The 272,559-nt window shown below is 43.1% G+C and overlaps 8 protein-coding genes across 18 annotated transcripts in view; 6 read left to right on the top strand and 2 right to left on the bottom strand.

Annotated features, from left to right (window-relative positions):
* The window catches only part of PPARD (peroxisome proliferator activated receptor delta), a 42,889-nt gene extending 28,903 nt beyond the window's left edge, over positions 1 to 13,986 (top strand). The window contains exons 4-7 of the mRNA XM_033918530.1: positions 927 to 1,065; positions 4,319 to 4,521; positions 11,703 to 12,153; positions 12,859 to 13,986. Of these exons, the coding sequence (XP_033774421.1) occupies positions 927 to 1,065; positions 4,319 to 4,521; positions 11,703 to 12,153; positions 12,859 to 13,106 (1,041 nt within the window). The 3' untranslated portion in view covers positions 13,107 to 13,986. The remainder of the gene's footprint in view (positions 1 to 926; positions 1,066 to 4,318; positions 4,522 to 11,702; positions 12,154 to 12,858) is intronic.
* A 15,135-nt stretch (positions 13,987 to 29,121) lies between these two features.
* On the top strand, positions 29,122 to 47,000 carry LOC117347850 (probable E3 ubiquitin-protein ligase makorin-2). Its single transcript, XM_033919291.1, has 8 exons — positions 29,122 to 29,327; positions 36,929 to 37,048; positions 37,486 to 37,814; positions 38,832 to 38,977; positions 40,550 to 40,746; positions 43,741 to 43,851; positions 44,537 to 44,672; positions 46,202 to 47,000. Exons 1-8 carry the CDS (start codon positions 29,245 to 29,247, stop codon positions 46,376 to 46,378), a joined length of 1,299 nt encoding a protein of 432 aa, XP_033775182.1. The 5' UTR covers positions 29,122 to 29,244; the 3' UTR covers positions 46,379 to 47,000.
* Positions 47,001 to 48,744: 1,744 nt separating this feature from the next.
* Positions 48,745 to 61,863, top strand: FANCE (FA complementation group E). Of its 2 annotated transcripts, XM_033918417.1 has the most exons (10): positions 48,746 to 49,574; positions 50,325 to 50,970; positions 52,025 to 52,069; positions 54,161 to 54,220; positions 54,842 to 54,985; positions 55,330 to 55,453; positions 55,901 to 55,976; positions 56,626 to 56,692; positions 57,814 to 57,939; positions 59,741 to 61,863. In XM_033918417.1, exons 1-10 carry the CDS (start codon positions 49,141 to 49,143, stop codon positions 59,843 to 59,845), a joined length of 1,827 nt encoding a protein of 608 aa, XP_033774308.1. In that variant the 5' UTR covers positions 48,746 to 49,140; the 3' UTR covers positions 59,846 to 61,863. The 2 variants fall into 2 exon arrangements, with proteins under 2 accessions (XP_033774309.1, XP_033774308.1); XM_033918418.1 differs by lacking the exon at positions 54,161 to 54,220 and having other exon boundaries at positions 48,745 to 49,574.
* A 2,414-nt stretch (positions 61,864 to 64,277) lies between these two features.
* Positions 64,278 to 74,943, top strand: RPL10A (ribosomal protein L10a). Its single transcript, XM_033918882.1, has 6 exons — positions 64,278 to 64,411; positions 67,891 to 67,965; positions 69,321 to 69,401; positions 69,786 to 69,934; positions 71,774 to 71,946; positions 74,725 to 74,943. The coding sequence occupies exons 1-6, from the start codon at positions 64,293 to 64,295 to the stop codon at positions 74,893 to 74,895; spliced, it is 768 nt and encodes a 255-aa protein (XP_033774773.1). The 5' UTR covers positions 64,278 to 64,292; the 3' UTR covers positions 74,896 to 74,943.
* Positions 74,944 to 88,196: 13,253 nt separating this feature from the next.
* Positions 88,197 to 123,809, top strand: LOC117347229 (lymphoid-restricted membrane protein-like). 3 transcript variants are annotated; one of them, XR_004536750.1, is made up of 14 exons: positions 88,197 to 89,284; positions 94,547 to 94,623; positions 95,735 to 95,810; positions 98,505 to 98,577; positions 100,678 to 100,705; positions 102,937 to 103,077; positions 104,444 to 104,575; positions 105,590 to 105,737; positions 105,988 to 106,037; positions 109,254 to 109,304; positions 112,418 to 112,523; positions 114,738 to 114,875; positions 119,548 to 119,670; positions 122,752 to 123,809. XR_004536750.1 is itself a non-coding variant. In XM_033917861.1 (14 exons), exons 1-14 carry the CDS (start codon positions 89,122 to 89,124, stop codon positions 122,915 to 122,917), a joined length of 1,449 nt encoding a protein of 482 aa, XP_033773752.1. In that variant the 5' UTR covers positions 88,197 to 89,121; the 3' UTR covers positions 122,918 to 123,809. The 3 variants fall into 3 exon arrangements, 2 of the variants coding, with proteins under 2 accessions (XP_033773752.1, XP_033773753.1); XM_033917861.1 differs by having other exon boundaries at positions 112,441 to 112,523; XM_033917862.1 differs by lacking the exon at positions 88,197 to 89,284 and having other exon boundaries at positions 94,602 to 94,623; positions 95,735 to 95,770; positions 112,441 to 112,523.
* An 8,488-nt stretch (positions 123,810 to 132,297) lies between these two features.
* MICAL1 (microtubule associated monooxygenase, calponin and LIM domain containing 1) lies at positions 132,298 to 199,621 on the top strand. 3 transcript variants are annotated; one of them, XM_033917858.1, is made up of 25 exons: positions 132,298 to 132,452; positions 146,778 to 147,072; positions 147,203 to 147,410; positions 150,202 to 150,318; positions 150,820 to 150,921; positions 157,024 to 157,179; positions 159,533 to 159,633; positions 160,991 to 161,248; positions 167,657 to 167,772; positions 167,881 to 168,007; positions 168,502 to 168,586; positions 170,674 to 170,821; positions 172,212 to 172,420; positions 175,652 to 175,758; positions 176,597 to 176,641; positions 178,358 to 178,477; positions 180,902 to 181,085; positions 183,988 to 184,043; positions 188,544 to 189,417; positions 189,822 to 189,913; positions 190,454 to 190,561; positions 193,541 to 193,634; positions 195,020 to 195,110; positions 196,386 to 196,459; positions 198,515 to 199,621. In XM_033917858.1, the coding sequence occupies exons 2-25, from the start codon at positions 146,800 to 146,802 to the stop codon at positions 198,679 to 198,681; spliced, it is 3,912 nt and encodes a 1,303-aa protein (XP_033773749.1). In that variant the 5' UTR covers positions 132,298 to 132,452; positions 146,778 to 146,799; the 3' UTR covers positions 198,682 to 199,621. The 3 variants fall into 3 exon arrangements, with proteins under 3 accessions (XP_033773749.1, XP_033773751.1, XP_033773750.1); XM_033917860.1 differs by lacking the exon at positions 132,298 to 132,452 and adding an exon at positions 132,673 to 132,688; XM_033917859.1 differs by lacking the exon at positions 132,298 to 132,452 and adding an exon at positions 135,026 to 135,153.
* Positions 199,622 to 201,015: 1,394 nt separating this feature from the next.
* SMPD2 (sphingomyelin phosphodiesterase 2) lies at positions 201,016 to 254,106 on the bottom strand. Of its 2 annotated transcripts, XM_033919365.1 has the most exons (12): positions 253,781 to 254,106; positions 251,604 to 251,657; positions 251,380 to 251,501; positions 250,011 to 250,107; positions 243,543 to 243,619; positions 241,886 to 241,979; positions 240,525 to 240,614; positions 238,575 to 238,657; positions 208,553 to 208,685; positions 205,891 to 205,995; positions 204,582 to 204,738; positions 201,016 to 203,781 (listed from the first exon to the last, which is right to left on the bottom strand). In XM_033919365.1, exons 3-12 carry the CDS (start codon positions 251,427 to 251,429, stop codon positions 203,432 to 203,434), a joined length of 1,236 nt encoding a protein of 411 aa, XP_033775256.1. In that variant the 5' UTR covers positions 251,430 to 251,501; positions 251,604 to 251,657; positions 253,781 to 254,106; the 3' UTR covers positions 201,016 to 203,431. The 2 variants fall into 2 exon arrangements, with proteins under 2 accessions (XP_033775256.1, XP_033775255.1); XM_033919364.1 differs by lacking the exon at positions 251,604 to 251,657 and having other exon boundaries at positions 253,781 to 254,105.
* Positions 254,107 to 267,403: 13,297 nt separating this feature from the next.
* The window catches only part of TEAD3 (TEA domain transcription factor 3), a 168,411-nt gene continuing 163,255 nt past the window's right edge, over positions 267,404 to 272,559 (bottom strand). For 3 of the 5 annotated variants that reach the window (XM_033918922.1, XM_033918924.1, XM_033918925.1), the window contains 3 exons: positions 271,110 to 271,250; positions 270,829 to 270,981; positions 267,405 to 268,747 (listed from right to left, as the gene is read on the bottom strand). In XM_033918922.1, coding sequence (XP_033774813.1) covers positions 268,634 to 268,747; positions 270,829 to 270,981; positions 271,110 to 271,250 — 408 coding nt within the window. In that variant the 3' untranslated portion in view covers positions 267,405 to 268,633. Of the gene's footprint in view, positions 268,748 to 270,828; positions 270,982 to 271,109; positions 271,251 to 272,559 lie in introns of all 5 variants that reach the window. The other 2 variants (XM_033918921.1, XM_033918926.1) reach the window with 2 other exon arrangements.

The following is a 272,559-nucleotide window of genomic DNA, read 5'->3' as shown; positions in this document are numbered from 1 at the left end:
CGCTATTGCAGTTTAGTAAAAGGGAGCCATAGTGCAAAATATAGACAGCAGATATAAATTCTCAAAACGGACACATTTTGATCACTAAATTGAAAATAAAATCATTTTTCCTACCTTTGTTGTCTGGTGATTTCATGAGTCTCTTGTTGCAATTTCTTCTTCTGACTGCATCCAATATTTCTTCCCTTCTTTCAGACTCCTGTATGCTTCCTCTCCTCCAGACCTCATTCTCTCCCCCTACTTTTTCTTTCTTTCTCCTTGCCCCCTTCTTTCTTTGTCTCTCTCTCCATGCCCCCTTTCTTTCTGACTCCCTTCTTTCTTTGACTCCTTGCTCCCCCTTCTTTCTTTCTATCTCCCTGCCCTCCCCCCCAAGCTACTAGGTTTGCCGCCGCCATCAGGGAACAGGCCCTCAAGCCATCGCCGCCCCAAGCTCTCCCTGTAGAAGCGGTGCACTGACCAGCATTCTGCTCCCCGACATCAATTCTGACGTCGGAGAGGAGTTCCAGGCCAGCTAGCCTGACCTGGCTTCGGCTCTAAGGGACCGGAATTGCCTACCCCTGTTCTAGGTTGTCTCCGTTCTACTGTAGACTTAGTTGGTGAATGTTTCTTGTTTGTTTGTTTTACCACGGGTCCTGTTTTATGTAATGAACTCTGTTTACTAATAAAAGACACAAATGACATTGGCACATACTGATATGGTCGTGTACTCTAGTAAATATAGCTAACAGATGGTGTCTAGGTCACTAGCTCATTGTCTGCATGTTACAGATTTCTTTGCTTTTTTGATTTGGCTTGATTCAGTTGCCCTTCCTCCTCCCCATCAAAGCCATCAGAATAAAATGTTGTGATCCAGGAGCTAAGTAGCAGTTCCACAATCGCAGTTATCCTTATACGTTCTTTCTCTTCCATTGCCTCCCCGACGCCAGGGTTTCTTCCGCCGGACCATCCGCATGAAGCTTGAGTATGAGAAATGTGAGCGGGGCTGCAAGATCCAGAAGAAGAACCGTAACAAGTGTCAGTACTGCCGCTTCCAGAAATGCATTGCGCTGGGCATGTCACACAACGGTGAGGTCTTCAGCAGTACTGTCCTCATGAGTAAATCTCTTCTAGGAGGTTTACAGGAAGGAAGATGAATGCAGAAATACAAATAATCTTTGGTCTGTTTTGTCCATCCCTCCTTTTTCTGGGTTTGTATTATTGGCTATGCTGTATATTAATTTTTACACACTGTTATTCAGTCCGTGTTCCCTCTTTATCTTCTTTACCTTTGGATTTAAATAATTTAACCCAAGATGGATACAGTATTCCAGTCATTGTTAATAATAGGAGGTTCTCAAGAAAAATAGTGACACACAGGCATGAATGTGTTAAGATCACTTACCCCTGAGAACTGCTTGTCCAAATCTTTAACTTGACTCTCATACTCCTCCTGTTCCATCTATCTGTTGTAATGCTTGATCGATATGTAATTTTAGATAATGATATCTCTGTTTAGATAATGAGGTCTGCTGTTTATTACAGAAACGTGGTTACCTGAAGGAGATACCTTTACTCAGCAAGAAATGCTTCCTCCAGGGTTTAAGGGGTTCTTTACATCTAGGATAGAAAAGCGGGGAGGTGGCTTAGCTGTTACCTTTCGTACTTTTTTAGATGTTAATTTGTTAGAGAAAAAGAACAATCCTACTTTAGAATATATGATTTTATCTATAAATGATGAATTACAATCTCATCCATTAGGTATAGTACTATTCTATCGGCCCTATGGATCTTAGAATAAGTCTGTAGATCTTCTTATAGAGATTATAGTAAATGCTTCACTGAAATTCCCTAGATTATTACTAGTAGGCGATCTCAATCTTCTTCTTGAGGTTGAGAATAATAATGATGTGATTAGTTTTAAATCTTTTTAAAATTCCCTAAATTTTAATTTTTCACCAACTACTACCCATGTCCTTGGTCATGCTTTAGATGTTATTTGTTTCACAGATGCTGAATATTTAAAATCTTCTATTTTGGAAATTGAATGGTTGAAGCAGCCATGGACAGATCACTTTCTAGGAAGTTTTAGAACTCCTATTTTTATGTCTAAGATATGTAATGAGTTACAGAAAGAAACAATTACAACATGAAATAAGATTAACCCTGATAGTTTTTGGTTACAATTAAAACAAAATTTACCTGATTCTCCTTATGAATTTAAAGTGGAGTAATCCCTAAATATTTGGATTAAAAAAATCAGAATCAATTTTTGAGTCACTGGCTCCTATTAAAATAAAGGAGATTTTCCCTAAACAAAAAACACCTTGGTACTCTCATTGCCACCGTTGACTTAAACAGATCTGAAGAAAGTGGAAGAAAAGTAATGCAGAAATAGATAAGATAAATTGGAGAAAGCAGATAAAGGAATATAGTCATGAGACCATCAAATCTAGGAAAATATATTATGGCAATAAAATTAATACTGCGAAAAATCAAAGTAAAGCTTTATTTTCATTATGGAAATTGATAACAACAGTACCAGGAAAGGTAGATAAATCTATTATACCTTCAGTAGAAGCATTAGCTACCTTCTTTAATGATAAAATCCTAAAAATAAGGTCATCTTTTCCAAACATTCCAGCACCCCTTAGCATACCCTATAATGAAAATATTTCTGATGGACATACCAGTTGATGGATACTGGCACACTTTTAGTACAGTAACTGAATACCAACTTAAGTAGCTAAATTTAGATAGAAAAAATGTCTGCTTGACCCTGTTCCTTCATACATTTTTTTGTAATATTCCTTCATATGGCATTACCTGATTTACGATGTTGGTTAATTACATTCTTACTAGTGGTTTTTTTCATCGGATATGGGTCATTTCATACTTAATCCATTGTTAAAAAAATTCAGAACTAGATCCAACATTAACTCTAAATTATCGCCCTGTTGCTAATATGCCACTGTTAACAAAGATTTTAGAATCTGTTGTTTCAAGGCAATAAATTTTCTCTACTTCATCCATTTCAATTCGGATTTCGTCCAAATTATAGTACTGAAACCCTGTTTTATTTCATTGGTTGCGAAGATTCAACATCTTTTGGTCCATGGTCGCTCTGCTTTTCAGGCCGTTCACCCAGAAATTAAGCCCGGACTACCACACATTGTTTTCCTGTCTGGGACCTCAGGATTTGAATTTGCAAACTTCCGGCTTACTCCCCTAACTTTAAAAACCTGTGGGAGAGTCCAGTTTGCTTTAGCTGCTAACTCATACCATTCACCCTGATGTTGCTTCTTCCCTTGCTGTTGAAGATATGGTCAGGTGTTTTGAAATTGCATAAGCTGTCATGAGGATGGCCACTAGGATGGTCTCGGGGCTCAAGGGTCTCTCATACGAAGAAAGACTGGGCAAACTGCAGCTCTATACCCTAGAGGAGCGCAGGGAAAGGGGTGACATGATTGAGACATTTAAGTACGTCACGGGTCGTGTCGAGGTGGAAAACGATATATTCTTTCCCAAGGGACCCTCGGTCACAAGGGGGCACCCGCTCAAACTCAGAGGAGGGAAATTTAGTGGTGACACCAGGAAGTATTTCTTCACAGAAAGGGTAGTAGATCACTGGAACAGACTTCCGGTGCAGGTGATCAAGGCCACCAGCGTGCTCGACTTCAAGAATAAATGGGATATCCACGTGGGATCCCTACGAGGGTCGAGTTAAGGAACTAGGTCATTAGCATTCAGACTTAATGGGGTGGGTCAATAGAGTGGGCAGACTTGATGGGCTGTGGCCCTTTTCTGCCGTCATCTTTCTATGTTTCTATGTTTCTATGACATCTATGGCATGTTGACGCTTCCATCACCCCAGGAGAACATTTTCTATACTGATACAGTTTGCTATCTTAGTGTGGTTGAAAAGGTGAATTTTTCTTTTGTTTTTTTGCCCAGGAACTTGAGGGAGATAAAGGGTAACTCAAGCCCTTCCTATAAATTTTGTGGACAAGACTTTTTGGCTCATAGTTATAAACCTGAGAGAGAGAGAGAGAGAGCAGTTCTAGAAAAAGGGTAAAAGTGCCAGAGTCTCTGATGCAAGAAAACATAGCTATTAAGAGATGATAAAAACATATTAACCCATCTAATCTGCCTTTTTTCAGTTGCGGTACATGCCTATTGGAGAATCTATACCTTACTAGTAAAGATTAAGATTGTGAGCCATGATTGCAACTTGTCTGGCCCATTTCTTGAAAAGGGCCATCAGGAAAGAGCAATAGAGCTTTCCTGTGAAATGTTTCTTACCACAGCCATAATTATTGATTAGCTGACTTTTGTGTTTCAGCCATCCGTTTTGGACGGATGCCAGAAGCAGAGAAAAGGAAACTAGTAGCTGGGTTGAACTCGAAGGACGTCGGTGGGCAGAATCCGCAATTTGCTGATTTAAAGGTTTTCTCTCAACACCTCTACAATGCATACCTGAAAAACTTCAACATGACCAAAAAAAAAGCTCGGGGGATCCTAAGAGGGAAGACCAGCAGCAGTCCCGTGAGTAGGAGTGCTGGAAGAAAGACTGAACAAGGGGAGGTTAAAATAAATAAGAGAGAAATGGATTGATGAGTGTATTACCTTGGTAACCATGCACTGAGGTCACACAGGATATTTTAAGTCCTCAAATCGGTGTTAGGTCAAAAGCGCGCCGGGATAAAGGCGCGCCCAGACAATTGAGCGCAGCGCAGAGGCGCGCACCACTCAAAATTACTGTTTTTAGGGCTCCAACGGGGGGGCGTAGGGGGGGAACCCCCCCCCCACTTTACTTAATAGACATCACGCCGCATTGTGGAGGGTTTTACTGAAAACTTCACTTTTTCCCTGTTTTTAGGGAAAAAATTAAATTTACAGTAAAATGTGGAGGGTTACAACCTCCCATAACACCGGCGCGATGTCTATTAAGTAAAGTGGGGGGGTTCCCCAACAAAACCCCCCGTCGGAGCCCCTAAAAACAGTAATTTTGAGCGGCGCACACCTCCGTGCTGCGCTCAATTGTCCGGGCGCGCCTTTGTCTTTTGCGCCGTTGTCTACGAACCCCTCAATTCGTGGATGGCATTATTGACAGAGCCCACATGGGAAACCTCTTCCAGCTTAGTAGTGAATTGCTTCACTGTGTATTTGTCTGATCCCATACACTGCTGTCATGCAGGATTCCCCCCCCCCCTTGTCTTCGTCATTCCAATGAGCTTGTCAGATGCATGTCACTGAAGCTCTTCTCAACAGCTTATTTCTTGATAAAACTTGTGTTTTGTAGTATCCTACCACTGGTCATGTGGTACCTCTTCCTTGTTAGCCCCTTAGCTGTCATTTTCAAGTTTCCCTTTGTAGCCCGGTAGGAATCTTGGGCTCATATGGTATTTGTATATAAAATCGAGAAGTTTTATTTTTGTAGCAGCTATTTTTCTAGATGAGCTGTCCCAGGGGGGGGGGGAAAAAAGCCCCCAAAGGCTTTAAAACTGCATTATGGATACTGCCATGCCTGGGGCCCAACCTTAGTCCCTCTTGTTTTTAAGCTATGTTCAAGAGAGGTTTTCATGGTTAAGGGAAAACAGCACAAACGTTTTTGGTGCTGAGAAGTTAGTCCATGAACTTCGACGTCATATTTTTCCTCTCCCCCTCTTTCTCTCTCTCTCGTTCTGCTTGTCATTTCTCTAATGCTATTGCTTCTGTAAGTGTTCAGATGGTTTGTCTGATGGGCGGGGTAGTAAATTTATAAATAAACTTGAAACTTTGTCTACAGAGTTGCATCTGATGGCGGGTATGCAGGTGGCATCTAGACTGCAACATTCATCCTTGACATCCAGCATTGATAGAAGCCATTAGTATTGTACCTTAACTTAGGCCAGCAGTAGCCTTACTGGCGCCTAAGTTAAATAAAAAAAACGCCGTTTAAAAGGCGTTTTAAAATGATTTTCCAGGCACCTACTGGTGCCTAAAAAAAAAAATAGCGCCGGAATCGCACCTACGGAGGCGTTTTAAGGCGTCTAATACCACTGTAGGCGTGGCCAACGCCATAAAGCGCCTACACAGGCGTAATTCACATGTTCAAGTTCAAGTTTATTTGTTCTTGATGAATCGCCTATTCAAATTACTAGGCGATGTACAGCAATAAAAACATATACTAATAAAATATACAAATAGAATGCCAGTATTAACATATAAAATAACTTTTGTTATAAGTTAAAACTTTACAAACTGAGCACAAACATATATTTAAAATAATTTTTGTGGGGAAGACTTACAAGAAGTGTGAGGATATGAGGGGAAAAAGTTACAATATTTGGATAGAAGAGAGGAAAAAAACACATCAAAGACAGATGCTGAAAATGTCGGCCTTGAAAACCCTGGCCTTCGGTTCTGGCGCCTACCTTTGCCGGAGGCGCGATTCTTTTAAACGGCGCTGCCGTGTGATTGACATGCGGTCAGCGGCCGCTTAAAGAATCCAGGCCTCGGCCTTTTTCTTTCTCGCCCTCCCCTCGCTTGTTGTGAGCTGAGCAGCCATTCCCTAGGTTTAAAGTTTTGTTGACGACATCATTTGTGTGCCCAAAATTTGATTCATGCTTTGAGGCTCCTCCTTTTTACCCTCCCTTCCCTCTAATATACTTGTACTGACATGTGCTGTGCGTGTTTGTTTGTTTTATCCTGTTCTTTCTCAATAATAGTGTTCTTCTCAATTTGATTTTATGTAAACCACTTTGGCCTATTTGTACAGATAAGGCGGTACTGTATATCAAATACTTACAGCACATATAAACGTACACAACATTTAAATGGCTTAACTTTAGTATCAAAGAATTGACGATAATCCAGCTTTTTTCTTTTCTTTTCTTTTATGCTCTCTTTCTTATGTGCTCTAGTCTTAATTACATGTGAACCGAGTTGAGCTCCGTTGGGAGATGACCCGGTATAAAAATTGAAGACTAGATTACATTATCTGAGTCCTGCCTGAAGAGGAGGAGAGATTCGTTCTCGGCTTCAGCACCAAGGGTTCATGATGCCAAATGGTGGATAAAAGACAGCTATGATGTAATACTGAAAAATACAAGGTTATAAATTTGGGCTTGAAAAACACAAAGGAGCTGTACAGTTTAGAGGGTGAAATACTTCTGTGCACGAAAGAAAAGTGGGACTCGGATGTGATCATATGTGAAGATCTTAAGGTGGCCAAACAGGAAGAAAAGGTGACGGCAAAAGCCAGAAGGATGCTGGAGTGCTTAAGAAGAGGAATGGTTAGGAAAATGGAAGTGATAATTCCTGTGTATAAGTCTCTCTCTGGTGAGACCTAATTTAGAGGTACCATTCTGGAGACCACACCTTCAAAAAGATATAAACAAATGGGGATCCTAAGGGTCCAGAGGGTTGTCTTCCTCAAAAAACATATGGGGATAAACTTCTACTTTGGAAGAAAATCAAGAGGGGAGTAGCATAATGGCTAGTGCAGTGGGCTAAGAATCTGGGGAACTGTGTTTGATTCCCATAGCAACTCCTTGTGACTCTGGGCAACTCACTTAACCCTTCATTGTCCCAGGTACAGAACTTAGATTGTGAGCCCACTAGGGACAGAAAAAAGTACCTGCATTTAGTATATGTAATCAGCTTTCATTGTACCCACAGAAAGGCAGTATATCAAATCCATGACCCTTTACCCCTTTCTGTTGTGTAAATGCACAGAAGGCAAGTCCTACGTTGAAAGGAATGAGGAGGTGTGGGGGTGAAAATGAAAGGGGGACAGACTCAGGAGTAAACTAAGGAAATACTCTTTTACGGAAAGGGTAGAGACAAAGACTGCAAAATGAATTTAAAAAAACAAAACAGGACAAGAACAAAAGGATATCTAAGGGAGAGGAAAAGATAGTAGATGGAATAGCTGGACAGTCTGGATAAGCCATATGCTCTTTAGCTGTCATCATTTTCTATGTTTCAGAAAAGAGAGGGAGTGTGGAAAATGCATGGCCCAGACTCCAGGCGAACTATGATATTTTCAATATGCCCTCAAGAACTTCAGCAGTGGGGGGTTGATATTTTTGAGACCTGCTTGAATCTGGGCTTTGGATATGACATGCAAGAAAAGTTTACTAATGTGACACGGAGAGAATTGAGCAGCACTGTGACACGCGTAAGACCCTTTCCAGGCTGACTTCTGGCCTGGCTTCCTCTTCTAGGATGTACCAGAGTGGAAGGCAAAGGAGATCCTCTTACTCTCACTGAGCATGCAAGCTCAATGAACTCTGCTGCACCCCAGCATCAAGTTGCTCACCCTCACAACGTGGATATTGAGGTAACAGTAGTTTCTTGGAACCCAACTGATGGCTTGTCTATTATGACCAGTCTATTCTTCAGCCAAAATTTTTTAAAAGGTCTCGAGCCCATGTTGGGACTGCAAGATCTTTGGTTTTTGTTCCCTCTAAAGAGAAGACAAACTTTTTTTTGCTTCTTTTGATCCAAATAAAATAGAGGCTACCATCGTCAAATGCCATCGTCATTGGTTGGTAGACTGCATTTCCTTCACTTATGCACAGCTAGGTTATGCCCACATGTTAAGCCATGGCTACATCAGTAGTTTGAGATCAACCTCCATGGTGGAGATTTACAGATGGATATCTGTTCATACATTCACAGCCCACTATGATTAGGAACATAAGAATTGCAAAACTGGGACAGACCGAAGGTCCATCAAGACCAGTATCCTGTTTCCAACAGTGGCCAACCCAGATCCCAAGTATTAAAACAGATTTGATGCTGCTTATCCTAGGAATAAGCAGTGGATTTCCCCAAGCCATCTCAATAATGGCCTACGGACTTCTCTTTTAGGAAATTATCCAAGCCTTTTTTAAACCCTGCTAAGCTAACTGATTTCACTACATTCTCTGGCAATGAATTCCAGAGCTTAATTACCAGCACTAGCAATGCAACAGTATCTCTATAGGGTTTAGAATCCAACTCCATCTCCCCAGGCCTACTTTCCTTTCTGATCCAGTCTACCTTCCAAAAAATATATATACGAAGGGCTAGTTGCTACCAAATATTTGTGGAGTCTGCCTGTTGCAGCACATTTGATGGGTTTTTTCCTTTCTTTTGAAGGCAGCCTGTAGCTAGGAATCCCATGTTGTAAGGACATTTAGCCTATTTTTTTTAGAAAACCAAGTTGCTTACCTGTAGCAGGTGTTTTCCAATGACAGCAAGATACATGTCCTCACATACTTGCCCACCTCCCCAAGGAGTTATATTCTATTTAAGCTGGATAATCAAACTGAGGCAGACCTGCTTGTTGCTGCCGCAAGGAAGTGGTGTACAAGCACAGTGAAACGACTCAAAAACTTCTAATACATACTAAGCTGGAAAAGTTTTCCCTTGAGGGCTCTGTCAAAGATAATCCATGCTGTAAGGGACTTGTATCCTGCTGTTCACCGAGGAGAAGCTAACCAGATTTGGGGTTCAGTTTGGGTTGTGTGCTGAAAGCGGCCCAAAATTCAAATTTGGCCTTGTTTTGGCTAAAAATGTTGGTGCATTTTTGGGCAAAACCAAAATTTCATGGATTGTGGTGTATGTACTTCTACTCCATCCCAGCACTTATCTTATAGTCCTTGGTGGTCTAGTGATTGGTCATAGCTTCTGTCACACCATTTCTGCCAACAGTACTCCCTCTCTTACCCCAAAGAGTAAGCCTCCACCCCTTTCTATCTCCCCACCCCAGACCAACCCTTAGGGCCCCCCTCAGGCCTACCTTAGAGTCCCTGGTGGTCTAGTGGCTAGATGGGGACAAGAGCAATCCCCAGTGGCTTATCTGTGTCTACATTGTATCGGGCTCTGATACTGTATGATCTTAAGAGCTAAATGGGATTGAGCTGGAGAACAGTTGAGAATATCAAGTGGTGCAGGAGGTGAAATTGTTGGGTCAATATTGAGAACAAAAAAACTGTGGATGAGGATGTTCTGTAAAATGATTTGTGTGTACTTCCCACAGTATAACAAATACAAGTTGACAGTCCACATATGTTTGTCCTACCAGACCCTACACGGTCCATGTTTTGGCGGACACTCCCCTCTCAGGGGTCCGGGTTGGTAAAAGTCTTGGATAAAAATGTAGACTAACAATAGTATACGTGTCTTTAAATGAGTCGCCAAAATGAATGTTGTGCGGATGGAGTAGTGTGAAAAAACACTAGGGCATGTTGATCCTAGTGTTGCAATAATAATAATTTATTTATAAGCCACCATACCGGGGAGGTTCTAAGTGGCTCAGAGCATGAGAAAACCAATACATATATACATTTTCAATAAAAAAAAATCACGATAAAAAGCAGTACATAGATTTCAATAAAATTGAACAGAGTAGAAGGTACAAAACATTGCAGTAAAATTGATCAAGATGAAAGTGCAAACCATGTAGGTAAGAAACATAAGAATAGAATGCAAACATGGTTGAAATAGGAGAAAAGGTAAAACTATTACGATGCCAGCCTATTAAATAAATGAGTCTTTAGTAATTTCCTAAAATCTAAATAAGAAGAAGCTTCTAGCATCATTTTTCCGAGCCATGTATTCATTTTAGCGGCCTGAAAAGAGAAACTTTTCTCAAGGAACCTCTTGTAGGGACAAGATTTTATAGAAGGATAAGTAAATAACTGCACTCTCCGTGTATTTTTATTAAAATGACTCGAAGAAAAATGAGAAAGGAGGTAACCTGGTGCCAGACCAAATGCTACTTTGTAACAAATGCAAGAAAATTTAAACAATACTCTAGACCAGTGTTTTTCAACCTTTTTACACCTATGGACCGGCAGAAATAAAACAATTATTCTGTGGACCGGCATCGGTCCGTGGACCGGCGGTTGAAGAACACTGGGCTAAGTCGTGGGCCAGACCCCGCCCATCTCTACCCAATCTCCACCCAGACCTCGCCCCCATAATAGTACTAATTGCACCTTGCATGTCCCGTGCCTCATCTGGAAGCCTTCCCTCTGACGTTGTAACGTCAGAGAGAAGGCTTCCGGTTCAGGCGCAGGATGCCCGTAGGAGCCACTGCCCGTGGCTTTGTGCACTGAATCAGTTAGGAAGACGGAGCTGGCTCGAAAATAACGCCACATCGATTGCAGTTGAAGAACACTGTTTTGGGCCTGATGCACGTGCTGGCCCTGTGGACCGGCAGGAAATTTCTGTGGACCGGCACTGGTCCATGGACCGGTGGTTGAAGAACACTGCTCTAGACTCCACCGGTAGCCAGTAGTGTCTCCTCAAACTTTTTTCTGAAGATGTGCACTGGTCATCTCTTGCTTAGATTATTGCAATGCCCTTCTTAAGGGCATCACAAAATCGAAACTGCGAACAACGAAACCGCGAATAGGGAGGGGGGAAGTGTACATTATTCCAATAAAAGGTACATCGGAATTGAAAACAATTTAGTTTCTCTAGTACTAAACATGACAATTGAACCTCCTAAGTTGCACATTACATTTGAAAAAAAAACCAACAAAAACCCTTTTATGTAAATCCTGATTTGTAGAGAATCTCTTCCTTAATTTAAGAGTGAAATAGGTATAATAGCTGGACTGAGCCAGTATTTCAGAGGTGAAGACAAAGATAAGGGCTGACTCAATTTGTAGCCTGAGGGAGAAGAATGGAGCAGACCCAAGTATGAAACCAAGATTGGTGCTCATTATTGTGTTGTCATTTTGCAGCCATTTGTAATCCATGACTTGGAGTCGTTGTGGCAGGCTGAGAAGGGACTGGTCTGGAAGCAGCTGGTTAATGGTATTCCCCCTTACAAGGAACTCGGTGTACATGTATTCTACCGCTGCCAATGCACAACTGTGGAGACTGTCCGTGAGCTTACAGAGTTTGCCAAGAGCATCCCCAACTTTGTCGGCCTTTATCTGAACGATCAGGTGACCCTGTTGAAATACGGCGTGTATGAAGCCATCTTCACTATGCTGGCATCTATCATGAACAAAGACGGTCTACTGGTCGCCAATGGCAATGGCTTTGTGACACGAGAGTTCTTGCGGAGCCTACGCAAGCCTTTCAGCGAGATCATGGAGCCCAAATTTGAGTTTGCAGTGAAGTTCAACGCCCTGGAGCTGGATGACAGCGACTTGGCATTATTTATAGCAACTGTCATACTGTGTGGAGGTGAGAAGGGGGAAAAGGGCTTTGTAAGTAGTGGCATATCCAGTGATAGCTTTAGCTGATCTGAAGACTAGGATTAAAGTGTAGATATGTGGATAAAATTGTAACTTCATACAAAGTAAAGTTTTATAAGAATCACTTGTCATTCACTTGTTGATTCAAGTTTCAAGTTTATTATTTATTCTTGATTAATCGCTTTCTCTAATTCAAAGCGATATACAAATCAAATTTAATTAAAAGAGAACAAACAAACAAACAAACAAAACAAACTGTTGGGAATCACAATGCTTAAAAAGGTTAAAACTTATTATACAACATTGGGTAAAAATAGGGTAATGAAATACATTCGTTATATAAAAGAGTAAACATAGGAAAACACATTAGGAGAAACAATAAATAAAAATTCAGGAGTTAAAAGCGTCATTAAAAAGAAATGTTTTTAATAGTGATTTAAATTTTACCAAATCTTGATCGTTCCGTATAAAAATCATAGCTACCACATTTTTCCAGTTGGATTCCTCACATTAAATTGTATACTAGTGTGGCTTCTATGTTGAAATTTTAAAAAGCTGGCTTCCTTTTTTTGGGAGTTTAGATGCTGCTGTTTGTGCTCTTTTTATAGGTGAAGCTCCTTTTTCTGACTAGATGGGGTTCACTCCATGTGCCATAACTGGAAATAACACTTTGTCTCTTTGGTGTCTCTGCCAGATCGGCCGGGCCTCGTGAACGTGAAGCAAGTGGAGGAGATTCAAGACAGCATTCTGCGGGCGCTAGAGTTTCACCTGCAGACCAACCACCCTGACACACAGTACCTCTTTCCAAAGCTGCTGCAGAAGATGGCCGATTTGAGGCAGCTGGTGACTGAGCATGCTCAGCTGGTGCAGAAAATCAAAAAGACCGAATCCGAGACCTCCCTGCACCCGCTGCTACAGGAAATCTACAAGGACATGTACTGAGCAGCTCCATCTGCTGGTGAAAGAAAGAAAGAGTCGTGAAATGTGCTTGATGAATGAAAAACGAGATGAGTTTGGACAGACTCGATCTTCCTACACTCTTGGTCTTCCATTGCTTCATGGAGCATTTGCAGCATCCGGCAGCTGGTCTAGTGAGTTCCGTTACTCAACTTGTGCCATCTGCACACAAACTGAGGCAATGTGTTAATTCTGTTTAAATTAACACCAGCTCCACACCTTTGTGCACGTGCAAGGCATATATTGAAACACAGTATTTACAAGGCTTCTTTTTACATCATTTCAACCAAAATGTTTTTGAAGAACATAATGAAGGGGTTCAGCAGTACCTTTGGCTGGGATGCTGTTGCTACCTAAAGCCAGCCTGGACGTTGCTGCTTTTCAGTATACAGAGCAGATGTTCACCTAGTTTGTACTGCTTTGCAGCTGATAATTATACACATCCAAACTATGCTTTTAACTTAAGTGGGATGGGAGGGAATTTGTACCTGCACATCAGGCTTCTATGTGATGCAGTTTTAGGTCATACACTGACCACCTGAAGGATTCAGCAGCATTAAGAAAGAAATCCCCCCCAGGACCATTGCTAAGATGTGGGTGTGGGAAGTGCAGGCAGATATGTGAAAATAACTTGATGAGCCAGCACCCACGAGCACAAAAACACAGCTTAGAAGCTTCTGCCCATACCATCTCTGCCATCAAGATAGCTATGAACAGAACGCCCGCTCTTATTCCTCCCAAAGTCATGCCAGCTACCAGCACAGAAGTCCATCCTGTTAAGTGCTCTTGCTTCACAGATGGCATAAAACCAGCAGTCCAGCAAAAAGAGCACGATGGGCCTCCAAGAGGGTGTTGACCTAAATTTTGGCTGTCACCCTTGGAGGCCCATTGTGCTCTTTTTTTTGCTCGATTTCATTTCTTGCCCTTTGGAATCCCCCCTCTACTGTTGCCATAAAACCAACCGTGACCCAAAAGGTGATTTTAAGCTGCAGAATCCTCCAAGTAGAGGAGATTTGTGCAGAGAACTATCATATTCTGTGACACTCTGACCATGTTCAGAAGGTGGCAGCTTTACCCAAGTTCCTGGACACTCCCTTTTTTTTTGCCCTGGCTGACAATTCAGTTGCTATGTATAGTGCTGCTCGTGGCTCCTACCTCACACTGTCCCCTCTACGAAATCTTGGGCATTTATTGCCATGTTTTACCACATCATCATTTTGTTGTGGAGGGGAAGGAAGTGTAATTAACACTAACAGCTGTCATTGCTGGAAGTAGCCTGAAACTTGTGACCATAAATGAATGACCTGTCTTTGCAGATGACCCTTTCACATAGATACAAAGTCCCTAATATCCCATGTTGTCAGCCTGACTCCTTCACATAGGTGCTGGCTCTACAGGTGCTGTGGGTGCTTGAGGCCCCTCCCCCAAAAAAAAAAATTGATTAAATGCCTTCACTTTCTCCAAAGAAGAGTAACTTATGATAGGTTTAGCAATCCAATCATTGTGAAAAGTTGGCAGCTGTGCTCCATCATCTCATGTTATCAGTCAGTCTTTGCTTTTGACTCCCATCCCAAATTAGCTTGACTCTCATCCTGTGTTTGCAGGATAACAGAGATTGGAAAGCATTTATGTGAAGGAGAGCCATGACTGCTTAGAGCAAGATGGTCATGAGTAAGGCTGAGGTTGTAGTGGAGGCCCTCATTTCTGGCATTTATAACTTTTTTTTTTTTTTTAATGCTTTCTGTCATTCTCTGTGATTTTTGAGACATTTTATGAGAGCAAGCTATATACCTGTTCACCTGAGGGCTGTTTTTGTGTTTCAGGTGAGTTTCTTAAATGTACCTTTTTAGTTTGTTTTTAATATTATTATTTTAAAGAAATAGCTGTGAAGAAAATATTGAAAATTAAGGGCAGTTGTAGCATTAAACATGTAGCAAGCTTTTGAGACGTTTACTCCCCCCCCCACCACCACCAGCAGGCCCGTGATTTTTCCCAAGATGTAACAGAGCTACAACCTCATTTGTAAACATCCTGCCAGACACGCTAGCGTCAAGATTTTTTTTTTTAATTTTTATTTTTAACTCCCATTTAATTGCCATCTAACGCTCCCTGAAGTGGTGAATCGGCTCATATTCTGGAATTTTATAAGTGTTTGTGGGAATATGCTGATGCACGTTTCTAATTGTAACAGAAATTGGGGGAAAAAACCCCAAAACAAAAGTCAACCCTGTTATAACCCAACTTTCTGTCCCAGAAGACTTGGATGCCTCTTTGGTGCAGACCTTTTCACGTCTGAGTTTCAAAGCTGAGGCCAGTGTTGATGGGAAGACATTCCCATCTGGCAGCCACTCGGTCTACAGCACTTAAGCCACCATCCAAATTGATGACTAATTGGGGTCCAACCAATAGTTAAGCTGGGCCTCGAGATAATTTTGCCGACCCACTTCTCCAGGTAAACAGCTTTGCCGAAAACGCCTGCCCTTTTTCTAGTCTGCTGTGGAATGCACATTTTTAAGCCAGTTAAATTGAGTCATTCCTAAGAGTTGATTATAAGTTGGGGGGAGTAAAATAAGATGTCTCCTTTACCTTTTCAAGCATATATTTGCTCTCTTGGCTGCCCTTGCAATAGCAGGTGCAACTTATATTGGCACTTTTAATATGTATGCTTTGCACTTCACAATTTTGAAAAGGAAACAACAAAGTGTTTCCCTTGGAAAATTTACTACAGTGAATATATGCTAGTCAACATTGCCCCCCTGCACACCATATGGAATTTATAGGAATGCTTTCCCTAGATCAGAGCCATGGTACGGCAATGAAGCTTTATAGGGAAATTTTGCATTAGTTACCCATAATTCACTTTTTTCTGTGCATCAGCGGTACACGTTGTTTTCTACGACTAATGACCTGGCACTTTTCAAAAACACTAGGATCAGTAAAAATATCCATCTATGAGACTTCTCTGACCCCAAGGGACTTGAGAATGGGGGGGAAGGGGGCTAAGTCTAGCACTTAATGTTTGACAATCTTTTTTTATGGGTTTGAGTCAAACTAAACAGAAATATTATCATCACAGCAGATCTGTTATGCTCCAAATTTCTAGAGCTGGAATGATGTCTCTGAGCCGAACATGAGTTAATTAATAGCTATATGAATTGAGATCTTGCATGGGACAGAAGAGTAGCACTTCCTGTGGCCTCTTGGAAGAAATCACAAATTTACATGCACAGTTTGCTAACAAGAATCTTACTGACTTGATTGCATATATTTTGCTATACAGTATATTTGGTGATGTGGCTCCACTACCTCCTTTCCAAGCCTTGTTTTATTTTTCTGATATTTCTTAGTCAAAATTGAGATAATTTGTATGAAAAATTCATGATTTACTGTTACCTCACGTCATCTCCTTTTTTTTTTTTTTTTTTTCCTTTTTCAATTTCATTTGTTCTGTGTCGGTCTCTTTGCTGGAAAATATATATTTAAATGTAGTTTTTAAAATTTTTATCAAATGCTAGCAATTTTTATCTGCTTGTGTTTTTGTAGGGAAGGCACTTAATTTCACTGCCATCATGGATACACAAAAACTGGTTCTTTTGTTTCAGCTATAGGCAGATTGGTGATATGTCCTTGTGACATCAGAAGGATTTTGGTCATCTTCACATCCAAACACACCAGTCTGAAAGAAGTGAGAGAGAGAGGAAAAAAAAGAGAAATGTTTATATACGAGTATAAATCAAATCGTTGGTTCTCAACATTGTCCTGGGGACCACCAGCCAGTTGGGTTTTCAGGATATCCCTAATGAGTATGCATGAGAGACATTTGCATGCCTGTCTCCTCCATTATATTCAAATCTCTCTCTCATGAATATTTATTAAGGATATCCTGAAAACCCAACTGGCTAGGGGGTCCCCCAGGACAGGGTTAAGTACCACTAAGTCAAATGAAACTCTAGAAGGTGTGTCACATTGTGAGGTTCTTTGGGAATGGAGGCATCCCCATTAATGCTTCACTATTGGAGACTGTTGGACAAAGGAATTGATGCAAAGTAGTTCATGCACCAAGAAGATGAGATTCTGTGTTGACCTTGTATACCTCCGGGAACTGTGGCTACAGGTGTACTTGTAGTAATGGTGGATGGCGCTTCTGGGTTTAACGGATGCACGATTGTCTCCATATGTTTTATAGCCTTGTGAGAAGAGCTTCTCTTATCTGGTCAACCTGGATCCAGCTTTGATATGTTGTAGCCCAATTACAGGAGCTTCCTTATTGATGCAAGACCCTTCAGTCTGGGGACAGAAGGGCACATGCTGTAATAAGCTTCTGCCCCCCCCCCCCATTCCCTGGAAACCTAATATGTGAGAAAGACATTTGTCAGATTTGTAGCTTCTAGAGCCAAAGCACACATTTCCTCTGTGTTAAAGTACTGCCGGCTCCCTTGGCTGTCTGCTTGCCTTTTTTGCAATCCTAGTTTGAGTCCCTTCAAATTTCTGGTGCAACTGATGAGACTTTGTGAAATTTTCTCTGTGGCAGGGCTAGCACAATAGTAGGACAGAAGAGATCTGCTCTTAGTGCATGTGCTAGTGAAAGACCTCTGAAGGCCCATTGCAGCCTCACTGGTGACACAGCAACAATGACCATATCTTGTTATTTATTATAACTCTTATCCTTTTATATGTTGTAACAAACTTCCAGAACTGAACTATATATTTTTACTATAAATACAATGTCCAGTATTTAATTTCAGCAATATACATAAGCCAAAATTAATGTGAAATAAATCTGAGCTAAACATTTTAAGAAATGTTGTTATAATTGGAATTTCTTCAAGCATGATTGAGCGAGTGGGGAGGGAATTGTGCATGTCGCCTCAGTTATAAGCTTGGTATTTTGGTTGGGAGAATGTATCTTTGGGTTCAAAACAAGGAGGTCAAGAAGAAGATACCACTCACACTGACACTCACACTTCAACTCTGGGCTTTTTTTTATTTATTTAATATTCATTACAAATTTTCAAAGTCCTTACAATGTATACTGGTTCCAGAAGAAAACCTTCCCAAGCATATATAAAAAAGGAGTATGGCATTAATACTTCCCACTTAATTCTAATTAAAAAAATAACCCATAAGCCACCGGTTTAAAGGAGTGATATTACCATTGTATTTGTTCTTTTTTAAGAATATTTGAATAGCTCTAAAGCAGGGGTGTCCAACCTTTTGGCTTCCCTGGGCCGCATTGGCCGAAAAAAAATGTTTCTGGGGCCGCGCAAACGCTGCAGCAAGACAGAGGAGGGAGCCGGCAAGATGGTAAACACCTGGGGGCAGCAGAAGAAAACACTGCATCGCCCTCGACTGGGGCCGCAGGTTGGACACCCCTGCTCTAAAGGGTAGGTGTACTCGGATCCAAGCCACCTCCAGGAACTAGTAGATGCTGCCTGGGATTCCATACCCTCCTGCATATTCTGATGAGGGACTCCAATCACCTTGGCTCTACATTCTTCAGAAGCATTGATGTAGACATCCTTATGGAAGAAAAGCATAGTTAACCATTTTGGTGCCTAATCTAACGAACTGCAATTTATCAATAAAGCACTTATTCCTTATAGTACATTGCGTTCCCTTCGGTCTACTAGCCAAAAACTCTTAGTGGTTTCCTCCCTGAAAATTATTGGAACTCGACGACAAGATATGTTCTCGGTGATGGCTCCACAACTTTGGAACACTTTACCTCAGCAATTGAGAGAGGAAAATAATTTGAGTCATTTTAAAAGTAATTTTAAAAGTTTTCTTTTTAAAGATGCTTTTAATCTATAAATTATGTTCAAAAATTTTTACATTACCTTCCAGGTTTTTACCTTCCCCCTCCTAATGTTTTTTTTTCCATTTATAGTTCTCTTCTGTACCCTAAAAATATTGAATTGTAGTTCTGCCCTTCTTTTTTTTTTTACCTAGTGTCTCGGTCGCTCTGTATGTCTGTTGGTCTTAACTATTGTTTTTAAAATTTTTAAATCAAACATACAGGTTCCACATACAACTGTATAGAATAAACAAGAGGAAAAGACCTCAGAAGCCTGCACCATATAGAATATAAAATTCACTTAATGGTTTATCAGCAGGACAGGTTCTCTGTCATTGGTCTGAAAAACCTCTTGTTACCGATTGACAAAATTTAAACTGGTGTCTTTAACCTGTCCTGCTGATAAACCATTAAGTGAATTTTATGTTCTATATGGTGCAGGCTTCTGAGGTCTTTTCCTCTTGTTTATTCTATACAGTTGTATGTGGAACCTGTATGTTTGATTTGTTTTCTACATTTTAGAGGTTCCTTTCCATTTTTTGTTTTGCAGTAGTTGTTCACTAAAGTTAAAAATTTTTAAGCATTATGTTAAAATAAATATTTACTTTTTTTTCTTTCTATGTTGTAATTCGCTTAGTAAAAATTAAATTAAGCGACTCATCAAATTAAAATGAAACTTGAAACTTGAGTGTGAGCCAGCAGTCTGCTCATGCAGCGGCCCAACAGGTCCAGGACCTGTGCAGCAATCCTCTATCCCCTTTTCCAGCCTGTATGATCTTGTTCTCCAGAATTGACGTGGGAAACACTGATTTATAGGATACACACAAAAAAATTAATCTCCTTGTTTTGCCCGTTCGCCTCTGGCCCACGTAGTGCATGAATGCAGGTACTCGGTTTTCCTAGCACATACTTAAGTCATGTAAAATTCTCAAGTTGTTGATCAATTAACCCTACAGTGTCCAAAAATTAAATTTCTCAATCTACAAATCTGGTACAGATATATTGGCAAAGATTTTTTACCTAAGAAACCGTGCGTGTATGTTTTGCAAGAGTTGTTCAGTGAGCTGTGAGTTGGGGGAGGACTGTGCGTCAAGTGCTGCTTTGGAAAAATGTCAAGTCCTTGTGCTCACGGAGCTAGAAAGCGGAGTCTGATCCCAGTGACTGTGCCAAGTGCAGCCACCGTTCTTGAGAGCAGGTGGCTGGGCCAGGACATTTTTAAGTTTGTAAACATGAGACTTTTTATTTTGAGAGATGGCAAACAAGGCTATGGGAGTGATGAAAATTAAAAAATATCTCCCCTCCCCCTAGAACGCGACTGTGAAATTGCCATCTAAGTCTGCATTCCCTCGACAGCAGCTTCATGGGAAGGGTTCCTAAAAGGCGCTTCACATTGAGCAAAACAAGGGGGGAAAGTGGATGGGAAGAGCTGCTTTTCTTATTTACTCTCTACAGCAGGGGTGTCCAACCTTTTGGCTTCCCTGGGCCGCATTGGCTGAAAAAATGTTTCTGGGGCCGCACAAACGGGCAAACGCTGCAGCAAGACAGAGGAGGGAGCCGGCAAGATGGTAAACACCCGGTGGCAGCAGAGGAAAACACTGCATCGCCCTCGACTGGGGCTGCACAAAATACTTCATGGGGCCGCAGGTTGGACGCCCCTGCTCTACAGTATTCCCTCATCTTGATTCCTGCACCCATTTCCTTCCATATTACATGGACAGGTTTCTCAGCAGTGCACTATGAGAGTACTAGATCCTCCGCTATCTCTTTCATGGGAGTAATGCTGTGGAATGAGTTGACTGGACCACTAAGAGCTCTTGTAGATTTTCAGAAGTTTAAAAAACTTCTAAAGACTACATAATTTGTAGAAGTATTTCAAAAAATGCCTTTTCTGGGTTATGAATGTTTGGTATTGATACACTATTGAATGCTGTAAAATATGGCTGATATGAAGGAACTACTGTTATCGTTCGTATCATATGTGCTGTATATTTTTTATATGATTTTTTTTTTGTAAAACCGCCTACTTATAGTTGGTTAAGAAATCTTTTAAATAAATAACATGAAAGAAAGGGGTTAGGGCAGTACTTCTCAACCTAGTCCTAAGGAAACACCCAGGCGGTAAGGTTTTCAGGATTTCGCCAATGAATATGCACGAAAGGTGCGCATACAAGTTTTACCTCGTGCATATTCATTGGCGAAATCTTGAAAACCTGACTGGGTTGGGTCCTCAAGGACCAAGCTTGCCCACCCTTGGCCTAGAGCAGTGCTTTTCAACCCAGTCATTGGGGCACATCCAGCCAGTCAGGTTTTCAGGATCTCCTCAATTAGGTTTACCAGACATCCAGATATGTCCTCTTTTTAGAGAACCGTCCAGGTGTCCAGACAGATTTTAAAAACCCAGCACTTTGTCCAGGTTTTGGAAACAGTTGAGCTCAGGGCTGCGTCTGGAAGGCATCTGGCCGTGATTTTGGCTAAGTATGCATAAAGTATGTGCATACAAGATCCCATTTAATTTCAAGAATAATTAATTGCACTATATCAAAAAGGTTCAAGGCAATTTACACTCAAAAGAGGCTGTAAAATCTACAGGAAAATACCAAAGCAATCAATAATTAACATATCATAACATGAATATTGCAACAAGTCATATAAAAAAGTTTTCAAATTTTTACAAAACCTTAAGTAATTGATATCAGTCCTAATGTGAACAAGTAGATTATTCCAAACTGTAATGGCAGCATAAGCAAAAGAGGATCTTGAGGGTCGTTTATAACGTACTTCTCTAACCTGTGAGAAATATAATACACTTCCCCCTCTGTATTTTCAAATTCCGTATCTATGGATTCGCTTATTTGTGGTTTTAAACCAAAAAATGCATTTTCATTATTCAGGCCATTTTAAGCCCTGTAGGCCCCCTCCCCCCCTTAAGCCTTACCTGGTGGTCTAGCGGGTTTTCGGGCCAGGAGCGATCTTCCCACGCTTCTGCCCCTGCAGATCGCTCACAGGAAATGGCTGCCTTGAGCTCCCGTTGTCTCTTGAGACCACGACGGAGCTCAAGGCAGCCATTTCCTGTGAGCAATCTGCATGGGGCAGGAGCTTGAGAGGATTGCTCCTGCCCCAAAAACCCGCTAGACCACCAGGTAAGGCTTAAGGGGGGGGCTTACAGGGCTTAAAATAAACCAATTTAAGTACAGATCCACCTATCCCCAACTCATTCAATTTGTTGATCAGCAAAATATGATCAACCGCGTTAAATGCTGCACTGATATCGAATTGTAACAAAATAGATTGATAACCTTGACTCGTAGATTCAATATGTTGTGTATTGTGTTATATCCCACCAGGTAAACAGTTCTCGGTGGAAGAGGAGTTTTATGAACTCCTATCTAGATATGTGAAGAATTATGATTTTACCCTTTTAGTTAGTTATATCAATCTACATTTTGAAAAGATCACAGATGCTCAAATTTGTAGATTTCATCACTTATACCTGTTGGTAATTTCAAGTCCTTAGAATTCGCACCCTCATTTTATGTGTCACCAAGTGATGCTAGGGCATCAGTCAGACTGCTCATTTTAATATTAATGACCTCGTTATACTAAATTTGCATAGCAGAATCGGTGGCTGCAATGACGCCGTGGAAAAGCCCGCAGTGAGCCATTATGTGCATCAGTGAATAAATAACTTTGACGCTTCAAACTGGTTTAGCGTTGCTCGTTACAGGTGAGTTTAGAGCAGCATTTCCCAACCCTGTCCTGGAGGACCACCAGCCAGTCAGGTTTTTGGGATAACCCTAATGACTATGCATGAGAGAGATTTGCATATAATGGAGGTGAAAGGCATGCAAATATCCTTCATGCATATTCATTAGGGCTATCCTGAAAACCTGACTGGCTGGTGGCTGGTTGGGAACCGCTGGTTTAGAGCAGGGGTCTCAAAGTCCCTCCTTGAGGGCCGCAATCCAGTCGGGTTTTCAGGATTTCCCCAATGAATATGCATGAGATCTGTGTGCATGCACTGCTTTCAATGCATATTCATTGGAGAAATCCTGAAAACCCGACTGGATTGCGGCCCTCAAGGAGGGACTTTGAGATCCCTGGTTTAGAGTAACCGGGTCCTGGTTGCAGCCCTTGACGATTGCTGTTGCCTACCCATGTATTAATGCAGGGGTAGGGAACTCCGGTCCTCAAGAGCCGTATTCCAGTTGGGTTTTCAGGATTTCCCCAATGAATATGCATGAGATCTATTTGCATGCACTGCTTTCAATGCATATTCATTGGGGAAATCCTGAAAACCCGACTGGAATACAGCTCTCGAGGACCAGAGTTCCCTACCCCTGTATTAGTAGAACACATCCTGAACTTCCCATTCCACATCCCTGTATTAGCTCCAAGTTCTCATCTAGTGCTTTTATTCACAAGGAACTATAACTCCAGGACACTGCCCTAGTACACCCTCCCCAATTGAACTCAGCCATCATGATCACCACAACACCACAACGCTGTGAAAATGCATAGTATGCTTTAAAAAAAAAAAAAATTAAACTGCATGTGTTTATTGAGTTTGTGTGGCTGTTAGAACCTGTTGTTTCATTTTAATTGCAGTTGCTGCCCTAGGGCAGCGTTTCTCAACTTGGTCCTGGTTTTCAGGATATCCACAATGAATATGCATGAAATACATTTGCATATAATGGAAGCAGTGTATGCAAATCATGTTTATGCATATTCATTGTGGATATCCTGAAAACCTGACTGGTAAGGGGGGACTCCAGGACCGAGTTGAGAAACACTGCCCTAGGCAACTGCCCAGACTTGTCTAATGATTGGGCATGTCCTGACTACTTTAGAGGTGCCATGGTACCTGTTTCAGGAAGGAGATCTTTTGACCAGTTCTGGATTTCTGCCAACATCATCCTGGTGCATTAGGGAACCTGAAGCAATGCTTTCAATGGACAGAATCACGGCACTGCTTTAAGATGTAAGTTTAAAGCCAGTACTGGAAAGAGTCTCCCTTGTGTAACTTGGCAGCTCTGCTACTTATCATTTCTATAGGGCTATTGGATGTAAAGATGTGCATGAGGCAGACCCTGCTCCAAAGAGTTGACAAACATTCATGGCAAACACAAGTCTAAAAGAAATATATAGAGAAGTTATTACAACTTCAAAACAGGTTTTAGTCTGGATTTTATTCTTTGCTCACTACTCAGCATCTTTAGTGAGACTTGAAGGTCAAGCAACAGTCAACATAGTAACATAGTAGATGACGACAGATAAAGACCTGAATAGTCCATCTAGTCTGCCCAACCTGATTCAATTTAAATTTTTTTTATTTTTATTTTTTAGCTATTTCTGGGCAAGAATCCAAAGCTCTACCCGATACTGTGCTTGGGTTCCAACTGCCGCGATCTCCGTTAAAACCAACTCCAGCCCATCTACACCCTCCCAGCCACTGAAGCCCTCCCCAGCCCATCCCCCACCAAACGGACAGACACAGACACAGACCGTGCAAGTCTGCCCAGTACTGGCCTTAGTTCAATATTTAATATTATTTTCTGATTCTAGATCCTCTGTGTTCATCCCACGCTTCTTTGAACTCAGTCACAGTTTTACTCTCCACCACCTCTCTCGGGAGTGCATTCCAGGCATCCACTACCCTCTCCGTAAAGTAGAATTTCCTAACATTGCCCCTGAATCTACCACCCCTCAACCTCAAATTATGTCCTCTGGTTTTACCATTTTCCTTTCTCTGGAAAAGATTTTGTTCTACGTTAATACCCTTCAAGTATTTGAATGTCTGAATCATATCTCCCCTGTCTCTCCTTTCCTCTAGGTTATACATATTCAGGGCTTCCAGTCTCCTCATACGTCTTCTGGCGCAAGCCTCCTATCATTTTTGTCGCCCTCCTCTGGACCGCTTCAAGTCTTCTTACGTCCTTCGCCAGATACGGTCTCCAAAACTGAACACAATACTCCCAAGTGGGGCCTCACCAATGACCTCTATAGGGGCATCAACACCTTTCTTCTACTGGCTACGGCTCTCTTTATACAGCCCAGCATCCTTCTGGCAGCATCCACCACCTTGTCACACTGTTTTTTCACCTTTAGATCTTCGGACACTATCACCCTAAGGTCCCTCTCCCCGTCCGTTAAAAAAAAAAAAAAAAGCCCTGTAAGTTGCCTCCCTTTCATCATTTTAAGAAGGCTCAGCATTTCCCTAAGATTCATTTCCTGCAGCATCTTGAAGATGGAATAAAAGAAAATGCCACTGAAAATACAGTGCAAGCTCAAACTTGTGCACCAACATAATAGCTCACAAGAAGAAGAACCCTCTCACGCATTCTGAACAACTTTCAGGTGAATTTTTTTTTTTTTTTTGTGGCAGTTTCCTTTCCTTGAGGTCATGCATATAGGGAAAAAGAACCCGTTGTTCAGCTACAAATTAGGGGGGTATTGTTGGGAGACAGCAGACTCGAGAGAGACTTGGGTGTGCTGGTGGATGCATCACTGAAGCCATCTGCACAGTGCGCAGCAGCCTCGAAAAAAGCCAACAGGATGCTGGGCATCATAAAGAAGGGCATAGCAACCAGAACACGGGAAGTCATCATGCCTTTGTATCGAGCGATGGTACGTCCACATCTGGAGTACTGCGTTCAGTATTGGTCGCCGCACCTCAGGAAGGACATGGCGGTACTTGAGAGAGTCCAAAGGAGAGCAACGAAATTGGTAAGAGGGCTGGAACACTGCTCATATGCCGAGAGGCTGGATAGGCTGGGGCTCTTCTCTCTGGAGAAAAGGAGGCTCAGGGGAGATATGATAGAGACTTTCAAGATCATGAGGGGCATAGAGAAGGTGGATAGGGACAGATTCTTTAGACTGAAGGGGACAGCAAATACGAGGGGACATTCTGAGAAACTGAAGGGAGATAGGTTCAAAACAAATGCAAGGAAGTTTTTTTTCACCCAAAGGGTAGTGGACACTTGGAATGCGCTACCGGAGGAAGTGATCAGACAGAATACGGTACAAGGATTCAAACAGGGATTGGATGGATTCCTGAGGGATAAAGGGATCGTGGGATACTGAGGGAGGAGCTGGGAGGTAACACAAGTATAGGAAGTAAATCAGGTAATGAGTATTAACTAACCTGGTCGTGCATGTGCAAGACCGGAGGGCTAGGACTTCGATAGGAAGGCAGGACTTAAATGGGAAACCAAGGTGGCAAGGGAGCCCCTTCTGATGATTCAGACAGGTCTTGACCTGTTTTGGGCCGCCGCGGGAGCGGACTGCTGGGCGGGATGGACCTGTGGTCTGACCTGGCGGAGGCACTGCTTATGTTCTTATGTTCTGTGAAATTAGAGCCATGGACAAAAAGATGCACCATTTCAGGACTGCACAAATTAAAGTGACATTTTATATTTTTGGTGGTCCAGTTCTTAAATCTAGACTTGGGCCTGAATTCTGTTTCCACATTAACCATCTCCACTGACTCCATGCGTTCACCAGAATGCTTTCCCCAACCCCCCAACACACACACACTTTATTCCTGAATTGTTCACTCCTCTACTCTCCTATCATAAACCCTTATTTTTAAATATATTTTCCTAGTAACGCAGTGGATAACCTGGGTTAAATCTCTTGATTCTTTTGCTCCCTGTGAAGAGCGATGCAATAGAGCAGTGGCCTCAAACTCATGGCCCGAGGGCCACATGCGGCCCGCCAAGTACTATTTTGAAGCCCTCGGTATATTTATCATAATCACAAAAGTAAAACAAAACAGTTTCTTGATCATATGTCTCTTTAGCTATAAATGACAATATTATTATTATTATTAAGACTTAGCCAAAAGGAAAGATTTATAAACTATAAAGAGTTTTACCTCATGCAAAATTGTCATTTCTTTAATAAGGCATCAACTATTTTTTTTCTGAGGCCCTCCAAATCCAAAATGTGAACCTGCAAAGGGTTTGAGTTTGAGAGCAGAGGGCTGTGGCACAATCTCTGGCTAGAAATTGTGGGCAGTGGTGACATCTACTGGCAGAATTAGAGCATAGGCATAGTTTAAGGTGAGCATGGAGAGCAGTGCCCCCCCCCCCCCGACCCCCACCCAAACGCTGCTGTGCCCATTCATACACTGAGTCTTCCCTCTCTCCTTAAAGAATAACATAGGGATGGTTTCCCACAGTTATCTGTGGGGACAGTGATAAATTCTGTCACCATGTTATTCCCTAAATTCTTCCCCACACTGGCAATATTATTTCCTTACTGTTTCCCCAAAGTAAATAAGCAAACTACATCCGGGAATTAGAGTACATGTCAGAGGCTGGGAATGCTGCAGGGCCAGTGCTCATAGTTAGTTAAGTCAGAGAACTGGGCCGCTTCCTACACATAGCTGTGACCAGTTTCAGTGCACAGGGAGTTGTAGTTTGGCTCACAGGAGTGCCCCTCTCACTGTTGGTTTTGCACTTGCACTATATGAGTGTGGTTTCAGGTATGTCTCCAGCATTACATAGTAACAGTTAAAGACCAGCACAGTCTACCCATGTTACCTCGGTGCCTTTTTTTTTTTAGGATTGTACTTGCTACTTTAGTCTGGACAAGTTACACCTCTCTGTTATGTCCTTTGTTTCCATTTGAACTCATCCTCTTGATAGATATATGGATCCTATGTTTTGAATTCAGTCACCGTTTTTTGTTCCAACCACCTCTACCAGGAGGGTGCGCTGGACTAGAGAATGACACGGGGACAAATTTTTTCCCGTCCCCGCGGGAACTCATTTTCCCGTACCGTCCCCGCCATCATAAGTAGCAACGTTCTAGAGCTCATATTGTGATGTCATAATGCCTCATTCCACCAATGCCTAAGCTCCGTAATCCTCTGCACAAGCTTCAAACACTTTAAAATCATAAGTAGCAACATTCTAGAGCTCAAATTGTGATGTCATAATGCCCCATTCCACCAATGCCTAAGCTCCGTAATCCTCTGCACAAGCCTCAAACACTTTAAAATCACAAGTGTTCAAGGCTTTTGCAGTTAAAGCAGAGCTTACAGAAATGGGGTAGGGACAGGGGAATTGAGCTCCTGTGGGGAAGCGGACAAATTTGTCCCCGTGTCATTCTCTACTTCAGACATCCACCACTTTTTTGGTGAAAAAGCATTTCCTAAGCTTACCTCCTTGTAGTTTAATTTCATATTCTCTGGGTATACTGTCTCCTCATCTTAATTTATTTTTGCTCATTAATACCTTTTCAGGTATTTAAACATCTGTACAATCCCTGCCTCTCCTCCAGGCCAGGGTTTACTTATTCAGGTGTTGAAGCCTCTTCTGGCACAGAGAGGGTAGTGGATGCCTGGAATGTGCTCCCAAGAGAGGTGGTGGAGAGTAAAACTGTGACTGAGTTCAAAGAAGCGTGGGATGAACACAGAGGATCTAGAATCAGAAAATAATATTAAATATTGAACTAAGGCCAGTACTGGGCAGACTTGCACGGTCTGTGTCTGTATATGGCCTTTTGTTGGAGGATGGGCTGGGGAGGGCTTCAGTGGCTGGGAGGGTGTAGATGGGCTGGAGTAGGTTTTAACGGAGATTTCGGCAGTAGGAACCTAAGCACAGTACCCGGTAGAGCTTTGGATTCTTGCCCAGAAATAGCTAAGAAGAAAAAAATTAAAAAATTTTAATTGAATCAGGTTGGGCAACCTGGATGGACCATTCGGGTCTTTATCTGCCGTCATCTACTATGTTACTATCAGACCTCTATATAAAACCTGCAGGTTTCGAAACTGTGAGGACAAGTTTCTCCAAATCTGGCACCATGCATGGGTTTTGAAGCTCTGATTTGGTTGAGGGAAATCAACAGGAAACTCCATATAAATATACTGTGGACTAAAAACAAACAAAGCCAGGACTGGAATAGCCTGCTCCGTGTTTACCTTACACAAAAGTAACTCGCATATAGTCCTCAGCACTATAATTCGGTGTTTATAAAGGTGCAACAGGTATTCTTTCCCTTCCTATTCAGCTGAACGTTTCATCACCAGGATATTAAGCCAAACCTAACACACCAAAGAACAAAAAGGCCAGTGTTTTAAACGGCTCCGATTTCCCCCTTGAGCCACTCTGGATCTCGCACCCAATAATACCTTGAGACTCAGGGAGAAAGGGTGGATCCTCCCTTTGGCTCTTCGGCTTTATAGGCTGACAGAGCTCTGGGTGGTTCCCCAGTGCCCCATTTCTATTAGCTCCCTCTGGAGGGTGGATGGCCCGATTGGGCTCCCATTGCATTTAAAAACTCCAGAACCTAGTCCTCGCTTTAAACTTGTTGCAAGCCTGCAAGATGGAGCCTGGACCAGTGGCAGGAACAGCAGCCACAGCAGCCGGTGCCTTTGGCAGAGGAACGTCTACCAGGGCCCTGTGCAGGTACAGAAAAGATGCAGCAAAGGGGAAGAGTTGGGGGGAAAGACTTCCGTGTAATCTCGCTTCTCTTCTCTGGCCATGCTTTAATGCTCGCTTGTTTTTCCTCTCTCTCTGCTGCATGCCTTCTGAGGGACTATTGAAAAGGAAACTTCTTGGTTGTAGGCCGTGTTAGCCTACAAAATCTGCCCAGAATGGCCTTATCTTGTGCAATCTGCTTGGGTTACACAGCCACGTGCATAGTCGGTCACCTTAGACTAGAGGAATCGTCTATTGTCTGGCTCAATTTAAAAATGAGAACTACATTTTTGTCCACCAACAGGGTGGATTTAAACTTCGCATGCAACGGCTCTTTTTTTTTTTTTTTTTAAATAAGAAAACGGGGGAGACCCTTAAGGGATGGGGGCAACTTGAGCTAATTAGCAAGTGACTGATAACAGCTGGCAGGCAGGATTGGTTTTTGTTGTCCTGACCTAGATGGACAGTGGGAAGCCTCTTAAAAGGAAACCAGGCCTGCTGTAAATCTACTTCCTCCTTTATGGTTGAGAGAGTTTCTCAGGGTGTCTTAACAGAAGGGCTGTGTATTCCTTGAACACGTTAGCTAGTCCTGCAGTATTCATGCAATTATCTATTCCACCATAAAGACATCTCGGATTGTGTTTCTCTTTCCTCAAAAAACAGGAGAAACTCCTAACACATGAGGTAGAACTGCTATAAAGGTGACTGCCAATAAGGTTCTCATATATTTCTGCAGAGTCCCCAGTAGCTGTGCTCTTTTTCCTCAGTTAAATGTCCCTATTATTATATTTGAATGATGTACATGTTCGGTTATATTGTCCATCCACCTAGGCAACAAGAAATGCATTTTAAACTTGGATATAAAAGAAATGTAGCATAATGGTAAAAATGTTTCATCCTCTTCTTGATTACTATTCTAAAATGGGTTTCTGGAGCCCTTCCTAGGCACCGGTGTGGCCTGGATTTGATAGAATTTATAGACTATGGGTACCCCTCTGCTCGTACCCTGCCCCATTCCCGCAAGTTATGTCCTCATCCATACAAGCCTCAAACCCTTTAAAACAGTGGTCTCAAACTCAAACCCTTTGCAGGGCCACATTTTGGATCTGTAGGTACTTGGAGGGCCGCAGAAAGAATAGTTAATTTCTTCTTATTAAAGAAATGACAATTTTGCATGAGGTAAAACTCTTTATAGTTTATAAATCTTTCCTTTTGGCTAAGTCTTAAATGATAATATTGTAATTTATAGGTAAAGAGACATATGATCAAAACGGTTTTATTTTACTTTTGTGATTATGATAAATATATCGAGGGCCTCAAAATAGGACCTGGCGGGCCGCATGTGGCCACCGGGCCGCGAGTTTGAGACCACTGCTTTAAAAGTAATGCATTTGGGGATTAATAAAAGGAGCTGTTTATGCTGGGAGGTGAGAGGCTGATATGCACGGATGGGGAGAGGGACCTTGGGGTGATAGTGTCCGAAGATCTAAAGGCGAAAAAAAAACAGTGCGACAAGGTGGTGGCTGCTGCCAGAAGGATGCTGGGCTGTATAAAGAGAGGCGTAACCTGTAGAAGAACGAAGGTGTCGATTCTCCTGTATAGGTCGTTGGTGAGGCCCCACTTGGAGTATTGTGTTCAGTTTTGGAGACTGTATCTGGCGAAGGACATAAGAAGACTTGAAGTGGCCCAGAGGAGGGCAACGAAAATAAGTTTGCAACAAAAGACATAGGAGATACCTTAGACTAGAGGAAAGGAGGAACAGGGGAGATACAATTCAGACGTTCAAATACTTGAGAGGTATTAATGTAGAACAAAATCTTTTCCAGAGAAAGGAAACTGGAAAAACCAGAGGACATAATTTGAGGTTGAGGGGTGGTAGACTCGAGAGTAATTCTTCTTTATGGAGAGGGTGGTGGATGCCTGGAACGCGCTCCCAAGAGAGGTGGTGGAGATGGAAACGGTGATGGAGTTCAAGAAAACATGGGATGAACACAGAGGATCTCAAATCAGAAAAGAATAGTAAATATTGCATGGTCTGTTTATATATGACCTTTTGGTGGAGGATGGGCTGGGAGGGTGTAGATCGGTGGTCTCAAACTCGCGGCCTGGGGGCCACATGCAGCCCGCCAGGTACTATTTTGAAGCCCTCGGTATGTTTATCATAATCACAAAAGTAAAATAAAACAGTTTCTTGATCATACGTCTCTTTAGTTATAAATGACAATTTTATTATTAAGACTTAGCCAAAAGGAAAGATTTATAAACTATAAAGAGTTTTACCTCATGCAAAATTGTCATTTCTTTAATAAGACATTAACTATTTTTTTCTGTGGCCCTCCCAAGTACCTACAAATCCAAAATGTGGCCCTGCAAAGGGTTTGAGTTGGAGACCACTGGCTAAACTGTAACCATGACATCCTGTTTGTCTTTGGGAAGCAGAGCCGAGATTGTGATGTCATAATGCCTCATTCCACCAATAAGAGCCAACCTTATCAGTGATGTCACAATGGCTTGACTGTCCTGTTCTCCCCTCTGCCCTCCAACCCAGCCAGCAGATTAACCGTTCCCCTTAACACAGTGGTCTCAAACTCGCGGCCCGCCAGGTACTATTTTGAGGCCCTCAGTATGTTTATCATAATCGCAAAAGTAAAATAAAACAATTTCTTGATCATGTGTCTCTTTAGCTATAAATGACAATATTATTATTAAGACTTGGCCAAAAGGAAAGATTTATAAACTATAAAGAGTTTTATCTCATGCAAAATTGTCAATTCTTTAAGACATTAACTATTTTTTCTGAGGTCCTCCAAGTACCTACAAATCCAAAATGTGGCCCTGCAAAGGGTTCAAGTTTGAGACCACTGGTGTAGATGGGCTGGAGTGAGCTTTGACGGAGACTTCAGTAGTTGAAACCTAAGAACAAAACCGGGCAGAGCGTTGGATTCTTGCCCAGAAATAGCTAAAAAGAGAAGAAAAACCCTTCCAACAAAAACAAATTTTTAGATTGAATCGGGTTGGGCAGACTAGATGGACCATTCGGGTCTTTATCTGCCGTTGTCTACTATTAAGGCAGAGGTTGCAGGGATGGGGCTATTGAGATCCCGTGAGGACAGGCCTGTCCCCATGTCATCCTGTACCCCTCTAGTTTAAATTCTTGTAGTTGTGTAGGCAAGTGCCATTCAGAAGACCTCAGGTCATTATGTGGTCTGGGCAGACAAAGTTCACTGGTGAAGAAGGTATAAATCTTAAGCCGCTGATCCCACGCGAGGTGCGGTAACTTGCCCAAAATCACAAGGCACCTTTGTTGGAGAAATAGGATTTGAATCCCCCACTCACTTTTTTTTTTTTTCTTATGTCCATTGGAAATCGCACACCATGCTGGACTGTCTTATTCCTGTACTTAAATAGAGGGCTGGCTGTTTCGCTGACCTTATGGAAAAAGGTATATAAGGCATTCAGGACTGTACGGCTGCTGCTGTCCCCCAGCTGCCTTCTGAGCTTTATTCACTGTGCTCTGTACAAATTTTTCCCCGTCCCATCCCTGTGAGTTTTGTCCCTATCCTCGCCCCATTCCTGTAAGCTCTGCCGTAACACACAAGCCTCGAATACTTATGATTTTAAAGGGTTTGAGGCTTGTGCAGATGAGGACAATGGAGCTTAGGCATTGGTGGATTGAGGCATTATGACATCACAATTTGAGCTCTAGAATGTTGCTACTTATGATTTTAAAGGGTTTGAGGCTTGTGCAGATGAGGACAATGGAGCTTAGGCATTGGTGGATTGAGGCATTATGACATCACAATTTGAGCTCTAGAATGTTGCTACTTATGATTTTAAAGGGTTTGAGGCTTGTGCAGATGAGGACAATGGAGCTTAGGCATTGGTGGATTGAGGCATTATGACATCACAATTTGAGCTCTAGAATGTTGCTACTTATGATTTTAAAGGGTTTGAGGCTTGTGCAGATGAGGACAATGGAGCTTAGGCATTGGTGGATTGAGGCATTATGACATCACAATCTGAGCTCTAGAATGTTGCTACTTATGATTTTAAAGCGTTTGAGGCTTGTGCAAATGAGGACAACGTTATTAAGGCAGTAAATGGTGTCACCTTTGTACGTTTTCATACCATCCTTATGTGGTGCTAATGCATGATTTTCTCAGAGATGATGTTTATAGTCTGCTGAACATATGACTGTCCTCAAAAGATTCTTTGAAAAGTAGGCGATTCCTCCTCCATAAGTTTACCCAAAGAGCTTGTGCACGTACTCTGCACGCCTCTTCAGGTTTTTCCAGAATGCTACCAGATCCAAACTTAAACTATCTTCCCCCTCATTAAAAGGCGTTATCTATGCTGGTAAATTAGGGAAACCTCTTCTTCAAAATCACCAAGCTTTGGAATAGCCTTCCTACCCAGATGCGGAATCTGGGCCCCTTCCAATTATTCCAAAAACATCTGAAAACATGGCTATTCTCAAAAATGTAAATTTCGCTGTTCTCTTTAATTACTAATTCTTAAGTTTGTTTGTTTTTTGTTGTTTTTTCTTTACTTTAAAGTACATGTAAACCTTGCCGAGCTCTATCTTTATAGAGAGGATGTGATACATAAGCTTAAGTTTTAGTTTAGTTTAGATTTGCATGCAAGTAGATCATTACATTACATTAGAGATTTCTATTCCGCCATTGCCTTGCGGTTCAAGGCGGATTACAAAAGCGAATTACATGAAGATATCTGGTAATGTCTAGAGGATATAAAGAGTAGATGAGGTTGTTTTGGGGAATCGGGAAGGTATTGAAGTGGGTTTGGGAGGTGGGAAGGAGCTATCATTATCGTTTGCAGGAATTTCTTGAAAAGTAGAGTCTATTCTTTTCTGAATGTTTTGTAGTCTAGGGTCATAATTAGTAGATTGGAGATTTGGTTGTCGAGTTTTGCTGCTTATGTGGCTAGGAGGCCATCGTAGTTTTTTCCGTTTGACTTCTTTGATTGGGGGGGGGGGGTGCATGAATGGAGTGTGGGTTTTCCTATGTCTAGATGATGTAGTTTGGATGAGGCGGTTGTTCAGGTAGGTTGGGCTGTCGCCGTTTATGGTTTTAAATAGTAAACAGTAGAATTTGAATAGTATTCTTGCTGGAATTGGGAGCCAGTGTGAGTTGAGGTATGCTTTTGTGATGTGGTCATGTTTCCTTAATGAAATGTGAGTCTCGGTGCTGTGTTTTGGATTATTTGTAGTTTTATCATTGTTGCTGGGCAGGGGAGATAGAGAATGTTGCAGAAGTCTAAAACAGGGGTGCCCAATACGTTGATCGCGATCGACCGGTCGATCGCTCAGGCAACCCCAGTCAATTGCAGAGCCAAGTTCCCTGCCCTTCTTCTGTGTTTTTCCCCCCCCCCCCCTCCTGACTGGCCTGCCTCTTGAATGCAGGCCAATCAAAAGTCAGCTCGTTCAGTCACCGCCTCCCTCCAGGCCCCCCAGGCTGACACTGCTGGTGGAGGAGGAAGAGGAGTCCTCAGCGCAGAGCAGGCGGCAGAGGGGCGTAATGCGCTCTCCACCTTCTGGCGGTGGACGTGCTTGAAGGAGCGGGGAAGGGAGTCGGGTTTAGGTAGCAATCAGGAGGGGTGCTGGTCATGGAGCCGTTGGCTAGGGACATGTTGATGTAGTCCGCGCAGGGCAGCTTGCCCTCATTGCTCTCCACGGAGAGTTTGGGGTTGGCCCCGTTGGTCCACATCTTGCTGTAGCCGTTGGGTGAGCAGCTGCCGCTGAGCGACATCTGGCTTTCTCCCTGGCCTCCCGGTACTTTAGCAATTCTTGCAGATTGCCATTGGCCTCAGGAGCTGTCTTCCCTCTGCCGCGGTCCCGAGTCAGAGTCAGGATCAGGGCAGAGGTAAGACAGCTCCTGAGGCCTATGGCAACCTGAAAGGATTGCTAAAATACCAGCGATCCTCTCTGCAGGCTGCTCCCTGCAGGAATTAGGTAAATGGATGTGGGAGGGCAGGGAGGAACACGCAGGTCTGTCGGGGGCAGGCCTTCAGGGGGGAATGTGCAGGCCTTTGGGGGGGTGCAGACCTTCAGGGGGATCGGCAGGCCTTCAAAGGGTGGGGTGCAAGCCTTCGGGGCCCTGGTGTAGAAATACATGGACGGAGGGAGGGAGAGAAGGGGGTTCAAAGAGACGTGCATATGCCGGACTTTGGGGGGAAGAAATAATGGGTCTAAAAACAGGAGTGGGAGAGAGATGGTGGATTTAGGGAGGGAAGGAACAAAGGGAGAGAAGTTGGACACAAGGGATGGTGTGGAGGGGGGAAGAGATACTGGATAGGAGGGTAGTTGGGAAAAAGAAAGGGCGAGATGGTGGACCCTGGGGTGGTGGGGAAGGAGGGAGAGATGCTCGATGGAAGGGTGGATCTGTGGATGGAGATGAAAAAAAAGGAAAGATGCCAGACTTCCAGGGGAGGGAAGGGAAATGGAAGGGGAGGACAGAGATAGAAGATGGATAGTTAGCACAGAGAGAAAAAAAAAAAGGAGACCATGGCAAGCAAGTTATCAGAAGACAACCAGAGCCTGGGCCCAACAAGATTTGAATAATGTCCAGACACAAAGGTAGGAAAAATGATTTTATTTTCAATTTAGTGATCAAAATGTGGACATTTTGAGAATTTATATCTGCTATCTATATGTTGCACTATGGCCCTCTTTTACTAAACCTCAATAGCGTTTTTTAGCGCAGGGAGCCTATGAGCATCAAGAGCAGCGGAGGGCATTCAGTGCAGCTCCCTGCGCTAAGAAACACAATTGCGGTTTAGTGAAAAGGGAGGGGGTATATTTGTCTATTTTTGTATGGTTGTTACTGAAGTGACAATTGCATAAAATCATCTGCCTTTATCTCTTTGAAAAAAACCCAGAATATAAATGATTAATATTTTCTCTGCATACAGTGTGCTTTGGTTTTTTTTTATTTTTTTTATTATTTGTTGGTAGATCATTTTGACTTGGTCATTTTTAAAAGTAGCTCGCAAGCCCAAAAAGTGTGAGCACCCCTGGTTTAAAAGGACTAGGGATTGTAAATGCAGTCCAGAAAAGCTACCTGTTGCTCCTGTCTAGGAAAGGCTCCTCCTATATTGTGGATCATGATCTTGATGAGGGTATTTGCTAAACATTCTTGTTGAGTGCCATTTCTTTTGCACTTTATAGGAGTTACTGGTAAGCTGGGATGTGATCTGATGCTGTTAGGTGGATGAAAGTAAGAATTTCTTTAAGAAAGATTCAAGGTTAAAACCAGGCACATGGGGAGTGTGGCCTCAAAGTTATAAGGAATTTTTTTTTTGTTAAAATTTGATATACCACCGAAGCATACAACTTGTTCACAGCAGTTTACATTAAAAATACATCAAATAGAAGAACTCCATTAAATATAGAGCAGACATAACTAGCTCAAGAAGTACAATTTTATCTTGCTGTATTTGCAGGTTAATCCTTGAATGTCAACAGAAAAAGATCAATAAATATCACTTTGAGGAATATCGTGCCCAAATGCTAAGCTAAATAAGTTTTCAAAATATAGTTGAGATTTATCTACAGCTGAATATCATTTCAGGAATTTCATCCGTGGAGCTTGCAGATGGGGACAGAGCTGCCGTTTCTCTCATGACAGAAAGTCGTCCCAGATCTGCAGGTTTTTCCAGAATGGCTTCTGTGGATATGGAGAACGCTGCAGGTAAGCTGGACATGGAACTGCTGCCTTAATCTGAATGGATTGTAAATTAATCTCTCTGCAGCAGCTGAAGCTAACCTGCTCCAGGATGGCTTTTGAATCTTTCAACTAAGTTAGCGTTTTTCTCTTGGATTTTCTAAAACATTAGGACAATTGCTTTACCAAGTTCATTGGCCATCTTGGCTTTGGCCTCAAAATGGTGAGACTTCTTTGTCACTTGGAGGTGCTTCAAAGCACTTAGACTTACAAAGTTCCATAGTAACCTATGGAACTTTAAGTCTAAGTGCTTTGAAAATTATCCCCTTACCCAATTTTTTTTTTTTTTTTTTTTAATGGGGGTGGAGGGCAGAGATATTAAAAAAAAAAAAAAAAAAAAACAAAAAAAAAATTCCTGATTAATATGGTTAAATATATATCTCTCCCATTTATTCCTTCCCTAGCTTTCAGCACATATCTCTACCTGATGGACAATGTGGGAGTAGACGTAGCTCTGATCCCTCTGTCTGTGTACCTGGAGGCATGGTGTTGCCATATCGTCGTGGCTCAGAGCCTTCCATCTTGCCACCACCATCGGTAGTGGCACTGCAGAACTCGGGAAGTTGCTATGGATCAGAACCCACTATCCCCAGCATGGCACAGCTGCAGACGAGCTTTGAACGGCTGAGTGCAGAGTGTGAGGATGAAGAGGGAGTGAACACCTCTCAAAGGTCCTCGGAACTCTGGGCCCAGGCTGCGGAGTTTGTCCCTCGGCAGCCTATACCGGAAAAAAGTAAGATTCCAAAATGTTCTTTAGATTTGTAGAGCCTGCTGAAGAGGAGCTTATTGGTCATATCAAAATGACCAATGTTGCACGTGTGCTTTGTTTTTCCTTAAATCTAATCTTGTTAGAATGACACGGGGACAAATTTTTCCCCATCCTGTCCCCGCGAGTTCAATTTCCTGCTCCATCCTCATCTGCACAAGCCTTGAAACACTTTAAGATCATGCGGTTAAGGCAGAGCTTACAGGAATGGGGAAGGGATAGGAAAATTGAGTTCTTTGGGGATGGGGGGAAAATTTGTCTCTCGTGTCATTCTCTAAATCTTATCTTAAATTTATATACTAAGTAATCCCTAAAAAATAATAGGTCTCGACTCGGTTTACAGTTTACCTAAAAGAGATAACATTACAGTCCCTTAAATTGTTTAAAAAAACATTGAAACATGATTTTTAAGACCTTTTTTGGGGGGGAGGGGGAAGACTGAAGCAAAATACAAGATCATTGAGAAGGTAGATCATTCCACAATGTAGTTAATAAAAATGAAAAAGCATTTTACTGACTAATCTGACACTTAAAAAACGGAGGGAAAGGAGAGTTTGTATGTATGAATGGTTTTACAACCCAAAAATCTTGAAAAATTTAAGGACAAAAGAATCGGTCCATGTGTAGTTTTTAAATACTATACAGGAACATCAGTGGTTGGAGCCATACCCTCAGCTCCTTGAGGTGGTGGGTTCAAATCACATGTCGCTCCTTGTGACCCTGGGCAAGTCACTTCATCCAGTACTCCAAACACCTAGGGATATACTCGCTTGTTATCTAATTAAAAGGAATTCACTTTTAATATAATTTTTATATTATCATATGTTCAAAGTACCAGGTTTTGAAAAGCCATCTGGACGCCCGGACATGTCTGGATTTACCAGACACATCCTCTTTTTAGATGACAGCGTTGTATTTGTTGAAATTCACAACTATTGTCTTCATTTTTGTTATCTTGTACTAACGTCTATTGCTGTCACTCAGGTTTTGGATCACAGGAGCTTGGTCTAGTGAGATCCATTTCTGAACCAGCTCTGCAGGAGCAAGACGAATCTTGTGAACCAGATAGTGGGTTTGCAGAGGCTTCCAAGGAGAACGTGGCAGATAGTTCAAGCATGAATGAAGCCAAGGTAGATGCTTAAGCCCTATATACAAGTGTAAGAATTGATGGAAAATCTAGTGCAGGGGTGTCAAAGTTCCTCCGAGGGCTGCAATCCAGTCAGGTTTTCAGGATTTCCCCAATGAATATGCATGAGATCTGTTTGCATACAATGAAAGCCGAGCATGCAAATAGATCTCATGCATATTCATTGGGGAAATCCTGAAAACCTGACTGGATTGCAGCCCTCAGAGGGGCTTTGACACCCCTGATCTAGTGTGATTCATATATAAAGAGCCAGTTGTACATGGTTCTCAAAATCTTGTCATCTTGGCTGCAGGGTGGCATGGTTTTCTTCATCTCTAGTCCTTGGCTGCTTGGTAGAAAAGTGTAGGAAGGAGTCTATGCCACTGGAAATACTGCTCAGTGAAATCAAATGAAACCACAACCACGTTCTTTAAGTAGCAACATTACAGAGATCATATTGTGATGTCATAATGCCTCAATGTTTTTAAAACTTAAGTCAGATTTGTATGTAACTTGGAACTTGTAGATTGTTAAAACTTTCTGCTTCCCTCTGCTCTCAGCTGACAAAAGAGCCAACTGTCCCTCCCAGTGTTACCTCTAAGGTACAGCATGTGCAACCACACACTGTTCTTAATGTGGCCATGCATCATTCCTCGCTACAGGAAAAGTGTAGGAGTATGGCACTGGAAATACTGCTCGATGAAATCAAATGAAGCAGAAACCGCGTTTAAGTACGAGTCGGGCATTTGTAACTCGGGGACTGCCTGTAGTAATAAAGCTCAACTCTTTTTGAGTCGCAGAATCGGGCCTGATCCCAGTTTGGCTATTTTCTGAAGCCCTAAGGTAGATTATCTAAGCTTGAAGCTCATGGTGTGAACTGCTAGTAAATGCCTAGTCTTGCTTAATGGTTGGGTCATTATGTTTAGGAAAACAAATTGTGTTTTTTAAATACATGTCAACCGACAAGCAGAGATAATAATCCGAAGACCAACGTATAGAATTGGTCTTATCCAAATGTATGCTTTTTTTTTTTTTTTTTTTTTTTTTTTTGTTCCACAGTATTCAGGGTCTATCTCTTTCTACCCTAAAAATAGATGCTATCTTTTTATCATAAGGTTTAATTCCCCCAGAACACTTCATTTGACCCCACATTCTAAAATTCTCAATCTTTTTTATGGCGATATAAACCTTTTTAACGGGACATTTAGATGGACAGTAATGGCACAGAAGTGTGGGATTTTTCAGCCTCTAAGAGGAAAAGGGCTACAATAAAGAAATATGGTGGGTGGCCACTACTAAGGAAAAAATAAATGTGTGTGTGTGGGGGGGGGGGAATAGAATTCAAAGCAAAGAATCAAATTCCATTTTATTGCCAAAATACAGCTTCATGTCAACTCCTCTCTTTTTTTTCCCTCATCTCATCCCACTGACCTCTTAATTTCTTTACATCTTCAACTTTGGCGTCTCTTTTTTTTTTTCACAGGAAGTCAGTCCTTACCTACCTGGCCAGTATTAAGGACCTATGGGCTGGCTACAAATGGTGCTCTGTACTTACAGTGGGTTTTTCTTTTCCTAGATGGCTGACAGGCAGGCTGTTAGTGCCTTTGAGCAGAGTAAGGATGTGGTCTGTGGAATCTGTATGGACAAGGTATACGAAAAGCTGCTTCCTGAAGAACGCTTGTTTGGCATCTTGCCCAACTGCAGTCACGCTTACTGCATCGGCTGTATTCGGCAGTGGCGCAAAAGCCGTGACTTCCAGAACGAGGTGATCAAGTAAGTAATGGAGTTGCTCTGGTCGGTTGACCTATCACTGCCATTTAACTAGGCTGTTTCAAATTCTAAAACCTAGCAGAGGTTTAGAACATTCAAAATGAGGTTTGTACCCCAAAATAAATTTTAACAAGTTTTCTCTTTGCATCACAAATGTGAACAAGAGTTTTTTATTAATTCCTCATGGCAACCTTTCGCTCGTATGCTGCTGAACATCCAATTTCCCTTTCTGGAATAACATCCCAGAAACACAGCTCTCAATTTTCAAACTAAACTAATTTAAACATTCATAGCTTGTTAACAAGTTGCAATAAGTTGTTAACTATTACAAAAAGCTTCTAAAAGGCTGACATGAAAATCTTAAACATTGATTCTCTGACATTTCCTGAATGTTGTATAGAAAACATACTAATAGCATAGGGGCCTTATTAGGCAGGAGAGAAGGGGAAGAACAAAGCCTTTTCCTAAATAAATTAATGTTTTTCTTTAGTGAGCTTCTAGAAACAGTAGCAGCACACCAATACTGACTGGCTATGTTAACGGGATGTACTGTAGCGTATTACCCAGCTCCAGGAGGGAGACCTCCTTTGACCAGTCCTGGTTTTAAACTTATGTGGCATTTGTAATCCTTGAGTCTACCCATGCAAATTGTCCTGAACTGACCTAGTGTGTCCCTCCAGCAACTGGGTAACTGAAGCCTTGGGATAGGGGTGCATGAGGTGCAACTACCTTGTTTATGCCCTTTCTGCATACTTTGGAGAACTGAAACCTGGTTTTTAAATTAAATTGCATAGGGACCGAAAAACCATTTAATAATTTTTTTTTAAATCACTATTTTCTCAGCTTAGTCTTTGGGACTCACCTAGGACATTCCATAAATATAAATATTGCACACGTTTGTGCATATTAATCCAGAGTATTCTGAAAACTATACTGGCCAGGTAGTTCCAATGGATGGATGTCGTAGCATTGGATTATTTTTAATAAATAGATTACACAGCAACTGGACTTTGATTCAAATCGGGTCCAGGTGTAATTTGCTATATATTAAAACAATCCAATGCTAAAAGTTTCAAGTTTATTAAGATGTGTCCAGTCTTATAAAAGCTCACAGAAGGGTAGCCTGAGTGCGAGAGGTGCCTGGGGCGGTGGCGTCTCCCCTCACCCCTTTCCCTTCCTTCCCTCAAACCTCTAACGTTCCTGGCATGAGCAGCAATTCCAACCTGCTGCTTACACCAACACTTTCTAGGCACAGGTCCAGGAGGTGATGTCAGAGAGAGAGCCAACGCTGGCACGAGCAGCAGGTTGGGATTGCTGCTTGCGCTGGGAACGTTGGAGATATTGGGGGGGGGGGGCAGAGAGGAGGACAGGTGCCCCCCCCCCCCTTAACATGCCACTGGTGCAAATGCAGTTTGGAAAGCACAGTCAAGCATATAAAGTCTGTTCAATGCAAACCAAGCAGGGTGTCTTCATAGTTCTCTAATGGTGGAACAAATTTGCTGTTCCCCTCCCCCTCTTCTCTCTACCTTTCTCATGAGCCCTGTGGCATGCCCGCTCTTTCCCAGCAAGCTTACCTTCATTCATGACCTCTTATCTCTTTAACTCTCCAACTGCTTGTACTAACGGAGACCTGGATCTGCCCTGAAGATTTTGTTTCAGCTGCTATCCTGTTACGAGGCAACCTTTTCCTCACATACAACTCACCTAGTTGGTTGTGGAGGTGGTGTTGGGCTGTTACTCTTATTGACCCCCTTCTTCCACCTCACTCGCTGCTTTCCCTCCTTTGAACTCCACTCTTATCTTTATTTTGGTTTTTTTAAAAAATTTTTATTTGTCTATCCACTCTTCTACTTCTCTAAGTAGCAGTCATTTACTGACCCCCCCCCCCCCCCAAAAAAAAAAAAAGGCCCTCTTCCTCAATGACTGACTCCTGGTTCTCCTTTCTCAAACCCTCATCTCCTTCCCACATCCTGTGCTGATGAGCTCTCCTGACTCCTACCTTTCCAGGTTTCTTGCTCTTCACATCTTCAATTTAAAGCTGTGCTCCACTGCCTTGATCATGTCTTCCGCTCTAGCACCAGTTTCTGCACCTCATCTCCCTTACTTCCCCAGTCACTACCCAATACTTTTTAGGAATCTTCATACTATTGACCCTGGCACCTTCTCCACCATGGTCTCATTCCACTACTATGTCATACAAGTCTATCAACAAAGGCATCTTCTATTATAACACCATTATCTCCTCTGCTCTAGATACCATCGTTCCTCCCTCTTATTGACTTGTAAGGTGCACCAGACCCCAGCCTTGGCTGACCTTCAGCATCCACTGCCTGTGCCCGATCTACTGATCCTGTATGCCTGCACTCCTATGCCCGATCTCTGCAGTCCCTCAATCTCATCATTTTATCTTCCCCCCACACACACACAAACAATGCTCTCTCCCATGAACTTGTTCAGCAGATAAGTCCTGCCTATCCATAGTCTTTTCCACTGCTACCTCCAAACTCTGTCCCTTTTATCTTGCTGCACTGTATATCTGGAACAGACTATCTGAGTCATTTTATGTTGGGCTCTTCTTGTCTCTAGCAGTATTCAGATCTTTAAGCTAAAAAGCTCACTTTTTTGAGGCTGTTTTGAACTCCTAACTCGCACTCCCCCATAAGATACCTAGGTCTATCCTATCATTCTCTCTGCAAGAAACTCCCAAACCCCTTTATATCCTGTCTATCAAAATTACATATTCAGAGCAGGGACCATCTATTACATATTAAATGTGTAGCTCTGCATATGCCTTTTAGTGATATAGAAATAAGTAGCAGCAATAGTAGTTTGTGTTTGTTTGTTTTTTTAATGTCATCTTTCTCCATTATTCCCTCCCCACCACACTTCCCCCCCCCCCAACTTGAACTTTTGAATGGTCCCAAGACACTGTTTGGGGAGTGGGAGAAAATTTTATAAAAACAGAATTGCTAGTAATAAATTTTTTTTGACATGTAGGAGCTGTCCTCTCTGCAGGATCAAATCGAGCTTCTTTATTCCACACAAATACTGGATCAGCAACGCAGATGAGAAGATAAAGCTGATAGAGACCTTCAAAGCTCGAACAAGGTATAGTCAATAGGACACTAAAGACTGAGGAAGGGATAACATGAATGTAGTGATCCTTTCTGAGGATGGCATCTTTTCAGATGAGCAAAAATTAGTGGTTGTCCTGTCTCCTAATGAATGGGCAATACAAGGTGATAAGTTCTCAGCCCAACCAACCAGCTTCTAAATTCTTAGTGGTGTTTTGCCACTAGTTGAAGGGCGTTTCATTATGTGCCAATGTGCAGAAACAACTATGTGTCGACATGTTTCTTATTTATATACCACTTATAGCCTAAGTGTTTTACATTCAGGTACTCAAAAGCATGTTTCCCTATATGTCCCGGTGGGCTCATGCTCTTATATAATGTACCTGGGGAATTAAGTGACAACCAGTGTCACAAGGAGCAGCGTAGGAATTGAACTCCCAACTTCAGAGTGCTGAGGCTATAGCTCTAACCACTGTGTGTCACACACTCCCTGCTATATCCATCATTCTCTTGAGCTGAGAACTTTTCAGCACCCCTGTATATCTTAAGTTTAGGCCTGATATGATTGCTTAACTGACTTGTATAGTTTCCATGCCGACAAGGACAAGTTTTTTAAAAAAACAAACAAACTGCTCCCCCTCCCTTTGGGGGGGTTGGTATTTGAACTATAACAGCTGCTGATCTGTTGTAATTTATTTATTTATTTATTTTTTCTTCAGTAAAATAAGATGCCGATTCTTTGTGCGTGGAAATGGGCACTGTCCCTTTAAATCAGACTGCATTTACTTGCATGAGCTTCCTGCAGGACAGCATCCCAGAAGGAGACGCGAGCGGAGAAGATCTGGTGCAGCATCTGTAAGTAGAGAGCGTAAAGCAAATCTGCCAACTAGCAGTAGTGTTGCATATTTTGCATGTATTCAAAGACATCACTGTTCTAAATATTCATTGTATTCAAGGACTTCATTGTTATGTCTTCGCTGACTGTCCAGCTCTTCTTATTGTAAACCGCCACAAACTGCTTTGGCGGTATATAAAAAATAAAATATTATTATTAATTACTTCAACTGACCAAGATTTCATGCCATATACTAGCGGAGGCTTTTCTACTGTGGTGCATGTTCTACAAATATCTGTCTTTACAAGACTTGCCAAGATGCTCAGTTTTGGGTGGGCAGATTCTCCAGGTGGTAGAAGGAGCTATCTGGCATTATGCTGTCTTAGGCTGCCCCTATCCTACCCAAGCAAGCCGCTCCACCCTACCCACCACCAGCCAAGCCTGGTGCTGCATATCTTATAGTAAGCAGCATGCTGCTTGCACCAGCCCCACAGCCTGCCTTCTGATGCAACTTCCTGTTCCACATAGGTGCAGAGTATGTCAGAAGGAAGGCTGTGGGGATGGTGCAAGTAGCATGTAGCAAGTCATGCTGCTTGTAAAGATCAGCTCTCTAAAAGATGCAGGGCAGGAGAGATTTTGGGGATCCCCAAGCCCACCAGCTCCATGTAGATGTGCTGCTATGGGTGGCTCTGAGTCCACCTGTATACCATTGCTTTACAACTCCCTTAGATCAAAAGTTCTGATCTCCTCCTCTTGGAGAAAAGAATAGCATTTTTTTGGCTATTAAAACTATATTTGAGTAGACTTTTTATCCTTTGTTTTGGAGCTTTTTAAAAGCTCTACATCAAATCAAAACTCCTGTTACTACAGTATTCTCTTCTAAATTTTTGTCAGTTTCTCATCCCTGGTGAAATGATCTCTTCATCTGTTTGAAAGAGGTGACCTGATTTCTACTTGTTCTAATCCATAGGGTATTTGACAAGGTAAAGCTGGCCCTGATTTTTACTGCACACCAATTAGCAAGATGTCATTTTTAGGTTCTAGCCTTTATGGGTGTTTAAACTGAGAGAGGTAAACCTATACATTAGAAGTATGTGTGTTAGAGGTGCTTTTTTTAACCGACTCTTTCAGATCATTTTCTATCATTGATTGCTCTAAGGGAGTCTAAAAGTTTTTCCCCCTTGTACTAGAGAAACATTTTTCAAATCTGGATTTGTAAAACATTCTCAGTTTCCTTTAAATTATCCTTGCTAGACTTAGAACCTATACATTTGGTATCCTTGTCAACAGCTAGGGATGGGACAAGTATACTGCTTTTTCTGTGTGATTTACACAATAAAAACTTACATATTTTAGACAGGTATATTTTATACCTGGGGCAATGACATGTTAAGTGACCTTGCCCAAAGTTACAAGGAACTGCAGTGGGAATCGCTCACAACCTCAGGGTGCTGAGGCAACACTGCCAATCGCTAGGCCACTTTCCCTTCTGTATCTCATGTCAAAGTTGTTTCTCTTTTTTTCTTCCCATCCTCAAATTGGTGTTCAGTCATACAATCAGTTTTCAGTGGAGCTGCTAGAGTTGGAGGAAGAGCTATACATGCTGCATCATGCCATTGCACTTGCAATCCTGGAAAGTGACCTTGAAAACCTGGATTGTGACCTTGAGAACCTGGATTGCTCGCAGGGAGTGGAGATACTTCTGGAGTGCAGTGACTCAGACTGATTGCCATCTGATGCCCAGCTGTGACTATTACACTGTCACAATATGCATATTAAGACTTGGTTCAGGACATCACTTGGGCTATACCATGGAGCTAGAGCTGCTGATAAAATGTGCTTAAATATGCAGGATCTAAGCTCCATTTATAACACTGCTTTCACAAGCTGGTGGAAAGACTCCCTATTCCCTACTGCTAGGAGCTTGCAGCTACATGGATCTTGGGGCACTATTCTGCTGCTGAACTGTTTGAGCGCCAAAACTCACACACTTGTTTTATCTTTTGACACATTGAACTGCAGTATGATCACACCTGACTTTAGCACACCACAATGTAGGTGTTGGGTTTTTAAGGCAGCTTACATCTCATTGCATCATCTGTGGCTAGAAATTTTTGTTGCTGATGGTGTGATCATTCATATGTTCTGGCCTGCTGCCTGATCATTATTATTTTGTTTACTTAGGTATTTCTTTTGGAGCAGTGCTATAGGGTACAGCAGGCATAAGTGATTTAATTTGTATTGCAGTGCTGTGGGCTAAGACTATATAGTAGGCTTAACAGTAAAGGAATTAAAAAAAATTGTGTGTTTGTAAACCTTGTACTTTGGAATAAAAAAAAAAAAAATCAGTTTGTTGGCTGGCTTGACTTCTAATCCTTATATCAAACGACTTTAAGCTGCTTTAATTCTAGCAGTTTTGGGTAGAAGGTTGCTGGTTTTGCTTTTTAGTCACCTTTAATATAGCTTCATGACTAGATGTCAACATGCCACTCCAGGTTAAAATAGAATACCATATAAACCAATGCTTGCCAATCTTGTAGCTAGGACCCTGATTCATATGACCACAGCATTGTACCACCCCCTTTCCTCTCTCTCTGTGCTGTAGCTACCACTACTAATCTAGTTCTATGGCACTACTATAAACATAACCAGTGCTATATATCAAAACATAGGGACTATCTATCTTGTCAAGACAACTGAACAAGAAAGGTCATCTATACACAGTCCTCAGGTGAGGAAATTTACAGATGGAATGATAAGGAGATATTGGTGCTTAGCCAGCAAGGAAATTATACTAATGCTGTCGTATGGTATACCTGCCCAGCTTCCAATTCAAGTTCTGTAACCCCTCCCCCCCCTAACCCAAGATAGTCTTGCATTTTTGGCCTACTTGATGTTCTTTTCCCTATCCTGATGTCTGGTGGGGGACAGTTGCTACACAAAGCCCCATCATAACAGCCAGCTCTCTGTATGCTTGAGCATTCCCAATATTGGGGGAAAAATGCCCTGACATTCTCTCAGGGAAAGGTAATTTCCATTGGTTTAAAATCCCTCACTAATTCTGATCAGTTGGCTTCTGAAACCCCAATTATCTAGTCGCAAGAAGTGTTGGCTCATAAAGCTGAGGTTAAATAAGCAGAAGACGAGCCACAGAGGCAGCCTTTGGTTGCAGTGTACTCCAGATCCTGCATCCAGTAAAGCAGGAGGTAGCCTTGAGCAGTTTCCAGGGCCTGGGCCATTCAAAGCAAGTTCCCTCCCACCAAATCCTACCAGCCAAAAACTGAAGCAGACTTAAAAATGGTAAACATGACAGATGGAGTGATTGGGTATGTGGGGGTGGGGGGTTGCTTTGTTAAAGGATGGTAGGTGGTTGGAAGGGCAAAAGCTTGAGCTCATAAGGGCAGATTATATTACCCTAGGTCTGCCATGTGTAAAATCTTGCTCTTTGGGGAAAGTTAGTATCAGAGATCACGTTCCCAGAACAAAGCAAAGGTTTGACACTAGGTTCTTATGGCCAAGCTGATATTTTCCAGCACCTGGTTTTACTAATATCCTTCAATTAATGTTGAACATGAGAATGCATATGAATATTTCAGGGGGTAGGATCTGCTGATGTGGAACTTCTCCATTTCCTGACAGCAAGGCTTCTGTGAATGCAAAACTGCCCCCCCCCCCCTATTGATTAAACTATGTCCAAGCAGGGAGCAATTTGTTTTGAGTCTTAGCAGCCCCAACCATTTTTGAAAAGCTGCAACCACTTGTACCATCCTGCTAAGTTCCAAGGTCGGGCGTAACAATGGGCTCTTCTGGTACTAAAAGACATTTATTATTTTAGATTATTCGCCTGTTTCTGAAGAGATTCACATAAACATTGAACAGTAATCGAGCATTTTCCCTGTCTGTCCCGGCAGGCTCACAATCTAGCTGTGGTACCTGGTGCTATCGAACTTGCAGCACCTAACCATTTGGCCACACAATATAAGCGCAAAAAATAAGAGCCCAAGCCTCACCACACCGCGTCTTTTACCGTTGCTCTGTCAATTCGGAACCTCTGGAAACCGAGCGGAAGTGACGTAGACGCGTGAGACGAAAGTTGCCTGTTTCCTCTCCGTCAACTCTGCGGAAGCGTCTCGGGGAGTCGAGCTTTGCCCGCGGCTGATGGTGTCAGCGGCGGCGAAGCTGGGGAGAGCGCGGCACTTGCTCTCAGCCCGCGTCTTTTACCGTTGCTCTGTCAATTCGGAACCTCTGGAAACCGAGAGGAAGTGACGTGGACGCGTGAGGCGGAAGTTTTGAAGTTGGCTGTTTCCTGTGCGCGCGCGCTGTCCTCTCCGTCAGCTCTGCGGAAGCGTCTCAAGGGAGTCGAGCTTTGCCCGCGGCTGGTGGTTTCAGCGGCGGCGAAGCTGGGGAGAGCGTGGCACTTGCTCTCAGACCGCGTCTTTTACCGTTGCTCTGTCAATTCGGAACGGTACCTCTGGAAACCGAGCGGAAATGACGTGGACGCGTGAGGCGGAAGTTTTGAAGTTGCCTATTTCCTGCGCGCGCGCGCTGTCCTCTCCGTCAGCTCTGCGGAAGCGTTTCCCAAGCTTTGCCCGCGGCTGGTGGTTTCAGCGGCGGCGACGCTTGGGAGATCGTGGCACTTGCTCTCAGCCCGCCGCGGCTCGGAGGAGACTTTTACGTGAAAGTCGGTGCTCGGGAATGGAGGAGCGGGGGGCTCTCCTGCTTGGCCGCTTTGATCGGCCCTCCCGCCTCTTGCTGCACGCGCTCATGGCTGGCCCCTGGGGGCCCCTGGCCGCCCTGAAGGCCCTCCGGCGGAACCAGGCTGGCCAGGAGCCGGAGAAGCGACCCTTCTGCTGGAGGGTCTTCACAGAGACCTTGTGCAGGAAAGAGCCCACCTTGGAGGGACCTGAGAAGACCCTGATCCTGTGAGAAATTTGAGCACTTCCCTTTCCTTTCCTGTTATTTTTACCGTTTCCTGCACGGAGTAAAGGAATTCTCGCCTTTAAATCTGCAGTGTTCCTATTCGAATGAACCTGTGTGTGTGTGTATACTCAAAACGATGTTTGACACTGGGCAATTGCGGTTAGCTGACAATTTACAGAGGTTTAAGAAGCTTTTTTTTAAAATCGTTTTCTTGTTATATGCTCTAATTATGTTTAAGGTGGTATTGGCATGGAAGTACTTCATTTTATGTATATTTGTAATAGAAGTAGATAAGCACAGCACCTTAAAAACAAGTGAGTAACAAGGTAAAGATGGGATTGCCAGAATTTCACGGATTCCTATTTAAAATAATTGAAATCTGGGTCCAAACACCGGCCTCAACAATTGATTTTAGAAATTAGAAAGCAAAAGGAGACTATTGCCTTCTGTGCTCTGAATGCTTTTTGTATTAAACTTCTGGAAGCCTACCGGTTTATTTTGTGGTTACTCTTTAACAGGTAAAAGAGTAATTTTAGGAGATAACTTTTTTTTTCTATAAGCAAATGTCTTTAGCTTAGTATGACAACTTTCAGGGGAAGATGAATTCTTTCAGAACCAGTGTTTCCTATTAGACCATCTGCCTTGAGCTTGTGTGGATGAGTGGGTAATAAATAAAAATAACCACTGCATCAAACTGGTAGTAATGCTGAGTATTCTCTTTTACCATTTGAATATTTATTTTTACTTCCTAGAAAACCTGTACTTCTGTTGCTGCCATTACTATGCCAAAGAAATCTCCTCTCTTTATTGTATGCAATACAGTCTGTTATACCAAGGGAGTGTCTACACAGAGTGCTCCAGGTTTTAAGCCAAGATGCTAGCTGTGACTCATGGCTGATCACATATAGAGATCTATTTCAGAGAGACTTTGGAGATGATAGTAATTACTCAGCACCTCTTCCTCAATCAGGAACATGCCAGCAACAGCTTAAAAGTCTATGCCAGAAACTTGCCACAGTAGGTGCGGGCAAAGTGGACTGTAAAAGGCAGCTAAGTTGGTTCAAGGACACATGTTCTGAAAGAGAGCCAGAGTGCGTCATAAGCACAGAGTCCCAGGACTCCAAGAAACGCAAGAGATCATCAGAGGAAAGCCTCAGCCTTAGTTCCTGTGATTCTGAAACAGACAGGCCAACAAAATGGAGCAGGTCCATGGGAGAAGGGTTGAACTTTGAGCCTCTCAGTGGCCATGCCTCCCAAACAGTAGCCACTGCTGCTAACAAAGACAGGGATGTTGTTATTAATGAACCAGTGCTTCAAACAGTTCAAGACCAAAAAAGCAGTGCCAGACAAGACAGCTCTGAGTTTGAAAGAACACCACAAGTACCTGACTTTATCAAGGTATCCACAAGGCTATCGTATGGAATCATGTGGGATGGTGTAATCCTTATGTTCCCTTTTAAGTATTTTAGGGCCCTTTTTACAAAGCGCAGTAGCAAATCTTGGCACAGAAATTGCGACACAACCCATAGGAATTGAAAGGTGTGCATTGAATTTGCTGCATAGGAATTGCTTCTGCGGCTTTGTATAAGGGGCCCTTAGTCAGGTATATTTATTTTCCAGATGTTACCATTTTTTCTTATTACTACTGCTGGCTTGTGATTCCATCTCTCTCTCTCCCACCCGTTTCTTTTGTTTTATTCATATGGTTTGATGCTTGTAACTTGATGTATGTAATAACGTTGAAATAAATAAAACTTTCTCACCTCCCACATGTACTGCCATTATTACTGTCATCACCCTTGACTGATCCACTCTAGCAGGCAGGAGTCAGCAATTAGCATTTTCTACCTGCCACTGCTCATTCCTCTATTGGCTTTTCTTTGCAGTCAGAATTGCATGGAACTAGCTAGTCTTGTGAAACTGCAGGGCCCTGTACAGTTCTAACTGCAAAGTAAAACTAGCAAACCAGGAGGAGGCAGCAGCAGATAAGAAGTACTTCTTGTTGACTTCACCTGCTGGTAGAACAACATACATAGAGAGTGAGGAGAACAAATAGTAGTGGTAGATTTGGCCTGCCTCTTCTCATTTCCGAGATAGCACATTTGAATATACTAATTGAGAAACACTGAATTTAGCACATCTATCAGGGCCATCCAAAATATTGGGGTGCTAGGCACATCCCTAGTTTGCCTGTGCCTTAATTCTGCCCCGGCTATGATGACTTAGCCATGGGTTGTTATAACATTTGGGGGATCTCCTAGTAATTCCTGAATTACTCTTTGTTTTAGCATTTTTATCATAAACAGAGAACATTCTATTCCAACTCTCCATCTATGTCTTTTGCCTCGGTAGTGTTCAGAAGATCTTTCTGGGATGATAGGAGGGTGTAAAGGAGGAATCTAAACTATCAGGTAACATTTTAACAGTCTAATCTTTTTTTTTTTTTTCCAAGTCATCAGTATCCAGACTGAAAGAGCTTTTGCAGACTGAAACTGATGTAAGTACTGTGCCTTCTCATAATTTCTCATCTGATGGGGTCAAAACAAAATATAAGGGCTACCTTTACATCCCACTAAGAGATGAGGGGTACAAATGCCTTTCATTGGTCATAACTGTTGAGGTGCCATCACAAACAGTTTTATGTAACTATCCACTAAATGCAATCACATGTCTGGGATGCAGGATAAAAGCATATGATCCAAAATACTGCTCAAAGAGATGGCAGGAGAGGGTAGAATTCATGTAAAAATGAACCACCACTGGTAGAGAAATGATACTTCCTGCAGCTTGCATCTATCTATCCCCTCCTCCAAACAGTGGAAAGCCTTCACATCTGGACAGAGAGGAGTGGTGGTAAATAATGTCTCTAAATGAGATAAAAATTGAGGAAAAGTGACAAATGTCTAATAATGTAACAAATATTGATAGACAAACAGGAGGCAGTGAATAATCCCAGCATTACATTACATTACATGCCATTACCTTGCAGTTGAAGGCGGATTACAGAAGAGGATTTCTGGACATGTCCAGAGGTGTTACAGAGTAGAGCGGGTTGCTTCAGAGGATTGAAATGTTTCATTCGGTGTTAGCACCATACCCAGTTCTAGAAGGGACATTTTAAACCAGTTCTGGTTTTCAGCTTATATCCCCCGTGCAGTGTGGTATTTGTAGTCCTTGATTCTGACACAGGATCCAATACCATTCAATCCTTTATTAAAAATAAATGTTTTGTTGAGGAGGAAATGAACAAAACATACAAGGCTTCTGTCTCTTAATGAGAAAATTTTACTTTGGTTTAATATAGGGCCTGTTTTACAAAGCTGCACGATAACGGCCCTGAAGCCCTTTAAATATCTATGGGCTTCGGGGCCGTTACCGTGCAGCTTTGTAAAACAGGCCCTATATTAAACCAAAGTAAAATTTTCTCATTAAGAGACAGAAGCCTTGTTGCTGCGTGGCTTTGTAAAACAGGACCATAGTTGCTTTCAATTCAATAACAAAATAATTTACAGTGCTAAAGGATTTGCAGAACTCATGATCTAAATTCATATGAATCCACATTTCAATTGTGCTTCCAGTGCTATTAGGACTTAATGAGCATAACAATCAGATTCACTGAGGGAATTGGAATAAGGCACCTAGAGAGAATCTCAGCATTCAAGCACTAGAAGCTATAAAGCTAATCCAGGTGTCCATGGAGCTGTCAGCTCTCCAGTGTCTAATGTCTGAACCGGTGCCCACAGGTACATCTCTGTGCCGTAAACCTAGAGTGCTCTTTATTGGGCACCAGCTCACTGATATGTAGAGCTTGGCCACCGGGATTTTAATTGAATGTGTTTGGATAGTTTTGGCTTTTGTCTCATCTGTCTGCTGATATTTGTCTCGTGGGAGAGGAATCAGGAATAGAAGTGTTTTGCAATATCTGATTGATAGACTCATGAGCCTCCCAAATGAGAATGATGATTATGGTAGATTTGTGTTACTTTGTTTGGGATTGTTAACTGCCCTGAATTAATCTGATCAGATTTGGCAGTATGTAGGATTTTATAAATGAATAAATAGCTGCATTCCCTACTACCACTGTTTTTCTATACAGTTGCACATGTGATTAGTTTACTCCCTGTTTTTGTGCCTTCAGTCTGCACCTTTCCAGCAAAGTGCTGCACTGAAGGCACAAGAAGGCTTTTACCTCATCAGCCCTGCAGCTTCCTTCCACTCCCATCCCTGATACATTGTGTTGGGAACAAGAAGGGTCTACACTATAGTGGGAGCACTCATGGGTATGTTTCTCTAGTGTCCTTTAACATCCCAGTAATGTGCTATAGTGGAATTACTGGAATGCCTCTATCTCTGCAGCACTGCACCTGCCTTAATATTGTAAGTCTGGGACAGATAATATCTATAGTATCCAAACCAGAACCGAAAAATAATGGTGTGGTTGCTTTTGATTGGATCTGGTGCTAGGTCACTAATACCTAAGCTTATGTGATAAGCAGGAAGGACCAGATCATTATCAGGTGACTGCCTAGCATTGCAATCTAATCCGACTGACCTTTTTTCCCCTTTGCCACTTGGTTTTTTATTGTAGATATCTGATGTACTTGTTGTACCTGAATTGCAGGTTCTGAATGAATGTGAACCAGCCCAGGTTAGTAAAAGAGATGTGACTAGGAATCCCATATGTTTCTTTCTTTGCATTTGCTATGCCGCCTTATCTTGGAGAAGTTCAGAGTGGCCTACTTCTATGTCACGGTTCTAAACCAAGCCCTCAGGACACAGCCAGCCAGTTAGATTTTCATAGATTTGGATACAGTGAAGGTAGTGCATATCAATTTATCACATGCATATTCATGGTGGATGTCCTGAAAACCCAACTGGCTAGGTGTGTTCCAAGGAACGGATTGAGAACCTGTGTTCTAAATTCATAGCTTCAAAGTTAGTGCACCTCTGTAACTAGCCCCTGTGCGTGCAGTGTTTGTGTTCCTGCTGTAACATAGACTCTAACGCAGGGATGGACAACTCCAGTCCTCAAGGGTCGGAATCCAGTTGGGTTTTCAGGATTTCCCCAATGAATATGCATTGAAAGCAGTGCATGCAAATGGATCTCAAGCATATTTATTGGGAAAATCCTGAAAACCTGACTGGATTCTGGCCCTTGAGGACCGGAGTTGCCCACTCCTGCTCTAGCACCTAAATTACCTTGGCTTTATTTTATATTTATTTTACAAAATGAGGGCATTAATAGTAATAACTGTTCCCTCCTTTCTAGCTGATGGAGCTTTGTTCATTGCTACAGTTCTCGGAGCTTTCCGAACAGGCTGTATTGCATTTCTGCACCAGGCTCCAGGCCCTCACACCTGACCTCAGCTTTAGCAGTGCAAAAATTCTGACCACAAGCCTCTTTCTGAAAAGAGTGAGTATGAGACAGTTCTGCTTCTGGGGATGGTTAGAAGTATGAGAGAGCAGGAGAAAATATTCAGCACTTTTGTTCTGTCTTCTTTACCACTCATCTGAAATAATCTCATGCGTATGAATGGGACTCCAGCTGCTGCCCACTGAGGCATTCCTGATTATGGACTAATTTTTACAACTGATTCCCATTTGTCCTGGGTGGCAATGAAATGGCTTCAAGACAGGAGTACATGTTGAGAGGACTGGATGGGTAACTGAGATTGGTTGGTAAAAGAAGGCAGCAAGTGCTTTCCCTTCACTGCTGAAGGGGGTGTGTTTGAGTTTTCTTCTCTTTTTTGCCTGCAGGTTCTTTCACTGACAGAGCCTGCCTCACGGCTTCTCATCAGCGCACTAACCTTGTTCTGCTCCAAGTATGCTGGTTCCATCTGCTGTGGTCTGATTAACCCTGTTCTGCAGGCTCCAGAAAGAGGTCTTTTGGATTCAGAACATCTCATTTCTTTTGTGATAACTGATTCTAATTTTGACCAGCCTTCATGGCCCCTTTATATTACAGTAGTTCCACAACGAACAATTCAGCTGTTATTCCTTTCTCTATAGTATCTGCACTAAAATTTCTTCATCCTCTAAAGCCATGAGTGCCCTAACTAGAGGTTTTCCAGTCTCTTTCCCCCCTCCCTATTTTCTATTTTGCTTGTGTCATAAGTAGGTCAGTGTCTGTTATGATACTTATGTTTGACAAATGCTTCTGCCACCATATAGTTCATGCCCTTGTGCTGTTGAGTGGCAGTAGCAATGCCAACGTGTTGCATGTTGTACCTTGGCTCACCATATGCTGGAGGGTGTGAGCCCCCTGTACTTTGTAAACTGTATTGTTAATATGTATAATCTTAAACCTTGCTGTTTCTTGTTGTTGCAGGGTTCTTGCAGCTGGAGCTGCTTTGCCGAATGATAGAAGAGTGTCTAGAGCCTGACCATCTCGTGCTGGTTTTCAGGTACATTTAATAGTAAGAAACAGTAAGGAGGGGATGGCTCATTGGTTAAGGATTACGGTGATACCTGAACAATCCCAGACCATCCATGTGGCGGTTTCTGGAGCGAGTAGTGATCTGCATTTCGTAGGCTGGAAGCTCATTGAAATAGGCCTCATGCCAAGAAAAACACCAAGACCTAATGACCACCTTCTTGTGCACTCACACAAAAATCCAAAGCACTCATGTATTGACAGATGGAAAGATGGCAGTTTTGGGTAGAAATTGCTTTGATATCAAGATTTATAAGAAAATGGGCATCTGGGGTATGCGCTGCTTGCCTGTTCATTCCATGGCTGTCCTTACAGTTCATGGTGTTACAGAAGAGAAGGCACTTCTTAGTTTGTGATCATTTTTGGGTGCATACTTGGATAGGAGTGTGTGTCTGTATGACTGGATGTAGTGAAAGAGGTTAAGCAGCTGCTAATTAGCACTGATAGAAATTGTTCCTTTTCAAGATCATAGCTTTTATTTTCCCTCTGGCAGTCTGAGCACAAATGTCTTTATGTGTGTGTATTTATTTCTGCATTGTGCACTTGTTGCAGTAGTGGGAGGTAAGTAGATGTCCTTCTTTGTATCATATTGCATTTTCTTTCTTGTTCTCTGCTTGCAGGCAGGTCCTGGAAGTGCCTTGGTCTGAGCAGGATATTTCTGTACTGCACACACTGCTAGGAAAAAAGGTGAGTAGGACACATGCTATGTAGTAAACCATTCTTATCTAATTACGATCTTCCCTTATTTTGTTGGATCCTCAGACGTCTACTGTTGAGTGTTGAGTCACAAGGGCTTAATGTCCCGTTTCAGCAGCTAAGTTCTTCATAGGTCCCATAGTTTTTATTCATTTTCTATTTAGTAATGTTGCAATTTTAAACAATGAAGGACACTTATCTGCTATGTAAAAGCATCGCAAGGATCTCCCCTTCCGACATGACCACATTTCAGTTTCTTTCTTCAGGGTCGGGGTTCCTCACTTTTCATAAATCTACGAAAAATGGATCCCTTTGAAGAGTGCTTTCCTAATATGTTTCTATGATGTCATTAACTAAGAAAATAAACAGCAAACTTTTGTATAAGGTTAAGATGAAAAATTCGTACCCAGATTCTGTTGCCTTGTTTTGCTACTATCTTCTTTTGATCATTGGATCTGAGCATCTGACCTCTGTTCCTTCCTTGAATTTTAAACCAGCAGCAGTGAAGCTAAATTTGTTGTTGTTTTTTCTTAGTTAATGACATAGAAACATATTAGGAAAGCACTGTTCAAAGGAATCCATTTTTCATAGATTTATGAAAAGTGGAACCTCGACCCTGAAGAAAGAAATTGAAACATGGTCATGTCGGAAGGGGACATCCTTGCAATGCTTTTATATAGCAAGTAAGTGTCCTTCGTTATTTAAAATTACAGCATTACTAAAAGAAATAAGAACACTACTAAAAAGAAAATGTATAAAAACTATGGGACCTATAAAGAACTGAGCTGCTGAAGCGGGGCATTAAGCCCTTATGACTCAACGCTCACAGCCGTCTGAGGATCCAACAAAATAAATACTTTATATGATATTATCTTTATACAGGGTAGATCGTAATTAGATAAAAATTGTTGAAGTCTTTGATCTCCCTATCACAATAGCCAATTTTAAGGAATAATTTTAGAGATTGGGAGATGTAGTAAATCATAGCAGTGGAACAACTGGGTTTGTGGGAGTCATTGTAAAATATACAAAGCACACAGAGGAGGTGAAGCTATGATGATGTGTGGGAGAAGAACATGACTGCATTGAAGGGTACATTTGTCTTCTTTCAGGTGATGCTGAGCCCTGACCTTTTTGATCTTTTGATCAGGCATCTCTGTCAGCGAGCACCTGAGTTCGTCAAGTCGGTGAAATTTGCTAAGTTGATGCTGACGGTGCTAACTAAGTATCAGAGCTGTGTGAGTAACAGTAAGATGGGGGCATCACCTGGGGTGACTCAAGTACTCAAGGTGGGCTGTTGGGAAAGATCCCTGGGGCATCTGGCATACACAAGATGAGATTTTGGAAGAGGAGCCTGGAGCATTTGGATTATGCAAGGATGGAAGAGGCAAGATATAAGTGTTTAGAATACTGAAAGAGAGGCTGGGAAGGGTCCCGAGATACCTTGAGTACTGTAACTGGGATGTTGGATGAGGTGAGGGAATGTGGAAGTTGCTGAAATTTATCCTTCATGCTTTAGATTACAATCTGTAGTAGAGAATGACACGGGGATAAATTTGTTCTGTCCCCGCAAGATATATCTCAATCCCTGCCTGTCTCTGTGAGCTCTGGCCGTGCCCCAACCCTGCAAGCTCTGTCCTCATCTGCACAAGCCTTGAAATGATTTTAAAGTGTTCGAAGCTTGTGCAGATGAGGACAGAACTTATGGGGATGGGGACAAATTTGTCCCTGTATTATTCTCTAATTTGTAGGATGCATGTGATCTTATATTAAAAGTTGTCTGATATGTTAATTATATACAACAAAGAAAAATGGGGAGACCCAATGATCCACAGTGAAAAGAATCCACTGATGAAAACAAAAAACTATGGATACAGATGTTCTGGAGATAATTTATTAAACACTGACATATAAAACAATAAAAATTCAATTAAAAAAGTACAATGATAAAAAATACTGTGATAAAAATCCAACCGGACCCTACACGGTCCGTGTTTCAGTGAACATGCCTTCCTCAGGGGTCCAATGGTTTGCAACCTAGCATTTTTTTTTTTTTTTGCTTCTTCAGCTTGTCTGCGGTGTTCTTTGCTCACATATTTAAAGACAATAGACTGTTTTCAGTCCAATTCTTTATATGTGAGGTTGAAGAATTGTTGGGTGGGGGGGAAAGGGTTATAATTTCTACTTTAATGGATTATATGTATAAGAGTGGCAAGTGCTGTATATTTTATTAGTAATGTAATGTTTTAATATTAATCACTTGTTTGTCAATTTTAAAATGAATAAAGAATTTCAAAACAAAAAAAGTGAAAGCTTTTATTCTACTGTCCCCATATCTTAGCCTTTTGGAACTCAATCTGGGATCAAATAAATTGTTTATTGGAAAACCATATAGCGTTATCATATGATACTGTGATATTTGGAATGTCTATGAGAAAAAAGAGTCAGATATCAGCATGTAACAACAAACTTTTAATGATTTTGACTGGAGTTGCCATCCAACATATTACTAATAACTGGAAAGTTCACAGTAGGCTTAATTTTAATTTTTGGTGGAACTCAGTATGTCACATATATAGAATGGAAAGATCAATAGCGGTACAGAATGGAAATTATAAAAATTTTATTAAAATATGGGAGCCATTAACATCTTTCTGTCATGATTAAATGCCATTTTTCTATTAATTACACACCATTTAGTATTGGGTGGGGGGAGGGTTTCAAATATATGATCTTATAATGAATAGAGGAATTTGAGGGAGGGTGGGATGAGGGTTACATTTTTAATTATAAGGTATAATGATAAGATGTTCAAGTGCTCAAACTAATTGTGTTTATTATGAATATTTATACACTTGATGAAAGTTTTAAAATAAATAAAGAATTAAAAAAAAAAAGTGAAAGCTCCATTAGAAATGGACACTGTGGCTTCAAAACAGTTTACCTTCCAGCCCTAAATGTGTGATTTAACAGCATGCTGAAGGTGCAAATGATAAATAAACCCACCTGTGCTTTTCTCCTCCCTTTTTTTCTTCCTAGATTACAACTGCCCACTGGACTTCCTTGGCCAGTACTCTAACCCTGAATGATACGTTTCTTAAGAAGTCTCTCCAGGCTGCCCTGAAGCGATTGTCTGTCTCATAAAAAAGAAAGTGTTTCTTTGTTGCTGTCCTTGAATTTGTTGTGTATGACATGCTGCCCCGGAAAAGAACTCGGTCTGCAGAGTAGGAAGTGGATTTCTATGGCTCAGCGTGGCAAGACTGTAAGGAGTATTAAAACTTCAGAGGCAGTAGGAACTTTTGAGAACAAATGCCACAAGGGAAAAAGAGGGCTAAGGCATAAAATGAAAATATAATTATATAAATGTCATAGATCACATAGAGTCTGTCGAGCAGGACTTGCTATGTCTGATGTGCGCCCAAAATGCGCTAAAGAGGTGTGACGCTGGACCATATGTTTTGCTTCTATCTGGAAGTGCTGATTTTCTGGCATCACAGTGTATTTATAATAATACATTCAATTAAAATTATTGTGTGAAGTGCTCAGATCTGCAACCATATAGAATAGTATAAAACTAAACCGTGGTTTACCGTGGGACCATCATAGCATATCACTGTCTCGGCTGCCAATGAAGAATCAAAAGAAAACAAGAGCTTATCTGTGATTGTCCCGGTGGTCTCATGTAGAAGCGGCAACAGCAGTAGTGAATTTAAAATGTGAATAAGTGCCTTGAACCCCCCCCCTCCCGACTCAAGTTTTGTGGCTTTCATCAGGAGGGGATACTCTTCTTCTTCTTGCTGACTCAACTGTCGGAAGGACAAATTGAAAACGCCCAGAATTACTTGTGATTTGGTTTCTTGGTTTTGATGTTTTTGTGGTTTTACTGCTTGGGACTCTTCGGGAGGACAACTTTCCAGAGGCTGGAAATATAGTCAAACTGATTCCTAAAGGTGTGAGACTTTTTGGCATGTGCTATTTTAATGGCCCAAAAAGAAGTGCTTTGATTTGGCTTTCAACTGCCCCAACTACGGTGCAGCTGTGGAGGCAGCAGATGATGCTTTTACAAATGCGGCATCTAGATGTCCCCGACTTCAACTTGCCAATGGACATACAATTTCATGTGATGGGACCAATATTGGCATACTCTTTCTCCAAGAGTCCTGAATTTAGCATTAAAAATTTTTTATTGTGATGAGTGTCTGTGATGCCTCATATGGTATGGGGTGGGGATTGTTTTAAACAAACTAAAGGGAGAGCTTTGGGTTGCATGTTCCCTGGAACTGGTTGGTCCTGCTTATTCATTTATGGTATGTTCCTGGAGTGCTGATGTATTGTTTGTGCTTCAAGAAAAATGATATAAATCTAATAGATTAATGATAATGGAATTATAATAAGTGTGGGACAACTGGAGGGTTCTCCTGGAGCTGTGCCTTATTCTTACAAGTTCTGTAGTGCTGTACAAATTCTGCGCAAAGGAGTTTATAATCCATATCACTCCTGTGCATTAGAACACTGTCCCTTAATCTAGTTGTGAGAACCTATTTCACAGTTGTTGCATTTGACTAATGCTAGAAAATGGCTCAATTTATTCCGAATTTATTTAGTGACATAAATGACGTGTCTTCCCTAAAAAGCTTCAATTGAGAAACTTTTTCTGTGATAAAAATTTCACTTTGTTCCTGGCCACAGTAAAGTGTGCTGGTTCTTTGTACCCGCTTGCACTCTGCAGATCAACTTTGCACTCTGGTTTTTTTCCCTAGCACTATGCAGCGGTTGTTGAGGAAATAATTGAAGAGTGCTAGAATAGGAAAACTAATTTTTTTTTTTCAACATCGCCTGTGTGTTTTCTCCTCTGTTCTTTTACATCCATCACTATAATAGTACAAGAGAGATAGATGGCAGTAACACAAGCACAATGTTCTATGCTATATATAAGGCCATTGCATTAGCTTAGTGTTCTTTAGTGCAAGGCCCAGGGGCCAGTGGTGGCCCCTGGAGACCTCTGGTGGCTTTTATTGTCTTTCTGGCTTTTTTCTGCTATGCTCTTGACAGCAAGCTCATGACAGAAGGGGGAAGTGCTACATGCTTGAAGAATGAGGTATTTCAGTAACCGAAGGGAATGCCTACCTGCTTGAGAGTGCATCCAATAAAAGGTTTAAAGGCAGACTGGTGTGGTTCTCATTAACATTTACTAGTCAGTAGTGTTGAGATCTCACAAGATAAGCTAGTTCCCACAAACTTTAAGAAGCTGCAGCACTAAACTCAGGACCTTGGCTGGAAGGCATCCAGAAATGTGTAGATGTTGACATGATGACATCATGCACATGTGATGTCATCATGTTGACATCTGCATATGTGTGGAGGCCCTCCAGATGGCGCCCTGAACCCTATTACTACGCCAGTGGGGGGAGTAGTGGGTGCTGGAGGAGGAGAGGAGTCGGCCGGCGCCGATTGCAAGAGGCACGTCAGCCAGTGTTGATTCCTCTCCTCATCGATGGTGTGCCGCAATACACTATGATAAACTGTTTAATGACTCTCTTTCATCTCATTTGGGTCCAAAGTGGCTCTTATTTAAAAATTAGTGATGGGCACTGTGTTAACTCCTAACTGGTTAGATTCTAATGGGACTAGTTAGACAGACACTTAATGAAAGCTCAACATTTAAAAAGGAATTGAATTCCAATACTGAGCCAAGATAGCAAAATGTTATAATGGAATAGTTAAGTAGATAGATTTAACAGAAGTATGGAACTTGATAATATCTATTTGTAAGTCTTTACAAAGAATTAATAACACAGTAACCAAAGCGCTAGACTGACTGTTGAAAGCTTGAGGCAAGAGAAGAGTGGATAGTTTTGTGGAGTAGAAGAAGAGACATCTCGTAAAATACCTGAAAAGTATTATTTGTCAGTATTCCTCAAGACCAGTTTGCATTTGTGGGTATACGTTGTCCTGCCAGCAGGTAGAAACTACTGCTCCCCGATTCAGGAAAAAAAAAATTCAATTTCATTCAGCCTATTTAATCGATTTTCCTGCCCAATTGGGTGGGGTTTTTTTTTTTTTTTTTTTCAAACATCCTGGTGGGTTTATTTTATAGCTTCTTCACCTACCCCACCCCCTTTGCCCTCTCCTACCCACACTGGTGCTGTGGTGTAAACAAAATAAACAAAAAAGACTTTTCTTCTCTCTGTTAAATCCTAGCTTACGTTGACGGTCTAACATCAGCTCTGTCAGGATACACATTTCAAATCTTGACATGATTGTAATCACAAAACAGAAAATAAAAGTATTTTTCTACCCTTTGTTGTCTGGTCATTATTCAAATCATGTTGGTCACAGGTTCTGGTTGTCTTATAACTTGCCAGGGTCTCCTGCCCATTTGTCGTTTTCTTTCTCCATCCATTTTTCATCTCTGTCCTCTCCCTCCATTTCTCTTCCCTCTCCCGGTCTGGCATCTTTCCTTTTTTTTGTCTCCATCCCCGCAGCTGCAGCGATGGACCCAACCATCCCCAGATCCAGCATTTCTCCCTCCTGGTCCACCATCTTTCCCTTTCTTTTCCCAACTACCCTCCTATCCAGTATCTCTATCCTCCCCCCACACCATCCCTTATGTCCAACTTCTCTCCCTTTCTGTTCTTTGGGAGGAAAGGAACAGAAAAGGAGAGAAGTTGGACACGGGATGGTGTAGAGGGGAGATAGAGATACTGGATATGAGGGTAGTTGGGAAGAGAAAGGGAGAGATAGTGGGCCTTGGGGTGGTGGGGAAGGAGGGAGAGATGCTGGATGAAAGGGTAGTTGAGAAAATGAGAGATGGTGGATCTGGAAATAGTGGGGTCCATCGCTGCAGCTGCGGGGATGGAGACAAAGGAAAAATGCCAGACCTCCAGGGGGAGGGGAAGAGAAACAGAAGGAGAGGACAGATATGGAAAATGGATGGAGAAAGAAGAAAACGACAAATGGGCAGGAGCCCCTGGCAAGTGAATTATCAGAAGACAACCAGAGCCTGGGGGGGGGGGGAGGGAGGGAGGGGGTGTCCTGTCCTGTCCCGTCCTGTGGAAAAAAAATATAAATAGTTACACTATGTTTACATCAGAGCCAGTGTGGGGTTGGAGAGGTTGTAACACTATACTTCTACTAAGACTAAAGGCTCCTTTTACAAAGGCACGCTAGCGGTTTAATGAGTGTAATAGCGCGCGCTAAACTGTTGGATGCGCTAGCCGCTACCACCTCCTTGAGTAGGTGGTAGTTTTTGGCCAGCGCGGGGGTTAGCACGTGATGAAAAGTCACACGCGTTAACCCCACTAGCGTGGCTTTGTAAAAGGAGCACATTTAGCACGTGCTAAATTGGTTAGCGTACCTTAATAAATGGACCCCCTAAGTATCTTAATAAAAAAATTTGGCCCGCGACTGAGCCTATGTTTTAGATTTCAGCCCCTTATGTGATTGAGTTTGACACCCCTGCCCTAACAGAACTATCAAAGCAGAGAGAAGTTTAAAATTAAATCATGTAATTTTTAATGAGAATAACTAATGGACAGCCTGGATGGACAGTTCAGGTCTTTATGTAACAGGGCAGCCTGCCACTCCCAACATGGCCTCAGACGGGCGCTGCTGTATTCGAGCGTCTCGCGAGAGTTCGTTTCCCTACTTAATACGTCAGCACGTTCTTCCGCCTTCTCTTCCGGCCTGTGCACAAGAAGGCAAAATGAGGTGAGGCGTTAGCGGGGCTCTATCCGGGTCCATCCGTAGTCATTCGGTTCTTGGGTGGAGGGAGAAGCCTCGTCCTCGGTGTCTAGACGTTGTAAATTATTATTATATCGTTCTCTTAGCGTGAGATACAATCGAGGGAGGGTCTGTAGGATGCCGGCCTGACGGATCCCGGGGCCCTTTACCGGTCAGTCCTGGTGGTGGAGGCCACATATTTTCCCTGTAGGCCACGAGCGCTCTGGAAGTGAACGTGAATTTTCGGTTTGTTAATTATGAGTGAAGTAAATTTTTGGCTTCTCGAGTGGTTTTTTTGGATCGAAAAAAAAAAATGCCTGCTGTAGCTTTAATGGCTTTTGGTAGTGTGACCATATGGCTCCAGAAAAAAGGGGACGGATTGAGACATCCGGGTTTTACTTCCATTGAAAGCAATGATTGAGACATCTTGGTTGCTTTCAATGGAAGTAAAACCCGGATGTTTCAATCCGTCCCCTTTTTTCTGGAGCCATATGGTCACACTACTTTTGAGGTTGCAGGGGGGTATAAAAACCCAAGTAAATTCCTTATCAGGCAGGGGTCGCTATTCATTCATAATGGATAAGTTGTTTCAGTTTCTGCTTCCTCGAGTACCTATTTCATGCTATCTTATTTTGAAAAAGGGCTTGTTATAATCTAATCTAATCTTCCATTTGTGAGTGCACCTAACCTATACAGGCCCAAGGCTCCAGGTACTGTAAACTGACTTGAATGGAGGAATAGTTTAATGCAGGGGTGTCAAAGTCCCTCCTGGAGGGCCGCAATCCAGTCGGGTTCTCAGGATTTCCCCAATGAATATGCATGAGATCTATGTGCATGCACTGCTTTCAATGCATATTCATTGGGGATATCCTGAAAACCCGACTGGATTGCGGCCCTCGAGGAGGGACTTTGAGATACCTGCGCAGGGGTGTCAAAGTCCCTCATGGAGGGCCACAATCCAGTCGGGTTTTCAGGAATTCCCCAATGAATATGCATGAGATCTATTGGCATACAATGAAAGCGGTGCATGCAAATAGATCTCATGCATATTCATTGGGGAAATCCTGAAAACCCTGACTGGATTGTGGCACTCCAGGAAGGACTTTGACACCCCTGGTTTAATGGCTGGAACAGGCTGGATTTCCCTGCTGCTGCTAGTGCTGCAGTTAGATTTTGCTTGTAAGCTCTTTAGGGAAGGGGACATGCTTACAGTTCTTGAAAAAGGGAAGAAGGCATAGTATTAGGATAAAAATCCAGATTGCTATAATCTTCGCTCTTTGAAACCATAGAAATAGGTTTTATATTGTATTTGAATTTAGATTTCTCAGTAACCTAAGGTGAACTACCTAATATACCTCAATGTATTTCCCTGTCTCCAGAGCCATTAACTCAAAAGGTGACATTGGATCACAAACTGGACCATGTGTAGACCACAGGAGATTTTTGGCCCTGATGCCAAAGCAGGGGTGATCTGACTTATTCCCTCAAACCCCTTTAAACTCCTCTGGGACCAGTGCGCCTCCTGTATCTGAGAACGCCCTCCCCCCAGGCTACCGTCTAACAATTTTGTACAGTTACATTGTAAGCTCTTCCAAGCAGGGGCTGTCTATAAATATCAAAATGTACAGCGCTGTATAATCCTTTCAGTGCTATGTAAGTGATTAATACGGTAGTAGTAGGTCACCCGTAATGATTTGCAGAGGTTAGTAGGTCTGCTGCCTATCTTGGAACTTGCTCTCTGCTGTGTCTTGTCTCCATCTAACTAGAGACCTATCGAAACCAGTAGTTTTGGTTTTGACTAAAACAGTCTGCGGCTTAAACAGAGTCTGCGGCTGAAATTTGCAGTTGAATCAAAACCACCTTGGCAGAAGGTAGGTCCCAACCACCTTGGCAGAAGGTAGGTCTCTCTTGGAGCCACCCTTCCAAGCTTCTGTGGGCCCTCTCCAGGCCTACCTTAACAAGCTCAGGTGGTCTAGTGACCTCTTTGGAAGCAGAAAAGAACCCCACTCTTTCCTGTCCCTGAAAAAGCTAAGAGCACCAGCTCTTGTTAAAGTAGGACATGCTTAGTCGGGGTGGAGGCTGAAAATGTACTGCCATTTTTGGCTGAAACCTGAATTGGGTTTCTATGCTGAAACTGAAATTGTCAGCCTCATGCAAAGACCAGCTATGTCAGAGGAGGCCTAGTGGTAGACTGCCTGTGAGGTGATGTCGGAGACCTGGGCAGAAAAGGCAGACTAGGGGTGGGGGTTCAGATATAGGAGGGGGGTGCCAAAAAGGGGGAGAAAGACTAAACAATGGAAGGGAGAGTAGGAAGGAAGCAAGCAAAGATGTATGCAGGGGTGCATGTGGTAGTTTGCAGATCCCAGATTTCAGATGGTTGAAGTTCTGGACCTTCAATCAAACTACTCTAGTCTAGCTCACAATTGGATGGTTACAAGGTCAAGAGTGGCAGTGGGATTTGACTTACTAGATATCAGCCCCACTCTTCATCCACTCAATCAGGCTTTACTCTTTCACAGTGAGGAAACTTGAGATTAGACCCCTCCCTCCCAGTGCATCCCAGGGTGCACTGGGAAGGGGCCTAAGGTGGAACGATATCTTGAGTCTTCTAGAAATTCCGTTAAGTCTGTTGGAGCGACTGTCTTCTTTTTTTTTTTTTGTGAGATTTAATAACAATTAGAAATTTCTAAGGTATCTACATTTGGTCATCCCAATGTCTCTTTAAAGTATTTCCAAAGCAAAATTTCTGGGGATAATAAATGAGTACCTGTAATTGGTAAATTAACAAAACACAGATTCCTAGCGTTCTTTTTGAGAATCGGCCAGAGGGGTCATTTTAATATTAATGATCTCGTATTATATTTGCATAATACAATCAGAGGCTGCTAGAAAGTACGGAAAAAGCCATAGAGAGCTGTTATTTTTTTAATAATCAGGTGGTAAAATGTGTGCATTTAATAATAGTTTAGCTCCATCGTTAAATGCACGGTGACTTTAGAGAATCAGCTTCTTAGTCCTTCAGCATGAGGATGATATAATGTACCTGGAGTACCAAGAAATGGCTATTTTTCTAAACCTGCTTGTACTAAAAGAATTTATTGGATCAGAGTTCATAATTATAAGGAGAGCTAAGTGAACTGTGTAAGAAATGATGATGTAGGACAGGAAGTGAAGATAAGTTGTATAGTGTGCTCTCACTTTAGAGCGGTGGTTCCCAACCCTGTCCTGGAGGACCACCAGGCCAGTCGGATTTTTGGGATAGCCCTAATGAATATGCATGGTGCAGATTTGCATGCCTGTCACCTCAGCTATATGCAAATCTCTCTCATACATATTCATTAGGGCTATCCCAAAAACCCGACTGGCCTGATGGTCCTCCAGGACAGGGTTGGGAACCACTGCTTTAGAGTACACAACAGCTTTTACCTTGCTGACTTTTTTCTTTTTTTTCTTTTAAATCCATGCAGCAGCAAAGTCTCTCGCGACACCCTGTACGAAGCTGTGCGGGAAGTCCTGCAAGGGTCTCAGGAGAAAAAACGCAAGTATGACTCTGGGTTCCTGTTTCATACCCGGCTTGCTTTAGCTATGCATTTGACAGCTAATTCATTAGGAAAATGTCATTGAATTGAAAGAAAAGGCTAGGAAATTTTTGACATAAAACATTAAACTTGGAGGAGCACTGCTTAAATTTGATAAATGATCTGGCTGTGTGCTTTCTATAGCTTTGGTGCATTGCCTTACATGGATTATTGTTCTGGGTACTATCTTTTACTTACCTTTTTTCATAAGAAAATTTTAAATTTACATTACAGTAAAACCTTGATTTGCGAGCATAATTCGTTCCAGAAGCATGCTTGTAATCCAGAGTACTTGTATATCAAAGCCAATTTCCTCATTGGAAATAATGGAAACTTAGATGATTCGTTCTACATCCCAAAAACTTTAATACAAAATACTATATGTACTTATATTGCAAGACCTCACTCATTTAGAAGAGTCTCTACACTCCTGCAGCGTCGGAGAGAAAAGAACCATTGGCTCAGTTGTAATGATGTGACGGCATGTATACTGTATGTACTCGTATTGCAAGACTTTGCTTGTTTAGAACAGTCACTAACTACACTCTTGCAGCATCAGAGAGAGAAGAACCATCGGCTCAATTGTGATGTGTGTATACTGTATGTACTTGTATTGCAAGACATGGCTCGTATATCGCATTAAAATTTAATAAAATGTTTTGCTTGCCTTGCAAAACACTTGCAAACCAAGTTACTTGCAATCCAAGGTTTTACTGTATTTGGTTTATAGTAATACCTATGACTTGATATGCGATTGCCTTTGTTTCTCTGCCAGTGGGGCAAACAAGCTCTAGTGTAGAAGCACTTCTTATATGTGGAATTTCAGTACAAAATTTATATACACTCTATATCTAGACGATTTTCATATAAAACATGCATAGCATAAAATTAACATTACAAAAAGCTGAATTGCTTGTACAAGTGATGTATTGGCTGATCTGGAAAACTTCCTAGCCTGTCAGTTTAGTTACTGAACTGTTTTCATTTGAAAGAAATATGGACTTTAGCTATTAAAGGGCTTCCAGGAGCCCATCCAATGGATCAAATGATAAATGCTGTGCATTTTCAGCAGTAGGTTTCCATTTGTTTTATGACCCTAAAATTAAAAGCCAGGCTTTTAATTTTAGGCAAATATATTCTTTTGAATTATGTTGGCTAACATTTTCAGAACGTTTTTAAATCAGACATGCAGGAGCTGTTTGTAAGTACTGTATGCATTTACTCAAGTCTTTCTATTCTGCCTTCAGAAGTGCAGTATTGATGAAGCCGGATGGCCTATTGAGGATTAAGGCTCCTTTTTTTGTGCGTGTTGCTTTTAGGTTCTTAGAATCCGTGGAGCTGCAGATCAGCCTGAAGAACTACGACCCTCAGAAGGACAAGCGTTTCTCTGGCACAGTCAGGTTCGGCACTTTCCTGATCCAACCCAGCACTCAGTCTGCATCGGCCTCTTCACCCTCATGTCATGCTTTAAGCATAGCAGCTCAGAGAGCCATCCATGTGGATTTAAACTAAGTGAAGAGATCAATGCAGTGCTGAATAGCTTGGGTAGTTCAGACCACACCACCAGAGTAGGTGTGGCTGGACGGACCCCTACCCTGGGTCTTAAAACATGAGGGGAGGTGAGGAGAGGCCTTAGTGCCAATCCTACCGACCAATTAGATGCAAATTAATTGATGGATGACGACATCGCTGGTTGTGGTAAGGCTCCTTGGCTGGACTTCCACATGCTTGCTGTCAAGTTTGTTTAGCTCTCTGGTATCTTGACCTCTTTTTGTTCTCCATAGGCTTAAGTCCACCCCACGCCCAAAGTTCTCCGTTTGTGTGCTGGGAGATCAGCAGCATTGTGATGAGGCTAAAGCAGTTGAAATCCCACATATGGATATTGAGGCTCTAAAGAAACTCAATAAGAACAAGAAATCGGTGAAAAAACTGGGTGAGTGGATGGGGGAGATACCAGCTATTTAAAATATAGTGGTGAGAGGCTTCACATCTAGGACATCCTAAATGGACAGGAGTGGATGTTTCTTTTCATGTTTAAAGGCATTTCTCTAGGAAAAGGGAACCATACAGGTTTTGGTTTGTTTCTTTTATTAACCAATAACATCCCAACAGTAGAAAACAGAATACACATTTCAGCTTTTTATATTTACAGTATTCATCACCTCTTTATTTTGCTCTTTCCACACGTTAATGGTAAATCTTACCTCCCCTCCCTCCATCAGTATCACCCGTACCATAAAACTTTTCCCACTTTAACGAGGGTAAATCAGAGTAAAGGCAAAGTACATTTCACTGCTTTAATAGCAGTAACTGAGCAAATTGAATATATCACTTTTCCACATAGTCCCCGTGCAAGATGACACATTAGTTGTATTGTTCAACTAGCTTCTGCATTCCTGCAGAGAAGTTTTCTTAGCTGCTCACAAAGCCTGGTGAGCTCCATTTCCTTTACTTCATAATCAGAAGTGAATCTGCGACCTCGCAGCATCTCCTTCAGTGAACTGAAGATGTGATGATTGCTAGGTGCCAGATCCGAGCTGTAAGAAGGATGTGGAAGACGCTTGAACCCAAGCTGTTGCACTGTTGCTGTATGAGAATGGCATTGTCACGGTGCAGTGAGATGGTTTGGGGCAATGTTCTTCTTTTGCTATGAATTGCGGGTTTAAGTTCATTTTACAGCTATGCACAATAATTTTCACTGTTTTTGCCTGTGCATTTGGCAATGTGCCAGAATAGGCCCCTTTCCCAAAAGAAGCTTTAACATGATTTTCTTGGTGGAGGACACTACTGCACAGTGTTCTTTGATAGGGCAATCTTGCAATGGCACGTCCATGTTTCTGACCTCATAGCTACCAGGCGACTAAAGTCCGCTGCATTGTGCCAACAGGCAATGTACAAGTACATATGTTTTTTTTTTTTGTTTGTTTGTTTTTAGTTTTTTTTTATTCATTTTTCACATAACAAGTGTATCACTTAAATTTATACAATTTCATTACGTACACACTTGATATTCTTTCATATATTACTATATATATAATGTATCATTATATAATCTTTTACTATAATCTTGAAGCGGAATATAATATTTAATAAGTACATATGTTGTATTTTGCTAGTTCTGTTCCGGTTATCACATAATTAACAATTACCTTTAAGTTTTGATTGCCTTCATATTTACTGCATTTGATATACCATTAAGAGCCTGCATATGTGTCTAAGCAGTGTACATATTAAAAGTAAAAGGTGGGGAACAAGGTAATTTTGACTGAGGAAGAAAGATATATAAAGAGGTGAATTTTAAGTTTCTTGAAGACTGTGACAGTTGACCTTCCCCTCCCCCCCAAATGTCGCAAGCCAGCCATTTTAGAATTTGTCTTGGGTAAATGAAAGCAGTGTAATGTGAAATATTGAGGTGAAGTTGAACGGAGGAGTTGAGGTGTCTGTAAAATGAGAAGCTCATTAAGATGTTCCTCTTGTATTTGACCTGGGTGATGACGGGGAGCCAGTGTTTAGAATGAAGGAGAGGAATGACATGGTCAGAGTGATGTGCATTATGAAGTTTAACTGATGTGGACTGGACTTACTAATTATAGACACTGGAAGAAATGGAGGCATACTAGAGTAAAGAGCTGCAGTAACCAAGTAACCAGTCCTTTAGATTCCCTCGGTCATGAAAGGCCTTGTTCTTGTAGCCCTTTGCAAATATCAGATTAACCTGCATAGACTGACTAGCTATTCCTACCCCCCCCTTTTTTTTTTTTTTTGTCTTCAGCCAAGAAGTATGATGCCTTCCTGGCTTCAGAGTCGCTAATCAAGCAGATTCCTCGTATCTTGGGGCCTGGCTTGAACAAGGCTGGCAAATTTCCCTCTCTCCTGACCCACAATGAGAATATGGTGGCCAAGATTGATGAGGTGAAGTCTACAATCAAATTTCAAATGAAGAAGGTAATAAGCAGGGCACATGTGCATACAGGGGGAGATCCTATAAATGGTACCAAACCACGCTCGCAACAATGGAGTCATGAGGATAAGATGTCAAGTAATACTGTTCTGGAATCACTTTATTGATAAGTATGCTACAAAAGCTCATAGACTCCCTTTATCCCTCTTTCTTGGAATTCCTCAAACCCTAATACCACCAGATCCTCCCAGAAATTAAAACTATCCTTCCCCTCTCTAAAAGGCATTTCCCACACAGGAAAGCTAGGGACCTCCCTCCACTTCAAAATCACTGAGCTCTGGAACAACCTTACCTCCCCTCTTCAGAACTTGAGCTCTCTCCAAGTTTTCGCAAACATCTGAAAACCTGGCTTTTCTCAAAAAATGTAAGTCTCCCTCCAACTTAGGAATCGAGGAATCTCTTATATCTTGGCATCCCAAGTCCTCTAAATTTTCTTCACACTTCTACCTCTAACCCGCTATTGTAGTTCCTTCCTATTTCTCCTACTGTAAACCGCGTCGAGCTCTACGAACGTGGAGATGATGCGGTATACAAACCTAAGGATTAGATTAGATTAGACTAGACTCGACACTGGCAGTGTTTCAGCATCTGTACCTTCTATCAAGAGTCTTGAAGAGTTGACGCAGTACACACGGACACTACGGAAGAAGCGCTACTGAAAAGTATGAAGGAGCAGCAAATTAAAAAGTGTCCAGCGCTTCATCCATAGTGTCCGTGTGTACTGTGTAAACTCTTCAAGACTCTTCATAATATGATTAAAGTTTTCAAGTGTTACATTGAAATTTAATGGATATATTATTGCACACTTGTTTATGATTTAAAATGAATAAAGAATTTATATAAAAAAAAAAAAGTACAGATGCCGAAACACTGCCAGTGTCGAGTCTATGAGCTTTTGTAGCATACTTATCAATAAAGTGACCCTAGAACAGTATACCTGTGTCTGATTACTTGGCATCTTATCCTCATGACTCCATTGTTGCATGTGCTTCCCTTGTCGTTGAGGCCTTTCTTTGGTTTCCTCTTCAGTGACCAAACCACACTCCGCATTATTCTTCAAGCTCAAAGAAGCAAGTCGGTGCTAATAACATTGAAAAGAACGGTGGGCAAAAAGCAGCTCCCTGCAGTATTATGCTGAGGCAGGGGGAACAACTGCTAAGGAAGAAAAAACAAGCTGGTTTAATTTTGTTGCTTAGGCAGGAAAGTGTTATTGAATGAGCAAGCTGTTTGTTTCATACTGAAGCACAGGAGTGAGCATCTTCCACTGTCCCTGAGGAAGGACTCAAACAAAATGTTTTGTCAGGTGGAGAGTTTGGCTTACACAATCTATAGCACTGCTTCCCAACCCTATCCTGGAGGACCACCAGCCGGTCGGGTTTTCAGGATAACCCTAGTGAATGTACATGAGAGAGATTTGCATATAATAGAGGTGACAGGCATGCAAATCTGCCCCAGGCATGTTATGGCTATCCTGAAAACCTGACTGGCTGGTGGTCCTCCAGGACAGGGTTGGGAACCACTGATCTAGAGAAGTTCTTTGCTTTTGCAAAACATCTCTTTTTATATAGTCATTAACTTTGTACTCTGCACTGAAGAAACTTGAATTTTTATTGAATTATTCTTTGAACATTTATTCCACAGTTATATTTAGTTTTAAAAGTTTGGGAATGGCTACATAATTATGTGTGTTGATTTAGTGCACAGTTTAGATTCAAACGGGGAAATGTTAAAATGATGTAATAGGTGGTGGTGTGTTTGTGTTGTGTTTTTTTAATTAGCCATTTACAATGCTTTTGGGAATTGGCATAGACCTATGACTGACTCCACTTCCCTTTCATTCACATATTTATTTTTTTTCATACACACTTAACACTTCAACTTATATCATTGTTTGCCACTTCCCAATATACTTAGTGAGGATTCTTTTTCTTTGCAAACTTTTCCCTTCCTAAGTTTAGGTGGGTTCTCTCTATTAGCTTTAAGTTGGGTGCCACATACCTCTGGGTTCCATGCCAAACATCTTAGGCATGAGCTGAAAACTGGTGTAACTGCTGACATGTAAACTAGGTGCAGATCCCCCAAATGCCATAAAACTGCATGCATATTTATTGAATTCTCGTAACCTGCCCTTGCCTCCTTTTCAGTTGCATGCGTCTTTGTCATTTTAACAAGATATGCATGAACTTTTTTGCTAATTTAACATTAGCTGGTGGCTAGGGCTTAATTAGTGCTAATTGGCTTTTTAACCAATTAGTCTCTGCTATAGGAGCTTACCTGCTTGTCTTAACCACAAGTTTAGTAGTCTAAACCAGAGTTGTTTCTCATTCTGTCCTCGGGACACATCAAGCCAGGTGGGTTTCAGGATTCCACAGTGACTTTGCATGAGATGTGCCTGCATTGCAGCCTAGATTTGCATATCACTCGTGCTTTTTCATTCAGGATATTTTGAATATTTGACTGAGTGGTGCCCCAAGGCCTAGGTTTATGACTCACTTGTCTAAACAGCTACCAAAACTGAAGTTGTTGCCCTATCATTTAACCCAGGAGTGGGCAACCAGAGTCCTCGAGGGCCACAATATTTAAAATATATTTGGTTTGCATTATCCAATTTTCACTGTGGAAATCTTGAAAACCTATTAATTAAAAACAAATTTCATGGTTCATTTGTTACTTGTTGATGAAAACCATTTCTACCTATGATTTAAGTTTTTGTTGAGCCCTGCCTTGTTCTGTTCATGTCTAACATAATGTGCCTCTCTTAGGTGCTGTGTCTGGCTGTGGCTGTTGGTCATGCGAAGATGACAGAAGATGAGCTGGTGTACAACATTCACTTAGCCATCAACTTCCTGGTGTCTCTGCTGAAGAAGAACTGGCAGAATGTGCGGGCACTGTACATTAAAAGTACCATGGGCAAACCTCAGCGCTTGTACTAACCTCTTGGCACTTGCTACAGGCCATAATAAAACTGGTCTTTTATATTAGCTGACGTCTGTCTGCTTCATATCTCGGATTGATTGGTTCTTATGTGTTTGCAAAAATATTGTAATATATTTCTGGTGTGATGGATAAGAGCAGTAGTTAGTCAAGGTGCTCAGAAGCACTCAACAATGTATCCTAAGGGGAAGATGATCTCACCAGTACCTGTTAGACATGCTGGGGTCTGGGACAGAAACTGTAAAGTGGGGGGGGGGGGGGGGGGGACAAAGTCTACTTGCAGGGTATGACCTACTTTTGTGTCAAGCTGGTGTGGGGACCAGGAGTAATGCCTCCCGATTCCCACACCTAACTAGCTACCTAATGGACCTGTCTAGCATCTTAAGATTTTAAACATGACTTACACTAGTAGCTTTGACCATAGTTCCACCAAATACTATTTTGTGAATAGAAATAGAGCTCTGGGAATAAGTAAGGAAACTGCATGCCAGTAATAAAATATGGGAGCAAAATAAACTTATTTTAACTATTTATATACTGCTTTATCCCAGGACAAGCAGGCAGCTATTCTTGACTGATGGGTGACGGCACCGACGGAGCCCCGGTACGGACAATTTTAGAGTGATTGCACTCTAAGAACTTTTTAGAAAGTTCTAGCTCGGCCGCACCGCGCACGCGCGAGTGCCTTCCCGCCCGACAGAGGCGCGCGGTCCCTCAGTTTCTTAGTTTCCGCGGAGCTAAGAAGACGCGTTTTCAACGGCTGTTGAAATTTTTTCCTAACTTGCCTTCCCGCTCGCGTAAACGTTTGGCTTAATTTGCCTTTTTTCTTTAGTTTATTTTGTTAAAAAAAAAAAAAATCTTTCATTTTTTTCTTCAATTTTCGGTTTTCCCCGGCGGGGCCTTCTGCCACCATCGAAGCCTCGGCCTTCGATTTGGCGGAAGCCGTTTTTCCTTTCATGCCCCCTCAACCGGGTTTTAAAAAGTGCCAGCGGTGTGCTAGGCCTATATCTCTCACGGACCCACACAACTGGTGTTTACAGTGTTTGGGTCCTGAGCATCAGGCCTCTTCTTGCACCCGCTGTGCTACTTTGAAAAAACGAACATTAAAAAATCGCTTAATTCAACAGCGATTGTTGTTCGGTGCCGAGATGTCCGATCCCGTTCCTTCGACTCCGGCTTCGGCACCGATTCAGTCGGCACCCTCGTCTTCGACGCCGCGTGATTCCACACCGGGATCCCAACAGTCAGGTAAGCCGGCTAAGAAGCCTTCCCCGCTGGAACGTCTTCCGGCCTCGAGTGCAGTGAGCCCAATCCTGCCGCCGGTTCGACGCCAACGGAAGCGCTCCGCCCCTATAGAGGTGAGTCCCTCGACATCGGGCTCCTCATCTCCGGGGCGTCGAGCGGCACCGCAGGTACCGCAGAAGAAAAAAGCGGTACCGGTGCCATCCCTCGATGACCGCATTACGGCCATCCTTCAGGTGCAGCTTAAGGAGCAATTAGAACGACTCCTTCCTGCTATCATGACACCGAACCTTCCGGTGCCAGTTCGCACCGAGCCATCGGTACCGGTTGTTGAACAACCTGTATCGGTACCGATTGTGGAACCCGTATTAACCGCTTCCACTGTTTCGGTACCGCTTCACCTAACCTCATCGGTATCGATGCCAGTCCTTGCACCGGAGCCGAGAGCTCACCATCAATCGGTGCAGACTTCGGCACCGGTGCGTCCGATAACTTCTCCGGACACGGTATCGATGAGGTCGGGTAAGTCGATGCGCAAAACCCGACACATGCAAACGTCGACACCTGAGTCTCGGGACCATTCTTCCCATGTAAGGGACCCTGATCTGTGGGGAGACTCAGAGGAACCCTTTCTTTCTGAAGGAGAATGTTCCTCAGAGGAGGAGGATTCGGCTGTCCCTGACCCATCCTCCAAACAGGCCACTTCCTCTTTCTCTAGTTTTTTGAAAGAGATGTGTGAGTCCTTGTCCATTCCTTTGGAGGCTGAATCCAAAAAGTCTAAAGCTTTTTTGGATGCCCTTGATTTTGATCAGCCTCCAAAGGAATTTTTGAAACTTCCCCTTCATGACATCTTGAGGGAAACTTTCTATAAGAATTTAGAGACTCCTTTAACTGTCCCAGGGGCCCCACGTAAACTGGATTCTCTTTATAAGGTAATTCCCATTCCTGGGTTCGACAAACCTCAACTACCACATGAATCCTTATTTGTCGAATCCACCCTTAAAAAGACTTCAGGAGCCAGTGTATATGCATCTGTCCCTCCTGGCAGAGAAGGAAGGGCCATGGATAAATTTGGTAAGAGGCTCTACCAAAATGCTATGTTAGCTAATAGGGCTAGTAACTATGCTTTTCATTTTTCTTTTTATTTAAAGCATCTCCTTACCACCATGGCTTCTTTCGAGAAATATCTTCCTTCACGAAAGCATTCCGCTTTTCACTCATGCTTGTCGTCTCTTCTCCAATTGCGTAAGTTTATGGTGAGATCCATATATGACACTTTTGAACTTACATCCAGAGCGACAGCAATGTCAGTAGCTATGCGTCGTTTGGCCTGGCTTCGGGTATCCGAGCTTGATGTTAACCATCAAGATCGGTTAGCCAATGCCCCATGTCTAGGGGATGAGCTCTTTGGGGATTCCATGGACTCAACCACACAAAAGCTCTCTGCTCATGAGACGCGCTGGGATACCCTGCTCAAGAATAAAAAGAAGCCTCCTCCGCCAAGACCATACAGGCAGCAATCGGCCTATCAACGCCGTTTCACAGCCCGTCCATTGCCTACCACTGCTCAACAACCTAGGCGTCAGAGACAACAGCAACGTCAGCCTCCCAGACAACAGCAACAGCAACAAGCTGTAAAACAACCTCCTCAGCAAAAGTCACAGCCCTTTTGACTTCATTCTCCGCAGTATAGCCAGTATCCCTATTCCTGCTCTCCTGCCTCAACCAATAGGAGGTCGACTTTCTCTGTTCCTCAGCCGGTGGGAAGTAATCACTTCGGACCAATGGGTCCTCAACATCATCCGCCACGGCTACTCTCTCAACTTTCAGACTCTCCCACCTCAAAGCCTGCCAAAAGAGTCTGCTTTGAACAGTCCTCAATCAGCCCTCCTTATTCAGGAGGTCCAATCCCTCCTCCTTCTGAACGCTATAGAGGAAGTTCCTCTAGATCAAAAGGGGCAGGGATTCTACTCTCGTTACTTTCTAGTTCCCAAAAAGACAGGAGATCTCAGACCCATCCTGGATCTTCGCGATCTCAACATTCATCTAGTAAAAGAAAAATTCAAGATGCTTTCTTTAGCCATCCTTTATCCCCTTCTAAATCAAAACGACTGGCTATGCTCCCTCGATCTCAAAGAGGCTTACACTCACATACCGATCAATGTAACCTCAAGACCATATCTCCGATTCATGATCAATCATTGTCATTACCAGTACAAGGTGCTGCCCTTCGGTCTTGCCTCATCTCCAAGGGTATTCACCAAATGTCTCATTGTGGTGGCGGCTTTTCTACGCTCTCACCACCTGCATGTATTTCCTTACCTGGACGATTGGTTGATCAAAGACACTTCTGCCCAAGCGGTCCTTCTGGCCACCAACCAAACCATCCAGTTTCTACAACTTCTGGGATTCGAGATCAATCTACCCAAATCCCATATCATTCCCACTCAGAGACTTCAATTCATTGGAGCGATCCTAGATACACTCCTCATGAGAGCTTTCCTGCCATCCAATCGTCTTCAGACCTTTCAGTCTCTATGTCACCAGGTACTTCCTCTGCCGTCCATCTCAGCAAGGCAAATGATGGTGCTCTTGGGACACATGGCATCCACAGTTCATGTCACGCCTCATGCCCGTCTTCACCTGCGCACTCCTCAATGGACCCTTGCGACCCAGTGGTCCCAAGCGTCGGACCCTTGCTCACGACACATATCTGTGACATCATCTCTTCGTCAGTCTCTGCAATGGTGGTTGGTATCCTCAAATCTATCCAGAGGTCTTCTGTTCCATCAGCCTCCTCATCAACTAGTCATCACCACCGATGCCTCTCTTTATGCATGGGGAGCTCACTTGAACGAGTTCCAGACTCAAGGTCTTTGGTCAGCCCAGGAAAGGCAACATCAAATCAATTTCCTGGAACTCAGAGCGATGTTTTACGCCCTCAAGGCCTTTCAACACCTTCTCTTTCCTCAGGTCCTTCTGTTGTGCACAGACAATCAGGTTGCGATGTACTACATCAACAAACAGGGTGGGACAGGCTCTCGCCTTTTATGCCAGGAAGCTCAGAAGATCTGGACTTGGGCCATAGATCATCATCTCTTCCTGAAAGCTATATACATTCAAGGGAAGCAGAATTCCTTGGCGGACAAACTCAGCAGAATTCTCCAACCTCACGAGTGGACACTCGATCCCGTAACTCTGCACTCTATCTTCCATCAATGGGGCACTCCTCAGATAGACCTCTTTGCAGCTCCTCACAATCATCAGCTGCCCCTTTTCTGCTCCAGACTTTACTCTCCACACCGTCTAACAGCAGATGCTTTTCTCCTCGACTGGTCGAATCTGTTCCTGTACGCCTTCCCTCCTCTGCCTCTCATGTTGAGAACCTTGTTCAAGCTCAAGAGGGAACGAGCCACCATGATTCTGATTGCTCCGAGGTGGCCCAGGCAACATTGGTTCTCCCTTCTACTTCAACTCAGTTCCAGGGAACCTTTTCTTCTTCCTCTGTTTCCTTCTCTGCTTACGCAACAGCAGGGAACCCTTCTGCATCCCAACCTCCAGTCTCTACACCTGATGGCTTGGTATCTCTCGGGCTGAACTCGACTGATACTCTTTTGTCTCAGCCCGTTCGTTCCATTCTGAATGCCTCCAGGAAACCAGCCACTCTACAATGTTACCATCAAAAGTGGACAAGATTTTCTTCCTGGTGTCTTCTTCATCATCTTGATCCCACTTCCCTAGCAGTGGAGACGTTGTTGGATTATCTTCTTTCTTTGTCTGACTCTGGCCTGAAGTCCTCTTCCATCAGGGTCCACCTCAGTGCCATTGCAGCTTTTCATGAGCCAGTCCATGGAAAACTTCTTTCAGCTCATCCCCTGGTATCCAGGTTCATGCGTGGGCTTTTCAATGTGAAACCACCTCTTAAAGCCCCTCCGGTTATTTGGGATCTCAATGTGGTTCTTTCAGCTTTAATGAAGCCTCCATTTGAACCTTTAGCTACTTCTCCTTTCAAATTTCTCACTTGGAATGTACTTTTCCTTATTGCTCTTACCTCTGCCAGGAGAGTCAGTGAGCTTCATGCACTGGTTGCAGATCCACCTTTTACGGTCTTTCATCATGACAAGGTGGTTTTGCGTACACATCCAAAGTTTCTCCCCAAGGTTGTCTCGGAATTTCATCTCAACCAATCCATTGTTCTACCGGTTTTCTTTCCCAAACCTCATTCCCATTCTGGGGAACAAGCTCTGCATACTTTGGATTGTAAAAGGGCTCTTGCTTACTATCTGGAGCGTACGAAACCCCACAGATCAGTTCCCCAACTTTTTCTGTCCTTTGATCCGAACAAATTGGGACGTCCTGTTTCCAAACGCACGTTGTCTAATTGGCTAGCAGCGTGCATTTCTTTTTGCTATGCTCAGTCCGGACTGACACTGGAAGGTTCTGTCACGGCCCATAGAGTCAGAGCAATGGCAGCATCTGTAGCTTTCCTCCGTTCCACTCCTATTGAGGAAATCTGCAAAGCTGCTACTTGGTCCTCAGTTCACACTTTTACATCTCATTATTGTCTGGATGCATTCTCCAGAAGGGATGGTCACTTCGGCCAATCGGTATTACAAAATTTGTTTTCTTAATGGCCAACCTTCCCTCCATCCCTCTTTTTGTTAGCTTAGAGGTCACCCATCAGTCAAGAATAGCTGCCTGCTTGTCCTGGGATAAAGCACAGTTACTTACCGTAACAGGTGTTATCCAGGGACAGCAGGCAGATATTCTTGCGTCCCACCCACCTCCCCGGGTTGGCTTCTTAGCTGGCTTATACTAACTGAGGGACCGCGCGCCTCTGTCGGGCGGGAAGGCACTCGCGCGTGCGCGGTGCGGCCGAGCTAGAACTTTCTAAAAAGTTCTTAGAGTGCAATCACTCTAAAATTGTCCGTACCGGGGCTCCGTCGGTGCCGTCACCCATCAGTCAAGAATAGCTGCCTGCTGTCCCTGGATAACACCTGTTACGGTAAGTAACTGTGCTTTTATGCCCTCCCAGGGATCCTAAGCCGTTTACATTCTCACCACAAGGCTATTCCTCTATGGAAGCAGTCTTAAATTCAGTATTTGTCTCCACCTCTTCTGAGAGACTTGATACCACCTTTCAGGACTAAGACCTTTGGTTTTCTATCGCATTGCAAATCATTAAATTTTACTGCTTTGTCACCTTATCACCTATCTTTTATCTCTCTCTCTCACCCAGTCCTCCTCTGAAACTCATTAGAATGCTTTTATGTTTCACTTATATATAATATTATTTGTGGACTATTTTTTAAATTGTTTAACACACATAAATGTTGTCCTCTTGGTTTGTTCAATAAAGACTCCTTGTTTAAATATGAGGGGGCTACTAAAAAGTTAGCCCAACCAAGAAGAGAATAAGGAGCCATGAAATTTATAAGTTATTCCACACTTTGCTTGACACTTTTTGTTTCAATTAAAGAAAATGAAAAGTATCAAAACTGGAATAATAGTCATACCGAAGGTCCATCTAGCCTAGTATCCTGTTTTCACAGTGGTCAATCCAGGTCATAAGTACCTGACAGAAATCCAAATATCAGAGCATTCCATGCTGCCAATCCCAAGGTAAGCAGTGGCTTCCCCCAGTCTGCCTCAGCAGATTATGGTTTAAAAAAAGGTTTGGAAATGTCCAATCTATGTTAACCACCGTCACATCCTCTGGTAACCTTGAATGAAAAATATTTCCTCCTATTGGTTTCAAAAGTATTTCCCTGTAACTTTGAGCGTCCCTTAACCTTTTATAATTTTTGATGGGAGTTAAAAATAAATAAATTAGTTATACTCGTTCTATACCAACTCAAGATTGAAGTTTACAAAATCTTATCTCCCTTCAGCAATTTCTTTTCCAAGCTGAAAAGCCCTAATCTCTTTAGTCTTTCCTCATACAAGTTCCATCCCCTTTATCACCGTGGTTGCTCTTCTTTGAATCTTTCCTAGTTCTACTATATTCTTTGAGATAGTGACCAGAATTGAACACAATACTCAAGGCAAAGTTGTACCAAGGAATGAATACAGAGGCATTAAGTATCCCTAGTCTTACTTCAATCCCTTTTCTAATAATTCCTAGCATTATTGTTTAGGCCATCACTGTTCTTTGAAGACAATATACTGAAACCTTCTGCCCAATGACACCTACAGTATACGAGGGGGTAACTGAAAAGTTTCTCAGCCCAAACAAGAAAAGAATGATGTAGAGCCATGAAACAAGTTATATTGTCCCTGTGAGCAAGGCAGCCAGCAGCTCTCTGTTCAAGCTAATGCATGCCTGCTGAAAGCCACTATTCTGCAGCTGCCTATTATACCTGTCCAAGCTATTATACCAGCCTTAACCACAGCATTACCACTCACGCTGGCACAGAAACAGATGGGTTTATGCTCCTCTGCCAGCAGGAGGAGATTGAGACGTGCTGTACAGTCCCATCTACAACCATTGGTTTCCAGCAGGTGGAGGTGGTAAGCCTGTGTAGTCTTAGTTTAGTGTAGGGGTCTGTCCAACCTCAGGGGTACCACACTGGACTAGTCGAGTCCCTCACCTCCCCTAAATTTTTTGACTTAGAGGTGCCTCAGCTGTAAGCCTTGCCACTTTTCAGGCAAGGCAAATAGCTTTGAGAGCGACTGGGGTCTGTTCATTTTTTAGCTAAAGTTGTATTTGAGAAAAAAAAAAAAAATCGAGGCAGTGCCAGTCTGAAAGAAAGTTAGCTTTTAATTGACATTAATTGCTAACCAGTGGTTTTGTTTTCTTTTGTAGTGGTTTGTGATCATTTTTAAAGGGAGAAAGTGCTTATTGTGTGCCCAATATGCGGTGAATGCGGCCGGTGTAATGTAATTTATTTCTTATATACTGCTACATCCGTTAGGTTCTAAGCGGTTTGAAGAAAATATACATTAAGATTATAAATGAGAAGTAAGAAGGTACTTAAAAATTCCCTTACTGTCCCGAAGGCTCACAATCTAACTAAAGTACCTGGAAATTAATAAAGAAGAGAAAATAAAGATGGTTGAAAAAAGAAAAATTCTATGTGAATTTATAGGATGGAAATTAAACTGACTGTGAAGAACTATGAAAAATACATATGGAATGCAGTTAGGGTAGGTTACAATCTATTTATGGTATTTGTTTAATTGGAAGGTGTTAAGGTGGGTAATTTGGGGGAAGGTTATCTGAAGGTAGGTGAATCTTCTGGAGGTAAAAGAGGAGGGGTTAAGATATTTGGATGAATTTTTTGAAAAGTGCTCCAGCTGCTGTGACGAAATCCTCGTCTGCTTTGGGGGCAGCTGAGCAGGGTTCCACCTTTGCATGTGCACTGCTCATTGGCTGCAGGCAGTAAGGAAGCCTGGGATTCCCCTACTGCCCATAGAGGGATTTCCCCAACCATTGATGGTCAGGGAAATAAGGTTTCCCTTACCTCCGATAGTGCTGGGGAATCCCTTTTTATCACAGCAGCTGCTGCCTGCAGTTCTGCTTTCGCTTCTGGGTCTGTTCAAGCCTTGGGGGAGATTTTTGGGCGGGAAGCTCCACCATTTTGCCTGTGGCCTCAGGTGACCTCCCTTCTTTCTTTGAGAGACAGGGTTTTTTTTCACTGGAAAGAGCTGCAGGAGCTTATTAAGGTTTCTTTGGTTTTGTGTTTTGAGGAGGAAGTGAAGGACCGCCCCTCGTGTTGTGGACCCCCTTACTACTATTTCTATATTGCTACCAGACGCGCGCAGCACGGCACAGAGTCGCAAAGAGTAAGAAAACAGTCCCTGCTAGAAAGAGCTTACAATCTAAACAGGCACGACAGACAAACGGGATGTCATGGATACAGTTATGGGGAACGGTTAATCAGTGGGCTGGGTTGGAGGGCAGAGGGGAGTACAGGACAATCAAGCCATTGTGACATCACTGATGAGGTTGGCTCTTATTGGTGGGATGAGGCATTATGACATCACAATCTCAGCTCAGCTTCCCAAAGACTGAAACAGGATGTCATGGATACAGTTAAGGGGAACGATTAATCAGTGAGCTGGTTTGGAGGACAGAGGAGTAGGGTTAAGGAGTGAAAGCTATATTGTAATTTTCTGCACCCCACCTCGAAGCTTCCAGCAAGACCATCAGCTCCACAGTCTCCTGCCCTGCTTCTGGGACAGAACTGGGTTCATAGTAAAGTGCGCGCAAGACAATACCGTGCAGACAACCTAGCGCAAGACAATTCAGCTCAAATTATTTTCTGTAATATGCATGAGCGGGACAACTGAGCGCAAGCGCTGAGTTATCGTGTAGCGCGCATCTTATATAGCTTGCAAAAGGAACGACATAAAAATATACTGTCTGTGTGTGCGTGAACCGAAAATATAAACATACCTGTAAATGAAGAAATCTGAAATGTGGAAGTATGTTCGCTCTCACCAGAGGCGAGAAAAATCTGCGCAAGATAAATATTCATTATAAATGAAGTACTAGCAAAACCAGATCTTTACCTATAATGGACACGGTCAGGCAGCGAAAGGAAGGCGGCCTGTTCGGAGCACATATATAAAGAGGAAACGGAACCATAGTAACGAAAATGCATTCACGTGACTTATATTCAAAAGGCGAAGAGGCAAGGGAACCATACTGATAACTGGTGACGTGTTAACGTGCTGAACGTGCGCGTGTCCTTCGTTCGCCAGGCGCCATCTGAGGCGCGCTGAATTGTCATTGCGCTGAGTTATCATTGTTCTCAATTGTCTTGCGCTGAGTTATGGTTGCGCTCAATTGTCTTGTGCTGAGTTATCCTTGTGCTCAATTGTCTCACGCGCTATTGTCTTTGCGCTGAGTTGTGTTCGCATTTTTGTCTTGCGCGCATTTGACCTGTCACCAGGCAACTGTCCAGGAAAGATAATGACTTGTTCAGAGTTGACCTGCTGCCTAAGAGCTAGGAGACTCAAACTGGCTGATCCCAACCTACAATAACATTTAAGGGCTAGCTTTATACAGAGGCACCAGAATCACTCTTTAGCTCTTGGGTCACATAATAAATGTCATTTTTTTTTTTTTCTAGGAAAAAAAAAAGGGGCGGTACTCAAATGCCAGGCCATCCTTCAGGGTTGATGTGAACACTAAATGACTGGCCCCATGGTAGCCAGGACCCCTGCCACTAGCCACAGAATCTATTCAAAGGCAGAATTAGGGTGTCAGGTCAAAAGCGCGCCGGGACAAAGGCGCGCCCAGACAATTGAGCGCAGCGCGCGCCACCATGGCGCTCTAAATTACTGTTTTTAGTGCTCCGACGGGGGGGCGTGGGGGGTAAACCCCCCCCCACTTTACTTAATATGAACCCAGAATTAGTGTGCAGAGCCCGAGCTCTTTCATACTTGGGGAAACGTGTTAACTTTGGTTCATAGACAACGGCGCGAAAGACAAAAGCGCGCGCCGACAATTGAGCGCAGCGCATGCCGCCGCGCTGCTCTAAATTACAGTTTTTAGGGGTTCCGACGGGGGGTTTTGTTGGGGAACCCCCCCCCCAGTTTACTTAATAGACATCACGCCGGCGTTATGGGGGTTTTGGGGGGTTGTAACCCTCCATATTTTACTGTAAACTGAACTTTTTCCCTAAAAACAGGGAAAAAGTGAAGTTTTCAGTAAAATGTGGGGGGTTACAACCTCCCACAACGCCCCCACAACACGGCGCGATGTCTTAAGTAAAGTGGGGGGGTTCCCCCCATGCCCCCCTGTCAGAGCACTAAAAACAGTAATTTAGAGCGGCGCGGTGGCGCGCGCTGTGCTTAATTGTCTGGGCGTGCCTTTGTCCTGGCGCGCTTTTGACCTGACACCCACCAGAATCACTCTTTGGCTCTTGGGTCAGATAATCAATGTCATTTTTTTTTTCTAGGAAAAAAAAAGGGGCGGTACTCAAATGCCAGGCCATCCTTCAGGGCTGATGTGAGCACTAAATGACTGGCCCCATGGTAGCCAGGCCCCCTGCCGCTAGCCACAGAATCTATTCAAAGGCAAAATTAGCGTGCAGAGCCCAAGCTCTTTCATACTTGGGGGAACATGTGTTAACTTTAGCAGGCAATGGGAAAAGTGACACAGTGTTTGGTTCCCCCTGGGAAAAAATAAAGCCCTAGGCTTAATACTGATTATATTCTTATTGAATTCAGTTCTTTAGTTAAAATAATGATGCCATTGCAAACTAAATCAAACATGCTGTAGGAGGGGACGGTGGTGGAGCAAGTTGGGGGAAGGGCGTTGCCCTCCTTAGCAAGTTTTCAAATTTCTCACAAGAAAAAAGTGCAGTCTTGCAGGTGTGTTTCATCAACATAGCTGTGAAGGTTAGAAAAAGGGAAAATGGTAAATGGTTGCATGTTTATAGGAGGTAGTGACTGGGATATAAACACTTCAGAGCAGGCGCTGGAACAGGGAGGCAGTGTTCCAGCATCTGCAGTAAAGGGCTTAACCTTCACCCGACCCTGAGCCTATTGGGAGGCCCTGATCAAAGCAACTCTAGCCTAAATGGATGGTCTGTGGTTGAGGGTCTAATTGTCATCCTGTTCCATGCCACAGACCAGTTAAACTATAGTTTCTTACCTCACTATAGTCAGCAAACTCAACAGAAGTCATCTTGTCCAACCCTTAGTTTAATTTCTTAAAAGAGAAGTCCATAAGCCATTATTGAGATGGCTTGAGGAAATCCACTGCTTTTTCCTAGGATAAGCAGCATAGAAAAACCTGTTTTACTATTTAGGATCGTGCTAAGTACTTGGGACCTGGGTTGGCCACTGCTGGAAACGGGATACTGGGCTTGATAGACCTTCGGTCTGTCCCAGTATGACAATTCTTATGTTCTTATATAGAAGCCAGCTTTGTTGGGCTGAGCACCCCCAATATTGAGTCAGCTCCATCATGTCCAGAGAGGGGTAATTTAAACTTACTTTGAAACACTGAGTGCCTGTGTCAAGGTAATATATGCCATTTCTAATCTATCCTGGACAGATGTTTAAGATATACAGTAAAGAATGACACAGGGATAAATTTGTCCCTGTCCCTGCCGGAACTCAATTTCCTTATCCCGTCCCTGCGAGTTTTGTCGCTGTCCCCGTTCCTGTAAGCTCTGCCTTAACCGCACAAGCCTTGGAAACTTATGATTTTAAAGTGTTTGAGGCTTGTGCAGATGAGGACGGAGCTTAGGCATTGGTGGAATGAGGCATTATGACATCACAATCTGAGTTCTAGAATGTTGCTACTTATGATTTTAAAGTGTTTGCGGCTTGTGCAGATGAGGATGGAGCTTAGGCATTGGTGGAATGAGGCATTATGACATCACAGTCTGAGCCCTAGAATGTTGCTACTTAAGATATTAAAGTGTTTGAGGCTTGTGCAGATGAGGACGGAGCTTAGGCATTGGTGGAATGAGGCATTATGACATCACAATCTGAGCTCTAGAATGTTGCTACTTATGATTTGAAAGTGTTTGAGGCTTGTGCAGATGAGGACGGAGCTTAGGCATTGGTGGAATGAGGCATTATGACATCACAATCTGAGTTCTAGAATGTTGCTACTTATGATTTTAAAGTGTTTGCGGCTTGTGCAGATGAGGATGGAGCTTAGGCATTGGTGGAATGAGGCATTATGACATCACAGTCTGAGCCCTAGAATGTTGCTACTTAAGATATTAAAGTGTTTGAGGCTTGTGCAGATGAGGACGGAGCTTAGGCATTGGTGGAATGAGGCATTATGACATCACAGTCTGAGCCCTAGAATGTTGCTACTTAAGATATTAAAGTGTTTGAGGCTTGTGCAGATGAGGACGGAGCTTAGGCATTGGTGGAATGAGGCATTATGACATCACAATCTGAGCTCTAGAATGTTGCTACTTATGATTTGAAAGTGTTTGAGGCTTGTGCAGATGAGGACGGAGCTTAGGCATTGGTGGAATGAGGCATTATGACATCACAGTCTGAGCTCTAGAATGTTGCTACTTATGATTTGAAAGTGTTTGAGGCTTGTGCAGATGAGGATGGAGCTTGCAGGAATGGGGCAGGGACAGGAAAAGAACTTGTGGGGAAGGGGAGGGAAAATGAGTTCCCATGGGGACGGGGGAAAATGATGTCCCCGTGTCATTCTCTAATGTACAGGACTGTACCTAGTGTCTCTCTTATTAGAGGTTTAAATTACTCCTAGTGCCTCTTTTCCCTAACCCCCCTCCCCATTCAGATTGTTCTACTTCTTTCTGCGTTTTACCATAAATGTTCCCTTTTGCAGCTTAAGCCTATTATTGTTCCTAAATACAAACATTAAATCCCTGGACTATTTCACATATGATACAAAAAGGCCATATTCACAACTATTTTTCTTATAAACATACAAGTATTTCATCTTTTTAAAAATAAGGCCCTAGATATGCTAGCAGCCCTCCACTCCCTTCTCATTTTGCTTCAATCAGAACTTTAGAGCTGATCCGATAGGCTGAATTTGGAAACAAGGTGAATGATCAGGAGTAGTAGGTTGTTTTTTTTTTTTTGGGGGGGGGGTTCCTCTTTTTTTCATGCATTCAATAGCAGAGTTTGCTGGCTGGTAGATGAGGCTGTCTTGACCCACACAGCCTGCTTCATTGCCCATGTATTTGTCACCATCCATCATGATCATCTTTACTGTTTAAGTGTTGCTCTGTATCTTTGAAAAGTGAGTCAGCAGTATTCTCACTAGCTGAAAGATCCTTTCCCCTCAACCTCTGCCTTCCTGGTCCTGCAGACTCTCTTTGGCCTGTGGCTCTTGCCCGGTGGGGCCTACCCAAGGCCAGGTCCTGAGGTACAGTCTTGGTCACCAGGCCCTGCTGCAAGGCGAGATTAGCAGAAATCCCGCTGTCAGCTCCCTGCAAAGGTTGTGTACATTAGATTGAGAAGAGCCAGGCGGTGGGAAGCAAACAGCCATAAACAGATGCTGAGAAGCTCGTAAGAGCGCAAGAATGTTTCAGCAGGCATGGGGCAGCGCACACCCTGACCCTTCAGCCATTTTTTTCTTTTCTACCTCTCTTCTGTCCTTTTCTAGCGAGAAGAAAGCATTTCTGAGCTCTACAGGCGATCTCCCTGCGAATATTAGTCCCTGTCACACTGAGGAACTACAGAAAGGTAAGAGGAAGAAAGAAGTGAAGAGAGAGAGAGAGAAAGGCAATAGCAAGGGGGTATGAGAGAAAAGTGGGAATGTGGCATGAACCTGGGCAAGTAATGGGCAATTAATTCCTACTAGACTAGAGCCACAGAAAAGTACAGAATGCTTTAAAATTAAGTGATCAAACCTGAGTTTGAATGTTTTCTGGAAGTCAGTCCTGTGGGTTACATTACATTGAACTGCAAGTGTGTGGTGTATATTACACCTCTAGCTGTCTCTGTAGTTGTCCATCTGGAAGCAGCATTCAGGCTGCTAGAAAGATGTATGTTCTCTTCCCAGTAAAAGCCACATTTCATCTCGCCCTAGAGCACAGGTGTCAAACTTAAGAACCGTGGGCCAAATTCGGCCCACCTGGCCATTTGATACGGCTCGCAGCGTTTTCTTTGCCGCCCCCGGTCTTGTCTTCTAGCCAGCTCCCTCTTCCTCACTGCTGCAGTGCGCACAATGCGGCGGCTGCGGCTCCTACATGCGTCCTGCACCTGAACCGAAAGCCTTCAGAGGGAATGCATCCAGATGAGGCGCAGGACGCACGAGGAGCCGCCATCCGCAGCTTTATGCACACTGCGGCAGTGAGGAGGAGGGAGCCGGCCAGAAGATAACACCGGGGTCGGCAATGAAAACTCCACGTCGCACCGCGGGCCGCATAAAACGGCCGGGCGGGAGCCGGCCAGAAGGTAAGACACCTGTCGGAGGGAGGCATCTAGTTGAAGCACAGCATGGAGGGAGGGGCAATGATTTCATTTTCAGTTTAGTGATTGAATTGTGTTAATTTTGAGAATTTATATCTGTTGTCTATATTTTGCACTGTTCAGGAAGAAATGCATTTATTTCTTTTTCTCTGGGGGTTGTACTGCATGCAGAGTCCTGAATCTTAGGGTTTCGTTTGTATAAATTTTAATTTTTGGTCCCGTATTTGCATGGGGTTATCTGTGTTCTGGTAGGAATGAATGTTGAGAAGCATACAGTGTGCTTTGTGTAGTTTAATTTTGTGGTTAACCATTATGTGTTGTTAATAGTTCAAGTTCAAGTTCAGGTTTATTTTGATTAATCGCCTATATAAAACTTTCTAGGCGATGTACAATAAAATACAGGTTATAAAAAACATAAAATCATATTAGTATTACAAAACATCCAAAACATCAGCACAAGTAATTATTAATTAATTAAATAAAGTAGAGAAGATTTCTCTTTACCTAAAAATTAACAAAACATAACAGGGAGGAAAGGAGGGAAAGAGTTACAATATTTCTCTTAATAGAGGGAAAGGACATATGGAAGGGTAAGACAATATAAAGGAGGAAGAAAAGAAAGGAAATTAATCGTTAAAAGCATCGTTAAATAAAAAAGTTTTCAACAATTTTTTAAAAGAGATAAGATCTTTTTCCTTTCTGATAAAAAGCGGCAGGGTGTTCCAGAGTTGGGGAGCTAAAACAGAGAACATATCATTTCTCCTTGTTCCAACAATTTTTAGTGAAGGGACCAATAATAAGTCTTGCTGGGAAGATCGAAGGAGTCGAGTTGTACAATAAAGGGTTATCATTCTAGATATGAATAATGGCGTATTGAACAATAGTACCTTGAAAACTAAGAAAGCTATTTTAAATGTTATCCGATGATTGATAGGTAGCCAGTGCGACTTGATAAGAAGAGGAGTAACGTGATCGTATTTTTTTCCTTTGTGTATAAGTTTTATGCCAGTATTTTGGATTATTTGAAGTCTTTTCTTTTCTTTTTGAGATATGTTATACAGTAAAGAATTACAATAATCTTATTTGGAAATTATCATAGAGTGAACCAGAATATTAATAGATTTTGGTTCTAGAAAAGATGAAATAGATCGTATTAAGCGTAATTTATAGAAACAGGATTTTACCGTTTGACTTATATGATCGTGGAAGGATAGATTCGTGTCAATGATTACACCTAAAATTTTTATGGATGATACAGGTTCTATTGGATTATTTTCAAGCATAAATGGTGAGATAGATGTGTGTATGCATGAAAAATGAATGGAAAATAATGATTTTACAATTAGTACTATTAGTCTGGGGTGGAGATTGGGCGAGGTCTGGCCCACGGCTTAGCCTGTGTTTTGGATTTCGGCCCCTTAATGTGACTGAGTTTGACACCCCTGCCCTAGAGTGTTATTTATTCACAGCCGGTTTGGGGAGCACATGGAAATGATTCTGATTGGGGTAATGTAATTTAAAAAAATAATAATTTATATTCCGCATATCCATATGCTTGTGCAAAGTTGGTGCGCATCCATTTCCAGCCCCACACTATCGATACGTTCATACACTTCTTCCATCCAATCTAACAATTTTTTATCCAGGATTTCCTCCACTGCCGCTGTAATTTCGGCGAGTAGCTCTGCCGTCCAGACCGAGGGGCTTGGCGGGGTTTTCTGCTCCGCCATTTTAGGCTCTCCCACCTTCACCCGAAGCTTTTCTTTCTTCCCCAATTTTGCGGCCATGTATCTATACATTTTGGATGACTAATTCTGAGTGTACGAAACTGCGCTTAGACGTCCTGTTGAAAATGCCTCTCTATGATCATGAGCAAGGCAGAGCAACAGGAAACTAATTGTTCAGTCTAAGAATTTGATCTTTAATTTGGATAAGGCTCTTTTTTTATTTCAAGAAACTTGAGTTAAGGTTTATGATTTACTTAAAATTTTCTATACCACCCATTCTGATATTCAGGTCCAGGTGGTATACAATTAAAATTATCAGCCCAAGCAATATCCATGTGACAAGAGGAGGGAAAACTGTGAGGTGAGGACAGGTAAAAATACATGGGGGGGGGAGTGCTGGTTAATGTATTGGAATGTATTTATGTCCCCAGGGAGGTAGAGAACCAAAGAAAGAGACCACATAAACTGAAAAGCAGCAATATCCTATAGGCTACAGTCAAGCTTCTTTAAATAGTTGACAGGTATCCTTAATGCAATGGAGGTGATGAGGGCAAGGAAAAGTGACTGCCAAGATTAGAGCAGTGCAGGTGGTCTAACTTGTATGGCTGACAGCTGGGAGATGTCTTTAACTAAAGCAGTGTAGGTGGCAATAACTGGGCAGACTGGATAGGTCAACTGATCCTTTACCCAACATTGTCTTGTGATATTATGCTCGTAGTCTGCAGTGAATGCATTTGTCCAGTAGGTGGCACTCCTGGTACACTCACAGCTTTCATGCCTCCTGCGGGACAGCACTGCAGAACCCAGAGATGGGGAGAGGAATTTTGCAGCAGAGACAAATGAAATGAAGGGATTCCCTGGACTCAGCTTTACTGCAGAGACAGAGGAGGGGAGGCCAAGGGAAGCTGTGAACCTACTAGGTGCATGACCTGCTGTGCAGATGGGATGGATACTGAGCAAACATGTTCCAGCAGGGACACCTGCTGATTATGTAGGAACTCAGCACCTGTCTGCTCCTGAGCTCTGCATCTGCTCTGCAGTAACAGAGACTCAAGCCTGCAGGTCTGCTCTTATTCTTCCTTCCTGTCAATGAACAGAATCTGGAACGACTGATCACCTCCAGATCACCTGCAGGTAAAAGAGAGAGGCTGGAAGGTGGCACAGGGGGGAGAGACTATACCCTGTGCTTGGGGGATGGGACAAAGGAAGAGATAGCACCTCGTAGTACTACAGGAGAGACTTTTTGCTGCAGGATCCAGTAGCACAGGGAGTGAGGCTGCATGCTATGCTCATGCCTCCTTCCCCTCCCCCACCCCATGGTGCAAGATTACATTCTTCACTGCTGCACCTGGCACAGGGGAAGAGACAGCATCCTGCTCCAGTCAGTAATATAGGGAGAGAGACTGCACTCATTCTGTGCTGGAAGGTAGGTCAGGACAGGGGAGACTTCATCTTGCACTGGCACAGGGAGAAAGCGCAAAACCAAGAAGACCCGAATTTCCATGTGATAAGAAGAACTGATCCAAGCAAACAAGACTGTGGAAACACAATGTCCTCGGACCTTCGGTAGTAATTTATTCCAAGTATTCTTGATAGACACAAATAAAAACACTGTCCGAGGACATTATGTTTCCACAGTCTTCTTTGTTTGGAAAGGGAAAAATGGAGCATATTATGTTCCTGCTTCCTCCCCCTCTCACCATCCCATGGCCAGAAACTATCTTTTTCCCAGCAGGTGGCACATGGTAGAGACTACACTCCGTGCTGGGAAGTGGTACAAAGGGAGTGCGTGCAACCTGCATTAACCAGTGGCACAAAAGGAGAGACTATATGATATGCTTTTGCGACCCCCAACCCCCCAATCCAGGATGAAACATCACATCCTGCATCGGGAGCCAGTATAAGGGGACAGAGGTGGTACAGGGAGGAGGAATGCTTCCTACATTGTGGTGGAGGGAAGATAGTGCACCGTGTGTTGGGACACAATCAGAGCTCTAGAATGTTGCTACATGGGATTTGAAAGTGTTTGAGGCTTGTGCAGATGAGGAAGGAGCTTAGGCATTGGTGGAATGAGGCATTATGACATCACAATCTGAGCCCTAGAATGTGGCTACTTATGATTTTCAAGTGTTTGAGGCTTGTGCAGATGAGGACAGAGCTTAGGCATTGGTGGAATGAGGCATTATGACATCACAATCTGAGCCCTAGAATGTGGCTACTTATGATTTTCAAGTGTTTGAGGCTTGTGCAGATGAGGACGAAGCTTAGGCATTGGTGGAATGAGGCATTATGACATCACAATCTGAGCTCTAGAATGTTGCTAGTTATGATTTTAAAGTGGTTGAGGCTTGTGCAGATGAGGACGGAGCTCAGGCATTGGTGGAATGAGGCATTATGACATCACAATCTGAGCTCTAGAATGTTGCTACTTAGGATTTTAAAGTGTTTGAGGATTGTGCAGATGAGGACGAAGCTTGCAGGAATGGGGCAGGGACAGGAAAAGAACTCGTGGGTCAGGATGGGAAAATGAGTTCGCGCAGGGACATGGAAAAATTTGTCCCCGTATCATTCTCTAGTATTTAATATGTTTTTTCTGATTCTAAGATAGTGTTTACCCACTATGTGATGTTGCCCTGCCCTATGCGTTCCTGGACTGTAATCTCTTTAATTTCGTGTCCTGAGTTTGTGGGGCTGCAGAAAGTGAGTGAAGTAGGACACTGGAGCGAGGGGGAGGGGTGTCATATTACGATGAAACTTCATGTATCAGATTGAATTCTCTTGGTCTCTTTCCTACCCCTTTCCCCAGGAATGGAGAGTGACTCTGAGGGAGAATCTGGCAGTCTGTCAGATACCAAAAAGCAGAGCAGCGAGGAACGGAATGAGGCAAGTGTCTGGGGGGGGTTTGGTCACCTCGATATCTGTACAAGAGCTGAGGTTCTTATGCTGTTCCTTGCTGAGTCCTCCATCAAGAGCGTGGCACAAGGGTGGCTCAGAACCCAGAAGCCTCCGCTTTTCTGGATATCTAAATTGAATGTGCATGAAATAGATTTTCTTACGGAAATGCTCTCTCATGCATAGTCACCGTGGATACAGAAACGAGAGATGGGGCAGAAAAGGCCCTTTCGAGCCCATCCAGTCTACTTGTTTCATGGCTATAGTGAGGTATGTTTTGCTGCCCAGGGATGCCAAACTTCTCCCCATTCATCGCCTTCCCTGTGACACGGTGGGAAGGGTGGGAGAGCTTAGAAGGTATGCCATACAGATCACGTCTTCAGCTCAAGATCCCCCGGGCCCCTTTGTATCATTCTGATGTTCATAAAACCAAATCAGCAAGGCTTGAGAAATGGACTGAGATCCTCTAGAGGAGTGGGGGGTGGGGGATTTGATATTCCGCCTTTCTGTGGGTACAACCGAAGCGGTTTACTTGTACTGCGTATAGGTACTTTTACTTATTTATTTCGTTTTTAATCCCGTTCTTTCCAATGAGCTCAGAATGGGTTACGGGTTAACATACATAATATACAGCCCCCCCACCCCCTTTTACAGTCGTAATTTGTAGCTGTTGTGTGTGTTGGGACCTCACACAACACACGCACAACAGCTGCACCCTCCCCAAAACCTCCTACCCCCCTCTGCCCAACTGACGGCAGCTCCAGGGCCGCGATCAGCTAAGAGCCGGCAGAGGAGAGAGCGGCAGCCACCGACTCGGGGGATTCCCCTGCCGGTTCCAGAGCCCCAGCTGATCCAGAGCAGTGATCAGCCGATTGGGGCTTCCTCTGCCGGCTCCTGCACTGGGGATTTCCAGTACCTTCTCCGACTGTGACTCCTCCGCAGAGGCTGAGTTGCAACTAGCACTTCTGCGCCATTCCCTGCAATGATTCCCGATGAGCATTACTGGGGCCGTAAGTGGTTTTTCACCAGGCGAGACTTGCAATTTGCTTTTTTATTTTTATTTTTTTTGGGTTTCCCATTCTTCCCACCTGCTGTTCTCCAGGACACCGCAACATTTAACATCACCGAAAGAAGAGAGGTGAGCGGAAGGTCAGGAGACAGTGCTGAGAGCGACGAAGGTTGGTGAGCTGCATCCATACCACTGGCCTCACTTATTCCTGGTGACACTGACTCACCTTTGCCTTGTTTTGGCTCACTAGTGTGAGGCAGAGGGCTGAGAAACGCCTCTTCCTCTTTTCTGCTAATGTCTCATTTTTGTTCTTATTCATTCATTCAGTTTCTATATCATTCTCCTAGATATAGATATAGAATGATATAGAAACTGAATGAATGAATAAGAACATTCTAGGGGAGCTCAGAACGGTTTATATGAATTTATTCAGCTACTCAAGCATTTTTCCCTGTCTGTCCCGGGGGGCTCACAATCTATCTAATGTCCCTGGGGCAATGGGGGGATTAAGTGACTTGCCCAGGGACACAAGGAGCAGCGTGGGTTTGAACCCACAACCTCCGGGTGCTGAGGCTGTGGCTTTAACCACTGCGCCACACACTCCTCTCATGTACTTATGTACCATAGTAACATAACATAGCAAATGACGGCAGATAAAAACCCGAATGGTCCATCCAGTCTGCCCAACCATACAGGGAAAATGTAGAGCGGCGTGAGCCATTCCAAGTTTTACTCTGAACTCACTTATGAACCCTTTGGAGCAAAAGCAGGTCATGTCCACTCTTTGCATTTCTAACTAAACCTTTATCTTCACTTTAGAAAAATTGCAACATACGCATTTGAACGGTCATCTTATGACAAAATTTCAGTCAAGAGAAGTAATGCCCGAGTCGGCTTTTATCTGTCAGCAATCGCCAGACATGGGGGCATCTCAACTCCGCAAGTTACAACACGTGAACTTTGCCCATTTTTGTTCTTAAAACTGTGAAGAACCGTGGCGAGTATATTAAAAAAAAATTCCTCACCGGGTGGCCAAATCGGACATGGCTCAGTTTTGCTCTGAAGGGCTCATACAGGGGCAGCTAATGGAAAGCGAGAGTTGGTCAAAAGTATTGAGTCTTACTGGTATCCCAGCTAAATTTTAAAAACTCGGCAACTATTACTCTTTTCGTTAATCTTGGATCCAAAATTGAGGACTAGTGTGTGATTAAGATAAGAAATGTTTTCTTTTTTCCTTTATACTTTGATCCATTATTAGGATTGGAAGTTAACCTAAATGTTATATTTTCTTGATTATACTTTCTGTACAAGTTATGCTTGATAATAATGTAAAATCTTATAAATAAATAAATAAAAACTCGGCAACTATGAGCATCTAATAACATAAGTTTTTATTTGTATACCGCACAAATGCCTTTCAGTTCAAGGCGGTGAACAACAAAAATTGCATCAAGGAAAATTGTTAATATTAAGACAGATTAAACCGTACCACAACCCATAAATATTCCCTGTCTGTCCCAGATGGGATCACAATCTATGCTTAGTATCTTAAAGAGTAAATGGTAGGAACTATGGGCTCCTTTTACTAAGTATAGAAAGATACTCTAGTGGCTATACTTATAACTGGAATTGATATATGAAAACATCCAGTTAAATATAATCTTTAAACATTCATAAATGAATACTCATAAGGAAATACTTTGATACTCGATCCTCAGAGGGTTAATCTCCCGTTGGTTCTAGTGGACAGAGCCCACCAAACCCGATCTTCATAGGATCTCATTGGATCAAAATATAACGTTTTTTTTCTTTTTATATCAACAACTCCAATATATATAGTGAGTATGAAACTTTTACTTAGCTTGTAAGATTTATTTTAAAGAGGGGAGCGCCTCCACCAACATGTCCATGTTTCACAAGCTTTCCTCAGGGTCGAGGCTCCCTTAATATATCTGCAAAACATTGAATATGTTTGAATACCAAGCATTCACCCATCGTTATTTAATTTCAAATAATCTCAATGAATTAATTTCATATGGCTAATCAAGCACCACATCTTATATTGTAATAATATTAAATTTCAGCTTACTATTTTGCTCAGCAGAAATCGCTCCATACGATCGACTATCATTCTAGTTTAGAGCGTCTGTCGTCATATCCGGTTTTTAAACCCTTGAGACAACCAACCCCCAAGGGACCCATCGTGCATTACATTAGAAAAAACTTGTAAGGGACTATGAATAAATTCACACCAAGGACATCCAATCGATCTCCTCGTTTAATCCACTAGGTGATAAAGCATTTAACATATAAATCCATTTTTGTTCCTTTATGTTAAGAGCTTTTTTATGTTAAGAGCTTTTACTAAGCCATGCTAGGGCTTTAACGCGCGGAATAGAAGAAGAAAACCCGTATTAAAAATCACAGTGAAAGAAAAGAAAAATGGGATGGGAAGGAAAGCAAAATGTAATAAAAAAAGAAAAGAAAGCTTAAAAAAAAAAAAAAAGTTCAGTTCGGTTCAGTTCACTGTAAGGCAATCGGAGGGTACGATGACACAGCTCTGTCTCCTTTGTGGGCGGTTTGTAGTCCAAAAACCTGTAGGATCATTCCAGTTAGCACGCTGGGGTTACCCTTTGCCCGTCTTAATGGAAGCATCTCGAAGCTCTATTGGAGGCATCTTTGCTTTATGCTTTCACGTCAGAGGCAGCAAATGTCAAATAATTCACATAGGACAAAATGTTGTATTGGCCCCTGTGGAAGGTGATGGCGAAGGTCTCGTCTTGTTCCTGCCACACTTCCCTTATATCCATGACCGACTCCTGGAGTTCTGTGAGACGTAGATGGCGTTTTATTTTTCTTGTAGATAATATACTAGGGGATCCGCCTATGAACGCTTCCGTGGAACTGTCCACCCTGGAGAGACTGGGTCTGCATAGGTAAAACTCCTGAACGATCCTCCTTGGTTTATGGCACGAGAGAGCAACTCCAGCAGCTGGGAAGTAAGGCCAGTGCAGGGCGGACTTTTGTTACGGTCTTAACTTTGAAAATGGCAAAGATGGATCGGGTGGGGGGAGGCAAGCCTGCGTATTTTATACTGCATTCAAATTGTCTGCGCCAGGGCTGTATCGAAAGCAATTCAGAAGTGGGCATAACTTTTTGTTTAATTTACGGACATAGGGTCATTCAAATTGCGCATGTTGGTAGAGTAACTCTTCCTCTATACAAAGGTGCTCCTCAACAGTCTCCGTCCCAAGCGATGCATTTGCATCATTGTTGAACTCGACCAACAATCCAGCAAAATTACTACAGTATTATCATTTTACTGGCCTTAAATCCCAACCACCGGAGCTGCTGTGTTAGTGGTAGTGCTGAAGAGTGAGTCTACTTGCATGATATTTCACTGGGGGTGGAGGGTGTCTCCTCATTGGATGGAGTAGCCAGCTAAGGAGGTCCCTATTGGATGAGACAGCTGGCCAAACGGAACCCTATTGGATGATACAGTGAAGAAGAATATGGGGGTCCTTTTGCTAAGTTCCGCTAGCCAATTAGCTAATGGTGGTGCTGCCGCTACAGTCCTGCTCTAAAAACAGGAGGTTGCAGTGGCAGAAGATGGCATCACCCCCTAACAAGGCTTACGAGTGGCACATGTCTCGCCCGCTCCTTATTCACATGTTCATTTTCACCTTCAAAGAATTCCAATAGATTAGTCAGGGTCAGGCCCATGGTGTTCTTGTGCTAAATCCATGCTGGTGGTTCCTCATTAAGCCGAGCTTATTTATAGTAATTTGAGTGTATTTGAAGCACTGAGTGGTCCCTGTAGGACAGGGGTGCCCACACTGTTTTTTGGCTTGCGAGCTACTTTTAAAATGACCAAGTCAAAATGATCTACCAACAATAAAATTTTTAAAAAACACAACGCACACAGTACGCTGAGACAATGTTAATTATCATTCAAAGAGGTTAAGGCAGATGACTTTATGTTCTGTCACCTCAGTAACAACTATACAAAGATAGACAAACATACCCCCTCCCCTTTTACCAAACTGCGATCGCGGTTTTTAGCGCAGGGAGCTGCGCTGAATGCCCCTCGCAGCTCCCGACACTCATAGGCTCCTTGCGCTACAAACCACTATCGCGGTTTAGTAAAAGGGGGCCATAGTGCAAAATATAGACAAGAGGTATAAATTCTCACATTTTGATCACTAAATTGGAAATAAAATCATTTTTCCTACCTTTTTGTCTGGTTGCACTTCCTTCTTCTGTAAATCCAATATTTCTTTCTTTCTGCCCCTCCCTTTTCTTTCTGTCTCTTTTTCTCTCTCCCCCCTGCCCCTCTTTATTTCTGTCTTTCTTTCTCTCTCCCTGCCCCCCCAAGCCACCACACCGATTTCTCCCTGCTTCCCCGAGTGCTGGGCCCACAAGCCTTCTCCCCCCCCCCATACATCAATTCTAATGTCAGAGAGGAAGTTCCAGGCCAGCCAGGCAGCGATTGGCTGGCCCAGAATTTCCTTTCCGATGTCAGAATTGACATCGGAAGTGAAGGCTTGTGGGTCCGGCGCTTGTACGCCTGGCCTGGCCTGGCTCAGGGAGGCAGGAAGAACAAGATCTCAAGGGCAACGTGATCAACTCACGTTGCCTTTGCGATCTACTGATCGATTGCGATCAACCATTTGGGCGCCCCCGCTCTAGGGGGTTGCTGGTGATTATCTCCCATTCACCTCCTTCACTCTGCCCCATTAATACAATACAATATTTATATACCACCAATACCTCCAAGAAGTTCACAGCAATTTACATACAGAATTATGGTGATACAAATTATTAGGTAGTTGCAATTTTAGGAATTAATAATAACAAATTCTTGAAATAGGGCTTTAGGTCTGGTTTTTTTGAAACACTTAAAATTAAATTGCTGGTAAATATTAGTTGGTATTGTTTTCCAAAGTTTTGCTGCTTGATATGCCTATGTGGAGTTAAAAGTTCTATTGTATCTTATGTTCTTAATGACTGGATATCGAAATATGTTTCCCTTTCAGGGTCTCGTTGACAGAGCAGGACGTGGAGGTAAATTGAGCCCTTGTGGCCGGAATTTCCGAGTCACAATCAAAGCAGGGGGATGATGCAGCTAAGCGCTTCCCGTGCCAGGTCTTTCAGGTTTCCTCAGGCTGGGCCTACAAGTTTTAGAGATGGCCAGCATCAGGCTTAGCAAGAATCACTGGACAGATTCAGGGCAGGATTAATTCGTCGAGGCCTCCTAGGCACAGAAGTACACTGGGCCTCCCGCCCCGCCCCCAACCCACTATGCGCCCAGGCGGAAACAGGAAGCTGCGTCAGAGGGAAGCTTTGGGCAAGCAGCACTGCTTGCAAAATTACAGTTCCCGTTGCCTTTCTTGCCTGCGTTGCTTACTTGTCTTATTTTCCGTCAATGGGGGGGGGGTGCGTTGCTGATCGGCGGGGCCGCGTTGCCGATCGGGGTGGGGGCCTGCATTGCTGATTGATGCTGGAGGGCCCATCGCCGTTTGGAAAAAACAATGTTGATGCCCTCTTTCATCGGGCCCCCCCTGACCATTTCGGGCCCTAGGCACGTGGCTACTGGACCTATTGGTTAATCCTGCCCTGGACAGATTGTAAGCTCTACTGAGCAGGAACTGTCTCTTACATGTTTGTGTACAGCGCTGCATACATCTAGTAATGCCACGACTTCATCCTAAAGAGCGCAGTACCACAGCAACAGTCATTTGGGGCCAAATTCTGTAAAGAGCACCTAAAAAAAGATAGGTGGCTAAAGTTAATCACACTTAGGCGCCCATTACAGAATTGCACCTAACTTAAAAGATAGGCACCTATAATGTAGGCCAGGGTGTGAATGTTTGCCTTTCTGATTTTTATTAAGTGTGTCCACTGCGTCGCCCTGAGAGTCAGTTGAAGCAGCATAGTACGTTATAAATAAATGATAAGCTCCTGCTCCGCCCCCTTTCATGGCCACACCCCTTACGAGTTTTGCACTGTAAAATTTAGGCATGCATCGTGTAGAATAGGCTGCAGGGCAGATCTGTGCTTAAATCCAAATGGCTGCCAACTAACACCAATTATTGATTGAGGATGGCTCATTAACTCATTAGTTTGCACATGGATCTGGGATCCGCACCCAAATTTGGCCAACCTGCATAGAACCTGGGAGCTAGCTCTGAAACGACAGTAAACCCTCGATTACCCGGGCCTCATCGATCCGGACTTCGGATTTCATGGACTGCGCCCCGGCGACCACAGCTCCCAGTTGTCGGTGCATCACCCTCTTTGGCGACGCTCTTCGATGCTCTTCGAGTGACACCAGTGCAACGTTCGGGGGGCGGGGGGGGGGGGGCTGAGCAGCCATTTCCCAGAGGAAAAGAAGGGCTTTTCTCGGCATAAATACCCCTCATCCCCACTCCCCAGGAGAGAGGGAGTTATTCACAGAGGGAGGGATATTTGGATTTTCCAGACACCCCTCCCCCCGAGCAGACCTTTAAATCGAGGGTTTACTGTACAGTGGTCATGATGGCTTTTTCTGTTCTAAGCTGCAGGAGATCAGTGAAGAACTTTGTTCAGTCAGAAGGCAGAGATTAACATATTAGTCTGAGCCTAATGATCATAAGTTCAGTTTAGACTTGGGGCATTATGCACCAAGTTTCAGTGGCATAGCGAGGGTAAGAGGGGCCTGGGGTGGTAGCGCACCCCTGCACCCTCCTCTCTGCTCCCCTCCTTCCCCACTATAGTACCTCTTTAAATCTTTGCCAGCACGAGCAGCTTCTTCAACCTGCTACTCACGCCGGCATTGGCTTTCCCTCTGGGATCCCTACTTGGGATCTAGCTAGATACTTGGGTGGCCGCTGTTGAAAATAGGCTTGATGGACCTTCAGTCTATCCCAGTATAGAAATTCCTATGTTCTTTTGATGTCACTTCCTGACCCTCTGACCAGGAAGTGATTTCAGAGGGGAAACAAACCGGAGATGTTGCTCATGCTGGCGACGATTTAAAGAGGTACAGAGTGGGGAAGGGAGGGCTTGAGTGTGGCATGGGGGGAAGGGTGGAGAGATGTCAGTACCCCCACCAAATGGCACTCGGGGGCAGTATGCCTTCCCCTTACTATGCCACTGCCAAGTCTCTAGTATCAGGATCTGTGCTGCAGTTCTATGGTGCCATCAGAGCACCTTTGATTTGCTGCTTGTGAGCTAAACACGGGTGGGGAAACTTCTTTCCTCTGATCAGTCATTTGTAGGTGCTGACTGCTAACCTGTGTTCTTTTCTCCTTCAGGCAGCATTTGTACATCTGTCCCTGGCGTTTCGCTGTGACACGTTCACGCTCCGGCGGAGGGTGCTGGTGGAGGAACGAGCAAGAGACGTGGCAGAGGAAAACATTCAGAAGGAGTTAGAGGAGTGCCAGTCCATCCTACGTGTGAGTGCCCATTGCAGAAAAGTCATAGGTTATCCTGCAGGTGCATAACCAGCACAGGGCAGTGCAATCCGTCCTGCAGGTGAATGCCCAGCAGAGGGCAGTATTAGTTCATCCTGTGGGTGAGTAGCTTAGAGCAATGTCAGCTCATCGTATGGGCGCATGTGTGTAGACCAGTGGTTCCCAAACCTGTCCTAACCAGTCAGGTTTTCAAGATATCCCTAATGAATATGCATGAGAGAGATTTGCATACCTGTCACTTCCATTATATGCAAATCTCTATCAAGCATATTCATTAGGGATATCTTGAAAACCTGACGGCTGGGGGTCCCCCAGGACAGATTTGGGAACCACTGGTGTAGACACTTCCTCCCAGACTAATTCTCTGGTGCCCTCTTTCTTGCTAATATGGATTTCTCAGGGTACCCACCAGCAGCTGGCTTCAAGAGGTCTATGCATGCCTCCCACGTATCCTGCCTTTCAGCTCTTCAGAGTCAGATTAATATAACATATCCCATGTCCAGTCCTCAGGAACCCCTGGGAGATCTTCAGCATATCTCCAATGAATATTCAGCAGACGTGTGTTCATCTATTTGGCTCAAAACCCAGGTTGCCTTCTATATACACAGCATACTGCTGCTGGTTCTGGAGCACGGCTGTGAGAGTCACTGATGCCATATATCTGAGAGGCCAGCAAGCCTTTAACTCCTGAAGCACCACCGAACACGGGTGTAGGGTTACCATATGGCTCCAGAAAAAAAGAGGACGGATTGAGACATCCGGGTTTTACTTCTACTGAAAGCAATGGAAGTAAAACCCGGATGTCTCAATCCGTCCTCCTTTTTCTGGATCCATATGGTAACCCTACACGGGAGGGATAAAAGATCTTAACCCAAGTGCACAATAGCTTATGTTTTGATCCCCCTCCCCCCAAAAAAAGAAAGATTTGCTGCAAAGTGCAAAACCCCCCCTAAAAATTAAAAAAAAAAAAAGATTTGCTGCAAACCTAGGGACACAAAAAATATCTTTGGAAAATAACAAACTGGGAGCAGAAATTTATGCAGACATATGGCAGAGCTTCCCCAGCAAGAGATAGGGATCCGGGGACCGTAAACGCGCAGTTGCCAGATTTCTGGACAGCGATGAGGTGAGGGCGAGCCCAGTGCCAATTCGTTAGGGAGGGGGTTGGAAGTTTAGTAGTTCAATCCTCTCACACCCTTTGCAGTCTTGTCAGTTTGGTTTTGGGCTGCAGGCGGCCGAGTGGGAGAAAGCACGTCGGTGTCTTCTGAAGGGGGGGATAGGAGAAGGAGGGGTGGGGGGGTTCCCTATCACTTCTCACACTGTCTCCTTTCTCTCCCCATCTCCCTAGAGACTGACCTCAGCCTGTGTGGATGAGGAGCAGACGGACATGGCTGAGCAGTTCCAACAGAGTCTGACCGTACTGGCCGGCTCCATCCAGAGAGTGACCAAGGCAGCTGAGGTGCTGGGGGCCGTCCACCAGGTCAGAGGAAGATGCCTCTTCCGTCTTCTGTCAGACGCTTTGGCTGCACAGTGGACTCATGGCGTACTATTAGGCCCTCTTTTGTCAAGGTGCGCTAAGCGTTGTAGCATGCGCTCAATCAACGCATGAACTACGCGCTAGTATTTACCGTGCGCTAAAAGCATAGCGCACCTTAGTAAAAGAGGGGGTTCTAATTATATTTATTTGTAATAATTTAATTATATTTATTTGTAATAATTTAATTATATTTATTTGTAATAATTTAATTATTAAGGGGTCCTTTTTCTAACACAACATGCGCTACAAATTTCCATATTAGTTTCACCATCTGCGTGCACTAAGGGCCATGTTCTATAAACGGCATCCCGATTGTAGGCGGCAGTAGGCGTCCTACCGCTGTCTAACCAGCCAATCAGGACGCATGTTAAAAAAAAAAAAAGACCCCGCGGCAGGTCGCATGTCTGTCCGCCTGTCTGTTGCGGCAGGCGTCTGTCGCAGGTGCAGGGAGACACTTAGGGACACTTAAGCTCGCCCAAGGTTGGGCATGGTTTCGTCCAGAAGTAGCCTTAGGCGAGCTTAAGCGGCCCTAGGCATCTCCCTAGGGCTGCGATAGGCACCTGAAATGTAGGCCAGAAAAATGCTGGCCTACATTTCAAACAGATGCAGCCGCTCAGCTGCTCGCGGCAAGGAAATCTCCCTGCCATGATCAGCTGAGCGGCCGTGACCGCGGCAGGGAATCTCTGAACACCACCGCAAGTCAGCCTGCAGGAGTGATGCCCACTCCCACCCGCCGCCACCCCTGACCCCCCCCCCCCCACACACACACACTGTTCGCAGCAAGAGGGATGCCCAAACCCTCCTTCCACAAACCCCTAAACAATCCCCGGCAAGAAGGGGTTTGGGCATCCCTAAAATTGTGCCCCCCATGCCTTATAATGATGCTACCTTTCTCTCTGGCTTACCCCTATACCTTGTTTTCTGCTGATTTGTCTGCCTCCTTTTCCCTTCACCTAGGAGGCACGGATGTGCCGGGCGGTAGAGGTGATGATCCAGCACGTGGATAACCTGAAGAGGCGACATTCACGGGAACACACAGAGCTGGAGGAGATGAAAAGGCTCATCCAGCAGAACTCGCGCAACCGGCAGCTGGCAGAGGCACGAGGTAAACGCATCGCACCCAGTGATAGGCATAGGCATTAAGACCTATAGACCGGATGCTTTAACAGTTCACCTGAGAGGCGTCAGATGGCTTGGAGGTGTTGGGCTTGAGGTAGAAGAGGTGCAGTGGGATATATGATAGATTCAAAGTGCAGGGCAGGATATAGGGTCCACCGCAGGATACAGAGCAGGGCAGGGAGTTACAGGCATTGGGGTTTGGTCTGCTGTCACTGACTGGGTTTTTCATCCACCAGATGAAGGAGAAGTGAAATCGAAGCATCACGTAATGCGAGTGCTCCACCAGGTAGAGAAGAGATCCTATCCCGTCTCCTTTCTGTCCCTGCAGGTCACTCTGCCCTCATTGCAGACTCACACATACTGCATAACCTCCAATTTCTGGATGCTGCTGTCCCCGACCCATCACTTAGACATATAATTAACTGCCCCTACATGAGACCTGAACTAGACAATGACACAGGGACATATTTTCTCCATTCCTGCAAGCTCCTTCCTCATCTCCCCAAGCCTCAAACACTTTAAAATCATACGTAGCAACATTCTAGAGCTCAGATTGTGATGTCATAATGCCTCATTCCACCAATGCCTAAGCTCCGTCCTCCTCTGCACAAGCCTCAAACACTTTAACATCATAAGTAGCAACATTCTAGAGCTCAGATTGTGATGTCATAATGCCTCATTCCACCAATGCCTAAGCTCCGTCCTCTGCACAAGCCTCAAACACTTTAACATCATAAGTAGCAACATTCTAGAGCTCAGATTGTGATGTCATAATGCTTCATTCCACCAATGCCTAAGCTCCGTCTTCCTCTGCACAAGCCTCAAACACTTTAAAATCCAAAGTAGCAACATTCTAGAGCTCAGATTGTGATGTCATAATGCCTCATTCCACCAATGCCTAAGCTCCGTCCTCATCTGCACAAGCCTCAAACACTTTAACATCATAAGTAGCAACATTCTAGAGCTCAGATTGTGATGTCATAATGCCTCATTCCACCAATGCCTAAGCTCCGTCCTCCTCTGCACAAGCCTCAAACACTTTAACATCATAAGTAGCAACATTCTAGAGCTCAGATTGTGATGTCATAATGCCTCATTCCACCAATGCCTAAGCTCCGTCCTCATCTGCACAAGCCTCAAACACTTTAACATCATAAGTAGCAACATTCTAGAGCTCAGATTGTGATGTCATAATACCTCATTCCACCAATGCCTAAGCTCCGTCCTCGTCTGCACAAGCCTCGAACACTTTAAAATCATAAGTAGCAACATTCTAGAGCTCAGATTGTGATGTCATAATACCTCATTCCACCAATGCCTAAGCTCCGTCCTCGTCTGCACAAGCCTCGAACACTTTAAAATCATAAGTGTTTGAGGCTTGTGCAGTTAAAGCAGAGCTTAAAGGAAAGGGACAGCGACAAAACTCATGGGGACGGGACTGGGAAATTGTGTTCCTGCGGGGACGGAGACAAATTCGTCCCTGTGTCATTCTCTAACTTGAACCTCATCAGATTACAATCACCAAAAAAAACCAGTCTCCCGAGCAATATGAAAGATAAGTAAACACTAATAATCAGAAGATTAACTAGCTGTGAAGAGCAACTGAGCTGCAGAGGAAGGAAAAAGCCTCGGAACCCAACCCTCCGCCAAATATTTGCTGTGATAAGGATTTATGTGTCGATAACCTCATCGTGGAGAACAAACAGCGAAGGAGACTCTGATGCTCAACGCTTTTTATTATGTATCAGGACTCGACGCGATCGTGTTTCGGCCCCAAATGGGCCTTCCTCAGGAGCCTGGAACCAGAGGGATGATAAGTGCGCCATCCTTCTAAGCCAATCGGAAACCAATATCGTAAAGCACAGAAAATGGCTCCGCAATCCTTGTGCACAATTTCCTCCAAAGGATCTGCTTTACAATATTGGGTTTCTGATTGGCTTAGAACAGGGATCTCATTCTCAAAATCCCTCCTTGAGGGCCGCAATCCAGTCGGGTTTTCAGGATTTCCCCAATGAATATGCACGAGATGGATTTGCATGCACTGCCTCCTTGAGATGCCAATCTATCTCATGCCTATTTATTGTGGATATCCTGAAAACCTGACCTGGCTCCGGCTCTCGAGGACCGGAATTGCCTACCCCTGCCCTAGGCTTTCTGTACCATTGCAGAGACATCTCTCATTGGCCATGTAATATCAAAGTATGTCTGCAACTGTGCAAAACCATCAGCTGATAGCAGTGATGCCACTGCTCTTTAAATATGAAAAGTAAAGGGAAGAGAGACTATGGCTCAGCAAATACAAAAAGATAAAATAAAACCCCAGTTTTTAATTATATCAGTTTTGTTTTGTTTTTGCTTTTTTTAAAGGCAAGACAGTTTAGCACATGGGTCTCAAAGTCCCTCCTTGAGGGCTGCAATCCAGTCGGGTTTTCAGGATTTCCCCAATGAATATGCATGAGATCTATGTGCATGCACTGCTTTCAATGCATATTCATTGGGGAAATCCTGAAAACCCGACTGGATTGCGGCCCTCAAGGAGGGACTTTGGGAACCCCTGATTTAGACATTAGAACAGGGGTGGGCAACTCCGGTCCTTGAGGGCCGTAATCCAGTCGGGTTTTCAGGATTTCCCCAATGAATATGCATTGAAAGCAGTGCATGCACATAGATCTCATGCATATTCATTGGGGAAATCCTGAAAACCCGACTGGATTGCGGCCCTCAAGGAGGGACTTTGGGAACCCCTGATTTAGACATTAGAACAGGGGTGGGCAACTCCGGTCCTTGAGGGCCGTAATCCAGTCGGGTTTTCAGGATTTCCCCAATGAATATGCATTGAAAGCAGTGCATGCACATAGATCTCATGCATATTCATTGGGGAAATCCTGAAAACCCGACTGGATTGCGGCCCTCAAGGAGGGACTTTGAGACCCCTGGCTTAGAAGGATGGCGCACTTATCATCCCTCTGATTCCAGGCTCCGCAGACAGGCCCGTTTGGGGCCGAAACACGAGTGTGTCAAGTCGTGATACATAATAAAAGGCATTGAGCACCAGAGTCTCCTTCGCTGTTTGTTCTCTACTTTCCAATTTTTGAGAAGTTTTGGCATCTCCTGTTTTCCTTAGATAACCTCATCAGCATAAAAAGACTTTTCTCTATATATAACCAGTGCTTCGTGCAATGCAGAAAATAGATTAGAAATTAAAAAAAAAAGACTTACCTGCAAATGCCAAATCATAAAGTCCCATCACGGGCGATGGCCAGCGTTTCACATTCAAGCTGCCTCAGGGTCCATATGGACCAAATTTACTGTGCAACCTATCTTGATTTCCCACCCTCTCACACTGGTGTTCGTTGCTCCTACAAAGATAATCAGGCTACAACATCATTTCATCTTTTTCACCAAATCCTCTCACCCCTACCCTGCAGTAACTTGTCACCTCCCTCTCCCCTCCTCATGCCACTTCTCCCTAACGGCGGACTCATTTTTCTCTTTCCTTCAGGCTTCCTCTCGACGCCGGGTCAGCATCGCTGTCATCCCCAAGCAGTTCATGGTAAGACCAAAGCCGTAAATTCCAGAATAAATCTAATGCCAACGCACCCATAAACATGTCTTGCGTGCACTTAAAGATCTATACAGGCATGCACGTAGACCCTATTGCTACATCTTCCACAGACTATTACTACTTGTCGTTTCTATAGTGGACATACGCAGCACTCTAAAGTTTCCAAGTTTATTGAAAGTTTGATTTCCCGCTTTATCAATTTCAAGTAGCTTACATAAAAATCCAAAATTCTTGGGGGAAATTAAAGATTAATTGACAGACAAAATGAAACAAGGCTAGACATAAGGTATCTATGGGGGGGGGGAAGAAATACAGGCCTCCTTTTACGAAACTGCGCTAGCAGTTTCTAACTCGGGGAGCTGCGCTGAATGGCCCGCACTGCTCCCGATGCTCATAGAGTTCCTATGAGCGTCGGGAGCAGCGCAAGGCCATTCAGCGCGACTCTCTGCGCTAAAAACTGCTAGCGTAGTTTAATAGAAGAGGGGGGACAATGTTTGGTAGAAAAAAATATACACAGTACTAACTGGACAAAATAGGTGAAGGCCTTAATTAGTGTTCAAAACTAATCATAAGATAAACAGGTAATATAGAACACTAAGGCTTCTTTTACTAAGGTGCGCTAGGGTTTTAGCGCACGCAGGAAATTACCACGCGCTACGCTTCTAGAACTGACACCAGCTCAATGCTGGCGTTAAGGTCTAGCGCACCTTAGCAAAAGGAGCCCTAAATATATATGATGCACAATAATGTCCAAAGAGAGGAGAAAAGACCTCAAAGAACCCCCCCCCCCCCCCCCCCGGAGTCAAGTCAATAGAAAGACACCAGTCAAAAACCTCTGTTGTCATTAATTGAATTTTTTTATATTATTAAATATTTGTTTTCCTTTTTGGTGGGCGCAGGGCAGGGTTAATTCGTCGAGGGTCCCTAGGCACACAAGTACACTGGGCCCCCCTGCCCCGACCCACCCCACCATGCGCCCAGGCGGAAACAGGAAGCTGCGTCAGAGGGAAGCTTCGGGCAAGCAGCACCGCTTGCATAGTTACATTTCCTGTTGCCTTTCATACCCGCGTTGCTTACTTGTCTTACTTTCCGTCGATGGGGGGGGGGGGGTCGCGTTGCCAATTGGGGTGGGGGGGGGCCCGTGTTGCCAATCGATGCCGGAGGGGCCCATCACCGTTTTGAAAAAACAATGTTGATGCCCTCCTTCATCGGGACCCCCTGACCATTTCGGGCCCTAGGCACGTGCCTACTGGGCCTATTGGTTAATCCTGCCCTGGGTGGGCAAATTTATGTTTAAGCTGTAGGTATGAGAAAATGAAGGCTGACAACATTCTAAGATATTTAACGTAGGGGTCCTTTTATCAAGCCGGGCTAGCGGGGTTAGCGCGTCGGACGTTTAATGAGGCACTAATCCCCGCGGCCGGCTAAAAAACTTAACGCCTGCTCAATGCAGGCGCTAGCGGCTAGCGCGGCAGGCGGTTTAACGCGTGTTAAACCCCTACCGCAGCTTGATAAAAGTTTGCGGGGTCCATTGCTTATTTGTTATTGTTAATAATATGACTATTATATTGCACTTTTTGTTAGTTAGGGAAAATCAATAAAGATTTAAAATATATATATATTTGTTTTCTATTGTTTTTTTAATCATTTAATTTTTATAATCAAGTTTTTGGCATTGGAGGAATCAATTTCATCGTCTATTGTTATTTGAGACTTGGGAAGTTAGGCGTTCAGCTAGGAAAATTCGTATGTTTATGGAAATTTGGGATCCGTATATTCAGAATCTTTCAACTAAGGCAAGAAGTTTAATTCTTAATGATTTACACTGAAGCTATGATTATTTATCTAAAATTCCAGTTCTTTACTTTTATTATTCTTTATTTTTGTCAACTTTCATTGGGTTTGGGGGGCTTTAGTATGATTCTTTCAATAAAAAGTTATAAACTAAATTTGGGGGGAGGAGAGGGGGGAGAGGTCAATAGGAAAAGGGAAGGGAGGTAGGAATTAGGGGGAGGGTATTGAGAGATGTCATGGGTATTTTGGAAATATATTTTGAAGAAATGAAAGATATTTGATGGAAATTAACATGATGAATTTTCATTTAATGACTATTTTATTCTATTTTATTATTGTATATTTACTGATTTCTTCAATAAAAATGTTATAAATCAATTTAAATATTTAATCAATTTCCATTTCATTTATTTTCATTTGCTCTCATACTGAGATGGATTGATCTTGAATGGTTGCTCACCCTTTTCCCTATCTCAGTATGAGAGCAAATGAAAGTAAATGAAATGGAAATTGATTAAATATTTTTAAATTGATTATAAAAATTAAATGATTAAAAAAACAACAGAAAACAAATATTTAATAATATAAAAAATTCAATTAATAACAGAGGTTTTTGATCGATGATAGTATCCTAAACCCCAGATTCTTTTCTCCTCTGTTTGGATATTATTTTGCATCATAAATATTCACGTGTTCTATATTACCTGTTGATCTTATGGTAGAAAAAGATAGACAATAAAGGGAAAATACAATAGGGAAGTACTTTCTCTGTCCCTCAATGGAGGGTTAAGTGACTTGCCCAGGGTCACAAGGAGCTGAGGTGGGAATCAAACCCAGTTCCCAGGATCTCAGCTCCTCCATAAACATGGATCACCACTGGACTTCGCGAAACTCTGGGTTTCCTGCAACCCAACCAGTTATGAAACTGTACCTCATACAAACACACCCAAAATTTATTCGTATTTATTTGATGTGTAGATTTGATGTGAGTTAAAATAATGCATGGAAAACCCATGTGGAAATTAAAGTATCCTGATTCCTGAATAAATGCACACAGGCATGAATTTAGTCCCACTGTGTGTGTCTTCTACCAGCTCTTTTGAAACCAATGGCAGGACCCTCTCATTTCAGACCCTCCCCATAGACAGGACAGAGCAGCTGGATTATGTGAGTTAGGACTAGTAGATTGAGAGATGAGGATTTGTTCCTTGTCTTCAGTTAGCTGATGTTTGATTTGTTGCTTTTCCTGGGGTCAGATGTAGCATAACGGATAAACATTTAACATCAAGCTTATGTGTCTCACCCAGCTCTTTCTTGGTTACATTCAAAGCCGTTTCACATCCCCGAGAACGGGAAGGGAGTCGACTGTGAGGCAGCAAAGTCGACGGGAGATTGCGAGGCCAGCGCAGAAGGGTAAGCTGAAGGTCAGATATCCACCGCTGAAGGTCATATATGCATAGCTGTGACAAGGGATAACAGGGCAGTGAAACACCTCGTTATTTTTAGAAGGAGCAAACAAATCCACCTTTTCACTTGCCCTCCTAAACTCCCTTGTTGCTGACACACTATGTGGAGCACAAAATGGATCAGTTCCCCTCTCCATCCCAATGCTTAAGGGGCCTAGAACCTTCTAACCTCCATATGGGTGGGCTGTGGCCTGCTCCATTACACTCAGGACTTGAACAGAATATTTATTTTCATTTGGATTCAGCTCACCTTTTTCAGCTGTAGTTCAAGGTGAGTTACTTTCAGGTATCCTAGGTATTTCCCTGTCCCTGAAAGTCCCACAATCTTGGAGGGTTAAGTGACTTGCCCAGATTTACAAAGAGCAGCAGCCCACTAAATTATTCCGCCAAACCAAAGTAGGAAGCAGGGATCAGGTTGGCCCCTTGAGAAGCACAGGAGAAGCTTCTGGGTAGTTATCATATGGCTCCAGAAAAAGGAGGATGGACTGAGACATATGGGAGACATATAACATAAAATCGGATTTCTAGACTGCATAGCCTTGAAGTTCAATGCGGTCTATAAAAAGTTAAATAATAACTTAAAAAAAAGGAACCATAAGATTTAGTCAACTAAATATTTTGAAAAAAAAAAGATGATTTTCAGTTGTTTTCAAAAATGTACATAAGAGTAGGATGTAAATAATAGAATTCGAAAATCCTTATCATAAAAAGCTGCCTGTTTCTGGAGCCATATGGTAATCCTGGGTACAAATTATATCGCAAGGATAGAGTAGTCTGGATTGGTAGTGAGATAGATGACAGGAGCCTATGGGAGATGCTGAGAGCCGCCAGTAGCATGGTATGTTGTTACTATTTGGGGTTCCGGAATCTTGCTATTCTTTGAGATTCTGTATGGAATGTTGCTACTCCTTGGGTTTTGACCAGGTACTAGGAACCTAGATTGAACACCGTGAGAACAGGCTACTGGGCTTGCTTTGATGGACCATTGGTTTGACCCTTTGAGGCTGTTATGTTCTTATCTGTGGGGATTACTGACACAGCACCCTACTTTACCCTGTATAAGAGAGAGATACAGTGTAGAATGTGAAGGGAGGAGACAGCTGAGCTCCAGGTTCTATGGATTTTCATAGAGAAAGTAGACCTCTAAGCCTGTTGAGTTAGACAGTTTTCACTGTTTTCTTTCAGCTATCCTATTTCAGTGGAGTTACCTGTTTAAACTCTGATTATATTGTAAACTGCTCCATTGTTTGCTGATAAAAGGTGGTACAGTAAATATGACAACATAAGCGGGATTGATTTTCCTTTATGACGTGGAATGTCCGGTGACGTTATTAGCCAGTCGGACAGAGGGCAGCGGTTCCATGAGGGTAAAGAGTAATGCATTTGATATTCTGCCTTTCTGTGATACAACTAGGGTTGTCAGATTTTTAGGATTGTAAAATCCAGACACCCTAGCTCCGCCCCCCCCCCCACCCCGCTGCCTGCTTTGGTCAGACAGGAGGCAATCCGCGCATGTGTAGATTGCCTCCTGCCCAACACGATTGAGAGGAGGTTTGGGTTTTGAAAAGCCGTACGGACCCCCGAATATATCTTCAAAAGGAGAACATGTCCAGAGAAATACAACCAAAGTGGTTTACATATATTATGTGCAGCTACTTTCTCTGTTCCCAGTGGGCTCACAATAAGGATACCAGACGTCCGGATGTACCCGGACTTGTCCTCTTTTTAGAGGACTGTCCGGGTGTTTGGATGGATTTAGAAAACCCGGCACTTTGGATGGGCTCGGCTCCGCCAGAGCTCGGGGGCCGCATCAGGAGGGCCTCCGAGCACGTGCGAAGGTGACGCGATTACATCGCGTGTGTGCGCTTGACATCGTCGCGTCACGTCCGCGCTTGCTCGGAGACCTTTCAGATGTGCCCCCCCCCCCCCAGTTTCAGGAAGAAAAGGAGATGAGGTTGGGGTGGGCGGGGCTTAGATGGAATGGGGCGGGGCCACGTGTCCTCTTTTTCCCCATAGAAAATATGGTAACCCTAGCCCTCAATCTAGGGTTAAGGGACTTGCCAGGGGTTGGAAGGAGCCGTAGTGAGAATCAAAGCCAGTTCCCCAGGTTCTCACTATTAAGCTATTTCTCCGGCTTTCATTGTTCATGTCTGTTTTACAGAAGACAGTTCCCCTGCCTCCAGGAGGATCCTGCGGACATTCCCTTCATGTTCCGCACAGATTCTGCCTCCTCTCGAAGAGACCTCCAGGCCACAGAGAGCAGCGAGTGTGATGGAGATGTCGGCTATTTTGTGGATGGGTAGGCCTCTATTTGATCAAGCGTGTGTTGAGGTCACGGTCCTGCTTCTCTCAAGTCTCTCATCCACTGCTGCTTCTTTCCTCCGACCCTTCACCATTTACTTCCTTCCATAGGCGATGGAAAAAAAAGTGGCCTGTTAACTCGTGTTCCAGCTAATATCCAAGTTAGAGGCCTAAGACATTCCTCTTTGATTTTTAGGGTTATCATATGGCTCCAGAAAAAGGAGGATGGATTGAGACATCTGAGTTTTACTTCTACTGAAAGCAATGGAAGTAAGGAGGACAGATAGAGACATCTGGGCTTTTCTTCTGTTGAAAGCAATGGAATGTCTCAATCCCTCCTCCTTTTTCTGGAGCCATATGGTAACCTTAATTTGGGTAGAAAAACTCTACAGAATGTAATGGAATTTTGTGAATTTCAAGAGGAGCAGCAAGGAGCAAGCGATCAATGTTTGAAATAGAGAATGACATGGGGGGTCAGATTTGGTCCCGTCCCCACAGGAACTCAATTTCCCAGTCCCAACCCCGCGGGTTTTGTCGCTGTCCCTGTCCCATTCCTGTAAGTTCTACCTTAACCCCACAAGTCTCGAACACTTATGATTTTAAAGTGTTTGAGGCTTGTGCAGTCGAGGACGGAGCTTAGGCATTGGTGGAATGAGGCATTATGACATCACAATCTGAGCTCTAGAATGTTGCTACTTAGGATTTTTCAGATGAGGACGGAGCTTGCAGGGATGGGGCAGGGACAGGAAAAGAACTCGTGGGGACAGGACAAGAAAATGAGTTCCCGCGGGGACAGGGAAAAATGTGTCCCCATGTCATTCTCTAGTTTGAAATAATTTCTGAGCTTCAGTCTGTTACGTCCTTGGCTTAATCTTTTTATTTTTGCCAGTGATCCTATATTTGTATCACCAAATCAAAGATGGCTGCCATAGCTAAGCATGTTCAGTGACATGGCCGGCTCTTTACAGCTTTTTCTATGGCTCACTTCTTGCCTTTTCTAGACCTAAACTGATCATTGGTCATTTCTCAATTATACACAGCGAAACAGAAGAAACAGCAAACAGTAAGAACACATAAATGTCAGGTTGCAGGTTTACCCCAATATTTATCCTAAAGAATAGCAAAGTCCCCTATTTACTAAAGGGAGAAAATTTTGGATATGGAATATGAGAGAAGAGAGAGATGGTGCATGGGGGGAGGGAGGGAGAAATATTGGACATGATGATGTAGGGGGCGAAGGGAAAGATGTTGCATGGATGGAGTGGGAAGAGAGATGTTGAACCCAGGGCACAAGGGAGGGAGGAAGAGATGTTGGACATGAAGGTGGATGAGAGGGAGGGAGAAATACATAGGAGGTGGAGAGGGGAGAAAGAGTGAGATGTTGGATCCAGAAACAGAAGGGAGTGATGGAGAGAGATAGTGCGAGTAAGAGAAGAAAGGGAGAATAGTGGACCATGGGGAGAGGGCAGGAGGGAAGAAAAAAGAGATGGAGATGAAAGGCTATGAGAACAGGAAGAAGAAAATGGGGGAGCAGATGCTGGGTCAGAAAGGTGGAGGGAGGAAGAAATAGGAATGGTGAAACTATGTGGGAGAAGCCAGGAGGTAAAAAGGAAATGAATGAGAGGACAGTGATTACAAAGGGTAGAAATATGGGAACGGGAAGTAGATTGAAGATGAAAGGGAATAGAGGACTGGGGGAGGAGTGAGATGGGGAATGGGAGAACTGGTGGATGAGAAAAGATGGAAATTTTATAGGTAGCTGAAAATGAAAAAGGAGGAAAAGAGTGAGAAAGAATGAAAGTTTAGTTGACAAAGGCAGAAAGGAAGGAGAGAGGTAAAAAGGAGCAATTGGTATGTGTGACAGGAACTTCACCCTGTCACATGCCAGCAGAGGAAGCCTGCTATCTCCGGCCTAAGTCTGATAGACCAGCCTGTCCGGTAGAGCTTGGAGTCCAGAGAAGGCTCAAGCTTGATGACTGGCAGGGGGCCAGTGGAGTGTAAATGACCAGGGGAGAGAGTGACCAGTGTGAACAACTGGGAGAGTCCTCACAGAGTGGCTGAGGGACTGGAAGGAGTCTTCAGGAAGAGCCCTCAGAGAGAGACTGGTTGAGAAAGACCTGGAAGAAGGAGTAACCAGAGGGCCAGCTAGAGCCTGGCATCGGGTGGGGGGGGGGGAGGGGGCTCAGGTTTGATGACCAGTGGTGGGACCGGTGAAATATCCAGGACCCAAGAGGCTGGGGAGTAAGGGACTGGCGGTGGCCCCACAAGCTGCTAGAAGTGCAGGAGGAGTCCAAGGCTCTTGCTGCTGTCTGCCTCACTTGATAAAGGATTTCTGGCCACCTTCAGAGAAAGTCTTCAGCTGACAGAGCTTGGGGATCCTCATTAGCTAAAGTATTTATATTTTGAGGTGGGAGTAGGGCGTGGCAGAGAAAATCTTGTGCTCACCCACCTTGGGCTCAGGCCCACCCATAATTGGCTGCCTGGCTACATCGCTGATTTGTTGGAATGACCATCAGCAGGACAACAGCTACAAAACACCTTTTTGGTTGGAAGGGACAAATCTTAGCCCTGCCCCCTGAGCTCTCCACTTGTTGATGCTGTGTTGGGCAAAAAATATTAGTTGAGCCATGGCCCAATGGCCCACCCATTCCACTGCTTATGGCCTTCAGCTTGTCCACAATTTTGTTTCAGGTCTGTTGTGCTTTTTCCTCCTCCTGGTAACACATGAAATCCCTTTTGTATCCTTTACATTCACTTCCTGTTCCTCTGGTTCTGTTTCACTACCAGCCACCTGTCTCTCCCACTTCTTCATTGTTTTAAAATTTTGCTCTGTGACAGCAGACGACAACATCTGAAAGTAATATTGGGGCATCTGAAAAGCGGAATGGGACACACGTGTTAATTTCCGACTGAAGTGCATGACAGCAGACATTTACTAGAGTTAATCTTTTAATCCAAGACTGAAGGACCAAACCCAACAATTCTTCTCTCATCTGTTCTTGGTATAACCAAATTCCACACATAACTTGGTGCCGTTCCTAACAAGTCATTAAAAAATTATCTATGAAGAAACTGGAAAGCTGAAGCCAGTTCCCAGGAACTAACCAAGCCTCGATTTACATGTTCATAAAATAAACCTTTCCCCCCTCCCAGAACTTCATAATTCCACCCTTATGGATGGATCATTGCATCTGTCCATCTGTCCTCCCCCAGTATTTCCGTTAATTACAATCCACTTTTCAAAATTTCCCAGACAGGTCATGAAAATATACCGGTACCTATTGTTCCTATTTTAATATCCCAGTCATGCTTTTCTCATAGTTCTGCAAGAAAGAGATATATGTTTTGTACCAAAGGGCTTTCACACTGTCACATTCATAAAAGAATGGCTTGCACACATAGTCCCTGGATATTTAGGCAGTAATTTATGCACGTGGGATCTCTTAGAGCAGTGTATCGCAAACTCTGTGCCGTGGCACATCAGTGTGCCTCCTGCGATTTCTGGTGTGCCACGACACACTGGCGAGGAGGAGAGTCATCCACGCTGGCTGCCTGCCTACAGGACGCGCCTCTCGCGGCAAGAGGCTCGTCCTGTAGGAAATCAGTCGGCGTGGACGACTCTCCTCCTGGCCGGCGTCTCTCCTCTTCTCCCTGCACCTCCTGGATCACTGTAATGGTGGGGGTGCAGCAAGATGGGCCTCCGCGCATGCGCAGATGTTGACGCGATAACGTCACGCATGTGCGTGACGTCATTGCATCGACGTCTGGGTGCTTTCCGGCCGGGGCACTGCATTTAGTGTGCCGCCAGCCGGAAAAGTTTGCGGGACAATGTCTTAGAGAGAGGAAGAGACAATGGTTACTGCGGATGGGCAGACTGGATGGGCCATTTGGTCTTTATCTGCCACCGTGTTTCTATGTTTCTATAACTATAAAGCTCTATGACCTCACAATGCAGGTGTAAAGAGCCTTAGCCTATAAGAAGAGGAGATGCAAATGATAAGAGCCTTAGCCAATAGGGAGAGGAGGAGAAAGTGGATGCTCTGGATGGGCCATTTGGCCTTTATCTGCCATCATGTATCTATAACCATAAAGCTCTATGACCTCACAATGCAGGTGTAAAGAGCCTTAGCCTATAGGAAGAGGAGATGCAAATGTTAAGAGCCTTAGCCAATAGGGAGAGGAGGAGATAGTGAATGCTGCAGATGGGCAGACTGGATGGGCCATTTGGCCTTTATCTGCCATCGTGTTTCTATGTTTCTAATTCTGGTGCCTATAATTACGTACTCCTTATGCACGTCACTGCTGAGAAAAATTGGCAGTCAGTGAACTAAGCACCATTTTATGAAGGGGTGCCTACCTGATTTGGTGCAGAAGTGCTAGGGAGTTGTGCTGATGGGTGTGGCATGGACCGGGACACTAATTGGTGTGCATACCTGACAGAAATCCTGCCTTACTAATGTGCCAATGATGCCATGTCTAGGGCAGGTGTAACTAGCGCATTATATTTTTCTATTCTATAACGGAATCTTGGCGCTAAGATTCTGTTAAGTGGCCACCAATGGCTTGCAGCTTTATAGAACCACCCCCTTAAAGGGGTAAAGCTCCATAGAGAGAAAGGACGTTGAAGGTCAGCCTTTTGGTAATTGATCTTTACTGTCTTTCCTTCGTAGGACAGAGGTGGAGCTGCTAAGGCGGGAGAATGTAGAGAAGCCGCTGTTGGCGGGGTTGAGCGGAGAATCGGAGAGCGGGGAGCTGAGTGAAGAGAACGACGAAGTGGAGCAACGCCTGCTGATGTGAGTCACCGCCCTCAGAAGTTGGAGGGAAGGGAAATGCCACAGAATCCCACTGAGATTTCAGAGGGCAATGGCAGTGTTCAAGGAATCGGCTGAGAATTTGCATGAAAGTTATTCACACTGGCTGGTTTAGCATTTTTATCAGGGGATGGAGGGCAGGGGCTGTCTCCAGTGCATGCCACACACCAGGAGGAAGTGTTGGAACAGTGAACAGATGGTTCATTAGACAGCCAGGAATTGACACAGGAGGTGTTGGTTGCAGAAGGTTCCGGGTGCTGTAAGATTCTCATTATAAGGCAGCTTGTAACCATCTTAGGCTATATTCTGACCATAAATAGCCATCCCTGAATAGGACAGAAGGTTGAACCTCTGTTTTCATGGGGAAGAACCTCAAGTGTGCCCAAGTGAATTCAGAGTAAAACTTGGAATGGCTCACACCGCTCTGCATTTTCTCTGTATGGTTGGGCAAACTGGATGGACCATTCGGGTCTTTATCTGCCGTCATTTACTATGTTACTATGTATGGGAGAAAGTGAAGAACAGACAAGATGGGCAGTCTAGCAGGTGAGATGTGGTCTGAGGTGTAGGTATAGCTTGGGATGGGCATGAGAGATGTCTCCTCCCAATGTTGCGGGTACTAATTCTGAATTGCTCCCCCCAGGTGGGGGAATGGGGGGGGGCAGTCTGCCCCAGGCGCTGTCCTGGTAGGGGCGCTGGCACCCGCCCTCCTCTCCGCCCTCCACTCCATCCGCCCCCCCTTCTCTTGTACAAACTTGCTGCCCGCGTCAGCGTCGGCTCCCTCTGATGTCACTTCGGAGTCCTGCGCCCAGGAAGTGACATCAGAGGGAGAGCAGACACGACGCGGGCAGCAAGTTTGTGACGCGACTCGCGCCAGGAAAATTTAAAGAGGTATGGGGGTGCGCGCAGGCGGCAGGGGGAGGGGGTTGGGAAGTTGCGGGGGTGGAGAAGAGGGTGGGGGAGGGGTGCCACTCGCCCTCGCTATGCCACTGGCTCCCCCACGCCTGATACAAATATCATGTGCCCCCCCTACCCCCCCCCCGTGGCTATGATGTTTGGATGGGTTGTGAGTAAAGTTGGGTTTATGTGCAGTGGAGTTAAGCACAGGGCTGATTATTGCTCTTCAGAGTTGAGGGGAGGGGGATAAAGTCAAGCTTCTAGTCATTACCATGACTATGCTAGTTTCACAGGGTTATCTGACCAGACCAGAAAGCCATACACTCCGGGCTTCATGCGGTTGCAAAGAAAGAGCTCACAGCTCTAAAGGAGCAAAACCTTCCGTCACAATGCACTGTAAAATTTGTGGTCCCACTGCATCCATTTCATTTTCAGCAGCACTACAAATACCATAATGCACTGGGGGAGGAGAGGCATGTCAAAGTGTGTGATGAAGCTTCCTGTGAGTGTCTGTGTCAGGTGGCCTGGTTTTGGCTCACTCATTGCTTCCAGGAAGTGATTCCTGCTGATATTGTCTGAGTCACACACACACACACACACAATGATTATTTGTGCAGTGTCACTGATGCAAATTACACCGCATGAGAGAATTCACATGCTAATGCAGGTCCCTGCCCCACAGAGCCTAGGAGTGCAGGGAGGTTAAGTACCTTTTTCCGGGTCACAAAATGAATGTTCAGGTGAATAGAAGCAGAAGCTCTGGGTATGCAGGCTAAGCATGTATCACACTGCCAAAGCAATAGCCCACAGAGAGGGGAGGAGACTAGATAGAGCAGAAATGTGAGATAATTAACTTGTTGAATAATATTTATTTATTTGCTGAATAATAATCACCATCATTAAATATGACAGGAGATGTAAGCCTTCATTCATTTCCAAGGACATCACAAATTAATTACCATGTTTTTATTCATCTAACACATGTGTTATGCATGTTTTTTTTTTACAAACCACGCCTATGCCCTGTGTGTGAGTATGCTATACCCGTTTATTTCTTACTGAGACTGCAAAATTAGCACATTTGTTTTTAAGGCCTTTTATTGTTAGGTTTTTTGAAGGTTTCATGTGTTAATCATGCCTACAAGAACATAAAAAGAAAAACCCTTAAAAACAAATGTGTTAATTTCACAATTAACATGCTTTAGAAAAATTAATTCATATGACTATTTTTACAGTCATACAATTTGCATGCCTTCTATACATGGGCACATTATATGCATGAAACTATGGTAATTCAAAAAAGCCTCCCCCTCTGTCTCATACACATATATACCTAGACCAGGGATCTCAAAGTCCCTCCTTGAGAGCCGTAATCCAATTGGGTTTTCTGGATTTCCCCAATGAATATGCATTGAAAGCAGTGCATGCACATAGATCTCATGCATATTCATTGGGGAAATCCTGAAAACCCGATTGGATTGCGGCCCTCAAGGAGGGACTTTGAGACCCCTGACCTTGACTAATAGACATACAAATAAACAGAATCAATGTTACTCTCATATGAGGAAAGACTAAAACGGTTAGGGATCTTCAGCCTGGAAAAGAGACGGCTGAAGGGAGATAGGATTGAAGTCTACAAAATCCTGAGTGGAGTAGAACGGGAACAAGTAGATCGATTTTTCACTTCGTCAAAAATTACAAAGACTAGGGGACACTCGACGAAGTTACAGGGAAATACTTTTAAAATCAATAGGAGGACATTTTTTTTTCACTCAGAGAATAGTTAAGCTCTGGAATGCGTTGCCAGAGGTTGTGGTAAGAGCGGATAGCGTAGATGGTTTTAAGAAAGGTTTGGACAAGTTCCTGGAGGAAAAGTCCATAGTTGTTATTGAAAAAGATATGGGGGAGTCGGTAGCATGAAATATTGCTACTCTTTGGGTTTTTGCCAGGTACTATTGACCTGGATTGGCCACCGTGAGGATGAGCTACTGTGCCAGATGGACCATTGGTTTGACCCAATATGACTATTCTTATGTTCTTAGTCCTGGACATTTTACCAATAACAGAATTTCCTGTCAGCTTTGGAGCACGCCAACCGTCCTTTTGCTAACAGATTTACAATCCTGCTGTACTGCCCAATAATCACATACTCCCTTCTTCTTGCAGGTCCAAGGGCTCCTCTGAACAGTACCGCAAGTTTTGGCTCTGGCGAACGGACAGTCACTGGGCTTTACTAGGGCTCATCTTCATGTTTGTTTCTAGCCTGGTTCTAGTCTGGGTCCTGGAGCTTCAAGGAGCAGAAGAATACGGCAAAACTCATAATATTGACTAAGCAATGGGGTGTGAAGGTGAAGGGGGTGGTATTCAATTAAGAAGGAGTCCTGGAGAAGAGACGGGGTGGGGGAGCTGTGGTGCAGAGAAATCCTGGTGCTGAGGAGGAGAAATGAAGGAGGGAGGTATAGAAAAGGACTGGAGAGCAGCCGAGGAAAAGAAGGGTGGGGAGAAGAGGGAAGTGGGGATGAAAAATGGAGGGAGACTTTGGGGGAGAAAGAGGGGATGTGGGGAAGAGACAAGATACTGAGGTGAAGAGTGGGAGCTGCAGAAGAATGACGAGGCAGAAGAAAAGAGGTGGGCTAAGGAGAAGAGAAAGGGAGAATGAGGGAGTAGAGGAGGAACACAAAAGTTGGAACACAAGTGTGGCAGTCATTTTATAAGCAAAGGCTTGTGTTGAAATGCTGATTTATATGCATAAATGGGCTTTATAACATTAAAAACTCAGCTAGCCTGAAAAATTCAGAGGCGGCTGAAAACTAGCTCTAAAGGAAGCCTGCAATCAGTTTTTTTCACTCAGCCCTGTCACGGAAGGACTAATGGCTCCTTCAAGCTTTTAAAGATAAGCACTTTATTTTTCGCTGTCATTTATCTTAATAAGGGATTTTAGAGCACTCGTTGGAAATAAGGGTGTTTTAGCGAGACATATAGAATATTTTTTGAACTCCCCTTTCACATTAGAAGAACGTCTTGCAAAATAATAATCATAATGAAAAGATATATATTTGCTGGGCGGACATGAATTAGGTGAGGGGTGAAACCTACGATGCGCTCTAGGGCAGCGTTTCTCAACTCAGTCCTGCAGTACCCCCTTGCCAGTCAGATTTTCAGGATATCCACAATGAATATGCATCAACTTGATTTGCATACATTGCCTCCATTATATGCAAATTTCTTTCATGCATATTCAATGTGGATATCACATGACAGAAGCATATCTCCAATCGCACTGGCTTCCGATCCCAGCAAGAATACAATTTAAATTCTACTGCCTACTCTTTAAGACTTTATACGGAGACAGTCCAAACTACCTGAATAACCGCCTCATCCACAACACTGCAACCAGACATAGGAAAACTCACACCCCATTCTCATACCCCCCAATTAAGGAGGTCAAACGGAAAAAACTATACGATGGCCTCCTGGCCACTCAAGCAGCCAAACTAGACAACCAAATCGCCAATCTACTGACGGCATCCCTCGACTACAAGACTTTTAGAAAATGTAATGTAATGTAATGTAATGTAATTTATTTCTTATATACCGCTACATCCGTTAGGTTCTAAGCGGTTTACAGAAAATATACATTAAGATTAGAAATAAGAAAGGTACTTGAAAAATTCCCTTACTGTCCCGAAGGCTCACAATCTAACTAAAGTACCTGGAGGGTAATAGAGAAGTGAAAAGTAGAGTTAGAGGAAAAATAAAAATAAAATAAACATTTTAACAAGACAGCATTGATCTAAATACTTTGGAAGGTAGAAGAGAGGAGAGAAAGGAATAGAAGCATGAAATAGAAAAGAAATAAAGACCATACTCTTCAAGAAAACTCTGAAAAAAGAAATAATACCGCAAGTCTCAAACTCTACCTCTCACTAAAGCCAACTACCCCAAACAAATAACCTTACCCATTTCTCACTCTTTTTGAAAATGACCAATTTTTTTTTTTTTTTTTGTAAGTTCTTGTTGTAATACATCTTGGATAAGTCTTTTGTAATCCGCCTTGAACTGCAAGGTAATGGCGGAATAGAAATCCCTAATGTAATGTAACGTAATATCCTGAAAATCTGACTGGCAAAGGGATACTGCAGGACTGAGTTGAGAAACGCTGCTCTACAACTGTTGTGGGAAAAACCCTGGGGGATTCTTACGAAACGCTTCATGAGTCTCCCCATCACTGAGTTGACCACCCTTTGCAAATAGATACTTTGGATACATATTGTTGCTGTGTTTTTGCTGAGACGTTCTTTGTGATTGTTGGGAGACCTGGAGCAGGCTTCTTTTAGATCTTTATAAAATTCAGCCGCACCTCTAAGCCAGTGGTTACTGCTACAGGGGTGGTCACAATTCACGCGCATACACGCTAACGCTTCTGTCTGTTCCCAGCAGCGCATTGTCTGCGCCTTCAATCCTGGTGCGATTTGGCAGAATTTGTGGAAATGTTTTATCACGACACACAGGTCTCTGTGTGCCATTTTCAAATAGGCAAGAATGAGGCCCCTCCCTGCCCTATTAACCTAGGTGACCTTTATAAAATGATCCCTTATAGGCACACCTAGAATGTAAATTAATCTGGGTGGGGAAATAACCCTGTACCCGAATGCAACCTGCCCTGGCAAGACAACTAATCCATTTAAAATTCCAATGCAAGTCCAAAGCAAATATGGACTGACATTGAGGCCGATGGTGGAATAATATTACCGAACCCGCACGTGTTTACTATCAAGGCTTTTCAGAGATTCACAGAGGCCTCGGCCACTGCAAATTAGGAGATCCCAGAGTCCTGGAAATTCAAAACAGAAAACCAGATATAGCAGCAGCTGAGGCAGAGTTTTAGCTGTAGAAGTAATAATATACAAAATTTATTTGAAATAAATCTTGTATGGACTGTTAGGCCCATATTCTATAAATTGAGTCCTACTAGTGCCTAACTTAAAGTAGAAAACGATTAAAATTGTTTTTTTTTGGGTGTTTTAGGTTCCTACCAGTGCCTAGGAAAATGGCACCTTTATCATGGCTATGGAGGTATTTTATGACGTCTAATGCCACGGTAGATGTGTCTAACACCGGAAGTGGCGTTAGACATCGTAAAGCACCTCCGTAACTGCGATTCACCTGAAATGTTGGCGCCGGAAAGGGGAGGAGTTTAAAACCCAGGCCTACCTTTCACAAAGTCACGATTCTAGAAATGGCACCATTGTGTGACTGACATGTGATCAGCCGCCATTTTGTAGGCAGATGACGGCACCGTTTATAGACTCCGGCCCTTATTCTGTTGCAAAGATGAAACCCAAAGTGAATAAATTCCACCTGGCAGACTTGCCCCCTCTTCTACGAAACCGCGCTAGTGGTTTTTTAGCATGGGGAGCCGCGCTGAATGGCCTGCGCTGCTCCCGAAGCTCAGAGGCACTCAATGAGCGCCGGGAGCAGCGCGAGCCATTCAGCCCAGCTCTCTGTGCTAAAAAACCGCTAGCGCGGTTTCGTAGAAGAGGGGGTTAATTTCATGGTCTGACCCATAAGGGCAACTCATACGACTTAATAAATATTTTTCCAAGTGGTCCTGCAGCCCCCTCCCCCCCCCCCTTGTCCCTCTTCCATAGGTCCAGTTTCTGCTCCCTCCACCGCAAGGCAAGCTTCAGTTTATTTCGGCTGTGTGAGACCCAGAACAGAAGTCGCCTCTCAGAGAGCAGCTGTTCGTTCTGGACATAATCGGTCACCCTTTCCAGAATCAGAACTACCGATGCGACGTAAACAGTGAAAGAAAGGGAGAGGATTGGGCATTATATATTACTTATATTTATGAATGATGCACACACACACAAAAGGGGCAATACAAGAAATGGGAAGGGATGGGGGGGAGAGAGACAATGTATGTTTCAGTTACTTACAAAAAAAATTAAAATAAATAAAAATTGCCAGGAATCAAAAAACCTGTTTATAATTTCCTTTGTGGACCTTGATGAAAGCAAAAGACTAAGGCCGTCTTTTTGCAAAGCTGCGTCAAGCGATTTAGCGCATGCTAAATCAATGCATGTGCTAACTGCTAACACGTGCGCTACCTGCTAATGCGTCCATAGGATAACGCGCGCGCTAGCGTTTGCACGCGCTAAAAAGCTTAGCGCAGCTTTGCGAAAGAGGCCCTCTTTTACCGAGGTGCGCTAAACAATTAGTGCGCGCTAAACGCTAACTAACGTGCATGTTGGCCTATGGACGCGTTAGCGTTTAGCGCGCGCCGATCTGATTGTGGCCTGCTAATCGGTTCGCGCACCTTAGTAAAAAGAGGCGGCAAGCCATGGTACCGGTTTCTACCGTGGACAGGGGCGCTAAATGCTCTGACGCTGGTCCGACGCTCATAGGAACTCTATCGCGGCTTAGTAACCGACTGGCGCGCACAAAACGCTAACGCGTCCGTAGACTGACATGCATGCGTTAGAGCGCACGCGCTAATCGGTTAGCGAACCTCGTAAAAGAGGGCCAAAGTTAAAGAAAAACGATCTGGTGATGAGTATTATATACTTGTGTTGGGTTCACTAGGGCCCCCTTTTACAAAGGCGCACAAAGCGTTTTGGCACGGATTTAGCGTACGCTAACCGCTAACGCGTCCATAGGATAACATGTGCGCGTTAGCGTATAGCGTGTTTTTAGCACGCGCTAAAAAGCGTAGCGCATTTTTATAAAAGAGGAGGGTAAGAGAAGTGCAGTTAGCTACTAAGTTATAGATAAAGAAGTTAAATTCAAAAAAAGGGTTTTGGAAGGAACAGAGCCTCCAGCTAAGTCAGGAGAGGACAAACCAGGCGAGGATTTTTAAAAAAATTACCGTTCAATAAGGTTTTCTTCCATTATTTGGAGACAAGTTTGAATTTATTGCTAGTGCTTGAAAGATGAAGAAGATCCGGTTGTTTGGTGAATCACCTGGGCTGGGGTCATGCAGGAGACATGTCCGAAAAGCCCAGTCGCTCTTGGGTGATTCTGCAGGTGCTAAAAATAATAATAATAATTTTTATTCTTGTATACCGCCATACCCAAAAAGTTCTAGGCGGTTCACATTCATTAATTAAGGTCCGCAGTGATACACGGATTTACAAAATTTTAACAAAATTACAAAATTACAGAATTTTAACAAAAATTACAGGCAATGAAGAGGGGGGCGAGAGGAACTCTATAACTGAGATTTAGCAGGGGTAATGGTAAGACAGAAGGTAGGGTTGGTAAGCGATAACGAGAGTGAGACCAAGTGTGGAGGGGGGGGGAGGAGAGGGAGCAGAAGGAACGGGGGAGAGTGGGAAAGGGGAGAAGCCGGGGGCAAGGGGGATTAAGAGCCCTGTTCGCGGAAGAGGTGCGTTTTGAGAAGTTTTCTAAAACTAAGGTAAGAGGGGGCCTCGAGTATCATTTGGGCAAGCCAAGGGTTCAGCTTAGCCACCTGGTAAGCAAAGGTTTTGTTGAGAAATCTATTGAAGTGACATAATTTTAGGGATGGGAAGAAGCTGGGTTCTGCGGGATTTCTTGTTGGTGAGATTCAGAGTGAAATGGTGATTGAGGTAACTTGGTAATAGGCCAAAAACTGTTTTGTAGCAGAAGCAGGCGAATTTGAATAGGACTCTGGATTCGAAAGGGAGCCAATGCAGTTGGTGGTAGAAAGGCGTGATGTGGTCCCATTTGTCCCAAGGTGACTTTGGTCCAGGACTCATCCGAAGAGGTGAATTTACCGGAGTCAGCTTGCTGTGGATACCAGCATCGGATGCAAGGAAGAAAGATGGAGCTAGCTCCACTGTACGTGGTGTGTGTGTGTGTGGGGGGGGGGGGGGGAGAATAAATTACCATATACCATGGCTCCAATGTATGAAAATTTATTTCATATATATTCATTGTACTTGGATGGCTGTGGGGTCGCAAGGACAAGCTCAGCAAATCCTGCTTTCAGGATAATTCCTCAGTCGGCAATTTCCACATCTTATGCTGTCAGAGCCTCAGATGTCTCTGTTATGTTCTGTTTGTTTTATTTTTTAATATACTTCCTGGAATCCTGAAAGCTGTCAATACAATTTACATTGTGGGCCAGTAGGCTGTTGGTTTTTTTTCCTGTCCCTAGTGTGCTCATACTCTGAGTTAGTAGTTCCTGAGACGTGCAAAGCTGAGTGAGTTGCCTGAGATCACAGAGAACGGCGGTGGGGTTTTTGAACCAAGCTCCCCTGGATCTCAGCCTGCCTCTCTAACCATTAGGCTGTTCCGTCACTGTTGGTTGCCCGAGAACTCTTACAATCCGTACGCGTATGTCTCACTTACAGTATTTGCAGAGCTCAGCATTTCTACTCCTAGCTGCGGCTGCTGCAACCTGCCCCTTTTACCGGGGACCTGCCATGCTACATAGCCCCTCTTAACTCTTCGATCATGTCCCCTCTCAGTCTCCTCTTTTCAAGGGAGAAGAGGCCCAATTTCTCCAATCTCTCACTGTACTCCTCCAGCCCCTTAACCATTTTAGCTGCCCTTTTCTGGACCGTTTCGAGTAGTACCGTGTCCTTCTTCATGTACGGCGACTAGTGCTGGACGCAGTACTTCAGGTGAGGGCGCGCCATGGCCCGGTATAGCGGCGTGATAACCTTCTCCGATCTGTTCGTGACCCCCCCCCTCTTTATCATTCCTAGCATTCTGTTCGCCCTCTTTGCCGCTGCCGCACATTGCGCAGACGGCTTCATCGACTTGTCGATCAGAACTCCCAAGTCTCTTTCCTGGGTGGTCTCTCCAAGTACCGCCCCGGACATCCTGTATTCGTGCATGAGATTTTTGTTACCGACATGCATCACTTTACACTTATCCACGATGAACCTCATCTGCCATGTCGATGCCCATTTCTCCAGCTGGACTCATTTAGAGCACTGGTCTTTGACCTGGGGGCTGCCGCGTGAGCGGACTGCTGTTGGCACGATGGACCACTGGTCTGACCCAGCAGCGGCAATTCTTATGTTCTAAAGAGCCTGCTTTGATCCACAAGCATCTCATCCCACACGATCCGCTTAGAACACTAAGATAATAATAATAGTTTATTTTTATATACCGCCAAACCATCAGTTCTTGGCGGTTTACACAATAATAATTACAAGTAATTAAAATACAGATCCAAATAGCAATGATTTATAAAAGAAAATAACACAATTCAATAAAAGATACTGACTAACAAAATACAACCCTAACTTATTCAAAGTAAATATGCATAATACAGATTATTTATACTAAAATAGATAAGCGCCCGTAAACATTATTCCATAAAAACAATTAAAAATCTGCTTATCATAATAATTTTGAAATCAATTCAATGTTGTATTGTTTAAATAGACAAGTTTTAAAATCTTTCCGAAATTGATAATAAGTGAGGGCTGGAATAATAAGAGCATTCAAACATGAATTCATTACTCCTGCTTGAAGCGCCAGAGTCCGATCGAAGAATTTCTTCAAGCGGCACGTTTTCACTGAAGGAAAATAAAAGCAACCGGATCTACGTATATTTTTTTTTACATATAAAAAAAATCTAAAATGAGCAACAAGATAAGATGGAGCTAACTCAAATAAAACTTTGAAACAAATATATCCAAATTTAAACAACACTAGTCTCGAACGGCGACCAATGAAGTTTTTGATAATATGAGCTGATGTGATCATGTTTTTTTAAATTAAAAATCAAACGAATTGCTGTGTTTTGAATTCATCTTATCTATCAGTAGACTAGGGTACCTCCTAGTTACTCACTTCTCATTGCTTGTCACATATGTCATTTGTATTGGATGGATGACTTACCCAGGGGTCTCAAAGTCCCTCCTTGAGGGCCGCAATCCAATCGGGTTTTCAAGATTTCCCCAATGAATATGCATGAGATCTATGTGCACGCACTACTTTCAATGCATATTCATTGGGGAAATCCTGAAAACCCGACTGGATTACGGCCCTCAAGGATGGGCTTTGAGATCCCTGCTCTATACACTTCTCATAGAGCCATACTGAAAGTGACGTCACTTGGTGCCAAAACTGACCTTTCTATATTTCCCTGACAAATGCATTTCCAGTACTAAGGCTAATAACTCCAGAGAACAGGCCCCCACCTTCCTGAGTTACACTGTCCTTCGCTAGTACTTCTTAGGAGAACATCACTCAGGGTGGTGGATACCTGGAATGCGCTTCCGGAGGTTGTGATAGGACAGAGTACACTACGGGGTTTCAAAGAAGGATTGGATAAATTCCTGAAGGACACGGGGATTGAGGGATACAGATAGAGGTAGAGAAAGGTTATGAAGGGTACAGACAGAGGGATAAGGGGGGAAGCACCTTACAGGTCATGGACCTGATGGGCCGCTGCGGTGAGCTGACTGCTGGGCGTGATGGACCTCTGATCTGACCCAGCGGAGGCAACTTCTTATGTCCTTATATCATGTCCCAAAACAATAATGCCACAGTCAGGAAATCTGGCTGCTGGTTTCTGGAGCAAAGGTGAATCTCTCTTGTCCTGACAGAAAGGAAAATGACTGCTTAGAAGTCTGAATTCATATGCACAATGTCTCTCTTCGCCTACAACATATGCAGGTCTTATGCTTGCGTCATCTTCCGCCTACATTTTCATGCAGGTCTTATTCCTGATTATCCTTTGATTCATCCTCACCCCTCTAAAAATATGTTAATTAAAAAGAAAAGCAGGGAGACATTAAAAAAGTATAATCTGCTTTCCTGGTTAAGAAAAAATATATATATATTTTATGTATAATAATTTTTATTGAAAGAATCAAATAATCAGTACAATAGGATAATACAAAAATACATTCAATACAATAAGAATTACAATAATATTTCATACAAATTTAAATCATTCTTTCAAATTTAATTTCCATATGAATTAATTCAATCTTATCTACACCCCTCTTAATTCCAATCTTCCCCTAAATGAAATCCCTCACCCTGGATGAAACTTGACAAAAATAAAGAATTAAAATAAATAACTGGAATGTAATTATTAAACCTAATTTTCTTAGTAAATCATTGATAACCATACTTCGTATTTTTGGTGAAAGATTCTGAATATAAGGATCCCAAACCTCCATAAAAAGACAAGTTTTTTTAGGCGAACCTCGAACCTCCCAACTCAAATAAAAATAAGCGATGGAATTGATTTAAACAACAATAACACAGGTTTATAGAATCCAGCATAGCAGACCCACCTACTCCAACAAACATTAGCTCAGAGAACCAAGTCTGCTAGTCTGAACTTCATGCTGACAGGTTTCTTCTAAGAAAAAGTGTGGCAATCAGGATGTGATTCTAGAAAAGGATTAATCTATTAGACTCATAACCTGGCTTCTGTAAGAGAAGAGGCAGAAGCTCACAGAAAAGAAACTCTTCTTGAAAATATGGTAAGGGAGAGAGAAAGTATTATAGAAATTGAATTTATGATGTCATTCCATATGGGATCTTATAATTGTCCCTAAAGGTGAATCTTCAGGGAGGGAATTTGTGATCCGTAAATAGTCTAGTTATTAAAAACCTTGTAGCAAGGTTTTGTTGTTGGATCCCTTGTAGCTCTTTAAGGGGTCTCTGAGGCAATTCCCACCTAAAGCGTGTTGCAGTAATGCAGTATTTTGAAAGATACAAAGAATATTCATCAAACATAATTGGCCGGAAGACTCCTGCATTACCAGCTGCATCCTGCAGGGGGTGGGAGGCAACTAACTGCATCATGGATTCCGGAGGAAGGAGCTGATGCCATTCACCTGGGTGCCGCTGTTGGGGTCAGACCAGAGGCCCAGCGTTTCCAAGCACCGAACTCTGCTCGTTTGCAGGTGAGAAAGACGGGGGGGGGGGGGGGGGCAGAGATCTACTTCTGATACCTGCAAAATTCGCATTTAAGGCGTCCAGTTTCTTAATATTGCATGAAGCTTTTATTATTCCCTCTCGAAGCAGTCACAGACCTTTCATGGCCAGTTTGCGCTTATCTGAACAGGAAGAGTCTTGTGCAGGAAATAGAGATGTTGGAGACAGACGTTTAACCACTTTATATCACACCGTGCATTGTGGGGTTCGTAATCTTGCCCCCTCTTTTTGTAGGAATGAATCTGGCAAGGGCCAAAAATGCTAGTTCGAAGTCTAGTCCAGGCTGATCTGGCAGCTCACAGGAGCCTAGCATTAAACCCTACCGAGAGAGTTTTGCTTTTAGGTATCGACTGTGTGACCTGGTTTGGGGTTGTTTTTTTCCCCAACGTGGTTTGCTTTGCTCTGCTGTGGGCGGTTCTGGCTTCCGAATGCAGCGCAGTTTTCTGACAATGACGTTCGTAGCTTATTGTGTGCGTGGGGGGAATCTGGAAGCCAAACCACCGAGAAGTGTGTGGACAAGTTAAACAGCGCTTCTGATGTAGAACAAAACAGTTTCCAGAATCTTCCTTTAATAGATGAAGTTGGTGGTCTGCTGGAGTCCAGTAGCAGATAGAATTTCTATCCTAGAAATCCAGATGTGGTGGGGTGGGGGTGGGGGGGAGCTTAGGTGATGGTCGTCATCCATGACCGTTTTTGATGTTGAGACGCGGAACAGTTATTTGGTCCATTAAGCTTTATTAGCCTCCTTAATGAACAAATTCATTCAAGGCGTCCTGGTAGGTCTGACAGTTTGGTTTATTCAATTGCTTTCAGATTTTTGCAAATCCTGTATGTCAAAACCAAAACGTGACAAGTAATAGAACTTCCTATCATTAATTATTTTGGACTGTAGCAGTTGCTGGCCCTAATGCATGGCCTGTTTTATTTGTCTGATTTTCGTTCACTATGAGTCTGTTTATCTGTCATTTCACACACCTTTACTGTATCCCAAACAGGAAGCATGCAAATAATAATATACAGGCAGCAGTGGGAGGAACGTTTCGAAGGGGTAAAACGCGGATCTGAACCGCACGTCCTTAAAACTTTCCACGTCTTGACAGCTGAGGTTTCAGATTTCAGGTCTGCAGGTCCGCGTTTTAGCCCCTCATTCCACCGCTGTAACTGTTGCCGTTTCTGACCCCTCCGATCTGTGCTGACAGTCTTATTAATAATTATTATTAATAATAATAATTCATTATTATTAATTTGAGGAAACCCTTCAGCTAAGGAAGGTCTAGGTTTTACCCCAGAGCTGCGGCAGGAAAATGCGTTTTGGCTTGGTTCAACCCGGTCTTGAACCCAAACCAGCTGCCCTAAACTCTAGGCTACCTTTTTAGCTGGTGCAATGATAAAGTTTTGCCACTTTTAGTCTCAACATAGGGAGGGAGAATCAGAGCTAAAGTGTCATGGAGCCATGACCTAGGCTGAGACTAAAAGTGGTATTTCACAAGTTAAAGCTAAGAAAGTAGCCTAGAGTTTAGGGCAGCTGATCTGGGTTCAAGATCGGGTTGAACCAAGCCAAAACGCATTTTCCTGCCCCGGCTCTGGGGTAAAACCTAGACCTCCCTTAGCTGAAAGGTTTCCTCGAATTAATAATTATTAATAAGACTGTCAGCACAGATCAGTGGGGTCAGAAACGGCAACAGTTACAGCGGTGGAATGAGGGGCTAAAACGCGGACCTGCAGACCTGAAATCTGAAACCTCAGCTGTCAAGACGTGGAAAGTTTTAAGGACGTGCGGTTGAGATCCGCCAGGTCCACTGATGATTTAGCGTTGGGCTGGTTCTGGAATAGAAATCCTCCTGGCCCCAGGAACGTTGTTCTTAAGGCCGGGTATAGCTGTGCCCTGACTTTTGAACGAGCTCTCCTTAGGGGGGGGGGGGGAGTGAGCTGTTTCCCCAGGGCTGACGTTTTAAAAACTGTGATCTGTATATTATTCCAAAGTGCTAATGCTGCAAATCGTGATTGGGGGGACCAGGTTGTGGTAAAACATGCTGCCAATCTGTCAATAACTGTGAGCATGAAATAGACGGAGAACGGGAACGAATGCGCGCGTAAAAAACGTTCTTTATTCCACGACTATGCAAAACAAAACCAAGCCTAGAAAAGTTAGGAAACGTCAAAGGCATTTTGAGTTTCTTTCGAAGGAGTGGTGATTTTTAGTACAGTACATGGTGCCTATCCGTTTACATACAGTCGAACCCCTCCCCCCTTTATTAAATAGGAAATCTTGAAGACACCTAAAGAAGTCGGAGAAAGTTTACAGAAACTTCTGTAGGTCACATCCCAATGGACTTCTCCACCGCAGGGGTCTTCCTCTGTGCTCTTCTCACAATAAAGATTTCAGGGGGTTGCACAGGACAGCCACAGGGATGGGAGTACTCACCCACGGCCAGCTGTACTAGCCATCCCTGGAGCTCTACGTCAGTAATGGGACCTTTGCCTTCAGCCCTCCCTTTCCTGCTGGAGTGACTGGTTTCCTGCCTTTTTCCCTTTGGCCATGCTGGTGATATATAAGCCAGACACGCCTGTAGTTATACAATACACACAGAGACATCTGTACGAGCCAGCTGTGCAGACTAGGCAGCGGTGACTCCTTCAGTATCCCCAGGAGGGAGCTCTTCCCATCCAGTAAGTCCTGGGTTTGCAGGGGGGAGCGGGGGTATCCTTTCAATTAGATTTATTAGCAGCTCAAGGCGGTGATATTGTGTCTACTTAAAGATAGGTATTTCCCAGTGCCAGGAGGGCAAGGTGGCTTTGCCCAGGGGCAGTTGTGGCTGAATGCTAACGGCTCTGGTTCTCAACCCACTTTACTTTCTGGGTCTCCTATAAATTGTTTGTTTTTTTGGAAAGGGGGACCTAGCTAGCGGCTCTTCGGGGAAGGGGGGGGTGGAACGATGTGTGGGAGAGTTTCACTGTGATCTTTAAACCTTCGGCATCAGCTCTGCGGCACGGAAAGCTGCAACCACATTCTGTTTTGAATTTTGAGATCACGGGGGGAGGGGATAGGACCCTGTGACCCCAGAGGTCACCGGATCCGAATTGGAGTTTTTCGGGGATGCGTTTAGTGCGGCCAGAGATCCGTTTCTAGTTGCTTCTGGCTGGTTCAGGTGTTGGAAATCTGCTTGAGGTTGGATGAGGTCAAAATTGCACAACAGTGTAGCTGCCAAGAAGAGCTGTCATTCTCTATTTAGGTCTTAGGTTTGTTTGTTGTTTTTTTTTTTTTGGGGGGGGGGGGTTCTGCTTTAAAAAAGTGATCGCCTAGTAGGGAAATTGTGAACATCAGTCTCTTTCAGCAAACAAACCAGTTAACAGGTTGTGATGAAGTTAGGGAAGTTGCTTAGGTGAAAACTTATAGCATGGCATTCTTACTGCTAAGGTAACTGTCTACTTTCTGGAAAAAAAATTAGCTTAATATTCATTAAACTGTTATTTTGCACGTTAAATCGTATCAGTGCAGGGATACTGAATTAATCTCTTCAAGAGATGTTCACTATTATGTACCAAAGGACGCCACTTCCTCCCATGTGGTGACCTGGTGTAAACACACACTCATTTTTTGTATTTTCTTTAAAGGTGTGCCCTTTTTGTGGTTCCACTACCGTTTTCCTAGTTTTAAAGACTCTCCATGGTCGGTTTGTGCTATATTCATGCTTTACCTGTAACTGCCAGTAGGGGGCGGCACTGATACCTTTCCAGATTTAAAGCAGTGGCTGCGGTGTTTTCAAATTCAGGAACTGGATCCAGATGTGGGGCAAAGAATGAGGTCACCCTGAATCTAACGTCAGTTGTGAATTTGGAGTAGGGGGTGTTAAATATTGGTGCTTTAATATTGGTGCCTTTGGATAGTTAAAGAAAATGCGTTTTGATGGTTATCTAAATTTCTGCCATATTCCTTCTCCCTTCCTTAGGTCTTTTAATACCTAGACCAGGGGTGGGCAACTCCGGTCCTCCAGGGCCGGGATCCAGTCGGGTTTTCAGGATTTCCCCAATGAATATGCATTGAAAGCAGTGCATGCAAATAGATCTCATGCATATTCATTGGGGATATCCTGAAACCCCAACTGGATTCCGGCCCTCAAGGACCGGAGTTACCTACCCCTGACCTAAACTCTAATGACTACCTAGTAACTGAAGTCTTGATGATTTGTTTTAATGTCACTCATAGGTATGGTGTGTTTGGGATCTGAGAACATAGGACTTCAGTTAGAGGCAAAAAAGCCTTACTGAGAGGTTTGTGTAATGCTTGTTTACCTCTGTTGCATGCGCAAATCTGTAGATCTGATTTTCCTACGAAAAGCGGTAATTACAAGCACCTGCATGCAAACAGGACAAAGAAGGCAGGGGAAATGTAAATCTGGAATCCATCACAATATATAACTTTATAACTCTGTGCTCCTCTCCATCCTTTTTTTATTTTACTTCCCCGGCATGAGGTGCTGCCCGCGTCGACAACGGCGCTCTCTCTGAGGTCACTTCTGGGACCCGCATCTAGGAAGTGGCGTGAAAGAGCGAGCTGACACCGACGTGGGTATTAGTTGGTCTGTATGTCGAATCGCCTACCCCATTATTTTAAATTTTAAACCGAGTGTAAAAACATAGGTTTATATTTGATTAATTTTTGCTTTTTTTTTTTTTTTTTTGTATCTTGCTTAGTAAAACCAAATAAGCGACTCATCAAAGCCCAATAAAACCTGAAATTTGAAGGGGAAGGGGCGACGCTCACCCATGCTACGCCACTGCTGAGGAAGGCAAAGATAGACAAACACGGACTGTGTAGGGTCCGCTACAAGTCACAAATTGTTACCTGCATGAGCAATTGACATGATAAGGACTTTTCACACATTTTATGTTTTTGTGTTTATATTTAAATTTTTATGTCAATAAATTCCTATTATTTTACAGTTCCTTTGAGATCCAGAGACATTTTGTTCCACCTTTTTGTTTGTTTGTTTTTTTTTGGATTCACCAGCACATTTGGAACAAAGGTCCTCCCTTTTTTTCGTACTGGATGTTCGCATGATAGCATACAAGCCATGCCACCAGACCAGACCAGCCTTCCTTTGACCTGTTTTCCGCATTGCTTCACTCCTCACCCGGATGGGTTGGACGCTGCTGTTTCTCTGCTCTTTGTGGCTTTGCTGACTCCAGCGCCTGCTAGTTACAGATCCTCTGAGGTTCTGTTTGTACAGGTCTAGAGTATGTGGCAACCATCAGGTGTAGCACTAGTGAGTGGGAGGGCAGGTGGGGAATCCTTGTTTTAGTTTCTCCTCCCTTTTGCATTATTCATTTTTGGGGTTGTGTAACATCTGTACAAAGTTATGGCACAGTTGCTTGTGTGGTTACGTTAATACCCCCTGTGGCAAATCATTGGAGATTATCGTGCGGTACATACACGGTCAAAACACTGACAGGAGAAAAGCAGGTAGGTGCTAGCAGTGGTTCTAAATTTTGTTTTTGGAGATATCATTGATAACTCTTGAATATCCCCTGTCCCTCTAAGAATGTTAACCTAAGTATGAAGATTATCTTGGAAATCAGACCTGGCTGAAGGCCTCCAGGGTAGTTCAGGACTCGTTAAGTTACAGCATGGCATTGCGTCTAGATTGCCTCTCACCTCTATTACCGGTAGGTCAAAACTCCACTATGATGTGGATGGACTGTGTCATAGAAACATAGAATATGACGGCAGAAAAGGGCCTTTGGCCCAATAAGTCTGCCCACTCAAATAACCCTCCCCCCTAAGTTCTTCTTTGAAGTGAATCCACATGTTGATCCCATTTGTTCTTAAAGTCAGTCATGTTATTGGCCTCAACTACCTGAAGTGGAAGATCATTCCAACGGTCAGCCATCTTTTTGGTGAAGAAGTACTTCCTAGTGTCACCATGAAATCTCCCGCCCCTGATTTTTAGCGGATGCCCTCTTGTCATCGTAGGTCCTGTAAGGAAAAAGATGTCTTCTTCCACCTCAATAAGGCCAGTAACGTATTTGAATGTCTCTATCATGTCACCCTTCTCTCTGCGTTCCTCGAGAGAGTATCATCTACTGGGTTTCTGTGAGTGTATGTTACTTGGCCATTTCTGGTTCTCGTGATCATTTTGGGAGCAGGGGGACGAAGCGTTTGGCTATTTCAGGGAGAAAGAGAAGTTGGCAGGCTCAAAAAATATCCTTGCCTACAGTTTTGACCCAACGAGCTAAAGCTTTTCACCCACTATAGTTCCCAAACCCTTATGAGAATAAAGGTTGAAGCTGCCATTGATGGTTAACTTATGTTTATATTTGATAATGTTACTATTATGCTGTTAATCAAATTGCATTTTTTTTTAATGTTGAGCTGTACCTTCTGCACATCACCTTGGGTTTCTCCCTTCATAAAGGTGGATGATAACCATAAATCTTGATAAATACAGAGCACACTACTCGCTTGCTAGTTTGATTTCTGCGCAGATGAAGCTGATGGTAAAGAGGGGATTACTGGGAGGACCCTTCAGCTTCTGAGAGTTGCTTGGATTTGGGGGATAAGGGCAAGTGGTGGCGCCAGAAGTGATTTAGGAAGTGGAGGGTGAGCCAGAGGAGCACCGATGTGTCCGACTATATGCATATGAAGCAGTGTAACCGATACCCCTGATGCAAGACAACACGAAGCGGGAGGTTCCCCATTGGGTTTACTAGGTGCTTTACCCAGGATTGTGGATTGAGAAGTGCCTGGAGAGCTAAGTGGTTTTTTTTCATTGGCCTCTTTGCTTGATTCTGAACTGCAGTGCTTTTGTGCCCCTGGTCCACACTTTCACGTTTAGGGTTGTATACCCCGGGTGCTGGAGTGCATTTTCTCTGCAGGCTATTCCAGTGCTTTTTTGCCCGACAGTTTTTGTGTGCACGCAGGAGTGTTTTGTAGAAGTGGAGTTTTTTTTGCCAAATGAAGCAGAACTGAGGCTTTTTCTCCACTTCTTTTTTCTTGTTTCTATTCTCCTGCTGGTTTAACACTTGTGTTGTATGAGTGTGTGTGAAAGGCCTTCTAGCGTTGCAAAGGTTGTACTTGTTTCCATATGGGCTTTTGAATGAATGGTATAGTGGTTAAATTATACCCCCAGGGTTCCTGAACTGAGACTTAAAGGGGAATTCACAGCTCCCCAAAAAGGATTTTGATATTAGGTGTGTGACCACTTGGGTTCGGGCCCACAGGAGCTCAGTTGTTGACTTTATCTCATTCTTGACTTTGTTGGTTATACCTAGTGTGACTATATGGCTCCAGAAAAAAGGGGACGGATTGAGACATCCGGGTTTTACTTCCATTGAAAGCAGTGGAAGTAAGGAGAACAGATTGAGACATCTTGGTGCTTTCAATGGAAGTAAAACCCGGATGTCTCAATCCGTCCCCTTTTTTCTGGAGCCATATGGTCACATTAGTTATACCGTCGGTTTATTCAGCACATGTGGTTCGATGGGAATGAGTAGCTTGCATGTCATCAGCTTGACGTGACTCGGCCAAGTTCTCTCTTTTGGCCAATCCTAGAAACGAGATGTTGGCTGGTAACTTTCAATCTTGTCCTGGACAAGGTTGTTCTTCTTTAGTGGAGGATGGACCACTTCTTTTTTTTAAATGCTGTTGGTAGATGTCCATTAGAAGGGGTTCACAATTTTTATGACCCTTTCTATAAGGCTTCTGCTTGTCTGCTACAGTCTTTGATGGGCAGGGGTGGAGGGAGCAGGTGGTTGCTTGAAGGTCTCGGTATTTTGTCAAGACAGGGCACAAGTGGATCAATTTTTCACTTCATCAAAAATGACGAAGACTAGGGGACATTCGATGAAGTTACAGGGAAATACTTTAAAAACCAATATTAGGAATTATTTTTTCCACTCGGAGAATAGTTAAGCTCTGGAACGCGTTGCCAGAGGTTGTGGTGAGAGCGGATAGCGCAGCTGGTTTTAAGAAAGGTTTGGTAATCCTGAAGACTAGGGTTTTTCCTGTTCCGCCCACAACCCCGCCCCCTCTTCCCTGAGCTCTAGGTGGCGTAGTGGGGGAAGGGGGTTGAGAAAGTGGAGATGCAGGCCATCCAGGAGTTAGAAATAAATGGAATCATGCCCCCTATGCACCTCCACCAAAGCTTAACATACAGCTGAGGGGTGAGGAATTAAAATGACCGTAACTCTGTGACATCTGGATTACTATTTCTTTTTATACTCCTTGCAGGCTCTGATGAAAGCGTATGCTGTGCGGTTTTAATTTCTCTGTCAGCTTCAGGAAATGGGGCAAGCTTCAGTACTTTCTCTCCTCCCCAAATGACAGTTGGTCTTCTGGCTTAAGGAGCTTCCTGTCTTGTCTTATTTTTGCTGTTTCTTGGTTGGCTCCAGAAAAAGAAGGACCGATTGAGATATCCAGGTTTTACTTCCATTGCTTTCAAAACCCCGATGCCTCTATCTGTCCTCTTTACTTCCCTTGCTTTCAATAGTCAATTAGTGGAATCCCCAAGGGGAGTGTTATTTGGTAAAGCTGCTGCTTGTGGGGTATTTGGACAAGAAAGATGCATTTTATTTCAAAAGGCATGCATGATTGGTCACAAATGTATTTTGCAATATTGGTTACAGAAAGATCTGCCTAGTTATTAGCATTGGAGGAACCAACTCCATCGGTTACTTTTATTTGAGGAGTGGGAGGTTCGTAGATTTCCTAGACGAACCCGTCTCTCTTTTTGAAAATCTGGGACCCCTATATTCAAAATCTTTCCTCTAGAGGTGTTCAAATAGCTCAAACAGGAATATCCCCACTGAGACATAACAAAAATATAACATTGAGGGCTATGTACGTCAACGCACACAGTTTAGGAAACAAGATCCTGGAATTGGAAACAGAAATAAGGAATGCCGACCTGGATGTGGTGGCGATATCCGAAACCTGGCTCACAGACTCCCACGGGTGGGACATGGTCATACCGGGTTACAACTTGCTTCGCCGGGACAGAGAGGGTAGGAAGGGAGGGGGTGTAGCAGGTTATATACCGCCAGCAATCTTGTGACGTCAATTCTGCCGTCGGAGAGGAAGTTCGGGCCAGCCAATCGCTGCCTGGCTGGGCAGAACTTCCTCTCCGATGGCAGAATTGACGTCGGGGAGAGGAATGCTGGTTGGCCCGAAGCAGGGAGAGCTTGGGGTGGCATCTGCGTCGGCTTTGGGGCCTGTTATCCATTGGTGGCGGTTTGGGTCCTGTTCCCCGATGGCAGTGGCTTGGGGAAGGGCAGGGAGAAAGAAAGAAAGGGGGCAGGCAGGGAGACAAAAGGAAAGAAGAGAAACAGAAAAAAAGAAAGGGCATGAAGAGAGAAAGAAAGAGGTCAGGGAGAGAGGAAGAAAAAGTCGGGGAAGGGAATGAGGTGTGGAGGAGAGGAAGCATACAGGCTGAAAGAAGGGAAGAAAGATTGGATGCACAGTGAGAAGAAGAAAGTGCAACCAGAGACTCATGAAATCACCAGACAAGGTAGGAAAAATGATTTTATTTTAAATTTAGTGATCAAAATGTGTCTGAATTTATATCTGCTGTCTATATTTTACAATATGGTCCCCTTTTACTAAATCGCAATAGTGGTTTTTAGCGCAGGGAGCCTATGAGTGTCGAAAGCAGCGCTGGGCATTCAGCGCAGCTCCCTCCGCTAAAAACTGCTATTGTGCTTTAGTAAAAAGGGAGGGGGGTGGGTATTTGTCTATTTTTGTATGGTTGTTACTGAGGTGACAGTGCATAGAGTCATCTGCTTTGACCTCTTTGAAAAAACCCCGGAATAGGAATGATAATTAACAATTCTATGCGTACAGTGTGCGTTGTGTTTTTTTTAAATTTTATTGTTGGTATATCATTTTGACTTGGTCATTTTAAAAGTAGCTCGTGAATCAAAAAAGTGTGGGCACCCCTGCTCTAGAGCATGCAGTATGATTCTTAATGTTTTACACTGAAGCTTTGGAAACTTTCATTGTATTCCAATACCTGATAATTTGTGTCACCTTCCATTCAGGGGGAGGGATGATGGTAATATGTATGGAAATTTAAATTGTTTATTTGCTTAATTCCTTCAATACAATGTTATAAATTGAAATAAAAAGAATGAGGGGGGAAGGGAGCAAGGGGGGTGTAGAAAGGAATGGATTAGGTCATATGGAAATATATTTTGGAGAAATGATAGACATATGTATGGAAATATTATTATTGTGAATCTAATTGTAATGACTATCTCTTTGTATTGTATTATATTATTGTATGTATAACAATTTTTATTGAAAGAATCAAATAATCAGGACAATAGGATAATACAAAAATGCATTCAATACAATAAGAATCACAATAATAATATTTCATACAAATTTAAATCATTCTTTCAAATTTAGGGGTCCTTTTACAAAGATGCGGTAGCGGTTTAACGCCCGGAATACCGCGCGCTAAACTGCCTGCCGCGCTAGTCCCTAACACCTCCATTGACGAAGCATTAGGATTATAGGCTGCCGCGGGGGTTAGCGCGTGATGAAATGTCTGACGCGCTAATCCCCGTAGCGCGCCTTGATAAAAGGAGCCCTTAATTTCCATATCTATGCCCCCCTTAATTCCATCACCTACCCACTATCTTCCCCTAAATGAAATCCCTCACCTCGGACGAAAGTTGACAAAAAGAATTAAAATAAAAAAACTGGAATGTAATCAGTAAACCTAATTTTTATAATAAATTATTGATAACCAAACTTCGTATTTTTGGTGAAAGATTATTTTGGTGAAAATATTATTGTATATTTATTTGATTCCTTCAATAAAATGTTATAAATTACTTCCCTTGCTTTCAGTGGAAGTAAAACCCGGATGTCTCAATCCGTCTTCCTTTTTCTGTGTGTGTGTGTGTGTGGGGGGGGGGGGGTTGGGTTTTTTTTAGGGAGGAGTAGTTGTAATACAAAACTGTGATTGTGGTCTGTCTCATTGTTCCTTCTCTGGAGCACTTGGTGTGCAGGGCTGAACCTTGTACCAAAGGAGGGAGATGGCAGCCCTCTCAGGCTAAAGGTCTGTCTCAGGAAGTAGGGACTGTCTCTAAACTCGCAGCCTTAGGCTTTACCTGCTCCAGTATTTCGGGATTTATTGTCTGGGGGGAGGGGAATTTATTCCATTTTGTTTTCACTGATCATCCTTGCCTATACTGATCCTTTCCACACCGGCCCCGGAAACCCTGCCTGTTTTTCCTGCATCAGAGATGACACATAATCTGTATATGTTTTGTATACATGTCTACCAGCTTAGAATTGTCTGCTGAAGGACAGCGGAAGGAGTGGGGCATGTCCATAGGGATGTCTTTGTGAGGCCCAGGTTTTCCTTGTTAGAATTGTGGCTGAGTGTTTTCGTACGCGGTATGCTTGTTTTTTGGGTTTTTTTTTTATTTCTAGGGTTTTCTTAATCTGTTTTTATTTTATTTTCCGTTTTGCTATTTAATGGAATCAGCTGCTGTTTCCATAGTGTGGGGTGGGTTGGTGGAACGTTTCTCATCCAAGGTCCAGGCCCTAGGTAAGAACACTTCTTCCTTGTGTGGTCTAAGCGTTCTATATGTCACTTTATACCAGGGGTGTCAAAGTCCCTCCTCGAGGGCCACAATCCAGTCGAGTTTTTAGGATTTCCTCAATGAATATGCATGAGCTCTAATAGCATACAATGAAAGCAGTGCATGCAAATGGATCTCATGCATATTCGTTGGGGAAAACCTGTCTGGATTGTGGCCCTCGAGGAGGGACATACAGTATCATTAAATTGTGAGCTTAGGGCTGACAACTTGAGTCAAGGGAAACTTGGTTAGCTTAATATTCATGCCTTAAAAGAAAAATCTATATTGATGATTCAAGAGTTAATAAGAGATGAGGATAATTTCCTTGTTTGGTTCAACAGAATCCTAGCTTAGAGATGGGGGAGTGTTCTTATCTTGTCCAAAGTAGAGGTCTGCACGGGAATTGGGATCGCAGGAATCCCCCCTAGCCCACGGGACTCCCACGGGGATGGAAGGCTTTGGATGCAGGGTTTGCCAATATAATATAATGGACACAGTCGGCCTTAGTAAAAGAGGGGGTTTATAAGTTAATTACCTGGACAGAAAACAAAAAAAGGGTTTCACCAAAGAGATTCCACAAGGAAAACAGCAGCGCAAACACAAAAGAAACTGTGGAATTGATGATCCTGTCGGAAGTTATTGCTGCTTTTTATGGGAACAGGCGGGGATGGAGGTAATTCCTTGCGGGGATGGACGGGTTCGGAGAGGAACCTGGCGGGGACGGAGAGGATCCTGGCAGGGACAGGCAGGGATGGAGAGGATCCTGGTGGGGATGGAGAGGATCCTGGCAGGGACGGAGAGGATCCTGGAGAGGATCCTGGCGGGGACGGAGAGGATCCTGGTGGGGACGGGCGGGGATGGAGAGGATCCTGGTGGGGATGGAGAGGATCCTGGCAGGGACGGAGAGGATCCTGGAGAGGATCCTGGTGGGGATGGAGAGGATCCTGGCAGGGACGGGCGGGGATGGAGAGGATCCTGGCGGGGACGGAGAGGATCCTGGAGAGGATCCTGGCGGGGACGGAGAGGATCCTGGCGGGGACGGGCGGGGATGGGTGGGATTTCTGTCCTTGCGCAACTCTCTAGTCCAAAGTCGTCCCTCTGTTTTGGGTTTTTTGGTTTTCCTTTCTAAACAAAGACTCAATTGGAGGGGTGAGGCATTATTCTCATCTACAACTCCGGCATCCTGGTTAGGGAACTTTGCCCTTTATGTTTCTAGAATGAGACTCTGCTCTTAGGGCTCCTTTTACAAATCCATAATAGCGGTTTTATCGCACGCACTGGTTTAGCGCGTGCTAGCTGGAAATCTACCGCCTGCTCAAAAAGAGGCTGTAGCGGCTAGTGTACGCGGCATTTTAGCGCGCATTAAGGCCCTAGCGCGGGTTTGTAAAAGGAGCCCTTAGTCAAGTCTCACATGTCACAATGTTTCTCGGTGGGATGTTAGTTTCCAAATGATCATTGAGGTGGCCTTCCAGGATCAAAATCTTTTTTAATAGCCTGTCCTCCCAAAGGAGCTCAGAACAGATTACAAATCAGGTACACCAGCATTTTCCCTATCTTTCCCGGTGGGCTCACAATCTATCTAAGGTACCTGGGGCAGTGGAGGATTCAGTGACTTGCCCAGGGTCACAAGGAGCTGCGTGGGGTTTGGAACCCAGACCCTCAGAGTGCTAAGGCTGCAGCTCTAACCACTGCACCACACTCTCCTCCAATACAATCGCAGAAGTGAGCCAAGTATAGAACAATGAAGCCTTTGTGACATCACAGATGAGGTTGGCTCTTATTGGTGGAATGAGGCATTGTGACATCAGAGAAAGAGATTGGGACTTGTACACCACCACACTCAAAAGCAGTTCACATACAGGTACTTCAAGCATTTTTCTCATCTGTCCTGGTGGGCTCACATAGTTTATCTAATGTACCTGGAGCAGTGGAGGGTTAAGTGATTTACCAGGGTCACAAGGATCAGCGTGGGGTTTGGAACCCAGAACTTCAGGGTGCTGAAGCTGTAGCTCTAGCCACTGCGCCACACTCGTCTCCATCCCCCACTCCTCCCTTCCCCTCCCCCGTACCTCTAGTCATTCACCGCTGCGAGCAACACAAACTTCAACGTGCTCCTCGCGACACCGTCATCTCTCCCACTGATTTCAGTTCCTATGCGCAGCACCCGGAAGTGACGTCGGCGGGAGAGACAATGTGGTTGCGAGGAGCACGTTAAAAGTTGTTGCTCGTGGTGGCGAATGACTAGAGGTACGGGGGAAGAGGCGGGGCAGAGAGGAGGAGTGGTGCCAGTGCCCCTACCAACATGGCATTCCAGACCCGGCCTAAAGAGACAAGGTTTGCATGGGGCTGGGGTTGAGGGGGGAGCAGGGACAGAACTGGGCAGACCTGGGACAGGGCCACACATCCTCTTTTACCAGATGCAAAATCTGCTAACCCTACTCGTAGCCTTTTTGCCTTCTCTTATCTTTTTCATCTCTGGCTCCTTGCTTTAAGGTAAAAGGCCATGGATTTGATATATTGCCTTTCTGTGGGTACAACCAAAGTGATTTACATATACGTAGCTACTTTTTCTGTCCCTAGTGGGCTCACAGTCTAAGTCTTGGGCAATGGAGAGTTAAGTTGCTTACCCAGGGTTGCAAGGAGCTGAAGTTCCCCAGGTCTTGTTCTTTTGAGCCCCATCACACTCTTCTGTGTCTTTCTAGGTCCTTCCTGTGAGCGGTGAAGATGGTCCTGCTGAAGGACAGTGGGCAGCCGAACCCTGCACACGCTCTGTTTGAGAGATTCCTCCAAGCCCAACAATGTAAGGAGACATTGAGCATCTTCCAAGATCTCTGCAGGTGCCTGGAGCTGGATCATGAGCCCAGTGGACAACTGCACTTTTACAACAAACTGAAGTCCCACCTCAACTATTGGAAGGCCAAGGCCTTGTGGACTAAACTGGACAAGAAAGCAGGACACACTGACTACAATCAGGGAAAGGCATGCAGTAATACTAAGGTAAAAGATTCAAGGAGCAGTCCATTTAGGGGCTTTTAACGATTTCAGCTAAAGAAGAGCAAAGACTAATGCGGCAGAGTAGGAATAACCAAGATATTCATCCTCTGTAAATTTAATTTCCTTGTTCCAGTGCCTGGTGGTAGGAGCTGGTCCCTGTGGACTCCGTACGGCCATTGAATTGGCCTTCCTTGGCGCCAAAGTGATCCTGGTAGAGAAACGCGAGACCTTCTCTCGCAACAATGTGCTTCACCTGTGGCCATTCTCCATTTTAGACCTGCGAGCCCTGGGAGCCAAGAAGTACTACGGCCGCTTCTGCTCGGGGTCCTTGGATCACGTCAGTACGTATGGGAGAAAAGTAGGGGGCATGTACTTGAAAAGATTCTGTCTAGGGTCGGAGGGAATAGGACCATTGGAGGTGGCTGCTGAGGGGGGACCAGGAAGTGAAGATGATTCAATGGTAGGGTTAATTATTGATTGGGTCTTAAAAGGGTACTTTTCGTAGGCTGTGTATGGGGTGTTGTGTGCTAAGGCTGTAAGGTAGGTGGTGCCAGGACGGGTGAGTGAGGAATGATGGATAAAGAGTTTGGCTAATGTGTAAGAGGCAAAGGTGAAAATCTAGTCTACTTGGGTGGGGTTAAAATCTCAAAAGGTCACCTAAAATTAGGTGCCCAGATAGAAACATGATGGCAGATGAAAGCCAAATGGCCCATCCGCAATATCCACTTCAAAATCCTGAAGGGCATAGAGAAGGTAGACGGGGACAGATTCTTCAGACTGTGGGGAACCACAAGTACAAGGGGGCACTCGGAGAAATTGAAAGGGGACAGGTTTAGAACAAACGCTAGGAAGTTCTTTTTTACCCAGAGGGTGGTGGACACATGGAATGCGCTTCCGGAGGTTGTGATAGGCCAGAGCACGCTACAGGGGTTCAAGGAAGGTTTAGATAGGTTCCTAAAGGATAAGGGGATTGAGGGGTACAGATAGAAGTAGAGGTAGGTTATAGGAATAGTCAGGGACCACTTCACAGGTCATAAGCCTGATGGGCCGCCGCGGGAGCGGACTGCTGGGCGCGATGGACCTCTGGTCTGACCCAGTGGAGGCAACTTCTTATGTTCCTCTCCCTAAGAGGTCCCACATGCCAGTCCTACACTTTCTTGAATTCAGGCAGTTTTTATATCCATCTCTTCTATAGGGAGACTATTCCACACACCTACCACCCTTTCTGTAAGAAAGTATTTTCTTTAGATTTCTCCTTTGATTACTCCTGAATTCTCTTCTGGAATTTTCCCTCATTTGAAAAAGACTCGTCTCCTGTACATTTAACGCCACAGAGATATTTACGTTCAAACAGTTTTTATCGAGAAGACACAAATGCAGAGCAAAAACAGTACACACAAAGAACGGAACAGCAAAGAATATAATAAAGCTCCGCCAAACTACAAGATACAACATGCGTAAAGCAATAATATCAGATTAGCGCCCCTCTATAACCTCCCCACCCCCAAACCCAACCAAAAAGGCACAATAAAGCGGGGATAACCAGATCGTATCTTGCACAAGGAATCCCAAAATGGGTGACGATCCAGGGCCTGGTATCTGATGACCCTGGGGCACCCAGTCATCCCTAATCATCCTACCATATTTGTGGACCGACGCATAAAACCCCCAGCTTTTTTTTATTTCACTTTCACGCCACGGTCTGACTTTGCTTCTAGATATGGCTCCCAAGCCTCCAGAGAGTGAATTAAGTGACATAGTAACATAGTAGAGGATGGCAGATAAAGACCCGAATGGTCCATCTAGTCTGCCCAACCTGATTCAATCTAAAAAATTGTTGTTGTTTTTTTTTTTCTTCTTCTTAGCTATTTCTGGGCAAGAATCCAAAGTTCTGCTCGGTACTGTTCTTAGGTTCCAAGTGCAGGAACCTAACCCTATTTTCCCGATAGAATCCATTGTTCACTCTGCGCTGTCAAGGCACAATGTTTACTGCTGGAACCTAAGCTCTGTTTTCCACTAGACTCAATGTTGTTCATGATTTTTGCGGTTTGCGAACATTTTCGGGAACCGTACTACCACAAATAACTAGTACGGACTGTATACGCAATAACTGGTTAATGCCTGCTACCAGCTAATTATTAAATTATGTGTGTAACTGACACTATTCTATATATTGTGCATGCGACTTTGCACGCTAAGCGTGAAATTGTGCATACAAAGTTATAGAATAAGGGGCTGGTGTCCATAAGAACATAAGAATAGCCTTACTGGGTCAGACCAATGGTCCATCAAGCCCAGTAGCCCATTCTCACGGTGGCCAATCCAGGTCACTAGTACCTGGCCAAAACCCAAAGAGTAGCAACATTCCATGCTACCAATCCAGGACAAGCAGTGGCTTCTCCCATGTCTTTCTCAATAACAGACTATGGACTTTTCCTCCAGGAACTTGTCCAAACCTTTGTTAAAACCAGCTATGCTATCCGCTCTCACCACAGGCTCTGGCAACGCGTTTCAGAGCTTAACTATTCTCTGAGTGAAAAAAAAAATTCCTCCTATTGGTTTTAAAAGTATTTCCCTGTAACTTCATCGAGTGTCCCCTAGTCTTTGTAATTTTTGACAGAGTGAAAAATTGATCCACTTGTACCCGTTCTGCTCCACTCAGGATTTTGTAGACTTCAATCCTATCTCCCCTCAGCCGTCTCTTTTCCAAGCTATGAGCCCTAAGTTTGATGAGAATTGGCTTCTCCCTGAAAGATCCCAGACAGACAATAAGAAAACAGATGGATCACAGTTAAACTGGCTCCTTGAGGTTCATTAGATGCTTTGACATAATTAAGTGCAATAGTTTGTAGTGACCTTTGATCATACTGTAGAAGAGATAAAGGGAAGGGGAACATTTAACATAAAGGCAGTGGACTGGGCTTGGTCGTACCAATATTTTGCCTCATGCAGCTTCCGCAACTCCATAGAGATGGGGGGGGGGGGCAGAGCTTGGCCCTCCCAAACAAAAGGATGTTTTGCTACCACTGGTTTAATGGTTGGGAGAGGTGTGGCATTTCTTTTTTTTTTTAATAAGGAAACTGTAACCCCAAAAGTTAATGTCTGTCTCTCTCACGGTTTTGCTCCCTCCAGGTATCCGTCAGTTGCAACTAATCCTGCTGAAAGCTGCCCTGATCCTCGGGGTTGAGGTCACCACTGGGGTGCAATTTAAAGGGATCCTTCCACCGCCAGTGGGGGCCCATGAGCAGGGTAAGGACTTGGGATTTGTAGGCAGGTGGCGGTAGGGTGTGATGTCTGGGTCATCCATGTTGCTGTTAGACACCATTTTCTCCTTGTGTGGCACCCCACAGTGGAGTGAGAGAAGAAAAGTGATGTTATGCATTTATTCAAATTATTTTAATAATTAGAGGGGGTCCCTCCCTATTGAACAAATAGCCCTTGTGCTCTGTGGGGTTTGTTGTTTTTTGGGGTTTGGTTTTTTTTTGTTAACTTGCAATGGGTCAGAACACAAAACCCTCCAGTACAAAAAGGTGAGGAAAGAACTTGCTGTGGGTAAAATCTTCTGGAGATATTCCTTCAAAGGGGATTTTTTGCAGGGCAGACAAAAGAGCGCAACAGGCTAGCGGTCTTGTAATTTATCCCTCGGCCCTGGTGCGGTATAGCAAGTAACAGGACCTTGAACTTGCCTAGTCATGCAACGGGTTGCAAAGAAATGCTGCCTGCCTTTCTAATGGTCTGACTTTTCCGCAGGGAAGGGTTGGATGGCCTCTTTTCATCTAAACATGCCCCGTCTCCAAAAGTTTCAGTTTGATGTCCTCATCTCGGCTGGAGGAAGCAAATTTATCCCAGAAGGTAAGACATTTCTTCCTTCATTAAAATAATCCTTAGGACAGCAACTTTAATCCTGTGACACCACTCCTTAAAAAGGCTCATTGGCTTCCAGTCATTCATAGAATTACTCATAAATTATGTACAATTATTTTTAAAACATTAGAAAATAAGACACCAGCATTTTTATTTAGGTTACTTATCCCCTATTCAGTTAAAAGAATCTTACGATCTAGTGAACGGAACCTTTTATCAATTCCTTCGCTAAAAATTATTAGTACAAGAAGACAATTTATCTTCTCATGTACAGCACCCCAGATTTGGAATGCGCTTCCCATGTTTTTACGGGAGGAGAAAGTGTTTGGGAAATTTAAAAGCGAGTTAAAAACCTTTCTGTTTAAAGATGCATTTGCAAATTAATTAAATTTTATTTTATAGTGTTATTTTAGTGAATTATTTTGCCTTTTTTTTGTTTTTCCAACTTCCTTTTGTATTTTCCCTGTATGTTCTTTCTTTACTATAAAAAATGTATTTCATCCCCTCTTACCTTTTGTTTATATTATAATTAATTCAGTGTATGTAATGTTTTTGTTTCCTAATGAATGTATATTTTACTGTACATCGCTTAGAAATCCGATTAAGCGATTAAACAAGCCAACTAATAAACTTGAAACTTGAAAAGTTCTAGCCAGGCAGGTTTTCAGGGTATCCTCAATGAATATGCCTCAGAGTGCCTATTTGTTTCATTTTCTAGCCCGTTGTTCCCAAAGAGCCCAGACTACAGGACTCCAAATCTCTTTATCTCCACTGCATGCAAATCTCTCTCATGCATATTCGTAATAATAATAATAATAACTTTATTTTTTCTATACCACCATAATCTTGGACTTCTAGGCGGTTCACAGTGAAGAGAGCTGTACAATCAGCGAATTACAGTGTACAAATAGAGCAGTGGGTTTCCAGAAAATCTGACTGGCCAGCTTATGAAATCCTTCCCAAATTTCTTTCTCTTTTTGATTTGGGGTTTAATGAGTCAGCAGGACAACTGGTTGTTTCTTACTGCCGTTATTTCGGATCATAGTCAGTTGCGCGCGAGACACCAGCGCGCAGACAATTCAGCGCAAGACACCAACGTGCCGTGGGAAAACTTAGTTTTAAAGAGCTCTGAAGTGGGGTGTGAGTGAGGAACCCCCCCCCCCCCCCCACTTTACTGCATAGTGTTTGCAATGAGGGCATAGGATGAAGTTCAGAGGTGATAGGTTCTGGAGTAATCTAAGGAAATACTTTCTTACAGAATGGGTGGTAGATGCGTGGAACAGTATCCCGGAAGATAGAGACAGAGACTGTGTCTGAATTCAAAAGGGCCTGGGATAGGCACGTGGGAACTCTTGGAGAAAGAAAGTGATAATGGTTACTGGGGATGGGCCGAATAGATGGGCCATTTGGCTTTTATCTGCCATCATGTTACAATGTTTGTATAACCATTCAGCTCTATGACATCACAATGCTGGTGTAAAGAGCCTTAGCCTATAGGAAGAGGAGATGCAAATGTTAAGAGCCTTAGCCAATAAGGAGAGGAGGAGATAGTGGATGCTGCAGATGGGCCATTTGGCCTTTATCTGCCATCATGTTTCTATAACCATAAAGTTCTATGACATCACAATGCAGGTGTAAAGAGCCTTAGCCTATAGGAAGAGGAGATGCAAATGTTAAGAGCCTTAGCCAATAAGGAGAGGAGGAAATAATGGTTAGTGCGGATGGGCAGACTGGATGGGCCATTTGGCCTTTATCTGCCATCATGTTTCTAAGAGGTATTGGGGGGGGGGGCAGGAAAGAGTGCATCAGAGGGGATGCTTGGCGCAGCTATACAAGGCACATTTCCATGGGTACCAACATACCTTGCTATGCCACTGAACTCAGCCCCAGTAAAAAGAAAAAGCCAATTTATGAGCATAACTCTCAGAGTCAGAAGTGTGAATCCTTTGACTATTGGGCCAACAGTATTTTTCTATTTTTTGTTTTGATAAGTAGGAAACAATTTATAATAATTGCTTCCTCCTTCTTTCCACTGAAGTAATGTCGATGTGAAGTAGGAATGAAGGAAAGCTATGACATCAGGGTTTTTCTCTGCATGCTTCCGTGTACTCTAGCCCTCAGCGTGCAGAGCTGTAAAGACTTGAGAGTCCCAGCTGGATTTTGCTTTCCCTGCCTCTGTGAGACCTTGTGAGACCTTGTGACTGGCCTTACACGGTTCTCTGACCACTAATAGTACTGTATCAGACTGAGAGACAGGGACGTCCTGGGAGTCGGAGCGCCCCGACTGGCTCTTTACATATTTTGTTCATTTCAACAAGTTCTCTATTCTAAAATTAGAAACGGGAGAATATTCACTGCCAAACTGACTCACTAAACAGTAGAATCACTCTATTTATTCTGATCTTAATATAGTGACGCTAGGGTCCCCACCCTGCTCCCGCTGCATGTTCATTGGGCAAGAAGGCATCCTCGAATGCGCGCGTGCCCCTTCTCGATGCGATTTCTTTTGAAAAGCTGTCCGGACCCCCTGGACATGTCCTCTGAAGGACAGTGTCAGGTCAAAAGCGCGCCGGGACAAAGGCGCGCCCAGACAATTGAGCGCAGCGCGTGCTCTAAATTACTGTTTTTAGCGCTCCGACGGGGGGGCGTGGGGGGGAACCCCCCCACTTTACTTAATAGACATCGCGCCGCGTTGTGGGGGGGTGTGGGGGGTTGTAACCCCCCACATTTTACTGAAAACTTCACTTTTTCCCTGTTTTTAGGGAAAAAGTTCAGTTTACAGTAAAATATGGAGGGTTACAACCCCCCAAACCCCCCCTAATGCCGGCGCGATGTCTATTAAGTAAACTGGGGGGGTTCCCCAACAAAAACCCCCGTCGGAGCCCCTAAAAACTGTAATTTAGAGCGGCGCAGGGGCGCGCACTGCGCTCAATTGTCGGCGCGCGCTTTTGTCTTTCGCGCCGTTGTCTATGAACCAGGAAAAGGTCTAGGTGTCATTGTAGATAGTATGCGGAAATCTTCTGGCTAGTGTGGGATGGTAGTGGCCAAAAACAAACAGGGTGCTAGAAATTATTAGGATAGAGATTAGAGACTTAAAAAAAGAATATTATAATGTCTTTGTATCGCTCCATGGCTCTGTATCGCTCCATAGCCTCTGTATCACTCATGGCTATATTGCTCCATGGTTTCATCCTCACCTTGAGTATTGCATTCAATCCTGGTTGCCATATCTCAAAAAAGAAAGAGCAGAATTGAAAAAGACTCAAAGAAGAGCGACCAGAATTATAAATGGGATGAAACGCTTCAAATACGAAGAAAGGCTGAGAGGAGATATGCTTGAGGCGTACAAAATCCTGTGTGGTGTAGAATGGGTAAAAGTGAATAGATTTTTTTTTTTGCTCTTTTCCAAAAAGTACAAAGACTAGGGAAGTTTACATGGAAATATTTTTTCACTCAATGAATAGTTAAGCTTTGGAATTCAGATTCCAGATTAGCATATCGGAGCTTAAAAAAAGGTTTGGATGAGTTCCCGGAGGAAAAGTCCATTATCTGCTATTGAGATAGACATGGGGGAAGCCACAGCTTGACCTTGGATCTGTAATATGGAATGTTGCTACTATTTGGATTTCTGCCAGGTACTTGTGATCTGGATTAGCCATTGTTGGAAACGGGATTCTGGGCTATATGGACCATTGATCTTACGATGTTATGGTCCATGGCTTTCTACATTTTCCTAAAGTCATAACTTCAACGCACAAAATCCAGAAGAAAATCTCCCTTTCTTTAATTAATGGTTAATTCTGCACTAACGCCATTATCTGTTGGGAACAAAATGGGCTGCATGACCCTTAGGGAAAGGGAATGGGGGACTTGTATACTGCCTTTTTGTGGTTTTGGCATTTCAAAAGCTGACATTCAAAGCAGTGGGCACAGGAGGGATTAAGTGCGCAGGGTCACGAGAAGCAGTACCAGGATCTGATCTCTACATCTGGGTGTAGAGGCAGCAGCTGTACCAGTGAGCCACAGCCCTTCCACTCTAGTAAATGGCACCCATTTTGATCATGCTTAGAACCCTCTCCCTGTTCTGAATGTTTCACTTTGCCCCACCCAGCAAGTCTGAGCCACAGACCAGCAAATGCAGACTTAGATCGGTTCTCAGAGCTGATTCTGCTGTTATCATTGGACTTTGCTACATTCCTTGAAATGACTGCTACCCTTCACTGTGGGGGGGAGGATTTTGCTCTGCGTTTCCTTCCTCTCGGGCAAACGAGGAATTCTGAGAGAGAAAGCAGGAGCCAGCTGAAAATTTTTATTTTTAGGATCAGCAATCGGCCCTGATTTTTAATCCCCACACTGCCCCGTTGAATATTCCGTTCAGTGGTGTAGTGAGGGCGTGGGGCGCCTGGCGTGGAGACGCACTTCCACGCCCCTCTGTCACTAAAACTGGGACCCAACACCCCTCTCACCTTTCGATCATCCCTCCCCCTCACACAAAATCCTGGTAGTCTAGTGGGCTGGGGGTGTTCGGAGCAGACCCCCCCCAGCTCGAGAACCCTCCACCCCCAACACCGCCCCTCCCCCTGTAGCTTTAATCAAAAATGCATGGGGGGGGCGCTAAGGTTCTGATTAGCTCAGGTCTGAGTCAATCAGGGCCTTAGGCCCCTCCTAGTGCATGCCAATGATGCACTATGAGGAGCCTAAGGCCTTGATTGGTTCAGGCATTTCAGGCCCCTTCCCTGAGCCAATCAGAACCTTAGGCCCCTTCCAATGCATCCGGGAGGGGGGGGGGGAAGGCCGCCATTATGAAAAGGCAGCCTGTCAAGGCAGGAGTGAGTGGGTATCCCTCCTGCATGGTTTTTTGATAAAGTTACAGGGGGGGGGGCATGGGTGTCGGGTTCTCAAGCTGGGGGGGGGGGGGGTCTGATCTGAACCTCTCCCAGCCCATTAAACCAGGATTTTGTGGGAGGGGTCGGGGAGATTGGAAGGCAGCGGGGAGGGTATATAGTGTCTAGGGTGTTAGAGGGAAGGTGCGTGCGCAGTAGGGGGGTCGGAGAAGAGGAAAGGTGTTGGCGCCCCCACTAAGATGGTGCCCAGGTTGGACCGCTCACTCCCTTATTGCGCCACTGGTGGCATTGTACATTTGTGAAACGTAGTTCTGATTTCTTTTACAAAAGTAGGGCTATACATATCCCAGTGTACACAGAAACCCATGTGAAACTTGTGACCCCCCCCCCCCCTAATGCTAAGTCACCTCCTTACAGCAAGTTTAATAGATGATAAATTTTTTAAAAATATATAAAACAAGAATAGTCATAAGAATATAAACCTTGTCATATTGGGACAGAGCAAAGAACCATCAAGCCCAGTATCCTGTTTCCAACAATGACAAGATCTCAAAACAGATTTTAGGCTGTTTATCCTAGAAATAAGTAGTGGATTTTCAAAGTCAATCTTAATAATGGCTTATGGAGTTTTCTTTTAGGAAAGTATCCAAATCCTTTTTTTTTAAACCCTGCTAATCTAACTGTTTTCGCCACATTCTCTAGCGATGAATTCCAGAGTTTAATTTCACATTGAGTGAAGAAATGTTTTCTCCAATTTGTTCTAAATTTACTACTTAGTTACTTAGAAACATAGAAGATGACGGCAGATAAGGGCCATAGCCCATCAGGTCTGCCCACTCTACTGACCCACCCCCAAGTCTACTATCCTAGGGATCCCGCTCCTGGTGACAGGTTCCCTTGGCTTAACCCTCTAAGGGATCCCGCATGGGCATCCCATTTGCTCTTAAATTCTTGCACGCTGTTTGCCTCGATCACCTGCACCGGGAGCTCGTTCCAAGGATACATAATTATGGTCATTTGGAAATAAGGAAAATTTACAATATAACATGCTTTGTTGTTGCTTTTTAGTGACGGGTGTGGTCCTTTGAAATGTGAGCCCTAAGCTGTAGTTCATATGTAAACCCAGCCCTGACCCCATCCACTTTCCTCTGATGTCAGGAGCGAATCCTGTACCCCCTTTCCTGTGGCATTTGGGACTTCGGAGCAAGCACCAGTTCCCATGCTCTTCTTTTACTCTTCCCATTAGGTTTTAAACGTAAGGAAATGCGGGGGAAGCTGGCTATCGGGATCACTGCCAACTTCATCAACCGGAACACATCCGCTGAGGCCAAAGTGGAGGAGATCAGTGGTGTCGCTCGGATCTACAATCAAAAGTTCTTCCAGAATCTTTTAACCAAAACAGGTTAGACACGGATTTATCCGAGTTGCTTTGCGGGCCACGTGTAGCCCTGGGCTGGAGCCTCTCTCTCATCTTTATCCATGGGCTCTTAAGTGACAAGTGGGTCAGAAAGAGATCATTGAGTGAGCGTTGGATTTCCAGATATGGATCTTCTCTTTTTACGCGCTAACTAATCTGTACAGGTTTCACTTGCAATCATATGGCAGTCAATGCAGGTAGCCTGAAACTGCTCCTTGAAATACCAGTTTCAATATCAAACATGCACACTTTTTTTTTTTTTTCCTTCTAGCTTGCCACCTCATGCCCGCTAGCCATCATAAGACACCCCCACCCTCTCCCTTGCATTCCCATTCTCCCCCACCTGCCAACTTCTCAGGAGCCTTGGCTAGATTCCAATAACCATCCCTTCCGTTTGCACGTCAAAAGATTATTAGAACTGCTTGAATATGGCAGTTGTAGGCGAGAAGCTCGGGGACTCTTATGAAGCTGAGGAATGGGAGCAAATCCCACTTTGCCTGAAGAGTGGCAGCTATCTGGACCAGACCTGCAATCCGCTAAGAAGATCGACTGTCGGCTCCGGGCGGCTTTCCCGCAGAGGAGAGAATCCTGCATTCACCGTGGACCTCATCTGGGGCAGCCTCCTTGGAGCGGCTGGGACACGGGCAGTGTGTCTGGGAGGGAATGCATGGATGGGAGAACATCGCAGGGGAGGAGACATAGGCATCCTGGGACTGTCGGCCAGAAGAAGCCCTTTCTGGATACGTCAATCGCTCCTCCTAAACTTACTTGCTCCACTTCATCACTGACGCTGACCCATTCTGCTTCTATTCCTTTCTCTCCTCTCTTCTACCTTCCAAAGTATTTAGATCAATGCTGTCTTTTTAAAATGTTTATTTTATTTTTATTTTTCCTCTAACTCTACTTTTCACTTCACTATTACCCTCCAAGTACTTTAGTTAGATTGTGAGCCTTCGGGACAGTAAGGGAATTTTCCAAGTACCTTTCTTATTTCTAATCTTAATGTATATTTTCTGTAAACCGCTTAGAACCTAACGGATGTAGCGGTATATAAGAAATAAATTACATTACATTACTTTAATAGAGGGTTAAAATGGAGCCCACATTTGAGCCTGCGTGGGATAGACTCAAAGGGACCATAGTGGCAGAGGGAGGGAGAATTAGAGAGTTGCACGGGGACAGAAATCCCACCCGTCCCCGTCAAAATCCTCTCCGTCCCCACCCATCCCCGCAAGGAATTACCTCCATCCCCGCCTGTCCCCATAAAAAGCAGCAATTACTTCTGACAGGATCATCAATTTCACAGTTTCTTTTGTGTTTGCGCTGCTGTTTTCCTTGTGGAATCTCTTTGGTGGAACCCTTGTTTTGTTTTCTGTTCAGGTAATTAACTTATAAACCCCCTCTTTTACTAAGGCCGATGTGTCCAATATATTATATGGACGAACCCTGCTTCCAAAGCCTTCCATCCCCATGGGAGTCCCTTGGGCCAGAGGGGGATCCCTGTGGGAGTCCCGTGGGTCAGAGGGGGGGTCCCCGTGAGAGTCCCGTGGGTCAGAGGGGGGGTCCCCGTGGGAGTCTCGTGGGTTAGGGAGGGATTCCCATGGGAACCCCGCGGGACCCGTGGGATTCCCGCGATCCCCGTTTCCATGCAGACCTCTAGGGAGAATCCCACAGATGAAGTGGGATCCATGGCACCATACTGGGTTACTCTCTGTAAAGCTGATGGAGAATATGCAGTATTTTTTTTGTGAGGTGAGGACACAGAGGGCTCCTTTTACTAAGCTGCGTTAGGGCTTTAACGCGCGGGAATAGCGCATTGAGCTGGCGTTAATTTTTCCACATAGCGCGCGGTAATTTCCTGTGTGCGCTAAAAACGCCAACGCACCTTAGTAAAAGGAGCCCAGAGTTTTTGCTTCATGTGTGCCACCTTCGTGCACTCAATTTTAAAAAATTTATATCCCACCGATCAACAAATCTTGACGAGTAGCAAAGCAAGCATCAGAGATAATACGTAAAACAGGATATCAAATAAAACAAAACCTCATAATGGGCGCATGCTACCTAATTTGCGCAATTTTAAGCGATTATTGAAGAGGTATTTATTTTGCAAGATTCAAGGTGCACTACGGGGGTTAGCGCGTCGGACTTTTCATCATGCGCTAACCCCCGCGGCAAGCCAAAATACTAACGCCTCTTCAATGGAGGCGTTAGCGACTAGCGCAGCAGGGCGGTTTAACGCGCGGTATTCCAAAATTAACACAGCGATCACCCTATTATTTTATAGACTTTGATGTTGTTTACAGTGAGGTTTTTTCCCCCCCTTTCTTCACACCTGCAGGTATTGATTTGGAAAACATTGTCTACTATAAAGACGATACGCATTACTTTGTAATGACTGCCAAGAAACAGAGCCTGATAAAAATGGGGGTGATTAAACAGGTAAAGAGGGTCTGAATGCTCATTCCAGGGGAATGGATTTGTGTCCTTGGCATTTTGCTCTCTCATTTTGGTCCTGTGACCTTCCATTTTTCCCTTTGGGGGGTTACAGCTCAGTTGCCATTGGCCTTTTGGGGGCTACAGTGTTACTACCTAGGGGTTTTCCACTATTTTTATATCTTCACAGGAAATGGCTCGAGAGACTACGGGAGCTCAAGGCAGCCATTTCCTGTGAGCGATCTGCATGGGGCAGGAGCGTGGGAAGATCGCTCCTGCCTGAAAACCCACTAGCCCACCAGGTGAGGCTTAAGGGGGGGGGGGGCGCTCACAGGGCTAAAAATAGGCAGGGGATAAGGGCAGAACTGGCCCAAATATTATTCACGGTTTTTCCATATTCGCGGGAGGGCTCTGCCCCTAAGCCCCGTGAATACGGAGGGAGAAGTGTAGTCCTTTTCTGTTTGTGTCCAACTGTCCTGGTGTGAGTGGAATAATGGGGGCCATGCACCTGCGTCTGATCTTGCAGTCTCAAACTTTGAAATCACCGAGTTTCCCCACTGCCAGTGTGAAAGTTAATACACTAAGTATTATGCTTCAACAGTTTTTATGGATGATTGCAGAACTGAACAGTAAAGTACATTATAAATTACATCACCGGTCATCCATTTTTGTGGTTTTTAAACATGAAATTATAACCCTGTGGATACTTCTATGTTAGCGAAACAATTAAATATCCGTCACAAGGAGAAAACCTTTGTAACTTTCTATCCAAAGCTATTCCACCTCCCCCCCCCAAACCAACTGCAAGAAAACTTTCACAGATAACTTGTATAGAGGGATCAAATTTTTTTCCCTGTCCCCACAGGAACTCATTTTCCTGTCCCCACGAGTTCTTTTCCTGTCCCTACCAAATTCCTGCAAGCTCCTTCCTCATCTGCACAAGCCTCAAACTCTTTAAAATCATAAGTAGCAACATTCTAGAACTCAGATTGTGATGTCATAATGCCTCATTTCACCAATGCCTAAGCTCCGTCCTCATCCGCACAAGCCTCAAACCCTTTAAAATCCTAAGTAGCAACATTCTAGAGCTCAGATTGTGATGTCATAATGCCTCATTCCACCAATGCCTAAGCTCCGTCCTCATCCGCACAAGCCTCAAACCCTTTACAATCATGTGTCCGAGGCTCGTGTGATTGGGGCAGAGAGAGGGACAGTGACAAAACTCACGGGAACGGGGAAATAGAGTTCCAGCGGGAACAGGGCGAAATATGTCCCCGTGTCATTCTCTAAGCTGGTACATTAGGTTCACTATGTAGTATTAAAACCTATTAACCCATTGTCTGCCTTTCTTTCCCCACCTCAGGATAAATCTGACACAGAGAGTTTATTGTCTCCGGAGAACGTGAATAATGAAGCATTGCTCCGATATGCTCGAGACGCTGCAAACTTCTCTACCAATTACCAGCTACCACAGCTGGAATTTGCTCTCAACCACCGCAACCGCCCAGATGTGGATATGTTTGATTTCACGTGTATGTATCGTGCAGAGGATGCCGCCATGGTTCATGAACGTAATGCCACCCGGTTGCTCGTTGGGCTGGTGGGAGACTGCTTGGTAGAGGTTAGAATTTCTATTACCTGAGTCCTGATCCTCCTCCCTCTCCTCCTTTGTGTGTGAATGAGGACCATGGCTGCTGGATTGCTTGTAAAATGCAATATATTTTATTGGCCCAAAGATGGCGATGTAGATGAGTTTTGTAGCAGAACAAAGAAAAATGGGGAGACCCAATAATCCACCGATGAAAACAAAAAAAACTGTGGATACAGATGTTCTGGAGATAATTTATTATACACTGATATATAAAAACATGAAAATTCAATTTAAAAAGTACAATGATTAAAAAATACAGTGATAAAATCCAACCCTTAGTATTTTTTTGCTATTTCAGCTTGTCTGCGGTGTTCTTTGCTCACAGGTTTAAAGACAATAGACTGTTTTCAGTCCAATTCTTTATATGTGAGTTTGCAAACCATTGGACCCCCTGAGGAAGGCGTGTTCGCCGAAACACGGACCGTGTAGGATCCGGTTGGATTTTTATCACTGTATTTTTTTATCATTGTACTTTTTTAATTTAATTTTCATGTTTTTATATGTCAGTGTCTAATAAATTATCTCCAGAAAATCTGTATCCAGTTTTTTGTTTTTGTTTTCATCGATGAGTTTTGTAGACCACATGTATAGTCTTCGGCCAATCTTCTTTGTTTTCTCACTAATTCTTTATAGTATGTCGGTTAGATATGTTTGGAGACCCAAGTATACTCAAAGCTGAAGGAGACACGACCTGTTGGTGGACGAATGAGGCCCCCTTCCAAATTTCTGCCCTAGTTCCCACCATGTCTACCATTGACCCTGTGTGAAGGGCTTCACTGACAATCTCACGGGTTGACACCCAAAACTTTTAAAAGACCTCTGTACAGTTACAAACTGGATGCCTCAACCCATCTGTCCAAGCCACCAAAAATGAATCCAGTAGCTTTTATAAAATTTTTCTGTGTAGTGAGAGATAGCTAAAGTCAGTGGTGTAGAAAGGGGGAGTGAGGGGGGGTGATCTGCCCTGGGTGCCATCTTGGTCAGGATGCTGGCACCCCTTCTTTTCCCCCTTACCTTTTCAACTTCGGCTTCGGTGCTCTCTCTGACATCACTTCTGGGACCTGCGCCTAGGAATTGATGTCGGAGAGAGCGCCAAAGCCAATGCAGGCAGTAAGGTGATGGTTGCTCCCGCCAAAGTTCAAAAGGTCTGAGGAAGGGGCGCGCGGGGATGAAGTATCTACCCTGTGTTAGGGGTATGGAAAGGGGAATGGGGATACTCTCGTCCTTTCCTGCCCATACCTCCTTTGTCTCTGCCCACACTCCTTTATTCCACCCAACCAGTGGCATAGTAAGGGAGGTGCGGGGGGGTGGGGCAGTCCACCCTGGATGCAGCCTTCCTAAGGGCCTGGCACCCCTCCCCTTCTCCGCTCCCCGCTCTTCTCCTTGCTGTGTGCGCATTCATGCGCGCCCCTTGCCTTCCCCTGGCGTGAGGTTGCTGCCGGCGTTGGCATTGGTGCTCTCTCTGATGTCACTTCTGGGACCTGTGCCAGGGAAGTGACGTCAAATGGCGAGCTGACACTGACGCGGGTACGCCGCTCAAACTGGAGTAGTTAAAAAGGGACGAAGAAAGGGAAAGGGATACGCGCATGGCAGGGGGATGGGAAGAGGGTGGGGGAGGGTGCCGCTCACCCTTTCTAGTCCGCTGCACCCAGTGAAAGCTCATGAAGCACAGGCAAGTCCAGCCTATCGAGGTCCACTTCAGAAACATTTGGGGAGTCTCTCTCAGTTATAAAGTTTGATTGAAAAGGGAATTGGAACGCCTGACCCTTATGATCTGGCATCAGCTGCTAAGTTGAGGTGAGCGTCCGTAGGGGCGCTTGCCGCCGGATTCTGTAACCAGCGCTGATATTAGTGGCCACCTGAAAAGCAGCTGCCGATCCCGTGTCAAATCACACATCGGTGCCGGTTTCAGAATCTCACTTACGTGAAATGCGCCAGAAACGTAGACTAGGGTTTTCCAGGTCTACTTTTCCAGTATCTTATCTTTGTGTGAATTGCACCTACATAGGTGCTTTAGGCGGCCTAGCGCCACTTCTGGCATTGGCCACACCTACTTTGGCGTTCAGTGACCTAAAACGCCTAAATAGGCATGATTCTGCTGGCTTTTATTTAGGCGCCGATAGGTGCTACTACCTTGCCGTTTTTCACCATTTCTAATGGCGTAGCTGGTTTTAAGAAAGGTGTGGACAAGTTCCTGGAGGAAAAGTCCATAGTCTGTTATTGAGAAAGATATGGGGGATGCCACTGCGTGCCCTGTATCGGTAACATGGAATATTGCTACACCTTGGGTTTTGGCCAGGTACTAGTGACCTGGAATGGCCACCGTGAGAACGGGCTACTGGGCTTGATGGACCATTAGTCTGATCCAGTAAGGCTATTTTTATGTTCTAAACTTAGGCGCCGGTTTTAGAATCTCCTCGTTGATGTGGTTTCTCTTAAACTGTTAATAAACCTAATTAATTTCTGTCAATGACGCAGCTCCTTGCTCATGTGATATTACATTACATTAGAGATTCCTATTCCGCCATTGCCTTGCGGTTCAAGGCGGATTACAAAAGAATTACAAAAAACGTATTACAAGAAGAAGATATCTGGTAATTTCTGGAGGAGATAAAGAGTGGATGAGGTTGCTTTGGGGAATTGGGAAGATACCAAAATTTAAGACTAATCTTAAAACTTATCTATTTCAAGATGCCTTTGCCAAATCTTAATCTTTCTTGGTTCACTTGTTGATCTCTTTCTCAAAACTAACCTTCTCTTCAGCGCATATCTCTCATACCACGCACCCTTACCCCTCGTGTTATATCCCTTCCCTCTATCCCATTTCTTCTAAGATTATGTAACTTTTCCCTTCCTCCCCACTCATCCTCACTGTCAGGTTTGTCCGTATGTTTTATATGTTTTTTCTTTTTTTTTTTTTTTTTTTCTTTTTCTTTCTAATCTTTTTAATACACCATTAAATAATTCTTCCTTTCCTATTTCAAATTTTATTGTTAACCGGTCAGATATTTGTTTTATGATCGGGATATTAAAAACCAATAAACTTGAAACTTGATATTGGGGGTGGGAAGGAGCTAGTGGAATTTCTTGAAAAGTAGGGTCTTTATTTCTTTTCTGAATGTTTTGTAGTCTGGGGTCATAATCAGTAGATTGGAGATTTACTGCCTGTGTGGCTAGGAGGCGATGATATTATAAAAGTATAAATAGTTTACTTATCTTTCTTTCATGGGGAACAATGACCTCAAGTGCTCACAATTGTTAGACTTTAGAACAGGGATCTCAAAGTCCCTCCTTGAGGGCCGCAATCCAGTCAGGTTTTCAGGATTTCTCCAATGAATATGCATTGAAAGTAGTGCATGCAAATAGATCTCATGCATATTCATTGGGGAAATCTTGAAAACCCGACTGGATTCGGCCCTCAAGGAGGGACTTGGGGGACCCCCTGCTATAAACAGTGCCTGAAGTTAGACACTTAGATCAGTACACCTAGCTCAGGGGTAGGCAAAGCTGCCTAGGAGGAGAGAACCGAAGTGTTTTTTTTCTTTTTCCAAGGTGATGGTGTAACTCAGGGGTAGGCAATTCCGGTCCTTGAGAGCCAGAGCCAGGTCAGGTTTTCAGGCTATCCACAATAAATATGCATGAGATAGATTTGCATCTCTATGAGGCAGTGCATGCAAATCCATCTCATACATATTCATTGTGGATATCCTGAAAACCTGACCTGGCTCCGGCTCTCAAGGATCAGAATTGCCTACCCCTGAGCTAGGTGTACTGATCTATCTCATGCATATTTATTGTGGATAGCCTGAAAACCTGACCTGGCTCTGGCTCTCAAGGACCGGAATTGCCTACCCCTGAGTTACACCATCACCTTGGAAAAAGAAAAAACACTTCGGTTCTCTCCTCCTAGGCAGCTTTCCATTCTCCTACTGCACCCTACTGCTGTATTTTGAACCTGTATCTTAGTAAAAAGCTTACAGATCTCAAATTCTAGTGTACCCCACAGAGACCCAACCCAGTAACATCCCTAGCAGGGATCTCAAAAGTCCCTCCTTGAGGACTGCAATCCAGACGGGTTTTCAGGATTTCCCCAATGAATATGCATGAGATCTATGTGCATGCACTGCTTTCAATGCATATTCATTGGGGAAATCCTGAAAACCCGACTGGATTACGGCCCTCAAGGACCGGAGTTGCCCACCCCTGTTCTAATGTCTAAATCAGGGGTTCCCAAAGTCCCTCCTTGAGGGCCGCAATCCAGTCGGGTTTTCAGGATTTCCCCAATGAATATGCATTGAAAGCAGTGCATGCACGTAGATCTCATGCATATTCATTGGGGAAATCCTGAAAACCCGACTGGATTGCGGCCCTCAAGGAGGGACTTTGGGGACCCCTGAGGTAGATAGTTCAGAAAATGGCTCTCGATGGCATCGGTCATTAATATCACATGAGCAGGGAGTTCTCTTGAACTGTCGCCAGTGCCACCTTGCATTTAACTTTCTGTGGTAAGCACCACTCCCTTCTTGTTGTTTGTTTTTCATGTTCTTGTTGAAGGATGACAGCTTGTTTTTCCTATCTTTTTGTTTGATTTGTTTAGCTTGACAATTCTGGGTGACTGTTTTTAGACCAGTTGATTTATGTATTTTGTCTTTCTCCCTCCAGCTGTTCTGTAGGAAAATTGCACTTCTGCCATGCTCCTCCCCCTCCCTGAACACACAATAAATCGTATGGGGAGGGTACTTGACTATTTCTCTTCTCAGCAAAGAACTTACTTCTGTTTGTGTGTGCTCCATTTTTTTTTTCCATAGCCTGAGGTGGGGGTGTTGTCTCTGCTTCTGCGCCGTCTGCTCACGTGCTGCTGGGATGGGAGGGAATAGCTTTCTCACATCTCACCTTCACGTACCCCCTCTATCTCAAGAGTATCAGGGCTTCCCTCAGGGTAGAAAATGACACGGAGACAAATTTTTCCCTGTCCCTGCAGGAACTCAATTTCTTTGTCCCATCCCTGCGAGTTTTGTCGCTGTCCCCATTCCTGTAAGCTCTGCCTTAACAGCACAAGCCTCAAACACTTATGATTTGTTTGAGGCTTGTGCGGATGAGGACAGAGCTTAGGCATTGGTGGAATGAGGCATTATGACATCACAGTTTGAGCTCTAGAATGTTGCTACTTATGCTTTTAAAGTGAGGCTTGTGCAGTTAAGGACGGAGCTTAGGCATTGGTGGAATGAGGCATTATGACATCACAGTTTGAGCTCTAGAATGTTGCTACTTATGCTTTTAAAGTGAGGCTTGTGCAGTTAAGGACGGAGCTTAGGCATTGGTGGAATGAGGCATTATGACATCACAGTTTGAGCTCTAGAATGTTGCTACTTATGCTTTTAAAGTGAGGCTTGTGCAGTTAAGGACGGAGCTTAGGCATTGGTGGAATGAGGTATTATGACATCACAGTTTGAGCTCTAGAATGTTGCTACTTATGCTTTAAGTGAGGCTTGTGCAGTTAAGGACAGAGCTTAGGCATTGATGGAATGAGGCATTATGACATCACAGTCTGAGCTCTAGAATGTTGCTACTTAAGATATTAAAGTGTTTGAGGCTTTTGCAGATGAGGACAGAGCTTAGGCATTGGTGGAATGAGGCATTATGACATCACAGTCTGAGCTCTAGAATGTTGCTACTTAAGATATTAAAGTTTTTGAGGCTTTTGCAGATGAGGACAGAGCTTAGGCATTGGTGGAATGAGGCATTATGACATCACAGTCTGAGCTCTAGAATGTTGCTACTTAAGATATTAAAGTATTTGAGGCTTTTGCAGATGAGGCATTATGACATCACAGTCTGAGCCCTAGAATGTTGCTACTTAAGATATTAAAGTGTTTGAGGCTTTTGCAGATGAGGGCGGAGCTTGCAGGAACGGGGCAGGGACAGGAAAAGAACTTGCGTGGATGGGGAAAAATTTGTCCCCGTGTCATTCTTTACCTCAGGGTACTGGAAGCTACCTGCCTTCTGGCTCACACCTGGACTTCTTGGATAGAGCTTAATTCCTGGTCCCAAATTCTTAAAATCTAAATCACAAAGGTGTTTGCCCTTCTTGAAATGCAGCGTACTGTACAAGCATCAGAATAGATCAATGTGCTGGACACTGAATACAGCTCTAAGGGGTCCTTTCGTAAATGCTTAGCACATGCTTTCTTGCAGCAAGACCCATGGGATTAAAGTGGATCCTGTGCCCGTGAGTAAAAGATCCTTTAAATATAGAACCCAACAGCCTGTCGAATGTGGTAAGACTTGTGGTATGAATGCATAGGGACACACCCTGTTTCTTATGCCCCTTCATTGTAGCGGGCTCATATGATGTGTTTTTATTTTCTCTTTCTGTAGCCATTCTGGCCACTGGGCACTGGTATAGCCCGGGGGTTTCTTGCTGCTTTCGATGCAGCCTGGATGGTAAAGAAATGGGCAGCGGGTGTTCCACCACTGGAAGTCCTGGCTGAGAGGTGAGAGACATTCAGGTAGCATGTAGTCAATTGACGTTGCCTTTGAGGTGGTGGGAAAGACCAAACATAATCTCTTAGTTCACGTAATCCATAAATGTTCCTCCACAGGGAGAGTATTTACCAGCGCCTGTCCCAGACATCGCCTGACAATACCAACAAGGACATCGCCAATTATAGCATTGATCCTACCACCCGTTACCCCAACCTCAACCGGCAAGCTATAAAACCCGGCCAGGTAAATTGAGCAGGCCTCCAGGGATCAGCCTTCCCTTCGGGTCAAGGCATGACTGATATTGGCATGGTAAGGGTAGGAGCCAACCGGGGCAGAGGTGACCCCCCCCCCCACTCCTTTCCGCTCGCCTCCACACTCGCGCTCTCCCTCCCCAGTACCTCTAAATGTTCATCAGCATGAGTGGCTTTTCTCAAGTATGCTCCTCCCAACATTGGATTTCCCTCTAACGTCACTTCCTGGCCCCGTGACCCGGAAATGATTCAGAAGTGAACCAGGCTGGCATGAGCAACAGGCAGGAAAAGTTGCTCGTGCTAGCAAAGATGTACAGGGTGGGGGGGGGGGGGGGGTGAGGTGCCGGCACCTCCACTGACACGGCGTCCAGGGTAGTCCACCCCCTTCCCCTTACTACGCCACTCTCTGGCATCATGGGAAAGTGATCTCAAGGACTGCTGCTACTCTGGGTATTAGTAATAGACTCTTTGTGGTTATCATTCCAGGTGCACCATTTGTACAACAAAGGGAGCAAGGAGGTGGACCACAAGTCTAAGGAGCAGAAGAAGAGGATGATGTTCTCTCGGAAAGGTCAGTGTTGTGGTGACCAAGCTTATGTGTTCAATGTTCTCTGTTATTTCTAGGTAGAGTTGCCAGATTTCCTTTTTTTTTAAAAAAGAGGACACTCGGCCCCACCCTGTTCTGTCCTCCAGCCCATTCCGCCTCCATCTCCGGCCCTATTCTGTCACCAGCCGTGCCCCAGCTCAACCTTCTGTCTCCTTCCCCGAGGTCTGGAGGGCCGCTGCGCATAGGCAGATGTCAACGCGATGATGGCATCTGCGTATGATGTCATCACGTCAAAATCCGCAAATGCACAGAAGCCTTCCGGGTGCAGCCCCGAGCACGGGAACTTCCAAAACCAGACAAGTTGCTGGGTTTTGGAAATCCCTCCGGGCACCTGGACTGTCCTCTAAAAAGAGGACGCATCTGCGTTTTCCCAGACGTCTGGTAAGCCTGTTTCTAGGTGGTCCCTTTGACTTGTTCCACTTGGTAGTGAAGAGGTTGGATGGGCTGTGAGTTTCTCAAAGATCTGATTGATTGGGCTGCGGAAGGGTTACATTTTCAGCTCACTTGGTAGTATCTGTCCTAGTGCACATTGGACCCCCAGTTCTGTTTTCACTTCTGGCTGTGTAAAGAACCACATGGAAGGCTGGTCCTACTGGCTTGCCGAGTTGCTTTAAGGCAATATGGCCCAGTTATATTGCACTGTTGTTTGATGGGAGGAAGGAGAAGGTCTTTTATCTCCAAAGATAGCATATTTTGAATGAAGGAAGGGTAGTGTGGAAAACAGAGGTGCATTGTGTAATTGGAGCATGTCATTTGGGTGGGGGATGGAAGTGAACATCTGGTATAAAAAGATGCATGACCCCGCCCATTCCGCCCCGGGACCGCCCTATTCTGCTCCCCCCCAAACCTCGTCACTCCAGCCCCAGGGAAATCTGGATGTCTGATAATCCTAAGTGAACAGGAAAGCTGGTGTGATCTCTGGAACCCCATTTTAGTGGACGCATTCAGTGCGTGGTGCTGCTTGGTGAGGATCTCTACGCACATTGGGTGTTTGCTTTTGGTGGAATTGGTGCTGCTTCTGGGAGAGGCTTGGATCCTTGACATGGAGGGCAGGGTAGTCTGTAGGCTGCAGTCTAACATAGTAACATAGTAGATGACGGCAGATAAAGACCCGAATGGTCCATCCAGTCTGCCCAACCTGATTCAATTTAAAATTTTTAAATTTTTTCTTCTTAGCTATATCTGGGCAAGTATCCAAAGCTCTACCCGGTACCGTGCTTGGGTTCCAACTGCCGAAATCTCCGTCAAAACCTACTCCAGCCCATCTACACCCTCCCAGCCACTGAAGCCCTCCCCAGCCCATCCTCCACCAAACGGCCATACACAGGCACAGACCGTGCAAGTCTGCCCAGTACTGGCCTTAGTTCAATATTTAATATTATTTTCTGATTCTAGATCCTCTGTGTTCATCCCACGCTTCTTTGAACTCCATAACCGTTTTCCTCTCCACCACCTCTCTCGGGAGGCATCCACCACCCTCTCCGTAAAGTAGAATTTCCTAACATTGCTTTTGAATCTACCAAACCCTTCTCCACCGCATAGAGGGTGCTGATTCCCTCAAAGCTACCCTCCTGAGATTAATGAATGGAAAGCTGCAGACACTTTTGCAAAGATCTGCCCTTTTTATGCAGGTCTCGCGTACAACGCCATAGTGACCAAGGCGTGTTGCAACACGGCCTCTCGGTCGGAGTTCTTTCATACCTTGTGCTTTAGAACATAAGAATGTAAGAAATGGCTTCGCCGGATCAGACCCTAGGTCCATCCAGTCCGGCGACCCGAACTCGCGGAGGCCAAGCCAGGTGTTCCCTGCTGAGAAACCTTGTTTACTCGTATCCCTCAATATGATTGGCGAGAAGGTGTGCATCCAACTTGCCCTTGAATCCCGGAATGGTGGTCTCCATCATGACCTCCTCCGGGAGAGCGTTCCAAGCGTCCACCACCCGTTGTGTGAAACAGAATTTCCTGATATTTGTCCTGGGCCTGGTGCCCCTCAGCTTCAGTCCATGACCTCTTGTCCGAGTCAATCTTTCTAATTTCTTCCCCCTCTTTAGACTCCCTGAGCATCTACAACGAACTGCTGAGCTGGTGTCAGAAGCAGACGGCAGGTTACCGCAACGTCAAAGTGACCGATTTCACTTATTCCTGGAGGAGCGGACTGGCCTTATGCGCACTGATTCATCGCTTCAGGCCTGATCTCATGTAAGTACTACAGTCACCCTGATGACCCGTGGATGTGCTCTGATGGCTGTTCCGTTGTGATATGTCACTAAGGGGGGAACGTGAGCACGTGCAGAAATACCAGCACCGTGCTGGCTTCCTCAAGTTTCAAGTGTATTAATAATTGGATTAGTCGCCTATCGTGGTTTCTAGGCGATGCACGTACATTAAAATAAAAGGACATGAAAATCATAGACTTATGAAACAAGTTATATGGACCGAGACACACACAATTACACAAAAGGGACAGCGTAGAACCACAGTAAATTTAAGAAAAGTAAACAGAAACCAGCAACGTGGACTGTGGCTCTGCTAGCAAATCTCTCCAGCTGATGGAGCATTCCCACCAGCACAGGTGTGTGGTGTGTATGTGGGTTCATAGTCAAATGCGCACAAGACAACAGCGCGCGGACAAATGGGCGCGGACAAGTGAACGCTAAGACATTTGAGCGCAAGACAATTCAGCGCAAATCATTTTTAGTAACAAGCACGAGCGGAACAACTGAGTGCGAGACAAGTGAGCGCGAGACATCTGAGCGCCAGCAAGTGAGCGCAAGACATCTGTTGTCTTGCGCGCATTTGACCTGTCACCGTGTATGTGTGTGGGAGGACAGCAGAGGAAGTGAGGTGGAAGGGGGGGGGGACACTGGGGGAGAGAAGAGTTGGGAGAAAGCGCTTGGCCCACCCAGTCCAGCCCCCTTAAAATTGGACTTCCCAGAGACAGTGCAGCAGAAAGGTGGCTCTGTGCCTGGAACCACAGTGAGACGTCATAAGAATTTTGTGCAAAAAAAAACAAACTTCACCATGGGCAGCATTATAGAAAAATTATAGGAAAAAAAAAATGACGGGCGAAAATGAATTATTATAAAAATATATTTGCAAGGTGATTTTTATTTTTCAAACATATAGTGCTATAGTTGCTATGTTAACACCCTATAGCCTTATTTGTGCATATTCAAGTGAATTGTCTTTATGTTGGACTAACTCAATACATTGATCAATAACTTTAGATATCCAGTTAGTTCTGTTTTCAGTTTATGAACACTTATGATGGTCCAGCTTCTAAGCCCTTTGCTGAACCCTCTGGGGCTGGTCACATCTACTGGTCCTTGTCATCAGATATAGAACCTAAGAACATAAGCGTTGACATGCTGGGACAGATCAAAGATCCATCAACCCAATGACCAACCTAGGTCGCAACTACCTGGCAAGATCCCAAACAGCTGCTTATCCTAGGAATAAGCAGTGGATTTTCCACCCCAAGTCCACATTAATAAAGGCTTACGGACTTTCTATTTTAGGGAATTATCAAAAAATTTTTAAACCCTGCTAGTAAAACTGACTTCAAAGGGTTTTTTTTCTTCTTCTATAGAGATTTTGAGGCTCTGGACCAGAAGGCAGCTGCCGCGAATAACCAACTGGCCTTTGAGGTGGCGGAGCAGGACTTGGGCATCCTGCCCATCCTCACTGGTGCGGAAATGGTGGCCCTGTCTGAGCCAGACAGGCTCAGCCTGGTCACTTACTTGAGCCAGTTCTACGAAGCTTTCCGAGATGCGCCAATCCTACCTCCACATCCTCGGGGTAAGGAATGAAATGGAAGATGATGATGGATCAGGGAGCGTGTTATCTCTGTTTGGTGGTGGTCTTTATTTAAGGCATTTATATTGCACCCTTGTCCTAAGCCAGTGTTTCTCAACTCGGTCCAGTGGAGTACCCCCTTGCCAGCCAGGTTTTCCGGACATCCACATTGAATTTGCATACACTGCCTCCATTATATGCAAATTTTTTTTCATGCATATTCATTGTAGATATCTTAAAAACCTGACTGGCAAGGGGGTACTCCACTGGACCGAGTTGAGAAACACTGTCATAAGCAGAAAACTGTCATAATATAATTCTAAAACACAATTAAAATAGAAACATAGAAACATAGAAAAAGACAGCAGATAAGGGCCGCGGCCCATCTAGTCTGCCCACCCTAATAGCCCTCCCCTATTTAACTCTGTGCAGAGATCCCACGTGACGATCCCATTTCTTCTTAAAATCAGGCACGCTGCTTGCCTCGATCACCTGAAGTGGAAGTCTATTCCAGTGATCAACCACTCTTTCGGTGAAAAAGTATTTCCTGGTGTCGCCATGCAATTTCCCCCCTCTGATTTTCCATGGATGTCCTCTTGTTGCCGTCGGACCCCTGAAGAAGAAGATATCTTCTTCTACCTTGACACGGCCCGATCTCGATCATGTCTCCCCTCTCTCTGCGCTCCTCGAGTGAGTATAGCCGCAATCTGTCCAGCCGTTCCTCGTACGGGAGATCCTTGATTCCGGAGACCATCCGGGTGGCCATTCGCTGGACCGACTCAAGCCTCAGTACATCCTTGCGATAATGAGGCCTCCAGAATACAGCAGGAAACCAACAAAGATAATTACAGACTGTCACTAAATATCATAGCTGAGCAAAATTCAACTTAACCCAATAGAGGGATAAGTATGGCACTGGCCAACTAAATCTATCGCAGCAGTAAAAAACAAACAGACAGCTATGGCCTAAAATGCAGAAATTCAAAATGACATAACTAAGGCATTAACTATCAAAGCCTCAACTGTTTCTTAAACTGTGAAGTACCAGTCGGTAGGAGCCAGTTGAGGGGAAAATATAGGACTAGGCTTGACCAGACTGTAGACTGACCGGATTGTGGTTTCAGTCACAGTGTCGAAACTGGCCCCAAATCCTTATCTGCTGGTTTCGGTTTCATTCAAAAGGCTGTGGCAGCACCCGACGGTGTACTTTTTGACGAAATCTAAAAATTTGTGCTTTGTTCTGTTGGTCTCCCTCTCCCTCCCCCTCCAAACAAGTTTCCTTTCTCCCCTGCCCACCTATATTTGCCCCCGAAGACATATCTTACGATTGCTGACAATCTAGGGGCAAGAGTGATCCTCAGTCGGTCCTGCCCCCTGCTGGCTCTATTCTCAAAATGGCTGCCATGACGTCTAGTGGCAATATTATTATTTTTCTAAAATTCTGGATTATGCCCACAATGTAGCTAGGGCCTGGATTCCTTTGCTCTATTTAGTAAGAATCTATATCATGCTTGTCTAAATACAAAACCGGAAATATCTCAATGCTGCTTTCTTCTGTTATTAATGCACAGTATGGGTAAACATAAAAAATCCTGTAAATCATGATTTTTAGTTTTGCAGGTTCTCACAAGCAGTGGTGTAGTTAAGGGGAGGGGTGCAATCCGCCCTGGGCACCCCATCTCCTCTCTGCCCCCCCACCTCTTCCCACACGTGCGCTCCCCTTTCCCTTTGTAGTTTTAATCTGTTCACTTCAGGTATGAACACGTGGATTCCTGCTACGACTCATTTGTCACCGGAGATGGGACACGTCTACAGATAAGTGTTTATTGATTACCGTATTTTCACCCATATACCGCGCACCCGTGTAAAACGCGCACACGGGTATAGCGCGTGGGGAACACAAATTTATGTAAAAAAAATTTAATATAGCGCGCACACACGTATACCGCGCATGCTAAAACCTCCTCCCGCCTACTCCGAACCGGCATCCTCCCCCCCGCTCGCGTCACCCCCCCTGCCCCGCGATCCTACATCCCCCCCAGCACCGCAAAGACAACTCTTACCCGATTGGGCACCAGCACCAATGCACAGGATGTGCCAGTGCCAGTGCCCGAAGATCCTCCCTCGTTGGTTTGGCTGGGCTGGGTTGGGCGGTGCGAGAGAGATCCTCCTTCTTCCTGTGCCGGGCTGGACTAGGCTTTGAGCATTTGCGCATGCTCAAAGCCTAGTCCAGCCTGGCACAGGAAGAAGGAGGATCTCTCTCGCACAGCCCAGCACAGCCAAACCAACGAGGGAGGATCTTCGGGCACTGGCACTGGCACATCCTGTGCATTGGTGCTGGTGCCCAATCGGGTAAGAGTTGTCTTTGCGGTGCTGGGGGGGATGTAGGATCGCGGGGGAGGGGGGGTGTCACGAGTGGGGGGGGGGGTAGGATGCCGGTTCGCAGGGGGAATGCTGGATTCGAATGAAAAAAAAAACATGTGTACAAAGCGCTCACACGCGCATGGTTATGCACGGTTTGTAAAATCGTGTATAACGCGTGCGTTATATGCGTGAAAATACGGTACTTATCTTTTGAATGGTTTTTTTGATACTTGAAGTGAACAGATTAAAAACTACACGATTTTGGAAATTTAATAAAGTTAATGGCATTTTTTTCCTATAGCAGCTTTGAAGCTAGACACAGAGATATCCAGGAGATATTTATCCCTGGAAATACTGAGGTCTTTTTCTCCATTATTTTGTATGATTGGTTTGCATAATGATTATTTTTGTCCCTTTGCCTGGTATAATATTATTGACTAATTTTTGGTGGTTTGGGGGTAATTTTTGATATCTGTTTTGTTAGCTTAATCTACCATGTTGTGTTTTTCTCGTATATCCTGGGCTCCTTTTACAAAGCCGCGCTAGGGCCTTAACGCGTGGATTAGCGCGAGCTAGCCTCTACCGCCTCCTTTTGAGCAGGCGGTAGATTTTTGGCTAGCGCGCGCTAATCCGGTGCGTGCACTAAAAACGCTTAGCGCACCTTCGTAAAAGGAGCCCCCTGTCTATGTACCATTGTAACCCGTTCTGGGCTTGAAAATGAAGTAAATAAATAACAGCTCTAATCCTAAGATCTCTTCATGAGGTCAGAGTCTAGAATAAAGCTGAGCCTGCAAACTTGCTCAGAGATGGAGATGAAGGTTGTGCCATTCTATGATCTTAATTTGAATTATGTCGAACCTCCTTTTTCAGAAAGAGAAGTCAGCAGTGCAAAAGCCAATACACTCTCGGGGGCAAAATCCGCCATCCTCTTCCTGAATAAACTACAGAAGACTCTCACGCTCAAACGTACCTCAAAGGTAATGAATGTCCTGTTTACACGGGCCACCTTTTATGTTCTGCAAAATAACTGGCTAGGACAACCTTAATAGTCTAGACCAGGGGTAGGCAGTTCCGGTCCTCGAGAGCCACAGGCAGGTCAGGTTTTCAGGATATCCACAATAAATATGCATGAGCTAGATTTTGCATCTCAAGGAGGCAGTGCGTGCAAATCCATCTCGTACATATTCATTGTGGAGATCCTGAAAACCTGACCTGCCTGTGGCTCTCGAGGACCGGACTTGGCTAAATGGAGGGTGAAGGTGAGAGATATCGCACTGCAGTGGTGTGAGGGGCTTGACTCGGGGCACCGCAATCCCTAGAGCCGGTCATGAAGGGACGGGACGAGAGCTTGTACTAGAGAGTTGCGTGGGGACAGAAATCCCACCCATCCCCACCAGGATCCTCTCCGTCCCCACCCGTCCCCGTCAGGATCCTCTCCGTCCCCACTCATCCCCGCAAGGAATTACCTCCATCCCCGCCCGTCCCCATAAAAAGCAGCAATTACTTCTGACAGGATCATCAATTCCACAGTTTCTTTTGCTGTTTTCCTTGTGGAATGTCTTTGGTGGAACCCTTTTTTTGTTTTCTGTTCAGGTATTTAACTTATAAACCCCCTCTTTTACTAAGGCTGACGTGTCCATTATATTATATGGACGAACCCTGCTTCCAAAGCCTTCCATCCCCGTGGGAGTCCCGTTGGCCAGAGGGTGGTCCCCGTGGGAGTCCCGTAAGTTAGGGGGGGATTTCCGCGTTCCCGTGCAGACCTCTAGCTTGTACCATCTCCTTTCTTGCTGATGTCTGTCCCTATGATTTCAGGAGCAGGAAGAGCCGGGAAACAAGAGGAAGAGGAGCAACGATAGCGTAAGTCCTGGCGGTGTTGTCGTCGTCTGCTTTTTACAGGGTCCAATTGAAGATTTTGGTGCCCCATTGTCAGAACTGTAGAGAGGAAGGTGGCCAGAGTTCTTGCAGGGACCAGGTTTGACATCGTTAGAATCTGGCGGTTGCCTATGGGCTTGATTTCTGCAAGCTGGTACCGACGGGAGTGTCTAATGGCCCGAAAGTTCTGGGGCAAGCCCACCTCATTCTTTGTCAGCCGTCGCAGATAAATGTCTCCTTCCCTTGCTATGCTTCTGCTTGCACGTAGAACTGCCGTTACAGAATCTACGCTTAGGTGCCGGCATGATGCGCACGAACTATAGGCAATCTTTTGAAAATTATTCCCATTGGAAACCAGCCCTCACAGGCAATGGCGTAGCGAGGGTAAGAGGCACCTGGGGTGGTGTTGCCCCCTGCATTCTCCTCTGCTTTCCCCATGTTCCTTCCATCCTTCCCCTCCCAGCCAGCCACACTCGTGCCCTCCCCACACCCGTACCTCTGAATTTTTCTGGCCTGCTGTTTGCGCTGGCAAAGATTTTTAAAGAGGTACATGGGGGCGGGCAAGAGAGGGGCAGAGAGGTGCCAGCGCCCCCACTAAGATGGCGTTCGGGGTGGTGGCCCCCCCTCCCCCCCGCCTCCAGGCACTCTGTCATGAACCCCACTGGTGGTCTAGCAGTAGGGTGATAAGAGGGGGTTCAAAGACGAGGAAGGATCGTGTGTGGCTTCTGGAGTGAGCTTAAAACCCACCAAACCCATTTTGCTTGTACTGCGACGTTGATGTGCAGGTTCAGGTTTTCAAGTTTGTTTAAAATCTGATTGATCGCCTTGTCGTGAATTCAAGGCGATGGAATAATTTTACGTCTGTTGTGAACACAGAACAAAAATATTTCTTAAGCAATTCCGTCTTATCTTTATCAGCTTCTACATATTTTCCCCCATCACCTTTGAGTCTTACAATGCCACCTTTGCACTTCTTCCTCGTAAGTGTTCGAGGCTTGTGCAGATGAGGACAGAGTTTGCGGGGATGGGAACGGGGAAGGAGATAGATCCCATAAGGACAGGGACAATTTGTCCCCTTCTCATTCTCTATCATTTACATCATCTTTGGCTAAAATTTTATATTGAATTTTTTAGGAAAATTGCTGTATTTCAATTAATTGTATTTCACTGATTGTCCAGCCTTCTGTGTAAACCGCCTAGAAATTGTTTGATTATGGCGGTATAGAAGAATAAAATTATGTTATGTTGTGTTTCTGATCAGAAAGGGGTTGTGTAAAAACTTATTTGTATGATAACATTTTTCTAACTAACCATTTCATATTTTTTGTAATTCGCTGCCTGAAGTCCAACTTTTTTTTTTTTTTAATTGTTAACCGCAAGGTTTAGTGGTATACACAAGCTATGTTATGTTATGTTATGTAATCTATCTGGGGACGTTGCCCCTGACAATTAACCCATTAAAGCTGTTGCTGTCCTGTGATATGAGTGTCTTAGGTCCTTTTTAAAAAAAAATTTTAATTAAATGTTTGATTCAGAATTGGAACCTCTGCTACATAATGCCCCAAAAAATACAGCATGGTCACAATTTAAAAAGCAAAAAAATGTGGGGAAGGTGGAGGGGGGATTTTTAGTTCCCCTTTTGTTGTCCAATAACATGGCGCTCTTCTCATTGTCCGTCCATCTGTCTGTTCCTCTCTTCAGATGGAAACTAGTGGCACAGCACTGGACGTGTCTCAACAGGGACCGGCTGATATACCTCACGGGGATCACCTAAATGTCCTACACCTTGAGTGTTGTCCGCCCCCATCGATGAAACGTCAGGTAAGACCTCCTTCCTCTGCCAAAATAATGGGGCTGCAGGTACAAATAAGTGGAGATGTTGGTGCAGTGATTCGCTGGCAGCCCAGAAACTGCAAATTTGAGCCTCTTATGCCTAAGTGTGCATTGCACGTCTTCACGATAAAGATCCCAAATCAGAGGAGGCCGCAGCCCATGAATCCACCTAGTGCTTCTGTTAGCACACAGTCCATAGTGGTAGGCTGGGAATTTTGTTTGCCTTTTGGATTAATAACAATGAATAGAAATGTATTCATTTATAGATTATTCCTGCATAGATGTAATGTAAAAAAATCAGCAGAGGGTGGGAAAAGTATTTAGTCTGCTTTGGGATTTCCTGGACAGGTCAGCAGACACAGGGATTTGATTTTTTTTGTGTGTGTGTGTGCCCGTAAAATATGATCAAGCTCACGGGCAGTTTTCATACTGTTCGCTCTGGAGCAAAGTCCACAGGTGCTTCCTTTTCATTCTCAGCAGATCAGTCCAGAACTTAGGGGTTATGTCCATCGACCAGTAGATGGAGACAGAGCAAAAGTAGTTCCTTGCATTTGTCCCCTTAAAGGGAGAATCAACCCATTTGAGGGCTTTTTAAAGCCCACAGGTGCGTCCTTTTCATTCTCAGCAGATCAGTTCAGAACTTAGGGGTTATGTCCATCGACCAGTAGATGGAGACAGAGCAAAAGTAGTTCCTTGCATTTGTCCCCTTAAAGGGAGAATCAACCCATTTGAGGGCTTTTTAAAGCCCACAGGTGCTTCCTTTTCATTCTCAGCAGATCAGTCCAGAACTTAGGGGTTATGTCCATCGACCAGTAGATGGAGACAGAGCAAAAGTAGTTCCTTGCATTTGTCCCCTTAAAGGGAGAATCAACCCATTTGAGGGCTTTTTAAAGCCCACAGGTGCTTCCTTTTCATTCTCAGCAGATCAGTCCAGAACTTAGGGGTTATGTCCATCGACCAGTAGATGGAGACAGAGCAAAAGTAGTTCCTTGCATTTGTCCCCTTAAGGGAGAATCGACCCATTTGAGGGCTTTTTATTCCCTAGCACCCAGAATGTGGAATGCCTTATCCAAAGAATTTATGCGGTAGCACATTTTCAAAAATTTAAATCTGTGCTGAAAACGTATTTTGTAGTCAGGTTTTTAATGTGTGGTAAGATACATTAGTGACTCTGCAGGATATATTTTGATATTGCTGTTAGCAACTTTTGGATGATTGCTTCCGGATTGTTTGCTTTTCCTTTTGTGTCAGAAATTTATGGAGTTCTTGTATGACATTTTTGTTTTAATTGAAAATTGCTGTGTACTGTGTAAGCTAGGTAATACTGTATATCAAATTCAATAAAATATAAACATAAAACACGTGGAGGAGCATAATTTAAAAAACCGTCTAAGTCCCCTTTTGGCCTAAGTAGCTAGATGCTGAAAGTAAGCAACAGGGAAATGTCCATTCTCAAAAGAAATGTCCAAAATGAGGGTTTTTTTTTTTTTTTTTTAGAATGGCCTACCTCCATGTTCAGCAATCTACTCGTCCAGACTGCTACTACGTCTATCCCTACAACACATTCCCGACCCAAAAAATCAGCCAAGTCCCAAACGCCCCAAACCAGACCTTTTAGGCGAAGGAGGGGCCAGTCCTTCGCCTTAAAGCAGGCTTCTATAACCGGCGTCTGTCAAACAATGCTGGTTACAGAATCCTGTAACTGTCCCGTTCCCCCCCCCCGATCCCTGATTAGCCTATGAAGTGGCATATTAACCTCGAAATTTGATTAAGATTCCCTACTGGGCTGTATAGGGCAGTAATACATGGGGTCTTATGCCAGCTCCACCTTCTTGCAGCAAATGCAGTAAGAAGAAAGGGACTGGGACTTATATACTGCCTTTTTGTATTTATACAACCACATAGGTATTTCAAGTATTTTCCCTATCTGTCCTGGTGGGCTCACAGTCTATCTAATGTACCTGGGGCAGTGGAGGATTAAGTGACTTGCCCAGGGTCATAAGGAGCAGAGTGGGGTTTGAACCCACAACCTCAGGGTGCTGAGACTGTAGCTCTAACCACTACGCCACACTCTCCTCCACATACAATATCAGAAGTGAGCCAAGTAGAGAACAATGACGCCATTGTGACATCACTGATGAGGTTGGCTCTTATTGGTGGAATGAGGCATTATGACATCAGGGAAAGGGATTGGGACTTGTACACCACCACACACAGGGCTTCAAGCATTTTCCCTATCTATCATGGTGGGCTCACAATCTATCTAATGTACCTGGGGCAGTAAGTACCATAAGGAAGCTAATCAACTTAAAATACTCTGTGCATATGAGTTTTGCTGTTCTTGACTTTCTTCTGAAGTAACCTTGTGTTTTGCTTGTTTCTTTCTTCCCTCCCTCCCCCTCGCTTGGCAAGATGTCTGCAGCTCAGTCGCAGTCTCCCACGGGCAGCAGCGATGCCTGTTATTTCTGCGGCCAGCGGGTATACATCGTGGAACGCATGAGCGCCAATGGCCTGTTCTTCCACCGTGGATGCTTCCGCTGCCACCCGTGTGGAACCACTCTACGGCTAGGAAACTACGCTTTCGACGAAGATGATGGTGAGCTTGGGCCCCGATGTCATTTTTCAACAAACGTGTAAAAGGTTGGGCATGGGTGGGAGAAGTCACTGGGCAGAGACGGTGCGAGCTGGTCCAGGATCAAAGTAAGAGGCATCTCTTTCACCTGTGGCGGATCCGCCTCCTGGTCACCAAGGTCCTTCGTATTGTATGTGGGAGTCCTTAGTCACGTGCGGTGGCGTTCTGCGGGGCCAGACAAGTGTGTTAGCTCAGTGGTTCCCAACCCTGTCCTGGAGGACCACCAGGCCAATCGGGTTTTCAGACTAGCCCTAATGAATATGCATGAGAGAGATTTGCATATAACGGGAGTGGCAGGCATGCAAATCTGCTCCATGCATATTCATTAGGGCTATCCTGAAAACCCAATTGGCCTGGTGGTCCTCCAGGACAGGGTTGGGAACCACTGCCCTAATGAATATGCATGAGAGAGATTTGCATATAATGGGAGTGGCAGGCATGCAAATCTGCTCCATGCATATTCATTAGGGCTATCCTGAAAACCCGATTGGCCTGGTGGTCCTCCAGGACAGGGTTGGGAACCACTGCCCTAATGAATATGCATGAGAGAGATTTGCATATAATGGGAGTGGCAGGCATGCAAATCTGCTCCATGCATATTCATTAGGGCTATCCTGAAAACCCGATTGGCCTGGTGGTCCTCCAGGACAGGGTTGGGAACCACTGCCCTAATGAATATGCATGAGAGAGATTTGCATATAATGGGAGTGGCAGGCATGCAAATCTGCTCCATGCATATTCATTAGGGCTATCCTGAAAACCCGATTGGCCTGGTGGTCCTCCAGGACAGGGTTGGGAACCACTGTTTTAGCTTGTGAGGTACTAGAATCGAAAGGGTTATTGTAGATCAACAGTAAAGTATGGAATCGGGGTACTCAAACTATCTTTTCCTTTTCTCAAAGGAATTGTTTTCACTGTTAAATGAGGGAAACTCTATCCTTTCAAACTAACAAAAATATGGAATGATATCCCTCTAAGGCAGGGGTCTCAAAGTCCCTCCTTGAGGGCTGCAATCCAGTCGGGTTTTCAGGATTTCCCCAATGAATATGCATGAGATCTATGTGCATGCACTGCTTTCAATGCATATTCATTGGGGAAATCCTGAAAACCCGACTGGATTGCGGCCCTCAAGGAGGGACTTTGAGATCCCTGCTCTAAGGTTAAGAGAATTGAGTTCATTTCAACTTTTCCGTAAAAATTTAAAAACATGGTTTTTCTCTAAATTTTAATCTCATGTGCTGCTTTATATTCATTTTTAATTGATGGAAGCCAAGTCGAGCTTTATTACATGAAGAAGACCCAGTCTATAAATCTAAATATTAGCGTATAGTTTAGTGGATGGTCGTAATCGGCAGGGGAGGCGCATTGGTTTGACGTGTCAGTGACATTTCTCATGTCGTTTCATGTTAGCAAATGAAAATGGGCAAAGAAACATGAAATTTTTCTGTGTGTTTGACCGTGCACCATCAATAGAGCATGCGCACGACGTGCACGGACTATTGGGGGGAAGGGGTGTGCACTCTTAATGGACATCTCTCCCATGGTGACGTAGGAAATGACACAGGAGACGCAACATGAACATTTTTCAAGCTGGACACAGTGGTGTAGTGAGGGTGAGAGGCGCCCCTCCCCCGCTCTCTTCTTTGCCCCCCCTCCTGCCGCACACGCCCTTTCCCTTCCCCCCCCCCCCTTACCTCGTTAACATTCTCGGCGCAAGCAGCAACCCCAACCTGCTGCTCGCGCCAGCATTGGCTCTTCCTCCGATGTCATTTCCTAGGCGTGGGTCCAGGAAGTGACATCGGAGGAAGAGACGCCGCTGGTGCGAGCAGCAGGTTGGAGTTTCTGCCTGTGCCGGTAATGTTAGAGGCGCGGGGGAGGAGAAGGGAAGGGGTGTGTGTGGTAGCAGGGGATGGAGAGGAGGGTGGGTGGCAGTGCCCCCACCAAGACGGCGCCCGGGGTGGACTTCCCCCTCCCTTACTACACCACTGGCTGTACACAGTCTTAGTATTCAGTACAGGGTATCTAAAAAATGAACACTAAAGGTACTGGCAGAGCTGCATGAATGTGTGTACTGGTTGATTTGCAGGCAGGTTAGGGTGGTGGAGTGGGTCTTTGTTGTCAAACTGTTGCAGAAAGCTGTGGCCAATCTCATCTCCCTGCCTTTGAGCTAGGCACCCTGAAATCATGATTTCTGAGATCCGATTGGTTGGCACAGAATTGTACATTAATGGTCAGGAGAGTGTGGCCGCAGTGGTTACAGCTAAAGCCTCAGCAGCCTGAGGTTGTGGGTTCGAATCCACGCTGCTCCTTGTGACCCTGGGCAAGTCACTTAAGTAACTGAAAATTTTCTATCCCGTTCTCCCCCGGTTAGCTCAGAATGATTTACATGAATTTATTCAGGTACGCAAGCATTTTCCCCCGTCTGTCCTGGTGGGCTCACAATAGGGGGGGGGGGTATTGTGAGCCCACCAGGACAGACGGGGGAAAATGCTTGCGTACCTGAATAAATTCATGTAAATCATTCTGAGCTAACCCTGGGAGAACGGGATAGAAAATTTTCAGTTTTGCTGCTGCCTGACGTTTCAAAGGAAAACTCCCTGGGAAGAGTCTCTTTGATCAGCTGCAGGTCTTTGGGATTTGAATGAACATCTAGGCTTTATAACATTGCACTAAACTTTTTCTTGTACTCCTAAGTGGACTTCCACATCCTGCCTTGCAGCCTGTACTTTTTATTAGCATACACCTGCTGGTTTCACAAAAAGCTCAATCCTGAGGGAAGCTCTGTTGCATGTTTTGTGATTTTTGTTGTTGTTGTTGTTGTTTTTGCATTAATCCCATTTTCATGGTTTTTTTTGGGGTCCACCAGGGAACTTTTATTGCACTCTACACTACTGCCACCAGCAGGAGAGCCAGTCACATAAGGTAATGAGATTTTTGGCAACTTTTTCCTTATTAAGCCTTGGGTATCGTGACTTCTTGCAGGTCTGCAGCATATTAGGCTTTGTTCTGAATTCAGGGGTGGAACATGTAACGTGCCCCCCCCCCCCCCACCCCAGTGAAATGATTCTTGTTGCAGAGGGTCCCTCTGTTGGTTGTGCTATGGAGACCCACTTGAAGCAGAGCATGTGAGCCAGCCAACACAGATTGAGATCATGTACCAGATACTCCGGCTTAGGAGTGAGGTTCATTCCTGTCGTGGTATGGGCACAACTAATGCCACAGCTACATTTCAATTGTTTCAGAGCAAGGCAGAACCCCGAGATGACAAAAGGTAGAAAAAAAACTCCCAAAGCTAAATTTAAATTATCTTTATCTGGTCACTTCGCTTTGGGAGTTAGTTGTGGCTTTGGGAAATTCTCTGAATTCTCAAATTAAAAATTTAGATAAAGAACTTAAAAAGACCAGAAAGAAGTAATCAAGATTTTGAAAGAAGATATAGTAATACTGAAATCTGATATTCAAGAAGATAAGAAGGACATAAAAATGATAAAAAGTAATCATGATTTATTGGTGAAAGATAATTTGATTATGAGGAGAAAATTGGAAGTACAGTGGTACCTTGGATTACGAGCATAATCCGTTCCAAGAGCATGCTCGTAATCCAAAATGCTCGTTTATCAAAGCGAGTTTCCCCATAGGAAATAATGGAAACTCGCTTTCATGCGTTCCTCCCCCCCCCCGAGAACCGGCATTGCTCCCCTCGAAGGCCCCCCCTGCGATCCGGCACCCCCCCTGCCTCGAACCGGCACCCCCCCACCACGATCTGACCCCCCCGCCACGATTGGGCACCCCCCTGCCACGATCCGACCCCCCTGCCACGATTGGGCACCCCCCCGATACGATCCGACATCCTCCCGAAACAATTGGGCACCCCCCCCCCCCGCCGCTTCTTACTCTCATCTGGGCACTCTTGAAAGTCGGCTTCCTCCTCTGCTGGGCCTTGAGCATGCTCAGATGCTCAAGGCCCAGCAGAGGAGGAAGCCGATTTTCAAGAGTGCCCAGATGAGAGTAAGAAGCGGCGGGAGGGTGCCCAATTGTTTCGGGGGGATGTCGGATCATGTTGGGGGGTTGCCCAATCGTGGCGGGGGGGGGGGTCGGATCGTGGCGAGGGGGGTGCCGGTTCGAGGCAGGGGGGGTGCCGGATTGGGGGGGGGTGCTCGTAAATCGAGCCATGCTCGGTTTCCGAGGCACCGATTTTGTAAATGTTTTGCTCGTCTTACAAAACACTCGCAAGCCGGTGCACTCGTAAACCGAGGTACCACTGTACTTGAAAATAATACTCGGATTAATAATTTAAGTTTAATCAATTTTCCAAAGGTCTCATCAATTTCCCCAAGAGACATGATAAAGCATTACTTTCTGGAAATACGGTACTTAAAATTCCTGAGAACTCATTACCACCATTGACAAGAGTGGAACGCACTCCCGGAGGTAGTGGTGGGGCAGAAGACACTACAGGGATTCAAAGAGGGTTTGGATAGATTCTTGAAGGAAAAGGGGATTGAGGGATACAGATAGAAGTAAGGATAGGTTTTTTTTTAGGGCAGGGAACACTTGACAGGTCATGGACCTGATGGGCCGCCGCGGGTGCGGACCGCTGGGTGCGATGGACCTCTGGTCTGATCCCGGTGGAGGCAACTTCTTATGTTCTTATGTTCTTATTATTTACCTATAAGGACTCAGGATTTTCAGAAGAAAGAAGATGTTGGAAAACCCCAGGAAAGTTCTCTGGATGTTTCCGCTTTATTAGAACAGTCAGACAGAGAGGTGGCTATTTCAGCCACTCTCTTACTGATTGTGGCTCTGGCTCCAGATAAAGACTGGATCCTTAAACTTTTCTTTAAAAATAGAGCCAGAGACTTCCTGGGCTTCCATATCCAAATTTTTCTGAATGTCTCTAAAGAGACTCAAAAGAGAAGAAGGGAATTTCTAATGTTGAAACCTGGTGTGACCCAGATTGGGGGTTTATTTTTTCTTAGATATCCTTGTAAATGTGTAGTAAGGTATTGTACTTTGAAATATGTGTTTTTTGAACCAGCTCATTTGACGGTCTTCCTTTCCATGAAGCGCCTTGGAAATGGAGAAAAATCTGTGTCCAAGGAATAATTAGCTCCTTTTCAGTATCAGATAATGCAATTTTGTTTGGTTGCTACTTTGTACCTTAATCACTCCGATTCTTAAGTCTTGGATCCTAATTTTGAGGACTAGTGTGTGATTAAGTTGAGAATTATTTCCTATTATTGATTGGATTATTTTCTGGATTGAAAGTAATTTTAATATTATGTTTTCTTAATTGCACTTTCTGTACAAGATGATATGCTTGTTAAATAATGTGAAAATTTCTAAATTAAAAAAACCTTTTTAAAAAAAAGGTAGAAAAAAATATGTATTTTTGTTGCTTGTTTAGAATAAAGTAGTATTGATAAACATTTATAAATAGAAAATGGAAATAAGGTCATCTTTTTATTGGAGTAATTTTAATACATTTAAAATTAATAAATTTAGTAACCCTTCCTGAGGCAGGAGAGTTACTAATTTTTTTTTTTTTTATATGGGGGGGGGGTGTTAAAAAAATTATCAGCCTCAGGTGTCATATATCCTAGGTGCACCACTGAAGTTAACAGGTAGGAAAAAAAATAGTAGGGGTGACAAATACTGTTGTCATTGACTTTCCTTCTATTCTGGACCTGTCCCCTCTCATCCTTGGTCTTCAGTCTTTCCCTCTATTATCCCTTGCTGTTATCAAGTTCTTGGCCCTGTAGTTTATTGTGGTGTTAATCGCTCTACTGACTGGCCTGGTGACCCCATGACCACTGGCGCATTGAGACCTTGTTCATCAATAACTCTTCCGTCTCTAAGCTCTCGCATAATGCTCCTAGGGTTTAAGAGTTTCAACTGTGCCACTTAGAGCCTGCCCTGTGGCCAGGAGATCAATCTGTATTATATACCGGAGCAGGAATGATCTTCATAATTGGCGGTGGACGTGTCTTGCCTGATGTGATTCTCTTCAGAAATAAACATCCAATAATACACCCAGCACTGCACACACATCAATATAATGAAGCACAGATTATGCCCAAAAATTGGAGAAAAGACCTCTGTGTCTAATAGGGGTAAAATCAAAGTTCCACACCCGCATAGACAAACCTACCTCAATATGCAATCATTGAGGCAGGAAGACACATCCTCGGTCTGAAAAACTGCAAAGATAAGTGAAAATACTTTTCATGCAGTTAAATAGCAATTGCATTAATATCGGTGCCAAAACTTCGTCACACTTATCTGGAAAAAAGTTGTCTTCATAGTGCTGGGCCTGATGTGATGTCATTATGGTTGACCTGCAGCATGTGAGGCTTGTAGTTGGCGTGTAGCTTGTCAAGCTCTATTGCTTTGCTTAGACCAGGGGTGTCAGATAGAGAGTTGCGCGGGGACAGAAATCCCACCCGTCCCCGTCAGGATCCTCTCCGTCCCCACCCGTCCCCGTCAGGATCCTCTCCGTCCCCACCCGTCCCCGTCAGGATCCTCTCCGTCCCCACCCGTCCCCGTCAGGATCCTCTCCGTCCCCACCCGTCCCCGTCAGGATCCTCTCCGTCCCCACCCGTCCCCGTCAGGATCCTCTCCGTCCCTACCCGTCCCCGTCAGGATCCTCTCCATCCCCACCCGTCCCCGTCAGGATCCTCTCCATCCCCACCCATCCCCATCAGGATCCTCTCCATCCCCACCCGTCCCCGTCAGGATCCTCTCCATCCCCACCCGTCCCCGTCAGGATCCTCTCCGTCCCCACCCATCCCCGCAAGGAATTACCTCCATCCCCGCCCGTCCCCATAAAAAGCAGCAATTACTTCTGACAGGATCATCAATTCCACAGTTTCTTTTGTTTTTGTGCTGCTGTTTTCCTTGTGGAATCTCTTTGGTGGAACCCTTTTTTTATTTTCTGTTCAGGTAATTAACTTATAAACCCCCTCTTTTACTAAGGCTGACGTGTCCATTATATTATATGGACGAACCCTACTTCCAAAGCCTTCCATCCCCGTGGGAGTTCCGTGGGCCAGAGGGGGGTCCCTGTGGGAGTCCCGTGGGCCAGAGGGGGGTCCCCATGAGTGTCCCGTGGGTTAGGGGTGATCCCCGTTCCCGTGCAGACTTCTAGTGTCAAAGTCCCTTCTGGAGGGCCGCAATCCAGTCGGGCTTTCAGGATTTCCCCAATGAATATGCATGAGATCTATTTGCATGCACTGCTTTCATTGTATGCTAATAGATCTCATGCATATTCATTGGGGAAATCCTGAAAACCCGACTGGATTGTGGACCTCGAGGAGGGACTTTGACACCCCTGCTTTACACTCATTAGGAAAGACCTTTATTCTGTCCTATTTATGCTGACCACTAAATTCACTCTTATTCATTCTTGTTTTTTTCATCCAGACTTCACCTGAAAATGATGCGTCTCTCACGCCTCCTGCCTCTGGAAATATTGGATTCAAACCTCTATCAGCAGTCGATTCGGCTTTCCCAGGCTCTTTGCCTGCTGACCCTGGAAAGTCCCTGCATTCAGCCAATCTGCTTCCAGGATCTGCTCCTGCAAATACTAATGTCCAGCCTGCCCTTGCTTCTGCTCCAGGCCATCATATTTTAAACCCTCTCTACTCATCATATGAACTGCTTTGGCTGTCGCCTTCTGACTCTGCTTTTCCTGGAGCTAATGCTAGAACGGAGCATGATGGCAGCCGGAGAACGAAAACGACCAAGGGACAGGAACCAGTTGGGGAAATGCTTCCATCTGGAAGTGAAACACCAGAGGGGAATGTCCACTCTGTATCTTCTTCCAGACCTGATGCGCTGCCTCTGGCCGATGCGTGCGAACCCCCTCCAGTGAAGGTGACAGACTTCGAGATGAGCCGCATAGCCAAGAGGAGAATCCTGCTGTCGACACTCGAGAAGAAGCAGCTGGCCAGGTTAAATTCAAGCTCAGACTCGGACAATGAAAGCCAAACAGGTCGGGAAAGACCAAAGCAAAAAAATCTGAAGAAGGGCCAAGCTCGCCATGCCAAGGACTCTACTCCGGTTTTGGCACAGACTGCAGATTGCTCAACGGGGCAAGAGGATACCCGTGTTAAGAGCCAGGCTGGCTGGGTAGAGCCCCGAGTTGGTGAGGAGAAAACCAAAGCCTTGATTGGTGGCAATGACACGCAGTTCTATGTACAGCCATTCATTCTCCAGAGAAGACCGAATTTTAAACTCTCTCTCAAAGATTTCTCACCACGATATGAAGAGATGAATGAAGGAGAGGCATTTCAGGGTACTCTCTTTTGGCTCGATCATTCTTTTCATTACATCCTGCTTCCTCATGATCCATAAGTCATATTAAGGAGAAACCTTGCTGCCGATTTTGGATATTAAGGTTTTCCAATCATCTTTGCATGCCAAATGCTCTTATCATAGCCCCTTTCTGTATGGTTTTTTCTCTTCTCTTTTTGGACATCTTTGGGTGTTCTTTTACTTTCTTTCTGAGATAGCCCTGTTTGTCCCCTCTTTTCGGAGTGCTTTTCCATCTCTCTCCTTCCCCTTTGGTTGTCCTGTTCTTGGAGATGGATCCTTGTTTGCTAAGACTCCAGTAATCTATGCTGTACAGATCTTTGTCGGGTTTGAGAAGCAGGTTGGGTCACTGCAGCAAACCTGAATATCCTCCTCTCTTCCTTCTAGACTTTCAGGAAATGGATTCCAGTCAAACGGAAGAATCGAGTGATGAAGAAGAGCATGAAATGAAAGAAGCTGCGAGATCCACTAAAACACAAGTGAGTTTGGAGGTCTTGAGTTCTGCACCATGAAAGAAGTTGTTAGTTGATTCATTACACTTGATACCATTTGGAGGAATCCTAGGTCTTTGTTGACTTTTCGGTCAAATCGTAGGAGCCAACTTTTCAAAATAATTAGATGCTAAATGCAACATAAATTACTCCTCCTTGGTCATAATAAGTTTCTACCATATTGGTGAGGGAGGGGGGAGGAGCTCAAGCACCTGATGCACCTACAAAGCTGGCCTCTATGGGCCAATCTAATGAATAGGGTATGGTGTGGGTTCTGCTTGTTTACAGAAGGGAATGCAATAGAAGATGCCAACCAATAGAAAGGGCCTCTGGAATGAGCAGTTGTCCTGTGTGCAATGTCCTCTTCCCCCCCCCCTAGTGCCGTGTTGCCAGTTCTGTTACACAAAAACTGTTGCACTTTGCCAGATGTTTTAATTTTGAATACTGATTTATGAAGAGGATCCCAGGGACCTGGTCCTTTTCTGTGGTCTCCCCAATAAGAGACATCATGGTTGTATTCACTTTTAGATTCACCTGTCCAAAGAGGATGAAATGAAGAAGCACGAGACTTGGAAAATGAGAACGCTGCAACGGAGAGCCAAAGAGGAGGAGATGAAGAGGTTTCATAAAGCTCAGGTGACTTTTTTTCCCCCCTCCCCTCTTTCCTCCAGGGCTAGGATGATTCATTATGGCCAGTTCAGCACGTCCAATTTCAGCGTTTCGGAGGTGCCATGTCCCCATCCCCCCCAATCTCATCATTTGGGGGATGATAACCCCTCCCCCCAAAAAAAAATTATACCCTCTCTCTCTCCTCCCTGTTCAAAATCCTGGTCTGCTGCGTCGCCATGCCTGCCCTCTGCCTTCAGCTGAGTCACAGCAGGGAACTTGGAAACATGGTGTTTTTTTGTTTGGGTTTTTTTTCCTTCAGACAGCAAGGTGAGGGGACTAGGTGGCCGGCTCTGAGAGACACAGACGGACTGACTGGAGGATAGCTGTGGGAAGTGGATGAGAGAGAGAGGCAGAGCGAAGGGGTGAGAAACTGGGTGACATAATGGGACGATTCATTGCGGCCGTTATCATCGCAGCCACGCTGAAACATCCTGCGATGGAATGGCCGCAATGAATCCTTCTACTCCAACATCTGCATCTTTTTCTGTCATTTGTCATCCTTATCTATTCTTCAGTCTGTGATGAAGTAAGAAGGATCTTCTGGCTGGTTTATTTGGTTTGGAATAATCAGCTCAGAAGTTGTAGGAAGCTCTAACTGGACTCTTGGGAAACATTTGGCTTTATTTATATTAGAGAATGACACGGTGACAAAATTCATCACCGTTCCCGTCCCCGCGGATAACCGCGGGAAATAATCCCATGTCATTTTCTAGGGTCTATTTCAGCCTCAGTCCTTCTACACCAGCATTCTTCAAAGCAAAGCTTTTGGGCCAGTGGTTGTGGCCATTCATACTCTGATTCTTATGTGAGCCAAGGATAATGAAGCCATTGTGACATCACTGATGTGATTGGCTCTTAGGCACTGGTGGAATGAGGCATTATGACATCACAATATCTGCTCTGGATACCAGAGACTGTCATTCTGTAGTGTCTGTTTCAACCTCAGTCCTTCTACACCAGCATTCTTCAAAGCAAAGCTTGCGGGTCAGTGGTTGTGGCCATTCATACTCTGATTCTTCCCTCTCTCCTTAAAGAATGACATGAAGATGGTTTACTGCGGTTATCCACGGGGACGGGAACGGTGATGAATTTTGTCACAGTGTCATTCTCTAATTTATATCCCCTGATTACCATATTTGGTCCATTGTTCGGCTGTGGAGTGTCTAGTAGTGCTGCCCGATTCGGGGAAAATTTTTCGATTCGATTCAGCCTATTGAATTGATATTTCAATTTGATTCAATTCACTTTTCAGGCCACTAGGGTGTTTTTTTGTGTTTTTTTAATCAAATGTCCTGGTGGGTTTATTTTGTAGCCTCTTCACCCACCCACCCCCTCTTTGCCCTACTCCAGCCCCATGCCAGCATTGGAGTGTAATCAAAACAAACAAAAAAAATACTTTTCCTCTCTCTCTCTGTTAGATCCCAGCTCACGCTCACTATCTTACACATTTAAAATCTGACGTATTGTAATCACAAAACAGAAAATAAAATTATTTTTTCTACCTGTTCTTGTCTGGTCATTTTATTATTCAAATGCTATACCAAGAATACCATAACATAAAATTAATTAACTGTTTAATTTATTGATTTCTTCAATTCAATTCATATCCTAAAAACTAACAAAATTGATTTCATCTACATTTAAAATCTAACATAACATGTAATGCAAAGTGCTTATGCTGATTGAACCATATAAGAAATTAAAACTGGAAAACTTTAAGGATTAAGAAGAGAGAACCTCAGAACTGATTAAGCATTTCGTATTGGATTATGAATATAAGGAGGCTTGGTCAAGTTTACGGATTACGACTCAAGGAGATATTGGGACTTTAATTGACTCATCATCAAGATAAGTGAACTTCATTGGGCCTGAATGGCTTCAAAACTTAACATCATTAAGAACCCTGAAGACTGATTGATGGACTCTATTTTAAAGCTTAGCTTGTAGCTGTACCTGTAGCTTTCCCCAGCCTATGATTTTGTTATTAGTAGCACTTTCCACTTTGTATTACATGTTATGTTAGATTTTAAATGTAGATGAAATCAATTTTGTTAGTTTTTAGGATATGAATTGAATTAAAGAAATCAATAAATTAAATATTTAATTAATTTTATGTTATGGTATTCTTGGTATAGCATTTTAATGAATTGAATATCAGTAATTGTCTATACAGTATTTACCCTACTTTGTATAGTCATTTTATTATTCAAATCATGTGGGTCCCAGGCTCTGGTTTCGGTATGTCATCTGTTAACTCGTTCACCAGGGTCTCCTGCCCATTTGCCATTTTTTTTCTTTCTCTGTGCTCACCATACATCTAACATCTCTGTACCTTCCCTTCCACTGTCATATCCAACATTTCTTTCTTTCTCGCTTATAAACCATCTCTCTCTCTCTCCCTGCCTTGTGCCTTGGGTCAAACCTCTCTATTCCCCTTCATGCAGCATCTCTTCCTTCCTCCCCTCCATTATCTTGTGCACCATTTCTTTCTCCCCCCCATGCACCATTTCCCCCTGCCCTCTGCCCCTATGTCCAGCATTTCTTCCTCTCCCTTCTCCATGCATGTCTCCCTCATCTCCACCATATGCAGGATATCTCCATCTCTCCCTTCCTCCCCTCCATTATCTTGTGCACCATTTCTTTCTCCCCCATGCACCATTTCTCCCTGCCCTCTGCCCCTATATCCAGCATTTCTTCCTCTCTCTTCTCCATGCATGTCTCCCTCCCCTCCATCATATGCAGGATATCTCCCTCTCACCCCTATCTCTGTAGCATCTCTTCTTCCTCTCCTCCATTTCATCTCCACCAATTCTTCCTCTCTCCTCCATGCACAGCAGCTTTCCATCCCTCCTATTCCCCTGTGTAGCACCTCCAGACCGACTTCCCCCCACACACCTCTTCCATTTGTTTTGTGACTTATTCCCCCTCTTTTTGTTCCCTCTTTAGTCAATTCAGAGGCGCCTGGAGGAGATTGAAGAGCGTTACAGTCAGCTGGAAGGACAGGGAATAGGGCTAGAACTGTCTCTCAGAGAAGACCAAGGTAAGTGTTGAGTTGATGGCCAGGATTAGATGTAGCCAGGAAAATCTCGGCAAGCTGATGTAGATTTTCAGAAACATGGTTGGGAGTGGTGAAGTTCATGGTTTTTTTCTATACACTTCTCCCTCCATATTCGCTGTGATAGGGGATTAACAGACCCGCAAATAACTTTTTCATATGTTGTTTGCTGTTTTCTATTAAAAACCATCGTGAAACCACAAATAAAGTGGTGGGAGACCTGGCCTGTTCCTGAAGGAGAGGCAAAACACGGTGATGAAAGTGTCGGGAATCGGCTATTTTCTCTGTAAACACTTGGACTCGGCAATTTCTCTAAGCAAGCTGATGTAATTTGGGGGGAGGAGCCAGCAAGCTAAAAACCGCGAATAATTGAAATCGCGATTGCTGAAACCGCGAATACAGAGAGAGAAGTGTATTTAAATACCTATAGCAAGGTACTCTTGCCAGCTCTGTGTCGTAGCAATTGATGGGATCCTATCTTTTTTCATAAAAATAATGTAGTGAGTTTTCCTAGTAAGCACTTTCTCGCACATTACTGATTCCATCAGTTTATAAACTGCAGCTTTCTGGATTGTAACAATGTCTGTGGTCTCCAGGACAAATCTGGATATTCCTCTGGAGCTTTAAACAAAGCTCTTGTCTGACCACATTCTCTCCCCCCCCCTCTATTTTTTTATCAAGGCAGGCACTGTTCCCCTGATTCTTTTGGGCTTCTAGTTCAGTCTAAATTTTCTCTTACTCAGACTCCAGTACCACAAACCTTTTATTCACAATCAGACCTCTCTCCTCCCCAGGAGACCTTAATCACAGTTCAAGTTTATTTAAGTTTCAAGTTTTATTAATGCTTGATAAATCGCCTATTTAATTTCCTAAGCGATGTACAATACAAATTTAAAATATAACAACTAATACAATATTGATTAAAAAACAAACTTAAAAAAAAAAAAAAGAAAAAGACAATACACGACTAGGGAAGCAAAAAAGGGAGAAGTTACAATTTCTTTTCAGGAGTAGAGGAACATATAAAGGAAAATAACATAAGGGGAATAGGACTTTAAAATAGCAAGTTAAAAAGAAATTTTGGTTGAGAAAATCATAGATTAAAAGCATCTTTGAAGAGATAAGTACTGTATTTCATATCCCACCTATCATTACGTCTAGGCTACAAACATAGGGGGACAGAAGAAAAAAACCTGTAAGGCTCAGAAAGCTGCATTTCCTATTACAAAACCCACTCTAGGCTTACTGGACCGTTGTTCCAAATGTTAAATGCAGCAGAGAATGAATTTGTAACAGCTTCCCCCAACTACTTATTCACATCAGATGCTGTGAAGTCGCTGATAATCCGACTCCCTTTCTGTCCCTTCTAGAGCCAGGTCAGTCTGAGCTGGTAAATCGGTGGCTTTTGCTCGTCCAAGAGAAGAACGTTTTGGTGTCGGAGGAGTCTAATCTCATGATTGCGTAAGGAATACCAAACATGTACTGTAAATTTGTGAGAAGGTTAAAAAAAGGAGTTCGGCACTTTGGCACCCAAGGTATTTTGAGGGGTTCATGAAGTGAGGATCCGGAGTCTTCTGCCCACCTTAGTCCATTTTATAATAGTTGTATTATATCTGGAGGAATGGTATCCCCTTTCTGTAATTAAGAACCCTTCTCTTGCGGACTTCTCTTCCTCCAGTTTGCCATAGATTAGGGGGGGTCCTCAAATCCAGTCCTCAAGGTCCACAGCCTAGCCTGCTCTTCAGGATTTCCACAACGAATATATATATGAGATACACTTGCATTCGCTGCTGCTAGTACAGTCAAACCTCAGTTTGCGAGTAACGTGGTTTGCGAGTGTTTTGCATGAGCAAAACATTCTCGCAAATTGTACCTCACAAACCAAGTGTTGACTTTGATTTGTGAGCCCCCCATCCCCCGCTTGCATCGCCTCCTCGTGATCCAGCATCCCCTGCCCATGCGCCAAACACAATCCCTTACCCCAATCTGGCATCAGCACCAACGCACAGGACATGCCGGTGCCCGAAGATCCTGGATCACGGGGGGGGGGAGGGGGCAACGTGAGTGGGGGGGTGATGTTGGATCACGGGGGGGGGGGGCAATGCCGGTTCTAGGGGGGGGTTTCGCATGCAGGGGGGTGATGCCGTTTCTCAGGGGGGGTGGGGGGTGGAGTAGTGCCGGTGGCAAGGAATCGGGAGGGTGCTGGGGGAGGGGGGGCACTATTAGTGAGTCTATAGACCCAGTGCTTCCCAAGCCTCTCCTGGAGGCATACCACCAGTCAAATTTTCAGGGCTCCCATGGTAAACGTGTATGAGGTAGACTTACATTCAGCGACCATGAGAGAAATCGCATCTGCATAGCAAGGTTTGACGCTGACCTTACAGCTTTTTGGTTTATCCTGGGGCTGTACAGAACTTTTCTTAGATTGATCCTTCTTCATTACCCAAAATGTACAGGATAACAGGGTGATCGTCTCTTGAGGTTTGGAAAGGAAGTCTCTCTTTCAGTTACCTTCTGGGGTCCCTTTGAGTGTCAGAAGCTTCACGTTTGTCAGCAATCATGTTTGGAAGGTCGGAGCCTGCCATCTCTGCTCTGTACCTTAATTGGGGAGGGGGGTGGGAGGGAGGCATTGTTGCATATTTTGCTTCAAGCACACTCGGAGGGACCATGGGATGGCACCAGTGTGTGGGTTTTACATGCATATTGTTTGTTCCCTCCCCCCTCTCCACTTTGTAGCGTGCAGGAGTTGGAACTGGAAGAGAGACAGAGTCTTCTGGAGCAGGAACTCAGGAGCTACATGGACATAGACGGTAAGAACTAGCTGGCTGAGGATTCGGTAGACTCTAGAGGAGGTAATTCAAGAAGCAAAAAAAAATAAAAAGTAGAACCCAAATCCAAAAGGAATGAATAAATCAAAAAATTATTCCGTCAAAGTGAAACCCCTCAAAGCCATGTTTTAGCGAAGGCTTGCCTCGGCAATAAAACGCAAACCTTTCAATCTATAAAAAGAGAATAAAATTGAAATGGCACACCTGCCTGGTCTTTGACATTGCAAATTCATTTCCTATTATTACCGTTTCAGAGGAAGAAATTTACATACGAGTGAAACCTCCGTTTTAGCATTGTATCTCTTTAAAGATTAACACTTTGTATTCAGTCTCTATGGCAAGTGCTAGCTGAAACAGGGTTATATGGTTTTATTTTGCTCTGTGAGGTTAGAACAGGTTTTTTTTTTTAATTTAATCATTCCTTCTAGTGTGTGGTTCTGCATTTGGAAAAAAACAAACCACCCTCTAGTCTCGCAGTCTAATGATTTGGATCAAGTCGAGGGCTACAGTATGCCCCATCTTTTCCATGTTCTAAGAATTTACTCTGAGCTTCAGGTGGTTTCTCTTTTTTTTTATATATATATATATATATATACTACTTGGACAAGGCGTATTAAGCATTTTCCCTATCTGTCCTGGTTAGCTCACAATCTGTCTAATGTACCTGGGGCAGTGGAGGATTAAGTGACTTGCTCAGGGTCACAAGGAGCAGTGTGGGATTTGAACCCACAACTTCAGTGGGAACTCACGTCAGCCATTTTTGTTGACTGCCCTGCACGGGGCAGGAGCGTAGATCGCTCCTAACCCACTTCACCGCTACGCCACCAGGTACAGTCTGGAGAGGTCCGGCAGGCGGGGATGGGTCATGGTTTAGAAATTCGCGAATAAGCGAAATCATGAGTTCTAATCCTGCAAATTTAGAGGGAAAAGTGTAATAAGTATAGAGGCTGACTGAATTTTTTTTTTTTTTTTTTAATTTTGTTGTCGAAACCGATCTGAAATTTGGATTTGGTCCCCTACTCCTCCTGGACCAGATGTAGGCTTCCCTGGGTCTCCTGTATCATTAGTAGTTTAGAGGGGTCAGGAACGAACCCCCGTCACTCCTGCCCATGCCACAGCCCACCGATACAATAGTTGCTAGAACTCTGGCATGGGCAGGAGTGACTGAGAATTGCTCCTGTCCCCTCTTGACCACGAGTGATAAATCCCCCCACCATGTGTATGGAAGGTAGAGGCTTCTGTTCAGGGGCTGAGCTAATTTTGGTTTCAGTGAGAATTGAATGGTGTACTTTATATGCAGATTCTGTTTTGCCTGAAACTAGGTGGCCAAAATCAGTTTAAATACTTCACAAGTAACATACACTGCAGAACTGGTTGCTGGATGATGTGGTTGTCATGGTTACTAGTATAGTTTAAGCAGTGGCATAGTAGGGGTGGGGGCAGTCCGCCCCAGGCACCATGTTGTTGAGGGCACCAGCTTCCCTCCTCTTCCCACTACGTGTGTGCCCCCTTCCCTAGCTGTTCGCCTCCACAAGCAACAACCGTTTTCCTCGCGACCGTGTCAGCTCTCCCGCGGATGTCACTTTCGGGTTCCACACACAGGAAGTGACATCAGAAGGAGATCCGCCAGGTTTCTGAGGAGCACGTTGAGGTTACTTATGGCAGTGAACAATTAGAGGTACGGGGAAGACGCTCGCATGGCAGGGGCGATCAGGGACAGGGAGGAGGGCAGGAGAGGGATGCCTCCCATCCTTGCTACACCCCTGGATTTAAGAAATGATTGGACAAACCAGTGAACTGATCCACTACCAGTTATTAGCCACCGCTTCGTAGTCTGGCCGTGGTAGGATTTCCCCGTTGTTTTGCTGGTTATTTCCACGTAACCTGCTCATCATACAATCTGCAAAACAGGATATTAGGCTTGAGGGAACATGTGCTGTGGCCCAGAAACATCATTTACACGTTTTGGGGATGGGCGGAGGATACATTTGGCACAGATGGGGGGTAATATGGGAATTTCTCGGTCTCGTTTTCCAGATCAGCTGAAGACATCCCAGGATAGAGCGGAAGAAGAGGAGACTTTGAACAAGATGCTAGAGGTAGTGGATAAGCGGAATGCCCTGATCACTTTCCAAGATGAAAAACGCCTGAGTGAGATCACGGAACAGCTCCATGGCCTTTCAGATTTGTGTAGCAAGCAATGAGCTGCAAACCTGTGATCCGCTGTGGAGGGAAGTGGCGACTGATGGTGGGTTACTGCCAACTGGGTGGGGAAATGGCCAGTGCTGGGAACATCCTTGCTCAAACGTACTTTCCTTGTGAGCATTGCTGAGGTTTCAGAGACGGGAGTCCTAGGCAGAGCTTATAGGCTCTTGCTAAACTTTAAGGTAAACTATTTCTGACTTTCTCACCTCCCTGATGCCATCCAACACTTCATTACTGATGGGGTGAAGTGGGCGGGACCTTCCGTCCCCAGGACGCCTGTGCCTAAAAGCAAGTTGAGCTAGAATAATAGATGAGGATGTTCTGAAAGAAGATTTATTTATTTATTACTTTCCACAATATAACAAATACAAATTGATAGTCCACATGTTTGTCCTATCAACCCCGCCACAGTCCGTGTTTCGGTGGACATGCCTTCCTCAGGGGTCCAGGTTGATATAAAAGTCTCAGATAAAAATGTAGTCTAAAAACAGTACACGTGTCACCAAAATAACTGTTGTGATGACATGTTTAAAGACATGTATAGGGGCTGGTAGGATAAACATCAATTTGTATTTGTTATATTGTGGAAAGTAATAAATGAATCATCTTTCAGAACATCCTCATCCAGTTTTTTTGTTCTCATCGTTTGGATTGCTCTGACTGTGGAGCATTCATTTTGTTCTCAAGCTAGAATGTAGTACAGATTCTTGAATCCCCAAAATGTCCGTCTCCTTTTTTGTCTAGGCCCTGCAAACAGTTGTGTCACTTTTGCAATAGTACTTTCCTACGTAAATAATTGTTGTGATCGGACTCGATTCACCTCCATTTTGTCCTGTACAGCCCGTCCATCCTCTATTTTCACCAACTTAACTCCAGGTTTTATATGTTCATGCTGTTAAATACTTTAAAATAAAGTTATTGAGGGTTTTATATATGTCATACTTGGATCCTTATTTGTTACAGGAACTTAAAGGTTTTTTGCTGTTAGAAAGGGGAGAAATGACAGTGATCCTCCCCCTAGCATTGACTAAAGTGCTGGGGTGGATCACTAGCCTCTTCGGAACCAGTATGGGGTTCTAACAGAACTTAATGCCACACCATGCATAACAGTACATGTTTATATGGTGCTTTTTAACCTCATGTAAACTGTTCTGTGCTCCCCTGGGAGAATGGTATAGACCAGCGGTCTCAAACTCAAACCCTTTGAAGGGCCACAGTTTGGATTTGTAGGTACGTTGGAGGGCCACAGAAAAAAAATAGTTTTAATGTCTTATTAAAGAAATGACAACTTTGCATGAGGTAAAACTCGTTATAGTTTATAAATCTTTAATTGCTTCTGATAATTTCAGCTATACACAGCTGAAAGTAGTGCAACATGCAGAAAGCAAAGTTTAGATAGTTTTTTTTCTGCATGTTACACTGCTTTCAGTTGTGTATAGCTGAAATTATCAGAAGTAATTAAGGAAAGATTTATAAACTAACGAGTTTTACTTCATGCAAAATTGCGATTTAGATTCTAAAGTATCAACTCCACCAGACAAGATTTTGGTGTAGTTCTCTAAGGCTTTTTTTGTAGAGGGGAGAATCAATATCCGACTTGTGCCTGGAAAACTTGTGCCTTAAGTGTCTGGTGGTCACGTCTGCAACCTCCTCCAGCGCCGGGCACAACCTCCAGGAGAGGTGCCGAATTTCATGAGTGTTCACGAGATTACTGCCTCCAATGGTTACCTTATGTTCTAGACCGTTGCCCGCCTCAGTGCTGTAATCTCACGCAAGTGCTTTCCTGCGTCTGTACGCGAATGTCCTCTACACTCCGCCTCACAATCTCATACAGATGCAGGAAAGCGCGTGCGTGGTTACAGAAGTGAGGTGAACAACGATCCAGAACAATGGTAAAATACCAAGGGTTTCAAAATAGTTCCTAGTGGGCCGTGCGTTTGAGACCACTGGTCTAGACCAGGGCTAGGCAGTTCCGGTCCTCAAGAGTCGGAGCCAGGTCAGGTTATCATGATATCCACAATAAATAAGCATGAGATAGATTTGCATCTCAAGGAGGCAGTGCATGCAAATCCATCTCATACATATTCATTGTGGATATCCTGAAAACCTGACCTGGATCTGGCTCTCAAGGACCGGAATTGCCTACCCCTGTCTTAGGGAATGCAATGAAGAAATCAGAACTACAAATCCCAGCATGCACTGGAGGAAACCCAGGACTTGATCAACCCTGTCCTGTGAATCTGGTTGCAGTAGGGAGCCTTAAAAGCAGAGGCCTACTTTCCTTTATGCTCTAAAGCAGATGCACTGATTATAGAACTCCTAAATGCAGACAGACCATTTCATTTTTTTTATCACACATGTAATCCATAGACTCCCAACTACAGGATATAATTACAGCCAGAATCAGGGAGACATATGGAACTGCAAAGGTCAAGAAACCAGCCTCTGGAGAAACAGAAACATGCAAAATACATCATACATGCACATTTCCCAAGGAAGATGACATCTCACAAAAGAAGAGGGAGTGTGAGTGAGTGTGTGTGTGTGTGTTGGGGGGGGGGGGGGTTACTGGAAAGGGAAAAATTTTGGGGCAAACGGTGGCAAAAATGTTGGCCAGAACCATCGGCCAAGGCAGTACTAACTACCACCAGAATCTGCAAAACTGCCTTTAGGGTCCTTTGCAAATCTTTCCTGGAATGTATTATTGTGGTAATGCATATAGAAATTGTTTACGCCATGCAGAGCATGTCATCAATTGTACACAACCTGCACTGTTAACTTGGTTATGACTGCATCACGAAAACACACACCACCAGCCCGTGGCATCTGAGCGACTCAGAGCCAGCTGAACCGACCCTTCATATTCAATGCTGGGGCATTGCAGGGCTCCCAGCCTTGAATATCTGTGTATCAATCGTCACACAGAAGTTAAGCAAGCATGGGCCAACGTTCAGACTGATGCCCGGTTAACTTTAGTGTGTAAAGTTAGGACAACGCTTTTGCTGGTTTAACTTTAGCTGGTGACTTAGCTGGTTAGCTAACCAAATAAGCAGGTGCTCTCCTCCTGGCCTGTCCCATATCCTAATCAGTTAAGAGAAGGCCAGTTAGCAGCGATATTCAGTGGCACCAACCAGTTAAGTGTCACCAGGTATCATATGCCAGGTCACTTAGCGGGCAGAAACTCTCCTCCTCGGTTAAACCCGTTTGAATATCAGACAGACACCCACAAACGAGCAGGCAGGAAAAGTTAATCCAATTTACCTTATAAGCACTGATTCTAGGTAGCACAAGATAACATGATTCTTTGGGTAATATCAGCAAGACATAGTCATGGAACACTGGTCTAAGCTCATGATTAAATTTCTTAATTGCAATTTTAAGTCAGAGAATACATTCTCTCTGATGCACTTCATATGAAAACTCACAGCCGGCAACCCAGTATCAGAAATAGACTTACAGCAACAGAGAAGGCCTCAAGCCACTTCTCATTGCTCCAACCTTTCAGGAAACATTACAATTTTCTTGATAATGTGATGCCTGAGGAAGAAAATCTATTGAGCTGCTGAGCACTTGTTTTAAAAATTGAAATGATTAAAAACCTCTTGTGTTTAAGGACTGGTTGAAACTAAACTGCAGAAAATATTTTTTTCACTTAACCCATAATTTGTTGCTGGAGGGTGTGGTTAATGCAGTGAGCCTAGCTAGGTTAAAAAAAATGGTTTGGAAAAGTCCATATACTATTATTAAGGTAGACTTGGAGGAAACCATTGCCTATCCCTTAGAGTTAGCAGCACAGAATTTCTCTCTATTTACCATCACTGCTGGAAGCAGGATCTTGGGCTTGATGGACCTTTGATCTGACTTAGTATGGCCGTTCTTATATAAAAAATAGAAAGTGTGACTTCTGCATAGTCTTTGTTCAGGCCTTGAATCTCCTCCTCCAAACATTTTCTGTGAGAAAACTGGTAAATTTGCCCCACACCCCCTTCCCAACCCGACAAGGGATTACCACCATACAAGCCTTTGTTTACCTAAGGTCCAATCATTTAGAAGTAATGAAAAGGAAAGAGACAGACACTTGATGATCCTACAAGTCTTTTCCTTCAACCAAGGCTAAAAGAGGGTGATTTGCATTTTCTGCCTTCTCAGTCTAACAAAAAAAAAAAACAGAAGGGCCCCATCAGTTATGGGGTGGAGTGTTTTTAGCTTGCATTGGGGAGAAAAGTTACAAAATTGGGAAGTCTGACTAGTTGTATGGTGCAGGGGTGTGTACATTTTTGTTTCTCATCGTATGGCTCTCCTTGTTCTGTACACTTAAGATAACTTCAATAAATTTGTCTGTTTCAAAAGAAGGGCCACCCCATCAATGACCCTGGTCCCCAGTGCCTCTCACGGTCTGTCCTGGGCTAGGAAAAAGGGTTGATAGCTAACTCTCTCTCTTCTCTCTTATCCCACCCCCTCCATACCTTATGGTACTGGGATTTGAGAGCGCTAGACTGAAAGCAGCACCTAAACTGTCCTAAACTGATCATTTTCCGTAATGTTAGACTAAAAGCAGAGATTGACACAACTCTACCCCACCCTCTAAAAAAAAAAAAAAAAATACAGGATAAGGACAACAGACAATGCTGCAAAGAGGTCTGGAAGAAGTTGCGAGTTGGAGGGTAAGATGAACATGTGGTCCCATGCTGCCACTCCTATAGCAGTCTAGAAGGTTGGTGGGTCCTGTTGCCGCCCCAGCTCAGGGCTTCAGCTGCTGCTCAGTTTATCCTGCAGGACCTGCACTGCCAGCCTCATTTGCTCCTCCGTGCCTTGCAGCAGCCGGACCTCGATGGTGTGAAACACGTAGCAAATCGCGGAGACCAGCAGCACCGCGAAAGCCAGGAACGCCAGCATGTAGAAGGAGAACTTGGGGAAGGTATGGCCCATCTCCGACCCCAGGAAAGAGAGCAGGCCCATACCGGCCTGCAGGAGCAGCAGAAGTAGGCCCAGCATGGCCATGCGACCTGAAGAATAGCGCTGACTTTCTGCCGTGTGAAGGCCCACCCTCATCTCAGTGCGGGCTTCGTTCACAGTGTCCACCAGGTGGGGATTGAACTCTGAAAGAGAACAGGGAAGCCACGATTATCGCTACTTGCTTCTGCTGGAAAGGATGGCACAATTACTGGGCTCGATATTCAGCCAATGGTGATCAGCATTGCAGCGTTATCCCCGGAAATTCAACATTGGGCCACATCTGGGCTCAGGGAGTGCAATGAAGAAATCAGAACTACAAAAGTACTGGGGGGAAACCTAGGACTGGATCAACTCTGTCCTGTGAATCAGGTTTCAGTAGGCAGCCTTAAAGTAGGGGGCCTACTTTCCGTTATACTGTAAATCGGATGCATTGATTATAGAATTCCTCCAAATATGCAGACTATTTCATCACACATCTACATCCACAGACTCCCAGGTAAATGGAGCAGGTGAAAACGATTGCGTACAATATTGAGCAATTAAGCGGCTACGCCAAACCGCATAGAGATAAGACTGACTTTATGTGGTCCTCTTTATGCAGTAACCATGGCTGGTTAAATGCTTCCTCTGTCCCTAGAATGTCCCAGACATTTTCATATCTTACCTCTCCCCTCCTATCCTACCTATCCTCTCCTCTCTTTAAAGTCGCCTTGAGCCTGTATAGGTACAAGTGACGCACCAATAGAAGATTAGATTACCACATCAAATGCACTGGACCTTTTACATGAACTAACTGTTGGTTAAATCATGAATTGATAACGAGTGTGATTGTTGGATGGGCTGAATGGACCATTCAGGTCTTATCTGTCGTGATTTACTTTGTTAGTTAACTGAGCGACTGAAGCCGACATGCAGAAGGTCAAGGGATGTTCTGTAGACTTACCTTCTGCCTTGACTGGTGGACTCTCTCCCTGTCCCTGCTTCCTCACAACCAGAACTGCCATCACCGCCTCATGGTCCGAGTAGGGAATGCTCTTCCCTGGTGCCGTGCCTGTGGTAGTCGCTAGATGTTTGCATTTCACCCTGAACTTAGACAAACCCTGGAAAAAAAAACTCAGGATGTAGATCGAAGGTATAGTGGTCTCCAAATCCGTCCCCCTCCCCGGCACCTCTGTACCCACTTACTCAAATAGAGCAGTGGTTCCCAACCCCGTCCTGGAGGAACACCAGGCCAATTGGGTTTTCAGGCTAGCCCTAATGAATATGCATGAAGCAAATTTGCATGCCTATCACTTCCATCATATGCAAATCTCTCTCATGCATATTCATTAGGGCTAGCCTGAAAACCCGATTGGCCTGGTGTTCCTCCAGGACAGGGTTGGGAATCGCTGAAATAGAGGACCCAAACCGAGTCATCTGGAGCAGTGGTTCCCAACCTGCCAGTCAGGTTTTTGGGATAGTCCTAATGAATATGCATGAGAGAGATTTGCATCTCTGCTCCATGCATATTCATTAGGGCTAACCTGAAAACCCGACCGGCCTGGGGGGGTCCTCCAGGACAGGTTTGGGAACCACTGATTTAAACACTCATTGAACAGGTGAACCAGGAGCTGTTCACAGGCTATTTAATACTTTGCAATAGATAAAGGACTCCTATCCCTTCCCTTGATCTTCTAATTGAACCTGAGCATTCACCCTATACAGAACAGAATAGAGTTCCTCTTGAAACCAAGCTCAATAATGACTAACAGATGATCTAGAGCAGTGGTTCCCAACCCTGTAGGCCAATTGGGTTTTCAAGCTAGCCCTAATAAATATGCATGAGAGAGATTTGCATATAATGGAACTGACAGGCATGCAAATCTGCTCCCTGCATATTCATTAGGTCTATCCTGAAAACCCGACTGGCCTGGTGGTCCACCAGGACAGGGTTGGGAACCACTGATCTAGAGCAGGGGTAGGCAATTCCGGTCCTCGAGAGCCACAGGCAGGCCAGATTTTCAGGATATCCACAATGAATATGCATGAGATAAGATTTGCATCTCAAGGAGGCAGTGCATGCAAATTTATCTCATACATATTCATTGTGGATATCCTGAAAACCTGACCTGCCTGTGGCTCTCGAGGACCGGAATTGGCTACCCCTGATTTAGAGTCACTTGGGTCAACGGCACACCATGTGGCCAAGCAAGAGAATACAACTCTCCTACCTCGAGGCAGTTATCTACAATCGTCGTTCAGATACGCTTTACCTTGTACAGGATATAGTCGATGCGAATTCCATGAGGAAATGGCTCCAGCTCCTTTTGGCTGCAGTAGCAGTTGTTTGGCAGCAAGGTACATCCATCCTGGGGGCCCTGAGGAGAAAAGCACTGCCAATTTCAGGTTACATGAGGGGGTTCTCAACTCAGTCCTAGGGGATAGACCCAGCCCGTCAGGTTTTCAGGATATGCACGCACAAGGAATGCACATGGAAGAGGTTTGCATACGAGAAGGCAATGCATGCAAATCTCTCTCATGCATATTCCTTGTGGACATCCTGAAAACCTGACTGACTAGATTGGTGCTTCTCGGCCTAATCTCTTGCATATTAATTGTGGAAATCCAGGACATGCGACGGGGTTGTGGCCCTCAAGGATTATGGTTGCCAACCTCTGTTCTAAACATTGACCTACAGTGGCTTAACCACTCCTTCTCCAGTTCCAGCATTCTTCCCTCCACCAGAGAGAGAGAGAGCGAGAGAGAGAAATAGAGGAGGGAAAAGAGGGGGTGTGACACTGGACCTATGGAGGGAGGGAGAGATAAATCCTGGACCAAGGGGCAGAGGTGCAGATGGATGGGAAGAGAGAGGGGAGAAGATAACATAAAAATTGCCATACTGGGACAGACTGAAGGTCCATCAAGCCCAGTAAACTGTTTTCAGCAGTGGCCAACCCAGGTCTCAAGTACCTGGCAGAAACCCAAAGAGTAGCAACATTCCAGAGCTGAGATTGTGATATCATAATGCCTCATTCCAATAATGCCTAAAAGCCAACCTTATCAGTGATGTCACAATGGCTCGATTGTCCTATACTTGTCTCACATAAGAGCTGCCTTACTGGGACAGTCTGAAGGTCCATCAAGCTCAGTATCCTGCTTCCAACAGTGGGCAACCCAGGAAAGACAGAAGAAGCTGACAGATAGGAAAGACAGAGAAGCTGGGCACTGAGAAAGCACAGGGACAGGGATGCAGAGGGGTGATGCTGGCTAGAGTAAAATAAGGAGCTCAGAGGAAAGATGCTCAATGTAGAGGGAGAATAGGGACACAGAGAGGACAGATGTTGATCATGGGGGAAGATAGGGAAAGAACAGACAGAGAGAGAAGAAATATCTAAAAGGACAGAAGACTTTTGGCAAGAGAAAAAACAGAAGAGACAAGAAAAGTAGAAAAAAAAAGGGGGGGGGGGTTCCAGACTTATCCCCCCTTTCTACTAAGCCGCAGTAGAAATTTCTACCGTGGCCCGGGGCGCTAAATGCACCGACACTCACAGAAATTCCATGAGTGTCGGAGCATTTAGCACTCTGGGCCGAGGTAGAAACCTCTACCGTGACTTAGTAAAAGGGAGAGGTTTATTCATTGCAATATATCGGCTTTGGAAAATGTGTCTCTCTGATCAATTGCATTTCAGTTTCTATTAGTATGACAGGTTTTCTATATAGGTCTGGGAATGTATTTTAATGGAGCTTTGAAGGGGCTCCTCCTTCCTCTCCACCTTGGAAGAGTTGGCATTATAGGGGGACCAATCTTAATTTTTCCATCCTGGATCCTAGCTACACTCCTGGCTCTGAGCTCCTACATTAACACAGCTCCCAAATTAACTCCTGCTGAAACAGGCAATTACATAGGACGACTTACCTCTCCCTCCCCTCCACATCAACTGGTTTATTTTCTATCTGGTCAACAAACAAGAAAGAACCCAGGAGTTCCACAGAGAAAAGGCAAAACAAAACAAAAAAAAAAGAACCGTGGAAAAGATGTTCCCGATACAGTCATTTATTGAGTCAATCCAAATGTTTAAATGTCACATACACAGAGCAAAATCCATATATGGTGTGGACCCAACACGGTCCGTGTTTTGACTAAGACGCTTTCTTCAGGGGTCCAAGGAGACAAGTAAATGTGGCTAAAGCCTAAAAATATCGAGTCATCTGGATCGAGAACAGCAGTGGAGAACAATCTTCAGGCAGTCCCGGCTTTATCCACATTTGCTTGTCCCCCTGAAGAAACCGTCTTAGTCGAAACACAGACCGTGTTGGGTCCACACCATATATGGATTTTGCTCAGTGTACCGTATGTGACATTGCAACATTTTGATTGAAACAGTAAACGACAGTATCAGGAACATCTTTTCCAGTTCTTTTTTGTGTTTTTTTTTTATTTGAACAATGAGGGACAGCTAATGAGATCTTCAGTGTGTATGTGGAGGGGGACTGAAGGGTGTTTTAAAAGTAATAAATATCACCCAATAAAGAGAGTGTAGACGCTTGAAGAGCTGGGACATATATTTCTTTATTCCAGATGAAAAAGATTCAAGACCCGACACTGTCAGTGTTTCGGCTCTTAGCCTGCCTCGGGGGTCTTTCATACAATTCATACAATTTCTCTTTTTCTTTTGTCCCAGTTTTTATAATACTGTTTTCAGCGAGTGACGGAAGAGAATCTTGTCCTCTTTTTCTGTTCAAACTTTCAGAAAAAGAAAATGGTGGTTGTCTATGTCAATTCAAAACGTATTCTGGAATAAAGAAATATATGTCCCAGCTCTTCAAGCATCCACACTCTTTAATGGGTGGTATTTGGTTTGTTGTGTATTTGGTATTCCCTTCCTTCGTGCGTTGTATTAAAAGTGATAAAAACATGACTGCTCATTCGTTTACCTCAAACTGTTCTGTCTCCACGAAGGCATCATGGAGCCCCGTCAACTCGCGCAACAATCTCATGCCTAGGTCTCCAGGATGCATGTTCATATCTCCGGCCATTATCGACACATCCGCTCCCTTTGAAGTGTGTCTGAAAGAGAGACCTAGAGTCACACTGCTGGAGACAAAAATATAAACTCACAGTCCGCACTCCGAGCCCATTCTCTGCTGAGGGACCTTAAGCGTTTCACTGCAGTCAAGCCAATTATCTGCTACTGTGTTTGCTAAGAATATTTAAGAATTCCAGTAAAAACCAGTGCACCAGCATCGCTTTTTAGAGCAGGGGTTCTCAACCCAGTCCTCGAGACACACACAGGGGAAGATTCGCTAATATTCTTGGTAAAATCTGAAGGAGTCGCTGTTGCGGCTGTTATTGCAACTATTTCAAAAAGACGAGTCATTCTCAAAAAAAAAGTGCACGCAAATGGTGTTCATGGAGTTTCACGAAGGGTCATTAAATTTATATGTGATGAGTCGCTGGTGATAGCAAATCGTCACACGTACACATTTATGCCTCTTTTTTGTGGTGTACTCTGCGCATGTACCGGAAAAAGCAACGCAATCATCATCTTCAGGACTCATTGCATTTCATCAGGACAACATGGAAAGAGCGAGATTAAGAACCAACATCCATAATGCCGCCCGCTATTGTAGCAGATAACACACGCGGCTCACAAACGCCTATAATTTACAGGCTTTTGAATTTGTAATTTTTTTTATGTCAAATTTTATCATAAGCCACAGCCAGAAACACGAGACATGCCTATAATATACGTGTTCAGGAAGTGTGCTTTTGTTCCCTCCCAAAAAACAAAAACAAACAAAAAAAAAACCCCTACTATAATTCATGCAAATCTTGTAATTTTTTTTTTATGTCAAATTTTATCATAAGCCACAGCCAGAAACACATGAGACATGCCTATAATACACGTGTTCAGGAAGTGTGCTTTTGTTCCCTCCCAAAAAACAAAAACAAACAAAATAAAACCCCCTACTATAATTCATGCAAATCTTGTAATTTTTTTTTAATGTCAAATTTTATCATAAGCCACAGCCAGAAACACATGAGACATGCTTATAATACATGTGTTCAGGAAGTGCGCTTTTGTTCCCACCCCAAAAAAACAAACCAAAAAACCCCAAAAAACTCTACTATAATTCATGCAAATCTTGTAATTTTTTTTTTATGTCAAATTTTATCATAAGCCACAGCCAGAAACACATGAGACATGCCTATAATACAGTGTTCAGGAAGTGTGCTTTTGTTCCCCCTAAAAAAAACAAACCAAAAAAAAAGACCCCCTACTATAATTCATGCAAATCTTGTAATTTTTTTTTTTATATCAAATTTTATCATAATCCACAGCCAGAAACACATGAGACATGCCTATAATACAGTGTTCAGGAAGTGTGCTTTTGTTCCCCCCCAAAAAAAAAACCAAAAAAAAAAACCCCTACTATAATTCATGCAAATCTTGTAATTTTTTTTTTATGTCAAATTTTATCATAAGCCACAGCCAGAAACACATGAGACATGCCTATAATACACGTATTCAGGAAGTGTGCTTTTGTTCCCCCCCAAAAAAAAACAAAAAAAAAAAACCCCTACTATAATTCATGCAAATCTTGTAATTTTTTTTTAATGTCAAATTTTATCATAAGCCACAGCCAGAAACACATGAGACATGCCTATAATACACGTGTTCAGGAAGTGTGCTTTTGTTCCCCCCCCCAAAAAAAAACCAAACCCTACTATAATTCATGCAAATCTTGTAATTTTTTTTTTATGTCAAATTTTATCATAATCCACAGCCAGAAACACATGAGACATGCCTACAATACACGTGTTCAGGAAGTGTGCTTTTGTTCCCCACCAAAAAAAAGCCAAAAAAAAAAACAAACCCTACTATAATTCATGCAAATCTTGTAATTTTTTTTTTATGTCAAATTTTATCATAAGCCACAGCCAGAAACACATGAGACATGCCTATAATACAGTGTTCAGGAAGTGTGCTTTTGTTCCCCCTAAAAAAAACAAACCAAAAAAAAAGACCCCCTACTATAATTCATGCAAATCTTGTAATTTTTTTTTTTATATCAAATTTTATCATAATCCACAGCCAGAAACACATGAGACATGCCTATAATACAGTGTTCAGGAAGTGTGCTTTTGTTCCCCCCCAAAAAAAAAACCAAAAAAAAAAACCCCTACTATAATTCATGCAAATCTTGTAATTTTTTTTTTATGTCAAATTTTATCATAAGCCACAGCCAGAAACACATGAGACATGCCTATAATACACGTGTTCAGGAAGTGTGCTTTTGTTCCCCCCCAAAAAAAAACAAAAAAAAAAACCCCTACTATAATTCATGCAAATCTTGTAATTTTTTTTTAATGTCAAATTTTATCATAAGCCACAGCCAGAAACACATGAGACATGCCTATAATACACGTGTTCAGGAAGTGTGCTTTTGTTCCCCCCCAAAAAAAACAAAAAAAAAAACCAAACCCTACTATAATTCATGCAAATCTTGTAATTTTTTTTTTATGTCAAATTTTATCATAATCCACAGCCAGAAACACATGAGACATGCCTACAATACACGTGTTCAGGAAGTGTGCTTTTGTTCCCCACCAAAAAAAAAGCCCAAAAAAAAAACAAACCCTACTATAATTCATGCAAATCTTGTAATTTTTTTTTTATGTCAAATTTTATCATAAGCCACAGCCAGAAACACATGAGACATGCCTATATTACACGTATTCAGAAAGTGTGCTTTTGATCCCCCCAAAAAAATAAACCAAAAAAACCCCCAAAAAACCCTACTATAATTCATGCAAATCTTGTAATTTTTTTTTTATGTCAAATTTTATCATAAGCCACAGCCAGAAACACATGAGACATGCCTATAATACACGTGTTCAGGAAGTGTGCTTTTGTTCCCCCCCAAAAAAAACATACCAAAAAAAAAAACAAACCCTACTATAATTCATGCAAATCTTGTAATTTTTTTTTTTATGTCAAATTTTATCAAAAGCCACAGCCAGAAACACATGAGACATGTCTATAATACACGTGTTCAGGAAGTGTGCTTTTGATCCCCCCCAAAAAATAAACCAAAAAACCCCCCCAAAAACCCTACTATAATTCATGCAAATCTTGTAATTTTTTTTTTATGTCAAATTTTATCATAAGCCACAGCCAGAAACACATGAGACATGTCTATAATACACTTGTTCAGGAAGTGTGCTTTTGTTCCCCCCCCAAAAAAAAAACCAAAAAAAAAGATCCCCTACTATAATTCATGCAAATCTTGTAATTTTTTTTTTATGTCAAATTTTGTCAAAAGCCACAGCCAGAAACACATGAGATATGCCTATAATATACGTGTTCAGGAAGTGTGCTTTTGTTCCCTCCAAAAAAAAACAAACCAAAAAACCCCCAAAAAACTCTAATATAATTCATGCAAATCTTGTATTTTTTTTTTTATGTCAAATTTTATCATAATCCACAGCCAGAAACACATGAGACATGCCTACAATACACGTGTTGAGGAAGTGTGCTTTTGTTCCCCCCCAAAAAAAACATACCAAAAAAAAAAACAAACCCTACTATAATTCATGCAAATCTTGTAATTTTTTTTTTATGTCAAATTTTGTCAAAAGCCACAGCCAGAAACACATGAGATATGCCTATAATATACGTGTTCAGGAAGTGTGCTTTTGTTCCCTCCAAAAAAAAACAAACCAAAAAACCCCCAAAAAACTCTAATATAATTCATGCAAATCTTGTATTTTTTTTTTAATGTCAAATTTTATCATAATCCACAGCCAGAAACACATGAAACATGCCTACAATACACGTGTTGAGGAAGTGTGCTTTTGTTCCCCCCCAAAAAAAACATACCAAAAAAAAAAAACAAACCCTACTATAATTCATGCAAATCTTGTAATTTTTTTTTTATGTCAAATTTTATCAAAAGCCACAGCCAGAAACACATGAGACATGTCTATAATACACGTGTTCAGGAAGTGTGCTTTTGATCCCCCCCAAAAAATAAACCAAAAAACCCCCCCAAAAACCCTACTATAATTCATGCAAATCTTGTAATTTTTTTTTTATGTCAAATTTTATCATAAGCCACAGCCAGAAACACATGAGACATGCCTATAATACACGTGTTCAGGAAGTGTGCTTTTGTTCCCCCCCAAAAAAAACATACCAAAAAAAAAAACAAACCCTACTATAATTCATGCAAATCTTGTAATTTTTTTTTTATGTCAAATTTTGTCAAAAGCCACAGCCAGAAACACATGAGATATGCCTATAATATACGTGTTCAGGAAGTGTGCTTTTGTTCCCTCCAAAAAAAAACAAACCAAAAAACCCCCAAAAAACTCTAATATAATTCATGCAAATCTTGTATTTTTTTTTTTATGTCAAATTTTATCATAATCCACAGCCAGAAACACATGAGACATGCCTACAATACACGTGTTGAGGAAGTGTGCTTTTGTTCCCCCCCAAAAAAAACATACCAAAAAAAAAAACAAACCCTACTATAATTCATGCAAATCTTGTAATTTTTTTTTTATGTCAAATTTTGTCAAAAGCCACAGCCAGAAACACATGAGATATGCCTATAATATACGTGTTCAGGAAGTGTGCTTTTGTTCCCTCCAAAAAAAAACAAACCAAAAAACCCCCAAAAAACTCTAATATAATTCATGCAAATCTTGTATTTTTTTTTTAATGTCAAATTTTATCATAATCCACAGCCAGAAACACATGAAACATGCCTACAATACACGTGTTGAGGAAGTGTGCTTTTGTTCCCCCCCAAAAAAAACATACCAAAAAAAAAAAAACAAACCCTACTATAATTCATGCAAATCTTGTAATTTTTTTTTTATGTCAAATTTTATCAAAAGCCACAGCCAGAAACACATGAGACATGTCTATAATACACGTGTTCAGGAAGTGTGCTTTTGATCCCCCCAAAAAAATAAACCAAAAAACCCCCCCAAAAACCCTACTATAATTCATGCAAATCTTGTAATTTTTTTTTTATGTCAAATTTTGTCAAAAGCCACAGCCAGAAACACATGAGATATGCCTATAATATACGTGTTCAGGAAGTGTGCTTTTGTTCCCTCCAAAAAAAAACAAACCAAAAAACCCCCAAAAAACTCTAATATAATTCATGCAAATCTTGTAATTTTTTTTTTATGTCAAATTTTGTCAAAAGCCACAGCCAGAAACACATGAGACATACCTATAATACACGTGTTCAGGAAGTGTGCTTTTGTTCCCCCCCCAAAAAAAAAAAAACAAAAAAAAACAAACAAACCCTACTATAATTCATGCAAATCTAGTAATTTTTTTTTTATGTCAAATTTTATCATAAGCCACAGCCAGAAACACATGAGACATGTCTATAATACACTTGTTCAGGAAGTGTGCTTTTGTTCCCCCCCCAAAAAAAAAACCCAAAAAAAAGATCCCCTACTATAATTCATGCAAATCTTGTAATATTTTTTTTATGTCAAATTTTGTCAAAAGCCACAGCCAGAAACACATGAGATATGCCTATAATATACGTGTTCAGGAAGTGTGCTTTTGTTCCCTCCCAAAAAAAACAAACCAAAAAACTCCCAAAAAACTCTACTATAATTCATGCAAATCTTGTAATTTTTTTTTTATGTCAAATTTTATCATAAGCCACAGCCAGAAACACATGAGACATGCCTATAATACACGTGTTCAGGAAGTGTGCTTTTGTTCCCCCCCCAAAAAAAAACCCAAAAAAAAAGATCCCCTACTATAATTCATGCAAATCTTGTAATTTTTTTTTATGTCAAATTTTATCATAAGCCACAGCCAGAAACACATGAGACATGCCTACAATAAACGTGTTCAGGAAGTGTGCTTTTGTTCTCCCCCCAAAAAAAAAACAAAAAAAAAAGATCCCCTACTATAATTCATGCAAATCTTGTAATTTTTTTTTTTATGTCAAATTTTATCATAATCCACAGCCAGAAACACATGAGACATGCCTACAATACACGTGTTGAGGAAGTGTGCTTTTGTTCCCCCCCAAAAAAAAAACAAAAAAAAAAAAACCCCTACTATAATTCATGCAAATCTTGTAATTTTTTTTTTATGTCAAATTTTGTCAAAAGCCACAGCCAGAAACACATGAGACATGCCTATAATAAACGTGTTCAGGAAGTGTGCTTTTGTTCCCCCCCAAAAAAAACATACCAAAAAAAAAAAGAAACCTACTATAATTCATGCAAATTTTGTAATTTTTTTTTATGTCAAATTTTATCATAAGCCACAGCCAGAAACACATGAGACATGCCTATATTACACGTATTCAGAAAGTGTGCTTTTGATCCCACCCAGAAAAAACAAACCAAAAAACCCCCAAAAAACCCTACTATAATTCATGCAAATCTTGTAATTTTTTTAAATGTCAAATTTTATCATAAGTCACAGCCAGAAACACATGAGACATGCCTACAATACACGTGTTCAGGAAGTGTGCTTTTGTTCCCCCCAAAAAAAAACAAACCAAAAAAAAAAACAAACCCTACTATAAATCATGCATATCTTGTAATTTTTTTTTTATGTCAAATTTTATCATAAGCCACAGCCAGAAACACATGAGACATGTCTATAATACACTTGTTCAGGAAGTGTGCTTTTGTTCCCCCCCAAAAAAAAAACCAAAAAAAGACCCCCTACTATAATTCATGCAAATCTTGTAATTTTTTTTTTATGTCAAATTTTATCATAATCCACAGCCAGAAACACATGAGACATGCCTACAATACACGTGTTGAGGAAGTGTGCTTTTGTTCCCCCCCAAAAAAAAACAACAAAAAAAAAAACCCCTACTATAATTCATGCAAATCTTGTAATTTTTTTTTTATGTCAAATTTTGTCAAAAGCCACAGCCAGAAACACATGAGACATGCCTATAATAAACGTGTTCAGGAAGTGTGCTTTTGTTCCCCCCCAAAAAAAACATACCAAAAAAAAAAAGAAACCTACTATAATTCATGCAAATTTTGTAATTTTTTTTTATGTCAAATTTTATCATAAGCCACAGCCAGAAACACATGAGACATGCCTATATTACACGTATTCAGAAAGTGTGCTTTTGATCCCACCCAGAAAAAACAAACCAAAAAACCCCCAAAAAACCCTACTATAATTCATGCAAATCTTGTAATTTTTTTTTATGTCAAATTTTATCATAAGTCACAGCCAGAAACACATGAGACATGCCTACAATACACGTGTTCAGGAAGTGTGCTTTTGTTCCCCCCCAAAAAAAAACAAACCAAAAAAAAAACAAACCCTACTATAAATCATGCATATCTTGTAATTTTTTTTTTATGTCAAATTTTATCATAAGCCACAGCCAGAAACACATGAGACATGTCTATAATACACTTGTTCAGGAAGTGTGCTTTGGTTCCCCCCAAAAAAAAAAACCCAAAAAAAAGACCCCCTACTATAATTCATGCAAATCTTGTAATTTTTTTTTTATGTCAAATTTTATCATAAGCCACAGCCAGAAACACATGAGACATGTCTATAATACACGTGTTCAGGAAGTGTGCTTTTGTTGCCCCTCAAAAAAAAACCAAAAAAAAAAAAAAAAAACCCTACTATAATTCATGCAAATCTTGTAATTTTTTTTTATGTCAAATTTTATCATAAGCCACAGCCAGAAACACATGAGACATGTCTATAATACACTTGTTCAGGAAGTGTGCTTTTGTTCCCCCCCAAAAAAAAAACCAAAAAAAAGACCCCCTACTATAATTCATGCAAATCTTGTAATTTTTTTTTTATGTCAAATTTTATCATAATCCACAGCCAGAAACACATGAGACATGCCTACAATACACGTGTTCAGGAAGTGTGCTTTTGTTCCCCCCCAAAAAAATAAAAACCCAAAAAAAAAAAACAAACCCTACTATAATTCATGCAAATCTTGTAATTTTTTTTTATGTCAAATTTTATCATAAGCCACAGCCAGAAACACATGAGACATGTCTATAATACACTTGTTCAGGAAGTGTGCTTTTGTTCCCCCCCCAAAAAAAAAAAACCAAAAAAAAAGACCCCCTACTATAATTCATGCAAATCTTGTAATTTTTTTTTTATGTCAAATTTTATCATAATCCACAGCCAGAAACACATGAGACATGCCTACAATACACGTGTTCAGGAAGTGTGCTTTTGTTCCCCCCCAAAAAAAAAACAACAAAAAAAAAACCCCTACTATAATTCATGCAAATCTTGTAATTTTTTTTTTATGTCAAATTTTGTCATAAGCCACAGCCAGAAACACATGAGACATGCCTATAATACACGTGTTCAGGAAGTGTGCTTTTGTTCCCCCCCAAAAAAAACATACCAAAAAAAAAAAGAAACCTACTATAATTCATGCAAATCTTGTAATTTTTTTTTATGTCAAATTTTATCATAAGCCACAGCCAGAAACACATGAGACATGCCTATATTACACGTATTCAGAAAGTGTGCTTTTGATCCCACCCAGAAAAAAAAAAACAAAAAAACCCAAAAAAACCCTACTATAATTCATGCAAATCTTGTAATTTTTTTTTATGTCAAATTTTATCATAAGTCACAGCCAGAAACACATGAGACATGCCTACAATACACGTGTTCAGGAAGTGTGCTTTTGTTCCCCCCCAAAAAAAAACAAACCAAAAAAAAAACAAACCCTACTATAAATCATGCATATCTTGTAATTTTTTTTTTATGTCAAATTTTATCATAAGCCACAGCCAGAAACACATGAGACATGTCTATAATACACTTGTTCAGGAAGTGTGCTTTGGTTCCCCCCAAAAAAAAAAACCCAAAAAAAAGACCCCCTACTATAATTCATGCAAATCTTGTAATTTTTTTTTTATGTCAAATTTTATCATAAGCCACAGCCAGAAACACATGAGACATGTCTATAATACACGTGTTCAGGAAGTGTGCTTTTGTTGCCCCCTCAAAAAAAAAACCAAAAAAAAAAAAAAAAACCCTACTATAATTCATGCAAATCTTGTAATTTTTTTTTATGTCAAATTTTATCATAAGCCACAGCCAGAAACACATGAGACATGTCTATAATACACTTGTTCAGGAAGTGTGCTTTTGTTCCCCCCCCAAAAAAAAAACCAAAAAAAAGACCCCCTACTATAATTCATGCAAATCTTGTAATTTTTTTTTTATGTCAAATTTTATCATAATCCACAGCCAGAAACACATGAGACATGCCTACAATACACGTGTTCAGGAAGTGTGCTTTTGTTCCCCCCCAAAAAAATAAAAACCCAAAAAAAAAAAACAAACCCTACTATAATTCATGCAAATCTTGTAATTTTTTTTTATGTCAAATTTTATCATAAGCCACAGCCAGAAACACATGAGACATGTCTATAATACACTTGTTCAGGAAGTGTGCTTTTGTTCCCCCCCCAAAAAAAAAAAACCAAAAAAAAAAGACCCCCTACTATAATTCATGCAAATCTTGTAATTTTTTTTTTATGTCAAATTTTATCATAATCCACAGCCAGAAACACATGAGACATGCCTACAATACACGTGTTCAGGAAGTGTGCTTTTGTTCCCCCCCAAAAAAAAAAACCAAAAAATAAAACAAACCCTACTATAATTCATGCAAATCTTGTAATTTTTTTTTTATGTCAAATTTTATCATAATCCACAGCCAGAAACACATGAGACATGCCTACAATACACGTGTTCAGGAAGTGTGCTTTTGTTCCCCCCCAAAAAAAAAAACCAAAAAAAAAAACAAACCCTACTATAATTCATGCAAATCTTGTAATTTTTTTTTTATGTCAAATTTTATCATAAGCCACAGCCAGAAACACATGAGACATGCCTATAATACACGTGTTCAGGAAGTGTGCTTTTGTTCCCCCCCAAAAAAAAAACATACCAAAAAAAAAAAGAAACCTACTATAATTCATGCAAATCTTGTAATTTTTTTTTATGTCAAATTTTATCATAAGCCACAGCCAGAAACACATGAGACATGCCTATATTACACGTATTCAGAAAGTGTGCTTTTGATCCCCCCCAAAAAATAAACCAAAAAAAAACAAAAAACCCCTACTATAATTCATGCAAATCTTGTAATTTTTTTTTATGTCAAATTTTATCATAAGCCACAGCCAGAAACACATGAGACATGAAGTGTGCTTTTGTTCCCCCCCAAAAAAAAACAAACCAAAAAAAAAAACCAAACACTACTATAATTCATGCATATCTTGTAATTTTTTTTTTTATGTCAAATTTTATCATAAGCCACAGCCAGAAACACCTGAGACATGTCTATAATACACTTGTTCAGGAAGTGTGCTTTGGTTCCCCCCCCAAAAAAAACCAAAAAAAAGACCCCCTACTATAATTCATGCAAATCTTGTAATTTTTTTTTTATGTCAAATTTTATCATAATCCACAGCCAGAAACACATGAGACATGCCTACAATACACGTGTTCAGGAAGTGTGCTTTTGTTCCCCCCCAAAAAAAAAATAAAAAAAAAAAACAAACCCTACTATAATTCATGCAAATCTTGTAATTTTTTTTTAATGTCAAATTTTATCATAATCCACAGCCAGAAACACATGAGACATGCCTACAATACACGTGTTCAGGAAGTGTGCTTTTGTTCCCCCCCCAAAAAAAAACAAACCCTACTATAATTCATGCAAATCTTGTAATTTTTTTTTTATGTCAAATTTTATCATAAGCCACAGCCAGAAACACATGAGACATGTCTATAATACACGTGTTCAGGAAGTGTGCTTTTGTTCCCCCCCCAAAAAATAAACCAAAAAAAAAAAACAAACCCCTACTATAATTCATGCAAATCTTGTAATTTTTTTTTTTATGTCCAATTTTATCATAAGCCACAGCCAGAAACACATGAGACATGCCTATAATACACGTGTTCAGGAAGTGTGCTTTTGTTCCATCCCCAAAAAAAAACATACCAAAAAAAAAAAGAAACCTACTATAATTCATGCAAATCTTGTAATTTATTTTAATGTCAAATTTTATCATAAGCCACAGCCAGAAACACATGAGACATGCCTATATTACACGTATTCAGAAAGTGTGCTTTTGATCCCCCCCAAAAAATAAACCAAAAAAAAAAACAAAAAACCCCTACTATAATTCATGCAAATCTTATAATTTTTTTTTTATGTCAAATTTTATCATAAGCCACAGCCAGAAACACATGAGACATGCCTATAATACACGTGTTCAGGAAGTGTGCTTTTGTTCCCCCCCAAAAAAAAACATACCAAAAAAAAAAAGAAACCTACTATAATTCATGCAAATCTTGTAATTTTTTTTTATGTCAAATTTTATCATAAGCCACAGCCAGAAACACATGAGACATGCCTATATTACACGTATTCAGAAAGTGTGCTTTTGATCCCCCCCAGAAAAAACAAACCAAAAAACCCCCAAAAAACCCTACTATAATTCATGCAAATCTTGTAATTTTTTTTTATGTCAAATTTTATCATAATCCACTGCCAGAAACACATGAGACATGCCTACAATACACGTGTTCAGGAAGTGTGCTTTTGTTCCCCCCCAAAAAAAAAACCAAAAAAAAAACCAAACCCTACTATAATTCATGCAAATCTTGTAATTTTTTTTTATGTCAAATTTTATCATAAGCCACAGCCAGAAACACATGAGACATGCCTATAATACACGTGTTCAGGAAGTGTGCTTTTGTTCCCCCCCAAAAAAAAACCCCAAAAAAAGACCCCCTACTATATTTCATGCAAATCTTGTAATTTTTTTTTATGTCAAGTTTTATCATAAGCCACAGCCAGAAACACATGAGACATGTCTATAATACACGTGTTCAGGAAGTGTGCTTTTGTTGCCCCCCCAAAAAAAAACAAAAAAAACCAAACAAACCCTACTATAATTCATGCAAATCTTGTAATTTTTTTTTTATGTCAAATTTTATCATAATCCACAGCCAGAAACACATGAGACATGACTACAATACACGTGTTCAGGAAGTGTGCTTTTGTTCCCCCCCCAAAAAAAAAACCAAAAAAAAAACCAAACCCTACTATAATTCATGCAAATCTTGTAATTTTTTTTTATGTCATATTTTATCATAAGCCACAGCCAGAAACACATGAGACATGTCTATAATACACTTGTTCAGGAAGTGTGCATTTGTTCCCCCCCAAAAAAAAAAAACCAAAAAAAAGACCCCCTACTATAATTCATGCAAATCTTGTAATTTTTTTTTTTATGTCAAATTTTATCATAATCCACAGCCAGAAACACATGAGACATGCCTACAATACACGTGTTCAGGAAGTGTGCTTTTGTTCCCCCTCCAAAAAAAACAAAAAAAAAAAACCCCTACTATAATTCATACAAATTTGTAATTTTTTTTTTATGTCAAATTTTGTCAAAAGCCACAGCCAGAAACACATGAGATATGCCTATAATACACGTGTTCAGGAAGTGTGCTTTTGTTCCCCCCCAAAAAAAACAAACCAAAAACCCCCCAAAAAACTCTACTATAATTCATGCAAATATTGTAATTTATTTTTTATGTCAAATTTTATCATAAACCACAGCCAGAAACAAATGAGACATGCCTATAATACACGTGTTCAGGAACTGTGCTTTTGTTCCCCACAAAAAAAAAAAAAACCAAAAAAACAAACAAACCCTACTATAATTCATGCAAATCTTGTAATTTTTTTTTTATGTCAAATTTTATCATAAACCACAGCCAGAAACACATGAGACATGTCTATAATACACTTGTTCAGGAAGTGTGCTTTGGTTCCCCCCCCTAAAAAAAAAACCAAAACAAAACAAAAAACCCTACTATAATTCATGCAAATCTTGTAATTTTGTTTTTATGTCAAATTTTATCATAAGCCACAGCCAGAAACACATGAGACATGTCTATAATACACTTGTTCAGGAAGTGTGCTTTTGTTCCCCCCCAAAAAAAAAACCAAAAAAAAAAACAAACCCTACTATAATTCATGCAAATCTTGTAATTTTTTTTTATGTCAAATTTTATCATAAACCACAGCCAGAAACACATGAGACATGCCTATAATACACGTGTTCAGGAAGTGTGCTTTTGTTCCCCACAAAAAAACAAACAAACCAAAAAAAAAAACAAACCCTACTATAATTCATGCAAATCTTGTAATTTTTTTTTTATGTCAAATTTTATCATAATCCACTGCCAGAAACACATGAGACATGCCTACAATACACGTGTTCAGGAAGTGTGCTTTTGTTCCCCCCCAAAAAAAAACCAAAAAAAAAAACAAACCCTACTATAATTCATGCAAATCTTGTAATTTTTTTTTATGTCAAATTTTATCATAAACCACAGCCAGAAACACATGAGATATGCCTACAATACACGTGTTCAGGAAGTGTGCTTTTGTTCCCCCCCAAAAAAAAACCCCCAAAAAAAAACCCCTACTATAATTCATGCAAATCTTGTAATTTTTTTTTTATGTCAAATTTTATCATAAGCCACAGCCAGAAACACATGAGACATGCCTATAATACACGTGTTCAGGAAGTGTGCTTTTGTTCCCTCCCCAAAAAAAAACCCCCAAAATAAAGACCCCCTACTATAATTCATGCAAATCTTGTAATTTTTTTTTATGTCAAATTTTATCATAAGCCACAGCCAGAAACACATGAGACATGCCTATAATACACTGTGTTCAGGAAGTGTGCTTTTGTTCCCCCCCAAAAAAAACAAACCAAAAAACCCCAAAAAACTCTACTATAATTCATGCAAATCTTGTAATTTTTTTTTTATGTCAAATTTTATCATAAGCCACAGCCAGAAACACATGAGACATTGCCTATAATACACGTGTTCAGGAAGTGTGCTTTTGTTCCCCCCTAAAAAAAACAAACAAAAAAAAACAAACCCTACTATAATTCATGCAAATCTTGTAATTTTTTTTTTTATGTCAAATTTTATCATAAGCCACAGCCAGAAACACATGAGACATGCCTATAATACACGTGTTCAGGAAGTGTGCTTTTGTTCCCCCCCAAAAAAAAAAACCAAAAAAATAAAAACCCTACTATAATTCATGCAAATCTTGTAATTTTTTTTTTATGTCAAATTTTATCATAAGCCACAGCCAGAAACACATGAGACATGTCTATAATACACTTGTTCAGGAAGTGTGCTTTTGTTCCCCCCCAAAAAACCCCCCCCAAAAAAAGACCCCCTACTATAATTCATGCAAATCTTGTAATTTTGTTTTTATGTCAAATTTTATCATAAGGCACAGCCAGAAACACATGAGACATGTCTATAATACACTTGTTCAGGAAGTGTGCTTTGGTTCCCCCCCCAAAAAAAAACCCCAAAAAAAGACCCCCTACTATAATTCATGCAAATCTTGTAATTTTTTTTTTATGTCAAATTTTATCATAAGCCACAGCCAGAAACACATGAGACATGTCTATAATACACGTGTTCAGGAAGTGTGCTTTTGTTCCCCCCCAAAAAAAAAAACCAAAAAAAAAAACAAACCCTACTATAATTCATGCAAATCTTGTAATTTTTTTTTATGTCAAATTTTATCATAAGCCACAGCCAGAAACACATGAGACATGTCTATAATACACTTGTTCAGGAAGTGTGCTTTGGTTCCCCCCCAAAAAAAAACAAACCAAAAAACCCCAAAAAACCCTACTATAATTCATGCAAATCTTGTAATTTTTTTTTTATGTCAAATTTTATCATAAGCCACAGCCAGAAACACATGAGACATGTCTATAATACACGTGTTCAGGAAGTGTGCTTTTGTTCCCCCCCCAAAAAAAAACCAAAAAAACAAACAAACCCTACTATAATTCATGCAAATCTTGTAATTTTTTTTTATGTCAAATTTTATCATAAGCCACAGCCAGAAACACATGAGACATGTCTATAATACACTTGTTCAGGAAGTGTGCTTTTGGTTCCCCCCCCAAAAAAAAGACCCCCTACTATAATTCATGCAAATCTTGTAATTTTTTTTTATGTCAAATTTTATCATAAGCCACAGCCAGAAACACATGAGACATGTCTATAATACACTTGTTCAGGAAGTGTGCTTTTGTTCCCCCCCCAAAAAAAAAACCAAAAAAAAAGACCCCCTACTATAATTCATGCAAATCTTGTAATTTTTTTTTTATGTCAAATTTTATCATAATCCACAGCCAGAAACACATGAGACATGCCTACAATACACGTGTTCAGGAAGTGTGCTTTTGTTCCCCCCCAAAAAAAAAACAACAAAAAAAACCCCTACTATAATTCATGCAAATCTTGAAATTATTTTTTTATGTCAAATTTGTCAAAAGCCACAGCCAGAAACACATGAGACATGCCTATAATACACATGTTCAGGAAGTGTGCTTTTGTTCCCCCCCCAAAAAAAACAAACCAAAAAACCCCCAAAAAACTATACTATAATTCATGCAAATCTTGTAATTTTTTTTTTATGTCAAATTTTATCATAAGCCACAGCCAGAAACACATGAGACTTGCCTATAATACACGTGTTATGGAAGTGTGCTTTTGTTTCCCCCCCAAAAAAAAAACCCCCCAAAAAAAACAAACCCTACTATAATTCATGCAAATCTTGTAATTTTTTTTTTATGTCAAATTTTATCATAAGCCACAGCCAGAAACACATGAGACATGTCTATAATACACTTGTTCAGGAAGTGTGCTTTTGTTCCCCCCCAAAAAAAAACCCAAAAAAAAGACCCCCTACTATAATTCATGCAAATCTTGTAATTTTTTTTTATGTCAAATTTTATCATAATCCACAGCCAGAAACACATGAGACATGCCTACAATGAAGTGTGCTTTTGTTCCCCCCCAAAAAAAAAACCAAAAAAAAAAAACCCCTACTATAATTCATGCAAATCTTGTAATTTTTTTTTATGTCAAATTTTATCATAAGCCACAGCCAGAAACACATGAGACTTGCCTATAATACACGTGTTATGGAAGTGTGCTTTTGTTCCCCCCCCAAAAAAACAAACCAAAAACAAACCAAAAAACCCTACTATAATTCATGCAAATCTTGTAATTTTTTTTTTATGTCAAATTTTATCATAAGCCACAGCCAGAAACACATGAGACTTGCCTATAATACACGTCTTATGGAAGTGTGCTTTTGTTCCCCCCAAAAAAAACAAACCACAAACAAACCAAAAAACCCTACTATAATTCATGCAAATCTTGTAATTTTGTTTTTATGTCAAATTTTATCATAAGGCACAGCCAGAAACACATGAGACATGTCTATAATACACTTGTTCAGGAAGTGTGCTTTGGTTCCCCCCCCAAAAAAAAAACCAAAAAAAAGACCCCCTACTATAATTCATGCAAATCTTGTAATTTTTTTTTTATGTCAAATTTTATCATAAGCCACAGCCAGAAACACATGAGACATGTCTATAATACACGTGTTCAGGAAGTGTGCTTTTGTTCCCCCCCAAAAAAAAAAACCAAAAAAATAAAAACCCTACTATAATTCATGCAAATCTTGTAATTTTTTTTTTTATGTCAAATTTTATCATAAGCCACAGCCAGAAACACATGAGACATGTCTATAATACACTTGTTCAGGAAATGTGCTTTTGTTCCCCCCAAAAAAAAACCCCCTAAAAAAAGACCCCCTACTATAATTCATGCAAATCTTGTAATTTTTTTTTATGTCAAATTTTGTCAAAAGCCACAGCCAGAAACACATGAGACATGCCTATAATACACTTGTTCAGGAAGTGTGCTTTTGTTCCCCCCCAAAAAAAAACAAACCAAAAAACCCCCAAAAAACTATACTATAATTCATGCAAATCTTGTAATTTTTTTTTATGTCAAATTTTATCATAAGCCACAGCCAGAAACACATGAGACTTGCCTATAATACACGTGTTATGGAAGTGTGCTTTTGTTCCCCCCCAAAAAAAAAACCCCCCCAAAAAAAACAAACCCTACTATAATTCATGCAAATCTTGTAATTTTGTTTTTATGTCAAATTTTATCATAAGGCACAGCCAGAAACACATGAGACATGTCTATAATACACTTGTTCAGGAAGTGTGCTTTGGTTCCCCCCCCAAAAAAAAACCCAAAAAAAAGACCCCCTACTATAATTTATGCAAATCTTGTAATTTTTTTTTTATGTCAAATTTTATCATAAGCCACAGCCAGAAACACATGAGACATGTCTAATACACGTGTTCAGGAAGTGTGCTGTTGTTCCCCCCCCAAAAAAAAAACCAAAAAAACAAACAAACCCTACTATAATTCATGCAAATCTTGTAATTTTTTTTTATGTCAAATTTTATCATAAGCCACAGCCAGAAACACATGAGACATGTCTATAATACACTTGTTCAGGAAGTGTGCTTTTGTTCCCCCCCCAAAAAAAAAAGACCCCCTACTATAATTCATGCAAATCTTGTAATTTTTTTTTTATGTCAAATTTTATCATAAGCCACAGCCAGAAACACATGAGACATGTCTATAATACACTTGTTCAGGAAGTGTGCTTTTGTTCCCCCCCCAAAAAAAAACCCAAAAAAAAAGACCCCCTACTATAATTCATGCAAATCTTGTAATTTTTTTTTTATGTCAAATTTTATCATAATCCACAGCCAGAAACACATGAGACATGCCTACAATACGCGTGTTCAGGAAGTGTGCTTTTGTTCCCCCCCCAAAAAAAAACAAACAAAAAAAAACCCTACTATAATTCATGCAAATCTTTAAATTTTTTTTTTATGTCAGATTTGTCAAAAGCCACAGCCAGAAACACATGAGACATGCCTATAATACACGTGTTATGGAAGTGTGCTTTTGTTCCCCCCCCAAAAAAAACAAACCAAAAAACCCCCAAAAAACTATACTATAATTCATGCAAATCTTGTAATTTTTTTTTATGTCAAATTTTATCATAAGCCACAGCCAGAAACACATGAGACTTGCCTATAATACACGTGTTATGGAAGTGTGCTTTTGTTTCCCCCCCCCAAAAAAACCCCCCAAAAAAACAAACCCTACTATAATTCATGCAAATCTTGTAATTTTTTTTTTATGTCAAATTTTATCATAAGCCACAGCCAGAAACACATGAGACATGTCTATAATACACTTGTTCAGGAAGTGTGCTTTTGTTCCCCCCCCAAAAAAAAACCCCAAAAAAAGACCCCCTACTATAATTCATGCAAATCTTGTAATTTTTTTTTATGTCAAATTTTATCATAATCCACAGCCAGAAACACATGAGACATGCCTACAATGAAGTGTGCTTTTGTTCCCCCCCAAAAAAAAAACCAAAAAAAAAAAACCCCTACTATAATTCATGCAAATCTTGTAATTTTTTTTTATGTCAAATTTTATCATAAGCCACAGCCAGAAACACATGAGACTTGCCTATAATACACGTGTTATGGAAGTGTGCTTTTGTTCCCCCCCAAAAAAACAAACCAAAAACAAACCAAAAAACCCTACTATAATTCATGCAAATCTTGTAATTTTTTTTTTATGTCAAATTTTATCATAAGCCACAGCCAGAAACACATGAGACATTGCCTATAATACACAGTCTTATGGAAGTGTGCTTTTGTTCCCCCCCAAAAAAACAAACCACAAACAAACCAAAAAACCCTACTATAATTCATGCAAATCTTGTAATTTTGTTTTTATGTCAAATTTTATCATAAGGCACAGCCAGAAACACATGAGACATGTCTATAATACACTTGTTCAGGAAGTGTGCTTTGGTTCCCCCCCCAAAAAAAAAACCAAAAAAAAGACCCCCTACTATAATTCATGCAAATCTTGTAATTTTTTTTTTATGTCAAATTTTATCATAAGCCACAGCCAGAAACACATGAGACATGTCTATAATACACGTGTTCAGGAAGTGTGCTTTTGTTCCCCCCCCAAAAAAAAACCAAAAAAAAACAAACAAACCCTACTATAATTCATGCAAATCTTGTAATTTTTTTTTTATGTCAAATTTTATCATAAGCCACAGCCAGAAACACATGAGACATGTCTATAATACACTTGTTCAGGAAGTGTGCTTTTGTTCCCCCCCCAAAAAAAAACCAAAAAAGACCCCCTACTATAATTCATGCAAATCTTGTATTTTTTTTTTATGTCAAATTTTATCATAAGCCACAGCCAGAAACACATGAGACATGTCTATAATACACTTGTTCAGGAAGTGTGCTTTTGTTCCCCCCCAAAAAAAAAACCCAAAAAAAAAGACCCCCTACTATAATTCATGCAAATCTTGTAATTTTTTTTTTATTTCAAATTTTATCATAATCCACAGCCAGAAACACACTGAGACATGCCTACAATACACGTGTTCAGGAAGTGTGCTTTTGTTCCCCCCCCAAAAAAAAACAAACAAAAAAAAAACCCCTACTATAATTCATGCAAATCTTGTAATTTTTTTTTTATGTCAAATTTTATCATAATCCACAGCCAGAAACACATGAGACATGCCTACAATACACGTGTTCAGGAAGTGTGCTTTTGTTTCCCCCCCCAAAAAAAACCCCCCAAAAAAACAAACCCTACTATAATTCATGCAAATCTTGTAATTTTTTTTTTTATGTCAAATTTTATCATAAGCCACAGCCAGAAACACATGAGACATGTCTATAATACACTTGTTCAGGAAGTGTGCTTTTGTTCCCCCCCAAAAAAAAACCCAAAAAAAAGACCCCCTACTATAATTCATGCAAATCTTGTAATTTTTTTTTATGTCAAATTTTATCATAATCCACAGCCAGAAACACATGAGACATGCCTACAATGAAGTGTGCTTTTGTTCCCCCCCAAAAAAAAACCAAAAAAAAAAAAACCCCTACTATAATTCATGCAAATCTTGTAATTTTTTTTTATGTCAAATTTTATCATAAGCCACAGCCAGAAACACATGAGACTTGCCTATAATACACGTGTTATGGAAGTGTGCTTTTGTTCCCCCCCAAAAAAACAAACCAAAAACAAACCAAAAAACCCTACTATAATTCATGCAAATCTTGTAATTTTTTTTTTATGTCAAATTTTATCATAAGCCACAGCCAGAAACACATGAGACTTGCCTATAATACACATCTTATGGAAGTGTGCTTTTGTTCCCCCCCAAAAAAACAAACCACAAACAAACCAAAAAACCCTACTATAATTCATGCAAATCTTGTAATTTTGTTTTTATGTCAAATTTTATCATAAGGCACAGCCAGAAACACATGAGACATGTCTATAATACACTTGTTCAGGAAGTGTGCTTTGGTTCCCCCCCCAAAAAAAAACCCAAAAAAAAGACCCCCTACTATAATTCATGCAAATCTTGTAATTTTTTTTTTTATGTCAAATTTTATCATAAGCCACAGCCAGAAACACATGAGACATGTCTATAATACACGTGTTCAGGAAGTGTGCTGTTGTTCCCCCCCCCAAAAAAAAACCCAAAAAAACAAACAAACCCTACTATAATTCATGCAAATCTTGTAATTTTTTTTTATGTCAAATTTTATCATAAGCCACAGCCAGAAACACATGAGACATGTCTATAATACACTTGTTCAGGAAGTGTGCTTTTGTTCCCCCCCCCAAAAAAAGACCCCCTACTATAATTCATGCAAATCTTGTTTTTTTTTTTTATGTCAAATTTTATCATAAGCCACAGCCAGAAACACATGAGACATGTCTATAATACACTTGTTCAGGAAGTGTGCTTTTGTTCCCCCCCCAAAAAAAAAACCCAAAAAAAAAAGACCCCCTACTATAATTCATGCAAATCTTGTAATTTTTTTTTTATGTCAAATTTTATCATAATCCACAGCCAGAAACACACGAGACATGCCTACAATACACGTGTTCAGGAAGTGTGCTTTTGTTCCCCCCCCAAAAAAAAAACAAACAAAAAAAACCCCTACTATAATTCATGCAAATCTTGTAATTTTTTTTTTATGTCAAATTTTATCATAATCCACAGCCAGAAACACACGAGACATGCCTACAATACACGTGTTCAGGAAGTGTGCTTTTGTTCCCCCCCAAAAAAAACAAACCAAAAAACCCCCAAAAAACTATACTATAATTCATGCAAATCTTGTAATTTTTTTTTTTATGTCAAATTTTATCATAAGCCACAGCCAGAAACACATGAGACATGTCTATAATACACTTGTTCAGGAAGTGTGCTTTTGTTCCCCCCCAAAAAAAACCAAAAAAGACCCCCTACTATAATTCATGCAAATCTTGTAATTTTTTTTTATGTCAAATTTTATCATAATCCACAGCCAGAAAAACATGAGACATGCCTACAATACACGTGTTCAGGAAGTGTGCTTTTGTTCCCCCCCAAAAAAAAAACCAAAAAAAAAAAACCCCTACTATAATTCATGCAAATCTTGTAATTTTTTTTTTATGTCAAATTTTATCATAAGCCACAGCCAGAAACACATGAGACTTGCCTATAATACACGTGTTATGGAAGTGTGCTTTTGTTCCCCCCCAAAAAAACAAACCAAAAACAAACCAAAAAACCCTACTATAATTCATGCAAATCTTGTAATTTTTTTTTTATGTCAAATTTTATCATAAGCCACAGCCAGAAACACATGAGACTTGCCTATAATACACGTGTTATGGAAGTGTGCTTTTGTTCCCCCCCCAAAAAAACAAACCACAAACAAACCAAAAAACCCTACTATAATTCATGCAAATCTTGTAATTTTGTTTTTATGTCAAATTTTATCATAAGCCACAGCCAGAAACACATGAGACATGTCTATAATACACTTGTTCAGGAAGTGTGCTTTTGTTCCCCCCCAAAAAAAAACCCCCAAAAAAAAGACCCCCTACTATAATTCATGCAAATCTTGTAATTTTTTTTTTATGTCAAATTTTGTCAAAAGCCACAGCCAGAAACACATGAGACATGCCTATAATACACGTGTTCAGGAAGTGTGCTTTTGTTCCCCCCCAAAAAAAAAACCATAAAAAAAAGACCCCCTACTATAATTCATGCAAATCTTGTAATTTTTTTTTTATGTCAAATTTTATCATAAGCCACAGCCAGAAACACATGAGACATGCCTATAATACACGTGTTCAGGAAGTGTGCTTTTGTTCCCCCCCCAAAAAAAAACCAAAAAAAAAAGACCCCCTACTATAATTCATGCAAATCTTGTAATTTTTTTTTTATGTCAAATTTTATCATAAGCCACAGCCAGAAACACATGAGACTTGCCTATAATACACGTGTTATGGAAGTGTGCTTTTGTTCCCCCCCAAAAAAACAAACCACAAACAAACCAAAAAACCCTACTATAATTCATGCAAATCTTGTAATTTTGTTTTTATGTCAAATTTTATCATAAGCCACAGCCAGAAACACATGAGACATGTCTATAATACACTTGTTCAGGAAGTGTGCTTTTGTTCCCCCCCAAAAAAAACCCCCCCAAAAAAAGACCCCCTACTATAATTCATGCAAATCTTGTAATTTTTTTTTTATGTCAAATTTTGTCAAAAGCCACAGCCAGAAACACATGAGACATGCCTATAATACACGTGTTCAGGAAGTGTGCTTTTGTTCCCCCCCCAAAAAAAAAACCAAAAAAAAAAGACCCCCTACTATAATTCATGCAAATCTTGTAATTTTTTTTTTAATGTCAAATTTTATCATAAGCCACAGCCAGAAACACATGAGACATGCCTATAATACACGTGTTCAGGAAGTGTGCTTTTGTTCCCCCCCCCCAAAAAAAAAAACCAAAAAAAAAAGACCCCCTACTATAATTCATGCAAATCTTGTAATTTTTTTTTTATGTCAAATTTTATCATAAGCCACAGCCAGAAACACATGAGACATGTCTATAATACACTTGTTCAGGAAGTGTGCTTTGGTTCCCCCCCCAAAAAAAACCCAAAAAAAAGACCCCCTACTATAATTCATGCAAATCTTGTAATTTTTTTTTTTATGTCAAATTTTATCATAAGCCACAGCCAGAAACACATGAGACATGTCTAATACACGTGTTCAGGAAGTGTGCTGTTGTTCCCCCCCCAAAAAAAAACCCAAAAAAAACAAACAAACCCTACTATAATTCATGCAAATCTTGTAATTTTTTTTTATGTCAAATTTTATCATAAGCCACAGCCAGAAACACATGAGACATGTCTATAATACACTTGTTCAGGAAGTGTGCTTTTGTTCCCCCCCCAAAAAAAAAGACCCCCTACTATAATTCATGCAAATCTTGTTGTTTTTTTTTATGTCAAATTTTATCATAAGCCACAGCCAGAAACACATGAGACATGTCTATAATACACTTGTTCAGGAAGTGTGCTTTTGTTCCCCCCCCCAAAAAAACCCCCAAAAAAAAGACCCCCTACTATAATTCATGCAAATCTTGTAATTTTTTTTTTATGTCAAATTTTATCATAATCCACAGCCAGAAACACATGAGACATGCCTACAATACGCGTGTTCAGGAAGTGTGCTTTTGTTCCCCCCCCAAAAAAAAAACAAACAAAAAAAAACCCTACTATAATTCATGCAAATCTTTAAATTTTTTTTTTATGTCAGATTTGTCAAAAGCCACAGCCAGAAACACATGAGACATGCCTATAATACACGTGTTCAGGAAGTGTGCTTTTGTTCCCCCCCAAAAAAAAACAAACCAAAAAACCCCCAAAAAACTATACTATAATTCATGCAAATCTTGTAATTTTTTTTTTATGTCAAATTTTATCATAAGCCACAGCCAGAAACACATGAGACTTGCCTATAATACACGTGTTATGGAAGTGTGCTTTTGTTTCCCCCCCCAAAAAAAAACCCCCCCAAAAAAACAAACCCTACTATAATTCATGCAAATCTTGTAATTTTTTTTTTTATGTCAAATTTTATCATAAGCCACAGCCAGAAACACATGAGACATGTCTATAATACACTTGTTCAGGAAGTGTGCTTTTGTTCCCCCCCAAAAAAAAACCCAAAAAAAAGACCCCCTACTATAATTCATGCAAATCTTGTAATTTTTTTTTATGTCAAATTTTATCATAATCCACAGCCAGAAACACATGAGACATGCCTACAATGAAGTGTGCTTTTGTTCCCCCCCAAAAAAAAACCAAAAAAAAAAAAACCCCTACTATAATTCATGCAAATCTTGTAATTTTTTTTTATGTCAAATTTTATCATAAGCCACAGCCAGAAACACATGAGACTTGCCTATAATACACGTGTTATGGAAGTGTGCTTTTGTTCCCCCCCAAAAAAACAAACCAAAAACAAACCAAAAAACCCTACTATAATTCATGCAAATCTTGTAATTTTTTTTTTATGTCAAATTTTATCATAAGCCACAGCCAGAAACACATGAGACTTGCCTATAATACACATCTTATGGAAGTGTGCTTTTGTTCCCCCCCAAAAAAACAAACCACAAACAAACCAAAAAACCCTACTATAATTCATGCAAATCTTGTAATTTTGTTTTTATGTCAAATTTTATCATAAGGCACAGCCAGAAACACATGAGACATGTCTATAATACACTTGTTCAGGAAGTGTGCTTTGGTTCCCCCCCAAAAAAAAAACCAAAAAAAAGACCCCCTACTATAATTCATGCAAATCTTGTAATTTTTTTTTTTATGTCAAATTTTATCATAAGCCACAGCCAGAAACACATGAGACATGTCTATAATACACGTGTTCAGGAAGTGTGCTGTTGTTCCCCCCCCAAAAAAAAACCCAAAAAAACAAACAAACCCTACTATAATTCATGCAAATCTTGTAATTTTTTTTTATGTCAAATTTTATCATAAGCCACAGCCAGAAACACATGAGACATGTCTATAATACACTTGTTCAGGAAGTGTGCTTTTGTTCCCCCCCAAAAAAAAAGACCCCCTACTATAATTCATGCAAATCTTGTTTTTTTTTTTTATGTCAAATTTTATCATAAGCCACAGCCAGAAACACATGAGACATGTCTATAATACACTTGTTCAGGAAGTGTGCTTTTGTTCCCCCCCCAAAAAAAAAACCCAAAAAAAAAGACCCCCTACTATAATTCATGCAAATCTTGTAATTTTTTTTTTATGTCAAATTTTATCATAATCCACAGCCAGAAACACACGAGACATGCCTACAATACACGTGTTCAGGAAGTGTGCTTTTGTTCCCCCCCCCAAAAAAAAACAAACAAAAAAAAACCCCTACTATAATTCATGCAAATCTTGTAATTTTTTTTTTATGTCAAATTTTATCATAATCCACAGCCAGAAACACACGAGACATGCCTACAATACACGTGTTCAGGAAGTGTGCTTTTGTTCCCCCCCCAAAAAAAACAAACCAAAAAACCCCCAAAAAACTATACTATAATTCATGCAAATCTTGTAATTTTTTTTTTTATGTCAAATTTTATCATAAGCCACAGCCAGAAACACATGAGACATGTCTATAATACACTTGTTCAGGAAGTGTGCTTTTGTTCCCCCCCCAAAAAAAAACCCCAAAAAAAAAGACCCCCTACTATAATTCATGCAAATCTTGTAATTTTTTTTATGTCAAATTTTATCATAATCCACAGCCAGAAAAACATGAGACATGCCTACAATACACGTGTTCAGGAAGTGTGCTTTTGTTCCCCCCCAAAAAAAAACCAAAAAAAAAAACCCCTACTATAATTCATGCAAATCTTGTAATTTTTTTTTTATGTCAAATTTTATCATAAGCCACAGCCAGAAACACATGAGACTTGCCTATAATACACGTGTTATGGAAGTGTGCTTTTGTTCCCCCCCAAAAAAACAAACCAAAAAAACAAACCAAAAAACCCTACTATAATTCATGCAAATCTTGTAATTTTTTTTTTATGTCAAATTTTATCATAAGCCACAGCCAGAAACACATGAGACTTGCCTATAATACACGTGTTATGGAAGTGTGCTTTTGTTCCCCCCCAAAAAAACAAACCACAAACAAACCAAAAAACCCTACTATAATTCATGCAAATCTTGTAATTTTGTTTTTATGTCAAATTTTATCATAAGCCACAGCCAGAAACACATGAGACATGTCTATAATACACTTGTTCAGGAAGTGTGCTTTTGTTCCCCCCCCAAAAAAAAACCCCCAAAAAAAGACCCCCTACTATAATTCATGGAAATCTTGTAATTTTTTTTTTATGTCAAATTTTGTCAAAAGCCACAGCCAGAAACACATGAGACATGCCTATAATACACGTGTTCAGGAAGTGTGCTTTTGTTCCCCCCCAAAAAAAAAACCATAAAAAAAAGACCCCCTACTATAATTCATGCAAATCTTGTAATTTTTTTTTTATGTCAAATTTTATCATAAGCCACAGCCAGAAACACATGAGACATGCCTATAATACACGTGTTCAGGAAGTGTGCTTTTGTTCCCCCCCCAAAAAAAAAACCAAAAAAAAAAGACCCCCTACTATAATTCATGCAAATCTTGTAATTTTTTTTTTATGTCAAATTTTATCATAAGCCACAGCCAGAAACACATGAGACTTGCCTATAATACACGTGTTATGGAAGTGTGCTTTTGTTCCCCCCCAAAAAAACAAACCACAAACAAACCAAAAAACCCTACTATAATTCATGCAAATCTTGTAATTTTGTTTTTATGTCAAATTTTATCATAAGCCACAGCCAGAAACACATGAGACATGCCTATAATACACGTGTTATGGAAGTGTGCTTTTGTTCCCCCCCAAAAAAACAAACCACAAACAAACCAAAAAACCCTACTATAATTCATGCAAATCTTGTAATTTTGTTTTTATGTCAAATTTTATCATAAGCCACAGCCAGAAACACATGAGACTTGCCTATAATACACGTGTTATGGAAGTGTGCTTTTGTTCCCCCCCAAAAAAACAAACCACAAACAAACCAAAAAACCCTACTATAATTCATGCAAATCTTGTAATTTTTTTTTAATGTCAAATTTTATCATAAGCCACAGCCAGAAACACATGAGACATGCCTATAATACACGTGTTCAGGAAGTGTGCTTTTGTTCCCCCCCCCCAAAAAAAAAAACCAAAAAAAAAAGACCCCCTACTATAATTCATGCAAATCTTGTAATTTTTTTTTTATGTCAAATTTTATCATAAGCCACAGCCAGAAACACATGAGACATGTCTATAATACACGTGTTCAGGAAGTGTGCTTTGGTTCCCCCCCCAAAAAAAACCCAAAAAAAAGACCCCCTACTATAATTCATGCAAATCTTGTAATTTTTTTTTTTATGTCAAATTTTATCATAAGCCACAGCCAGAAACACATGAGACATGTCTAATACACGTGTTCAGGAAGTGTGCTGTTGTTCCCCCCCAAAAAAAAACCCAAAAAAACAAACAAACCCTACTATAATTCATGCAAATCTTGTAATTTTTTTTTATGTCAAATTTTATCATAAGCCACAGCCAGAAACACATGAGACATGCCTATAATACACGTGTTCAGGAAGTGTGCTTTTGTTCCCCCCAAAAATAACAATCCAATAAAAAAACAAAACCCTACTATAATTCATGTAAATCTTGTAATTTTTTTTTAATGTCAAATTTTATCATAAGCCACAGCCAGAAGCACATGCCCGAGATGCGATTTTCAAAGTACTGGCACTCCGGAGCAGTCGGTGATTTTTGGTTGCCAAAAGCCGGCACCGCGCTTGGGAGAATCACACGGCAATGACAGAGAATCGTCTGGAGTGCTTCTTTTGAATATTGACGAGCCTATTTCACTACCACTTTAGTATTAACGACCTCATTGTGCTACATTTGCATGGCAGAATTCGAGAGTACTAGAAAGCTCGGGAAAGACCGTGGTGAGCCGTTTTGATAATCGGCCGCTAAAATACATGCACACTAAACCGGCTGAAAACAGGTTTAGCGACCATCGTTAAGGGCACGGTAAGTTTTGAGAATCTTCCTCTCAGCCAGTCAAGCTTACAGGATACCCACAATGAATATGCGTGGAGTAGCTGAAATTGTTCTAGATGGTTCTTTAGTTGATAATGAAAATGGAACAAGCTGCCCGAATCCCTTTGGCAGGCTCCATCTCCGACGGTGTTCTAGGCCCATTTAAAAGCCCACCTCTTTGAGAGTGCTTTTGACTTCTAACTCCTCTCACCTTGGGTTCGGCATCCCCTACTCTCTATGTCATGTCTTATCTGTCCAAGTTAGATTGTAAGCTCTACCGAGCAGGGTCCGTCTATAAATGTCAAATGTACAGCGCTGCGTATGCCTTTTGAGCGCTATATAAGTGATAAGTAGTAGATATTAGCATACAATGTAGGCAGGACATAAAAGATTAACGGGGATAGGATTTGATATACCATCTTTCTGCAGGAGTCCTGCCTACATTGATGCATATTCCTTGTGGATTTCCCAAAAACCAGACAGGTTGATTGTGCTGTAGGACTGGGTCGAGAGCCCCTACTTTAGAGAGTCTGCTACTGGGACAAGCACAGTGGCACAGCAAGGGGGAGTGGCACCCGGGGGCGATGCCCCTCTTCTGCCCTCTTCTCCACACCCAAGCTCCTGCCCCACTCCCCTGTGCCCCACTTCCCTTCCCCCATACCTCTGTAACTTTTCCGGCATGAGCAGTATCATGAACTTGCTGCCCATGTCGTGTCGGCTCTCCCTCTGGCGTCACTTCCAAGATGCGGGACACGGAAGCGGCGTCGCAGAGGGCCGACACCGACGCGGGCAGCAAGTTCGTGATACTGCTCATGCTGGAAAAATTAATGACATATGAGGGAAGGGAAGGGGCACACACATGCAGCAGGGAGGAGCGGGAAGGGGGGGTGCGGGTGCCAGCACCCCCCTAAGATGGCGACCGGGGCGGACCGCCCCTTCCCGCATTACGCTACTGGACAAGCATCAGCACAAGGAAACGCAAAGCCCCTCATTCCTATTCTGCCTCTTATATTTATCTAAATTTATTTATAAAAACTCTCATATACCATCCATCGACTCATTCTAAACGGTTAACAATAAAACCTAGATCAGTGTTTTTCAACCATTTTACACCTATGGACCGGCAGAAATAAAAGAATTATTCTGTGGACCGGCATCAGTCCGTGGACCGGCAGTTGAAGAACACTGGGCTAAGTCGTGGGCCAGACCCCGCCCATCTCTACCCAATGTCCACCCCAGACCCCGCCTCCATAATAGTACTAATTGCCTCATCTGGAAGCCTTCCCTCTGATGTTGCAACGTCAGAGAGAAGGCTTCCGGTTCAGGCGCAGGATGCCCGTAGGAGCCACTGTCCGTGGCTTTGTGCACTGAATCAGTTAGGAAGAGGGAGCTGGCTCGAAGATAACGCCGCATTGATGGCACTGTGGACCGGCGGTTGAAGAACACAGTTTTGGGCCTGATGCACGTGCTGGCCCTGTGGACCGGCAGGAAATTTCTGTGGACCGGCACTGGTCCATGGACCGGTGGTTGAAGAACACTGACCTAGATTACTTTCAAAACTTATTTCACTGTAGCTACATACACCGTCTGCTATATCAGCTTCGTGTATTGATCCCATGCTCTCATCACCCTGTGCCACATTCATTCTAAACTTCTCAATGCGTCGCAAAAATCTGTGCCTAAAATTGCTTTTGAAAATCCTTTACACCCCATCAAACCTAAAAAAACTGAAGCAATAGATTCCAAAGACAGCGCCCTGCGACGGTCTACTTCCTAGCGCTCACGCACCGCGCTCCACCGTAAACACATCCTGCTTAGAGAGAAGAGGGTCCAGCAGAGCAGTTACTGGACTTCCCAACTCACCGGATGAACTGGCCCAGTTCCCAAGCCTGCAGCACTCGATGCGGGAGATACCTGTCCTTCTCTCGGGAATACTCAGCGTGGAGCTGGAAGACAAAACGCACAGAAGGGTTGGAGGGCTGAACAAGCCGTGAATTCTATGATTGCTCACCAAATGCAGTAGGAACAACAGCGAAGGCTCTGGTGCTCAGTGTCTTTTATTGATATGTTCAAGTTTTATTAAAATTTTGATGCATCGCAATATCATTAATTCAAAGCGATTTACAATTAAGACAGGGTCTTAATTATTAACTAAAACCAACACAGACGGACATGACGTACCAATACATAAGGGAAGTAGGGAGAACTACAATAAGTATAGAAAAGGATACATAAAAGGAAAATTACAAATGGAGGGTAAGAAATTTTAAAAGTACAGTGGTGCCTCACACAACGAACTTAATTGGTTCCAGGAGCAAGTTTGTTATGCGAAAAGTTCGTTATGTGAAACGCGTTTTCCCATAACAATACATGTTAAAAAAAATAATTCGTTCTGTAGCATAAAATATGCTAAGATGACATAAAAAAAGATAAATTTTTTGTTATTTTTATTTAGATACATCTAAAAACATACATCTCCCTGTCCTTTTACTTCCACTATCTTCCTATCCCATCTCTATTCCCTTTTGTCCCTCTCCCCATGATCAATCATCTCACCACCTCTCTCTTCCCTCACCCTCAGGGTTCAAGATTGTTTCAACTCTTTTTCCTGTTGTTCTCTCTGCCTGTCACCCTATGATTTAGCATCCCTTCTGCCCTTGTCCAATATTTCCCCTTCTCTCCCTCCCTCTCATCCCCTGCTCCAACATACCGTATTTCGACTGCCCTTTTATCCCCAGGCCTGCCAACTTCCACTCATTTACTGCTTTCTCCCACCTCTGCCAAAGCCCGCCCCCCCCCCCCCCCCGCAGTGATCGGCAACACCAGGCACCCCCCCTCGATCGGCAACACCAGGCACCCCCCCTCGATCGGCGAAACAGGGCCCCCCCTCGATCGGCGAAACAGGGCCCCCCCTCGATCAGCGAAACAGGGCCCCCCCTCGATCGGCGAAACAGGGCCGGCGACTGCTTTCTCCCGCTGCTGTTGAAGTCTGTAAAGGGCTCTAACAGTGCGTATGCTGCCAACTGCTTCCTTCCTCCTTCCTCTCCCCTCATGATGTAACTTCCCATTTGGTTGATGGAGGAGGAGGAGGAGGGTAGCCGGTAGCGTCACGCACACTGCGCGGAAGGATGCAGCTCGGGCGACTTCGTTGTGTGAAACGAAGTCCGTTGTACGAATCAAGACCTGAAGTTCGTTGTGCGCAGCGTTCGCTGTGCGAGGCGTCCGTTATGCGAGGCACCACTGTATTGATAAAAATATAATAGAAAATTAAGAACTCTTTTTTTTTTAACTTTTAATTCAATTTCTCAGAGCCTAAAACAGAGGATGACTCAGTTTAAGCAACGAATGGGATCAATAGAGACTCCAATAATTAGGTCTCAAAAGCATCCTTGTACAACCAATATTTTTAACAGTCGTGTTTCGGCCCAACGGGACCTGCCTCAGGAGTCTATTATTAGAATGGTGTAATATCCAATATCTTCCTTAAAGTGGCAAAAATCTCTCTCTTACAACCTAGCGATTGGCTCTGCGAGCCAGCGCAGCAATCCGTATTGGAAAAACTTAGAGGAAAGGGCGGTTTCCTATACTGGGCCAAGTTTTTCCAATACGCATTGCTGCGCTGGCTCGCAGAGCCAATCGCTAGGTTGTAAGAGAGAGATTTTTGCCACTTTAAGGAAGATATTTTTGCCCGTATAAAATTTGCATTTAGCACGCAGCCTCCTGGCGCCTAAATTTCGGCAACCTCCTCAGAATTGCTTTCTGAATCCCTTTTCTTTTTTGGCGGCCCTCTTCCCCTTTTCGATGCCCACTCACGTGTGTGACGTAGACGTTGAAGACCATGTCTCTGATGTTCAAAATGAACAAACCCACCGATTTGCCGCAGAACCAGTCCCCGTGCTGAATCTGAAAAGAACAGGAAGTGAAGATAGTCCCACAGTATTAAAAAAAAAGATGCAAAATCAAAGAAATGTCACCATCACACAGTACACTACTTTCCTGGTGAACCCACAATCAAGAAAATCTTAGATGGAAAGACCAGTTAATGCTCTCGGCTGGGGTACGCCCCGGTGCTGGCATTCTCACCATCTGGCCAAAATACAAAACTTACCAAGCATGAGGAGTTATATTTTTGTTAAGCATGGCATTAGCCAAGCACTCTTGCATCCCACCCACCCCTACACAACACAACAGCTAGTCATGGTCTCTGGATGGAGAGACCAGTTATTGCCCTTGGTTGGGGTAAGCCACGATGCTGGCATATTCACCATCTGGCCAAAATACAAAACTTACCAAGCATGAGGAGTTATATTTTTGTTAAGCATGGCATTAGCCAAGCACTCTTGCATCCCACCCACCCCTACACAACACAACAGCTAGTCATGGTCTCTGGATGGAGAGACCAGTTATTGCCCTTGGTTGGGGTAAGCCACGATGCTGGCATATTCACCATCTGGCCAAAATACAAAACTTACCAAGCATGAGGAGTTATATTTTTGTTAAGCATGGCATTAGCCAAGCACTCTTGCATCCCACCCACCCCTACACAACACAACAGCTAGTCATGGTCTCTGGATGGAGAGACCAGTTATTGCCCTTGGTTGGGGTAAGCCACGATGCTGGCATATTCACCATCTGGCCAAAATACAAAACTTACCAAGCATGAGGAGTTATATTTTTGTTAAGCATGGCATTAGCCAAGCACTCTTGCATCCCACCCACCCCTACACAACACAACAGCTAGTCATGGTCTCTGGATGGAGAGACCAGTTATTGCCCTTGGTTGGGGTAAGCCACGATGCTGGCATATTCACCATCTGGCCAAAATACAAAACTTACCAAGCATGAGGAGTTATATTTTTGTTAAGCATGGCATTAGCCAAGCACTCTTGCATCCCACCCACCCCTACACAACACAACAGCTAGTCATGGTCTCTGGATGGAGAGACTAGTTATTGCCCTTGGTTGGGGTAAGCCAAGATGCTGGCATATTCACCATCTGGCCAAGATACAAAACTTACCAAGCATGAGGAGTTATATTTTTGTTAAGCTCGGCTTGCAGCTCCCCTACCCGTTCACCACATCATCTGTTCTTGGGTCTCTTTCTCTCTTTGCACCCAGGACAGGGCTCCTGATTTTTTGAGGTACAACAGCGGATAAGCATGCTCTACACTCACCATATAAGGGTAGCCATTGAGAGAATAATTGTACAGGAAGGTGTCCAGGATCTTGTACTTGGAGAAGACACAAAGCCCACTGCCAATGACACCGCTGCAAGACAGGAAGGCAAGTTTTAACACACCTCTCTCTCTTTTCTCATCTTGTTAACTCATTAGGACAGAGAACCAAGGCAGTTCTGCATTTCTGTTCAAAAATGTCTTTATAATTCCATTGTAGGAAGCTACAATTTGGGAAATGGCATCTTTTTTACAAATCAGTCCCCGCTCTTTATAACAGTGTCTCAAACCTTTTTAGCTCTGGCACATGGAGCACATGTTTTTTGTGGCACACTAAACGGAGCAAGTGTTTCTTGCGGCACACTACAATTGAAATGATAACATTGCAAAACCAACAAAAAATTAAATTAGAGAATTATTTCTTTAAAGTTCTTTAAGCTATGTATGGGTAATTGCAACAACGGTGAAACTAAAGTAGATAGCATTGCTAATCAATGCGATGGATGTGCTTGTTTTTGAGTGCAAATTAGCTCAAAATGCGGCTCGATAGTTGACAAGCAAGCACGCATTTCATCATCCACCATCTGCAGTTCTCTTTTAAAAATTTAATTTCTGTCAGAGCTGAAAATCCAAGTTTGCAAAGATAAGAAGATCCAAACGGTAACAAAACTTTGTTTTGCTGCTCAAGTTAGGATAACTGCTGCATAAAAAAATAAAATTAATTGCCGTTAGTTTTCAAGAACCAATCATGTCAAAGAATGATGCTCGTCTGGGCGGTTGTATCCTTACGTACACAGACGCTCATAACATTGACAGACTCTTGTGTACGCAACGTACATGTCATCTATTCTAGTCTATATTTATGAAAGGAATTTTTAATAAATAAAGTAAAATTCTGGAATCTCTCATGGCACACCACTATGGGCTCCTTTTTACTAAGGTGCGCTAGTGTTTTTAGCGCACGCACAAAATTACCACACGCTAAACCACACGGTACGCTTCTAGAATAATGCCAGCTCAATGCTGGCGTTAAGGGTCTAGCTTGCATGGCAATTTAGCATATGCTATTCTGTGTGTTAAGGCCCTAATGCACCTTAGTAAAAGGAGCCCTATGTTGTGGCACGCACTTTGAGAGACACTGCTTTATAAAGAAAGCTTCTTATATACACAAGAAATGAAAGAACTGCCTTACACATCTAGTACTCTTTTCCTCACTGTGCAACAGAAGCACCAGTGGCGGCTTCCATCAACCCCATGTGTGGCTCCCCGACACTTTCCACAAAACACGCACGCTCCCCACTGGCATTTCCCAATTAACAGTGTGTTTTCCACGCACATTACATAGCTCTCAGTAGGTTTCAAGCTCAGTTCTCACACTGTTCTCGTGAGACCATGAGAACGGTGTCGGTACTGGGCACCGCCGAGCTTAAATTCAACAAGTGTGATGCTTCATACAGGTGCAAACAGATCGTAAGCCTTCTGGGGCAGGGAAATACCTACTGAACCTGAACATACTTCATCTAGAGCTCAGGCTTGAAAAGGCAACTGATCAAGTAAGTCCAAACAACTACTGCAAATCTCTCCGAATCATGAGCAAACACACTGTGGGCCGAGGACTGCGTGCGGCACCCAGGGGAGAGGGATTCTAGTCTCGTACCTCTTGAAAAGGTGGGAAAAGGGATGGTTGCTGGAAAGCTTCTTTTTCAGATTGATGTAATCTCTCTCACTCCATATCTGGAAAAGGATGGGGGGGGGAAAAAAATTTTTTAAAAGAGGGTTTCCATTGCTTTGACCTGCAAACTGATTTTAATCAAGAGAAACTAATACAAATTCAAGCAGTTTACGGTAAGAACAACCAATTCACTTTTTGCTTTAATGTGGTGCGCCAGGGGTACAAAAAACTTATTTTCACTAATTTTGTGAACTTTTCCTTTAAACTGAAGCGCCTCCCATTTGGCCACACCCAGTGATGTGCCCACCCAGCCTACCAATTTCTTAAAGGGGCTCCCCCTTTCCCCAAGAAAAATGCATCTGTATTATTTTATTGCAAATTTTAATGTGCGACTGCTTGCTTTAACGTATTTGTATGCATTTTGTAACCCGCACAGATTTTTGTGATTTGCGGACTCTAAGGGCTCCTTTTACTAAGCAGCGAAAGCGTTTTTAGCACGCGCAGAATTGCCCTGCGCGCTATGCGGCTAGAACTAACGCCAGCTCAACTGCTATCACAGCTTAGTAAAAGGAGCCCTAAATGTTTTAAAATAAAAGCCTCCTCCTCCTCTGGACGCTCCTTTCAGCGTATCACTGGCCACAGTCGCCATTATAGATCTGCTCGTTTGTCAAGGTGTTCCTATTTAACAGACATCACAATCACCGTTCCTTCTAAGCTCAGCAGGAGTTTTCCACCTACAGTCCTACCAGCGGGAGGTGCTGTTTCACTATCGCATTTTCAACAGTGATGGGCAGGCAAGCTCTGCAGGACTCTAGGGCAGTGTTTTTCAATCTTTTTACACCTATGGACCGGCAGAAATAAAAGAATTATTCTGTGAACCGGCATCGGTCCGTGGACCGGCGGTTGAAGAACACTGGGCTAAGTCGTGGGCCAGACCCCGCCCATCTCTACCCAATCTCCACCCAAGATTCCGCCCCCATAATAGTACTAATTGCACCTTGCACGTCCCGTGCCTCATCTGGAAGCCTTCCCTCTGACGTTGCAACGTCAGAGAGAAGGCTTCCGGTTCAGTCGCAGGATGTCCGTAGGAGCCACTGCCCGTGGCTTTGTGCACTGAATCGGTTAGGAAGAGGGAGCTGGCTCGAAGGTAACGCCACATCGATCGCACCGTGGACCGGCAGCTGAAGAACACTGTTTTGGGCCTGATACATGTGCTAGCCCTGTAGACCGACAGGAAATTTCTGTGGACCGGCACTGGTCCATGGACCGGTGGTTGAAGAACACTGCTCTAGGGAACCTCCCTGTTCCTAGTGATTGAAAACATTTGGAGCATTGAGATTAAGCATCAAATTTCTGCGTCTCAATGGCCGCGAATTTGGTCTTGGAGGATGAGATGTACATTGTCGGCATCTATGAGACAAACTTGGTTCTTTTTGTTACATAGAGCATTTTGGACCCCAGTTCAATTACAAAAGTTAGATAGCTCTAATAGATGATGGCATTGCAATCTTGAAGCAGGGACTCTAGATCATTTATTATTCTATTGTCCCTTTATCATGGCCTTTTGGAAATCAATTTGGTCCCAAATTAATTTTTTTATTAGAGAATCGTGTAGCTTTATCATATGATACGATTTTATTTGGTATGTCAATGAGAACAAAGAGCCAAATTTCATCAAAAAAACAACAAGCTTTTATTGATTATGACAGGAGTCGCCATACAGCAGATCACAAGTAATTGGAATAGACTAAATTATAACTTCTGGTGGAATTCGTTATGTCACATTTATAAAATTGAAAGAATGATAGCTATATAGAAGGGAAATTATGGTAAATTTAAAGAGATATGGGGGCCGTTGACAAAATATTGCAATGAATAGATACCATTTCACTTTATAAGTACAATTAGTGAATGAGGGGGTGAGAGGGGGGAATTTTGAGTTTTTATTAAATGTTTAATTTAAAAAGAAAGAATACTTAAGTGATATATTTGATTGAGGATGAGCTTGGAAGGGTGGGAGGGAAGGGATTAAAATTTATATATTACCATTATATAATGATAGAATTTCAAGTGATGTTTTCAGTGTCAATTGTTTAATATTTATGTACTTGTTGTAAGATGAAAAATGAATAAAGATTAAAAAAAAAAAAAAAAATGAAAACACTATATTGGGCTTAAATTAGCTGGGGGATAATGATATGATAATATGATAATGGAATATATGGGTGGGAGGGATGGGAAAGGGGAAGGGATAAGAATTTATATGATGTACCAATGATTATTTGTAAGTGATGTACTTATTGTTAATGTGAATGAATATATTTAACACTTAATGTAATTTTGAAAATGAATAAAGAATTAAAAAAAAAAAAAAATTAGCTGGGGGAAGCAGGGGTTAAGGGCAGAACCGGCCCGAATATTATTCGCAGTTTTTTTAATATTTGCGGGCCGGCTCTGCCCTAACCCCCGTGAATATGGAGGGGGAAGTGCACTTGTATAATTTTCTTCATACTTCACATTGGATAACTATTTTCCATTTTCTTCCCTCGAAGCTCAACTATTCCTTGAGAAAAAAAAAATATTCCTTCCTATTTGTTTTAAATATCCCCTCCCGGTCTGATTGGGGTTTAAATTGACATCCTCTCCTACCTGTTTAAACAAATATAATCACTCGCTTGTAAAGCATTAACACTAAAAATCCTAAACCCAAAAAAGTCCTGAAAACCAAAATTAGATATTTGGTGTAGGCCAAGATTACAATCTCACTCACTGTACACTGTACAATGTAGCCTGTTACAATTTAAAATATCAAAGCCACAGCTCACATACTAACTCAGGGGGTGGGCAATCTTTATACTCAGGATTATCCCTGGTGGGCTGCAACATTACATTAAGTTTCCAAGTTTATTCAATATTCTAAGCGATGTACATAGTATAATAATAAACATAAGTTAATAGAGGGAGACTGACAATTTAATTTAATAAAAAAAAAAAAACAAACAAAAAACTTAAGACAAACATGGGATACGAAGGGAAAGAAATACAATTTTGAGAAGGTTAAAGAAAACATTTATGGTAAACATTAGGAAGGAAAAACGAAGGGAGGCAAGAGTAGTAAATATAATGAGATCTATAAAAAACTTTGGTCGGGTCGTACGTTCTGGTTATCTCAGCTGTCAAATGCATCTTTAAAAAGAAAGCATTTGAGCTTACTTTTAAATCTAACCAAATCTAATTCTTCACGAATATTGATTGGAAGTAAATTCCAGGTTTGAGGTGCTGTGACAGAAAAGATTGAATTTCGCCGTGTATTTATAATTTTTAAAGAAGGAACTGTCAGAACATGTTGATCAATAGATCTAAGCGGAGTCCGCTCAAACTCAGAGGAGGGAAATTCGATAGTGACGTAAGGAAGTATTTCTTCACAGAAAGGGTTGTAGATCACTGGAACAAGCTTCCAGAGCAGGTGATCAAGGCCACCAGCATGCTTGACTTTAAGAATAAATGGGATGCCCTAGTGGGATCCCTACGAGGGTCGAGTTAAGGAACTAGGTCATTAGTACTCAGACTTAATGGGGTGGGTCAGTAGAGTGGGCAGACTTGATGGGCTATAGCCCTTTTCTGCCGTCATCTTTCTATGTTTCTATGTTTAAGTATAGGGGTTCAAAACTCTGTAAATAAAAGAGGGAGATTTACATAGAAGACTTTTAAAGACTAATAAGTTTAATTTGCAGGTTATTCGATGGGCTACAGGGAGCCAATGTGCTTCCCTGAGTAGCGGAGTAACGTGATCGAATTTTTTTGCTTTTTTTAATGAGTTTTATAGAAGCGTTTTGTATGATCTGTAAACGACGGATTTCTTTTAAAGCAATACCTTTGAACAACGCGTTACAATAATCAATTTTCGAAATTACCAAAGAATGAATTAAAATATTTATGGATTTAGGGGATAGAAATTTTGAAACTGAACGAATTTGCCGTAGTCTAAAAAATGTACATTACTGACTTCTATTTCGCCTGTACCTTGCCGTTCAAGGCGGATTACATCAAAAGATGACTGGACATTTCCAGGGAAAATTACAATTTAAGGAGCTGGTTACATAACAGAGTCGTGAGGAGGGATTAAAAGATAGGTAGAAGAATAAGGGTTACGTTTCAGAGAAGTTACGTAGTGGATGCTGGAAGCTTTGATGAGTTATAGGGGAATATTACGGGAAGAGAGGAGAGGTTGAGGGGAGAGATATGGAGGGGGGGAACGAAGAGGGAGTTAAGATATCTGGATAAATTTTTTGAATAACAGGGTTTTGATTTCATTTCGGAAAGATTTAAAGTCACTTGTTGCTGTCAGCAGGTTGGAGATTAGGGGGGTCCAGTTTTGCTGCTTGAGTTGCTAGTAGGTAGTCATACATCCTTTTGCGTTGAGTTCCTTTGAAAGGGGGGTAGGAAAATGGGGACTGGGTTCTCCTTTGTCTGGATGAGAGGTTCCGATTTAGGCGGTTGGTTAGATGGAGTGGGTGCTTTGAATAATAGGCAGTAAAATTTGAATTGAATACGAGCTTGTATACATAGTAACATAGTAGATGACAGCAGATAAAGACCCGAATGGTCCATCCAGTCTGCCCAACCTGATTCAATTTAAATTTTTTTTTTTTTCTTCTTAGCTATTTCTGGGCAAGAATCCAAAGCTTTACCCGGTACTGTGCTTGGGTTCCAACTGCCGAAATCTCTGTTAAGACTTACTCCAGCCCATCTACACCCTCCCAGCCATATATATAGGTAGCCAGTGAGAATCTAGGTAGGCATTGGTGATGTGGTCGAATTTTCCAAGTGAATAGTGGCAGATCTGGAAAAGCACAGAGCTTCTGGACCATCCGTGCCGAATAAATAAAACTTTAACTAAAAATGATGGAAACAAACCGAAAATAGTTGCAAAATATAGGGCTCCTTTTACAAAGGCACGCTAGGGCCTTAACGAGCGGAATAGCGCGTGCTAAATTGCCCTGCGCGCTAGCCGCTACCGCCTCCTTTTGAGCGGGCGGTAGATTTTGGGCTAGCGCGGTGCGTGCGTTAAAAAACGCTAGCGCATTTTTGTATAAGGAGCCCATAGTATTTCAAATCACCAAAACTCTGATTAATGACATTTTCTGTGTATACTTCCCGTGGGCTCGCAGGCTACATAAAATTCAATGGTGGCCCATGTTCGGCCTACAGGCCACAAGTTGTTCACCTCTGCACTTACTAAACTTTTTTTTTTTTCCATTCTTTATTCATTTTCATATCTCATAACAAGTATACAATAATCATTCAATATTCATACAATTCACTTGTATACTTCATATAATATTAAATCTTATATTATCCCCCCTCCCCCCTTCCCTTCCACACATATCAACATTTTATTTGAATCTCACACATTATACCCTCCCAATCCCATATCATATTATTCTTCTATTAAAAAAAAAAATGTCTAATCATTCGAATATTCAATCAATGGCCCCCAAATTTTTTTAAATTTGTTATAATTTCCTTTTTGCATAGCAAGAATTCGTTCCATTTTATAAATATAACATATAGAATTCCACCAAAAAGTATAGTTAAGTCTTGTATAATCTTTCCAATTTCTAGTTATATTTTGAATGGCAACCCCTGTCATAATCATTAGTAATTTATTATTATTTGCTGAAATTTGACTCTTTGCTTTCATCATTGTTCCAAACTAAATTGTATCATATGACATAGCAACTGGATTTTCTAGAAAATAATTAATTTGAGACCAAATTGACTTCCAGAAGGCGTTAATACAAGGACAATAAAAAATTAGATGATCCAAAGTCCCTGCTTCTAGATTACAGTGCCAACATTTATTAGATCTAGAGCTATCAAACTTTTGTAAACGTACTGGGGTCAAAAGAGCTCTATGCAACAAAAAGAACCAAGTCTGTCTCATAGATGCCGACACTGTACATCTAATTCTCCAAGACCAAATTCGTGGCCATTGAGAAGCAGAAATTTGATGCTTAATCTCAAAGCTCCAAATGTCTTTTAGACCCGTTTTTTGTTTTTAAAACCATATATCAATTTATACCACTTAGCGGCTTGGTGACCCAAGAAATCCGCCTGGAAACACAGGATTTCCAAACTATAATGAGTATCAAGATCTTTCCATTCAGGGAACCCCTCCTGAATAGCTTGCTTCAGCTGCAACCATTTAAAACTTTGTGACTTAGTAAAACCATATTTATGTTGCAGCTGTGAAAAACTAAGCAGCTTACCATTTGAAATAACATCATTTAAAGTTCTTATTCCTGCAATGATCCATTGTTTCCAGAGAATTTTATGACCGCCTATTTTGATCTTGGAGTTTAGCCAAATGGATTGATTTTGCACTTACTAAACTTTGAAGACCATCTCGCCCACTCTGACCCTGTCTTTGGCCCCCTGCAGGTACTTTACCTCCTGTAAGAGGACAATGTCATAGTGTTCTTGGCTCAGGAAATCTCCAATCATCTCAATACGCTCTTCTCGCAGTTTGCTTGCGTAACGGATGGCCCTGGTGAGCAGAAACAGAACTTAGCAGTGTTTGACTTCCTTTCTTTCTATGTGACATCCGAGGAGAAAGGCAATGCCTGCTCTGTATGGCACTTGGGGGGGGGGGGGAGGGGGATCCTTTCTCCTGTCTTTATCAATTATGGACTGAATAAAATAATTTCTGATGCTTCTATTTCATATCTGCCAAGAGAAAATGAGGTAAAATACCACACCTACCTTCAATCTGTATCTGAGAAACATTAAACACAGCATCACTCCAAGACTAAAATCAACCCCGCCTTAAGAGAAACTAAGCTCTTGGTCTTCAATCTCAGTCCTCGAGAACTGCCAACAGATTAAGTTTTCAAGATATCCTTAACGAATATGCTCGAGAGCGAGACTCATATCTACTACCTCCAAAACATGCAAATCTCTCATTGACAGTCCTCAAGAACTGGGTGTGAAGACCATTGGACTAGAGAATGACACGGGGACAAATTTCCCTGTCCCATCCCCGTAAGCTCTGCCTTAACTACACAAGCCTCAAACACTTATGTTTTGAAAGTGTTTGAGGCTTGTGCAGATGCGGACGGAGCTTAGGCATTGGTGGAATGAGGCATTATGACATCACAATCTGAGCTCTAGAATGTTGCTACTTATGATATTAAAAGTGTTTGAGGCTTGTGCAGATGAGGACGGAGCTTAGGCATTGGTGGAATGAGGCATTATGACATCACAATCTGAGCTCTAGAATGTTGCTACTTATGATATTAAAGTGTTTGAGGCTTGTGCAGATGAGGACGGAGCTTAGGCATTGGTGGAATGAGGCATTATGACATCACAATCTGAGCTCTAGAATGTTGCTACTTAGGATTTGAAAGTGTTTGAGGCTTGTGCAGGTGAGGACGGAACTTGCAGGAATGGGGCAGGGACAGGAAAAGAACTCGCTGGGATAGGAAAATGAGTTCCCGCGGGGACGGTGAAAAATTTGTTCCCGTGTCATTGTCTACACTTTCATAGTAACATAGTAGATGATGGCAGATAAAGACCCGAATGGTCCATCTAGTATGCCCAACCTGATTCAATCTAAAAATTTGTTGTTTTTTTTTTCTTCTTCTTAGCTATTTCTGGGCAAGCCAAAAGCAGGCAAAGGACAACTATCTCCACCATACGTAACCAGTCTCAGTCTTAAATCCAAGAGGAACTGAAGAAGAGCCTTCTCTCCCTCCCTCCCCACTCTATAACATCTTTTTATCTCATCTTCCAGGAAGAATAAACTGAACTCTGAACTTACCAGCAATTCAAATTAAACACTCGGAGCAGAAGAGCAGACTCGGTCGCCATAGTGAAAGGAGTGCCAGCAGCTGTCCCCTGACCTCAGCTCACACAGATGCAAGATGGTATCTTGCTGCAACCCTGAAGAGGTTCAGTAGGCAGAGAGAAATGTCAGTCAGGAGGTACAGAAATACCACTCCCTCCGCCACCCTGCCCCTTAGCTTCCTCGGCACTGGTTCTTACCCAGGGGACTATCTCCGAATGCTCCCAAAATGCCTTTAAATGATTAGGGTCGGTCTGAGTGGAGGAATATTCGAATGGTTAGTGCAGTGGGCTGAAAAACCTGGGAAAAGTGGGTTCAATTCCCACTGCAGCTTCTTGTGACCCCGGGCAAGTCACTTCATCCTCCATAGCCCCGGATGCAAAATGGTTAGACTTTAATTGATCAAACAAAACAGTACAATTTGCACAAGCCAAAACAGTAAAGCAATGTGTTTGAACAAGGCGTATATTAAAGACCACCCACCCACCTACCCCTAGAAACCAAATAAAGTCCAAATAAGGAGAAAAGAGAAAGGGGCATCTTGGCTAAAAGGCAAAATAGAAACACTCAATTTGAGATTCAGGACATTGCTATACTTATATATTCCGCACGATACTATCCGAAATTCTAGGCGGATAACAAAAGGACACTGTCAGTAATAATTTGAAAATGGACATTTAACAATTGATGAAACTTTACAGTAATAAATTTGAAAACGGGTATTGAGCGATCACTGATACAATGATACTTACCGTTCTCGGCAGATAATAAGAGGCTATAAAAAATGCTTAGGTTGCACCATAGCAAAGCAATATATCAAAGCCCCGACCCTTTGCTCCTGTCTTCTCCTGCCCCCTTCAGTATCCTTTCAGCAGAACAGGACATTATATAGGCTCCAGGACCTAGCCATTCCCGATACCTCACCACAGAACTCTCTTTTCTCCACCTGTTCTGTGGTCTCAGATCTCGCTTCCTGCTGTGGAGGCAGCAGCTTTCAGTTTAAGGAAGCAGAATGAACCGATGTCACCAGAAGTGATGACGGTGCAAGGTTTGATAAGGCAGTGCCTGACAAAGCAGCACAAGGGTGAAAACCAAACAACCCCCCCCCCCCAAACCCATAGATCACAAGACAAACTTCGATTTCAGAATCCAAAAGTTCTGAAATGGGTTGGTTTTGTGTTCTCGCACTTCATACAAATATGCAAAGTACTTGGAATAGCAAGCCTCGAGCTCTGCCTTATCCCTGATTAACTGTCAAAGCCCCGCCCTGATCTCCTGGAGATTTGGAGCAAATATGATTAAGGCAATATCACCTATCCCAGAACAATCCTGCACACAACCGATAGCCTAAATTTTCACCATTTACATAATGGGGGACAATTTGTGAAATGTATTTATCATGGTAAAAGAGCTCTTTCAAAATGAACCACCCACCCTGCTGGCAGAAATATGAGCTGACCATTCTTCTGCCTTTGTGCCGCTGTCAGAACCTATAACGTTGCTTCAGTTGCAGCTGTTCCTCCCCCACCCCCCACCTCCGACACTGCTACCCTAGTCGGTCTCCCTCCTTTGTCTAGTGGATAAGCCAGCCCTGGACCTTTTTGAACCCCCATCACATTCAGCTGCAGCTGTTCCCCCCAAAAAAAATTCTCCCCCCTGATACTGCTACCCTAGTCGATCTCCCTCCTTTGCCTAGTGAATAAGCCAGCCCTGAACCTTTTTGAACCCCCATCACATTCAGCTGCAGCTGTTCTCTCCAACCCCCCTCCGACATTGCTACCCTAGTCGATGTCCCTCCTTTGCCTAGTCTAGTGGATAAGCCAGCCCTGGACCTTTTTGAAGCCCCATCACATTCAGCTGCAGCTGTTCTCCCCAACCCCCCTCCGACATTGCTACCCTAGTCGATGTCCCTCCTTTGCCTAGTCTAGTGGATAAGCCAGCCCTGGACTTTTTTGAACCCCCATCACATTCAGCTGCAGCTGTTCCACCCAAATCCTCCCCCCTGATACTGCTACCCTAGTCGATCTCCCTCCTTTGCCTAATGGATAAGCCGGCCCTGGACCTTTTTGAATCTCCATCACATTCAGCTGCAGCTGTTCCCCCCAAATCCTGCCCCCTGATACTGCTACCCTAGTCGATCTTCCTCCTTTGCCTAGTGGATAAGTAGTCCCTGGACCTTTTTGAACCCCCATCACATTCAGCTGCAATTGTTCCCACCCCACCCCCGACATTGCTATCCTAGTCGGTGTCCCTCCTTTGCCTAGTGGATAAGCCGGCCCTGGACCTTTTTGAAGCCCCATCGCAACGCAGGCAAAGGATGACTAGAACTAGAAGCCAGAGTAGACTAAGATGAGCCACTGAAGGGCCAGTGACTTACCTCAACTTCGTCTCCAGCGCTTAAGGCTATTCCTGCCCCGGCTCTTGCACCAGGGCACCTGTTTCGTTATTGTTAGACAGCAATGACGACACGAAATAAGCCCGAGTCGGGCAGGGACAAGAGCCAAAGGCAGCTGGTGGCCCCATAAAGCCTCCGATCGCCTGAGCGGGGGGGAGCAGAAACCACGGCGCTCGCTCGACGGTCCGCTCAGCCTCCCGGATCCCGCTCGGCGCCCCTGGGCGCTCTCTGGGTCGGCGTTAAAGCCGCAGCTGCGCCGCGGGGCACGCCGGGAGCTGGAGTTCGTCCACGTTCCGCCGCCGCGCGTCTCGGAGGAGTGCGTCCGAGCGCCTAAGACTACACGTACCGGCATGCACATCGCCGGCCGGCTGGCGGGTCGCTCCCGAGCAGAAGAACGGAGCGGCATTCCCCCCCCCCCCCCCTGTATGTTGTTATTGGAGGTGGCTCGAGGAAGGAAACTCTGTGCACTCTCCTTTGGGACAGACTTCCTCTTCTAGTATATGTACAGGCAGGAGGACTGATGCAGAAGAGTTCCCCCCCCCCACTCAGGGCGGGGCCACACTCTAGTCCCACGTCTCACTTATCAGAGCTTCAGTACCAGTGAGTGCACCAATCTGGATCACTGCTTTCATGAGAGAAATGATTAAACCAAATAGTCAGAGGTGTGGTAAGGGGGGGGGGGGATGCATTCTCCCCCCTCCTCCCCCTCCACCAACCTCCTCTGATCTTTGCCAGCAGTGGACAGGAACTCTTCCCTGATGCCCTCATTCTGACATCACCTCCTGTACTGCTGGTGAAGAGTAGAAGGGACATGATGGGAGGGGGGAGGGGGAATACATTTACCATCTGAAAAATCTCAAACCCCCCCTTCCCCAACTTCTAATCTTTGCCAGCAGTGGGCAAGAACTCTTCCCTGATGCCCTCATTCTGACATCGCTTCCTGTACTGCTGGTGAAGACTAGAAGGGGCATGATGGGGGGGAGGGAGGGGGAATATATTTACCATCTGAAAAATCTCAACCCCCTATCCCCCAACTTCTAATCTTTGCCAGCAGTGGGCAAGAACTCTTCCCTGATGCCCTCATTCTGACATCGCCTCCTGTACTGCTGGTGAAGACTAGAAGGGGCATGATGGGGGGGGAGGGGGAATATATTTACCATCTGAAAAATCTCAACCCCCTATCCCCCAACTTCTAATCTTTGCCAGCAGTGGGCAAGAACTCTTCCCTGATGCCCTCATTCTGACATCGCCTCCTGGACTGCTGGTGAAGACTAGAAGGGGCATGATGGGGGGGGAGGGGGAATATATTTACCATCTGAAAAATCTCAACCCCCCCCCCCCAACTTCTAATCTTTCCCAGCAGTGGGCAAGAACTCTTCCCTGATGCCCTCATTCTGACATCGCCTCCTGTACTGCTGGTGAAGACTAGAAGGGGCATGATGGGGGGGGAGGGGGAATACATTTACCATCTGAAAAATCTCACCCCCTCCCCCATCTTCTAATCTTTGCCAGCAGTGAACAAGAACTCTTTCTTGATGCCCTCATTCTTGACCCTGCTCACTGCTCGAGAAGAATGCATTTAAGTGACCCCCTTCCCACTGCTGGGGGGATGTCGGATGCCAACTTCCTTTGCTACACCACTTCAAGTGGTCCAGCCAATAGGAAGAAATCTGAGCACCTCTTCCTGCCTACTGCTTCCTCCTGCCCTCTTCTGCAAATACATGTGCTTCCAAACTGATGTACAGTACACACTTTTAACTGCATGGAAGACAATTTTCAGCTCAAAAAAATTCACCCAAATTGATTCCCATTTTGCATTTTTCAGAGGCTCCAAAGCAAAATTGATATAATTTAATACTGCTTTGATTCATTTGGAAAGCAATTCTCCGCTTAAACCATTCTAGATTTGTACCCTGGATGTAGCGTCTGAAAAATCTCACTCCTTGGTATGGTAAATCTCACTCTTTAGGATGGTTCTTAACTAAACTAAGACTTAGCTTTGTATACCGGGTCTTCAACCAAAATGGAGCTCGACTCGGGTAACAGAAACTAAAAGAAATACGAAGAAAAAAAGAAAATACCAGTCAAAAAATATGAATGCGATTGATTTCCGAAGTGTTTAGCAAATAAAATGGTTTTTAAGGATTTGCTAAAAAGTTGAAAAGGACCAGGACCCCTTAAGAACATAAGAAGTTGCCTCCGCTGAGTCAGACCAGAGGTCCATCTCGCCCAGCGGTCCGCTCCCGCGGCGGCCCATCAGGCCTATTGCCTGAGCAGTGGTCCCTGACTATTTCTATAACCTACCTCTCCTCCTATCCCTATAACCTACCTCTACTCCTATCTGTACCCCTCAATCCCTTTGTCCTCTAGGAACCAATCCAAACCTTCTTTGAAGCCCTGTTACGTGCTCCTGCCTATCACAGCCTCCGGAAGCGCGTTCCATGTATCCACCACCCTCTGGGTGAAAAAGAACTTCTTAGCGTTTGTCCTAAACCTGTCCCCTTTCATTGTACTACATTTGCATGGCAGAGTCGGAGAATGGTAGGAAGCTCAGAAAAGGCCATTCTGATAATCAGCCTGTAAGATAAGAGGAAGTTTGTTCCATAGTTGAGATCATTTGAAGACCAAGGATTGACTGAAATTCTTCATTCCTTTCACTGAAGGAAGGGAGAGTTTGAATTGTTGGGTGCCTCTTGCATAGGAGAATCTATAAGCATTCCATAATAAGGGGACAAGGGGGATGAAGATACCATATAGAATTTTAAAAGTAATACATGCACATTTAAAGTGAATCCTGAGATGGATCGGGAGCCAGTGGAGATTTAGAAGCAAAGGAGACACAAGATTAATTTCGCAGCGGTATTTTGTATCAGTTGGAGTCTTTGAAGGCGGGTCTTTGTTATGCCGAGATCGATAGCGTTACAGTAATCTAACCGGGATAATGTGATAGATTGGTTCTTCCTTCGCATCTTTGTGGGGCAGGTCAGCACCTTGATGCCAATGCTCAAAAGCTAACGCCAGTGTTACAGGCAGTTAGTGCCAGACTACTAGCGCACATTAATGCGTACAGAATGCTCAGAGCGCACAATAAGCTAGTATTCTATAAAGGGCGCAGTGTGTAGAGTGCCCTTTATATAACACTGTACTGTACTGCGCCGTATGCTCGGAACAAGCTACCGGAATCTCTACGTCGGGCTCCGTCTCTGGCAGTGTTCAAGGCCCAGTTAAAGGTCCACCTCTTCGAGAGTGCTTTTGACTCCTCTCACCTTGGGTTCTGCATCCCCAACCCTATATGTCGTGTCTGTCTGTCCAAGTTAGATTGTAAGCTCTTCTGAGCAGGGACCGTCTATAAATGTCAGCCCACCTCTTCGAGAGTGCTTTCAACTCCTAAATCCTCTCACCTTGGGTTCTGCATCCCCAACTTATATGTCGTGTCTGTCTGTCCAAGTTAGATTGTAAGCTCTTCTGAGTAGGGACCGTCTATAAATGTGAAAATGTACAGCTCTGCGTATGCCTTTCAGTGCTACATAAATGATAGGCAGTAGCAGCTTAGTGTGGATCATTACAGCTCATAACTTGGGCATCAATTAATGATTCTAGTCCACAGCCCATAAATGCAAGAGCGACACGGGCAGTGCTGCCGTTTAGATGGGCCACATACAGAATACTGTAAGTTACACCCACCCTTGCCACATTCAGCGACCCTGAAACTGGTCACGTTAGTAGTCTACATCTGAAATAAGGGGAAATACTAACTTTTTTTAACACCAGAATTTCAAGTAATCTGTTAATTAGGAAAGGCCTCTTAATCTGAACATTTAACTTTGTGAGAAAATACTGTTTCCTTCCTCCCCCATCCCTATTAGGTTACCGATTCTGATCGTAGAATGCTATATGTGTTTATGGGTCAGATTAGATATATGTTATACATAATGGCCCAGATTCTATAAATGGCGCCTTAAATTAGGCACCTAATTCCCCCCCCCCCAACCTGGTTTTACTAAACCGCGATAGTGATTATTAGCTCAGAAACTGTGCGTGGAAAGTAATCAATTGCATTAGTAATTGTAGCCATCATATACCTTTGTGAAATAACCGATGCACGTAATGTTCTCATTTCCCAAACTCTGTATCTAATTACTTTGTGTCGTCATATGCAACTTCTTTTTTTCTTTTTTAAAGCATTTCGCTCCAAAAGAGTGCTCGCTGTCCCTTTTTACACCATCTTTTTTAAAGCATTTCGCTCCAAAAGAGTGCTCGCTGTCCCTTTTTACACCATCTTTTTTTTTTCTTTTTTAAAGCATTTCGCTCCAAAAGAGTGCTCACTGTCCCTTTTTACACCATCTTTTTTAAAGCATTTCGCTCCAAAAGAGTGCTCGCTGTCCCTTTTTACACCATCTTTTTTTTTCTTTTTTAAAGCATTTCGCTCCAAAAGAGTGCTCGCTGTCCCTTTTTACACCATCTTTTTTAAAGCATTTCGCTCCAAAAGAGTGCTCGCTGTCCCTTTTTACACCATCTTTTTTAAAGCATTTCGCTCCAAAAGAGTGCTCGCTGTCCCTTTTTACACCATCTTTTTTTTTTCTTTTTTAAAGCATTTCGCTCCAAAAGAGTGCTCACTGTCCCTTTTTACACCATCTTTTTTAAAGCATTTCGCTCCAAAAGAGTGCTCGCTGTCCCTTTTTACACCATCACATTTTTGCTAATTCGGGCGCTGGAATCATTTAGAAAAAAAAAAAGTATTTGTATAATATATTTTTGTACCTAAAGAATGGAAAAGCTATGGCTAGTTGGTACTTTGATTTTGTAATGGATTCATCAACCAATTTTCTGTGTGGGATCAAATTACTGCCATGAAAGCAACACAATCGTTTTTGAGTGGGACTCCGACTTACCTATGGATGCAAAGTGCATCTCCTGTGATGGGAGACGACCCCTGCAGAAATGGCTGAATCGACCAGTCAGAGTAGTTCTTTCCAGGCACGCCTCTCCACTTGCCATAGTGCCTGGCACTGGAATTTGAATCAGGATCTTCGAACAGATCCTGGTGCTCATAGATTTCCTATGAGCGTTGGAAGTAGCGCGGAGCATTCAGCTTGGCTTCCTGCGCTCATAACCGCTATCGCGGTATAGTGAAAGGGGGCTTAAGTTGAAAAAGCTGGTTTTTTTTTTAAAAAAAAAAGAAAAATAACCCCCAGCATTTAAAAGAAAAATGTAAAAAAACGGCGCTGGAATCGCGCCCATGGAGGCGTTTTACGACGCCTAATGCCACCGTAGGCATGGCTAATGCTGAAAGTGGCATTAGGTGTTGTAAAGCACCTCCATAGGCGCAATTCACATGAAAGGTAGGCCTTGAAAACCCTGGCCTACATGGCTGGTGCCTACCTTTCCCAAAGGCGCAACTCTATATAAATGGTGTCATTGCGTGATTGGCACATGATCAGCGGCTGCCACGGTGGCGCTGTATATAGAATTTGGGACAATGTGTTCTCACCATCAGAATGTAAATTTGTAGTATGTCATTTTGTTCTGAATCCTTCTGTGCTGTGTTATCTTAACTGTAATCCACTTTAAACTCATGCTTAAGGCAGAATATAAATGTGAAATAAGATTAAACTCAGCTACACTAACAGGTTTCACCACATCTCGGGTCAATAAATTTCAGAGCTTAATTATGAGTTGAGTGGAAAACAAAATTTGTTTTAAATGTCCTTCAATACATGCAAGTCTCCTTGTCTTTCCTCAACTACTACTAATTGTATCTAAAGCCTGAGCGGATTTTAGGGTTAAGCCAAGGCACTCACAGACACAAAACTCTTTATTAGTTCAAACACCTGAGCCCTGTTACTTCATAGGCACAGTGAAAAGAAAAGTAGTCTCTCAATTTTGAAGACGCTCTTTCTTTAGTCAATGATCACGCTCTGGTCCCAGCCAGACCCCTGAACAAAGTCCACACATACAGTATTCGGCAGAAGAGGATGGCTTACCTCAGTCCAAAAGATAACAAACGTCTCACCTTGTCAGTCTTTCTCACAATGACTTGAGGGCCACTCTGCTTCCCCGGCCTTCTCAACCCACCGCTAGGGAAGATCTCTCCTTCTGGAGACCTCTTGTCTCAGGTCTCTCTCTGACTGACTCCACTCTAGGACAAATTTACTCTTCCTTACCTGACTCCTGCCCCCATAACTCAGCAGGGTTACCCCATCTACACTAAGGCGGCTTACTCTTCTACTTTGCAGTATCAGTGAGGGAGTGCCCCTCAAACACTACTACCGTGTTTCTCTGAAAATTATACAGTGTCTTATTTTTGAGTAGGGCTTATTTTATTTTTCATGTACATGATCATCTCTCTCTTCCACTCCTTCACCCCAATTCTTCCTCTTTCCTCGCCCCCCCCCCCCCCACATGTGCCAACATTTTTTCTCCCCTCACCCATCCCCTTTTGCCTTCCCTCTGCATCTTTCTATCCCTCCCATCCCCCTGTGCAGCAGAACTCTTGCCCAGCTTCCATCCTTCCCTCCCTTGTGCAGCAGAACCCTTGAGCACCCACCTCCCCCCCTCCCACTGAAACAAATCCCTAGTGGGTCTAGTGGGGCCCCAGCTCAAGGCCCCCCAAACCCCTGTACCTTAAATTGAAGACCGGCAAGAGGGATGCCCAGACCCTCCTGTGTTGGCAGGCCTTCCCCCTCCCAGTATATCCCAGGATGCACTGGAAAGGGGAAGGCCCACCATTTTGAAGAGGTAGGCCTGCTGGCAGTAGGGAGTGGACATCCTATTCTTCTGTATAAGCAGAGCTGCCAAGCGGCCCAATCTGTGAGGGAAATTTTAAGCCATGCCCCAGCTCCAACCCACTCCACCCAGGCCCACTCACTTCACCTTGTGGTTCTACTCTGGGACAAACCTCAGCCACGAAACCAGCAAGCCATCTTCCCCCTTGGGCAGCAGGAGACACCTTAATAAAATTTCACCTGCTCCTGCAAGACCTGTTTTCACAAGAGCAAAGGGATTTTCACAGTTCTTATCACAAGCCTGTTCCCATAGCAGCAGAAGACACCTTAATATACTGCTGCCAATGGAAGGGGAAGCTGCTCTTTGCACCCCGATGGGAGATGACCTTTAAAGCAAGAGACTTGGACAGATCTGAATCAGAAGGAAACACAGAAGTGCATTCAAATACATGGTTACAGGTTCTTCATGTCTGCCCATTTCTCCTCTTTGTCCCCCAACGTCCAGGGGTCCCCTCCTTTTTCTCTTGCATTTTTCTTGAATTCCAGTAATGCTTTTTGCCTGCAACACTTCCATCAGGGATTGAGGAAACATGACCATATCACGGAAGCTTACATCAACTCACATTGGCTACCAATCCAAGAAAGAATACAATTTAAATTCTACTGCATGTTATTTAAAACCCTAAATGGAGACAGCCCATCCTACCTGAACCACCGCCTCATCCAAGCGTCCACAACCAGACACAGAAAAACACATTCCCCATTCATACCTCCTCCGATCAAAGAAGTAAAACGATCAAAACTACACGACGGCCTCCTAGCCACTCAAGCCGCAAACTAGATAACCAGATCTCCAACATTCTGTTGACCACCCCAGACTACAAGATATTCAGAAAAGAAATAAAAACTATACTTTTCAAGAAATTCCTGAACCAGCCCTAACTTCACTTACTCTTAACAACTCTAGAAACGACAAACGATCTACTCTTTAATACCCTAGTAATGACAATTGTTCTTCCATTGTAACCCCCGTTTACAAATCTTTTGTAAGCCGCCTTGAACCGCAAGGTAATGGCGGAATAGAAATCTCTAATGTAATGTAATGTAATTGTCCTGTGTATTCACCACACTTTCCCCTTGGCCCTGGCATATCTTCTTTGCCACCAGAAATATTCTTTTCTCTTGTCGATTATTTATGCTCCTGTATTGAGCGAGTGTCTATCATCAACACCTTCTCCGTGATATAAACAAATTTAGGTCTTTGACCCAAGAGAAAACCAGCAACGTAGCAGAAATGGCCATAAATAATAAATCCTGACACCTTTCAAGAAATAATTTTAATGTGTTTCAGCAGGCTCAGCTTCTCCGAGCACCCCATGTTTTCCTCTTTGAAGTTGACAGATAATAGTAACACAACAAATATATGATACAACCCCATCACAGCTGGATTTAAAAAATACACAAAATTTATATAATACATAAAAAAAAGTACATTTTCCATTGTGGACGGACACAGTTCTACCAATGATACCTGGAACTCTGGCAGTTTTCCAAAAGTTATTAAAAAATTGAACGACGAGATCAAAACCCAAGAACAGTACTTCATGTGTGAGTCATAGAGTGTTTTTCATTAGGTGGGGGTCTCTGGAACCCGGTAGTGTCTTCAGCCAAGCAGCAACAAATCCTACTGATTTTTTTTTTTTTTACTTTTTACTTGGGGCAGAGGATTTGTTCGTATTTGGATCTCTCTCTTTCTAACTATCTAATATCTTATGTACCGTATTTGCCAGCGTATAAGACGACTTTTCAGTACCTTAAAATCCTCCCCAAAGTCGGGGGTTGTCTTATACTCCGGGTACTGTTTACATGCAGTGGCGTACCAAGGGGGGGGGGCAGAGGGGGCGGTGCGCCCCGGGTGCCAGCCCTAAGGGGGTGCTCCCGGCCTTGCCGTTCAATCCCCCCCCCACCCCCGAAGGACCGCTCGCCCCACTGACCTTCCTGCACCACCTGTGAAGCAGTCCGCAGCAGGATCGCGAAGTCAGCGTCAGCGATCCCGCCCCTCCTCTGACGTCAGAGGAGGGGCGGGACCGTGGCGCAGGAAGCAGCGCAGGGATCGCTGACGCTGACTTCGCGATCCTGCTGCGGCTGCTTCATAGGTGGTGCGGGGAGGCCAGGGGGGCGAGCGGTCCTTCGGGGTGGGGCGGGGCATCAGGCCTTCAGGGTGGGGCGGGCGGGCAGGCTTTCAAGGGGGAGGGGGGTGACAGGCAGGCAGGCAGGCCTTCAAGGGGGGACAGGCCTTCGGGGGGGTGCAGGCCTTCAAGGGGGGGACAGGCAGGCAGAAGGTTGTGCAGAAGGTGTGCGGAAGAAGGGGTAGTCTTATACGGCGAGTATATAACAAACTCTATATTTTAACTGTAAAAGTTGGGGGGTCGTCTTATACGCCCAGTCATCTTATACGCCGGCAAATATGGTAGTTGCGCAATTATTTATTTATTCAATTTTCTCTACTGTTCTCCCAGGGGCATTCAGAACAGTTTACATGAATTTATTAAGGTACTCACGCATTTTCTTCCGTCTGCCCTGGTGGGCTCACAATCTGTCTAATGTTCCTGGGGCAATCAAGCAACTTGACCAGCGTCACAAGGAGCGGCGTGGGTTTGAACCCACAACGCCGGCGTGCTGAGGCTGTAGCTTTAACCACTGCGCCACGCGCTTGCACGAGAACTGGCTCTCAGCAGGCCTGAGATAAGAGTACAGAAGGCTGTAATGGGACATAACCTCCTCTTTCCCAAACCCCTTATCCCTTTTCATACACCTGCACGGGACTCTCTCTTCGCTTGCCCTACACAACTTTCTGCAACTTTAACGTCCCCTTTTTACAAAGCCACGCAGCAAATGCCCCCGACGCCCATTCAATTCCTACAGGCACTGGAGCATTTACCGCGCCAACCCGCGCTGCTGGCTTTTCTAAAAGAGGGGGGGGGGGGTAAGTTGGGTTTTAGCAAAGGTGCAGGAGCGTGTCTTCCCACCTTAAGCATACAAGTGTAGCATTCCTGACCTACAGGAAAACCTGTCGCTCATTTTTCACCAACTTCCACTTGATTCTTTATCACGCCATCCCTAATCAACTGCCTCTCCAATCATTCTTCCCCTTGGTAATGCCCTTCCCCTAACCATTCATACAAACTTCCAGTACCTGTCGCTTCTGTCCCTCATGCTCTATCCAATTGCTACCATTCCCTCTTCTTTCGGATGCTTGCTCCCCACCTCGCAATAAACATAAGCTTACAGAATTATTATAAATCCAATAAAGTCGCAGAGAGTCATTATATGAGGATGCTCATGGTCAGGCACGCACCCCCCACTGGGTTCAAGATATGGTGCTGAAATATTGGCACAGATCCAAAATGCAGATGCAACTAAATTAGCTAATGAGCCGTCAAGTATGAATGAATGAGCTTCATCAAGAATTGACTTAAACGGCACCAATTTGGATTCGCTTGCACATCTGTTTACAGGTGACGAATGGCCTAGTGGTAAAGCTGCCGCTGCTTCTTGTGACCCTGGCCAAGGACTTAATCCGCCATTGCCCCAGGTAGAAAACAAGTACCTGCATACAGTACAGTGCTCCCCCCAAATTTGCCAGGGGGGGGATTCCGAATTTCGAGTAGGGGAGGCAGGTGAAGAAAATCACTCGCGGTCTGCTCCGACCGCCTCTTCCTGTAGTAAAGTCGGGCTACACCAATCAGGAGCTGCTTTGACACGCAGCTCCTGATTGGTGTAGCCCGACTTTACTACAGGAAGAGGCGGTCGGAGCAGACCGCGAATGATTGAGTCCGTGAACCGTGAATTCGCGGGGAGGGGGGGAGGGGGGGAACATCATATATGTAAACCGCTTTCAATGTGTAACCACAAAAAAGGCGGCATACAAGTCCCCACGCTAATCTGTAACCCTGTGCACCTAAATCCCATAGTGTGCAACTCACGAGGCATTCTGACAATTTGCACACTCTGCTATTGCCTGAGGAAGGGCAGTATATGAAATAAGCTTAAATCATAAGGTCATTTATGAGCCGAAATGCTTCAGGTTGGGTGCTGGCATTTACACTCATCCCTAGGCGTGGGAAACGTCTCTGTTATTCTATAAAGAGTGCTCAGTTTGGAAGACTTTTCATAGCCCGATTTTTAAGCACCATTTATAGAATCCCCCCCTCCCCTCATTCTGTAGGTGGGCACCTTCTTTAAGGTGCCCCGATACCACACAGTGAGTCTATTCTGTAACAGCATCTGGGTGCCTTACATTAAAGAGTCCAAATCATATGTTCACCTTTAAGTAAATCCTTAAACTTGGGTTCACAAACAAGTATTAAATCTCCAGTCCCAAGTATTCCAAAAATAAAGTTATGTTATGTTAAGAACAATTTACATTTCGGTTCGTCCACTAAGGATAACTTCATTGTCAGAAAAGAACCCCCCCCCCCCCCCTAAAACAAAACTATAGCTGGGCTTCAATTCCTATTTCCTACAGCTCAGTCCTCTTCACCAGCCTAAATGGAACAAAGTAAGTTCAGCAATGAGTAAACATACACACAGGTCTTGCTGTATGGCAATGAATTTCTCATAAGCAAAAGATAAACTGTTCAAGCTGAAGCACTCTGAAACTGGCTGACTGACTGACTGCAGTCAAGGAATCTATCCAAATGGAGCTCCCCAGTTTACTCTTTGTAAACGTTCGATTTTCCATGGAACCTCAGAAGCGCCAACTTCCTAGAAGCATCTTTCCAGATGCGCATGGTCCATCTAGTGAATGGATTAACTATGACCGTCAATTCCCTGTCCCCCAATCCCATCCATGGAAGATATCTTAAAGTTCTAATTCCTCTAGGTCTCTCCAAGATCCCTTGTTCCACCTGTACCCATAACTTAAGGGGAAGGGCATGCCAATTTATGACTGCTCAAAGCTGGTCTGCATGATAAATTGGGAATGCCCAAATCACCCCCCATATGAATCTCAGAATGCTCCTTCGACACCTCTGGAAGTACAATTTAGGCATTTCGATAGGCAACACTTGAAATAAGTAAAAAAATTTAAGCAAGCGCATCATCCACACTACTTCCATTTTGCCCATCTCATCTGTCCAAGTCCCGCAAGAGTGAAAAAGCCAACAGAATATAATTTAAATGAAACAGCGATATCCAATCTACCCCCATGTGTATTTCCAGGTATCTTATTAGGCCTTTCTCCCATGAAAAAGAACCTTATGCTTTAACTCCTGGATTTCAAAATTCTTGAAATATCACAGCGGTAAAACTTGACCTGTTGCCTCCTCACTTTAAAGTCTTATGAAAATCACCCAACGGATATTTATTAAGGCCCAATGAGAAGGCAACGCGTCAAGCTTTACCGCTGTGATATTCAGTTGAGCGGCGCGTGGCGCTTCTGAGGTTCCATGGAAAATCGAACGTTTACAAAGAGTTTCTCTTAAGGAGAAGGACAAAATAGGTTTAAAACTCTGTTGAATACTTGGGACTGGAGATTTAACGCCTTACATTAAGGCACGTATAGTTATAGCAGCTGTAGACGCAGGGTAACAGGATGCATCTAAATCAGTGGTTCCCAAACTTGTCCTGGGGGACCCCCAGCCAGTCAGGTTTTCAAGATATCCCTAATGAATATGCATGAAAGAGATTTGCATACCTGTCACTTCCATTATGTGCAAATCCCCCCAGCCAGTCAGGTTTTCAAGATATCCCTAATGAATATGCATGAGAGAGATTTGCATACCTGTCACTTCCATTATATGCAAATCCTCCCAGCCAGTCAGGTTTTCAAGATATCCCTAATGAATATGCATGAGAGAGATTTGCATACCTGTCACTTCCATTATGTGCAAATCCCCCCAGCCAGTCAGGTTTTCAAGATATCCCTAATGAATATGCATGAGAGAGATTTGCATACCTGTCACTTCCATTATATGCAAATCCCTCCAGCCAGTCAGGTTTTCAAGATATCCCTAATGAATATGCATGAGAGAGATTTGCATACCTGCCACTTCCATTATATGCAAATCTTTCTCATGCATATTCATTAGGGATATCTTGAAAACCTGACTGGCTGGGGGTCCCCCAGGACAGGTTTGGGAACCACTGATCTAAATGCAGCAGGGACACACATTATTTAATAGTATCCTATCAACTGGGAGACATGTTCACGTAATGCCCATGTTCTGCCCACAGGTGTGCTTCCCCTTGTGCTTTGCCACTTACAAGTGTGCCCTTCCAGAGTAGGCTTAAGATTCCTACATCCATAGGGACTAACGTTTTGTGTGTTTAAGTGCACGAAGGGGCTCGCACCCTTGGGTGCCTTGTTCTAGAATCATCCTTCATGTATCTCATCCGCACAGCTGAACAATGTAAAATGGAGTGCCAACAGACAACAGAATATTAATGAAAAGGAACAAATTCAGTGATGGTGTCCATTAAGCGAGTTTCCTTCCATGTTTACAACTACTTTGGTTCACAAAGTTTCTCCTTGTTTATGAGCGATGTTGTTTTTCTATATGTATTTAACCTCGCTCAACCCCCCCCCCCCCAAAAAAAAAAAGAAAAAAAACCTGCATGCATTAGCTCCTGTTTGCCTAAATTTCCAATTGCTTTCCCTAGAACCACTCTCCCACAGGTCCTCCGGACAACACGCTGGTGATCGAGGGCAGTGGTTCCCAACCCTGTCCTGGAGGACCACCAGGCCAATCGGGTTTTCAGACTAGCCCTAATGAATATGCATGAGAGAGATTTGCTTATAATGGAAGTGACAGGCTTGCAAATCTGCTCCATGCATATTCATTAGGGCTAGCCTGAAAACCCGATTGGCCTGGTGGTCCTCCAGGACAGGGTTGGGAACCACTGATCTAGGGTACAGCAGGCAGCAGCAGCAACCCCCCCTCCCCCCTCTGGACACAAAATGGTGACCGTGACACCTAGTGGTAGCCTTGAGACCCAGGTTGGGAGCCTACGAGAAGGTAGAGGAGGCCTCAGGAGGAGTGGGTGCATGCACTTGAAGGGAGTGGATGCACCGGGAAGAAGGAGGGGGGGGGGGGTCGAAGGCAGGGGCTGGGAACGAGTCACATGAGGCACATTTTTAACTTGCTGCGGCTCTGTCTGCGACACACAAAAACCTCGTTGTTTAGCAAGCACTGTACCTGAAAATCAGGATATAATCACCCCTGGAAAGACCAGAGGTCCATCAAGCACAGCATTCTGTTTTCAACCGTGACCGATCCAAGTCACAAGTACCTGGAGATCCCTGTTCTTAGTCTCTCCACCATCTGGGTTTAAGGAGGTTCGGTTGGTTTTATAATTTTAGGCAACACAACTCATTTTTCTCCTGCCTGCAACAAGCTCTTAGACACACAGAAGGCTACAGGCCTCGTAACAGCACAAACCAAGTGCGATATGCTCCTAAGGCCTACAAGAAGGGATAAAACACTGTATACATTGTTTTCTCTCAGCCCAAATAATCAAAATTAGTCAGCAGGCAACAGGGTCCACACCAAGACACAACTGTTAGGCATTGTGCTCTCACGGGAGGCATCAGTCCGGCGCCAGCTCCCAGCGGCTCCCAGCATCTGTAAGTGCATCTGAATCTTGCGCAGGGAAAGGCAGCGGCTTCTTTGCATGTCTTCAAAACCGATGCTGGAAAAGACAGGATCGCGACAGGGTCTCCTCGTCCACCACATGTCAAAAGAAGCGTTGGTTTCCTTACACTGCTGAATAGACTCATAAGTATCACATCTGGGGGGTGGCGGGGTGGGGTGCCAGAGAACTCCTGAGGTGTCTACGATGTCTTCCACATCATCTTCTGCTTAGATCCAAAGACACATCACTTCTCAGGTGTTGGTCAGAAACGGCCCTTCTTGTCCTTTATTTATTTATTTTTTCTTTGATTTTTTTTTTTTTTCTTTTATTAAAAAAATGTTCCTAAACAGAACATGCTTGTGAGTGAGAAACAGTTTTTTGGCATTACATTAAAAATATATATATATATATTTACATATATATATATTTTTGTGTGTGTCAGGCACTCCTTATGGACAGATCTTCAGAGGTCCTTCTAGTCCTTGACTAGCTTGTAGACATGATGCTGAGCTCCGTGCTCACTGGTGGACACTTCAAAGACAAAGGCGATGCACAACAAAGTTTCCTGTGTGTCCCTGTTAGTAACAACCTGTGGGGCAGACACAGAAAGAACGAGGCAATCATTACAAAGGGGGGAAGATCTAGATTGACTTTATGATGAACGGGAAAGAAGGCTTTGGTCTCTACTGGCCATGTACGTAAAGAGACACGCAGTTGGCGCTGATGCCCGTTGCATAAGCCTTTTTAAAATATTTGGGCGGGTTACACACATAAACACTGTACAGCAGGGGTGTCAAAGTCCCTCCTCAAGGGCCGAAATCCAGTCGGGTTTTCTGGATTTCCCCAATGAATATGCATGAGATCTGTTATGCTTTCATTGTATGCTAATAGATCTCGTGCATATTCATTGGGGAAATCCTGAAAACCCGACTGGATTGCGGCCCTCGAGGAGGGACCCTGACACCCCTGCTGTACACTAACTGCGAGGCGAGGTTAGGGATTGGCCAGAGTCAGGCTGAAAAGTTATATGGAGAACATCAAATTTCTGTCAGTCTTCACAAAACTTCAATATATAAGTCAGAAAAAAAACATCGACATAGCTATCCTATAAATACATATTTAGCAGTGCTACTCGAACGCATAGCCTCAATGAATATAAGAACAGATGAAATCGCTACTGCTAGCATGATACCTTTATTTGGCAGCCACTGTGGCTGAAATAAATTCACCCCAAATATCGTCCCCCTCCAAATAGACTCAACACTTTCATTCATCTTAATTCTCTGGTAAAAAAAATGCTTTAGTCTCCATATGCTGAGGAAAGTGAGATCCTGCTTCCAGCAACAACATTTTGCTGTCCTTGTACAATCAATCATTCGTTCGAGGTTGGATTATTGTAATTAGGTCTATCTAAGTCTACAAGGAAAAGTCTTCAAAGACTTCATCAGATCTAGAATACTGTGGCTAGGTTGATCTTTGCAGAAACCAAATGAGATCATGTTTCTCCACTTTTGGAAAGATCAATAGCTGTACAAAATGGAAATTATAAGACATAAGAACATAAGCAGTGCCTCGGCTGGGTCAGACCAGAGGTCCATCATGCCCAGCAGTCCACTCACGTGGGGGCCCATCAGGTCCAGGACCTGTATAGTAATCCTCTATCTATACCCTTCTATCCCCTTTTTCTTCAGGAAATCATCCAATCCCTTCTTGAACCCCAATACCGTACTCTGTCCTATCACACCCTCTGGAAGCGTATTCCAGGTGTCCATCACCCTTTGGGTAAAGAAGAACTTCCTAGCATTGGTTCTAAAATAGACCTTTTCTAAAATATGGGGGCCATTGACATCTTTTTGTGATGATTAAACACCAGTTATTCTATTGAAATATACACCATGAATAATAGAGAGGGGGAAGGGTTCTTATTTTATTGTGTATACTATTAATAATAATGGGAAGGGGGGTGGTTATGAGTTTATATATATACAATTGTTGTTTCTCTTGATAGATTTACAAGTGATGTTTTCAAAAATATGTATGATTTTAATTTGTACACTTGTTGAAAGATTAATAATGAATAAAGATTTACAAAAAAAAAACAAAAAACTTCACTGGCTCCCAGTAATCTCTAGGGTTCACTGCCTAACATTTAGGATCTTGCACTCTTCCCTCTTTAATTCCTCTATCCTGGAACTCTGTGAGACCTGATATTACCAGATCTATCCAAAAGTTTAAATTATCTTTCCCCTCATTAAAAGGCGTTATCTATATTGGGAAATTAGGGAAATCTCTTTACTTTAAAATTACTGAGCTTTGGAATAACTTTCTTGTCCATCTGCTTAACTTGGGCTCTTTCCAATTATTTTGAAAACATCTGAAAACGTGGCTATTTTCAAAAATGTAAATTCCGCTGCTCTCTATATAATCACTAATTCTTATTATATTTTCCTTTTTTTCTAAACTCTTGCAAACCGTGCCGAGCTCTATCCTTATAGAGAAGACGCGGTTTAGGAGAGAATGCGAGACAGAGAGAGGGTGTGGGGAACACAAGAGCGAGGCATGGTGTCTGATGCTCTCCATCATTGCTCATGACCTCTTACGTGGGAAGGTGGACTTGGCTTGGGGTGGAGGCGCAGCAGTGTGCGTTTCACGCCCTCGTGTCTTCCTTACCTGCAGTATGGTGAAGTTCTCCAGTACGCTATTCATCATGTATTTCTCCGGGAGGTGCTTAAGCTTGTGGATAAAATTGATCATGTATTCACACATGGGTGACCGGTGAATCCGATACACAAAGCGTCCGTTCTCCAGCCGGGCATATTCTGTCTACAAAAACAAGCAGCCTAATTAACGCAAAGTATGGGACTGAGATCCAGCCACTTCCTTGGCTCCGCCACGCTCTTTTCCTCATCAGCTTCCCTTCGATTTACCTCACCCTGAGCTTCACGACTTACCTCCACCTTCTCGACCACTTGTTTTCCAAAAGAACAGACTTTGGTTGAGACGGTGATGGTCATGTTTTCAGTACTGCTGTACTGGCTGCTCACACCATAGAAAGCGCCAGGGCCATCTTGAATTGTGCTATTTAAATCTGCCTGCAGAGAGACAAAAGGAGGCTTATGAAATCAAACATTAACACGAGTCACAACGAAGATGGAGAGGGTGAAAAAAAGGAAGAGTGTGTGTGGGGGGGGAATAACTGAAAGGTAAACGAGTCAAGGGCTGAAAATGAGGCAGGAAAGGGAGGACAAGACAAAGAATGGAGGGTTAAGCCCTTTAAAATAAACAAAAATGAAACGTAACATCAGTGTCATACCTAGTGGGGCGGAAACCTGGGGCAAAGCGCACCCTCTGGCTGGAACATGCCCCCCCACCCCATCCAGGCAGTATGTCGGCTCTGCTGGTCCCCCCTCCCGGAACAGAATGTTGATGTCAGAAGGGTCGGGGGCCAGCAGATTCGATGGCTGTGTGCAGGTGGACTGCAGACCTGTAATTGCTCCAGCACCCCCAAACTCCCTGCACCCAGGTCGGACTCTCCCCCCCCCCTTCCCCTGCTCTGGGTAGGCCACTGCTTAAAGTCAGCTCAGGGGGTGGTATTGAAAGTTATTAGGAGAAGATTTCTTGTCAGTTTGGCACATTAAACTGTGGGTTTTGTCCTCGTTTGCGGCTGGAAGGAAACCCATGTAAGGGTCAAGTGCAGAAGTGAGAAATAAATGTGTGGGAGTCTGCGCAAAATCAAAAGTAAAAGAACCTTGGCGCTTGTTGCTCTACGCTTAAAAAGTAGCCTTTCAAAAAAATTTTAATTTTTGGAAGACTCAATTTTACAGGCACAGAAGAACTATGCCGACGCCTGCTTCCACTTCCATTTATCGCCCGGACGTGCGCACAACAGCCGCCCTTACCGCCAGGCATGTTCCTAGCGCAATTTAAGCATACAAATCATTTGACTAGAATTTCTTCTGAGCAGTAGAATGGGTACAAGTGGATCAATTTTTCCACTCTTGTAAAAGAATGACAAAAACTAGGGGACACTCGACATTACAGGGAATACTTTTTTCTTTTTTGCGAGTCCTCTGGGACTTCTTCCAATAGGAGGAAATATATTTTCACTCAGAGAATAGTTAAGCTTTTGAACGCGTTGCCAGAGGTTGTGGTAAGAGCGGATAGTGTAGCTGGTTTTAAGAAAGGTTTGGCCAAGTTCCTGGAGGAAAAGTCCATAGTCTGTTATTGAGAAAGACATGGGGGAAGCCACTGCATGCCCTGTATTGGTAGCATGGAATATTGCTACATCTTGGATTTTGACCAGGTACTAGTGACCTGGATTGGCCACCGTGAGAACGGGCTACTGAGCCTGATGGACCATTGGTCTGACCCAGTAAGGCTATTCTTATGTTCTTACATGAG

Source organism: Geotrypetes seraphini, chromosome 13 (assembly GCF_902459505.1).
Source record: "Geotrypetes seraphini chromosome 13, aGeoSer1.1, whole genome shotgun sequence".
NCBI lineage: Eukaryota > Metazoa > Chordata > Amphibia > Gymnophiona > Dermophiidae > Geotrypetes > Geotrypetes seraphini.
This window is presented reverse-complemented; position numbering and strand designations above follow the sequence as displayed.

Bases quoted from the DNA above. Each gene is read 5' to 3' on its own strand.
- LOC117347850 (XM_033919291.1), top strand. From the start codon at position 29,245: ATGGAGCCTGGACCAGTGGCAGGAACAGCAGCCACAGCAGCCGGTGCC. The intron at 38,978-40,549 runs GTAGATGCTTAA...TTCTTTTCCTAG, and splicing joins CAAGCATGAATGAAGCCAAG to ATGGCTGACAGGCAGGCTGT. The intron at 44,673-46,201 runs GTAAGTAGAGAG...ATTGGTGTTCAG, and splicing joins GAAGATCTGGTGCAGCATCT to TCATACAATCAGTTTTCAGT.
- FANCE (XM_033918417.1), top strand. From the start codon at position 49,141: ATGACGTGGACGCGTGAGGCGGAAGTTTTGAAGTTGCCTATTTCCTGC. The intron at 49,575-50,324 runs GTGAGAAATTTG...TTTACTTCCTAG, and splicing joins CCTGAGAAGACCCTGATCCT to AAAACCTGTACTTCTGTTGC. The intron at 54,221-54,841 runs GTTAGTAAAAGA...CCTCCTTTCTAG, and splicing joins ATGAATGTGAACCAGCCCAG to CTGATGGAGCTTTGTTCATT.
- RPL10A (XM_033918882.1), top strand. From the start codon at position 64,293: ATGGCCTCAGACGGGCGCTGCTGTATTCGAGCGTCTCGCGAGAGTTCG. The intron at 64,412-67,890 runs GTGAGGCGTTAG...AAATCCATGCAG, and splicing joins GCACAAGAAGGCAAAATGAG to CAGCAAAGTCTCTCGCGACA. The intron at 69,402-69,785 runs GTTCGGCACTTT...TGTTCTCCATAG, and splicing joins CGTTTCTCTGGCACAGTCAG to GCTTAAGTCCACCCCACGCC.
- LOC117347229 (XM_033917861.1), top strand. From the start codon at position 89,122: ATGTTTCAGCAGGCATGGGGCAGCGCACACCCTGACCCTTCAGCCATT. The intron at 105,738-105,987 runs GTAAACGCATCG...TTCATCCACCAG, and splicing joins GCAGCTGGCAGAGGCACGAG to ATGAAGGAGAAGTGAAATCG. The intron at 106,038-109,253 runs GTAGAGAAGAGA...TCTTTCCTTCAG, and splicing joins TAATGCGAGTGCTCCACCAG to GCTTCCTCTCGACGCCGGGT.
- MICAL1 (XM_033917858.1), top strand. From the start codon at position 146,800: ATGGTCCTGCTGAAGGACAGTGGGCAGCCGAACCCTGCACACGCTCTG. The intron at 190,562-193,540 runs GTGACTTTTTTT...TTCCCTCTTTAG, and splicing joins AGAGGTTTCATAAAGCTCAG to TCAATTCAGAGGCGCCTGGA. The intron at 193,635-195,019 runs GTAAGTGTTGAG...TGTCCCTTCTAG, and splicing joins GTCTCTCAGAGAAGACCAAG to AGCCAGGTCAGTCTGAGCTG.
- SMPD2 (XM_033919365.1), bottom strand. From the start codon at position 251,429: ATGGCGACCGAGTCTGCTCTTCTGCTCCGAGTGTTTAATTTGAATTGC. The intron at 240,615-241,885 runs GTGAGTGTAGAG...TGTTCTTTTCAG, and splicing joins TCAATGGCTACCCTTATATG to ATTCAGCACGGGGACTGGTT. The intron at 204,739-205,890 runs GTAAAGCGTATC...TTTTTTTTCCAG, and splicing joins TCGACTATATCCTGTACAAG to GGTTTGTCTAAGTTCAGGGT.